The 245,546-nt window shown below is 39.3% G+C and overlaps 2 protein-coding genes across 32 annotated transcripts; one reads left to right on the forward strand and one right to left on the reverse strand.

Annotated features, from left to right (window-relative positions):
* Positions 1-5,031: 5,031 nt before the first annotated feature.
* Positions 5,032-156,875, reverse strand: LOC129479284 (transducin-like enhancer protein 4). 24 transcript variants are annotated; one of them, XM_055272155.2, is made up of 21 exons: positions 155,981-156,875; positions 155,025-155,122; positions 153,883-153,946; positions 152,641-152,685; positions 116,083-116,145; positions 100,955-101,029; positions 75,751-75,952; positions 74,468-74,484; positions 26,747-26,866; positions 25,704-25,757; positions 24,745-24,897; positions 24,437-24,532; positions 23,398-23,530; positions 22,860-23,053; positions 21,938-22,014; positions 12,776-13,025; positions 11,454-11,701; positions 9,876-10,023; positions 9,163-9,313; positions 8,729-8,805; positions 5,032-6,737 (listed from the first exon to the last, which is right to left on the reverse strand). In XM_055272155.2, the coding sequence occupies exons 1-21, from the start codon at positions 156,023-156,025 to the stop codon at positions 6,630-6,632; spliced, it is 2,418 nt and encodes an 805-aa protein (XP_055128130.1). In that variant the 5' UTR covers positions 156,026-156,875; the 3' UTR covers positions 5,032-6,629. The 24 variants fall into 24 exon arrangements, with proteins under 24 accessions (XP_055128130.1, XP_055128129.1, XP_055128132.1 ...); XM_055272154.2 differs by having other exon boundaries at positions 75,751-75,955; XM_055272157.2 differs by lacking the exon at positions 24,437-24,532 and adding an exon at positions 78,641-78,679.
* A 302-nt stretch (positions 156,876-157,177) lies between these two features.
* LOC129479286 (uncharacterized) lies at positions 157,178-233,477 on the forward strand. 8 transcript variants are annotated; one of them, XM_055272181.1, is made up of 4 exons: positions 157,178-157,356; positions 160,961-161,172; positions 169,126-169,258; positions 198,561-198,685. In XM_055272181.1, the coding sequence occupies exons 1-3, from the start codon at positions 157,240-157,242 to the stop codon at positions 169,223-169,225; spliced, it is 429 nt and encodes a 142-aa protein (XP_055128156.1). In that variant the 5' UTR covers positions 157,178-157,239; the 3' UTR covers positions 169,226-169,258; positions 198,561-198,685. The 8 variants fall into 8 exon arrangements, 5 of the variants coding, with proteins under 5 accessions (XP_055128156.1, XP_055128157.1, XP_063493030.1 ...); XM_055272182.1 differs by lacking the exon at positions 198,561-198,685 and adding an exon at positions 195,427-195,495; XR_010120226.1 differs by lacking the exons at positions 157,178-157,356; positions 169,126-169,258 and adding exons at positions 195,427-195,544; positions 209,464-210,039 and having other exon boundaries at positions 160,852-161,176; positions 198,561-198,728.
* Positions 233,478-245,546: the final 12,069 nt, after the last annotated feature.

The raw sequence follows: 245,546 nt of genomic DNA on the forward strand, positions 1-245,546 counted from the left end.
GAAGTCTGGTTGCTAAGTCTCCTGCTCAAAGTCTATGCTGCATACAAAGCAGGATGTCTGCAAAGCACAAGCCAACCACCTCACACAGAGCCTCTCAAGGTAAATGCAAAGGTGACTAAAAATTGTGTAAGTCTACCCCTCAGGGATTGCAGTTAAATCCTTTCACTTTTTGTCAGCTTGAGTCACCACTAACCTTCTTATTAGCGGCACTTTAGGCTTTGTTTTTAAGACCATCACTCAGGAACAAGTGTCTGCAAGTCAAGGCCTTTGTTCTCAAAGTAACCTTTACAACCTTCTTGTGCCCAGGAGGCTGTTCTTGCCCAGACTAAAACCTGGATGCCTACAGCTGCACAGGTGGTGGTGGGATAACCATCAGCATGGAAATGATAACTTTGAATTTCCTGACTCAGCCATAAAACCTGAAATCACATTTCATTAACACCGATTGCCTACTCAGAGGAAACAAGAAAGGGGCTATGAATCTCTGACGGAGATTTAAGAACAAGGTTTAACAGTTGATTTCTTCAATTACTCCAGAAACAAAGTCTTGTTTTCACGTATCTGGGAAGGACTAGCTGACTTCTGAGAGGGATGCTTTATTCTTGGCAGTAACAGGCTTCTCTGCATTTGGTACATTATCCAAAGTTGACCCCTAACAGGTGTTTAAGTGAATAGGTATTTGTTTAAACTCAACTCTTCTAGGGCAAAGAGGTGTCCAACTGAAGTTCTTCAAGCAATGGGAAGTCATCTTAAGGAACACTGCTTGCAGCACAGTGGTCCTGGAGTCTCACTCCTGTCCTTGTGGTGCATCCTGCTAGTATCTCTCCCAGTCCCTGTGCTGCTGGGACAAGCAGGAAGGACACAAGCTTGGTCTGACAGTCTTCCTTCATGGAGCCCTCATGGTCACAATGCCTGCATTTCACCCCTGACTCAGTTCCTACCACTCATTCATTCTCCTGCAACTTCCCAGCCTCCTGGGAATAAAAAATTCCCTAGCTCATCTCATACTTTCTGCCACATAAGATACAGCCAGGGTACCAAGTATGGTAGTTCCTCTTGGAAGAGGCGGGGGGGTGTCTAGTGGAGACTGGGTAATGGCCAACTGCTCCTTAAGTCTAGGGAGAAATGCAGGGCCATCCAGAAACACTAGGGCATGAGTTTCGTTAGATCCTACCTAAACAGAGTCCCAAAATTCTGCTGCCTAAATTCTCGAAAACTTAACTACTTCACAAGTACCTTCGTGTGTGTATTTTGCTAGACTCAAGTCAAATATGACATTTATGTGAGTTTAAATCTTCTTCCAAAATAACCTTCCCAATGTTCTCATCACCCCGCAGGGTGAAGTTAATGGGCTCCCTGTGGCAGTCAGATGCCAAGGGTCACACATACAGGGGACATCTACTCACATGCGAGTGGGTATCTGCATTGTACATACCACATTCAGTCCACAGTGGGAACACACAGCACAGAAGCAAAGAAGACAATTTGTGATTGATTTCAAGAGTTGTCAAAAAGTTCTGTGATGCTGAAACCAGAAGCCAGTTAATTTCTGTGAAACTGAGGGACAAAGATCAATGAAGTGTCTTGAACCCTTCATTTCCATTTGTGTTCCAACCTGCCATGCTGGACAGACAGTACAGAATTCTAGACCACAAGTCAGGAGCCTTGAGCTTGTACCCCCAGGAGATAACGGATTTGGGTAAACACCTTTCTTCTCTGATCCTTAGCGCTCTTGTGTGTAAATTCAGGATTCTAGTGTCCACCCTGGCTAGGCCTGCAGTGAGATCAGATGGAACAACTTTCATGAAAACACTTGTGCTTATCATTTTCCTCTGGACTAAAGGCAACCCTGTGGGAACTCTCTGCCAGCCAAATATCTGAAGTCTTAGCTGAGAACTTTCTTTCCCTGAGGACAGGTAAACTAGAGTCTCCTGTGAATTCCTTTCTGGGACCCACAAGATTCTATCACATGCTGCCAAAAATGCAAACTAAACTACTTGTAAGGTAAGAGTTCTATCTTGATAGCATTACTCTTAAAATGTTCTAATACATGAGAGGTTTTCTAATATGCTCAGGTCATTAAAAATAAGCCATTTTCATTGTTAGTTCTGAATGCAAGTTTGAACTGAAAGGCAGATAAATGCAATTAGCTCAAAAGAACAGGGGTGGTTATGAGCTGCTGCCTCAGTGAGAAACTGTTGGGCGCAGGATCTTGGAGCTTGTTGAATGCCTCTTTGCAAGTTGCAGAAGCTAGGTGGTTTTGGATATGAGCATCCAAGAATATCAAATAAATAATTTTTTTGGCCCTGACATCTTCATAATTTTGTAATTGCTTACTCAACGCTGGACACGGAATCTCAGAACAAATTTCCATAAAGCTGTCAAAAATATCAATCAACAAGTAAGTTGGACATTTTGCTTCTAGGACAGCACAACTGTAAAACTGTTCAGATTGAGGCATGTCTAGAAGTAGATGAGGTGACAGTTGAGGATATGTTCATAAGGCTAGCATGCGCACAGCACCTCTATCCAGAATACTACTTCTGGCTGAAGAACATCAGTTTCCCCTGCTTTTGGCTGCAGGAACCCAGAATTACATGGCTGTGTGTGATGGTTTGAAACCAAGTTTTTACATATCCCAAGGCTGTGTAATTTCCAACCACTTGCAGGTATTCTGAGGCTGCAGCTAAGGTTCCAACATACACTGTTTTAGGACAAGGCTGGATCTCTTGCACCTCAGACTATGAACCCATATTGCTAAAGAGTGGCCCAAAGCGAGGTGTGTATCCATAAATACTCTAAGGACTTAGGGTCTGTCACTCTCCATTTGACCCACCAATCTTAGGAAGGTCATGATGCCTTCTTTACTCTGGGTTTCTTTGTAGTGTCCTGAGAGTTCTGCTTTCTTTTCTCATTGAAACTAAGCTTTCTCTGGTTCAGGGAGATTCCTATCTTTGTTGTTCTTCAGACTCTGCAAGACTACATTTGAAGCAAAAACTATGGTAAACCTAAAAACCAAGTTTAAGCAATTACTTTTAACATTTATAATTACAACATCAAGAACATCAAGACTCTGTGCACATCAAGTCAGGACTGAGATTTATATATAGACATAAAAATTTAATTTGATAATACATTAGCAATGAGAGGAAATAGATGCCCAGTTGTCTAAAAAAGTTAAATCTATGCATTCATCTCAGTTTTTTATTCCATTCAACAGCCAATGTTTTGGATTTCTCTAAAGATAACTAAAGGCATCACAGACTTCACCCATCAGATACCCAAAAGGAATTCCAACCCCTTGAGGCAGGCACGTTCCACCTTCTAGAGGTGCACACTGTGCATGTGTCATACTTTTTGTGCCAAAGCTATTTTACTCCAAATCTCTCATCTTTTAAACATTTTTAATAAGGTTACACAAGAATGGAGGAATACTTTAAATGTGGGAAGAACTTATATTTCTATGCTCACTACCCTCCTAATCTGCCCAATTCAGCAGATTACTCTCTCTCTCTCTCTATATATATATATATACACTACTACTATATATAGCCGGGCACTGGAGGAGAAAGTTCACACAATCCCTGCTGTGGGGAAGGGGATGCAGTGTCTCATGTGGGGAGGGGAAGCCAAGCTCTCAGAGGCCAGGTGATGCTGCTGTCCAGACCCTGGGATTGCCACTCTATGAGGGATCACCAGCTTCTCCTCTCCAAAGCCACGCAGAGCTCAGATGTTATTAGGACAATGTGTGGTCCACTGTGTCAGTCCACATGGACAACTCTGCTCTGTGCCTTACCTAGATAATCACCTCCCTCTTACTTCAGATGCCCCCAGTCTTCCAGGGTGTACAGATATACTTGATGCATTAGTACCTTCCTCAGACTTGCTTTTCCCTTAGGGTTTCTAAATCTTTGGACCATATAGGTACACAAGCTGTGAAAAACCTGAGATAATGGGTAGGTGGCTAATATTGTATGTATATATTATATATACATTATACATATATATAAAAAATATGTAATATAAGCCAGTACAGTGCTCTGTACATAGCAGATATCGAAGATTATTCCTTCCCAGTCCAACATAAACTCCATCATCCTGCCTAGGGACACATCTTTGAAGATGATCCCTTGCCCCCATGTTTTTTATGGTTTTTAATTTTTCAGCCAGCCTTGACTGACTTGTGTGTCATCATTTGATGTAACAACGCACATGGTATCACAATGGAAGTGCGGCTTCCAGTCCAATTGATGAATACTGTACTTAACTCAGCAACTGAAGTATCTCTTATAGATGATCCCTCCAGACTACTGTGGGGCTTCCAATCCTCCTACTTAGTAGAACCTTAAAATGTCGGATTTTTGAGTCCCAGCACTTTAGAATTCTTAATTTAAACTCCTCCTTACACTGAATCTTCATACACCCAACCAGTAGCGGCCCAAGAAGCCTGATGTAAAGATCTCAGTGTGTTATGCTAGAAATGCTTCCCAAATCTAAATGGCTGGCAATGGTTTACATGGGCTAACTTAAAGGCCATGTTGATGTGTCCAGTCCAATACGGTAGCCACTAGCCACATGTGGCTACTTGACACTTGAAATGTAGTTTGTGTGATTGGTAAACTGGATTTCTAGTTTTATTTAACTTTAATAAATTTAAAGAGCCACAAATGCCTAGGGTAACCATATTGAACAGCATAGCTCTAAAGCATCAAGGGTTTGAGGGACATGATAACCTTTTGGTAGGCAGTATTTTTACAAATCAAAGAGGTACTCAAATAAATATTTAGCACCAACTGGTCACTGTTAACTTCTATCACCTATCTTTTCTAGCTCCTCTCAAGTAAAGACAAAACCAAAACAAAAATAGCAACAATGAAAAAAACCCACATTACTTTAACAACAAAAAAAAACACATTACTTTAACAACAATCTCCCTTGAAAAAACTAGGCATTTTTAATATATAGGAGTGGCACAGCCAAAGATAAAAAATAAACTGATGTCATCAAGACAAAGAATTAGAAAAATAAGCATACTAGAAGTTATTTATGTTTAATGCTTAAAAGTCTGAATGCACAAACAATCTACCATTATAGAAGTACTGGTGGTCAATACAATGCATTAGAACTATGTACAATGCACAGTTTAGTATCAAAATCTTTCTACACTGTAGAGTTTTACGAAACTGTTAATGACATCAAACACTAAGCACTTAAGACACCATTTTTTTTCTGCTACCACATTAGGAACGTCAATGGACAGTCCATTTCAACTTGCAGCATCCATCCATTTCTAGTATGAAATTAAGTAATTTTCTACTTATACAATAAAGTATATCTACACGGTTCTTTTGATTTTGATCCATAGCAGCAAAGGCACTGTACATCAGCAGATCCACAGACTTAAAAGATTTTTAAAGCATTCAAACAAAAATAATAATAAAAAAAGAAGTCACATATTATAGTTTAACAGCAACAACAACAACATAAAAGATAACACAATGTTTCTGGCACAATGGCACAGCCTGTGTCCATTTCAGGGACATCCAACTAAGACATGGAAAGAACCGGAGGTAAAGAAAGCAAGTCCTCATCCCAGGAGAGTCCATTCTTTGTGTTTTTCAGAGGGAGGTCTCTGCAAACCCTCCTCTGCTGTCCTTGTTTTATAAAAGATTTAACTTGCACAGCAGTGGGAGTCCTCCCCATGACTGTGCAGCTCCCAAAGAGCATGCCACAAAATAACCCATAATTTCTCATAACAACAAAACTGACTAAAGATATATATATCTCCTTTTTTGCAAAGAAACGTGGCAAAAATATCCAGAAGGGAGTAAGTTCTCTCTTTGAGGCCAAATTTAATTTGTTCATCTGCCTATAATACAACAAAAAAGGGAACTAAAAACATATTACAAAGACACTTGTCAACGAGTCAAAAAAAGAAAAAAAGTCCAATTACTTTTATCGAATATAATCTAAAGCTATAGATATATTGGTTAACGTTGTCTAAATAGATCCAAATGAGTATGAGTTGGCCTGTTGTGTTCTAATTGTTCAGCCAAATTTCCAAAAGTCTTTAAAAGATGTAGAAAACAAAAACAAAAAAAACCTAATAACAACACAGCAACATATTGCTTCCATGTGTAATTATACATTTCACATCTCTATACAGTCATCAGTCTACACTTAGTGACATTTTAAATCAATTATTTTAAACCTTCCTTTCCCCTCCTTTGCCAAAAAAAGGGGGGGAGGGGTATCAAATACAACGCACCTTCATTATCAATGCAGGAGCAGACAGCTTTATTTAGTCAGTCATTGTTAGAAAGCCTTCTTTAAACAAAATAAATATATTACAGATATAATACATAATTAAAGATTCTGTTCACTGTTAAGTATGCTTATTCCATGTTCTTCCAAGTAGATGGCTGAAGATTTGGTATCACAGGTTTTTAATGACTATTCACAATTCAATAGCAAGTGGGAAGTGAGGTTAAGAAAGGGGATTAAACTCCACAACTGCAATGAGTATCTGAAATCCTTGGTTTTAGATGCGGGGATAGGGGGTGAACAAAAAGGATGACAGAGCAAAGTGCTACCAGGAGGAGGAGTCCAGTCTGCATGAAGATTTGTCTTTAATAAATAACTTCATAAACTGTGGCCTTCTTATCCCCAGAGCCAGTGACAATATATTTGTCGTCCACGGAGATGTCACAGCTAAGCACCGATGAGGATTCTTTGGACTAGGAAAGAAACATATAATCAAAAATGTTAAATACTGAAAGAAAATCCCATGGGTATGGAGGACTTAGAGCAAATGCAAATGTAATGTGCTCCTTGACCAAACAGAAGCCCAGTCAAGGAAAGGTGAAAGGTGGTCGCAGACAGTATTGCTGCTTTTTTTTTTTTTTTTAATGAGACAGGGTCTCCCTCAGTCACTCAGGCTGGAGTGCAATGGTGTGACCATGGCTCACTGTAGCCTCAACCTTCTGAGCTCAAGCAATCCTTCCACCTCAGTCTTCTGAGATGCTGGGACTACGACACTGGTGTGTCCCATCACACCTAATTTTTTAACTTTTTTTGTAGAGACAGAGTCTCACTAAGTTGCCCAGGCTGGTCTCGAACTCCTGGGCTCAAGAGATCCTCTTGCCTTGGCCTCCCAAATTATGCCTGAGATTACAGGCATGAGCCACCACGTGGTACTTTCTTAAAATGGCAGAGGTGGATTGGATCCACCCTTGGCGACACCTCATCAGGTCAGTCAGGAGGTTTCTGCCCTGGGTACATTAGGTAGGCAGGCAAGCCAAAGGTATGAGCACCTCTGCTGGCAAATAAGACCTTATTTCAAACCCTATTCTACCATTAAGACGGGGTGTTATTGGCATGAAAAACCCTTAACTTCAAACAGATGGCTTGGAGTCAGGTTGAGCTGTGGAACACGGCACAGGTCACTTAACCTGTCTGTACCTCAGTTTCCTTACAATAGCAAACAGGTAGACATTTTACCTGTCTACCACCTCAGAGGGACGTGGCAGAGTTCAGTGAGATCAGATATGAGAAATGGCACTGAAAACACATTAAAAAAAAAAAAGAATGTAAAAATGTTCCTAGTAAAAAGCTTAATGTTCCCACTGTAAAAACGTAACACAAATTTGCGAGGGGAGAGGTTCAACAGTTAAAAAGAAAAACATGCCATAGAGTTTTGTATACCATATTCAACTGTAGTATGAAGGATTCAATGTTAACTTTTAACTAAACTGTGCTCATTTAAAATGAAAACAACACAGGATTTTAACCAGGACTCTGAATATTTTAAACACTTAAAGACATAGTACTTATGCTTACTATAAAAAATGTACTACTTTTTTTTTTTTTAAAGCGCAGTTGGGACTATCTAACAAGTGATAATCCATGATATGAAAAATGCTGTATTAAATTCTAAGCTTCATGACTGCAACAATTGGCTTTTTTTGTCCTACTGATTATCTTGCATACTATTTTGGATTCAATGGAATTAATCTACTTTTTGATAACTTAATACCACTTGGTCAAGAAAACTGCAAGTCTATTATATTACTTCTAAAAAAGAACACTAGGAAATAACATCCTACATATAGAAGGTTAATAAACGCAAGTCTTTCACCTTGCCTATGAAATTCTCATATACCACTAGGAGAGAGGAGGGGAGTATGTGTATGCACACGTGCATATATGTGTACTATGTCTACAATTTGGTCTTTCTACAAATAATTTCACAAGCTATACAAAGTTCCACTGAGTCAATAGGAAAAATAAAAGTTTATAAAACTGATTTTTATCAAACTTTTCCATAACACTCTTCTTTGGAAAAAATAAAACAATTACTCCTACTAACAAAAGTGTATTTAAGCAAAATGCTCAACTTTCAAAATTAAAAATTAAAAAAGACATACATGTACAAAATTCTCAGAAGACATAAAACCTCTACTCCAAAAAGGGATTGATGATGAAGCAACAGTGAGTGCTGAATCAGGCACAGCACTGGCTCTGAGCTCAGAACAATGGGGACTATCCCCAGTTCCATGGCTTTGCTGTGACACTTAACCTCCCCTTGGACACAGTTTCCTTCTCTGTACAATGTGCATAATACTAGCTCTGACCTCCCAGGACACTTCTGCACATTATTAATCTGAGAGAATGCATGGAGAGTTTGATTAAACAAACGTTAAGTGGTAGTTAACAAGTTCCATGTTACCTGGAATATACTGGCCCCATAAGGTGTTCTCCAGGCATTCAGAAGGTTGTCCTTTCCAGTGCTTACAAACCATTTGCCTATAGGTAAAGAGTTTTGAAAAAGGCAATGTTTGTGTTACTCTGTCAGACACCAAGATTTGCTTTATAGAACACCAAACTAGTAACAGAAAACTCATCCATTTGTAAAAAATAACTTTCACTTCAAAAATAAAGCCTATCTTTCTGGATTTAATGAGTCATTAGTCCTTAAGGTTAAAGTGGATTAATGCCAGAAAATTACATGGTGTTGGGGAAGTAGGCATGTATCAGGAAGTAATAGAATTTCTGAAGAGGGGCATGGCAATGAACTCAAGGATTCGACTTGGAAATAAAAACACAGGAAGGGGGAAGGAGCAATTCTGGTTGACAGAAAACGGACAAAAGGTGCTTGCTTACCACAGTGGGCAAACTTGAGCGACAGCACACAGCTCTCATGAAGATGTAGTTGGTATTTGTCTGGCTTGGTGACGTGCAAAACTTCCACATTGCTGTTCTCCATCCCCACTGCAAGCCACTCTCCAGTTGGGCAGTAGCCCAGAGAAAAGATCTAGAATTAACACAGGTGATGGTGACAGTGGCCACAGTGGACATGCTTCTTTTATCTGGGAGGTACTATCTCTTCTGCAGATACTACTTAAATTGTGAAGAAAATCAAGATAATTTGAATTGTACAGGGGAGAACCAAAGTCAAATGGGTGATTTCAAAGTAATGAGATCTCAAAGTGGTTAATCCAGAGTCAAAAGTGACATCATCACATGGTAAGTGAACTGCCTCTTCTTTCAGTAGGTGATATGTTTCATAAAACCATATCTTTTTTGTTTTTTTTTTTTTTTGAGACAGAGTCTTGCTCTGTCGCCAGGCTGGAGTGCAATGGCACAGTCTCAGCTCAGTGCAACCACCACCTCCCGCGTTCAAGCGATTCTCCTGCCACAGCCTCCTGAGTAGCTGGGACTACAGGCACACGCCACCATGCGCAGCTAATTTTTGTACTTTTAGTAGAGTTGGGGTTTCACCATGTTGGCCAGGATGGTCTCGATTCCCTGACCTGGTGATCCGCCCACCTCAGCCTAAAACCGTATCTTTAAAATGCCTCAGCCACAGATCATACCTGGGAGGTGAAGTCGTGCTGCTGCAGCTGCCGCCCCTCGCGCAGGTCCCAGGACCTGACCGTGTTGTCCAAACCACCCGTCCAGAGCTTGGTGCCATCATTAGAAATGTCAATACAGCTGGCTCCATCTGTGTGGCCCTGGAATTGCCTGAAAATGTCAAAATGGAGGGAAAGCCCTTGAAAAGTTAGCTTTTAGTTAAACTCAATTTAGAATTCCTTGATGATTCAATTTCAATGTAGGCCTTATTTGTAGATTTCATTTTGGTTGATTATGGTTTCTGATTATTCAAAGTAATAACAAAGCATATACAAAGAGATGCCACATGTCCTGTACTTTTTGCTTGGTTTTGAATGCTTAGGAATTCTTCAAATTACTTTTTCATGAAAACATGACTGATATTACTAATGGGAAAAAAATCTCTGAAATTAACAAAAGAAAACATGCCCACACGTATATGAACTAACTAAAGATATATTCTGAGACCTATTCTATCACTGTGGTATGAGGGAGAGAGAATTTAATTTTCCCTTTAAAGAAGGACTGGGGATGGCACAGGGAGCGACAGAACCAGTCCTGCCGGTGAGCAGCAATGTGTCTGTGGGTGGCTGTGCAAGACGGAAGGTGAGGCTCTCAAGTAAGGCACCTGGAAAGACACTCAGAACTACTGGCCCAGGAATCACTCTTGGCAAAACGTACCAAGGTCACCAGGAGAAAAAAGGGTTAGAAGCAGCTTCTCATAAGAGCCTGCCTGATAAGCAATGAAAGTGATGATTTGTTTTGGAATCTATAGGTTTCAGTCCTTTGAAATAACAGATAGTAAAGCCCTCTTCTTTTACACACCTGACTTGTAGCTACCTCTGGTTACAACCTTTTCATACCTGTAGCTTATCATTCTACTTGCTTGCTAATCTCTTAGGTATTGACATCTAGAAAATCATTTCAGAGTTTTTCCCATCTACCAACACCAATCCTTTATAATCTCATTTGTAAAGTTACATCTATCCAACCTCAAAGGTGGGACAACAGATAATCTAGACCATTTCAGAGTGAGTTGCACCCAATACAGTGCATAGGCCCATGGGAGTTGGTAAATATCTGCTGAAGGAATGAACCTGTTAGATGTGTATGGCACTCAAGACAGTATCATACACTGTGAATCTTCTCAATGAGGCTCTATGAACAATAATGGTTTGTTAGCAAGCACAGATGGCAAATTACAGATGTCCAAGGAGCTCATGAGGTCATAGAAACTTTATGTACATTAATTATGTCAAATTGACCTCATTTTGTTAAAACAAATTGGTGATGCTTTAGTATAAGTCAAGGAAGGAAAAAAAATCTCATTTTATGAAGTTCAAGTACCACAGAAAACAAGATTTTTACACTGATAACTTATTTTTAACATCTTAAAATGGACCTGTTCTGAACAATTTTTAGTAAGATAATTTTATCTTTACACACACACACACACACACACACACACACACACATCCCCATACCTATATACACAGCACTCTGGCAAAATATAGTAAAATCGGCTCCTCCTCACAACCTGGTAACAGATCCTGCTAACCTACCTCACCAAGGTCTGGTTGTGCAGATCCCACACAGCGATGTTGCCGTCACTGCAGCATGAGAAGCAGACCTTGGAATCGGGGCTGATGGCCAGGGCATAGCAGGCGGGGGCCGAGGATGTCAGCTCTGCCTTGATGCGTGGGGTTGGAGCCGCCAGGTCCCAAATGGACAAAGTACTGGCTTCCCCTCCAACAATTAGGGTGCGACCGTCAGGGAGCAATCTGCAGGAACGGATGTAGTTATCCCTGTTCTGTAGAGACAAAAACCATCAAGAGATTACTCATGAGGAAGGGAAAACAGCATTAACATGAGAGCAGAAATCCATAAAAGTATTGTGTTCCCTCCTGGTTTAATGAGCCATTTATACTTATGACAATGATAAAGTGGATTAATGCTAGAAAATTACATGAAATTAGGGAAGTACTTAAACTTGATCTACCAAATGTAGTACTGAGATATTTAATCTTAATTAGCATCAAAATGCAAAGCTCTAGACCCACTCCCACCACCACCAAATTAACCAACTGCTTGCATCATTTGCATACACAGATACACACGTACGCTAATGCACGAGCTCTCACAGTCTTGGAGTATCCAAACTTGGAACTTTGGTAGACTCAGGCTCAGTTCTGCTGTTGAAAGTTCTTGCTACTGATGTCAAGAAAGTTTCAGGGGGTAGATCCCTGGCAGTCTGTTCCTTTTGCCTGGGACTGCATTACGTGACTAAAGGGCATCATGCGTTTGATGAAAGCTGCACCAGAGGCAAGACTTGATCATGGAGTGTTAAGTAACAGAAAAAAAAAGTTCCTCCTAGCTCATGAGGTTACGGGAATCTTATGTATATTTAATTATGTTCAATTGATGTAGCCTCATGCTATAGCAAAAATTCTACTAAACTGACATTTCCTAAGGAACTCAAGGGCAAAGGCCAATGAAGCAGCTGAGGGGCTATCTAGTATTTGCCACATGAGGCAGTAAGTTACTCTTTACATGTGACAGATGATATTTAGGTGCACGCTCATAGTCACTGTATGGGCTCTTAGTTTGCTTAACCATCAGCGAGGAAAACAAGTGGTTTGCCTTTTCCCATGGGAGGCAGAGTTAAGAAAATCAGTATGGTGCATGTGCTACACATGACGAACTAGATCACTGTCTCTCTAGGAAGCAAAAGACACACCTCCAAGTGAAAGATCACAATCCCCTGAAGAGCAACTATCCACCTGGGATCAATAGTGTGTGGTGTTGCTCATACATACAGTTCTCTTATCATCCCCTCCTGTTTTCTGAATGAAAGTCTAAGTCTTGTTCATCCATGTTCACTCACCAGACAGTCGAGCTGGGAGACAGGACTCTTATTGCCAGGGTGGCTGATGTCCCAGACCTTGACGCAGCCCTTCCCGCCCGTGTACACGTGTCTCGTGGGGTTGCTGATGGTCACTGCACACACCACCTCCCCGTGGTTGAGGGTGTTGATCTGGCGAGCATGCCGGGGGATTCCGGGTCCAATGAGGGCGTCCGGGGGAAAAGGGACAGGCTGCATCTGACCGTCTGCGCTAACATGGAAGGAGTACGCGCTAAGGCAATGGAGAGGAAAAAAGAAAGAGGGGAATGTAAAAAATGTCACTTAACTATTCAGTGTAATGAGATGAGAAATAAAACACCTTCAGTGCCACTTGCGATTTACGAACAAATCAAATTTACCCATACAGTGTAAAGAACATAATTTCCAGAATCATATAGCTAGGCTGCTACAGGGCCAGATCTCAAGCTGACTGTACAAGCTGCTGTGGGACATCAGTAGTTACTTAGAATCTCTAAACTACAGTTCTAATCTCTAAAATGAAGAGAACGCTACCTATACCTCACAGAATTAAATGAGATAACCAATGTCAAGTGCAGTAGCCACCTTTTAGGGATGCTCTATAAACCTGCATTGCCTTCTCCTTTGGATGAATCAGAGGCCTGTGATGAGACCTTGCCTATAGATCAATTCATTCCCGGCAAGGGACTTACTAAGGGAGATGAGTAGGCCAAAATCAGGAAGCTTTAAGGAGTTAAGAGCCTCTGCGCTTAGATGTTGAAATGACAGATGTGCCAAAAAAAAAAAAAAAAAAAAAAAAAAGATAAAGCCCTATTTTAAAACCTTGATCAGACTTGACAATCACAAATCCTAGTAAATCCAAATGGAATGAGAACCTAAAAAAGCGTCCTGACAGCCCCAAAGGCCCACCTGTGAGTATCTCTCGGCAGTTCCATCTCCAGTTCATTTCCAGGGAAAGTCCTCAGGTGGTGTAAGCATTTGGTTCTAAAATGCAACTTAAGTAACAGCGTCTCCCCCAACAGACTCATTTTTATTTTTAGGGCACTGAAGTCAGGAAGGGACGAGTGAGGCTGTTGTGAGGCATGTTAGGTTTCTGGAAGCAGAAGATGCCAATGGCAGGTAGGAGGCAGCTGGGCCTATCTTGGGGACTATCATAGGCAACAGCCCATTTTGGAAAAGATGCTACTCTACTTGGGCACGGAGCTTGGGAATCTGCTCTGCTTATGGAAAATAGTTTACAAAAGACATACCAAGGGAAAGCATTGTGGGTACGCAAAGGACAGGAAGCTGGACCAAACTGCATTAAATTAAAACAGTTTATCGTTCCTTAATGCAAAAATTTACAGGTTGGCCATGTTCATCAAAATTCAGTCCATTATCGAATGGTCCTCAGCTGCCTGAATGTTCCCAGAAAAAATGAAGCATGCATTGTGCCTGTGGAAGATGAGGGCACCAGATAGTGGCGGGCTTTTACTTCCTCTGCAGACTACAGAGTGTTGTAGAAGAACATAGTATGTGAGACTTGCTGGAGGGGAAGGAGGTGGGAAGCTAGGAAGCCAATGGACAGAAGACATTTCTTGAATCAAATCAACAGGACTTGGAGATACACTGGATGTGTGATCTGTGAGAGAGATGCTGAAGAGGACCCTACGGCTAAGAACCTGGGTGACTAGGTAGACTGCATTACCTACTGAAGATGACAAGGAAGCATAACTCAAGGGCACACCTATGGGGAGGTGAAGGAATTGGTTTTCTTGAACTTCAGGGCAGAAATCCAAACAGCTGTGATTCAGGAGAGAGGTCAGGTTAGAAATCATCCATAAAGAAGTGACGGCTGAAGCTAAGGCGACAGAAAGAAGAATCCCAGAGGAGATTATGCAGTGAAAAGCAGACCAGATACAGAATCCCAAAGAATGTGGACATTTAAGGAATCTCTGGCCAGAGTAGTTATGGAAGTAAATTATTAGTAGAGATAATAAAATAGAAAGGGGGAGAAGCTGTTCAATCACATGACAATTTACCAAGATTCATTCACTTAACACATATTTCTTGAGTATCCCAGTGTGCCAAGCATTATGGTAAGAATGGAATAAGAAAAGAAATGCACACACCTTGTTCTCCTGAAATTACAGCCTGAGGGGCACATTCATTAGTGAGATATGCACATAAGTAACTATCAAAATGTCAGATGGTCAGTGCGATGAACAATGCATGGTAGTCTACGAATTTGACAGAGTGAAAAGGACAGAGAAAATGGCAACGGGGCTGCAATATAAAGAATGGGTACGAATTGTCTGAAGACAGTATGATGATTAGGAATATGGCAATTCGAAGGCCAGAGCAAGAGAGCATGCTAATTATTCATTTATTCAGCAAATACTTCCTAAATGCCTCGTATGTTCCAGTTACCATCAGGTGCTGGGGAATCAGGTGAACAAAACCGACAAAGTCCCTATCCTTACACTAGTCTACATCCTAGAGAGGAAAACAGGTAACGGACAAATATAAATAAGTAACCTCAGACAGTGGAAAATACCATTAAATATACACACACATTTTCAGATAAAAGAGAGTAGGGGAGCACAGAGTGGCAGTCAGGTGGCCCTCTCTGAAGAGGCAGCATATGGGCTGAGAGCTGAAGGAATGACACAGGCCTTACAAATAAGTAATGGGGAATGTGCCAGGCAGAGGGAAGAGCAAATGCAAAGGCCTTGACCAGAACGAAGCAAGGAGGCCAGAGTGCATTCGGTAGACAGCATATAGGATATAAGAGTGAAGAGACAGGCAAGGCCAAACTAAAAAGGGCCATGTAGGCTGTGATGAGTACAGATAAGATTCTGGAGACTTGTGCAAAAAAAGTGACATGATTCAGTTAACGTCTTCAAATGACCTTCTGATTGCTGGGTGAAGAATGGAGGGTAGGTGGCAAAATGAAAGGCAACTAGTCCGGGGACTATACAGTAATCTAGAGGAGAAGCAGTGGCTAGAGCCTGGGAGACAGTGGTAAGTTGGAAATAGAACGTGGAGTACTCTGGCTGACTGGAGCCCCAGTAGGTTGCACTGGATGGGATGCTTAGAATCTGGAGGTGACACAGGGGTGATGACAAGCTCTTCTTTGTGAACCTGTAAATACAGGTAACTGAAGGTGAGGAGGGCAGATGTTCACTAGAGATGAGGGGGTCCAAGACCACGATGAAGATACTGGAGGGTTGTCTTTGTAGATACCAGAGTCAACCAGGATTATGGCAGCCTCTGGGTGGTGGAAGACTCTCGGCCATGTATCAAGTCTTTAATACACTGGGGAAATACTCCCAACAAGGTGGAAGAGGGCGTAGTCCAATGGCATGAGCCTGAAAGGAGCAAGGTTTTCACAAACAGGTAGAAAAGTTCTGTTCATGGAGAGGCTGGGGAAGGGGTGGCAACCACAGCTGTTATTAACCCCACCCTTGGTGCTGAGGTCAGTGAATGAAATGGAAAGGTCATCCCATATAGGGCTGCAAGTGAAGGGGTGACCTCAGGAGACGGCCAGATTTCAGTTCAGACAAGGAGAAGGCGGCAGTAATGCTCGTGAAAGGCTGAGGTTCTGAGGGATGATGACCGAGAAAAAGGCTAATTGATTTAGCAGTTAGGAGGTCATGAAGACTAAATCTTAAAGGAAGAGAAGGGAAGATTATTCCAAGTTTAGATGGTGTTATACATTCTTAATGATAATTTATTGGAAAAGTCATCTCATTCTCTAGTCTAGAATCACTAAATGGTTATTAAAGAGCACTGAGATTTTAAATAGTTAAGAAACCAGGCACACAATTTCCTTCAAGGCCTTCGACAGGACAGCCTTCACCTCAACCACAACCACTCTGTGAGCACCTACTATATTCCTGGAAGAGTCCTTTCAAAGAGTCCAAATGAATTCCAAGAGTCTGCTTTCATTAATGACATTAATGTGGCCCTCTGTTTGCTATTAGTATACATAGAAGGCACTCAGAACTGGAAATAATAAAGCTCTAGTACATACTTATTACCGGATTTCGATAAACTCTTTGACTGTAACTAGCAAATACTCCTGGAAGGTATGAGGGAAGTCAACATTGCTAGGAATCAGAGAAACCCAGGCGCAAAGGGCTATTCTGTTTCTAACTAATTTAATGCACAATGTGTTAAGTGCCTCCCATTCATATACTCTGACGCAAACGTCATGCTAAGGATACAAAACTAGGTAATGCACTTGGTCTTGCCCACAAGTGACTAACAATCCAGTTAGCACGATGAGAGAAAAGTACAGAAGTGACTACAATATCAGGTCACATTCTAATGGAAAGTATTCTGAAGCGTTTTGGAAAGGAAAGAGAGTTTATGTTGCATGAGAGAGAGACATGATAATAGAGATGGGTTTTTAAAGAATGAAAAGATATCATCAAGTAAAGAGGAAGACGGAAAAAATATTCCAGACAGCAAGAATAGCAGAGAACAAAAGTTCCAAAAGGATGAGGTAAAATGAGCTGGGAAATCCTTGAATTGGTTTTAATCCAGGAATTCATTCAACAATAACCACACAGTAGGTGGATGGAGGAACTGGCCAAGCACAGTCTGAAAAAACATACCAGATCTATATCTCTATATAATTAAATCAATGTAATGCTATAAAAGGGAAGGACCAGAATGCCAGCCTGAGACCTTCCCAGAATTGACTGAAGGGATTTTTGAGGGATAGAGGGAGTGTGCCATTACTGGGCAAAGCTATTCATAAAATAAACTTGGTAGCAAGGAGTAGGATGGACGGGAGGAATTAAAAACAATTATTCCTGTTGGGCGCGGTAGCTCAGGCCTGTAATCCCAGCACTTTGGGAGGCCGAGAGGGATGGATCACTTGAGGTCAGGAGTTCGGAGACCAGTCAGTGAAACCTCATGTCTACTAAAAATACATAAAAATTAGCCAGGCGTGGTGGCGCATGTGCCTGTAATCCCAGCTACTTGGGAAGCTGAGGCATGTGAATCATTTGAACCCAGGAGGCAGAAGTTGCAGTGAGCTGAGACTGAGCCACTACACTCCAGCCTGGGTGACAGACCGAGACTCTCTCTCAAACAACAATGACAAAAACAACAACAACAACAACAACAACAATTATTCCAACAATTTAAGAGGTACTGGGGGTCCTGAACCAGGCAAGGGCAAGAATGACAAGTTAGAAGGTACAATGGATATAAAATCCTGTAGGACTAAATTGATGAGATCTGAGGAGGAGCTAGAGTAACTGAGTTTCTGATCTCAGGAAGAAAGAAACATGGTACTTGTAAGTTACCAAAAAAAGGGCAAACTGGGAAGAGGACCTAATTTATAAAAGTACTTTCTGAATATAATAATTTGTGGTGCAAGTAACATGCACTCAAGATCCCTAGCTAAGATGCCCAACAAATAACTAGAAATACAGGGCTGGAGGGAGAGGGTGCAGGGAGTCAGAGAAATAGAGTGACCTGAACTCCTCTCAACAGGAACACACACACCACAGGTTAAGCTGCTATGAGCAAAGAGTAGCTCTCCAACAAACATGGCGATGAGAATAAGAGACAGTTGAAGAAAATGCTAGGCTTGGACTCTGACATAACTACACTTTGAACAATCCAGACACATGTAATTTGCTTTTTTAAAAACATGTGCATCAAACTTGTTACACATGGATTATCATCTTGACAAAGACCCAGCATATTTAAAGAAGGTCACTGGCTTTCCCACCTTCCCCTCATTCTCCTCTCTGAGGCCCAGTTCTGTTATGCTGTGCTCATCTCTCACACGCACAATACCTTCTCCACATTTCCAATGTGTCACAAGATGGGACTCGACCTTGAGGTCACAATGAGAGGTCTGGTTATTGTATTTTACATTGACATACAATAGAAAATTCGGTTAAGTAGCATACAGACCAGCGAGTTAGCCAACAAATACTCGTTGAAGGTTTTTACTATGTATCAGGCATTATTCTCATTTGAAAATCTTGCTTTATAAAAATAAACCAATGCAAAAGAGTCAGATTTCTGAATTGTGAGCAGCCTATAATCCACTAACCTGAGATCTTCTATTTTTGCTGTGTTCACATGTCATAGGCCATTTTTGGCTTATGTTGAAATTAAACTATGCTGTCATTCCAACTACATATGAAGTAGAACCTCTGCTAATTCACCTGAACAGACAAGAGGACTCAATGTGAATTATACAATAAACACCATTTTATTAATTTGGAACATGCATTTAATCATAATTTCTGATAATATCTAGCAATTCACTGTGTGAAATAATTAGAACAGAGACGCACAACTTTTATAAGTCTTTCTGGAGAAAGCTAGTTACATTGTGGGTAGGTATGGTGGAGGAGGACTTTAGGTGATTTTTTATTTTATTTTCTAGCACACCTAAAAAAGTTTTGTCTTGAAAAATATGCACAAGACAATGTTGCACAATTCAGTATCTTATGATCTGGAGCGCCACATAACTGTTACATTCATTTCTGCTGTAAAAATCTATAATAGTATATTATCTCTAAATGCATATAAGTGAATGTAACTTTATATGTCTTCATGCTCTGTTACGTAAAGACACACCAATGACCCATCTTCCTGGGTCACTTCTGCCCCTAAAACACAATGTACCTCCTACTACATAAGTAGCTGAAAAATGAATAATGTGCTGGGACAAAGCTGAAAGGGAAATAATGCTGGGGTTGACTAAACAGCCACCATGTAACAAATGTGGCACTGAATGAACACACAACATATTATCTTACTTCCTATCTTCACATCCTTCTTGTTGAGGAGAGGCCATCCCTGATTCATGAGTGAGCTGACAATCTCACAAAGAAATTGTGCATAAAGCAACTCTTCTCAGTGGTTCAACTGGCAGTGTCTAAATTCAAACTTGGACCTGTCATACTCTCAAAACCATACTCTGTTGACTGCACCACATGCTTTTTGGTAGTGTCATTTTCCTGGTAAAGTGTCACTTGCTAACTGCAGTAGATGTGACTCTGTCACTCTCATAAACAAAAATTCTCAACAATCCTCAAATCCATTAATCCACCCTAAAGGATCTTAAACATTTAAACATTTTATAAAATCAAAAGTCAAAACTGATGAAGGGAAGTCAGCTCAAGACTCAGAAGCACCACCTGAGTCAGAGCAGCTGTGATTCCACAGTGGTTTAACTGGTCCGAATCCCCTAGCCAAGGTGTTTCCTTAAAGACACTTACACCCTTTGCCCCTCAAAGCAGCAGCTGAGGCAAGAAGCATCATCTCATTCGCTCTAGTAGTTATGCCGTAGCTCTGGGTACAACTGTTGGTTACCTAAGAAGTAACCATAAAAAAGGGATAGTACTTCTTCCCTAAAGGAACCCTTCCACTTTCCCCACAAGTTCATATGGAACTTGTAGGTATCTGGGTCGTTATTTGATTAATCGTATAACCTTGTTATTTAGCATTGCTTGAAACAGACCCAACTTTCACCTTCAAATACATCAGAGTTCTTGGTCAATAAGACTTGTCAGTCAGTCAACAACTATTTGCAAAACCCACACAGGTATACAGAATTTTATGGTAATTGATATTTATACCTTCAACTCTTGAGGAACTCTAATTTGTGTTTTCTCCTCTATTAATCAGCCAAATATTTACCAAGAAACTTGGCTATGGAGCCAGCACTGTGTTTGATGCAACAAGGAAGGTTAGGATAGAGTCTGTAGAGAAGTATTAATATGTTACAAAAGGAGAACTGAGATTCGGATTCCTCAGATGGAAAGTAAAGAAAGGGTCTAGATTAGGCAACACTGAAGGGATGTGGGGAGAAGAGGGCATGCAATTAACACCAGGGTGAAAACTAAGTGCCCGAGTGTGTAGTAGTGAATAAACAAGCAATGGGAGGTCTGAGAAGAAAGAGATCAGCAAATATCCATTCCCTGAACAAATCCATACTGTGAGCACCACTATGAACCAGGTACCATTCTAGGCAGTGAGACTACTATAACTGAATAGCAGAAAGTTCTGTTCTGTTTTCATGGAACTTATAGTCAAGAGGGAGAGGCAGATAATGGCTATAAATAAGCATTAAAAAGGTAGTAGAACAGGAAAGAATAGGGAGGAAGGGAGAGAGGGATAATAGGGTTGTCAGGGCAGAACGCTCTGACATAATGACATCTTAGATAACTAAATGAGACACTAAGCCACAGAAAGTTTTGCAGGAAGAAGGACAGTAAGAACAAAATACCTCAAGGCAGGCAAGCTACCAGGGAAGCCTCTGGGAGAAGGGGCTTCAGCTGCCACTGAGGGTCAGGTCTGGATAGCCCTGGAGACTGGGGAGGCAGCACATATACGGCATGTGTAGTGACAGACGGGATGCCCACAGAAAGAGTGATGAGAATAAATGCACACACACAGGTGACTAACAAGGCAAGGAGGATCTGCGGAGGAGGCTTCCCAAAGGAGAGGCGAGAGAAAGCAGCCAGCTGGGATTTTAAAGAAAGAGCCAGTGCTACTTTATAGTAAAATCTTTGTTTCTGGGAAGACGAAGCCAATTAGCAGAGACAACTGTAATTAGGTAGTAATAAAAAGGTGTATTAGATTAAAATAAAGTATTTGGAATGAGATCCGTTCAGAGAAGGCTAGAACAACTGGTGTGTTGTGTTTTGTCTTTCCTAACTCAAAGAATCTGTGAATACAGAGGCTCCAGATGCCCAGAGCACGGTATAAGAAGCGAACTGAGCAAGTCACCTTTTCTGAAAACAGAACTTAGCATAATAGTGCCCTTATTTCCTTTCAGCCTTTGAAGTTCGGCATGTCTTTTCCCAACATATTCAAATTTTGAACATCCAGGTTTGCACATAATAATCAGACTTTTGGAACAAAGAATTGCCTTGAAATCTGCAATGGATGTAGAGAAGACCTGACTACTGGAGATGTCTCTGCAATTTGTGTTTACATATTAAAGCTCAAAATTTTACACTGCAAAACCCCACTTAATTACTCCTCTTCTTGTGCTAAGAGAAAATGAAAAATACCTTGCAAGGTAAAAAATACAAGTCATGGGAACTCCCCCAACACTGTCTAGTGGTACTCTAAGTCTAAGGGGCCAGCAAGGGACCTGAGTTTGACACACAATGAGTACAGAGGCAAAAAGGTACTCACGGTTTTCCTCCTGGAATGCCTGTCAGGTTTGGAGGTATTGCTGGCACACGCATGTGATGGTGTGGATCAAATCCCACCTAGAATTTTTCCCAAGCAAACAACACAAATAAGCACAGTTACATTTGACTTGTTTGATCCTTCTCAAAATCTATTCTAAAACCTGGGAGAATAGATCCTTTAAAAATAAGGTTTTAGAGATATATACAGAAGCATTTATTGATGAAATGATAAAATGTTTAGGATTTAATGGTAACATACTTGGGGTGGAACACAGATTAAAAAATTATACTAATGATTATTGAAGCTCATGGTAGAATCAAAGAGTCATTACATTCATTATACTATGTGATCTAATTCTGTAGGTTTGAAATTTCCAAAATTAGTATCATTTTGGAAAATTTAAAATTAGTATTCTTTTTAAAAGACATACAAAATAAAAAAGCAACTTCCTCACCTTACAAAAGAAAATGGATCTCAAGATTATAATCACATGTAGCTTAACTTATAAATACCCACAGATCTCTAAATACTTTAGATTATATAAATTACATTAAAAAATACATAGGCCAGGCATGGTGACTCATGCCTGTAATCCTAGCAATTTGGGAGGCTGTGGCAGGCAGATCACATGAGGCCAGGAGTTCGAGACCAGACTGGGCAACATGGTGAAACCCTGCCTCTACAGAAAATTTTAAAAATTAGCTAGGCACGGTGGCGCATGCTATAGTCCGAGCTACTTGAGAGGCTGAGGGGGGAGGATCGCTTAAGCCCAGGAGGAGGAGGCTGCAGTGAGCCAAGATCATGCCACTGCACTCCAGCCTGGGTGACAGAGCGAGACCCTGTCTCAATCAATCAAGCAATCAATCAAGCATGACAATCCTCCGTGTGCTAAAATATTATTTTGTGAAGCTCACAAACGCACCACTGGTGATCTCCCATAGGCAGCAGCAGCGGCAGCGGCGGCAGCAGCTGCGCTCATCTGAGGGGAGATGTTGTGGAGCCCAGCGTAGGCCGCTCCGGGGCTGGTCAGCTCTCCGTTCATTCCAGCATGGGGCACAATCCCAAATGGAGTTGGATATGGACAAGGAACTGCCATTGGGGTCCTTAGGCTTGAGGCTGCAAACCAAAATGGATGGAAGAAAAATGAAGAACACAGGAAACAACAGTGAAGACATTTGTAAACATGTCACAAAATAGAATCTATGGTTCAAATGAGCTTATTTTAACCTTCTCAAAAGTCATTCAAGCCTTCAGAGTTCACTCATTCACTTTGTTCTATTGAACACTTAACCATGTGCCAGACAAGGTTGGTCCCAGGTGCTCAGTTCAGGTTAAGTAACTTTGTCTAACAGCCCTTCAATGCTGGTCACTAGCACTTTTAATGTACTGTACTCTTTAAATTGCTTTAAATTCTTTAAAAACAAGCATAAAAATACAGAAAAAACCTTTTTCTTACTAACCCAAAGGGTCAACTCCTGGTGGTTTTCCAGGTACAGGCCTCAATCCGGGAGTAGAGTTACTGCCTGGGGTGGGCGCATCAGTTCGTGGAGTAGGAGTATTGGACTTTGAAACAGGAGTAGTAGATTTTTCATTCTAACAAGATGAAATGACATGTACCAGCAATTAGAACATGGTTTTAACAATGACGTTAAACAGTAAAAAGGTAAAGAAAAGGAAAGGAGGAAAAGAAATGAAGAGGTTCTTCAGCTTGGGCCTTGATTTTCTTTAATAGAAAAGCTAACAAAGAAACAAAAGAGTTCCTTGAGACAGCAGACCTAATATTTGGGAAGACATAAACTAAAGCTGAATTTAGAGGAGAGTAGCTCATTTCTAGGAAATTGGTCTGAGGCAGATGAGGCTCACAAACCAGGATGTCCTAACTGTGGCCACTTGCTGGTGACTTTGGTAAAGACTGGGGTAACTTTGGGCTCCTGGCAGATTGTTCATGTCACAAGAGGCTTCCTGGTGAACAGGTCACATTAGAAAACAGATCCAAGTTTGAATTGTCATAGAGACTAAGCAGAGAGCAGGTGCCATTAAAAGAATGCCAGAAGGCCAAGAGAAAATAAAATTAAAAAAAAAAAAAAAACCAACAATCTAGCCCCTGTCACACATATCCCCCCTAATTTGCAGACCAACTGAGGAATTTCCTTTCCTTTAGCTGTGAATTCCAGAGGTTATTAGAAAACTGAATTTGTCTTTTTATTCTTTTTTTTTTAAATGTTATGTTACAAGGAAATAACTGGTGAGGAAAAAAGACACACCACACAAAATTGCAATTAACTACACAGCCACAGAAGAATAGGGTGTAGGGAGATTATCCTGATGGGTGAGCAGTTCATTTTTGCATTTGTGATTTGTGATGTGAGTCAAGGTAGACTTTTGTAAATGACAGATTACTTTTTAGATAAGAAGGGAAAATTATTGCAGTCATATGTAGCTTGGTAATTCAAACAAAGCTAGCAACAAAATCACATTCAAGCCCCAAACTAAATTTACCATAAACCACAGGCGACAAAACCATCTCTGTAACCCCAATGTGCATTTTTCATCTTCGCTAAGACGTGTTTCACTCAATTTCCCCATATCCCTCTTCTATCCTTGCAAAAAGAATCACAAAATAAACACTCATCACCAACAGGTTAGTAAACTTATTCTGCTCTACATACTTTTGCCAATTAAACTTAAATACCGAACATATATATACACTTGGAAATAAAAGTCCTGTAAAAAATGTGAGAAATATAAAGATAAAAACATCAAATTGGCAGAGGCCACACTCAGAGAGATGGTAAGGAACTGCTTACAAGGCTAAGTTCTTTGGATTTGGAGGAGGGAGTACTGCTGGAAGATGCAATAGAGGCTGGACTAATCGGGGCATCTTTCTTGAGCAGGCGTGTCTTGTCCAGGCCATTCTCTCTGGGGGAATGTGCTGGGCTCCCTCGAGGGGAAGATGGATCCTACAAAGGAACATCATGGATAGTAACGCAAGCACAGCACATTTATAATGCTGGGGTTGTTGGGTGTGGACATTTCTAGCCAAAAGCATTTAATGCATGCTTAGAAGCACAAATGTGCTAGAACAGATAACAATACTCACTGAAACTACTAATGAAAATATTCAGTATTGAGGGCCCCAAAATTATAGTATTTATAGTACTTATTCAAAACCCAAAGAAAAATCAAAACCCCACCCATCTGCAAATTGCACGTCAGTGAGACCTGCAGGTTGACCAGAGATGTGGTGTGCCTTCACTGCAGTACAGAACGACACTTTACTCTTAATAGAATAAGAACAACGACAAAAAAAAAAAAGATCAATAACATATAAAATCAGTAGTATATAATTTTTATGTAAATAAAAAGTGGGTCCCTTTAGAAATCAAGAATATGTTTTGGGCTGGGTGCAGTGGCTCACACCTGTAATCCTAGCCCAGGAGTTTGAGCCCAGCCTAGGTAACATAATGAGACCCCATCTCCACAAAAAAATTTAAATATGAGCCAAGTGTGGTGGCACGTGCCTGTAGTTGCAGCTACTCGGGAGGCTGAACAGGGAGAATCACTTTAGTGTAGGAGTTCAAGGCTGCAGTGAACTGTGGTCACAATACTGTACTCTAGCCAGGGCAAGAGAACAAGACCCTGCCTCAAAAAACAACAACAATAACAAAACGATAAACCTCAAGATATTTTGGATACTAACTGTTTGGACAACTAGTCTTTGATATGGCTGGGCAAGAGCAAAAAATTAAAGTAGCCACAAACATACCTCATTGGAAACGTCAACCACCAAGTTGTCATCACTTTTCTCACCATCACTGTCCTGCATTGACAAGTGAGAAGCATTATCTTCTCCCCCGACAAAATATACCACATTTACCCTAAATAAGTCCAGACTAATTCTTCATATCTTATAAAGATGAGCTGTACCAAACAGTGTTAAATACTTGACAATGTCCTATTTTCTTTAATCCTCATGATGATGCTATGGAGGTGGGTAATATATTTTTCAGATTATGAGACTGATGCACTGCCCACTGCACCAAGAGGGTGACCTGATTACATTTTTCGGTTTACAAAATTGAAGCTGATGGTTGGCTTATTACTCTAGAGTAGAGGCTGCAAACCGACAGGCCCAGGCTAAACCCGGCCTACAGACAGGTGTGGTCTGGTTTGTCGGTATTTTAAAAAACTGCATATTGGGAGGTAAAAATCCAGATTTCCAGCTTTTCATGAGGCCTGCAGCCCTGTAGGACACCAGCAGGGAAGCAGAGCAGGGGCCGCCTGCCTCCACACTGCTTCATCCAGCTTGCTCCCCCATCTCACTCCTGTGACCTGCCCAGCCACTAGAGGAAAATGAGCTTCATTCCAGGCTAGGGATGATCTTGGATGTCTCTCCATGTTTTATTCCACAACATTTGGTATATCCTTCAGCACATGAATCCATCTAGGCATTTAAACACATTTTTTATGATTTTATATTTTTTTCCTTAACAATTCCAGCTAACCACAGAAAATCCAACCACTCTGAAATAAATGGGGAAGCAAATATACACCTATAGAAACAATAATATGGATCATCCAGGTCTTCTGTTAGCTGCCCAATGAAGCATTCTATCCTCACATGCACCTGTACACACACAGGACTTCAGCTAGCCAATGGCTACAGAGCTGTAAATACAATAAATGTTTTTTGTCTCCTAAAGGATATTATCCTGTGTTCCTGTGTTGGCTGGTAATAGTCAAAGGGTAAAATGGCTGCAGATAAAAAGGCAAGCTGGCCTCCCCTAAAGCAAAGGTGAATGAACTTACATAACGAGCTGCAATTTCCTTTTCTTCAGTTTTCTGTTTTTTGCTCTCTGAGGAGTAGTCTGTAGAGTTTCTGTGCTTCTCAGCACCTCGGAAACTGGCTGATGGGGATACCGAAGAGCTCTGGAATTAGAAGGAGAGGAAGCATGGTTGAGAAATTATCATCTATTTAGCCGAGTGATTTTTAAGTCACTGAGACTTTCTTTTCCTTTTGTTCTTTAGTACATACTTGCAAAGCTGTTAAGAGGAGACAGGAGAGAGCGGAGGAGACGAAAGGAAGAAAACAGGGATATAAAGGGAAAGACAAGTAGCAGAAGACAAGAGGGAAAGATAATGGGAAAGAAAGAAAAAGCGAGAAGAGGCAGAGAGATGGGACAGAGGGATGAGAGGAATTAAAAAGGGTGCCAGGAATTAGTGTAAACTCAAAACAGAATGGGTTTGGTTTTACGGATATATTGTACTGTTGAAGTGCCTTCAGAAAGTTGGGAAAGGGGCTGGGCATGGTGATTCACACCTGTAATCCCAGTACTTTGGGAGGCCAAGGCGGGCGGATCACAAGGTCAGGAGGCCGAGACCATCCTGGCCAACATGGTGAAACCCCGTTTCCACTAAAAAGACAAAACAAATTAGCTGGGCATGGTGGCGTGCCTGCAGTCCCAGCTACTCAGGAGGCTGAGGCAGGAGAATTGCTTGAACCCGGGAGGCAGATGCTGCAGTGAGCCAAGATGGCGCCAACGCACTCCAGCCTGGGCGACAGAGTGAGACTCTGTCTCAAAAAAAAAGAAAGAAAGTTGGGAAAGGAAGCATATATGAGAAAAAAGGGAAGGAGAAAAAGCCGTGTTTTTTTTTTTTAAAGTTTGCTGGCTAATGGGAAGCCAGCATTTCAAGCTTCGATAGAGAAACTATAAAGTAGAGCTTTTAAGAGATAATTAGTAAGTCAATGAAAAAAAAAGGGGGAGAAGTAATTTTGGGGGATTTGAGCAACCAAAGATGGCAGTCATGTGACATGTAGGTCATATTTATGAAGTTTTGCTCAGCGCCATATATTAGGGCCTGGAAGATGCAGAGTGGCAGGAAAAACACCACCTGCAAAAATGGGTATTAATTCCTTTCTCACTCCTATAGTTTTCATGAACCCACACCTTTCAATGTCTGGAAACCTAGGAATGTCGGAATGCCGCTGGGGCCAGGGAATGGAGAAAGATGCTCCATGCCTCTTGGGACCACACTTAGGCTCAACCTGTATGCTTCACCTCTGCTTTCAAGGAGCTCTCAACTGGAGAAGTCTCCTATGCACACAAGAGACATGGGTGACAAGACCTGAAGCAGAGAATGACTCTATATGCCATGAAGGTCAGGTGGTTATTTGGCACATTTAGATCATATGAGAGCTTAAAATCATGGATGAAGAAGTGAAAAAAGTGCCAATGAAAACTGGAACAATCTTAACAATTGCCTAGTGACTGTGCTTCAGACAGACCAAAGAAAAGATCTAAATGCAGGCGAGGTGGGAGAGCAGGAGCTGAGGGCTGCGCTATCCTGCTGAGTGGTGAATGGCAAAAACCTGAGTAACACAGTCCCTTGGCAGGGCACCAGGGCAGGGCTCCCAAGTGTGAATGACCCTAACCCAGGGTAAGAAAGGGCTGATCTTGGAGAGTACTAGAAAGAATATCTGAAAATCTCTATGGAAAAAAAAGTTATAGAAAGAACAATCACCACTGGAACATCTCTGTCTGGCATGCAAATCAATTCAGAAAACTGGTCAGGAAAGCTCTTCCTCATATATAAATTTATTTCATATAAGACTAACTCTTTGAACGGTTTTTTTTTTTGCTTTATCTTAGTCTGTTGGTAATAACTGATGTTTATAAAAACATATAACATTTATGAGGGCCTTTTAATTAACTATGAGAGAAAGTGTGTTACCCAGAACTTTTGGGTATATGTTCCATTTTATTTCCACTGAGCCATAATGTCAAAATCTCTTTTGTGGCATTTCTGAACTTTCAAAGCACATTGTTAGAAGATTGATAGTCTTTCTTCATACCTGTGGTGATGGCAACTCTATTACAAGCTCCAAAGGTGTGCAGGTGGGACTTTGGTGGGGGAGAGAAATGGGACCAGTGAGTGGGTGCCCACTGGGAGAGGCTGGGGACCTCTAAATCCTTCCCTGCTGTGCCAGCCCCTCTTGAGGTTTTATATGAATACTCTATCCCTATCAAACATTCAGCCTTAAACTTAGTGGCAGAAAAGACTGCAGGCATTATTCAGTAAGGCTGAAGATTGACACAAAACATTACGAGCCAAACGATTTTTGAAAGTGGACTACTTCTTGACTTTTGTGTATCTCTGCTGAGTTTCCAAACCTCACTCCCAAGCCATGAGACTTGGGTCAACACTTCTGCTTTGCTTTCACACAACCCAATGCACTCAGTAGGTTTTCATGACCACTGAAACCATGCATGCAATCATCATCTGTGGGTTACTATCTACCATACTTCATGCCTCAATCCAGTTTCTAGTTTTCCCCTCTCGAGTCTATCCACCTCACTTCTGGAATTCATACCTCTCAAAGAGAGGTTCAGCCTGTTTTAACTCCTCTTTTAAAAGGACAGTTTCCTACTGTTCACAGGGGGAAAAAAACTCAATATTTCTGAGTATGGCTGTTTTCCAAAGTCCTCACTCCACACCCCAATCCAGAGTCCTGGCCTTGTATCCTACATCAGCACTATGAGCCAGTGTTCCCCTGGGCTCTGTGTATTTTCGTTGCATCTGTAGCCTTTTTTTCTGGCTTATAGCAATGCCTATTTTCTCAAGATCTATCTTTTGAAATCTCCCACTATCCTTAAGAATCAGCTCTAATGTCACCTTTCGAAGCTTCCTCAGATGCTGTCAGGTGGAATTAATCATTCATTCCTCTTTGTTCCCTTAACATTTTGTTCCTCCAATGAGTAAAGCACTCACAATAAATTTATTGCTGTGTTTACAAGGCCACTTCCCACTTCACTTCAGGCTGTGGGCTCCCTGAGGGTGGGGGCACCTAGCATCATGAGCAGAAGGGAACTGCCCAGAAATATTTCTCAACACAAATGGCTGAACATCCCCTCTGCACGCCTCAATCTCACTCCAAATCTCTTATGATACATTCCTTTTCTGAGCATCACTAGGATGAACAATTCCTTGGGAGACCATTCACTAGAGTAAGATTTGTGTGGTGGTGCCCTTGGAATTGGTAATAGGGCAATTCAGCTCCTTCCTCACCTTTGCTCCTTTACCTACCTTTAGATGCACTACATCTGGCTAATTTGATATTTTACAAAAAGAAGAAAAATGGAGTATATGTATCTTTTATTAATAATTCTCTGATTCTGCTATATTCTATTGAAAGTTATTTCCACATTGTTTAAGAGGAAAAATTTCTAAACAAAACAATTTCTTAAAAATACTAAAAGGTAATGCCTATTTAGATTTAGATTTTATGTTCATTTATTGGCTCATATGTACAACCAAATACTTTATATTTTTCTTAAGCTAGCTGTTTCCGGTTTTGCAGGCAGCGTTGTATTTTTGAATTTGACTGTAGAACAGAGTTACATGTTGGAGTTTCCTGGTAGAATGATAAAGTAGTTAATTATCACTAGCATTTAAAGGTTAAGCTGCACAATAGGCACTGGGGCAGTCAGCAATGTTCTAATAATATAATTACTCTGGAATCAAATTGGACTTGCCACAGACTCTCATCATGAATCTTGTAAGTCCACCATTCTGCCACAGGAATGCCACTTGGATCTTTGCTAGGCATGTGAATAAGAGGAATTAAATAAATACCGATAAAGTCATGTTTTTACTAGAAAAGCTTTTTATTTTATTATTTTTTATTACTCTATTATTATTTTAAAAGCTCAATTTAGATATTTCTCAAGTTTACTACGTAAGAAACTGAAGCTGCATTGTGACTCTATAAATCTACAAATTTAGAAGGATTAAACACAAGTCTTTCTCACTACAGTTTGAGTGTGTGTGTGTGTGTGTGTGTGTGTGTATCTCAGCAAATCTGTTATGATTGGAGAGTCACAGTCACAAGCAATGGCTGATCCAGAGAAATCAAAATACCCTGAATGTGAATGTTTAGTAAAGCTCTGGATTTTAAAAGTAAACACTTATGCTGGGATATTTAAAAAGAACAGGGTAGATCTGTTTAAGAAAAAGAGCACGAAAACAAGGAGAAACCAAGAAAGAAATAATAAAGGATTAAAAGACTTATTACATGGAAACCCAAATTGCTTTGGTAGCAAAAGGTAAGCTTTAAAAAGCTATAATCAGGTTCTAATTCCACTGTGAGAAGATTCTAGTTCCTAGTTTAAAGACCAAACCAGACTTTACTAAGGCTGTTGACCAAGTCAGATGGAAAACTGACTCCTCCAGCAACTTGAAAGGGATGGCCCCACCCCTCCACCTTTACTCCTCTGCCACTTCAAGATCAAAGATGACAATGTATGAGAAAGACTTCTATAAAGTAACTCCCCCCTCCAAAAGAAGATGGTGTTGTTATAATTAGCTAATTTTAATAACAGGGAGCACAGATTTTAATAGCAGGCAAGAGCATCTCTCTGGAGTCAGACTGCCTGGTGTGAGTCTAGAGTCTTCACTTAATAGCTGTGTAGCCATAAGCGATGTTGCTTAGTCTCAGCCTCTCTTTAGTCTGGGGTAACAACACACCATTCTCAGCCCCACAGGGCTGCTTTGAGGACCAAGAAAAATAATCCACATAAAGTACAATGTGCAGTACCAGGCACATAGCCTAGCCCCTCAACAGTGCAACTTAGTCCTATCACTGTATACTGGACTCCAGTTGATTCTACTTACTTTAGAGATTGGGATGGTGACCTAGTGTGGATCTTCTATTTTAACCCTTATGTTAGGTCTTTTCTAGACATTTGTGTAGGACTTCCCCCAGCATAGATATTCTGATGCCCCATAATTGTAGGGTTTTAATATGCTACTATTCACCAAAACTTTTCTCCTTTCAACAATCATGATAAGGTTTTGGTTCAATACTGCACAGAGGCAAGACTGCAAATACCATCTCCACCATGGACTTTCTAATTTGATTTCAAATGCACACCATGCCAATTTTGCTTTCCATTCACATAGGTGCAGTGCTTAGACGTCCCTGCCCATAGAAGATAACAACCAGAAAGAACATGCTAAAGGTCGCATGGACAACCATGGTCAAGCAGCCTAAAACTCATTCGTTATGGCTTGTTTGCTCATCAGCTATGGCCTTCAAAAATACTATCCACATGGTACAAAAGGGTAAATCAGTTTTCAAACAGATAAATGGGATAATGAGGAGTCAGAAGACACCATTAAAATCTGTCAAGGGTAATTGCAAGTCCTGGTTTGCCCTTTCTACGCCTGTTGTCCAGACTCCCCTTCACTCTCAAAAACGGCCAAGTTTAGACGATAAATTATAGTTACTCTAACTATAGTTCAGTCACTATAGGAATTCTCAAACATTAATCAGAGTCAGGGATGATTCAAGTTGAGTTTGTTTTTGGTGATGGGGATGGGGGTGGGGGCACAGAGACAGAAAGCTGAGGAAGGCCCCTGTAGATCCTTTACTGATGCCATAACCAAAGTTCTCAATCATATTTTCCTCTGCAACCCCTTAGAAAAGCAAAAGACCCATGTCAAAAATAAAAATGAACACTGGTGACTCTGTAGTCATGAATCATCCAAAGAGTTCATCATGTTCACCAGACCACAAAGCACTGTATTTCTGTATTTTAGAACTACTTTGAGTAAGTTTGGAAAGTAATATCCTGAATAAACCTACGTACATCAAACCGTTGTACCATAACCCAGCTGGTTTCTGCTTGGATTTCATTGTACAGAATTACACAAAATATTTATTTTCCCATTCATTGAGCTCTTTATAACTGATAAAACATTTTAACATATTATTATCTCATTTACCGGGAAACCACCAGGATATATATATATATATATATATATATATATAGAGAGAGAGAGAGAGAGAGAGAGAGGGGAAATAATCTTCAATTGGGAAAAAGTAAATATAAAACCTTTAAAATGAAAATTATTTGGTCAAAATGCTAAAGTCTCACATACTAACACATAACACATGTAAATTTATGTAAATGAACTTAAAATTTATAGCATGCTGGTGGTAAAAAACTTGAATATAGTAGAGCTCTGACTGAGCCAGTCACTGGTGTCAGTTTACTGCTCATCACAGTAAGAGGTTTTTTTTTTTTTTTAATAACCTGCTTGATTAAGGAAGTCATTAAAAGCACAATCTGTATAAAACTCACAGAACTTGCTTTTTTCAAATTAACATAAATCAAAACTCACCTTCAAAAATGACTGGGACTTTCTAAAGACCTGCCCTTGTTAAAAGAAGATTTAATATAATCTCCATATGAAGTAATGAGTCTATCCTTAACAAATGTTTCACCTTCTATAACATGTCATGAACAATATATTCTTTAAAATGTTCTATTGTTTTTGTCTCTGCTTCTCTGCTGGTAAGAGAAACCTGGATCAAGGTAAATTTCTTTTGCAGGTAATCAAAATATTATCAAACCAGAGGAACCAACAGTCAGAAGAATAACTGAGAAGAGAGGCAGTGTCTACAATGGTCATGCTATAGGTATAAAAGTCAGACAGCCTTGGGTTCAAGACCAGGCTGTAACACTTGCTATGTGACCTTGGGAACATTTAATGAACCTCTTTAAGTTTCCATTTCTCCAGTAGGTAAGATGAGGGTGTTTGCAGCACTTCCTTGTAAGTTGCCATAAGTATAAAGAATTCAACCTAGCATCTAGTACTAGTAAGCCCCCATAGACAGCTATTCCTTTTTGGCAAATGTGGAAACAACTGCGTATTTTTTGTCTACTTATGGACTCATTCAACAAGTATTCAACCCATTAAGTACAGAAACACATGAAATGTTCTTGAATAAAATATTAATACACACCTTGAAGAATGAAATATACACCTTGTTTTTCAGTAGGGCTCCTTGAGTCAAAATACTTAGGATACAAAAGTATTACATATTTTTTTCTTCATGTGTAGTAGAAAATACAGCACTTCAATATTAACTCATTCATGATCTGTTTTCATGACCTCAGCATTATGTATTGCTTGGTCAGTATAAAATGCTCTAATAATTTATAAGGTATCAATAAAATTGATTTTAAATTAGAACATTATCTTAATGTCCTCTCGGGGGTTTCTTCACTATTGCTTCCTCTTCCTGGAATAAAGCTGTTGGCTCCACCCCAGAAATTTCATTAAACACAGTTACTTTAGCTGATAAACTGAGCTGCTGGGACATGATGCTTTGATGCCAAAGACACAGGGTTGATTCTGACGTAGGGAGCTTAGTCGCCCTCTCTTGAAAGCTAGTCTGCATGTGGTGCAAGTGTTGGGCCACACAAGGAAGCAAGTAGATGAATGAGTTGGAACAAGTATAACCCCTCACTACTGATGGAGAGAAGAATCCAAAGTACAAGCCAAATTAATCAAGTAATCCCTTTCCTGATCCTTAGAGATGGCATGGTATTAACAGTCTACCAGAAATTGTAATAAAAATTGCCAAGTGCATATAACTTTGTATTGCGTTCATCGTTTAAACTACCTATCACCCCAAAGTCATTTCACACTTTTTAATCCAATGGACCTCCTCAAAGTTTGCAAAGCCTAACATTTCTGCATCCATTTGTTCTCCAGCAAGAATTCTCTGCTCTCCTTAATACAAATTCTACAAATCTTGTATGGCAACTCTGTAAATTACAGTCACATGCACTGGCCACTTTCTTCTGGAATTATTTTTTTCAGTATATGACCTGTAAAACATATGCTAAACTACTCATTCACCTACTGCTTTATAACCAATGTTACTAAGTCTCACTGGCAAATCTCATGTGGTACATGAGTTTGACTGCCCTAAAAACAAAAGTGGAGAGGGTTGGCAAAAATCTCTTTCCTGGATGTTCATGGAAGGTGCACTGGCTTTATACCTATTCCTGCACTGTGCTCTGTTTTTGAATGAAAATATCAACACAATCATAATAGCTGCTTTGACAAAGCTGAAGTAGGGTAGCAGCTCAGAGAAATAAGTTATTAAGCTTTAGGACTTGGCAAGCTGTATCTTAATGGACCAGAATCTTCATTTTAGTAACTATTAACATTTATTAGAAAAGAAAGTCTTTTCATGTTGCTTTTTTTTTTTTTTCCAGTAAACTGCTTTAATCTATTTGAAAGGCTAAACTTTTTTTTCCAAAGAGTGTTAATTCCACAGATTCTCATATATATTCTTAGGTATTCTGTATGCAAATATACTCTATACAATGTCTGAGGGTAATACGACAGGAACAAAGAAAGAAATGACAATATATCAATTTAAAGGAAGGCCGCCTAATAAGTTTTAAGGTCGCGAATCAGGAACTCCTGGTCTTCTTCATATCACCACAAAATGGCTAAACAGTTTTCAATTATCGCTTAACTGATTGGTCTTAAGGGCCTTCATTAAAATATTAAAGTTATTCTTTAGAATGGCGCTGACAGACAGAAATATAATGTGAACCTCCTATGTATTTTACACTTTTTGGATAGTCATATTTTTTTAAATGTATAACAGTAAAATTAATTTTGGTCATCTATTTAATCCAATACTTCAAAAAATACCATGTCAATACACATATTAATGTGAAAATTATGCGACATTTTACATTCTTTTTTTAGTACTAAGTGTTCAAAATCTGATGTGCATTTTATACTGACGACAGTACACCTCAATTTGGATTGGCCACATTGCTGCTGCTGAAAAGCCACATGTGGCTTGTGGTTACCATGTCAGACAACACAGGTCTAAAAGTTCTCAGAGTCACAACAGAAATCAACACCCATTAAGACAAACATCTCACACTTGATATAAGTAGCGGGTGTCATCTAGCTCCTGCCCACATTCTCCAATCTGATCTGAAAATTTCCTTCTCAGAGCACCAGACAACCCAAACGTTTTCATCCTTCAGAGCCTTTGTGCAGACTTCTGCCAAGAACTCTCTTTCCCAGCCTGAGTAGCTAGCATCTTTTCATCTTTTATGTTTCAGCTTAAATGTCACATCTTCGGAAAGGTCTTATCTGTAATGCTATCCAAGGAGCTCCCTCCAGCCAATCTCTAACACACTCCCTTGTGTGCTTCCTTCCCAGCACTGTGGCTGTGGCTACTCTTTTGATTATTTATCTCATCTACTTGACTAGAAGTTCCATGAAGGCAAGGACCATGCCCGTTTCGATCACCACAAAAATCCAGTACTTCAGTGTTTTAATTGACAGCTGCTGAACAAATGAATGGGCACAAAACTTGGTTCTGCTCATGTATGCTTCATGTTACCATATTATGTTCATTATATTAAGATAGGAGATTATGCATTCCTAAAGGTCATGCACTATTGTGTCTTATTTCTTTGCATCCTCAGTGCTTAATGCCTGTAATACAAGAACAGTGGTGTGTGTGTGTGTGTGTGTGTGTGTGTGTGTGAGATATGCATGTGTAGGCACACCAAAAGAGGGAAGCAGCCTTCAAAAACAGTAATTTTGAAAGTAATAGGGTGACAAGATAATTTTCAGAACTATGTTGAAAAGACAGTTAAAGCTGGTGCCTTTTCACTGCTGCTCTCCTCACCAATCAAGGATGCAGGCCCCTCCCCCAAGGTCAGTGCCCAGTCCTGGCCTTTGGGTGGGCATGCAATGAAAATTCATTGTTGGATAAATGTATGAAGGCCACCTTTTTAAAAATGTAATAGAAATTAATCTTTCCTATAAGAGAGAAAATTTTCAACAGGTTATCCCTTTCCTTGTCTCTCATCACACACTCCTCAGCTGTCTGTGACCACAGGGAAACAAATCTTACTTAAGTCTGACCATTATTGAAAAGACAGGATTTAAGGGAATCCCGCCTGACAGACCCAAGGAAGAATGCAGGCATCAGCAGTTTTTCTGTGCCGCTCATTTAGAGAATAGTGACCCTGGGGAGCTCCTTGAAATGTTTATCCCCCAAGGAGGTATGTGGTAAAAGGAAAAACATCCTTAGTCCTCCCCCCTGCTTTTTTTTTTTTTTCTGGGTAGTAAGCCACCACACACAGATGATGAAAGAAAAAGCCAAATATAAGGCAGACAGATATAATACTTGTTTTTTAAGGAAGAGGTTTACATTGGTTGATATTTAAGTCATAGATGACTACCTGGTGCTTTATGTAAATTTTTACTATATAAAGCAACATAAAGCATTATTAGTATCAGTTGTGACTGATAGTAACTTCAGTATGCTGAGGAATGAAAACAAATGAGACACAGGTACTTAAGAGATACAATTTCAGTTCATTCTACAGAAATGATTTCGAGCTTTCACATAACAAGATCTAAAGACGCAGGAGACTTAGAGGAAACATAAAAAACACTGGAAGAACAGGTTGATTCACCAAGCATGTGCCAAAATTACTCTGGTCTAACCAGACAAGTGCACTCCACTAACCAGTGCTGAAATGTTGAAAGGTAAGTCAAGTTGTGATCTAATCTCTCACCCTCCCCCAGCAAAAGATCACAGATCAGAGAGCTAAATTATAAGTGACTGATGAAAAATATCTTAGCCCCATTCTACTTGCCATTTCAGACAATTGTGAGTCCTGGTCTATCGCTCCTGCTTCTCTGACCTTTCCCTCTGCCTCGTCCTCCTTCCATTTGCTTCTCTCTTCTCCGTTCTCCATACACCCCCCTCCGCCCTTGCCCTGCCAGCAATACCTCTGTCAATACTCTGTCTTGCTGGTGGCACTGTGGGCTAAAGAGGTTGTTGACCCTTATTCTAACATGTCCTTTTAGGTTAATTACTTTTGTATACTCGGTGTACCCAGTGACATTTAATCACTACAGCGCTACTCAGTAAACAGAAATGAATGGAACCAACGGCAATTTGGCATCAAGCTAAATGGTGCAGTAATAGCAGCATGCTGAAAATGGACTGCAAGAAAATACTCTCACTCACCACACAGAGAAATGAGGTGAATGCCATTCGATCAATCACTATTTTATTAAAAAGAAAGAATGCTGGCTCAGTGATGCGCTTTTATTATTTAATACTAAATATGGCTCGAAGGACATGATGTACTTTTTAATGCAAGGACAATTCATAAGTGTTTGCTGAACAAATGAAGGAAGATTAAAATAACTCAAAGCAGAGGTACAACTTTTGTGGTCGAGTTTGTCTTTCTCTTTCCATGCATGCACATGTGTGACATGTGTGCATGCATGTCCCACCGCAGGACAGCTCTCTGCTAACACAGCCAACATTCTGCTATCTGGTAAGTCGTATGGTTTGTAAACTTCCAGGGTATAGTAATCGAAATGCAGAAGATCCCACAACCTAATATGTATAGGCAAGTATCCAGGAGCATGGGATTAAATAAATGTCATGTCACAGACATTTGAGCCACTGACAACATTTCTAAAACAGATACCCACTGACCTTCCTCCACTGAGAACAGAGAGTAGATTATTAGCAGCCTTGACAGGGCCAGCTAGACCACAGAGGTTGGGTGGGGGAGATTCTGCCTAAGGGTTTTCAATGCTAGCAGGTAGATGGAAAAATGAGTCTTTACTCCTCTATCTGAAGAATAACAACGACTTCACAAGCAGAGATTCATGTTGTAATACCAGAAGAATCCTGCAACATAAGTTGAATAGCTATTCTGTGTTGGTAATGTTTTAGACATTGGAAACACAACAGTGAGAAAGGCACCAGCTTTATAGCCAGCACTGAGATCAGACAGTAGAGTCTAAAGGGAAGGGAAGGGAATACACATGCACTCAATGAGGTTTCAATCCTCAGCTCCAACATTTATCAACTGTGTGACTCCTAGCAAGTTAACCCCTTGGGGCTTTAATTGTCATACCTGTAAAACGGAGATAAGGATATTTCGCCTACAGGATTGTCACTGCTATAGTCTGAATGTGTGTGTCCCATCAAAAGTCATATGGTGAAACCTAACCCCTGAGGGGATGGTATTTGGAGGTTGTGCCTTTAAGAAGTGATTGGGTCAGGAGGGTAGAGCCTCAGGAATAAGATTAGCACCCTTATAAAATAGGGCTAGAGAAGCTCCTCTGCCCCTTTCACCATGTAAGGACAGCGAGAAGGCATAATCTACAAATCAGGCACTCATCAAGCATCTAATAGAGGCTCCTTGTTTTTAGACTTCCCAGCCCCAGAACTGTGAGAAATACATTTCTATTTAAGCTACCCAGTTTATGGTAGTTTATCATAGCACCCCAAACAAACTAAGATAGCCATGACAATTAAATGAGATAACTACATGAAGTGGAGGCATACCGCCCTTCCTTTCATGTTTGTTTCTGGAATCTGTCCTAAAAGGCAATGGCCAAGTCTCTGCCAGCAAACCAATCTGGGTAGCAGGAGGCCTGGAGAGCTGCTGTGAATGTCTCCTCTAAGCCTTTGAAAGAGGGTAATGGACACTTTTTCAAGCCTCAGGACTCTGGGGAAAAGCCACTCCACTTCTCCACAGTCAAAATTTCAGACAGCACATTCCGAAGTCTGGGTATCTTCCTGCCCTCTTGGATTGGTGTTCTCTTCAGAAGTCGTGCTCTTCCTCCAACTTGCAGAACTCATGTCAAATGTGCCTTCTAGGGCAACCTTGAGTTACAATGCTAAGTGAAGACTAGGTTTTGCACCCTTGACTTCACTGGAATTTGACAAATAACTCTAAAGTGCTCTAAAGTGAGTGGGGCCTCAAAACTAACATGGGGGAGGGGGGCATGCAGACATATAATCCCTTATCAATAACAAAGCACGAGGGTTATTGAGTCCCCCCTATTTGCCAGGCATTCTGCTGGGCCCTGAGACACTAGAAATACAATTAAGAGGGTGAATGGGGACCTTGTTCTCACAGAGTACTGGTTCTAGTTAAGGGACATTAAAAATCAAGTAAAACAAGCTGCTAATAACATTAATAAAAAATAAAATAAATGCAAATGGCAATGTGTTACAAAGAACATAAGATGCTGAGACTGAGAATAACTAGCAGCCAGGTGGTCAGGAAAGGCTTCTGCAAAAAGATGACATTCTGGCTGACACCTGAAGCAAAAGCTGGAGCCAACCCTGCTGACAGCCAGAAGACTGTTCTAGAAAGAGGGAATAACACATGCATAGCTCTTAAGAAGAGGAAAGCTGCCAGTGGCACTGGAGCACACAGGAGGACTGGGTGCTGACGTGGAGGGAGCAGGTGGGAGAGCACAGAGGGGTGATGCTGGGAGAAAGGGGGTCCAGAGTGTGCAGGCCCAGCACACAGTGAGGTGTGTGTTTTATTCTAAGGGCCACTGGAGGGGACTGTTGAGATGACACGCATATCCTAAAAATCATTCAGAGAGGAGGCTGGAATCACAGTAAGAATTTTTAAAGCCCTTAAAGAACAGAAAAGATTACATTGCCTACCTCCATCCTTTGCAATTAAAAACAACACTAAGTGTACAATATAAACCTTCCGTGTATGCTAACATTAAATAGTAGAATTCTGGTTTCAAAATTCTGAATCAGATCATCAAAGCTGAGCTTTTACCACTTTTGGTGCCCCTACTTTACTCATGCTGTTGGTGTGGGCTAAAGTGGATCTGGCAGGTAACAGAGCCTTGGAGGGGAAACAGGGGGCCAGTAAGGAGCTGTTGCTGTGGTCCAGGGGGAAATGCTGGTGGTTTAGACTGGAGGGCTGGGCTACTGGGGAAGGGGGAAGAAGATGAATCTGAGATGTTAGGGCATAAATGAGTGACTCGCTTCACACAAATGTGTGTTTCTATGTGAATACAAAATTAGAATAGAATCAAGTTTGTCAATATAATGATGCCATCTTCACGCATTTGCAATAAGATACAGGTTCTTAGTTTAAAAACGGCAGGAATCACCAGGCATGGTGGTTCATGCCTGTAATCTCATTGCTTTGGGAGGCTGAGGCAGGTGGACTGCTTGAGTTCAAGAGTTCGAGACCAGACTGGGCAGCATGGCGAAACCCTGTCTCTATAGAAAATACAAAAAAAAAAAAAAAAAAAAAAAAGCCAGGAGTGGTGGCACATTCCTATAGTCCCAACTACCTTGTGGGAGGGTTAAAGTGGGAAGATCTCGAGCCTGGGAGGCTGCAGTGGGCAGAGATGGTGCCATTGCACTCCAGCCTGAGTGAGAGTGAGATCCTGTCTCAAAATTTGAAAAAAGAAAAGAAAAAAAAAAAAAAGCAGGAGTCTTAGGTACTCTAAAAGAATATTCCTATCCTTAGGGGAATCAAGGGACTGCAAGATACGTGTGAACAGCATCCTCCAGGTTTATCAAAGAAGGTGAAAAACAACTAGGAACTTCATAACTACTGATCTAATCAACCAGAATTAAATTTCCACAAAGTGGTACCCAGTACTTAAGACAGATGTTAAAGAATAAATTCTGATCCTTACTCAAGAAACTTAGATAAAAGTTAAACCATATTTATGTGACCAAGAGAAAACTGAATTAAAAGAGCATAATGAGGCATTAGTAAGAAATGACGCTTCAGGTTTATGAAGAGGTGAAATTTACCCACTGACACTTCCTATGGGAGGGGTAGACCTGGAACTGCTTGGGAAGAATAAGCATTACTAGGACCCAAATCTGCACTGAGGCTATTTCAAGCATGTGCATGTGAGTGGCTAGGCTTAGACTAAGTCTGGAAAGAAAGAGGGGAAGAGTAAGGTATAGAGCAACAAGGACCCCCAAAAGGAGTCTTATAATCTGGGATGGGGTCATGGTTGGAATGAGACAAATCAGCAAGGAGTAAATAATTCAAAGGACTGAGCAGTGGTTCTAAGGTCTGGCAGGGGAACAGAATCACCTGTGGAGCTTTCAAAACGCCCCATCTGGACCCCACCCCAGAACAATTAAATCAGACTCTCTCCAGAGAGGGTAGGCTTAAGTGAGTGGCCTGGATACAGACAATCTTAAAAGCTCCCAGGTGATTCTAAAGTTGACAACCTCTGACCTAAGGCATATTCAGATAATCAACAAGCCACTGTGATTGCTATCAATTACCACTCCTAATCAACTAGACCTGCTTACCTATCAGCACAAGTCACCTTCATCCTTTCTGAGAGCACAATTAGCTCAGCAACAAATCCCAGACTTTCTTTCCCTGCAGCCAATCATGTCAGGATGAACCATATTTCAAAACCACAGTTGGGAGAGAGAAAAAACACAATCATAACCATGTCATAAGATGAGGCAAGATGATCTTTATCCATTTCTGAATACTGAATGCAGTGCTTCCATGCTTGACTCTACAATGCTGACAAAGTGATGCATTTTGAGTGCCATAATTAAAACAATAATCTCAATAAAGTAGGCATTATGAGATAATTGCCCATCCTCAGGTATTAAGCAAACTGTGGTAAAAGCCAAGGATACTCATCACCAAGGTCAATTACAATAATTGCTTATTTGAATTACATTATTGCTATTGTAAACCCTGCCTGATTAAGGAAAAAAAAAAAACCAATAAAAATTGATGTAACACGTACCACAGGGAAATGACCTGAGAAGGAGTTCTTGTTCTACTACTGGTCATTTAAGAATTCTTATCAACTTTGCAAAGCCTCCACTTACATACACCCTATGCCTTTAAACATACCCACAAACACACACACAGTTCCTTGGTTTTGCAATCTGAATTCGTCAAGGAAATATGCCTATGAGAAATTAAAGTGGCTTACAAGAGCAACATATGGAAACATATAGGAAAATGGAGTAGTGGGTGGTCAAGCTAATAATAAAATTAGAGGGTAGAGAAATGCATTACTCTGTGAGTTCATTCATTTTTCATCAATACATTACAGAAGAGGTCATCACTGCCTTTTGCAGAAACTGAGTCTCTCAGTTATGCTGGTTTATAGCTTGGGGGAGGATATGTTGTCCGCCACATGCCACTGTCAGCTTGTCTAGATTAACACTCAGGCAGCTCAGGTAACCAATGGTCAACCAGAAAAGCTCTGATGATGAGATGGAAGAAAACAGAATTTTTGACCTTCCTTCAGCTAATTGGAAAGTATTTGGCAATCGAAGAGTATAAAACTTCTTTTTAAGTTGTGATTAAACATCGAGGCTTTGATGTTTTATACGGCATTCTTCCCCACAATTAACTTCATTAGTGCAGTTAATTAGTGGGGAAGAATATCATATAAAACATCAAAGCCTCGGTGTTTAGTGTCACCATCAGTTCAGCTAAACAGTAATAAAGAAATAATTTCTTAAAACACATTTATGCATGCTCAGCACTTCTCTTTAGAAGTTTAAAGTGTATGATAGGAACATTTTTAAAAATATCCAAAGATGCTATCCATACTGCAATCCAACTGCACTGACAGCAACAAGACACCATTTAATGTAGTATAATTAGGTGCCCAAGAATGCCACATAAAGCAAAAGAATTGAGACATTTAATCAGTTATGAGGACTGTTAAAAATCTACCATTACTGTGAAATGAAGGAATGGCAGACACACAGGGGAAACAGTCACAAAAACTATGTAACCTGAAGGCTAATTCTAAGTAAGCATTAGATAGTGGGTTTTCAGTCTTTTGGGGGTTGAAGGGGAGAAGGCCAAGCTATAAAATAAGAACTGCAGATGGCAGGTCCTTATAAGCACTATTGGACAGCACCAAGTATACTGTGACCTTTCCTTTGGTACACAGTGTGCAGAGATGGTGAGACTATTAAAATGTGAAGACCAGCAAGGTGGGCCTTCTCAATGTGGAACAAGGGAAGGAAGTTCTCATCTTTAGGTGGAGGGACCAGGGAAATCATCTAGCCCCTTGCTATTCAAAAAAGTGTGGTCCACTGTCCAACAGCATCTCCTGAGGGCTTGTTAGAAATGCTGAATCCCAGTCTCCCTCCCAGACCTACTGAATCGTGTGCTTTTAACACTCATTAAAAATTTGAGAAGCACTTGTCTATCTCAACCTCTTCACTTTGAACAGGAGGAAACTTGAATCCTAGGGGATGAAGTAACTCATGCAAGGTCACAAAGGGCTGATAGCTGAAGACAGGCCTCTGATTTTAAGGACTGCCTCTTATAGGAGGCTCAGCAAATTACACTTGTGTATTGTGAAAAGAAACCAGCCTGTACAAAGAGCAGTAAGGCAACATCAAGAAAAGAGGGCAAGGAAGGGGCCAAGGAATGACAAGGGACTTGCTTCATTAGGGTTGACAATTCTGGATTCAAATATATTTGATGTAGGCTGAGAACTCTATCAAACATGTAAGAAGTGAAAACTACTTAAGTTCTATAAAAATGAAAGACGAGGAAAAAAGAATGTTACAATATTTTATTTTGTTTTGTTTTCTGAAAAGATTAGAGAAGGAAAAGATCTCCATTTGAGAGATATTTTTGAAGGGAGAGACAAGGAAGAAAATTTGGCACCCATGGGGCCACCACATATGACCACACAGGATATAGATGCTACAACTCCGGGAAACACCATAACATCGTAGATTCATGTGAATTGCGCTTCTGCATAACTTGTATGTAGCCATGGCAACACTAACCCAAGCCCATGAGCAAGTGAGGAGCATGGTGAGCTCGTTGCATCACCCACGGCTGGATCCAAGGGCAATTAGGATTTGGGAGAGAAGAAGAATGTAGGCTACATAAACGCAAACTGAGGCAATACTGTCATTATTGTTAATCTATAATTAATGTGTGTCTTCCCAGTGAAATGTGAGCTGCATGTGGGCAGAAATTTACTCAGGGTTTTCACCACAGTATCCCCAAAGCCTAAGTGCAGTGTCTGCACCTGACTAGATGATACCAAATGACAAAATTTTAAAAGCTTTTAACATGTAGAGTTCTGGGGCTTATTAAATGTAGATGCTCACTAGATTTAGCATCAGACAGCAAGTACTTCACTGATGATGAAACACAACTGACAGATAAACTTCGCTCTTGGGAGCCATTATTAGCTTCCTGGGGCTGCCACAACAAACCACCACAAACTAGGTGGCTTAAAGCAACAGACATTTATTTCTTGCGGTTCTGGAGCCTGCAAGTCTGAAATCAAGGCATTGGCAGGACCATGCTCCCTCCAAAGGCTCCAGGGAAGAATGCTTCTTTGCCTCTTCCAGCTTCTGGTGGTTGCTGGCAATCCTTGGCATTCCTCGGTTTGTGGCAGCACAACTCCAGTCTTTCCTCTTTGCTTTCTCATGGCCTTCCTTTCTGTGCCTCCTCTGTATCGTCAAACCTCTCTCTCCTTATAAGTACATGACTCACTGGATGCAGGGCCAACTTTATTCCCAGATGACCTCATCTTAACTCAATGACATCTGCCAAGACCCTATTTCTAAATAAAGTCACAGTCACAGGTACCGGGGATCAGAATTTTATTACATCTTTTTGAGACACAATTCAACCCGGAAGAGAAACCAACATTACAGATGTTTCGATATTTAGAAACCGGTTGGTTCAAAGCTTTTAAAAAAGTTTTAAAAAGATTAATATGCCTAAATAATGTGACTGATATATAAACTTTCTAAATTACAGTCATCCTTAGGTATCCATGGGGGTTTGGTTCCAGGACACTCCTCCCTCTCCCCTGCAGATACCAAAATCAGAGGGCACACAAGTCCCTGATATAAAATGATATAGTATCTGCATATAACCTAGACACATCCTCCTGTATATTTTAAATCATCTCTAGTTTATAATGCCTATTTATAGTATTACTTATAATACCTCTTTATAATATCTAAATCATCTCTATTATTTATAATACAATGTAAATGCTGTATGAATAGTTGTTACACTATATTTTTTATTTGAACTTTTTATTGTATTTTTTTTCCAAATACTTTCAACCTGTGGTTAGTTGAATCTGAGGATGTGGAACCAAGGAATATAGAGGGCCATCTGTACTTGGGAGTCAATTTGTGAAATCAGTAATGTCTCAATTATGAAGTTACTTCTGACGTGAAAATACCTTTTGGGTAAGTAATAAGCAAACTCAAGACATTTTTAATTCAAGCCAAAGTAGCTAAAAAACAAAAATCATGCACTCTTACATACTAATATTCTGCCAAGTAGTTAAGTGTGATAAGTGATGTTCAGACATATGACCTTCTGTTCAATCCAAATGAGTTATCTTAGGTATTTTGTGATGACTATTCTTGTGATTTAAGTACCTCATAATAAAATCCATGTTTCGTTTTGCTTTAGGAAAGGCTTGTATAATCCCCCTAGAGTAGTATTCTGATGAACACTCTTAAATTATATAATGCACCAGGTTCATTTCTGTTGCTACAATCACTTTCAAAGAAGATGGTTATAATACATTATCATTACAGCTATACAATCCAAGCTGAATTTTCCTTGGCTGAATTCCTAACATTTTAATGCTGAAATTGATCTGTTTTAAAAACATCATGTGAGGGGTTTTTAAATACCATACATGCCCAAGCTCTTTATTTTAAATGCTTTAGAAATGAGCTTGCATAAACAGAAAAAAAAAAATCTGTTCTCTAATCTAGCATTAAGCATATTTTAAAGAACAACGGGCATGTTTTCAAACTATTGCAGTATACAAATTACCCAGCAGGAATGAGGATAACAATGCTTCTTATATGGGTTTAGAACCCAGAGAAAGCTGACATTTCATCAAAGTTGTCTTGGAGACAATACTCTTTGTGTTATTTCAAACACGAGAGGTATGTATTTGGGTGTGGGCTATTTCTTGTGAAGCAGTCAGATGGTAAGGCTGCCAAGGTTCTAGTGCAGCGATGAGAAATGAGAAGGGAAGCACTGAAATTACCAAGCCGTTCACATGCACACGGGCCCAACCATGACGCATGTGCCAGGCTACAAGCCAGTCACCACTTGGGCAGACTTTCCTTTACTTCTAAAACTACTGTGTTAGACTGACTGCAATAGTGGCTGCAATTTTTCACACCTCCCTGTATCCACATTTGGTAACGCTCTGTCACTGATGCTAGACTCAGCCATATGACTTGCTTTGGCCAATGGCACAGTAGCACACATGATGCAAAGAGAGGCTCTCCTAGACTCTGCACTAGTGCCAAAAGAACAAGCCTTGGCTAGCCTGCTAGAGGGATACCATAGATACATGAGGGAGAGCCAGGTCAGTTGAGCTGAAGACGTTCTAGACCAGTGGTCTCCAATCTTTTTGGCACCAAGGAATGGTTTCATGGAAGACAATTTTTCCATGGACGCAGGTGGGGTGGCGGTAGTGGTTTGGTTTTGGGATGAAACTGTTCCACTTCAGATCATCAGGCAATAGTTAAGATTCTCATAAGGAGTGTACAACCTAGATCCCTGCATTGCACAGTTCACAATACAGTACGCATGCCTATGAGAATCTAATGCCACTGCTGATGAGACAGGAGGTGGAGCTCAGGTGGTAATGCTCACTCAGCCGCCACTCACCTCCCGCTGTGCAGCCTGGGTTCTAACAGGCCACAGGTCAGTACCGGCCTGTGGCCTGGGGTTTGGGGATCCCTGTTCTAGACCACCCAGCTGACTGTAGACATATAAGCAAATTCAAGCCCGGCCTAGAGAGAAAAGCTTCCACCAGAGCCAACACAGAGACTAATGAGATGTAGCAAACGCTTTCGATTTCATACCAGTATGTTTTGGAGAAAGTTCTTAGGTAGTAAGTAATTGCTAATATAACCATTTAATTGAGGATATGCATTATAGGAATAAATACTCCTTCTCATTTTTAAGACATCCATATTAGAAATAGATGAAAATAATGTAAATTAAAAAGCAACCTCATTTCTTTTGGTTCTCAGCCTTTCTACGGAATTATGGATATCTTAAGAAATGAGTCAGTATATGTATAAATGATAAACCATCGTCATAAGTTCATTCAGCTTCACCAACACCATTTCTGCACGTTCCATCACTGTACATGCCCTCCACAAAACTTTATTTGGATAGTATTATTACTACCATGTTAGTGATGAGCAAACAGAACTCCTGTGAGATTAGGTGACTGCTTAAGGTCACAAAGCTAGAGGAGTCAAGCTGGTATTAGAATGTAATATTTCTGACTCTAGGTCTCAACTGTTTTTTACTAATCTCCTAATACAAAACACAGAGAATATTTCAAGATCGGTGAGACTACCCACACCTTATCAGTTCATGGATTAAAAGGCAAGATATAAAAAGCTGTATGCTGATGTAACTTACATAATTTATAAAAAAAATAGAATGGCTTGCAGTATGATTCCTAAATTATACTGGTATTCCAGAATTACATAATTTAGACATGGCTCATTGTTGATTAAGGGACCAGAGTAATGGTGCCTTTGTAAAATTGGCATAGGTACCATGTAAACTCTTTAATTGGTTCTCTCCACATTTGAATATCAAAATAAGTTTCAACTTCATGTTTACGCTCAATTTAATTCTACCTAAGAGTTTCCTCCTGTGTACATTTCAAAAAGGGGAATGTACACATCTTTTAGGGTTCTCATTTCATGCAAAAAGTAACTATGAGCCCTGTAAGAATGACCACAGAGTCGGCCGACTCTTGAAGACAAAGGAGAATAGGAATGGAGAAGGAAAGAATCAATCTTAAAAATAGGAGCAGTAAGGTTGGGAGTTAAACTGATGGTCTACATCAAAGGTCAGCACATTTTTTTCTGTAAAGTGTTTGACAGCTTGACAACAATGATTTTAGGCTCTGCAACCCACATAAGGTCTTGTATATTTTTTTCTTTGTTTACTTGTTTACGCCCTGTCAAAAATGTAAAAACTATTCTTCCCTCACAGGCCACACAAAAACAAACTGGGAAGTAGATTTGGCCTGTGGGCCATAGTTTACTCATCCCTTTGTCTGTGTAAGAGCAAGAGAATGTAGTGTATTCCTACATTTTTTTATAACCTGATGATTGTCACCACAACAGTCATAACAAGTTTCCGGCATTCTCTTCTTAGGATGCTCTCAATAGGATCCAGGAGGTGAGATAATGGCTGTGGGCATAGGGTGATCTGCAACCCCAACCAAGAGTCATTTTACCACCCTGAGATGCTTGAGCATTTTCATTCTCATGATTTTAAATGCAGGGGAAAGGTCCTAAATTGTTACTTGATAACTTCAGTTATCAGGCACCTGAGTTTCATGGCTTAATTTATGCCTAGGACACTGGACAGGAAATTGCTGGCTGACTGGTTTGGAACAGCTGGCTGAACATTCCTCCCTCCCTTCACTGATTTATTCAAGAGTGTGACAAATGACTACTACAACGCAGGCCCCTCACAGGAATGCAGGAAGGCTCAAAGCTGAAAAGGACAAGGTTTTTGACCCCTTTGCCTCTTTTCAATGAAAGAGTTAGAGATAAGGTAAGCACACAAGTTCCAAGGCTGGACTTGGAAAAGGCATGTCAGGAAATCCTTGAGGGCCAGATGTGCTTTAGAATTCAGTATTTGGGGAATTTCCTAAAGGCAATATGATACATATACTCTAACAGGGGCTGGAATAACAGTCTATAATCAAATATTAATACACTTTTATATCACTTCAGGCCAGGTTCAGTTTTGTTACTGAATGACACGCAAAAAAAACCTTTCAGTTTTCAGAGCTTTCTGGATTTCAGAATAGTGGATAAGAGACTGTGGGCCTGCCTGATCTTAAAAAGAACCTGTATATTTATTTTCTCTTTTAAAATAAGTTTTAACTTAAGAAAACCACAGAATAGGATGCTTCCAGATCCAAACTCCAACCAAATGCCAATGTGCTGAATCTGAGTGGCCTTCTTTATGGCACCACATCTTAACAGGTTACCTGAGACACCAGTGAAGTAAGTTCAAACTAATCAAGATTTCACTCTTTTGGTAACATTTTCTTATGCTATCCAAGAGTCATTAAAAAAAATCAAATTATATATAACTATATTATATACCAAATTACACACACACATACACACACACACTCTCTCTCTCCCTCTCTGACTCCCTCTCTCCCTCTCTTACTCCCTCCTCCCTCCCTCTCTCTCTCTTTCTCTCCCTCCTTCCCTCCCTCCCTCCAGGAAGTAGTTAAGGAATCCTTGGAAAATATGTAGCCTATTTTTCCTAAAAAGTTATCCATGGAACCACTGAACAGATCTGTATCCATGTAGCTAGAAAAGTCAGTGTATCCTTAGAATGAGGACTTAGAATGTCTAGAATGTCCTTAATGTGGACATTCGATCTTCAATTCCTGAGAGAAATGTCCTAACATCCAGTAACATGAAAGCTAGAGATCTTTCGACTTTACTGGGTATGTATGCTGTCACTCTATAAGGAAAGAGCCTATATCCAATGGACCTTCACTTCTGCTACAACAATGTATGTGAAGAGCTCTTTACCATATGAAGCAAGCTCTTTATCAAAATCTAACAAATATATAACAGCTATTTTTATTTGTACGTCTAAACATAAAAAACAAAATAACATTACTGAGTTCGCTGATAGTGACTTCCTTTAACCACAGCAGATTAAGTATATCCAAGACTCATTCTACTTCATCAATACATAATTTTCCCCAGGGTGAATCTTAATTTTTGGATGTATTCACAGACTTAGAGAACTCCTAGTCCAAATATTTTGGTGTTAAATACTAAGTATTAATAAAAATACAGGTGAAGGGACTTGTCCGAGGTCCTGCAGCTAGTAAGAAGTGAAGTTAGGATTAGGGAAAGGTCTGTATGTGGTTTTCAATGCAAGCTTGCAATGAAAGTCTGCTGATAAACATGGACATTTACTCAATGTACATAGATTAACATCTACAATTTTTTTTTGCTTTAATGCATTAGGTTTATTATAAAGTCAGGATTATGACGAAAGAATGGTACTAATTATTGAACAGGCAGATTCACGTACATAACTTGACAGAGATCATTATCTGTGGACCTATGCATCTAGATGCTTGATGAGGCTATGCATGATTTTTTCTGCCTCATTTAATATATTTACAGTTCACATATCTAATTTCTTTAACTGAGACAGAGACTGCATACAGTATAAAACAGTGTACTGAATTTGTTTAGCAATGACATCACTCACTAGTTGCTTTGTTAACAAGCTACTGAATTTGATATTCATCTTTATACATAAACAAGCATTCAAAATAGAAGAGAGAAATTACACTAGAAGTACCTGGTAAGGTTAACCTTTCAGTACTCTTCCTTCTAAAGTTCCATAGTTAGATAAATGTGTAGAATCTCTTATACCACCCATTTCTGATTCTATAAGTAAAGGAGCATCCACAAATTGACCACATTTTTATAGAGGCGAAAACAATGACAAGCCTACAAAATTCACAAACAGGATAGTTGTGAAGATGCCACATATTAAAACTTCTGGAATAGTATAAGCTCAATTAAGTTTGTTTCCACAAAACCAAAAAAAATTGAATCCATCTCAGATTATATACAAATTCAAAACGCAGAATTGTTTTACAAAAAAAAAAAAAAAAAATGAAGAAACAACTATAACAAGTTATCAGGACCCATGATTACCAATTTAAAAAAATTAAAAAAGTTTCTATCACGGCATCTTGTCTCTACTGTTATCGTAGTCCAATACTTTCAGGTAAGTAGAGTTAACATTTTGAAGAAAAAGGAAAGGAAATCTTAGAATGAGACAACATACATAAAGCACACAGCCCAATGCCTGGTCCATGACACATGCTCAGGATGCTCTAGCTGTCTGGTTATTATTACTTCTGTCATGGACACATCTTCAAAAGGACAGAAAGTCATAAAGAGGCCACGAACTAAATTAATACTAGGCACTACAACTTTTAGCATGCAAATAGTGTTTTTGAATTAGCCAAAATTACTATTTTGAATACATGATACATTTACTGAGAACTGAGTAAAATGCCAGGCACTTCGCAATTATACACACTGTCTCATTTAATCTTTTAATAACCCAAAAAGATAGATATTATTATTGCTGCTATTGTTACTATTAAAAAGAATCTAGTTGGGGAAAACTGAGTAACTTGCTAAGTCATCTATCTCTAGTCTGCGATTTGAGCCCAAATCTATCCTTTTGGATTTTATACCACTATACCTTCTGTAATACTACGTTTTATTCATGGCTAAAACCATGGATGCATGGGAAATGCATCTTCAAACACATGAAATAAATTAAAATATTGAACAAATCTTTGATTTACATGTCTGAGGCAGCTCCAACATTTCACTGAGAATATCTATACAGAATAACATTTAGCTGAAACTAATAATTTGAGTTTTTTTAAAATAATAAAGCGCTGCTATTAAATATCAAATAAAAGAAATCATAGGGTTCATCATACATCAGAAGAACCTAAGTGGTTATGCAGTCGAGGAAACTGAGGCTCAGAGAGAAGAGACTCATAGATAAGGCTAGACGATGGCCACCCCTCCCCTGAATCTAGTCCAGTGCTCTTTCTACCATATTTCTGTTTGGCTTTTCTCTCTTTCCACATATTTTATTTAAAAAATAAAATAAAATACACTCAATAAGTTAGAGTATTGAGCCAAAATAGTTTCAGTGGTAACAAAAGCAGTAATTTATTTACTCTATTTGCTGTGCCCTTTGCCAGAAAGGCCTTGGGGAGGCACAGTGACCAAACAATATCTAAACAAACATGACTGACAATTAACAGATCATCAAATATGGCAGTAGTATAAAATGAGTGTAAAGTAGTTATCCCTTATTGTCACTCTACCAGGGCAATCTGGCTTCAAGCATCTTGTGTGATGCCTGTTATCTAACCAGTTCAAAGTGGCCAGTACAGGTTGAGCAGCCCTCACCTGAAAATCTGAAATTCAAAGTCCAACACTTTTGGAGCACCAACCTGACGCTCAAGGGAAATGCTCATTGGCGCATTTAAAATTTCAGATTTTTTAGATTTGGGATGCTCAACCCGTGAGTATAATGCAACTATTCCCAAATCTGAAAAAAACCCAAATCCAAAACACTTCTAGTCCCAAGCATTTCGGATAAGGGATACTGAACTGGTATAACATTCTAAGACATCATTGCTCACCTCACTTTAGCTCCCTAATGTAAAGCTGAGGATTGTGTTTAAAAGAGAAGCAAAATGACCAACCACAGTGGCAGTGACAGTGCTTAGTGAATCAAAGAAGAATCTTGAAAATGATTAAGCCACCAGTCACAAATAGCTGTTCATGACTACACATTCTGGATTTTAAGGATATACTGATTTCAGGATTTTATGTTTGTTTTAAAGTGGTTGGTTAAATGAAGAATAAATGAAATTTAATTTCCATGTCTTAATTGTTTTCATGTAGATTCACAAATTAATACAAGAAAATGCCTTTGTGAAGCCATGGGCCCCAATTTGGTATTCTTAAAGTATAAATCACTATGATATGCAGCCCTCAACTTAATTCCTTAGGCTGCCCCAACAATTTGATATAGCACTGGAATCAAGTTTTATTCTGTGACTGCCACCCAACTAAGGTACTAAGATGTCCTTCTCTGGAGGGTCAGGAGGAGATGGCAGGGAAAAAGGGAATGGAAGACTGGAAAGGAAAACAAAGAAAAGTAGGATACGCAAGTGGTCCCTACTTAATCCATGCCGTAAATCTCCAAAAGTCAGCTGATAGGAAACAAGAGCCAAAACATTGCAAATATAAGTGCTTGTTCATCAATTAGGGAAGGGCAGAAAGGACAAAGAGATTTAAAAATTATAGCTACTTAAGTTATAAAGTATTATCACTACATCTGATTAGTGGTTATAAAAAAAAAAAACAACCAAACAAAAACTACCCTTTTTTCTTCATGAAATAAAAATGACATCCAGCTAGAAAATCCAAATTTGGGGATTCTGTTACTGCAAGAATATTCCTATTAACCTCCAGCAAACTGATGAGGCTACAAGTTAAAATCTTTGTCGGATTTTTCATCTGCATACATTTTAATTAATCAGATAGCAGATTCTGAGCTGGTAGAAGAGGAGGATACATCTGTTGGATATGAGAAATTTAACACAAAAACACGCACGGGACTGTGTGATGACATTCCAACATGCTCCAAAGTGAAATGGCCTTGAACCACCATTTTGAAAGTCCACAAAATGTGAAGTATTAAAACATCCTGCCCCACGTGACAAGTTTACACTCTAAGGGCATACGACAGACAAGTCACATGAAACGAACACATCACAACAGCACTATTATAAATACACATATACAAAATCGATACTTTGGATTTTTGCTGATCTGACAGGAAAAGAAGGAAGCTCCTATAATCTTAAGTATTTTCCTAAGTGGCAGGCCCCTTGCTGGGGCTCCTCCTATCTCTAATCTTTGCGTTTTGCCTACACCAAGTAAGGTACATCCAGATAAGGGTTTAAAACTGACCCTATAATAGAGAGAATGAGCATGGGCTCTGAAGACTAACTGAATCCTAGTCAGCTCATCACTTATGTTCTGGGTAAGCCATGGGCAACTTACTTAGTCTCACTGTGTCTCACTTTCCTCATCTGCAACATGGAGATGATAGCAAACTCAACCCTAATGGGCTCTTCTGATGATAGCACAGAGTATATGCACCCACAGTGCTAATTATTATTCATGTCCAAGGTCATAAAGCTAGCAGGGGCAGAGCTGTCTCCAGAGCCCATTGCAATGGCTACAAAGCACATGGTTTTCACTCTATACTAAGCAGCCTTCTAGTGATTTTCCTTAAACGTTGAGAAAAGCAATAAGCGACCTCTCAACTCTTTTATCTGGGAAGCGATCCCCATTGGGGAGGGAAGCCTGAAGCCTGGGAGGACTAAAGAGGGCAAGGGTAATTAGGAGGAAGAAGAACCCTGGGTTCTGAACCCAGGGACAGGTAGAGTCAGGAAACATTAAGCAGAACGGCCCTACAAACCCCAGGAAGGCATGGAGAGGCATGACTGGAACCAACTGACCAGGGGTCGGGGCAAAAACCACTCACATGCAGCAATGGCCATCCACTCTATTTTGAGCCTGTGTTTTGTTTCATATTTACTGTGTTTGATCAGGTTGTACCCTGTGGTTTTGGTGGCTGACAAGAAATGAAATATAAATTATGCTACTACTTCAATAGTTTTTAGTGGGAAATTATTCTGTTAAATGCAAGAAAAACTTTTCAGGTATAAAAGTATAAGAAACTAAAATAGGCAAGGAGGAAACCAATCAGAAACCAGAATTTCATTTGGAGTAGTCTCTTCCCACAAAAAACACATACTGTAAAATGGAACTATGCAGAAAATAATTTGAAAGGTAAACTACACTTTTAAAATCATATAGTTCCAAAGGTAAATAAACATTTTTGGAATCACTGCCAATTGCCTATATGAATTCCAAGAGGTAAGGAACGCATGAAAGAAAAACTCCAAGACTAATTCACATTATTTTGCCTTAATGGAATTGGGTTACATTCAATATTGTTTTAAGTAAGTGGACCACTGGCTGGGGTCTAGAAATTGTTTGGTTAGAGGGATATCTTTGTTGTAATATTTGTTATAATCAGATTTGATTTGTACATCTCCCAAAACAAATGTTGTGACACTATAAAAAAATTTCAGGATCTTAGGCCAAACACAACTAGCTCTTTCAAAATTTCATTCCTTGCAGAATGAAAAGACTGTACAATTCTCTCTGATATTTATTCTGAATATTTCAGTGATGTATCCTCCACGTTCCTGAAAGCCAAAGGCACATAATTTATAGCAGGGTTTCTAAAACCGTGCCCTTTTCACTGGTTGCTGGCATTTAAAGCACGTTTTCACACATCTTGCAATGTTCTAAGACTATCCACATTGACTGGAATTATATTTTAAAAGCATTTTTAATTGAGTCCCTGTGCTGAGAGTTTTCTGTGCTCCACCTGCCCTCACTTGCACTTGTTTCTTTAACAGAACTCTAACCGTTGCTGTAGAAAGTTTCCACTTAATCTGGTGCTTCCTCTTAGGGTTTTCTGAGCTACAGAAACACATGTTCCTTTCCCTTATCTTTTAAGTAACATACATCTCTACAAAGAAACACAACTGATGCTAAGTTCTGGTAACCAGAGCAATGTGAATCCCTCTTAATCAAATTCCAAACCTGAGCTAAGCAAGCAAAAGTGGCATCTCAGGTAGGTGATAAAGTAAAGAGTAACAAAGATTCAAGAATTCTCAAGCACAGCTGACCCCACAAAGGCTTCTTGGGCCTTTGGTGAAGATTCCACTTCTCTAAAAACAAAGGTCTGGCAGTTGGTAAGAATGAACTGCCTCAAATATGGCCTCATATTTCCCAGGTCCTCTGTCTCACAAAAACAGGTCATGCAGGAAGCTGACTCTATACATCCAGAGGTAGAAAACATGTAGAAAAACAGATCCACTTGAAAGACATCTCCTAAACCTTTGCCAGATCCACCCTGGCTCGTGTGGGAAGCTGAAATCCTGTCTGCTCAGGGGCCCCTCACTGCCCGCCCACAGTGGGAAACTTGGCCATGTTGGCTGGTTATTCTGGATTCTCCTGTGGGAAAACCACACTCTTCCCATGAGGGCAAACACTCTTATGCCCAGTGTGTATCTTGTTTCCAGGACTCTGGCCCCTTTGTCGTTCTTATTAAGAAAACATGAAATCTGCTAGAGCCCTGTTGGTATAACTCTTTGAGCAACCTGAATTTCCATTCTGGGCACCCTCTCTCCCCAGGACAGGAGGGCTCCTTCATGTTGTAGCTCTGGAAGACAACTATGTAGCAGGGCACTAATCACTGAAAGGCCACCCCCCTCACCCCCAACACCCCTGCAAAAAACAAAAAAAACAAAAAAAACCAGTGTTTTGTTTCAATGGCCTAAAACGCATAGGCCATATAAAATCTTCCAGACTGACATTTTTTTTTTAACGGAGAAACTGAGGCTAATCTTCACTGCAAACAAAGCAGCCAGCGATCACACTATGAGAGGCGTTCATGTCTTGAATAGAGGTGGGAGTATAGTCCTTAACCTCCCCTGCTGAACCAGGTCTGCTGTTCCCCAGCACCCTGAATACTGCAATCACTCGTTTCCCTTCAGTCATACCTCTGTCGAAGTCCATACCAAGGCTGACTCACTGCCTTGTGAGACTCCTCAGTTAACTCAGTCTGAAGAAAAGAAGCTGCAAATAAATCAGTATTACAGTGCAGGGATGTGGGTTCTTTCCCCAAACAGCCAACCTTATTGACAGGGATTAGGTGTATTAATAGTAAAATAATGAAAAGCAGCAAGAGTCTCTCCTGCTCGACAAGCATCTGTTGGGTATACTCCCTCTCCCCACACAATTAGAGGAACGCCAGAATTGTTATGGTTTACAACACTGGAGGGAGAAGTCCATTTTACAGATAATCTGACATGAAAATAAAAGAGGCTCTCTGCAAAAACGGTAAACTGTGAGATCACAGTCCTCGGGCCACTCGTTCAGCTCGTCAGGGTAGTTACTAGCTTTTCCTACCAGTAGAAGCACACAACACTAGCACAGCAGGTGAATGTCTTTTAAAACCAGGATTTAGACTGACAGGAACCCACAAGGTTCTCCCTCTTTGGTCTCCAATTTCATCCATTATGAGCAGCAAGTAGTTTTGCTGTAAAATACATAAAAGTCACATTCTCAGCCAAGGTTGAACTATCCCTAAACAAAAAATCCCCAATGGAATTAAATATGTGCTCGGATCAGCTAAAGTTAATTCTCAACCATCTGCATGTACAAGATCCATTTTGTAGATTTTTTTTAGGCAAAATTTAATCTCAGAATAATTTCCCTGTGGCCTGGCACACTTCTAGTTTGCTCCTTTCTGCTGTTAATTTAGTGTTTGTTTGTGGAATGCAAGTTAATTTAAATATTAACCCTCCAAAGAATAAACATAACTAGGTCATTTTCAAATTACTCATACTGTACACTAAAAAAAAACAAACAAAAAAATAAGGACCTACTATATTGGGCAACTTTACCACTCCCATGTTACACAGATAGAGAAGGAGATTGCCAAAAATCACAAGGATGGTAAACAGCATAAGGCAGGATTTGAACCCAGACCACCTGGTTCCAGAGGATGAGTGTCTAGCTGGTATTGCTACACTGTTTCCTGCCTACTGGCTGTCTAGAGTTCATAGCACGTCACATGCACAGAAGTAGACAGGTCCCAACACACACCAGCTTCCCAACCTTAAGAAATGCAGTTTGAACAGAGTATGTAGAGTCACCTTGAGTCACCGTTTACAAGGGTGATATTTTAGCTTTAAAAGCACAGCAAACATGAATACCTGCTTGAGCAGTGGGAAAGGAGGGGGAGGAAAGACTGAGGCATATCTGTCTGCAAAACAGGTCTTTTCCAGAATATGCTTACCCTTGCATCTCTGGTCACTGCCTGAGGGTGCAGTGTACCAATCTTTTTCACGTGGCCTAAGTAAATTTCTCTTGAACTCATTTTCATTTGTGAGCCTTTTGTTGTGCTTTTGCCCAGGGTCTCAAAATTTTGGAGTCATGCTGAGTCAAGTCGGTGTAGTCTCAGTCTTTCTTTCTTCTGCCTTGTTAATGGTGATAAACTTCTTGCCTTATTGTCTTCTCAAGTTTTTTTTTTCTTTTTTTTCTTATTGAACTATTACTCATTTTATTCTTTAGATATTCCCTCTAAGGTGAGTCTTTTCAAGTTTTCTACTTGCACGATTTCCCTACCTCCTCTCTTGAGTAATAAACCCTGGAAGAACTACCAACTGCTTAATCACATAGATGCATTTATCCCCATTCAGTGTCTGTCATTTCAGGGGTTTCTTCCTCATGAACTTCAGATCTAGGCCTTTACACTTGACCATCTAGTACTGAAACAAGCAAAATATCTTCTGAGAGCTGAAACGTGGGGAGCATTCATGTACCTTTTTTGAGTGGAGCACAGCCATGTAATGCATGCCCCCATTTCTGAGAAAATCCTGACCTCTTCTCACTGGGAACTGCTCTCTAGGATCAAGATGCTGCAAAGACTAAAACAATTGGCCATTCCCACTTTTAACAAACTCAGTAAATGTCTATTCTTTCCTGATTTGGTCACATGAAGTACTGGAACAAGCACAATTACACAAAGGAATAATCCATTCTTTTTGTCACCAGTTGCAGAGGGGAATCCAATAAATGAGGTTGGAGAACAGAATGTTGAGAGGAAGCCTTAGCCTCTTCCTTGCTCAGACACTGGGTGAAATAATACCAACAAAACAAAGTGAGTGATGGTGCCCAGAGCGCCATAGACCAAAACTGCAGACCAAACAAAAAGATATAGCTTAATTTTCCTGACCATTCAAATATATTTTTAGTAACTCTTCAACTATCACTGAAACGCACTCTTCCAAAAGGCATTTTAATTGCCTAAATACAGTTTCTGCCTATTCTTGCCCATGTTTTTAAACATTTTTCCGGCCTCACTACTTATTCCAAATCTTCTACTTGTCAGAGAAGGCATATTCCGTGACAATTTCCATCTGTCAAACGGTGGTGAGTTTTGCTGGCTTTTAAACAATTGCCATAGACCTATTTAGATAAACTGTTCGGAAGGACCTATCTCTGAAGCCTAACCACCTCCACTGACCATGTGTGCACTGAAAATGAACCCCTCAGCTTCTGAGTCAATACTCAAGGGGAACTTTCATTCGGAGACATTTTAAAGGAAGAAATATGCATACAATTCTAAGCCAGGAAGACTTTATATTTTGGTTTGTGATAGGGAAAATACATGCACAAATGAAGCCTGGGGAAGCCTAAATGCAAAATAAAATAATCGAGCAGAAGGATGGCGGGCTTCTCCGACACTCAATCATTTTCAGTCACACTATGTTGTCCAGTAACCTGCATTGATAATTCCTCATGAATAAAATGCCAGCATTATCATCTGCAGCTACATTGTTGACATGCTTTTGCTATTTCACTAAAAATACCATTAATTTTCTGGCTTCACAACAGCTGAGCTACTCCCCATTTGAATATACAAAAGAGTATTTTGTTTAAAGCAAATTAAAAGCGTTCCAGTAGATGACTTCCATTTTGCTAGCTATACTATTTTAGCATATACTGTTCTTCTTAATCCTCCCCACCTCAAAGTCATGCCTGTCATCTCCCCAGTCCAAAATACTTCTATTATTTAAATTTTGTTTTAAGTTGAGGAGGGGGAATCTGGAAACTATTTCTGTTGTAACATTCTTGGCCTGCAAGCCACCTGACTGTCATGGTAAAGAGTGTGGCTTTTTGAGGGTTACAAGACATGGTGACCTCCTTGATTCTCTCACCTCTGTGAGCCAAGGTACATAAGCAACAAAATTTTCCAGTTTGGTATCAGAAGGGTAAACTGCTAAACACACACACCGAATACACCTTCCATTTCCCATCTAGATACGTTCCGACATCCTCCACTTAAGTCAGAAAGAAAACCACTACTCCTGCCAAGCCCTCCTGGCATCTCACCACTTTATTTGTTCCCATTTGTATCTAATGCTTTTGTCAACAGTTCAACAAAAGTCAAAGCAAACAACCCACTGCAAACACTGGGGGTAACAGCAACAAGCATGAATCCTTCACAATTATCCAGCCCAGCTGCTCACAGCTCGTCTGGGCTGCTTTCATTAACAACAATGTCAACATAAGACTGAAACCCACCCAATAACTAGATGGGTCAATACCGCCACTGTATACCCTCTGTAGGAGGAAACGCTGTTCTCCTTTGTTGCTTGGGCAAACATGTAGAATAATTCAGTCAGATGGACAAGTGCTTGTCTAATGATTTGTTATGTGAATTATTCAACGACTTTTCATGTAAACTACTAAACAGGGCTCTTCAAATATTTCTGCGGCACTTCCAGCTGTCCAACTGCAGAAGTGCACAAAAGGAACAAAGGCAGATGAAAAGAGAAATCATGACCCGAGTTAGTTCCCAGTGATAATCTTTAGTTTAAGAATCTCGAATCTTCATGACTAATCCTTTTAGGCCTAACCCTTGCCTGGCATTTTCACTAGTGTCCAATCTTTACTATGTGGACCAGATCGAGGGTGGGGTTGTGTAGAAAATCCTGACTTCGAAGCTCCACACTATCTTTACCTTGCTCAGCTTAGAAGATACCCCCCCCTCCACCTTCTTTTCACAAGCGCTTCCAACAGGTAGGATACGCATTTAGGATTTTTAATGGAGTATAAAAACACAGACATCTGTAAACAGACCACAAAACACAGTGTCAAAGAGATTACCTTTTATGTTTTATATATATATATATATATGTGTGTGTGTATGTATATGTTATATTTTAGAATTCCCTGGATGAATTTTGATTAAAACTGTTGACATTTATTTAACAAAGAATTATTTTAAGATAAAACAGTTCTAAGTTCCCTTTCTTTCCTCTTAAGTGTATAGCTTATGAAATCATGTACAAACCAAGCAGCCTGGCGAGGAGAAGGGCCCCTGACTTGGGCCCTGGCCCTCAGTTGGCTGAGCCCCACCCTGTAAGACCAAGGGGGCATGCCCACACACAGCCTTTGTCTGTGGCCTCTACACCATGAGCTGGGTACCCAGGACCCTGAAATTCCCTGCCCTAACACCCCAGGCCCACTTCCAGGGTTTACTCAGTCCTCTTCCTGAGGCCTCCCAGGGTTAGATCAAGCTGCTGGTTTGAGTGTGTCTAGATCTGGGCGCAGCTGTGGGGGTTCGACGAAGCTTTGAAGTAAGAACTAGGGTGTGTACAAGAAAATACATGAGGGCCCACATGGTTAAAGCAATGAACTCCAAAGTGCCTGAGAATTTTAAATTCCAACCTGGTCTTTCAGGTTATCATGAAGGTGTTTTTATTTATTGGATTTATAACTTTTAAATACTTCAGTATATGGTATGAGGGCCTCCATTTGGACTCTTTCACTGGCCCTGGGTAGGCCCAACAGGTAAGTATCAGGTACAGTTTTTGGTAGTCCAGTCTTGAAATGCTGAAGCCACTGCAATCACCAAATGTTTCCATGTAATGTTGTGTGTCTAAGAAAACAAGCAGCATTTTTTTCCCCTAAACATTTTCACTTTTATAGATCCACATATCTACAACACTAATTAAAGTGCTGATTTTATTTCTATTACTGCTTTTAAAACACAGTAAGAGTCGAAAAGTTAAAAATAAAATTCAAGAATTATGGCTATTTACCAGCCTAGTACATAGGAACATGATAGAGATTTTAAGAAACTGTTAAACACAGATGAAGGGGTGGGGTGCGATGGCTCACGCCTCCAACACTTTGGGAGGCTGAGGTGGGTGGATCACTTGAGGTCAGAAGTTCGAAACCAGCCTGGCCGACATGGTGAAACCACATCTTTACTAAAAAATACCAAAAAAAAAATTATCCAGGTGAGTGGTGGCACGTGCCTGTAATCCCAGTTACTTGGGAGGCTGAGGCAGGAGAATCGCTTGAACCCAGGCAGCGAGCCGAGATCATGCCACTGCACTCCAGCTGCAGCTTAGGTGACAGAGGGAGACTCCATCTCAAAAAAAAAAACAAAAAAACAAAAACAAAAACACACAGATGAAGGAAGCAGCAGAGATTCATACTCATTCCACCTCATTCCCACTTCTCACTCTAGCCAGTTTACTCACTGCCACTTGTAATTGTGGAATTTCTACGTTTTACCACCAGTGTCCAGAGATTTTTAGTTCTTGGCATAAAAAATTGTGCTTTCAAAAACCAAATAATAGTCCAAGACATAGAAACAAAATTTGAGAATTTTACTTCCTTCTAAAGGTCTCTAACAATCCGTGTTAACTGTTCTACTTCTGAAGCTGGCTTCAAGTAACAACTAGAAAGCTGGCAATTTTTAAAAATACTCTTGAAAGAAGAAAACATCATCAGAGCTAAATGGGAGCAGCAAAGGAACAAATAAATTTACTTATTTTTAAAACAGAGAAACCACCTGAAAAGCAAGTGAGGGTATTCAAATGCCAAAAAATCAGATGATAAATATTTTAGCTCTATAGTTCAATTGTTTTGCTGATTCCTCAAAACACTTTCTGAATTCGAGTAAAAGGCCCATATCCAGATTGGGGGTGGACAGAATGTTGCCACTGGCATTACTGTCAGCGTTTGCTAAAGGTTCATGTTTGCATGTATTTGCACATCAGCCCTGGCAGCTTCCTGGGAAGACTGCCTTCAGAGCTAGTCCTCCAATCATCATAAACTGGTTTTATATGCACATTTTAAAGAATTCAGGACTCACCAGAAGCTCTAAGAAATGAAGAGGAACGATCCATTAATATATTTTATTCTACTCAGAAGGCAGCATATCGCAGTTCCATATTTTAATAGGAAAATGATCTGAAGGAAGGGATTGTATCTAATCTTTACTGTGCATCCCCAATGCAGTACAGGCCTGTTTGCCCTCCAGCTGCTGAATCAATACCTACTGATTTAAATATTTTATTTAGACTGCAAGTTCATCTATCAATACCAACAGGTTTCAAAGTCAGGAACCATTAAAATAATTTTTAGTCAGTTGTCTAACAAAAAAAAATCAGAAAAATCTCTCAGCTACATATAGAGGTATAGCTGTGCCTTTTTAATAATCAAAGGAAAACATATACAGAATTGACAAGGAGTTCTTCCCACCTAAATACCTTTCAGTACTAATGCAATCAAACAAATCAAATGGACTATTATGTAGCAGAAACTTTTGTTTTAATACATTTGTTATAAAGGAAATTTTCACCCTAATAATCAAATAGACTACATCCATCATGAAACATTTCATATGTAATATTCTTCTTTCATTTCTCCCCAGGAAAGAGGGTTGACCCATAAGGAAGAATGGAGAGAGAGAAAAAAAGGGAGGCACAAAGAGAAAAAAGGAAGAAAAGAGACAGGAATTGAAAATGACAAGGGTGAGCAAAATAGTTTACAAGTGAACATCTGGTATTGACAGGAGGAACTGAACATGGTCTGTACAGTCATGCTGAAGTCTAGAAGGAGGATGGCAATTTGAAAAAATGGAAGGAAGAAGTGGCAGCGGGAGGCAGGAGGAGGGAAAGAACAGAAGAGGTCAGGGGTGGAGGAGTAACTAACTAACCAAAGTACTGTTCCTGGATGCTTACGTATTTACTCATTGTTTGCTCTATTCTCCCAAAGGCAAAAATGTCACCAGCTTAGTTTAAAATTTCCTTAAATAAGGTCAGACTAGGTTACTACCAGATTTTATCATCAAAACAGATCCCAGCCTACGCATCCAATTCAGGAGTCTCATTCAGAGCAGTGACAGTCCAATATGGTCTGGTTATAATCCCTGAGGCGGGGGCTGGGCCAAGGAGGTGGAATAACTCAGCTTTCAAGTCCTGATAACTGTGGTACAAACACAAGTGATTATTTCAATTTTCTCTGCAGATTATTTTTTCAGGGCAACCCAATAAACCCAATAATGCCCAGATTTACTAGAAAATTTTTTATTCATTTCCCCATGCACCAGAAAGTAAGCTAATAACATCCCGCCGAGAGTGCTGTCAGGCTAAATCCCTGCACTGCTGAATGCACTGCCGGGATAAATCTCCCTTCACTTTCCATTCCGCTATCCACTTTAGGGCAAGGCCCTGGGGACTGCTCCAGATTACCCCTCTGCACGCAGTGTCACAGGCACAAGCCCGAGTGGTCCAATCAGTGCCAAGAAAAGAACAAACTAAAAAAGATTAATTCACAGATGTTCATGCATTTCACATACACTGTGCCCCATGGCCCGTTGCTAGGGCAACGGGAGACCACCAGTGCGCGCTTTATTGGCTTTATGAAGTGCATCTCGGGGACTATAGTCCGAGAAACGCTGCATAATAATAGTGTGGCTTTTCTGAAGCCTTGTTTTGTGTTTATCCACATTTAACCTTCTGAGTATTATAAAGAGCACCCTTACACATAGCTTTCAAGTACTCCTCCCTCCTCCCCAAAATTGCCACAACTTTCTATCTAGAAACATTAAATTGCATCTCTTAGGGGTCCATTTTGGGAAGACCCATGTTTATATTGCTCAACCAGTTCCGTGACAAAAAAAAAAAAAAAAATCTACAACCATTTAAAGATCACTACTATATTAGTGCAGCTAACCATATCAACCACCCAAACCCGAATACATACATGCCTTGTTTTCTATGAAAGCAGGGGAACCTTGCTTTTGAGTATCAGGAGTCACTTTTAGCCAGAAGGAACGTCAGAACCAGGAAGCCTCATCAGAGTCTGTCAGAGACGCAGCATCATCCAATAGAACTCTCTGCAGCAGTGGGAAGGTTCTGTATCTCTGCCGTTCTGGCAGTTTCTACAGCCATGTGTGGCTACTAAGGACTCGGTATGTGGCTAATATAACTGGGAAAATGGATTTTAAAATTCTATTTCATTTTAACTTTAAATAGCTTCACGTGACTAGTGGCTACACCATATTGCACAGGGCAGCCTTAGAGGCTTACCAGACAACTATGTATGTCTTTAAAAGTTCCTAAAAAGCTGTCTCTTCAAGCTTTTAGTTTCTGCTTAATTCATAAAAATATAACTTCAAGTAAATGTACACAGAATGGTCTTCATGATTGCCGTTGCCACTAGCTGTGCGAATTCCAATCAGCCAGAGTCTTTGTGAAAAAGGCTGAGGGAACAAGGCTAACTTTCCCCTCCTTCTCCACCCCCAGCCCCACCCCCACCCAGGTTGGGAGGTTAAAATCACAAATGTCACGACACTCAGAGCAGTAGCACAGATCAAGTGTTAATCTAAAGGGAAGGGGTGGGTGAGGGGGAGAACACAAGCTTGTGGGGGCGAGGAAGGATCTGGAATGAAGAGGAGAAAAATAAAGCCAGTGAATAGATCAATAGAAGCAACAGCTTACATTCAGATTCACAGGAGAAAGAACACACGGAGACAATCATTTCCTGGGAAAAGCTCAAGCCTAATGAGAATTTACTCTGCTCCTTTATGCGACAACCAGCCCTTTTGTGGCACGGGCTTCCTGACTGACAGGAACCCGGGGCCCCTTAATAGGATTTCCATATTATTTCCAACACCTGCCCAGAAGTTATTTGTTTACATTGAAGGAGGCAAGATTCTCAAATCAGACATCTGCTTCTAGTTCAGGCATATCTTAGGAAACCATCTAGAAAGCAGCTTTGTTACCATGGTGACATTTTTATTTTCCTCCTTTAGTTGGCTCAAAACATTAGCATGTCCAATTTTATTTTGTTGTTCAAAAGGCCAAATGTCGCTCACGAAAACAGAAGTTTAAAAAAAGATAAGTGAATAGAATTCTCAAAATTCTCCAGAATAATTAAAATGACCATAAGGAGCAATAAATAACAAGGAGATCTTATTATATAAGTCTACTGGCTTCTCTCACTGGGTGGCATCACTAACTTATTTACCTCCCCTCCCCCAGCCCTCTTCTCTTCTCAAATTTGAAGTCAGCAACTTGAAAAATAGCAATTTAAAAAAGAAGATTCAAGAATCCTTCAGGATATGATACAATTAAATAATGAGTCCATTTCCATGAAAAAGAATTCCTCATGCTCACCCTTATCACCGTATCTTAGAAAGTTCACTTAAAACAAGAATACTTCAGACATTTTAACTTCCACCTCACTGCCTGCATTTCTGTAAAAGGGGAGGGAAAGTGTAAGCTTTTCATGAACATTTAGTGGTTGCAGAGGCGATGGAATATTAAACAGTATGAGGGAAGAAAGGTGGACTGCACGTGAGCGGATTACATGTATGTGTGTGCTGTTCTCCAGTTTCTAGTGAAGGAAAACTAGAGGCAAAACTGAACCCAGGGGTTGGGAGGAGGAGGGTACTTAACCACCAATTGCAACTATCACAAATGAGCGGGAATTTCTTAAGTTACAATATTAGTACTCTCAGCTTAAAATGTTTTTAAAGCAGTAAAATTTATTACATACAAAAATAATTGGATTGGTTCTAAATAATGAATAATCTGATAAAGCAATGTGACTCATTTTATTCAATATTTAGATTCAAAGAAAAATAACTAAGTATTCAACACTAACATTTCAAGTTTTGATTTGCCAAGTCTAAGCAGCATTACTGAGTTTTGAAATAACTGTATTATCTTCATTTAACAGCCACCTTATTTAAAAGCATCAAAAACTCTTTCAGAAAGTACTACTCAGCCCCTCAGCAAACTTCCTTTCTATTACTCTTTCATGAAGCCTGAATTCTCTTCAACCCTTTCACAAGGCAGTTGCCATGGTAGTAATCAGATATGACTCTCTAAGTCCAAAATTACAGCCCTTATTAAAGTGGTGGGGTCCCACGTGTAGAAAGTCTTTTAACCCAGAAGATAGCTGAGCTACTTCAAATCACCACAGAACAAAATACGTAAGTTGGACACAGGAAAGTGTTGCAGAAATAATTCAAGAAAGAAGAACAAGAGTATTAAACTACTCCATGAGTGATTTTATAATTTTTCCAGAGTGGGGTTAGTGTTACTGTAAGAATACAAAAAAAGATGGTGAACGATTCTTTGGAATAATTCCATTGGAAGAATTATCTACATTTTGAGAAACAAATGTTAAAGTGTCAACTTTTAACACTTAAATCTTAGGCCCCTCTAAATTTTTAAAAATGTTAACTATAAACATTATAATATGTTTGCAAGAGATGAAATGCATCCTAATTAAGAAAATTAGAAATTAACTAAACATCAGTATGAAAATGTCTGTCTAATAACTAAAAGGGTTGGTTTATGGAGGGAAAGGATTAAACCATTTTGCCAAATCAGCTGGAGAAAGCCAACCTGCCAACCAGCCCGCCCCTGTTAATTAATATTTGTTCTGCTTCAGCAATCGGCGGAGGAGGGTGCTGCAAAACAAGCGTGTCTCCCAGAGTCACATCATTAATCCATTTATGCTCACCACCTGAGGACCAGCTATGCCCTAAAGATACTTATTCATCTGTTTGACAAACAAACAATTACCACACATTTTTCTAGAATTAGGACACCTGTTACATTTCACACAGTTTACATGCCTAGAGGCAGGTATCAATTAATACTGAACAAATTACTGCATCATAGATTCATAGAACACAACTCCTTAACTGTTCCTTGATAACTGTAAATAGTAAAATACATGGTAGAAATAAATACCTAAAAGTATTGTAAACAATTAAAAAGCAATAGCAATGCTAAAACACTTAATTTCAAATTACCATCTTATTTTGGGAAATTGAAAGAGTTATAACATTAAATGCTTGAAAGGCATACTTTATCACCCTGCCACCCAACCCCTCAAATGATTTCCTCACTTCTAACCACTATGTTTACTTGGCTAATGGTATGGCCAACTTTATTGCTGAAACGTAACCTATGGTGTAAGATTTTTATTCCAAAATTTGTTTCTAGGACAGGACTAAATAACACATAAGAAAATAGCTACATTCCAAATACTTGGAAGAATGCCTTGAGTTACAGCCTTGAGATCCATGGAGGTTAAGTGACTTGTCCATTGATACTCAGCTTACCTAGTGGTAGAGAGGATTGTTGCAGAACCTGGCATAGCCTTCCTACAGAATGGCTCATATTCTAAATGTTTCAGTGTGCTTCCTTGTGGTGTCAAGAATACTTCATGGTGAATTACACCAGGAAAAGCCTTTTCCTTATGATGGGAGAATGGGACAGGAGAATGAAATCTAGGTTTGTCTGTATACATTGGTGATGAATAATGAAATGGATTTTACCAATAATCAAGGGAGTAAGACATCTAGAAATGTATGCTGACCATAAAAAGGTAGAGTTCTATTTCTATTCTTTAACCGTGAAACACAGGCTATGATGTATTTGAAATACAAATCCACTGTCCAAATAAGTATTGCTCAAGATAGGCTTTTTAAAACATATTTTAAAATATGATTTTAAAAATATATTAAGTACTTCTATTTCCTTATTAGGTGGTATCCCTGATTCCCCATGCCCTAACTAAGTAAAGTTCTCTTCCCCTAAATTTTTAGCTTCTTGAGGGGAAGAGTCTTAATCTGCTTTGTGGAAATGTGTAAGAGGACAAATCGAAGATTAGTCTGAGAAGGAAATTATGAGTTAGGGAGTGGCAAAAAACAAAAATTTTTTTAATAAGAAAGATTTAAAGAGACCTAACAGAGATCACAACAAAATAAAATGAATCCTATTCGAATCTCATTTCAAGTAAACCAATTATTTGAAATAATCAAAGAAGTTTGATTATAAGCTGGGTATTAGAAGATACCAAAGAATTATTTTACTAAGTGATTAAAGGCATTATGGTTATCTAAAAACAAGAGCCCACTATTTAGATAATGTGTTCATTTTGCATACTAAAGTATACAGGAGCAAAATGAGCATACAAATACTTCAGCAAAGAAAAAGTATAGATAGAAATATGGCTACATATTGATAGCTCTTGTACCTAGTTGCTGGGTGTATGAGGGGTTCTTTGTACTTTGTAGTATGTTTCAGATTTTTAATAACTTAGAATGAAACTGGGTTACCCAAAGAGCTTTCCTTTGAGGGTGGCACTGGCTATGTGACCTTTGACAGGTCTTCACACTTCTAAACCTTTCCTCATGTATGAAATAAGGGTAAGCGTAACACCTACCTTCACCGGCAAAATCTAACCTATGAGCTACACATGCACTGGGGGCTGCTCAGAGGAGATCAGTAGGACTCAGTGGACACTGTGGACCCACCTTATTTTTCCCTAGGTTACAGTGGATATGCTGAAGTGTTACAGCCCTTAATTAGACAACTTCTCTTCTCAGATTGCTGATTACTGAGGGGAAAATAGAAGATACCAAAAGTCCATGACTGTTTTGTTTGCTTAAACACTCTTTAGTGTTTTGTGGATTTCATTGATTTCCCCCTTTTTAATCTAGCTTTCTATTATTTTATGCCTTTGCCTTTTTACAATATGTACTTCTAAAGTCTCGAGTAATACAAATTTATCCCACCAAGTTATCTCCCAAACGGTAACACTCCTACTTAAAGGGGTGTATGAAGTAATCATTCTGTTAATTCAGGCTAAAAACCCACATTCACCGGTAACACCCAATTAATGAGGCAAAAGTGCTTTCTTGGCCTGAATCATGCCCTTCCATTTGAACATAAAAACCTCATTCTAATTTTCCGCTGATAAACCTTTATTGTCAACAGAACAAATGGGGGATAGAAAAAAGCAACGTATGATGTTTTAGTCATCTATGCCCCAAAATATAGATGCGGCAGAATAAAAAGGCATTGCCTTAAACACAAATAATGAATGAATCATTATAAAAACCTTTAAACAAAATCAAGGAATTTGCACAGGAAAAAAGCAGTGTATATACCCAGAGAAAAGCATTTAGCTAAAAAATAATTATATGTAAATTAAAAAAATAAAGTGCACCATCCATACTCATTATGCCAACAAAAATTACAAAAACTATAAAGTTCCATATTGGCGGATTGTGTGGAAACATATTCAAACACTGCATTTGGCATTTTAAATTAGTACAGAGTTTTAGGAGATCAATTTGGCACTGCACAAGTCACTAAAAATGATCATACTCTTGGATGATGCATCCAGCACTCTGGGCTTGAAGACATTCCAATGAAATAACAAAAATAAAAACAACACCACTCAGAGGGAAAAAATGTTTGTACTGGGTAAGCACAGGCACAGAGGAGAAAAAGTACTTCTGCTATATTTTACAGATAAAAAAGGCAAATCCTTCATAGATGTGACTTGAGAAGGTTATTGCACTCAGGATAAAACACGGGAGAACCAGGCAGATACATAAAAAGGACTTAGAAAGTAATAAAGAATGCACAATAATAGCAACTTGGTTGAGGCCACGGAGCTAATCAGCATTTGGTGATAGTGAATTTTGCTACTTGTATTTAAGCTGGTCTTGATTTTGGTGCCTGTTTTTGCTACCTGATATTGGAATTATGTACACATTTGGGACGGAGTGGGAAATAAGACAATTTCTGAACCTCAGATTCTTACCAAGTTTTAGGCAATTTTGGCCTTCACAGCTCTTAATCATTACCCTCATTTCAGTTACTCAGAAAAGAACTGGAGAGTGCTATGAAGAGCCTAATGACTCAGGGCAGCTGACTCCTCTTAATGAACTGGAACCTCCAACAAGTGGGAAGCTCCTGGCAGCACGCGGGAATGTCCCCTCTGACACCATTTTAGAGCCCATCACTTTTACCCCTCAGCCCTCAATAAGAGAGGGTGGGCAATGGAAGATTCCATCACCTCAGAAAACATTTCCTTAGTGTCACTTATGCCTTTTCTAGGGATGAGAGAAATGGTTCTCGATACTACATAAGATGGTGAGAACACTCCCCCTTAGCCTACATTGGATTCCTTTTGGAGAGATAAATTTGGGCTTTCTGCTCTACCATTAAGGGTGAGAGTGGATCACAGTCTATGTTTCTTGTCATTTTCAGGCCTCAAATGTGGGACTTACTGTTGGGCACATGGAGTCACTGGACAGCCAAGTGACAAGCAAGGAAGGCTGCAGGTGCCACGGCTCCTGACTTCAACAGCCCTACAACACACACTGGTCTAGTTTCTCATCATCAAGGAAATTGATTCTTGGGCTCCTATAGTGCTTTCTCCTTTAGATCCATATTTACATTCTCCACCTTTGTTGAAAAACTTCAGATACAGGTCTGCAAATAACAGGCTTAGGAATGAACTTGGCTACAGGGGCTATAGAAAAAGAGATCAATAAAGCCAACAGCGTGCGATTTGGTGGCCACAGAACTTCCCAGAAGAGAAAGACAAAGGAAAAAAAAGGTCCAACATGTTAACAAGTGAATTTCTTTCATTTTACTTGGCATCTAAAGGTAAAGTACCTTAATTACTTAAATCTTTACAGTAAGTTTAAATTTATAGTTTATAAGCTATTCTGAAATCTGCCCTGTTTAACAATCTGTAACATCAAGAAAACATTTTAAAGTGTCTCTCACAATTAAACCCATCTACAACCTTGTATAAATCAAAATTTTGCTACCATATCAAAATGTTCCACTGGGGCTGTATACGATTGCCCACATCCTCATTACATGCAACACTAATTACTACCAGCAGATTCAGAATTTTCTGCACATTAGAGGCTTTTAGAGGAGCTATAAAAAATTTCAGGCACCATTAATTTAAATTTGTATTGAAATTTCCTTTTGACAGATGGCCAAAAATTACTTATTATTTAGAGTACCAGAGCTGCCTGTTTGCACATTAGAAGAGGAAAGGGAAAAATTAAAAGCAAGAAGGAAATTTATGTCACGTTCATTACCTGTTAAATGTTAAGAAGCATTATCTTGCATAAATAAATTATTTCATACAAGCTCAACTCCAGCTGCAGGCAACTGGCACGCTCTGGCTGATAAAAACCATCTAGAGTCACACAGCAGACAATCATAAAAAGCCCCTCTTAACCAGGAACCACTTATGGGAGGACGATCGATGGAACAAGCAACTAAAACTGCTTCTCTGAGCATCACAGAACACGTTCAGAAAAACAAGCAAACTATCTCACCTTGTAGAACTACAGGACAGCCCCAGACCTGACATAATACAACTTCAAATTTGAGAATGATACCCAACCAAAACATCTATTTATAGATGCCATCCCATAATAAATCAAGGCAAAAATCATCAGCCTTTCTTGTTTTTCCCTGGCTTCTAGCTATACAGATACTCATTTCCAGGCTCACCCTGAATGATTATAGATGATTTCAAACACACCCTTACTCTTGCATGAGGGAATAAGAAAATGTAATTGACACAAAAGTGTACACTGAAGTATAAATATTTTCACAGTCTTCTGTGAGTAGAGGCTTTTGTTTAGTTCACTGGACTGCCTAAAGGTATATATTTATAATAAGAAGGCAGGGAATGTTTATATTATGACCTCAGAATAACTAGACAGGCTTTCAAAGGCTGGTATCAGTTAATCCTAGTCACTGCATTTACTTACTACTTCCTAAGTACACATGTGTGAAAAACACTTAATATACTTTGATTAAGAATGCTTTTTTAATCTAAGTACTGATACGCATATGATACAACAAAATACACAACTGCAAATGCATAATTAAATAATTCAATGTGTTCAGTTCTAATTGTAAATGTTGACATTTACATGGGAGTGCCGATGCCCTTTCAAATTACAAAGATTCTTGAAGGGTAAAACAGATAGGCTCAAGTTTTATTTTCCATTACTTAAGGGCTCTGAAAAAAAAATTCCTTTTAATTGTAAAATGACAAGGAGTAAAAAGGCATTCTAAGTGCTAGCACAGTGGTTTTGGGAGAAAATTTTAGTATTCATATACATAGCTCCATTAAAAACTGCAAGATATAGCTACCTATACTCCAAAACATTCAACTGTTGTAAAACATAAAGAAATAGACAGCATTTGTACTTCGGCCAATGGTTGAGAACTGTCCTTTCCTTCTAAGCAATAAGTAACACAATGGCATGTGTAATACAATTATGCATAATACAGTGGTGTATGTATGTATGTATTTATTTATTTTTGAGACGGAGTCTCACTCTGTTGCCAGGGTGGAGTGCAGTGGCATGATCTTGGCTCACTGCAACCTCTCCCTCCCAGATTCAAGTGATTCTCCTGCCTCAGACTCCAAATAGCTGGGACTACAGGTGCAAGCCACTATGCCCAGCTAATTTTTGTATTTTTAATAGAGACGGGGTTTCACCATGTTGGCCAGGATGGTCTCGATCTCTTGACCTCACGATCTGCCCGCCTCAGCCTCCCAATATGCTGGGATTACAGGCATGAGCCACCGTGCCCGGCCTACAATGGTGTATTTATATTGTGTCTGGTTCATAAGTGATCACATCAATTTTCATGCTTTACTCATTTCCTGCCATGGCAGTCTATTTTTCTTGTTTGCTTACTAAATAAATTCAGGTATCCTTAGCACATCCCATTCTGGAGGTATAGAAGCATATCCAAATCATTACACCCTAAATACTTTTCCTCTTTCCCTACAACTTGTCTATAAAGAGATACAAAAGGTAGATAAGACAGATTCAAAACCTAAAGAGAATTAACTTGTTATACCAGATACCAAAATGTTAATTTAAAAGAAAAGTCGGTGAAAAAAATTCACTTAAAAGAGAAAATTATTTCTACTGGTAAAAAAAAAAAAAAAAAAAAAAATGCACCATTCACTTAAACAAATATTTTGATAAAGAGTTTTGTAGGTTGGAGCTGTTTCATCAAACATGAAACTAATATGTATTTCTTTACAAACCAATTTATTTAATTCATTTCATTGTTATCTTACAGCCAAAGCCTAAGTGAAGAAAAGCAGTTATTTTTTTTTCACATGGCAAGTAATAAAATGGGCAACGCAAGCCAGATCTTGCAATTCGACCTGGGTCAACAAATCTGATTCTGACAGAGAAATGGGACCTTTAAAAAACAAAAAAAAAAATCAACCACACACCTGAAAGTAATTTAAAAAATGCAGTTAAACACTACTAACCAATGAAATCATTCTCTAAATCTCAAAGAATACTTTACTAGATTCATTCAAATCATTTACAGCCCTTTTAAGCCATTCCTTAGTCTGTAAATTTTGAGTCCTACCTTGATGGAGTCTCTGTCTATATGCAAAACAGCAGCAACACAAGCAGATGAAGTGGTGGGAAGAAGAAAAGAAAAGTACTAGTTAGTTTACATAAAATCATACTGATTTATCAAACTTGATCTATGCTAAATAATAAATTATACAAATGTCAAATGTGCTGTAAAAAGTTAATTATTAATACTGCACAACCAAATTCATAAAGTACCAATCTACCTTTGACACAATTTCAGAAGAACCAAAGCTAGGCATTCTTATTATCAGTGCTCCTTATAGACTTTTTCAAAGTATTTACAATCATGCATCAACTCCGTACCATAGCATTAAGATAACTGGAAGACAAATTATAGTGTTTCTAATATCAGAGATGGACATTTATGCATATGTGATAAAAATCACTGACCTAATATTATAATTCATAGTAAGGATGCTGAAACCGGGATATGAGCTTTTAATTACGAACCACACCCTTCAAGCCAATGAACCATCCTTGTGCTAAGTAAATTCTCAGAAAGGAATGCTAGGAGACACTTTTTCATTTGCATTTCTGTCATTAACTAATAAAAATTATCAGTAAGCACCACAGAAAAACAACAGTCACATCAAAATGTTTCTGCACCATCATCTACCTTAGTGGAGGAAGGAAATCAACCTAGAAGGAGCACAACTGGCCTTTAAATCAATTAATTGCATAAACAATTATGTTGGTCTTATAGGAAGAAATTAGTTAATTTCATGCTTCTAAACAGACTGGGTGAGAGAGATAGTTAAACTAACAGATTTCATTAATTTGGTCTGTACCTTCTTAATTACTAAGACTACTGAAATTGTTTTCTTACCTGTGAGATTTTTACTGCTCTATATAGGCTCATTTGTTTATAAATAATAATTGATTTGGTCAAATATCAAGTGAGCATTTATCAGCAAGACATTCCCCAAAATAAATTCAGTCAAAATTAACTATTAACGCAACATGCTACTTCAAACAGAGCATCATGGGATTTCATTACTGATTTAGACCTGGGGAACATAGAAGGTAGCAAGAAATCAAAGGCAATAATCAGAAACAGGCCCCTCTGCCTCTAGGGAGTACGTTAGCTCTTGCCAACCACTAGAATATCATTTGGCAACTGACTACTTGCAGTAATTAATTTACCTTCCAGTGGAAATCCTTTGTCTAGTAACTGGTAAAACTAAATTCAGAGAGAATAAACAACAGCATCCAGAACCTACCCTCAACAGCAGGTAGGTCATCTCAGATTGGCATCCCAAGAGAGTTACTCACCTCTTTGGTGATCATTGTCATGGTGCTTCTTCTCATCTTTAATTGGAAGATGGGACTGACCTCCTAGAGCACTGGAGAGGGCCAGAAGCCCGGCACTGCTACCGATGGGTGGAATGGCAGGGGGCTGGAGCCCTGAAGGGTGTGGAGTCAGAGGTACGGGGAGACCATGTCCATGTGATAAATGCTGGGCCTGGAGTTGTTGCTGCTGTGAAAAATTAAACACAGATATTGAATTTGCCCCCTATATCCAACCCCTGCCCCAACAGAAACAGAAAGGAGGCACAAACAGGCAGTAAAAAAGCCAACACCAGCTGGGTGCGGTGGCTCACTCCTGTAATCCCAGCACTTTGGGAGGCTGAGGCAGGCGGATCACGAGGTCAGGAGATTGAGACCATCCTGGCTAATGCGGTGAAATCCCATCTCTACTAAAAAATAGAAAAAAATTAGCAGGGCGTGGTGGCGGGCGCCGTAGTCCCAGCTACTCGGGAGGCTGAGGTAGGAGAATGGCGTCAACCCGGAAGTTGCAGCTTGCAGTGAGCCAAGATTGTGCCACTGCACTTCAACCTGGGCAACAGAGCAAGACTCCATCTCAAAAAAAAAAAAAAAATGCCAATACCTACTCAAGATTTATCATTAATATATATATATATTTTTGAAAGGAGGAAGGAGCAAAGGAGCTATATAGTCAATAAATGCTTCCTTTCTTATACTTGGAGGTTTTGCACATGCAATATAAATAATTTAAGTGGTGAAATTATATAAATAATTTTCAATAGTTGATATTCAAACATATTTCTTTAACAAACCTCATAAAAGGCTTTTTTTAATCTCAAAAAATTAAGGCCTCACTATCATACATTTCTAATCAAAACATATACGTGAGTAACTGCTAAAGCAGTTATGTTGAACAAAAAAAGCTGAAAATTGAGAAAATTAGTGTTAAACAGTTCTCCCAGAACCACTGCACAGCATGCAGGGAGAGTTAATTTGAAAGAGAAAACCTGAATTAACAACCCAGAAAAGGAAACTGGTTGCAGCCACCGTTTTAAGCCCTTTAAGTGTCCTCAGCGGTACTTGAGCAAATTACTAAAGAAAATCTAATGTAGCAAGGCTTGGGTTCTCCTGTAGGCTTGCTTAATAATGCTGAAATAATTGGGCACTCTGTGCACGTTTAGTGATGCTCGAATGAAAAGCTAGAGGCCTGCCCTTGTACTCTTCTCTAGCGGCCGACTCTGTGTTGTGACAGGTTTATTTGAGTGGGACTGTGATGCATGCACCAGTAACTGCGCTGACAAGAGTTTAAAGTCATTTTTACCAGCACACTGGCAACACACAGAGAAAGCCCTCAAGAGGCTGGAATGGGTGTGCTTGACCTCAGCCGAGGCTGCATCAAACTGTTACAGGAACCGCGGTGGGCAAGCCTTGTTGCCTCTTCTGAGTGGGAAGTGGGGTAGAGGAGGAGTTGGTGGTGAAGGAAGGACATTAAATATATTCCTCAATAGGAATCCCTTCAACTCAAATCCTGCTTAACAATATTGTATGACAACAAGTAATTCTGAGTAATTCTCAGGTTAAATTTTGTAGTGACTGAATTTTAGTTTTTGCCTTTAAAGAAATCACATTCTGGGCCTAACCTATGATAGCCAAATAGTCCCTTCTATAATTTTCTTTCCAAGCAAAATTTCACAAAATATCTAGAGGCAGGGACAGAGAAAGAGAGAGAGAGAGAGAGAGAGAGAGAGATCGATCATTCCACCAAGAAAAATCTTGAAATGCTTTTATTAATACCTCAGAGAAAAAAAGGGGACCTTTTTTTCTCCTCTCCAAATTAGGTTTATTTTCTTCCACTCCTACATGTCTTCCTATGTTTGACTACAAAAGTCCAAGTACAGTATTAATTCGCTCTTTTCTCTTACTGACTTGCACCTATGTTCTGGCTACATGCACTTAAAATATAGTCAATAGAATAAAGTATGAACACTTTGAAAAGCAAGTTTACAAGCAGAAAATGGAAAATAGGAGCCACATCCAGATACTCCACCAACCAAGCCCCACCCACGCTCCAAGTCCTGCTGAAGCTTTTCTTAACTGGGTAGTTTTGAGACAAGGTGATTCTCTTCATTTAAGTGGCCAAAATCATGTTCATAATTCTTTACATACTGTTATTCAGTGGGGATCAAAAAGTATGCGCACACAATTATATTTCTTAACAGTGCAGAAAATAATGTCTATGAAGAAAACAAAATAGGGACTTGAAGTAAATACATGGCAAATATTTCAAAAACAGAAATAGCTCCAATTCTTTCTCCTCTGAATTCCCCTAATACTCCATGTGTATGGTTTGGACACACAGCCACTTTCTACCTCAGATCAGAGGTCAATGAGCAGGCATTTATTAAGATCCTGCATGCTCGTGTTTCTTACCTCCGTTCTTAGACTCTAAGCTCTATGAGTCTACATCTCACAAATCCTAGCTAATTGCAGACCCTGAAATATTCACACATTATCTTGATAGTTTTAAAAATGTATCTATTACATTAGACACACACACACACACACACACACACAGCCTGGCGCAGTGGCCCACGCCTGTAATCCCAACACTTTGGGAAGCTGAGGCAGTCAGATCACTTGAGCCCAGGAGTTTGAGACCAGCCTGGTCAACAGGGCGAAGTCCTGTGTCTACTAAAAATACAAAAATTAGCTGGGCATGGTGGCACACACCTGTAGTCCCAGCTACTCAGGAGGCTGAGGTGGGAGGATCACCTGAGCCAGGGAGGTCATGGCTGCAGTGAGCCATGATTGTGCTACTGCATCCCAGCCTGTGTGACAGAGTGAAACCCTGTCTCAAAAGGAAAAAAAAAAAAAGCCCTCAGCCAAAACCCAATACCTTTAATGATCCAGGTGTGTCACTTTTATTCTTTTTTTCCTACAGGATAAAAAATAAGCACCAACTCATCGTTCCATTGGACCAGAACTTTTCAAAGGCAGAAATCATAGTTATACATGACATTCACAGTAAGGCTTCCTGAGGTCCTTGTTTGGTTCTATTCTATCTCAGAGCAGTTCTAAAACAACATTTGTCTCTTCCTCCTTTATGCTCATCTTAGAGAAGGGTCCTTTTCCTTTCAAAGGCCAGCCTCTCCACCTGCACATCATGTTTTCTTCCATTCTTTTTCACTGCTCCTTCAACTCTCCAACTCTCCCTCATCTTCAGTTGTTTTGTCACTGATTTTGTCATTCCATGCTTAATATCAACATTTTGTTTAAGATGAACTGCCCATCTAAAGTCACAAGAACTTGAGGCAGTACTTTTTCAGGGGAACAGAAATCCCACCATATTTTAATCACTTTTTGTGTCCTCCACTGCCCCCTACACAGTGTCTTGCACAAAACTGGCACTTGATGTTTGTTAAATTTAACTACAATACCCTTCTTTTGCCCTTTTCAGCTACTGCCTTGTTGTGTGTGTGTGTATGTATGTATGCCGTCCCTGTCTTCGCACATCCAAACTTCTTCAAACACTGAAGTAAATCTGCTGCCTCCACTTCAACAAGCGCCTCCTCTATACACACACACTTATTCCTTAGTCCTGATCAACTGGACTGCAGGCCCACCATTCTCATAAAACTGAGGACCACTCACACGTGACTGAGCATTTCTCAGTTTTCTTTTTCTGACGTATCTGCAGTCATAGACAGCATATCCTCCACCTGCTTCAAGAACACTGAAATCATCACAATGGCTAGCCTTTCTTTGGCTCTCTGAATGCAGCAGTTGTATGTCCTTCTTGGCTTTTTCTCCTTTTGCTCCTTTGCTCCTCTCTGGCCTCACCCATCTTTATCCACCTTTGACCCACAATTGTCTTCCAAACTTTGACACCCCCATTCTAACTTTTTGTCAGACAATTGTACTTGGCAGTCCAGCATTACCTGGAAATGAAAATGTGTGACACAAAACCCAACCTCTACTGGCTCAAGTTGCTGGTCATCAACAATTTGTTTTCCTTCTGTGCTATCCTATATTGATAATAGCCAAGTCCTGAAGATTCTGAAACAATCCCTTGTTTCTACTTGTCATGATACTCACGAGACTCATCACCTCACATGCTGATTATTTTAAGTCTCCATCAGCTTATTTTAGTTACAATGAACCCATACTGCTTTCTCCACCTGTGGTTTTTTTCCCCTAAATTCGTATCCTTCTGCACCTTTTAGAATAACCTCCACATTACTTATCTAAGTTGTACTCACCTATCTCAGCTCAGCTTATGTTTCACCTGTTCCCTACAGCCTTCTCCAAGTAATCTAAGTGTCCAGCATCTTATAGGGCTCCCTGTATTATTCACTGGCATATATTGCCTCATAAAGGCATTGTTATTCATCTTTTTATAGATAAGAAGATCCTGACTTGCCAGAGACTGTGAGGCTTTGGAGAGAAGAGACCAGTCTTAGGCCTCTTAGTACCCCTGGCACCTAGCTCAGTTCCCTAAACGTAGCAAGAACTCAATACAAAACTGATACTACTGAAAATAAAATACTCCTTTGATAGTTACTCTCTGGTTCCAAAAGCAACAGATCCCTTTTATCTAAAAACAAAAGTTCCAGTTTCTTAGCATTCAAGACCTTCCATAAACTAGCATTAGCCTAACTCCACCCTACTGTGCAACACCATCCAGGGAACTCTCTGCCCGTAACACTAGTCTATTTAGTGAGACATGTAAACTCCTAGGGCTCAGCTTTACTACTAATCAACACACACCCACAGAGTACTCTCTCATCTGTCTCTATATGTATAAATTCTACCCATCCTTCTAAGCTAAATTCCTGCCTACTTTCTCGGTGAAGACATCCCTCATCACCCTGGCTCAAGGTAATCTCCACCACTGCCTCTCAATTCTGACACCACTTAAGCTCAATACCATTATGACACTTAACAATCCAAGACAAAAAAAGACTTTTTAAATACATATATATGCTACATGTGTGTGTGCACAAGTTTCTGTATGCCATACCTTTTAATTAGAGCTATTTAAAAAATATTTCCCACAGTGCCTAGATATTTCTCACACTTAGTAGGTATGCAAACAGATTACCAACTAATATCAGCACTGATTTTATACACTGATGAATTTTGACTCTATTTTCTTCCAGATGTTTCAATCTTTTGAATTTAAAATCAAACTAGAAGAAATAAAAAAGCTGCTTGTACTATAAGCCTATTCTGGACACCTTAAGCAGCAATAATCTAAAATGAGTAAAACTGCTATTTTTAGTGATTGAACATACAGAACTTGGTGTCTTCATATGAAAAGTGCATTTATTTTTATTGTTGGTCTTTTAATTTTTAAATTCCTAATTATGAATTATAAATAGGCTTAAATACAACTACCACTAAACTTTCCCTGAACTAATTAATGAACTCAAACTATGGTCATATATCTCTATATATTCAAAGCTTTTAATGAGTTAAGCTTCTACTACATATAGAGTTCTCATATATTCTTTACCTACCTTTCACTGATGTTAATATTTTACATAACCATAGAATTTATCAAAACTAAGAAATTAACATCAGTTTATTGCTATTCACCAAACTAGAGACTTTAATGCAGATTTCCATAGTTGTTCCACTAACGCCATTTTTCTGTCCCAGAATCCAAGCCAGCATACAACGTTGCATTTAGAGGCTTTTCATTTGTTATTATACCAAAATTATAAAGTCCTTTCAAAGATTTTATGAATGGTAACAACCAACCTACAGGCATACTGTTTAATAGTATATGCCTTGATCTTAAGGAAGAATAAATGAGAGGCAGCTACCATAAATTCATGTTTATCAGTCACTGTTTTATAAATATACAAACTATCAAGCAGAAAAATTACACTCAGGCATCCTGTAGAAGGGAGCAATTTTTATCAAGTGTTTTAAAAATATTAAACTATAAGATAAAATGAAATTAAGTCACCAAAAGGCATATGACAAAAATGTAAGATAGAGATACTAAAATATTACAGTAGGCTTTAAAAATGTATACATTAATAAATGAGACCCCTTTCTGTACTTAGTCGTCATTTTTAAGCTTCTTTGCAAATTTTCACCTTAGGAACTAGCCTAGAACTAGAGTAGCAGGTATTTTATAACTGATAAGAGTTAGTCAATAAAACATATTAGAAAACATCTTCTTTAAATAAAAGCAGTAAGTCACCAATGGCTAAGTAGAACTTCATCTTTTTCTCTACTAAAATAAATGGCCTTAATTTATCAAATGTCAAGAATTCATTAAAAATATATTTCTATTAAGTCATCTTATCAACAGAGGAACTCAGGATTCCCTGGAAAAGGAGCAAGGTTTCTCTGGATATTATTCAAGTAGCTGAGAGTACCATAATCTAACGGATTGCCGTACAATAAAGTGAAAGCTTGCTGATGTTTCCCAACAGGGTTAAGTCAAAACTGTCCTCTGCCCTCTGCCCCATCTGGGTTAATTACAGAGCAATTAACCTGCAAAGATATTCTACTTTATCTTACAGTCCCACTAAGGAACATAAAACCCCTTGCTTTTTAAAGACCAAAAGGAAGGGAAATGTATATTAAGAGTACACAGTATAACACAGATTTGTTACTGATGTAATTTAAGATACATTATAAACTAGCAGGTTAAAAAAAATATATATATATAGGCTTTAGAACAAAAACAAAACAAAGAACAAGCCAAAGAATTAAAGAGGGCATAGACTAGAGTATTAAAATAAACATACACTACATAACCACCACTGAGGAAGACCTACTGAGAGAAATATGTATCATGGCAAAATTCTTCTCACTATCCTTCCTAGGCCTTTATCATCTTTGGGTACCTTACTTAAAATTAATAATAAACAAAAACCTCTCTTATCTCAAACCACAATACAAAATAAACTACTTCTTCCTGTTTCCTTGATGGGCCACTCAAGAAAATAAACATTAAAATGGAGTGAACTTTAAACTTAAGCAAGTAAGTACTCCATTAAGATAATTAATTTAATTCTGAAAAATAGCAATGATGTCTGAAAATACACAGCCATGAAGTGGCAGACACAGCCTCAATGCTGTTAATAGGTTTTTACTGGATTCTCTGTAACAAAGATTTCTCTGCAGTTTCAAGTTTGGCACAAAGGGCAGAAAAGGACCACTGGAGAATACAATTCACAAGAAATGTCTTTTGAAATGTTGTCTTTCTGTCAGCAAAAAGAGGAGTTCTTTTTAATCGAAGGTCCCCAACTGCTTGACAACAAGGGACTGACAAGTCATTGACCAAGCAGGAGCTAGCAAGGACAGAGCTGCAGTCACCGACATCCCTAGGAATTTTGGGCATTTCCAATTGAAGGCCAGGCAGCAGTTTTCTTGTTCACCCCCCCTCCAACCCTACTACGCTATCAACAGCAGAACAATTCTCAAAAAACATGCACCTTCAACATTTCAGTAGCAATGAGCACACTTTGTGCTTATATTCTGGTTTCTAAAAAAAAGTGCAAGTGCAAGGTGAACCTGCTATACCTTGTGCCAGAAAACAAGAAAGCTATCTAGACTAACGGATATTGTGTCAAAAGGACAATGAGCCAAATTGAAGGGATCACCACTGGCAAAACTTGAGACAATCTCAGCATCATTAAGAATAATGACTTTATAGGTTATAATACATTTTCAAAAAACATTTTCAGGAATGGAGTTTTTGGTACCCCAAGAAAATAGGTGAAGATGTGGGGTACTCTGGGGCCAAGGACTAGAGACAGAGAATGACTCTCAGGCCAGTGCCAGCTCCTAAGTTCAGGGTTGGCTGGCTCCCAAGCCCACAACCATACTACTCATCCACCAGGAGCTAGCCAAGCTGTGAGCTGCTCCCTCTGAGCACGTGTGCCTCAATCCAACCAGGAGACACTGTTCCATTCTAGGAGAGAAGCAAGGGAAGACTCAGCAGACCTTGAAAGGAGCCAAAAAGGAAGAGGCAACAGACTCTGAAATAGAGCAGCAAGCACAGGAAAGGGCCCAGGACTGGGCTGGTAGCCATACTCCTTGGCTTGTGAAGATACTATTTACTATGGACAGTTGTTCTGCTGGCCTCGCTCCTGTCTATAAGTCAGGCTAGGTGTGAGAAAGCACAGTCTGGCTGACATTTGGGAAGCATCACAATGAAGTGGCCTCGGAGCCACTGGAATCCTTATCATCTGTTTGAACAAGTCATTTAACATTTCTGATGCTCCATTTCTTCATGTAAAAAGCAAGAACAGTTAGTTACAAAATTTACCTTCCAAGGTTGCTGGAAGAATTGTATGACATGATACATATAAAACCCTTAGCACAGCGTATTAGTCTGTTCTCATGCTGCTAATAAAGACGTACCCAAGACTGGGTAATTTATAAAGGAAAGAGGTTTGATTGACTCACAGCTAAGCATGGCTGGAGAGGCCTCAGGAAGCTTGCAATCATGGTGGAAGGGGAAGCAAACATGCCCTTCTTCACATGGCAGCAAGAAGGAGAAGAACGAGAGACGAGTGAAGGGGGAAGCCCCTCATAAAACCATCAGATCTTGTGAGAACTTACTATCACAAGAATAGCATGGGGAAAATTGCCCTGATTAAACTACCTCCCACGAGACCCCTCCCACCACATATGGGGATTGTAGGAACTATAATTCAAGATGAGATTTGGGTGGGGACACAGCCAAACCATATCACACAGTGTTTGGCAAATAATAAACACTCAATAAATGGTGACTGCTAGTATTAAGGAAAGGTACCAGAAGTCCACATTTTCATATGCACAGAGAGTGAGGGAGCGAGGAGAGGAGAAAACAGGAAAAGCTCTTCTTTACAGAATATTAATTTGAAAGGAAATAAATAACTTAAAATTTATTGTTTTACCATGTCAAATGTATTAACTAATGCAGGACAGACTCAACCATCGATATTACAACCACTGGGTAAAAAGTTGCAGGGAAACAGGTTATTCATAGTGCCCAGGTATCACCCCACGGATCACCTAGCTTCACCAGTAATATGATACAACTGGAAATACACATCACCTAGTTAGTATTCCTACTAAAAACACTTAACCTAAATCTAAGCTTGAGAAAACAATCAGAAAACAATCAGACAAATGTAGACTGTGGAAGATTCCAGAAAACTGGCCTGGAATCTTCAAAATGCCAATATCTTGACAAGCAAAATGCTTTGGGACATGGTGATTTAAAGAAGAATAAAAAGACATGAGAGCAAAGACAATTTTTGAATTGAATCCTGGATTGAAGAAAAAAGTGCTATTAAGGACATTCTGTGGACAATTGGAGAAATATGATTATGACCTGTAACACTGACATAGGAATGTGTTAATGGTATTATGCTTATACAGGAAGATGTCCTTGTTCATAGAAGCAGCACACTGAAATATTAGGGGGTGAAACAGCATGACTGCCTTTTACTTTCAATTAGTTCAGCACATTCCAAAAAGTGTACATGTATTTGTATGAGTATATAAACAGAGACACAAAGCAAAAGTGACAATATGTTAACTGGTAAATCTAAGTGATGAGTATACAGTGTTTGCTTTACTATTCATTCAATTTCCCTGTAGTTGTAGAGGCTTGGAAAATAAGATGTGCCCTTCTTACCTTACTTTAACAAATATCTCTAGAAAAAGCTAAAGGTTAAGTGAACATATGGAAAGAAGCAAGAATAAAAAGAACAAAGGAAGAAACTTTTCAAGCTAAGCTTATCTGTAACTCATTCCTGATGACTTACAACACGAGATTTACTATAGGGAGAAGACATGCATTTAGAGCAATCCAAGTAAGATTATCACTGAAAGGATAAGTTTCTCAAGCTAAACAAACCACAGATGTCTGTAGTCCTCCAAATCTCTGGACTGGTTTTAAGGGGATGGCAAGTAACAACCAAAGGAAGCAAATCATGAGATCTTTGCCAGCGGCTCCATTGTCCCAACTTGTAGTTTAACTCATGGAGTAATAATGGCAAGAAAAGAAGGAGAAAACTACAAAAACCCTGATTTATTAACTTTCCCATTAGTGATCTCATTAGTGTATTTTATGAATTGGCCAAAAGTTTACTAGTAATTGTACTTCTAAGCAAATTAATAATGGAAATACAATTTCCCAGAAGCTTGTTTAAGCTACTTAAGGAAAATTTTTAGAGTCTTTAACATCTTACTGATACCAATGGTTCTATTTTGTGAGTTTTAGTCTTTAAAGTCACCAAGCTAAGGGACTGTATTCAGAAAAGCTTTCTTTAGTTACTTCAGAGTACTTTAAAAAAAAGTAAAGCTGAGCCAGGCACAGTGGCATGTATGTGCCTGTAGTCCCAGCTACTTGGGAGGCTGAGGCAGGAGGATCACTTGAGCCCAGGCATTTGAGGCTGTGGTGCACTATGATTATACCTATGAATAGCCACTATACTACAACCTGGGCAACACAGTCAGACACCATCTGTGATTTCTTGTTTTTTTTGTTTGTTTGTTTTTTTAAAGTAAAGCAGCATTTAAAAAGCCTATCTGCTTTAGGTTGTTCAGTAATCCTGCATTTGATCTTAGAACGTTAGAGGTGGAATGAACCTCAGATGTCATCTAGGAGACTTGCTTTCCAAAATTTTGACCACAATTTCTGTGTGTGTGTCTATGTGCGTATGTGTGTGTGTCTACATAGAATATACATGTAAATGAACAAAGTTTACCAAACACTACTATGTGCAACATACTCTAATATTTTCTGTAGCCTTCTATACCCTTTTTTAATTAAAAAAAAAGTCCACTATGCCCACTAAAAGGACTTCACTGTACACTCATGAGTCTCTTGAGCTGCAATTTGAAGAAGACTAAACCAGGCCAACACTCACATGTGTGATCTCCTAGGTGAGAGTCAGTGGGAGATGGTATTAGCATCAAGAAATGGAGCACAAGCCCCTAACATTTAGTCCAGTGATGTACCTGCTGCCCGATTAGGATCCTTTCTCAACTAGGGTGGAAGGGGTAAGCAATCATTCATTCATAAAAATAAATGGAGGCAGATCCTCTGGGGAAATAACCTTTGAACTGAGACCTGCAGGATGCAAATGACAGCACACTGCAGAGAGCTGGGAGAATCAGAAGCAAGAGAAAAGCAGTTGAGAAGACCCAGAACAAGACAGACGCTTGCTGTGACCAGTGAAGCAAAAGGAAGTCTAGTGAAGAATCCAGTGAGTAATGGGGAAGTCGGGTAGAATACAAGTATATTCTGGGAAATCAGGCTGTGCACACTAAGGGTTTTTGACTTTTATTTAAGAATAATTAGAGCTCTAGGCTATGGTGGGTTTTGGGGTTTGGTTTTGTTTTTTAAGCTGAACTTTTAGTTGCTCTTTAACTGGTATAAATCTGGATCATAATCACTTTTTGGTTACATGTGTTGCAAATAACTTCTCCTAGTTTCTGGCTTGTCTTCTCATTTTCTTTAAAGTATCTTTTGATGAACAGATGTTTTTCATTCCAAGTGAGTAATAAATACTATCAATCTTTTTCTCATGGGTTGGGCTTTCTGTGACCCTTTTAAGAAATCCTACTCCAAGAAAAAAAAAAAAGATTCCTCCTGTTTTTTAAGTTTTAAAGTTCTTTTTATGATTCTAGGATTGACTTCTGCATATGGTGACATGTATGTATCCAATTCTTTTCCACAAGAATAACCAGGCAGCCCCCCAGTAATATTTACTAGCTTCCATCTTTCTCCCCACTGATCTGCTTGTCCATTCTGACATACACAAGTGAATCTATTTCTTAGTATTTTATTCTATTTCATTGGCCTATATAAAGAAGACCAACAAGTATTTTAAGCTTGAGTGTGTAAACCAGCTTAAACTGGCCTTTATAAAGACTAATAAGTATTTTAAGCTAGAACATTAAAAAATAATAATTTTCTGAAATCATTATTTTATTTCTGAAATTTATTATTATTTCTGAAACTCTGAGAGTGGCAAGAATGAAGGGCAGGAGACCGGCTAGTAGGTAATGCAGGGGGTTCAAACAAGAAAATAATGAATGATAACTTCAATTAGGGTTGTGGCAGTACAGGTTGCAAAGAGCAGAAGGAGTTGAGTGTTACTTTGAAGACAGAATTAGAAAGACCTGGTTATGGAAGACGGCAGAGTGAGACTAAGTGGAGGAATTCCGGATATCCTGGAAATTTGAAACATAAGTAACTAGGTAGATAGTTGTACCATTTACTCAGATGGGGCAGAAGAGAGAAGGAATGGCCATATGAATGGAATTGTCTTATAGCTTTTTTCAGATTAGAAACTTATATGTTAAATGAAGATAAGCAGAGTGAAAAAACAAAATTAAAAGCCACACATAATCCTACCAGCCAAAGAAAACTACTAATATCATGGTGGGCCTATCCAGTATTTTTTGAATTCATGTTAGCATTTTTAACAAAAATAACTCAAACTATCTTGTGGTTTAACCTGCTTCTTCGTTTCCTGTTTACCATGTATTAAGACATTTTCCACATCCTTAATACACCTTGACTACATCATTTCTAACAGCTACATGGTATGCCATTGTACAGATACCTGAGTTCACTTAAGTAGTTCCCCAGTGTTGGGTGTTCAGGTTGTTCCCAGTATTTTGATATACATAAGTCATGACACTAACATAGAAATATATATATATATATACTATATATAGTCTTACACCACTTAACAATAGGGATATTCTGAGAAATGAGTCTTTAGGCAATTTCATTACTGTGCAATTATACAGTATATTTATCTAGATGGTATAACCTACTACACACATAAGCTATGCATAATGGCCTATTAATCCTAGACTACAAACCTGTACAGCATGTTACTGCACTGAATATTGTAGGCAATTGTGTCAAAATGGTATCTGTGTATCTAAACACAGAAGAGGTATAGTAAAAATACAGTATAAAAGATAAAAAATGGTACACCTATATAAAGCACTTACCATAAATGAAACTGGCAAGACTGGAATTTGCTCTGAATGAGTCAGTGGTGAGTAAATGTGAAGGCCTAGGACATTAATGAACACCACTACAGACTTTATAATTACTCTACACTGCTACAAAAAATTTATTTAAAAAGTAATTTGCTGTGGTGGTATGACAGCTACAATGTCACTAGGCAATAAAATATTTACAGCTCCATTATAATCTTATGGGACCATTGTGATGTATGTGGTCTGTCCTTGACTGAAACATCATTATATGGCATGTAACTATGTATTTGAGTTAAGATAGTTCCTCTGCAAGGTATAGAATACCCAAAAATGGACTGAATTTTTTTTAAAGGAATTTTTATTTCCCACACTACAAATCCAAGGATGACCTAACATTATCAGGGCTCTGGGTCCCTGATTCGTGTGGCATCCCTCAAATCCCATCCCCTCCCATCACAAGATGGCTGCCACAGCTCCACACATTACCTCATGCCTTCATATAACCATATTAAAATACAGAAAGGAGGATAATTCTCTCTCCATGGGTTTCTGTTAAGAAGAAAACCACATCTTTTTATATCTCACTGACCTGGATAGGGTCACTTGCCCACAGTTCTTCTGTAAGGAAGCCTGGAAAGAGCTCCTGGAATGCTTTAGCCTTGATAGCAGAGGGTAGCCTCTGCTTGCAAAGGAGAACCCACAAACAACAAAGCCTGCCCCGACATCTATCTTTGCTCAGAGGCCATTCTGAAGCTATTAGCTGAAAGAAACCCAAGAACAACCTCTGAGCTTTCACTCCAAGTAGATCGCAACTTTAACTGTTTTTTCCTCTCAACTGTTTTTTCTCCCAGATATTAATTTGTGCAGAGCTGTGTCTACAAATTGCTTTGAGTCAACCCAGAAACACTCTAGGGAAATAAAGAAAAAAAGCAACATTACTGCCACTTTGCTTTGGGACCATAGTGGCACTGCCCTTGATGGTCACAGAAAACAATCTGAGCAAAGATAAACTCTCACCATTTTTATGAATCTACCAAGGAAAAAAAAAAAAAGCATGAGAATCACAAGGGTCAGACTAGCCATGGAGCTGCCTTAAAAAGGATTCAAGAATGTACCATTTTGAGTTTTTCCTAAGAGGTTGGGGTCAAAGGCACAGTTAGCTCTAACTATTTAGTCAAAACCATTTTTTTAAGTTTGCAATATTACTCTATCTCATGAAATAATTGTTATTCACAAGTCAGGCAGACAAAGTTTTCTCAAGATAGAGAAATAGAAGCAGAGAAGTATAGAGCTTATCACAAAGCAATGAAGTAATTTCAAAGATAGGACTCCCCACAACATAATGGCAATCCCTGTAAGTTCTAACTTGTTTTTATCTCCTGACTAGCCACTGGCCTGGTGGTGGCCCCTTTGTGGTCTTCACCACCAGTCATGTCCCCTGCCTCACCTACTACTGCCTGTAACTAGAGTACCAACAATAGTTCTTAATCAAGAAACCCTCCTACATAAGTAAACTCCTGATTTCCAAGTTTCTGAACAATCATCCTAGAATGTGTCCCTATGCTGCTACGGGCAAATACTTTTTGTCTACATGCACCCCACATGATATTTTGCTATTTCATATCGGGATTTTGCACAATCCTATTCTACTATGGCATGGATTCAAACTTGTTTGTGTCACAGGACCCTTTGTGAACACTCTTCTCCAAAAACTATACATACTCCTCTCCTACCAACCCCAAACACACACACACACACACACACACACACGCACACACACACACACAGAGAGGCAATTCTGCAAGCAATTCAGGCATTTAATTGACAGCCCAACGCCCAAGCATGAAATTCCAGAAGATCCAGGGACACTGGGTTAAAACACCTGCGTTAATAGCTGTGTTTATAACAAGTTTCAGTTCTTGTTCATAAGAGTAAGATACAACACACAGGAAGCAACATCATATGAGTCAAGAGTATCCAACTGATCTGTGGAACTAATATAATTCAGACAATTTAGACTAACCACTTAGTGTGTGCACCCAGCATACCCAGTTTCCATTTTCCTTCCAACACTGAACTCTGGCTGCACAATCCTATCAGTGGATCTCAAGATAAAGAGATTATTGATGCCAGTGTGAAAGAAAGAACAGAGTCAAGAGAACAAATAAGAGACAAGTGTAGCATAATGGTTAAATGTGTGAGTTCTGAAGTCAGCTGGAGTTTGGATCCCAGTTCTGCCACTCCTCTTTGTGTGGCCTCCAGAAAACGACTTACCTCTTCAAAGCCCTTGGTTTCATTATTTGTAAAGTTGAAACAGTATTTCCTTCCACATGGGGTTGATGTGAAGATTAAACAAAGTAATGCATGTAAATGCTTAACACAGAGCGAATACTCAATAATGTCTACTATATTTAGTTACCTTTTTCAGGAAAAAAATACAAGCCTAGGGAGGTGATAAACCTAGAAAAATAACTATGACACAAAAGGACCCCAAGTGTTAAAATAAAAATTCCATTAACATCAAAACAAATAGGCTTACACAATCATTCAACATTAGACTAGACAGCACTTTAATGGCTATCAGCTCCAGCCTTGCATTCTACAGATGAAAAAACCTAAATGAAATTCCTAATATCATACTATAAGTGAAACCCAGAACTGTATATTTTCTATCAGTCCATGTGCTTCCTTCTCTATCTTGGCTCAAAACTGTAGGGAGAATATCCAAATGAGAAAATAGCCCAGAGCACAGTATTTAACAAACATCTATGGAAAATTATTATGAACAAATTACTGCAAATTTATTGAACAAATAGTTACTGAATATTTATCATACAAATATGTATTGAAAATTATGAGATACCTATCGTTCTAGGTTTCATGGCTACAAAAGTGAACGAGATTTCACTAGTTAGTCAAGGGAAAGTGACGCATAACAAATCAATGGTAAGTGCAATGACGACAATAAAACAGGTTAATGGGACAGAGAATGAATTAGAAGCAAAGAGTAAAAAGAGTGCCAGCCAAGAAAGTCCTTCCTCAGGAAATAACATCTGAGCTGACACTCTGAAAAGCGGCATAAGGAAGACCACTCTAGGATCCAGAGGATGGGCTATCCAGAGGACAGAGGAGCTGGTGCACAAACCCTCAGTCGAGAACACACTTGGAGTGACCCAGGGACAGAAGAAAGGGGCCAAAGTGGCTTAAGGACAGCTGAATGAAGAACATGAGTGGTATGTGACAGCAGAAAGGCCAGTGAAGGAGGGGTCAGCTCACGAAGAATCTTGTAGGCCATGGTTAGAAATTCAGACTTTTTTCTAAATAAAAGGGGCAGCCATCAGGTTTTCCTGGGTTTTTCATTTGCTTGTTTTTTAAATTTTTTAGAAATGAAATCCTGCTGTTGCCCAGGCTAGTCTTGAACCCTTGCGCTCAAGTGATCCTGTAGCCTCCCAAGTAGCTGAGACTATATATAGACGGCACCACTACACTCACTGTGGCTTTAAGCAGAGGACCAACAGATCCTATTTCTATTTTATAATAAGGTCACTCTGGCTGCTATGTGTAGAATGAAAGAAAGACAAATGCAGAAACAAGGTAGCCTATCAGGAAGAGGATGGAAGAGTCTAGCTAAAGGCGTTACTTGGACCAGGAGGAGATGGAAAAATGTGCTCAACCTTGAGAGAAATGTTAGGAGGTAGAGTAGACACCATTTCTGATGAGAGAAAGTGTTTATATTGAGCTTAGACCCTTTCCCTTCATCCATCAGCCAGTCTTTGGTATACTGATGATAAAGACCTGAAGCGCTGAGGAGTATTGCAAAGGGCAAGGAAGAACAGGAAGAACAAGTGCAAAATGGAATGGAGAACATCAATAATGAAAGCTATAGTCATCAAGACAGTACAGCACTGGCAAAAGAGACGGCAACAGTTGATTGGAGCAGTCAGAAATAGACTCATACGTATATGGTTAATTGATTTTCAACAACGGTGCAAAGACAAATCAATGGAGAAACGATAGCCTTTTCAACAAATAGTGCCAGAAAAACTGAATCCATGTCCATCTGGAAAAAAAAAAAAAAAAAAAACCTCAACTTAATGCATATATCTTACCATAAACAAAAATTAAACTGAATCATAAGCCTAAATATAAAACTTCTACAAGAAACCCCAGAATAACACGTTTGTGGTCTTCAGTTAGGCAAATATTACTTACAGACAACACCAAAAGTAAGTCCATAAAGGAAAAAAAAAGGCTAAGTTTAACTTTGACAATGTTAAACTATAAATAGGGAGAATTACAAAATACACAAAAAAATCCAGAAAATTAAAGAACTCTTAAAACTCAATAATAAAATAAAACTGACTCATGAAAAAAAGAGGCAAAGATTTGAAGATACTGTATCAGAAAAGATACAGAGATAGCAAAAAAGACACTTAACATCATTAATTGTTATGAAAATGCATAAAAAACACAGTAAGTACTATTATGCACCTATTAGGATGGCTAAAAGAACCTCCCAAAAACCTGTAATTCCAAGTGCAGACAAAGATGTAGAGGAAAGGTTTTCTCACATGTAATATGTTAGTGAAACTGCAAAATAGTGGAATCACTCTGAAAAACAGTATGTCAATTACTTGGAAAGTTTAACGTGCATTTACCATGTAACTCAGCAATCCCACTTTTAGGCAATCACTCAAAAGATATAACTTACATTCACTTACTTAAAATATCCAAATAAGAATGTTTCTCGTGGCTTTATTCACCCAACTGTCCTTTAAGGAGTGAACAGATAAACTGGTATATCCACACAATAGAATATCACTCTGCAATACACAGGCACTAACTACTGATATGACCAACCACACGGACAAATCACAAATGCCTTATGCTAAGTAAAAGAAGAAACCTCGGAAGGCTACATGATATATAATTCCATTTACATGACATTGTCAAAAAGGCTCACTTTGGAAGAAGACATGTTTTCAGTGGTTGGCGGGGGCTGGGACAGAAAAAAATGACTGACTACAAAGAGTAACAAGGGATTGGGGTGGAGGGAACTATCCTTTATCTTGATTGTGATGGCAGTTACACAACTGTATTTGGTTGTCAAAACTCAAAGACCTACACACTGGAAAGGGTAAATTTTACTTTTTGCAGATTACGTCTCATTAAATCTGATGTAATAGAGAAGATATTCTAATAATGAATTTCTAAATTCCTAATCCAAATATCTGAAAATATATCTGCAAATATAAAAAAATACAAATTTGTAAATGTATGCAGCCTCATTCTTATGTTTTTTATTAACTGTTTCTCTTTACTCTGTTATCCATGGAAACTAGCTTTATTGAAATTAAAATGCGTTAATTAAAAGTTGATTATTTGTAGTTGATTAATGTAATACCAGCAAGCTTACAGCTACCAAAATTTTAATAGAATGATTTAAATGTAACTTGAGGATCATTTCAGAATATATTTCAGCAGACAATTTAAAATATCACTCAAAATGAAAATAAAATATGCCCCTTTAATAGGATATTGGTGAAAGTACTCAAATATTTACCGAATGAATGAATGGACATAATCATTAAGTAACTCTTGCTATTCACTAAAGAGTTCTAACCTTTTCACAAAGGTCTTAAGGATAACACTTAAGACCACAAATGCATTTTGGGGCAGTAGGATTCCCAAACTGGTTTCTTAGGGAGCTTTGAGAACAGGCAACAAAAGTTCTTAAAAACCTCACCTAAGCGCTTGACAGTTAACCACTGTCATTAATCCTTTAGTTGCCTGTTTGGTGTGAGACTGCCTCTCATAGCCCATGCTTCTTCTCTCCCTCTCAGCTTCGAGGGGCACAAAGCAGTCTGACACCACAAGGAAAAAGGTCTCTGACTATATGGAAGTTGGTGATGCTGCTTGTAGAAACGCTACTGGCAGGAAATCATCAGAGAATTACAAAAGTAGACACAAAACCAAAACAAAACAACCTATAAAATGGGGTAACACTCTGGAACTGCAAGCTTGCAGGTTGCCTTATTCTCTGTTTTAGTCTGTTTTTCTATATAACCGTTCCTTAGACCTCTGCATAAGCTCAGCCTGCCGAGCTCTGTGGATCTGGGAGAACTACTTTCTTCTCAGTGGAAGCCAATGCCCATATCCCTTCCTCAGATACATCTACCCAGACACATTCTGCAACTCTTATAACACTTTGAACTCAACTCTACAGCGATGGAAGTGCATTCACTGGGCGAGAGGAAAGGATGGCTCAGCTCCAAACAGGAAGAAAAATTGTAGCATTGCTGGCGAGTCCCAGTTTTGGAGGTCAGAGGATTGACAGACCGGCTTCTAGAAATTTCTTCCAGAGAAGCTTTGTCATAGAAAATAACAGAGAGCACATCACAAGCACAAATCAGAAATCCTATTCCTTACCTAGTGGTTTTTGGGCGTCTCTGAAGTGTAGGCAGAGTTTTTAAATTACTTAAATACATGAGAGTCTTTGTTATGAGAGAAGGGAAATTACTGCCTCTTAGAGCCTCATCAAACTGTAGCAGAAAGATTAGATTATGAATACATCATTCAATAATGTAGTCCCCTGCTCCATGGCAAATGAACCAGTTCAGAAAAGAAAAAGAGTGAGGGACAGGCATACCCACAGAAGATAAAGAAGAAAGAATGTGATGTAAAACTGCTTTGGTTTTCCTGCCATGTGTTTGATGAGTGCAGGTGAGTAAAGCCCTCCAAGTGAGTGCATCTTCAAGCCAGCCCCTTCCACCATTGTGCAAGCTGTGTGTGTACACGACGCAGACAGTGGCCAGCATATTTTATAAAGCCTTTAAGCTCCAGGTACAATATTCAGTAAAGACAGTAACAAAGCTGAAATAACAATCTCTGATAAATCTATTTTATAGCTCATTTTTAATTTCATTCTGTATTGCATACATCTAGAAAATACCAATAGTAATCAGCTGCAAGAAGCAGAATAAGATAGAGAAGCTCACCTGTAAGTTTACTGAAAAATATTTATTTAAAAAACAACACAAAAGCTGAGTTGTACAGTTGAGCTGTTAAATATGTTTTACGCACAGAACTCACATCAGAAAACGAGCCCTGATTCTAGTACACGACTACAATTACCTACCTACACTGTAAAGCCCCCTTAAGTAGCTTGAGGCCTATGAAATCAAATCCTAAGTGTCTGCCGGGAAATTGGAGGGACAGGGCTTGGCTGCAGGTAATTTTGAAATGATCACAGAACAGGAGTAGGGGCCTATGAATAGTGAACCACGGAAGGGGGAAAACTCAAAATAAACATGTATTATCTAGCCTATCACTACTGTGGGCAACTAAAGCTCCATCCTACTGGAACCTTTTGTGGAGTAGCATAGACGGCATCTTACAGGTGTCTCCCCCAGAGAATGCGGGGAGTATTCCACTAACTCTGTTTCCCTGTGGGATTCAGGGTTACCCAATGCAGCTGTAATTCCTGCACTTTCCAGGCTGTTCTTATGTAAGTGAAGGGTGGATTCCCACAAAGGTTTCCCACAAAGCACTGGGGGAAAGCAAGCACTTCACGCTATGACTGACTGGAGGTGCTGTCAAGCTGTAGGACACATGTTGTAGTGGTAAGGGCTAGAGAGAAAGGAACTGAGGGGTACACGGTGGGCCCAGGAAGAATACTTTTGTAAAAAAACGTAAATTTTTAAATTTAATTTCAAGTTGTGTGTTACTGGAGGCCATGTATCCACAGGGGTATACTTCCTACACTTGCAGTGTAAGGGAGGGAAACACACACACACACATTTTTATATATACCCACATATTTATATCTTTCCCTTTCTGCCTAATGGCTAAACTGTTTAAAAAGAATACAAGGAAAATGACCACCGCGGCTCATCCAAATGCCTTTGAAAGTTAAAATGGCAGTTTTGAAATCTATAACGGAAAAGGAGAGACATGCATTTTTAAACAGTCATACTGCAAGACCCTCTTACCATGTTGTCAATGTAGAATACACACACACACACACACACAATTTAAGGTTCAATCATATGATAAGGACAAGAAAACAAAATACTAAGGAGGGGACCCCAAAGGTATTGTCTTTCTTTTTTTAAACTAATTCAAACACATAGGATGGTAAAGGCAAAGTCATTTAAATCATTTCCTTAGTAATACAAGTAATATTTAAATAGATTTAATAGTGCTGCTCCAAACCAATGAATTATGGGTTTAAAACCTATTAAAATGTAATGTTTTTTTCCTGAGCTGAAAGAGATTTAAATCCACTGAATTTTAATATTTCAGCTTGAGCTGCAGGAGGTAGAGAAAGTCCAAATGAACTATTCCATCAGCACCATTCAAGCATGAACATTTTAATCAGTTTTACTTCCTTGGAGTTCTCTAACACAGTTTACGCTGTCATTCTGAAAGCACTTAACACAGAGTGTGAAAAAACCACCAAGGCTTGTTATTGCCTTCACAATTGATGGCAAATAATTTTGCAGACTTCCTATCATTAAAATGTCACTGCTAAAAACTGAGGTTCAGCATTTCTTGTGCTAAACTGCAATTCCTACAACACCATGGCATACCTGTTTCCTAAGGGTTTATCGGGGGTGGGGGTGTGCTTTTTTCCAAACGCATACATTTCTATCTTTTTTTTTTTCCTCAGAATTAGGTTTAAAAAGTGGGTTAGGGGGTTTCCAAAGGAACCACATTGTCTATTTTTATAAACCAAACGTTTTCTTTTCCACTATTCACACTGACTAAACTTTTTTTCTTAATGGTAGTTTCTTTGGTGAAATTCTTATGAGGTTCCAAGTCAGCCTCCTTTATTAAGCATAACCACATTCACACAGCATGTACTGATTATATACTGTAATGGATTTAAAAAGCATTTTAAGATAGTCAGATGACTCAATTTAATAATACAGGAAATGAAAACATCATTTCTAATTAGATCATATTACTGATTTAAAACTACAATTCGTGTGTTGTTCCAACAGTGTGATCTCGCAGAGATTCTAATTTAAAAACACAGTGGCTAGCAGGACACATGACAAAATCAAACTAGATCTATAACGTTCCCCTAGCCCAACTGGGGGAACTTGGGGAAGGCCCGAAGGAAATGTGTAATACCGCCAATTCAAAACAAAACACAAAATATCAACGATGGGAAACCAACACAGGAATTTTCCTGGTTTTCTTCCTTATAAATAAAAGATAAACGATATTTAACTTATTTCAATCTATCAACAGTTTTAAACTGAACATGACCTGTGAAAGAAATCATTATAACTGTGTTTCATTCCACTAAACACAACTAGCTTATTGTCAAGAGAACAGCCGCCTCTCCAGGTTTCGGGCTCACTTCAGCATTTTGCATTTAAACTGCATGGATCACTGGTTTGGCTCATTTACCAATGAAGGTAGAATAATATTGCAGAGTTAAAAAGGTGCTTCATCAGATTTCATTAAATCTGGGAACATTTGCTCTGTCTGGATGGTGTGCATACATATAAAATAGACATATGTAGTGATAAATAAATGAGGGTCTGCAGGGGCTTAGATGGGTCTTTGCCTCTCAAAGGAAAACTGTCATTCCTTCAGTGCAGAAAATCACTGCTGACTGCATTCTAAAAACCCAGTAACAAAAATCTAAAAACTGACCCCTAGTTGTTTTTGGTAGGGTGTCAAAATACCACCAACTCACCCAGCCATCTATGCTCAAGGGACAGAGAACAGCAAGTGCCTTTAAAATACTACAATGTTACAACTCCAAAAACCACTGGATGCATGCACTACCATGGCTAAAAAGACAGAGAACCTCAGCAGCAAAAATTCGTCAAGTGAGTTTGTAACTGAGCTCTTTCCTTCTCACCTGGTTTGTGGTTCTCTAAAACTGTTGGGTTTGTTTTCCTATTTCTGCAATCTATTTTCCGGAATAGTCAGATTATGTGATTTCTGACTCCATTTTCTGCTCAGACACCAATTATTTGGAAAGCTCATCAGATCCAACTATATCCAACTATATCGAAGTATATGCCACGTTGATAGCATGTAACGCTGCTTTGACAGCCATGTACTGCTGAGTTAGTTCTTTAAGTTTTTAGGTCACAAAATTAACTTAGCTTTATTTTAATAATTAAATACATATAAACACAATATGTCAGTAACTTGGCTGCAGTCTAATAAATCCTCATTTCCCCAAGAAAAGGCAATCTGCCATTCCATTCCAAATAAAGTATATAAAAATCAATAAATATAAAACAATATTAAAAATATTCTTGATGTGAAGGGAAGGGAACTTGTTATGATTTTATATCTTCCCTCATACTAAGCAACATCCAACACATAAACAAAGTGTTTTTTATTTAGCTTAATCTCTCCACTGTACAGTCATTAAAAGACTAAAAAAAGAAAAATAATAATAATAACCCATTCTGTTTTCCTAGAAAAGGCTGCCAATCAAACATGAGGCAGGAGGGCTATCTGTATTTCAGCCATTCATACAAACAGTAAACACTAAGCTAAAAATGACCCAGCAACCTCTCCTATCAGGGATCACTCTGCACATTCTCTCCATGGTAAACAGTAGAGACAGTAGAGAAATGTAGGTTCTATCCCTTCTGACCCCTGGAAGATTTGGTTACAAAAATATCCACAGTGAATACAACACCTGCACTTGTGCACACACTTCAATGGAGCACAGCTGCTTTACACATACATACATAAATATATATATATATATATACACTTAACTTTAAAGTATATATATATACTATATATATATTTAATGCATATATATATATATGTATATATACTTAACTTTAAAATTAAACCTTTCTCAACTTTTTAAAATTTAATATACTGCTGTTTCCTGGAATTTTTGGAAACAAAAACCAATTGTGAAATGTATTCATCTCTACTATCCGTCCCTTCTCCTGCCCATCACAGAAAATGTACGACAAACATTATTCATGATTCTACATGGCTTCTTCTGATTCAGCCTCTTCTTTCCAAGGGGCACTTTGGAGGAAATAAAGGTCACTCTTTTCCATTCATTACGCCTGCTAATTTCCTACCAGTTTTTTTTTGTCAGAGGGACACAAAATAGATCTCCAAATAGCCCATTAAAAAACAAGCTACAATCAGACTATTGCTCCCTCAACATCAGCAGTGATCCCAGAGTTCTGATTTCCTTGTTAAAAGACAGAGGAATAATTGAAGCAGTATCTTCACTTCAGATTGATTATCAGGCGACCCTTATCCACATCTTCACTCAGCAATTTGAATTTTAATGAAAGTAAATGAAATAATTAGCATTTCAAAGTGTGTTTGATACACTGACAGAAAAAAAAAGACTTTTGTGTATAATCTATACACAAAAGAAAGTATTTGGGAGGGGACAGAAAGAGGAAAGTACAGTTGTAGTGTCTTCACTAGAATAACCCAAGGAACTGCTTGTACAATCTGCATAAATAGAGGTGAATATTATGCTCTTTACAGCTGTGATTTCTTGCCTTTATTATTATTTCTAAGTTTCAGCACATTATTTTATTGCCTGTTACATTAATCTCAGGAAAAAAAAAACATACATATATAAGCAGAGTTGAAGTGACTGCCCAAACCCATGAATTCCAGCACAATTTCTATGCAACACTAATGCCACTATTGCCAGGAAAGATTTTCTAAATGGGCCACTGATTTTTTTTAAAAATAAAGTGTAGTTCATCTATTATTTCTACTTCAAATGGACACTAACCCATAAGAGCCACTCATGACAGGGGAAGGAAGAATAAGTAGAACGGGAGATGTGAAAATGTACATCTCATTTAAAATGACAGTAAGATACTCTACATGATTATTCGAGGAAAGAAAAAAGAAACCAGGTCATTTTCACATCAGGGCAATCTGTATCTCCTTTTTTTGGCCTCGGTTAGCAACACAAGCTGATTGCAAAGAAAAGAAATACGAAAAAGAGCTATCCAGTCTCCTTAGAGGAGAGTTTTCATGAACACATCCACTTAAATTGGTGAGAATGTGACCCAAAGTTTCTGAGGCAGCCATCAAATTTCACAGGAGATTGAAGGCAAAGTGCTTAATTTCATTTTGTAGTCATCTATGGCTTTTTGCCCCTTTGGCGGAACAAAATGTAAAAAGAGAGAGCAAGAGAGCTGATGACAAACACTAAGATCAGAGCTAAAATGGAAAGGCCACGTACCCCAATGATGGCGTTCAGTTCTGCCATGGTCACCTGCTTGGCCCGTTCCACAGCCTGCACCACTTGTTGCTGGTGCTATAAATGAAGATCAGAAACAGAATACAATTATTTGTTTTCTACTCAGTCAAGAACAGCTTTTCCTAACATGTCCTTTAACTTTAGTTACATGCAAAACAGCATTTGGGGGATCTCCAGGTTTCCAATACAAGCCTGAGGTGATGGATGACTAGATGTCTAGGGTACATCTGGGTCCACAAAGTTGAGGAGTCACTGGGCATCCAACTGCAGGTACCATCTCTGTGACCCCATGAAGAATGCTCCTTTACAACAGCTAAATTTCACTTAAAAGTTATGGTACACTTGGACCACACATCTGCTATTAGTACTAACAAACAAAACAGAACCCATCCCACTTGCTTTCTTTGTACTCACTCCCTTTTCTCTTTGCTATCTACATTAAAATTTTTAAAAATTATTTCCTGGAAGTAATTATTTTTAAATTTTCTCCTGATATCGGTTAGCGAAGACACCGGAAGGACATACAGAATGCAACAAACATATTTCTTCTGGAAATGTGCAGATTGTTGGTGTTTTAACCCCTATCATGAAGGGCTGCATATTCAAAAGAGATCAAAAACAAAGAACTCAAGTTTAAGAACTTCAGGTATTTCTTTTAAATCCAACAGAAAAACTAAAGCCCACCAAAGTGTACGATAACTTTTTTTCTTAGAAAAACTAGGATGGACAGTGCAGGAAAATCCCTCCATCCACAACTCAGTTCCAGTGAGAATAAGAACTGATGTTAGTAATTTTTGTAACAGAAAAAGTAGCATGGAAGTCTCTGTATGGGGGCACTCATATATATCTAGACACAGAAGTGCTTACAAGAATTACCCCCTCCAAATAGTATCTAAATATTATTTCCCATTAAAACATTTGACCACTCTAGTATCTACAGTCAATTTTGGTTTAAAATCAGTCTTACTGGATTTCTTTCAACTTAGTTTAGTGAATGAAGAACCAAAGGAACTGCGCTGTGAAACAAGTACTCCTCTGTACGCCTGAAGAGTCTTATTTTGGTTAATCTCAGTTGAGAAATTTAGCTAACTTTCTTCACTTATTTGAGAGGAGTATGAAGCTCAACTACCACACTGCTTAATACATACAAAGAGCTATCAGTTCAATGTGGAATTCTCCGTGAACCACCTGGTCCCCATTCCAAAATCCTCAAATATACAGTTACTGAGATTAACTAGGGTGGCCATTATTTCCACCTCTGAGCTGTGTAAGGGGAGAGGGGAGGCCAGGTGGAAAAGGAAACCACTTTAAATTAATTATTTACAATGTGATGTTTTCACTCATGGTTTCCTAATAGAAATGTGTATTTTGGCCGGGCACGGTGGCTCACGCTTGTAATCCAGCACTTTGGGAGGCCGAGGCGGGCGGATCACAAGGTCAGGAGATCGAGACCATGGTGAAACCCCGTCTCTACTAAAAATACAAAAAAAAAATTAGCCGGGCTTGGTGGCAGGCGCCTGCAGTCCCAGCTACTCGGAGAGGCTGAGGCAGGAGAATGGCATGAACCCGGGAGGCGGAGCTTGCAGTGAGCGGAGATTGCGCCACTGCACTCCAGCCTGGGCGATAGAGCGAGACTCCGTCTCAAAAAAAAAAAAAAAAAAAAGAAATGTGTATTTTGTGTCTATGACTAATGGAAAGAAAAATGTCAAATAATAGACCATTGAATCTTAAGCTTTTAATAGACTCTGATTATTAAAGTATATACTTTTTAATTTTTTTAAATTGTATGCGTTACATTTTCAAAGCAGGAGCTTAAGAAGCAATCCCAAAATAGATATATATATATTTATATATTTTATACAAATATAAATTTACGTATTTTATACAAATATAAATTTACATATTTTATACAAATATAAATTTATATATTTTATACAAATATAAATTTATATATTTTATATAAATATAAAAGTCTATTTATAAATATGTCCATTCCATTCTTTTACTCCTTAAAATATTTGCTAACGTGGAAGAAAAAAATTTCTTTCTCTGAAGCAAATAAAAATCTTAAGGGATTTTGTAAATATTAGAAGGAATAGAAGGGCACAGTCAATAAAATGGCCAGCAATTGTCACTTCAGGTTCCCCTAAAGCCAACCTGACCATGTATGTATATTGAGCACTTACTATGTGCCAAACACAGAGCTCAGATTCACATTTAAGACAATTTGATTCTCTACATGGTGAGAAATGGCAGTACTTGGAAAACAAAAGTAGGATAGAAACGTTTATGGGATTTTCCACCTTTTACTTTCCTATACTCAACAATGATATCGGTTAGTGTAGACACCGGAAGGACATACAGAATGCAACAAACATGTTTCTTCTGGAAATGTGCAAATTGTTCATGTTTTAACTCCTATCATGAAGGGCTGCATATTTAAAAGAGATAAAAAACGTAGAACTCAAGTTTAAGAACTTCAGGTATTTCTTTTAAATCTTAAAAGAAATAGATTTAAAAGAAACTTAAAACTTCGGAACTGAAACAAAGGACCACACTTAGTCACATCCAACACAGGTATCATTCATTCTACTCACGCATTCATTCATTCAACAAAAGTTTTAAAGCTCTTACTCTGCCAATTCTCCCTATTATTGAAATATTATCTGCAAGTATTCAAAGAATAGTTTCCATGAGAGAGAGATATGGAAAATACATCTACTTAGTGCCATTCTACCATGAAGACTGTTCAACACTTGCTTCATGAGCTAGATTCCAATTGCTAAAATGGGCAAAGATGCCTTAGGCAGCAGGGGATATCTTTCTGCACTGGCATTAAAATCAAGTGCATTTTTTCAGAAAACCGGAAACACACACCAGTGAGCCATAACTCTGACAGCCTAAAGAAACTCCTGCTATAAAGCTAAAATGACAATGGAAGTCATGATTCAGCTTCTCCTTTTTGATGGCAATGGCCGTGGGCTGATACAGTATCTGAACTTTACCTGCAGTTCAGAATTCTACTTCCCTATTTCTGCTTACAACCCATGAATCATTCACTGTTTAAGGACCTTTTGAATAGAAGCTCCCTAAGGCAAACAATGCCTCCTCCCCTGTGTGCTCTGAAAGCACCAGAAACACCCTAATATATTAGCCCACTCAGCCACACCATGTAACATGACACCACAGCCTGAGGAAGCACCCACCAGGGAAGGTGAGAAAATTAAAACCCAAACAGGAAGAAGGGGCAAAAGATTACATACAAAAGAGAAAAATGAACATGCAAGGAAGCCCAAAGTACTCCGGTAAACTGACCCAGGAGGCATTTTTTTTTTCTTTCCATTTTCGGGTTTTAAGATGTAAGCTCTCACTCAGAAAAAACAGCAAGTTTTTCACATCTTCTTAGAACTGAGGGCTTTCCCATTATGTCTGCCTTGTCTTCCACTTTCCCTCCCCTCCCCAATCTGTCCTCTCTTCCCACTCCACCCACATCTCATTTCCTCTTCTACTCCCTGCTTGTTCCCTCAGCCACCAAGCCAGCACTAGCACCAGAGTGGTGGGTCCAGCCAATCTGCAGAGAGCAACAGTGTCATTCTTACTGCTCCAGTTGCTCACTCAGATACAAGTGTCCTGTTTGAATGTGCCACCAGTATCACCAAATGAAATGCCACTAAGAACATATTAGTAAGCCAAGGGTAAGAGAGGGGGCCTCTAACTGGGATTTTGAAGAGACAAAACAAATGCCCAATTATTTATTCTTTAAAATACTGTAATTTACAATTAAAAAAAAATTCTAAAAAAAAAAAAGAAACCCTTAGATTGTGGTGATGGTTATACGACTCTGTAAAGTTACTGAAAAGTATTGAACCATACACTTAAAATTAGGGAATTTTATGGTGTGTAAATTATACCTCAGTAAAAATAATTTTTTAAAAAAACAGTGATTTAAGCAATACAAACATGGTTGCAGGGGAAAGGGCCAGTAAAATGAAATTCTGTACATTAAATCACTTGCCTTACTTCCATCATCATAAAATTATTTTTGGCATTTGTTCAGAAAAAGTATTAATATATTTTTTTCTGTAAGAAACTAAAATAATACAAGCTCATAAGTCCAACAAAGCCTGCTAAAAAGCAGACCTTAACAAACTAGTGATATGTGTATAGTAGGTGTTTAATGTATATTTCTCAAAGTATTATGATGAGAATACTTGTCATGCCAATGTTTCAGGGCACAGCAACAGATGCAGTACTTCTAATAAAAAACAGTAATAAAAAGCTACAGTACACCTCAGAATTTAAAAAAAAAAACATAAAACAAAAACAAAAGAACTCCCCTACGGAATAAATGAAACAAAAAGACAAAATGTTGATTACTGTCGATGTTTAGTATGGGTATCTGTAGGTTCAGTATATTCTCCCTCTACTTTTAAAGTATGCTTCAAAATTTTATAAATTAAAATTTAAAAAAAACATTAAAAAAATACTCCCCATACTGACTGGGGTAGTAAAAGAGTATAAAGGTAGAGACAGATATAAAATGAAACAAAATAAACTAGGATTCTCATAATGAACAATATTAATTAAAGTCTCCAACATGTGGAGAGGTGAAAGTAAGACCAATGGCCCTGCTTCTCACGTGAAGAACTCATATACAGAGCACATCTTAGAGGAACACAGGATATAAAACAGAGAGAAGTTTTAGGAGGAAACGGCCAGCACACTTCCTGAGGCATCTGGGAAGCCTTTGTTTTTTTCATCCATTCATTCGAATATTTATTAAGCACCTACTATGGCACCAGGCACTGTGGTGGGGAGATACCGAGGTTAGAGTAAGGAACAAGAACCATAGTCTTTGATCTCATAGAATTTAAACTCTATCAAGGAAAACAGTCAGTGAATTAATGCTCAAAAGGCTCTATAATTACAACTGGAGGATAATTTCCATAAGAAAAATTACAGGATGCTATGCAATCATTTATCAGGGAAATATCTTAATCTAATATTGGGGCTAGGGGAAGATTCCCTTAGGAAGCTGACTTTACAACTGAGACCTGAAGGATTTCCAGGAATTCTGTAGATGAAGAACTAGGAGAAAAGAACTCCAGGCAAAGGGAAGAGAACTGGGTAGGGGCCTTATAGGAAGAGCAAGAACGTCTGTGTGGCTGGAAGAGGGAGAGCAGGTAGGGGACACAGCTGCAGACAAGCAGAGTAGAATTTCGTAGGGCCTTCTTGGGTATGATAAGACACATAAGCAAAAACACTTTAAAGTGGAAAGGGTGTGCACACAAAGAAAAATAAAGGAAAATGGATGAAGACATGAGTGTAGCATGGAATGCTTTAAAGAACCAAGTATTAGTGGGAAATGAATTCTGGCATGACAGGAGGAGGCCAAACAGCAAAGGGCTTTGCATGACATGCAAAAAAGTTGGACTTTATCCTGGTAGGAAACGAGATGTTATTAAAAAATTTTAAGCAGCTGTGTGCTATCAGTTCTGCATTTGAGTAAGATGGATCTGGGAAAAGTAAAGAAGGTGGATGGCAGACAGGTAAACCAGATTGAAGGGTGAACAGTTAGAGGGCTGCAATATTCTAGGGTGAAAGATACTTAGGCCCGAACTTGGATCAAATGCCCTTTTGGCTAATAGAAGCCATTAGCCACATGTACTTAAGAAGCCACTCACAGAAATTCAGAACTGGAAAAGGCCTTTAGAGATCATGAGACCCAGATGCCAGAGTACCCCAGGCACTATTAACAATCAACCAACCAACCAACCAACAAAAGACTCTCCCTATCACCAAAAGCATTCCAATTTCTAAACACTGTCTAGGCTGAGCAGACTGGGATGGTGGAACTACAGTATCAATCACAGCCCAAAGGCCACTCCTCTATCCAATGAATGAATCTCCTCTGTCACACCCTCCTGTGAAAGAGAATTCACTACCTCATGGACAAGTTTTTCCATTTTGGGATAATGAGCACTAATAATAAGTTGAAATCTACGCTGCCATAAATTCTTCCCCACTGGACCCAGTTTTGTCTTTAAATTCTCCTCCACTGACTGACACTCCAAGTATACGAAAATGCATAACGCAGGTTCTCAATTTTATCTCTTCTAGGTTAACCATCCTAAGGCCACTCAACAATTTCTCTGTGTCATGGGCTCTAGCCCACTCATCCATCTTTCTGGCTAGTCTCCTTGTAGTACACAATGTGTCTAGAACACAATATTCCAGGTATGGCCAGGCAGATCAAATTCAAGTGAAAGTATCGCTCCATGTCTGCTAAGTCAGGCTAAAAAATCTCACTAAAAGCCTTTTTCAGCAACTCTATTAAATTTGCTAGTACAGATCAACTTTAAATTTAACCCAATCTCCCCAAATCAGCCTTTCCTATACAGTATTCAAAGAAACATTAATCTGATACAGTTTGCATATCTGTCCCAACTCAAATCTCACATTGAATTGTAATTCCCAATGCTGGAGGTGGGGCCTGGTGGGAGGTGTCTGGGTCATGGGGGTGAATCCCTCATGGCCTGAGGTTGTCTTCACAACAGAGAATGAGTTCTTACAATATCTGGCCCTTAAAAAGTGTGTGACATCTCCCTCCTCAATCTCTCTCTCTCCTTTTCTGCTTTCACCACTTCGCCTTCCATCATGAGTAAAAAAAGCTCCCTGAGTCCTCCCCAGAAGCCAAGCAATGTTGGTGCCATGCTTGTGCAGCCTACAGAACCATGAGCCAATAAAGCCTTTTCTTTATAAATTACCCAGTCTCAGGTATTTTTTAATAGCAATGCAAGAACAGCCTAACACAGTCACCCAAGAAATTAGATATTACTTTAGATATTACTTAGACACATACATACACGTACACAAACACAGGTTTAATTTGGCAAATACCCGGTAAACTGCAGGTTATCTCAGCACCACAAAGCTTAGAGAGGGTAAATAAGTATACCTGGCTTCCCAAACAATTCTAGCTGTGGAACATGGGATTAAAGCTCTAGGAGCACATTACTGACTGCCTACCTGGCCTTGCCTTCTCCACTCTCACTTACATGGGGACAGGGCATTCTTCAAGGATAGGTAAGCTCTACAGATTCACTGCTGTCCAACAGAACTTTGGGCAATGCTGGAAATGTTCCGTATCTGTGCTAATAATATGACAGCCACTAGCCACATACGGGTGGATACTGAGCACTTGAAATGTAGCTAGAGTAACTAAGAAACTGAACTTTTAATTTTATTCAACTTTACACAGCTACTACTGTATTGGACAATGCAGCTCTACTCAAGGTACCTTCAAACTTAGCTCCACTAATAATAATCTAATCATTACCTAACTAAAATCAAATAAATGAGTCAGTTCTCAAACACTCATTAATTTTTTGAGGCATACAGATAAAGGCTGGCATTGCTGCCTTTGGATAGAGACCCACATTTAAACCACAGGAAAAGAAGTTTTACCTCCTGAGAATCATCCTTCACTTCCTGAGGTCAAACAGGCCATGATGCCACCAGATGAATCTCACCAAGCAGCCAATTGTCACCAAAATACATGGTCAGGTACAGCAAGCCAATCAGTCAACCACGGAATATGGGACACAATTACGCTCTCTGATGGCTCATTCAGTATTATGAGAAAATATATATTTTTTAAATGAAAAGTTACCCATGCCCACAACCTAATGTGAAAATCAGAAAACTGGGCCAAATCCCCAGAAGCCCCAATCCATGTCTATTATTCATTTTAGGACATTCTTCCGATATACGGCACTGTCATATTACCAAGACCAACAAAATGGCTCCAACTGGGAAGCAGAAGTGCCCTGTGCAGGCTGCTGGCACTTAACACGAGCACTCTCTGAAGATGGTCTTAGGGATGTCACTGCATGCTTGCCAGGGGATCTCTGCGATTTTAACCATGCTCTCCTATATCAAACCTGTTATCACAAGCCATTGATTCCTTACAAAGTTAACAAGCAATAAGACAAGTTAACCTGGCACGATTGTAAGGCGATAACACTGCCACCAGTGCATATAACCACTGTATTTTCTTCATTTCCCCCCGAAGGCACAATATGAAAGTGACTGATCACATTTTTCAACTTTCATTTCACAATTATTCTATACATGCAAAATGTGGCTCCAAGTAATTCAGTACCATATTAACCGAGGTGCCCAAGTAAACAGCATCTGAGATATACCCATATATCATAATGTAGTAGAAGGGGTTTGTTTTCCATCAAATTACATGGACCAAATTTATGGCATGTCCAAAATAGGAGTTTATGTATCGTTTGATATGACTAGCTTTTCTAGCCTATTGGATTTGTAATTCAAATAAACTCATATTATCACTATTATGTAATTGACTATTATTTTCTACCAAATAAATGCAATGGAGAGTGCCCAAATACTCCCTGGTACTACGTGTTAGAAAAGTTAACAGGGCAATACAAACCAAGTTTTTTTTTTTTTTTTTTTTTTTTTTGAGACGGAGTCTCGCTCTGTCGCCCAGGCTGGAGTGCAGTGGCGCGACCTCAGCTCACTGCAAGCTCCGCCTCCCGGGTTCACGCCATTCTCCTGCCTCAGCCTCTCCGAGTAGCTGGGACTACAGGCGCCCGCCACCACGCCCGGCTAATTTTTTGTATTTTTAGTAGAGACGGGGTTTCACCATGGTCTCGATCTCCTGACCTCGTGATCCGCCCGCCTCGGCCTCCCAAAGTGCTGGGATTACAAGCGTGAGCCACCGCGCCCGGCCCCCAAGTTTTAAGTTAAAATTAAATTTGCACCAGAAAGCATTCAGGTTAGTATGGAAGTTTCCTTTTCCCTAGGTAAATGTTAAGTATAAAAATGGAAGGTTTCCATTTTTAGGTCCTAATTTCCCTTTTATATTCTAAATATTCTAATGATCAGAGAACTATTGTTAAAATTGTAAAAAGAATAATGTCTTCTTTATTTCATTTGTTAAACCAATATTTTCTTAAAATAACAGATGCAAAGGAAAAACAGCTCTGTTCATGTGCAAGCGCAGGCCCCCAGGTGTGCTCCTCATCATCACTCTGAGGACTAGCCTGCAGGGCTCCTCCATCAGCCTCTAGGCAGCTCGGCTTCTGTTAGGACTCAAAAAACAACCACCACCACCAAAAAAAAACAGTCATGGAATTACAGGAGTAGAGAAGGAGGAAAATGTCCATCCTCCTTGGCACTCAATGACTAGAAACAAGTCTGCTAATAACAAGGTTAAAAATGAATGCCATTTCTCTAAAGGTAACAATGACCATGAGTTTAATAAATGAGAATTAGGAAGCACTGGTCATAAGAAACACAAATATAGACAGCCCACAGAGGCCATACTGCTCATGTAGGTTCTTTTCCATCCCCTGTGAATGTATGAATGATAAATAATACCTGATGGGTGACTCTTCTCCAACATTTGAATGGTAAGGAAGAGACTTCTATAACAAGAACTATGCGTTATTTTATATCTTATATAACTGAAAAACATGAGATGTGCTAATTACATAGTCAAAGCTAGAGTTTGTTATGTAAAGATAAACCATTAGCAGTAACAATAGCCATAATTTTTATTTTGTGCATAGTATGTCTGGAAGCAAGTGGCAATTGTCCCCCAATATCCCTTCTATTACACTGGTGTAAGTTTTAGGGGGGCATAATGGTCACTCAGCTAAGACTACATTTCCGTATCTCCCTTACAACTATCTGTGGGCCAGTAACTAAGTGCTGGCCACTGCAAAGAGGGCAACCTTAAAAGGAAATAACTTGCCCATTCCTTTCTCTTTCCTGCCAGCTGACGCTGGGGCAAGACACGATGGTGCTAGGATGATAAACGTCAATACAAAACGAACCAAATTCACAATATCGTGGAGTCACCAAATTAGCTACAGATGGCTTCGCTGTCAACTGTTACTATTACGTGAGAGACAAACAAGTTTGTTTTTTTTTTTGTTTTTTTTTTTTCTTGAAAAACCACTGTTCCTTTGATCTCTGTTAAAGCAGCCAAACATTCAGTGAGGTCCTTTTACACTATCACGAATCCTCATATAACAATCCTACAGTACAGGTATCCCATTATACCGATAAGCAAACTGCAGCCCAGAAAAGTTAAGTATTTTGCTCCACATTGTAAAGAAAGCAAGTGGCTGAGCCAAGATTTAGTCCTGGGTCTGGCTGACCTCCAGCTTTTATCACATTGCCTCTTGCCTTACATGGCTCTTCCAATGAATGTGCTCCTTGTTACTGAAGCAACAAGTTTCTGAAAAATACAACTGTACCCTGGAGAATGATTTTCAACTATAATGTAATAAACTTTTCACCTACTGACCTACTGCTTTTCAAGAGTTTGAGGTTCTCAAAGATCTTAAGAATACCTTGTGGATCACCGTGAAACATATCCTATCTTAAAAGTGATCCTTACAGGGGAGCAAGAATACAAAAAACACAACTATCCTCCAACCGGTCCTCAACTAAGTGCACAATATTTCCTGCTTAATCTAATAGGTTAAGACAAATACCTACTGGTTTACTAAAAAAAAAAAAAAAAAAAAAAAAATACTCCCTTCCTCCTGAAAGATAATCTGTGTGGAGCTAAAAGTCCATCCTTGGAAGCAACTACTGGAGCTGCAAGGCCTAGCTAACTCTGCAGGAAGACTGCCAGCCAGCTCGTTTTGAAATATTACCTTGAACTCTTGCCAGTTTTTGCTAAGTCATTTCTTTCCAAATGTCTTAGGACCCAAAATAACCTGAAATAGAATCTATTTCCCTGGAAGTAAAATAGGAAAAGAGCAGGTGGGGAAACGGCATTCCCTATGCCAAGTCTGTTACATTTTGATAGATATAATACACATTGTAAAGGTGGGCTTACTCTCCTTATTCTACAGGAATACTAAAGCTTAGAGAGATCAACTTTGCAACGCAAAGCTAGTGAAGAGGGAGAGCTAGCCCAATTCTAAATTAGCAGAACTGCTGTCCCTTACTGCCAGGGTGTAACAGTGATGCAGGGTTTTAGGTCCACCTTAGACTCTCTACATAGATATGCTCCTGGAATTGGGGGGTGGAAGAGGAGTTGTTACTGGGACACTGGAAGCAATACAATATTTATTGGCAATCCTCAGTTTTACTAAGGACCCACTGAGGTCTAAGGGTCTATAAGCCATATCCCAAAATTGCCAATGGAAACAAACAAAAACACAGATTTTTAGCTAGTTCAGGGCCCTGGGTTCACTTTTAATTTTCATTTTTTCTTCTATAAGGACATTAGAGAGGAAGATAATCAATTCACATTCTTCCCAAATGCAATGATGAGAAAAGGGAGGGAGGGCTGGTTCTAGGTCCTCCCAAGAGAAGACAGAGCTCCACTGCTGCTACTGTAGTTAATCCCACTAGTCAATGGCAGTAGGTGCTTATTGTGTGCTAAGCTACCTGGGTATAATCCCAAGTAATCTTCACAGACATTGGATGTGTTTCATGCTATGATTAACTTCATCATACAGATGAGGAAACTGAGGCTTAGAGAGGCACATCACTTGCTAAAGGTCACCCAGCTTAGCCCAGTTAGAGTAAACCACACGATTTGTAACAGGGAGGCCAGGACCCAGATCCAACTGTCATCATCCTGGCATCTCTTGTTTATGGAACTGCCAACTCAGAGTTGATATTTATAGTTCTTTCCCTGCAAATGAGACCGAAATAGGGAAAGAAAAGAGCTTCCCATTTACCACCTTGAGATTGCTTTTTGAAGAAGAAATTTGAGTCTTATCCATTCCTAAAAGCTAAAAAGTGAGAAAGGAACAGCTTGGGACAGATGAGCGTTCACAAGGTTTTTCTAAATTCTGATATTGAGAATCCTGTGAAATTCTATGAACTCCAAGTGATGGGTACTCACTTTTAATGACAAGAGTTGGCAATATCTTTATCAAATGTCTGTAACGCTGGAAGTAGTTGTATGTGAGTGCAACAGCACATCATTAAAGTATATATTGGCTTTAATATTTTTAAATGTTTTAGTAAACTAATAGGAAAATATTTTTCTGTGATTTTTATATACAGACACACTTCAAGTACTTCTGAACACAATTATACAACTCATTTCTAAAAAGAAAAAGTCTTGAAGTTAAAGCTAAATTTAATAGTTATCATTCAGTCCTATATAATTTTTTTAAGTTTAAAAAAATGTGGTAAACCAGACGCAAGCAATATTAAGCAGGTATATTAATCAACACATGGGGGCTAAATTAAAAAGAGACTTCATCTAACAGTATGTAAATATACCCCTTGTTCCTGTCAAACTCCAAAAAGCCTGACTTCAGATGCTCACAATCGCTCCAGCCAATGTTCTGTTAGCTTATGCACTACTCTTCAGGAATTGTTTTGCTTTTTTCTAAATATGATCATTTAATTTTTAAATAAAAACATTTTAAAATAAATTCTAATGCAGCAGCTGCCGTTTTGGCAGCGAGACTGTCACACAGAGAGCCGGTGTTAAAAGATCAGATTAAGAGCCTTCAGTCCTGGCACAGAGTGATGCTCACAGCCATGCAAGAGTGATTTTCCATGCCTCTGAAGAGACAGGAAATAGAATTCATCTTCCTCTAATAACCTGCTCCTCCCCTCCCTCCAGATTATGGTCCATCTGGCTTCAGGGCAGAAGCAAGGAGTCCAATGCTCACAGAATGCACAGAAGAAGAAACAAGGTGGACGATGTTCCGATAAAAAACATCAGAGATGCCTGATTTGAAGGAAACAAACATGTTTGTGTCTCACACAATAAAAGATATACACATACCTTAGGAAACTAGAAAAAGATGAGTAAATTAAATCTAAAGTAAGCGAAAGAAAATATATACACAGAACTAGCATTTACAAAACCATGGCATAGATCATGGGTGTCCAATCTTTCGGCTTCCCTGGGCCATACTGGAAGAAGAAATCACACACACATCCCATTTTATGTGGGCTACACATAAAATATACTAACGATAACTGATGAGCTTAAAAAAAATTGCAAAGAAAAATCTCACAATGTTTTAAGAAAGTTTACAAATTTGTGTTGGGCCACATTCAAAGCTATCCTGGGCCACATGTGGCCCACAGGCCCTGGGGTTGCACAAGCTTGGCATAAATCGTTATACATGAGTCAAGGATTTCAACCAAGAAATGTCCAAGTATTTGGGAAATAAATAGTTAAGTGGTATGACAACAGTTAAGTATGACACCTTTCTTCCCAGACTAGAGCAAATGAGTTGTCAGTATCTCCCCATGGCTTTCACCTACAGGTACAACTTCCTTAGGCAATTAATTTCAGTCCAGTCTTGCTCAGCACCACTACCATTATACGTTCTGTTCCCACTGGGCCTGCTCACACAAACAACATAATTCATGAGGGAAAACAACTCATTGGCAAATCAGTTTCATCAACATCCCCAAGACAACCTTCTACTTCTGAACACAACCCACAGATCCTGCAGAAATGTGATGAGACCAAAGCCGTAGCAGTAATCATATACAGGGGTCTGTGCCTACAGAGGCCCAAAGTCTAATTACCACCCCAGGGATAATTCGAACTTTTCCCCTGTCACCTTAGAACATGACACCCCAGCCTGGTTACAGCTCTGTGGGTCACACATTCTTCCCATTCTCCATCTCCATAAAGCAGAGCTGCTTAAAATAAAAAATACACACTAGTCTGAATCAGGCAGGGGGCAGTCAGGCTTCCAAAAGAAATGCAAATACACCCCTTGACTCTCATTCACCAAGCCATCTAATCTAGTCGTAAGCAAATCCTAAGTAAAAATAGGCAAATGGGGACATGACTGGTGGTAGGTTTTGTGGTCACAGCTAAAGGAGGAGAAAAGACAACATATCCTTTGTTTATCAAGACCCAAAAGAGCATACGAATTCAGAGTGTCAACAAGATCTGTGAATATGAGTGCCCACTCCCCAGCATATACCTATGAAGGGTACCCATAGTTACTCAAGTCTAACCCAGTTCAGATCAAAGAAAAAAAATCAGATATAGCAATCTGCATATCTATAATACACATGCATGCTCAAATACTGGCCACATACCATCGGCACATGCCTGCTGGCGAGCAGGTGAATGAACCTCTCCCCGAAAAGCAGTGACACAACACACTTATAGAACAACTGAAAAGGTAGGAAGAAAAGTGCCTCTGTGCCTTCTCAGCCCACAGCACAAAGTATTGCAGCTAAAAGACATGCAGATATTTCATTAGCTCCTTCCTTCTTAAAGTGGATCTTACCTGAGCAAATGAAGGCATTCAGTAATCCAGAAGCAAAAATTTATCTTTCTCCAGTATTCTCACTTCAACTTTGTAACTACCAAAAGCAAGCAGGGAGAGAAAAAAAGCCACAAGGAAGCCAACAAGCACTAGAAATGCATCACTTTATTCCAACCTGTGCCTGTTTGCTGATGGCATGCACTTCCCCTGGAGGTGAGCAAGGGAACTAGTGAGCCGCATGCCGGGCCTTAGCAATGTGCTAAGCCTACCATCACCAAAGCCTAATTTTGAGAAAAGTGGCACTGAGAGAAATGAGTTCATTGAGTTCATCTTGCAGGTCTTTTTCCAAAAGCACAATAATATAAAGACTTAATCAGGTAATAAGAAGTAAATGTTTAAAAGTAGCTAGCCAAAAGCTTCATTAGTTTGTTTACTACATAAAGTCTTTCCATTTGATATGTCTTCTGCCAGTTCTTAATGCCCAATGACAATAGTACAGAGTAAGCTCCCGTTTTCCTGGCAATTTTTCAATCTACCTTATTAGGTACCATTATGACAAACAAGCATAATTCTGAGCAACACTACAAAGATAGCAAAATATTTTAATGACTGAATTTTGCTTGGCCCAACTAGAAAATATTCCATTACATGAACACATTTAAATTATATCCCACAGAAAGTTACTAAAGTATACACGTTGGAGTGAGAACACTGTTTCTTAGAAATGAAAATAAAATACAAACACCAAGAGACTGGCAAGGCCAGAGAGTCAGTTCTACAATCCCTTTTCTGCAAAACCACTAAAATGGCAACTTCTAGTCCAGTGCCTAAAATCAACTACCTTACCTCTTGGGACAGGAAAGGAATGACTTGTGCACAGATAGCATTCAGCCTCTTGACAATCTCTGCCTGCAAAAAATAAGGGAAAGGAAAGCAATAAAGAGAACAGTCAGCTGGTTACAGATTCCCGAAACATTAACAGGATGATATTAAAACATACTTTATAATTTGGCTGGCATATTTCCTAAGGAAGAGGAAAACTATCTCATCAGTAAGCCCATTAAAAGGAAGCAGTGACAACAGTGCCACATTAACAGCACAATTTATTAACCAGCATTCATCTTAAAAAGTTAGCCTTCAAGCATCAGGGCAATATAAAATGGAATTTAATTTCCATGACTGGAAATCAGTTTTCAACAGCCTTCACCAGGACCCTTGCTCATACTAATGTTTTTCATAAAACCTGCAGTCTTCTAAGTCTGAAGAATTTAGATAAGTAAAGATACATTCTTTCCTACATCTCAACTCCATCAATTAGCAAATCATTGGATTTCTATATTTGTGGCCTTTGCTTTAAAAACACTGGTGCTGTGATTTTAAACTCGAGACCCTGAACTTCTGAAACAGCAGCACCCAACCAACCCGAAGAAGTTGGTTAATTCAGATTCTTATAAATCTTGGAGAACAAGATGTTTTCTTCAACCATAAAAATTTCCAAATGTGTCCTACCAAAGTTTTCAGTGCGCAGAGGTTGAGATATGCTAAAATCTTATTACACTTAGCAGAAAGCAATCTGTATGTATCTGGAAATTATCCTTGGGAACTTTTTTTTTTTTTTTTTTTTTACTGTGGATATGCAAAACTCCCAACAATGTCAGAGAACAATTTATTCTCTAATAATTTTATAAGTACAGACATTTTAAACCAATAAGATGCTATAGTAAGTTAAATGAAAAACCACCACATGATGTCTTTAAAAAGTTACCCACAGCTTTACCAATGTTTATCTTAATTTGTATTTTTCAGATGGTGCCTTGTATATTTTGTGATGTATAAATACAGTTTTTTTAAATACGCATACATACAAAATAGTTTATATTTTAATGATGGAATGGAGGAAAGACAGCTAAGAAGAAGTGAAAGGCAGAAAATGTAAAGCAATTACTATCCCTAAGACATTCTTAAATTCCATCCAGGGTCAGTTCCTCATTTTATGAGAGGCCCAAAATGCCTTTTCTTGCCAAGTCATTACCAGAATGACAGCGACACTCTACTTGTGCAATCTAGGCTTCCTTCTTTCATCAGCAACCCTTCTAACTGTGTAGCTATGCAATCTTTTAAATGCCAGCACCTTAAAAACTTTACCAGCCAAAAGAAAACACAAATTCACCATCAACTTTCAAACCTAAGCTTTCCATTCCAGTCTGCATTCCTAACAGGATGGACAAAAACCCAGCACCAATAAGCAGCAGTGAATAAGGACCCAACTGTGCTGACCTGATTTAATTTACTGCACTGGCCCCATGGAGCATTTAGCCATCCTTTAAGAATGCTTAAGCCACCATGAAGAGCTGCAATGGGAATCACCAAACCACTCTCCACCTGGACTAACATACCACAGTGGTTATGGGGTGAAATTCCAGGGTGAGCTAAGAAAATAGAGTAGGGTTCACCAGGCTGAAAGTACAGTGCCTCAAAGGCATTTGGTTGTTAAGCTTTTTTGCAGGGAGAGGCGGAGGGGGAGAGAATAAAAGATAATGAGACACTTTGGGGTAGAACGAACTGATGATTCTAATGCTTAGAACCATCTGCCAAGCATATTTTCCTCATTATGTTGTTTACATAAATAAAATAGTCCCTTGCTAGGAGGGCTGAAAAATGTGTGGGCACGTAAGAAAACTGAGTTCTTTAGTTTGCCTACATAATCTAGGCAATAAAAACTACTCTAAGGAAATTTATTCATCTGGTGAAATAAAATTTTGGACCTAGGCTGTATTAAGTCTGAGCAACTATTTTTTTAAAAAAATTCTACATTTTCTTAAAAATAAACGTAAAAAGGAGAAGAACCCTTTTACTCAATCACGAAGGTTAACACACACACAACAGAAACGGGAGGACAGAAACCTTCCAAACTTTCGTTAAAGATCTCCTTTTGTTTAAAAGACTTCTTAATTTCTTTAAGTTGTCATGCCAATGGATTTTCATGGTCAGGCTAATTGGCAGTGGGGGGGTGGGGTGTGTGTGTGATTTCATAAAATTAAGCAGGTCATTCTTCACTTTGAAAGCTAAAGTTGCCTCGGAAACACTGCTGCTCCCATGGTCATCTAATTTTGCCTCTTTTGTCCCACAGGACCCAGCTTTAGGGAGGCATCATTTATTTACAGGCCTTTCCACTGGGCTTCAGCGATCAGCCAATAACACTGTGGACACACACTTCTAATGGCCTATGTTTTGAAACTGAGTCTAATATAATGGCGTGGGGCCCAAACTCCTTTTCCAGCACAGCCATTAAAGGATGTAGGTTATTGCTGTTGTCACCATTGATATTTGTCATTGTAATGTAATTAGGGCCCTAAAATGATGCATTACAGCCCTTGGCACAGCTTCTATTAAAATCTTTTCTTCTGCTCACTGAACTGCGACCTGCTTTCTGATGAATAACAGACAGACAGCTTTAGGGTAAGAAGCAGATTCATCAAAGAAGTATTTTTCAGCTTTGGGGAAAGAAGGAAAAAAAGGCAACCTAGGAGGAAAAGCAATAGGGGAGGAAAAGCCACAACACACATTTGAATTTCATCTGACCACTTGAAATTCTGATTGCATCTGATGAATCTTGCTTAGACAATATATTCCCAGTCTTTGAATCACATGGTTAATCAGGGCTCTAATCTGCTATCCATCAGGCTACGCCAGAACTGTTGGCTTCCAATCAAATTTATAGGTGATGTGGGTCATGCATCCCTGAGCAAGTAAATTCACAGATAGCCCATTTAAACAGGCAGGGATTCTGAAATATTGCTGTTAGGGTTACTAGATATTATAATGGTATTTGATGCTTTATGGACACTGATGCCTTTAGATGCCCATGATATTCTAAAATAGCATTAACAGCCCCAATAAAAGGACAATTGTTCATGTCAAAATGTAACAAAAAGATCATACTGGCAGCCACACTTTGTCAAACACATTAACAATTTTTGACAATTCCATTCTATCTTCCATATCAAGATATTCATTTAAAAAACAATAAAAGTTGCAGATGTATTTTCCTACCCTCAACTCACTACCATTCTATTTCCTCTCTCTCAAAATTACCCACCTTTACACCATTCTCCAACAAAAAAATAAAATAAAAATGATCACCATCCCTGCTAAAGAAAACCATGGTTTGGATAAAACATCTCGGAAAAACGTAAAGACAAAAAAGGCATTCTATGAAAATCCCTTGGCTATGCACTCAACACATGACATGTGACTGTCAACAGGCTAACTCTACAGTACTGATGGACAGTGGCCTAGGAGCATGACCAGGTAGTAACAAAACAGGAAAACACAGAAAAGAATCTTTTATCCTTTATTTCTTCATACTCCAACACTCAAGAATCATGGGAAAATTTATCTACTATCTTACATCATGGGAAAGTGATGTCATGTGTTGAAAAGAAAGCTGTAACTCAATCACTAGGTTAAAAAGTAACAAATACTAACGCACACAATACCAAATACATATTTCCTTTATCACATAACAAATTTTACTAATCATTTTTAAAAGACAAAAACTTAGTTAACCCTATACTTGAATTTAACTACATTCCCCGAAATAGACCTGATACAATAAAAATCTGATTTTTATTTAGATCATTTCAGCCTATATGATTTCCTTAAAAGGACACAAATTTTATTTTAAAAACATAATAAACTTGGGTGCAAGTACCACTAGCTTTATTTTAGTAATCAAAAGGATATATCAAAAGCAACTGTTGATTTTAAAAACTGTTTCATGGGTTTGTCTCTCATCAAAATAGGAACAACATTACTACATATGTATTGTCGAAATAAAACAGAATAACAAAGGGTTATTAGGAAACCATTTCAGCAGCTAACTTAAAGCAATTACAGTTTTAGGAAACATTCCTGAAGAATAACTTTTTACCATTAGTTTTCTGTACAGCAGTTTCTTGCCAAATTTTTTTTAAAGATGAATCTATTTATTTTATTGAATGTTTATCAAGAACATACATTCATCCACTTTAATATCAACATTTTTTTAAAAGGTGACAAAGAAGTCCTACTTACCCTGCCTGAAATAGTTTTTGGAATAAACACAAATAAATCCTGCAACCTTATCACTTCACTTCACCGCTAGAGAACAAAGACTGCAATTCTTTAAAATTTCAATCAGAAAATATCTTGATTTGTTCCAAATTTTCTAAAGAAACTGTACAACTTCTGAAACTGATCTTGCCTGACCCTAGATTAAAATGTCAGAGGACTAATGAGAAATTCTAACTTAAAATCCAGACTAAACGTAAGGAAAAATTTTCAAGTAGTACTATTTCTCTAAACTGACAACTCCATTTTTACCTTATCAAAAATCAATTTTACAAAAATGTTAATAACATGTAACACATAAAACTAATCTTAGCTATTAACTCCTATTCAACATAGTGTTGGAAGTCCTGGCCAGGGCAAACAGGCAAGAGAAAGAAATAAAGGGTGTTCAATTAGGAAAAGAGGAAGTCAAATTGTCTCTGTTTGCAGATGACATGATTGTATATTTAGAAAACCCCATCGTCTCAGCCCAAAATCTCCTTAAGCTGATAAGCTACTTCAGCAAAGTCTCAGAATTGGAAAAAACTACTTTAAAGTTCATATGGAACAAAAAAAAAACCCCGCATTGCCAAGACAATCCTAAGCAAAAAGAACAAAGCTGGAGACACCACGCTACCTGATTTCAAACTATACTACAAGGCTACAGTAACCAAAACAGCATGGTACTGGTACCAAAACAGATATATAGACCAATGGAACAGCACAGAGGCCTCAGAAATAACACCACACACCTATAACCAACCATCTGACCTTTGACAAACCTGACAAAAACAAGCAATGGGGAAAGGATTCCCCATTTAATAAATGGTGCTGGGAAAACTGGCTAGCCATATGTAGAAAGCTGAAACTAGATCCCTTCCTTACACCATACACAAAAATTAACTCAAGATGGATGAAAGACTTAAGTGTAAGACCTAACACCATAAAAACTCCAGAAGAAAACCCAGGCAATACCATTCAGAACATAGGCATGGGCAAAGACTTCATGACTAAAACACCAAAAGCAATGGCAACAGAAGCCAAAATTGACAAATGCGATCTAATTAAACTAAAGAGCTTCTACACAGCAAAAGAAACTACCATCAGAGGGAACAGGCAACCTACAGAATGGGAGAAAATTTTTGCAATCTACCCATCTGACAAAAGGCTAATATCCAGAATCTGCAAAGAACTTAAACAAATTTACAAGAAAAAAACAAACAACCCCATCAAAAAGTGGGCAAAGGATATGAACAGACACTTCACAAAAGAAGACATTTATCCAGCCAACAGACATATGAAAAAATGCTCATCATCACTGGTCATCAGAGAAATGTAAATCAAAACCACAATGAGATACCATCTCACACCAGTTAGAATGGGGATCATTAAAAAGTCAGGAAACAACAGATGCTGGAGACGATGTGAAGAAATAGGAAGGCTTTTACACTGTGTGGGAGTGTACATTAGTTCAACCATTGTGGAAGACAGTGTGGCGAGTCCTCGAGGATCTAGAACTAGAAATACCATTTGACCCAGTGATCCCATTACTGGGTATATACCCAAAGGATTATAAATCATGCTACTATAAAGACACATGCACACATGTTTACTGCAGCACTATTCACAGTAGCAAAGACTTGGAACCAATCCAAATGTCCATCAATGATAGACTGGATTAAGAAAACGTGGCACATATACACCATGGAATACTATGCAGCCATAAAAAAGGACGAGCTCATGTCCTTTGCAGAGACATGGTTGAAGCTGGAAATCGTCATTCTAAGCAAACTATCACAAGGACAAAAACCAAACACTGCATGTTCTCACTCATAAGTGGGAGCTGACCAATGAAAACACATGGACACAGGGCAGGGAACATTACACATCTGGGCCTGTCCGGGAGTCGGGGGCTGGGGGAGGGATAGCATTAGGAGAAATACCTAATGTAAATGACGAGTTGATGGTTGTAGCAAACCACATGGCACATATATACCTATGTAACAAACCTGCACGTTCTACACACGTACCCTAGAACTTAAAAAGTATTAAAAAAAAAAAAAAAAACTAATCTTACGTATTTAAAAAAAAAAAAAAAGCCTGACTGGAATAAAGTTTAAAGATTTAGACCAAAGGTATTGTCAGTATTGCTAGGAAGTTGGTAAACCACATGCCTAAGCTTTATTTCAGTTCAAGTGCTTATTTTGTTTAAAAAAAAAAAGAAAAAAGAAAAAACTACTACTGCTTAATAAAGCAATAAAACGAAGTGATAACATTATAAGAATCGATTGAATAGACCATCTATCAGTTTCCTAAAGGACTGATTAAGACTTGCTGTTTTTAAAAGCTCTGCCCATCCTACTTACTCCAGTGAGAAAAGGATACTGTCTATAACGGAGTAGTCAATTTGTATCATCTTAAACAATGTGAAAGTGTCAATATTGAACCTGTTTTCACAACCCCCATACCTCCCTTCCACTGCTTCCCCCGGGGAGTTTAACCAAAACAATGATTCTACTAATGATGATACCACAAGCAATGTCAATTTGGTTTGTGTTTTGAACTCATATTTATGCTATTTTACTGCATGTTAAGTGTGCTTTAAAGTACCCAATGTGCGGCTCAGTTAACTGGATATTCTCAAGTGTCCCTTTTATTTGTCCTAACAAGACACATGGGGCTACTGTTTGTGGTGCTCACGTGGGAATAAGCAGAACAAAGTCCTTCTTAAAGAGAATTACGGTATACCCACATTTCATGGGACTATTCCAGAGCTAAAGCTATATTTTACTGAAGCATTTGTACAATGGTTAAAGAAAAAAAGAGTACCCTCTTTTTCCTCCTACCATGTGAGCTCTCCAGAGGTGTATCTTTAAGAGAAATCCTAGATAGGTGCCTATTCGCCTACATGCATATTCTGGGCTCTAGTTATTGTGTTTAAATACTGCTCCAATGTTAAGAGTGATCGAGAGAGATAAATTATCAAGGTTGAGAATACGATCATTGTGCCAGACATCCAATTACTTGTACAAGGTCAAATCATTTCAGTTCTCAAGTCTGGAAAACACTGTAACCAATGTTACCACGGTTATACTCACTTCCACCAGAGGAGAGAGGCAGGGAAAATAGAAAGGAAGGATGGGAGGGAAAAGTGGGATGTCAGTGGGAGTAGAGAAAGAAAATTACTTTCTCTAGAGAGCTTACCTTCAGCCTGCACAGAACAAGGTGGAACCGGTCAGAGAACCTGATTACTCTGATTACTAAGACATCCAAGTTCTACGAATAGCTCTTTCCTCAGCCAGTGTGTCAGAGCAAGCCTTGCCAGCTGCCTGCTTTACATTTTATTTCTCTTCTCTCTCCCTCCCCTCCTCCTCTTCTTCCTCCTCCTCCTCTCTCTCACACACCTTCCTCTTTCCTACTGACATAAATAAATGTACGGTTGTCTTTGAATGCTGATTTACAATTAAGCTTTTTCATACTTAGCCACAGTAGAGGGAAGAAAATACTCCTTGTGCCCAGAGTAAACGGAAATTATTCATCTTGATTTTTCCCAACATATATGTATGATCAAAATGATGTGAGAAATACCTAAAGACAAAGGAATTTTGGATCTAGGAATGAAACAAAACAAAACAGACTAATCGTCCTTACTCAGTTCTCATCAAGGATGCCTATCTTCAGGGAAACAAGCCACCTTTTACACAGAGAGCCATGCTCTATTTTTTGGTCTTTCCTCTCAGGCGAGGCTAAAGCTTCCTTGTCTGTTTACTTCTTTTCTCTGTTTTTCAGGAAATCTCCATCTATCTTGCATTGCTCAGTATTTTCTTTCCTCTTCTTCCAATTCTAGCATATGGCCTCTAGTGGTTTCGTCTCCCTCCTCCCAATTATATAAAATTTCAATTCTTTGAAGCTGTCACTACCAAAACATCCTTACAATCCCTTTGATTGTTTTCTCCCTATGAGTAGCCGCTCTTATCAAAACCCAAGTTTTGGCCTTTTCCTGTTTACTGAGATACTGCTCTGCCATTACACTTCTACCACACTTCCAGGTGCAGGCACAGTCACCAAGTGAATAAATGGGCCCTGGCCTGGCTAGAGCAGAGGGCATAGCAAGGAATGAGGAGACAGTCCCTCTTCCTAGCATTTGCACTTGCTGTTCCCTCTACCTGGAACCACCTTCCCCAGATCTTCCCATGGCTCATCTCCACCCATCATTTAAGTCTCAGCCCACAGGACACTCCCTCTGATGCCTTCACTTACCATCCTCAATTACTCGTCCTCCTCCCACTCTCTGGCCCATTATAGTTTTGTCTTCTCCTGACAGCATTTGTAATCATCTGAAATTATCTCACATATATTTTTGTTTACATGGACTAGACTAGTGCTTCTCAAACTGTAATGCACATACTAATCACCTGGAAATGTTAAAATCCAAATTGGAAAAGGGCCTCAGAGTCTATACTTCCAACAAATTTTAAGGCGATGCTGAAAATGCTGGTCCACAGACCAGACCCCTAGTAGTAAGGTTCTAGAGAATGTAGGCTCCATGGCAGATAGCTTTGTCTTATAGCCCCAGTGGCTGGTATGTCAAAGACACTCAATATGCTTTTGTTGAATAAATAGAAGAAACTACAGTTCAGGTGGTTAGAATCTCATCAATTCTTTTGCAGGCATGCTAAAATTGTTTGGGAATACAGGCATACACAAGAGATACTGTGGGTTCAGTTCCAGACCACAGCAATAAAGTGAATGTTACAATAAAGCGAGTCACACAAATTTTTTGGTTTCCCAGTGCATGTGTGTACTACAGTATAGTACAAACATAAAAGTTATGTTTGTACTATAGTTTAAGTGTGAAGTAGTATTATGTCTTAAAAATATATATATATATAATACACTGTAATTTAAAAATACTTTATTGCTAGAAAATGCTAACCATCATCTGAGCTTTCAGTGAGCCATGATCTTTTTGCTGACAGAGGGTTTTGGCTCAATACTGATGGCTAATCAGGGTGGTGCTTGCTGAAAGTTGGAGGGCTATGACATTTTCTCAAAAACAGACAATAATTAAGCTTGTTAGCACTGGGTGTCTCTTCCTTCCCAAAGAACTTCTCTGTAGTATGTGATGCTGTTTGACAGCATTTTACTCACAGAATTTCTTTGAAATTTCAGAGGAGTCAATCCTCTCAAATTCTGCCACTGCTTTATCAACTAAGTTGATGTAATATTCAAATTCTTTGTGGTCATTTCAACAGTGTTCACAGCATCTTCACCAGAAATATATTCCATCTCAAGAAACTACTTTCTTGGCTCATCCATAAGCAGCAACTCCTCATCCATTCAAGTTTTATCATGAGATTGCAGCAATTCAGTCACATCTTCAAGGTCCACCCCCAAAGACCATCCTCAGGGTCTTGAACCCCTCCAAAGGCATCCATGAGGGTTAGAATCAACTTCTTCCAAATTCTTATTAATGTTGGCATTTTGACCTCCTCCCATGAACCACAAATGTTCTTAATGGCATCTAGAATGGCTAATCCTTTCCAGAAGGTTTTCAATATACCTTGCTCAGATTCACCAGAAGAATCATTATGTATGGCAGCTACAGCCTTACAAAATGTATTTCTTAAATAGTAAATCTTAAAAGTTGAAATTACTCCTTGATCCATGAGCTACAGAATGGATGCTGTATCAGCAGGCAGGAAAACATCATCTCCTTGTACATCTCCATCAGAGCTCTTGGGTGACTAGGTACACCATTAATAGGCAGTAATATTTTGAAAGAAATCTTTTTTTCTGAGCAGTAGGTCTCAACAATGTGATTAAAATATTCAGTAAACCATGCTATAAACAGCTGTGCTGTCACCTAGGCTTTGTAGTTCTATTTATAGAACACAGGCAGGGTAGATTTAGCATAATTCTTAAAGGCCCTAGGATTTTTGGAATGATAAATGAGCATTGGCTTCAAGTTAAAGTCACCAGCTGCATTAGTCACATAACAAGGGAGTCTGTCTGTCCTTTGAAGATTTGAAGCCAGTCACTGACATCTCTTCTCTAGCTATGAAAGTCCTAGATGGCATCTTCTTCCAATAGAAGGTCTTATCCACACTGCAAATCTGTTGTTTGGTGTAGCCACCTTCATCAATGATCTTAGCTAGATCTTCTAGATAACTTGCTGCAGATTCCACATCAGTACTTGCTGCTTCACTTTGCACTTTCACGTTATGGAAATGGTTTCTTTCATTAAACCTAATGAACCAACCTCTGCTAGCTTCAAACCTTTCTTCTGCAGCTTTCTCATCTCTCTCAGCCTTCATAGAATTGAAGACAGTGAGGGGTTTTGCTCTGGATTAGGCTTTGGCTTAGGGGAATGTTATGGCTGATTTGAGCTTCTATCCAGACCACTAAAACTATCCCTATGTCAGCAATAAGGCTGTTTCATTTTCTTACCACTGGAGTAGCACTTTTAATTTCCTTTAACTTCTTTTTATTTGCATTTATAACTTGGCTGTTGGGTACAACACACCTAGCTTTTGGCTCATTGGCTTTCGACATGCCTTCCACTCTAAGGTTAATCATTTCTAGATTTTGATTTAAAGTGAGAGATGTGAGACTCTTCCTCTCGTTTGAACACTTAGAGGCCTTCCCGTGTAGGGTTATTAATTGGCCTAATTTCAATACTGTTGTCTCAGAGAATGGGGAAGCCTGAGGAGAGGGAAAGAAGGGGGAATAGCATGAAGCAGTCAGAATACACACATTAATTAAGTTTGCTGTCTGATGCGGGCACAGTTCACGGCACTCTAAAACTATTACAATAGTAACATCAAAGATCACTAACCACAAATCACGTAACAGATAAAGTAATAATGAGAAAGTTTGAAATATTGTGAGAATTACCAAAATGTGACACAGAGACATGAAGTGAGCACAGGCTACTGGAAGAACAACTCCATTCAGGGTTGCTACAGCCTTCAATTTGTGAAAAACAGTCTCTGTGAAGCACAATAAAGTGAGGCCAAGTAAAACAAGGTATGCCTGTAGCTAAAGCACATTAATAGATCAACCATAAAGGAATATCTATCCAGAAAACTTGCTTAAATTCTGATATGGTTTATTTAGCTTCCCATCACACATCTTTTCTGGCATTTAGGATACCATGCTATTCAAAAGAATAATAAATTATCATAGCGTGCAACAAAAGGAAATGCAAATTCATTCTGGACAATTCCTGATGGGTGAATAAATGATTAAAGCTTCCTATCTGAAACCTTGGCAAAATATGTGTTTTAAAGATTATTTTAAAATATAATAAAGGAAATGCAGCTCAATCTCCTTCTTGAGATTATTTATACCAGATTGCTGATCACCTGACCCACTGGACTGATGGATTTGTTAGACAGCACCCTAGGAGAGCACCCTGTATACAGTGTTCATGAGAAATCTCTACAATGTTATCTCGAGTGAACCAACTTGATGATTTTAATAGCCCAAGGAAAGGGCCTACTCATGCGACAGCATCACTAGGTTCACAGGAAGTAAAAGGTCAGTTCCTGATAATTCAAGGTGTGGTGGTGGAGCTCAGGAATTATACACACTACAATGTGTAGACGAGTTCGTACTTATTAACCCTGCTCAAAACAACACAGTTAGAGCCAGGCTTGGGGAGCCATGGGCACAGCTGCAGCATGAGGACCCCTAGAGAGAACAGGCTATTCAAATCCCTTCTGAACAAGGTCCAAGAGTTGCTGCAGCATCACGTGTTGAGCAGCAGGCAACCGAACTTGGGATTCCACATACGGATTCTGACACACAAACTGCCTCCCCACTGTCCCTGACAAACATGTCTGAAAACTCTCACACTGTAGGAGGGTTTTAATTATTAGGAAGTTTTTACTGAAATTAATTCCTTGCCTGTTTTTGTGTGTTTTCGTTGGTGGGGTGGTGTACTGCACACAAAGTCCACTACCATTCACTGATTCCTCACTCAAGCTCTTTCAATGGCTGGGGTAAGCCACCTGAGACAGGCTGAGAAATTAGAAAAAAGAAGTCCCTGACCACAGACTGAAAACTCTCTATAGCCAGAAAAATAATAGTATTTTTCCTATAATCAGGCTCACATCTACTTTTGTTTGTTTTCTTCTTTTTTAATACTTGACTAGGCAGGTTGAGAAAATTAAAGGTAAAGGAAACGATTGTGTTCCTATATTCCTAGTTACTTTTAAAATGTACTTCAGGTTGCTTTTAAATTAAATTCTGTAGGCAATTTAAAATATTTAAACAAATGCACCTTAGAAAAAGCCTAAACCACAAATGCATTACTGCCCATGTAGTTTTGCCCATTCAACAAATACTTATTAAATATCTGCTTACTATTTGTCTGGACTATTGTAGGTGCTGAATGAAGACAGAGGGGTGAACAAGACAAGTAAATCCCTGCTGTCATGGAGCTCACATCATAGGTGGAGGGAGACAGAAGCAAACATACAAGTATATAAAGAGGAATTTCAGATACTGAGAAGTGCTATGAAGACAAAATTGGGGGTGTAAGAGAGAGCCCTGGGGCAGGAGGTGGGTCTGGTTTGGATGACATGATCAGGGAAGGACAAAAAAAGAAGTGACTCAAAAGTTGAGATGTGGCTAGAAACAACATTTTCTATACCACATGTTGCAGATGCTATTAACAAGTATTATATACGTAACGGTGTCCCTGATCAGACGACCTCACACACTATGAAGAAAGTTAAACAGTTTTCTTTACTGTTGGGTATCTTAGAGCCTTTCATTTGATAGTGTTCGTTGTACATCTTTGGAAAGGAGCACATTAAAAGCAATTACTACTCAAGCTTCTTTGACTTTGGGACCCTTTCTCCTCAAAATCGGAGAGGAGATGATATTCCGTGGGAAACACTGAGCTCGTCAGTAGTTTCCAGCCCTGGCCTTACATCAGCATTACTAGTGGACCTTTCACAAACACCTACACCCAGGCCTCACTCCAGACCAATTAACTCATAATCTCCAAAGACAGGACCCTGGCTTCAGTTTTTAAAGCTCCCCAGGTGATTCTAATGTGCAGGCAGGATTGAAAACCATTAAGCTAGAGCACAGGATGCATGCAATAAAAAATAGAGTGGAAAATAAGGACAGAAGAGGTTCACTGGGGTCAGACTATGGAAGGTCTTGAATGCCACACGAAGGCGTTTGAACTTTATTTAGAAGGCAGTAAGGGCCCATCAAGGTCAATTCCTAGGAAAGTTATGATAAGTACCAGACAGGTCAAGACACCACAGTGCATTTCTGTCTTCCACCCTCCTCTTGGCACTGATTATATTTAATATTGCGGACGGAAAGAAGAGATTTATAACCACAAAACATACCACAAGAGGAAAGATGGAGGATGAAAGATAATTTCAGAATAGGAACAAAATGAATTTCCTAAGCACCTCAGACTTAGGAAATTCAACAAGATGTTTTCAGTTACTGGCTCCTACTCTAAACTAGAAGCTCTGGTAGAAACAGCAGTTCTGAATGCAGAACTGATCTGAACTCTTGAGGTGTTTATAATCTAAGGGGGGGAAGATCAAATATAAATAAACACAATAACGAACGCCATGTGTTAAGTGCCCTAGGTACTACACAGAGGAGCCCTGGAAATCTAAGAGTGAGGAGGGGAAGAAAACCCTTCTGGCTTTGGGGAGAGAGTAATATGAGCCATATTAATTTCATAACTTTCGATTATTGTCTGCTACTCTGCCATATACTGCATTATAGTCTGAAAAAAACAGTACAGGAACAAGATAGGACTTACAGAGTCCATAATCTAGCAAATGAGACAGACATTGAAACAAATATAGAATGCAGGGTATTTTAAAATGCTTTTTAGAGGACTATTTCCCTGAGTAACTGAGGGTAAAATGAGTCTGACACACAAAGGAGAAGGGGGCAGAGAAAAGGGTAAGACCATTCCCAACAAAGTCTGCCATACCAGCATGGGACACTGACATTCAAAGAAAAAAGTGAAAGGGTAATATCAGCAAAAGGTGAAGGTGGAGAAGTAAATCCAAAAGAACCTAGTAGACCAGGATTATCACTATCCAGGACATACCAGTTAGGAGGCTATTGCATTACTCATAGTGAGTCTTTTGTTTTTTTTTTTTGAGACGGAGTCTCGCTCTGTCGCCCAGGCTGGAGTGCAGTGGCACAATCTCAGCTCACAGCAACCTCCGCCTCCTGCGTTCAAGCAATTCTCTTGCCTCAGCCTCCCGAGCAGCTGAGACTATAGGCACATGCCACCACGCCTGGGTAAGTTTTTTTGTTTTTTTGTTTTTTAGTAGAGACAGAGTTTCACCGTGTTAGCCAGGATAGTCTCGATCTCCTGACCTCATGATCTGCCTGCCTCAGCCTCCCAAAATACTGGGATTACAGGCGTGAGCCACCACGCCACACCAGTGAGTCCTTTTAAATATGGTGGCCAAGGGTGTTCACCATCCTAACATTTATGGAATGCTTGCTCTGTGCCAGATATTTCACACTTAATGTTCAGAACAATTTTAAGAGGATTACTCTCGTCCCCATTTTACAGATAAAGCCAAAGAATCATAAAGTGGTTAATTTACCATGATCATATAGCTGGAGAAAAGTAAACAAATGCAAGAGTAACTGGGAGTTGATAACAGAAGACCTCATGTTTGACTGAGTGTGGTTAATGAATGAGAGGGAAGGACAATAATCAGCTGCCTCTATGGGTTTCTGGCTTGAGAAATTGGGTGGATGGTGGTGGCATTTCCTCAGATAGGAATCACTAAGCAGGCTTGTGGGGGACTATGTCATTTTGGGACCTGTTGAGTTTAAGCATCTATGAGACATTCAAGGCAAATGAGGACACACGATGGTCTCAGAGGAAGGGTCTGGGCTAGTAGAAAAAAAACCCTGAGATTCATCTACTCAGGGTGAATAAAATTACCTAAATAAAAAGGCAAAGTAAGCAGAGAAGAGGACAGAGCCATACTGGAAATACTGGTAGGATTTTCCAGGCTCAGAGAAGGGCCCCTAAAAAATAACCCAACACCAAAAGATAGAAATAGAAGTAGACCGGGAGGTCCAGCAAGCCCAGATAAGGGAATAGAGAAGGCAAAGGCTGTAGACAAAAAGCCTGGAGACCACCACAGCCTCTAGTATGACAACAAGGTCTGATGGTCAGTGATGGTGACCATGGTGAGAGCAAGGAAAGGAGGCAGGCTGCACATGGAGAACTAGCAGACTATGTGGCTTCACTAGATTAAACAACCAGGGGAGTACGGAATCAATGATTCCAGTGCATAAAACCTGGATGATATGGCGCTTCCTACCGTTCATTAAAATAGGGAAATCACAGGCTTGTGTCAAGATTTGTTTAGGGGACAATTATGGAAAGGCATGGGAAGAATTCAGAATCAAGTGACAAAACATTCTGAAAAGAACACCAAATATTACGAACTATACAGCTGTGCAGTCCCAAATCCTAGTGTGACTCTAATTTCTAGACTAGCTAAACCATGACTTTAATAAGCGAACTCCAAAATGATTCTGGACTCCATTTCTATAATCATAAAATGGGAAGAATGGCTGCCCCATATCTGGTTGGCAGAAATATTTATGAGGGTAGGCTTACGAATAAAATCCCTTAAGGTAAGTAGTTCTGTTTTAAGACAGAATTGAGATTAGATAGTGCTACAAATTGAGTGCCTGTATTGTTAGGTATCGATTCAAGCTTAGGGCTCTTTCTGCCTCTCAATTAAGAAAGCATCCCTCACTAATTTATACTACACAGGAGAAGGGCTGCAAAGACCATGAGGCGGCTAGGGAACAGATCTAAAGTGAGATGGGGATGCCAGACTCACTGGCACAGTGGCAGACGACAAGTGCCTCCTCACTGATTGGAAGGAGTGAGCTCACAGGCCTAGCCCCAGAAAATTTGCTATTTTTCTACTTTTCTTGCACTTTGACCCAGAAAAGACATTCTCAGTATTTATGTTTTGCTACTGCTAAAGGATCTCCCTTCCTCTTTTCTTGGTGAACAGATACTTGCCCTAGATGCAGTGAATTTTATATATAGTAGTAAAGAATAAAGAATATCATCAGGCAGGGGGAAGGGAGGCAGGCTTAATTTTAAAGCTTCTCAGACAATAACATAGTCCTGAAATTTAAGACTACAGAATAAAAATTCTTTGTGACTTACAGAGGTGTGTTCTCTTCGATTAAGTAGATAGTAAAAGGCCGGGCGCGGTGGCTCACGCCTGTAATCCCAGCACTTTGGGAGGCCGAGGCGGGCGGATCACGAGGTCAGGAGATCGAGACCATCCTGGCTAACACGGTGAAACTCCACCTCTACTAAAAATACAAAAAATTAGCCGGGCGTGGTGGTGGGCGCCTGTAGTCCCAGCTACTCGAGAGGCTGAGGCAGGAAAATGGCGTGAACCTGGGAGGTAGAGCTTGCAGTGAGCTGAGATTGCGCCACTGCACTCCAGCCTGGGTGACAGCGAGACTCTGTCTCAAAAAAAAAAAAAAAAAGTAGATGGCAAAAAATGAAAAACAAAAATTCTCTCAGAGAATTTAGAAGCACTCAGAAGAATTTAAACAAGTTTTGCATTAACCAAAGTACAAACTGCAGTGCTTCTTACAGCTTCTGTAAGAAGCTACTACTTGTGAACCTGTGTTAACTGCCTTGGACTTAACTATGCTACATACGTCCATACCACCTTGAATTTGATTCTTACCTTTAGCCTAACTTGCCTTTAAATTTACTTTTTTATTTTTTAGGCTACACTTTATGAACTTCTACTTCGGTCTATTCTTAAATTATAAAATAATGTGATACAACTTTTGACTGATTAAGTATTCTAAAGCAGAAAGTAGCTAGTTCCCACATTGTTACCGATCAGCAAAAAGATAATGGTTAACTACGTTTAGTTCAATGGAGTTTTTTGTTTTGTTTTTTAAAGATAAAGACATTCTCTATGAAGAAAACAGTGAGTTAATTTTTGCACAAGTAACAAGTACCTTATCTCATTCCCATCTTTAAGAAATAGTTCACAGACCTGCACCAGTCCATGGACCACTCTGTGAGTGTCACTGCTCCGAAGCAACATTCCTCAATCACAAACTATAATTTCTTATTGCCTTAGACTTTAGGTGATAGGTATGTTCCTCCAAGGTAACCAAATTCTCCAACACAGCCCTAAGAAATGGAGCATTCCTTAATCTCTTCCCTGGTTTACTTACAGAACCCAAGTGTCTACAGTTGCAAAAACTACTTAAGGGTGGGTGAAGGCTTAGAATATCAGTTCTTCAGACACTGCCATTCAGGGGTCTTTCCACTGGGTCATGATGCCTGCCAATGTGAGGCCGAGCTGCAGCAAACAAAAATAAAGAACCACAAACTATAAATAGTATTTTCTTATTTCTAAAAACAATTGCCAAGTGATAGGGTTAAAGTATAGAGTGAAAAAATGTTACAGCTTAAGTATGTTTGAGCTTTGAGTAAGTTGGAGTTTTGCTCTCTTAAACTTATGCTTAATAAATTTTCTGCAGAGAATGTACATCCATGAGAAAAAAAATTAAAACAAAATGCACTTCAGGATTCTTTTTGCCCATTTACCCCAAAATACAAGAGGTCAATATGGGGAGGATGCCTGTTGAAAAGACGAAAGGCAACAATACAAAAGCGTTTAAGTATCTGTTGGAGTGGAGTGAACGAAGAAGAAAGAAATGAAAACCCTCTTCTCTACAGCAAATATAACAGCCCACCAGCCACCAGCTAGAGCCATCAGGCTGTCTAAAGCAAGGTACTATTAAAATGACTTCAATATGAGGAATTGTTTCAAAGATGCATGGATCTCCCAAAAAAAATACAAAAACAAAAACAAAGATGCATGAGTCTGGATGGAGCTTAAGCAAAGAGAGGTTCTGCAGATAATATCAATCTTAAACATACTAAATGTGAGATCTCAGGCAGCACACAGACTCCCATGAACTATATAAACTATACCATGGAGATATAATGTAGAAATGGAAGACATTCTGGAGATGTTTTGGCTCCTTGCTACTCAAAATGTGGCAGTGGACCAGCAGTATCAGTATCACCTGATCTTTTTGTTAGAAATGGAGAGTATCATGCACCAACCCAGACCTACAGAAACAGAATCTGATTTCAGTGATTTGTATGCACACTGAAGTTTGAGCAGCACTGCTCTAGTTCGCTGGTCCTCAACCTTCCTGTACATCAAAATCACCTCTGTAGCTTTTAGAAAAATACTGATGCCTAAGGCCCAGATCAGCGCCCTCGGAACCAACATGTTATAAAAAGCAAAAATCCAGTCCTAGACCTTTGTTTTATGGATGAGGAACTGAGACTCAGAAAAGTTAAATAATTTACCAATGTCACAGGAAGTTATTGGCTGAATTAGGACTAGATTTTTAAAAATACTTAGGATCACATTGCCTATAAGGAGTTGAAGAATCTGTAGAGTTACCAATAAGTCAATAATAATTTTAAAGATCTGAGGTTTCATTTTATCATTAATTTTTTGTGGTATGTATTTTATGTATCACCCTTTGAACCTTGACTAGTATTTTTTTCATGAGGGTGACATGACCTCCATCAGACACAGCATATACGATAGAGACACAGGGATGCCTCTGCCTGGTCAGCAGTTAAGGCACAGCTGTAGGAACATGAGTGAGTTTCCTTTTTTTGCTTTCTAAAATTCATTGAATATTGTTTAATTTTCTTTAATATTATGTTTTTAGCAAAAATACAAAGCACTTCAAAACCATCTTTTAAAGGCCTCAATCTAACTTAGACTGAAAAGTCCAAGAACAAGGACAATCACTGTGTTCTGACTGTTTAGAGTTTCCAAGAGTGTAGAACTGATAATTAGCACACCAAGAAAGAAACTTTTGCCACAAGTGCTGACCCTTTTGCTTGCTGATGATTATGTCATTAGATTCAAATTGCCTATAAATTAGTACTAGATATATGGGTGTGTGGTAGGAGGTGTGGGTGGAATTAAGGAAATTAAAAGCTGCGGTCAGACTTGAAAAAAACATCCCATAAAGTAACGTATGTTTCTGACAGTTGAAACAGACTGCATGACAGACAGCAAAACCACATTTCGGTTTTCATTTTTTTTTTGGAATGGATCTGTGGCTTTATGCCACCACGCAATATTTTGGTTTACCAAAAATGTACTCTATGGCCTTTTAAATTTCATCTTAACTTTCCTTACTATCACTGCTGTTCTCATTCAACCAAGGCAGCTTAAGACAAGTTTCTAAAAGGGGTAAAGGTTGAAAATACAGAATATGCCTCACATTAGGGAGAAAAAAGAAGAAAATTAACCACACGCAAATAATTCACACTGACTGAAGCATCTATTGTAATTTCAGTGTTTAGCTCATCAGGGACGTAATGAACAATGGGAATAATTATTTCTTTTGAAACACAGTAGTTGCCCAAGACAATTATTGACTCAGCCTTATGTCTACATGAAATTTCTCAACTTAAAAAGGATACACAATCACTGATATCCAGAGTTGTTGGCCAAGTCACACAAAAAATAAAAAATAGAAGGAAGAAAAGAATGACTGCAACAAAGAGTTTCAACGATAGACGAATAATTTTGAGGATTCTGTACCTACTTCTAATGTTAAAAATCCTTTACAGACGAAAAAGTTAAAAATCAATTGAATTTACAAATCCCACTATGTCTATATAAAGGTAATGGCAGTAACCGAGCAAAATGATAGAAACTCTCTATCTCTGGCTGGGCACAGTGGCTCACTCCTGTGATCCCAGCACTTTGGGAGGATGAGGTGGGCGTGTGGCTTGAGCTCAGAAGTTTGAGATTAGCCTGGGCAACATGGTGAAACACAGTCTGTACCAAAAAATACAAAAATTAGCCGGGTGTGGTGATGAGCACCTTTAGTCCCAGCTATTCAGGAGGCTGAGGTGGGAGGATCACTTGAGCCCAGGAGGCCGAGGCTGCAGTGAGCCATGATCATGCCACTGCACTCCAGCCTGGGCATCAGAGCAAGACCCTGCCTCAAAAAAAAAAAAAAAAAAAAAAGAGAAGAAGAAGAAGGAAGAAGGAAGAAGAAGGAGAAGGAGAAGAAGAAGAAGAAGAAGAAGAAGAAGAGGGAGGAGGAGGAGGAGGAGGAGGAGGAAGGAGGAAGGAGGAAGGAGGAAGAAGAAAGAAGGAAGAAGGAGGAAGAAGAAGAAGAAGAAGAAGAAGAAGAAGAAGAAGAAGAAGAAGAAGAAGAAGAAGAAGAAGAAGAAGAAGGGGAGGAGGAGGAGGAGGAGGAGGAGGAGGAAGAAACAACTCTCTTCTACACTCCTACAAAGGTCAAATAGTTCCTAAAACACATGCTCACAAAAGTCTGCCTGGCAAAGTCCACTGTGGTATACAGAAGATGTGGAAAGAATCCTTGAGGTTCTTGGAAGGATTATAAATTTGGCAGGAGAGATGAAAGTAAGGTGATGATACGAAAGCAAAAGAAGCAACAAACTCATTCATTCCCTCCTCCTCTTCCTTCTTTCACTCCCTTCTTCCTAGGTACCACACCTGGCAGCATTGTCAACACCAAGTTCTCCCCTTCTAAAGTATCTTTTTCTATCAATGAATGGTACCATGACTGTCCCTCTGCAGACATCAATGTCTTAGGGCCTTTCCTCCTATGCATTTCCATACTCCTCATCCAATGATATGTCAAGTCATAGAGATTCCTCCTTTCCAGTTCTACTTCCCTAGTTCAGACTTCACCTCCTCCACCCTGTCCCTCTCCAGTCATGCCCCTCTCCACTCAAATCATTTCAACAACATTCATTGACATTTGTTCTCAGGCCTCATGCTAGCGGCTGAGCAAATTAGCAAAACAGATATGGTCCCTTGACCAACTACTGATTAATCTTCCCTTTGCTTTCTTTTTATAGCCCAAGCACTACCACCAGCATTCAAGGCCTTCCATAATGCATCCCAAACCTATCTTCCCAATTATTCTCTCCTCTACCACTCAATAAAGCTAGAAACGCTAAACACAGCCTGAATATGCACAGCAGTTTCCAGTCCCTGTGGCCTCCACTTGGAATCCTACGCTTTCTTTTCATCCTGCCTAAGTGCTCCCCGTCCTCTGCGGTCTCACTAAACTGTGCTCACCTCCTTTGTAACAACATCCTTAATCACTCAAGAAGACAGAAAGATCCCCTTCTCTTCCACCTGTGTCACAACTGTATATCCACTGCACTGCTTTATATTTTTTACAGTGGTCCAAATGAAGTAAAAAGACTAGATGCTCCATGGAGGCAAGCCTCCTACCTTTCCTAACCTGCTAGCCCTCAAAGCAACCTGCATATAGTATGAGGTTAATTAACATTCGCTGGATGAAAGAATAAGAGCCTTTGCATTCCCTCTGAGGTGACCAGGACTACTGGCTCTTAACCAAGTAACCCTCCCAATGAAAGAATAAAACAATCTCATGAAGATTAAGTTATTTTTTCATGTTTAAGTATTTAGGTTATAATCTTCTTAACCTTTATGATAAATCCAGTTCCAGGTATTTCAATTTGAGCAGCTAAATATTTCAGTTTAGAAAGTTAATTTGCATGGTGAGCCTCAGAAAGAAAGTGACAAAAAAGCATGATTCAAAATGTAAAATCAAGTATCTAAGAAAGTGGGATTTGTAAATCTAATCTGGGAAGAAGGCATAAATACCACCTCACAAGTGTGCATCCTAAACTGATGCAAAATAACCTAAAAATTATTGCTTAGATTATAAGAAAACCCTCCTATCAGCTCTGCTTACAACTAAAGCAGGTCTTTACTATGAGCCTCCTAGGCTAGCCATATGGAGCCTTTGAAAATGAGCTCCCATATTACAAAAGGATAATGTACTTTGCCTGCCGCAGCCTCTCCTAAATCTGACACCTCTGAAATAGAAGGAGAAAACTTACAAGCAGCCTCTCCTAAATCTGACACCTCTGAAATGTAAAGAGAAAACTTACAAGCAAGTAGGGGTGCCAAAGTTTACCTCCCCATTCCCAGAACCTAGAGAAGAGTGGAAGCTTAAGAAGCACACATTGGAATTTTGGGGACACAATTTCTCCATTAAGAAGCCCAAACATGAGTTTTTGTCTTCCCCTAGCTCACCCAAAAAATGTTCAAACAAACAAGCAGCTACAGAACTGCTATTGTTTTTTTACTAGCCACTTTAGGTTGACTATATTTTTGGGGGGTTAACCAAGGTAGACATACTTAGAGGTAAAACCACATTCCCAAACAGTTCTCTGTCCCCCCCAAAATCAAAAGCCTTTAAAACAGTCACCCACATTCATAGCGCAGCATAGTGGAATTTGTTGGGGGAAAAGAAGTCCAAGTAAAACAGGTTCACTGATCAGCGCCCACACATTCAAAAACAAAAACGAATCCATGTTGTGGACTCAGGTTACTTAAAAAACTCAAGGTTCTATTTTGTGTATTACAGTGTGATCAGGACATGACAAAGACAAATATAATGTATTTTGCCCTGAAGAGAAAGAGCAGAAGGGCTATTTTGCAGTAAGATCTTCCCTAATCCCTCAGCTGGGTAGAATCAGGCCAGAAACGTTATGTTGAATTCTCAGGCGGCCCAGTCTATCATACACGTCTTGGTACCAACCAGACTGGTGTCCCAGGAGAATGGTTGAAATGACTGAGAATGCCCAGCATGGACAAAGGAAGGCTAATAAAGGGCAACACTTCTGAAAAACCTAGACAAGGAGTAAGACTAATTCTAGTGACTTCAATGGGGAGACAGGACTAATGGGCCTCACATAAAGAAATTTCTGCCAATCCAATACCTCCACTGAAAATGTCTTCTGCCTTGCGCAGTAGTAGCACCACAAAGATCTGGATGTTTTCAGTGGAAATCAAGCTGATTTCCAATGAGAAGCTGAACTTAAGTGTGAAAACTCCATCCCACCGAGGTGGTTTATCATGGTCCCTTCTGTAGGAAAAGGAAGATTACAAAGGATCATGTAATATCTCTATTCAGAACTTAACTACCACCTACCCCAACTCTGCTTATCATCATGGGAAAGGGAGGAAAAAACCTGAAAAGGTTAAGTATGTTTGAACGATTCTCTCAAATTGACTTAACTAGAGAAGCCAGATAATGCTCATACTTGGCCTTTCTCTACTCAAAGAGGTCATTATGCCCCAAACCTATAACTCTCCAGGCCATAAAAAGGCAACAGAATTTAATAATATTTTCTTCTCTCTGGAGCAGAGTTTCTGAGTGTTGGCACTACTGAGATTCTAAGCCAGCTAAGTCTTTGTTGTAGAGGGCTGTCCTGTACATGCAGATGTTCAGCAGCATCCCAGACTCTACCCACTAGATGCCAGTGGCACCTCCAAGTTGTGACAACCGCAAATATCATCACATTGCCAGACATCCTCTGAGGAAAGGAACTGCTCCAGTTTGCAACCACTGCTCTAGCACAGTACCTCCCTAACTCTTTTGTTTGGGTTCCAGTTTCCTCATTGAATCAGTAAAGGCTACGGATTCTGCCCCCCAAAAAAGGTACACAATTATGCATATAAATTCCAGAACTATATAGAACCTTTCAAACCCAGCCAAGAACCTCCATCTTTCCTCCACCCCAGGCAGGCACTCAGAAGTTTACAGTTCCCTGAATATTCCCGTGTGACACGTGGTTACAAAAGAAGGTGCCATGCCTGTTTTAGAAATCTCACATTCAGAGGTACAAAAATATCTAGAGGCCTGTGGTTATCCCGCCAGGGACAAACAGTAGAATCTGTGATAAAAGATGAACCAATGAATGAGTCCACTATCTAGTGTGTTAATTTGCAAAACAAAAATAAAACAAAATACCCAAATGATACCAGCTATTATTTTTAACATTTAAGCTCACTGTGTACAGAACACAGAAGCAAACGATTTGTTTTTTTCATTTAGAAAACAAGGATAGGCTAGGCGCGGTGGCTCACACCTGTAATCCCAGCACTTTGGGAGGCCGAGGTGGGCGGGATCACGAGGTCAAGAGATCAAGACTATCCTGGCCAACATGGTGAAACCCCATCTCTACTAAAAATACAAAAAAGTTAGCTGGGCGTGGTGGTGTGGGCCTGTAATACCAGCTACTCAGGAGGCTGAGGCAGGAGAATCGCTTGAACCCAGGAGGCAGAGGTTACAGTGAGCTGAGATCGCACCACCGCACTCCAGCCTGGCAACAGGGCAAGACTCTGTCTCAAAACACACATACACACACACACACACACACACACACACACACGCACACATACACGGATAAACAAAGAAGTTTACCACAGTCACTTATGAGACATTTATTGCCAGTGGTTCAGAACCAGAATGTAGGCTCTCAAGCCAGAATGCCTGGCCTTGACACTCCTACTCTGTAACCTATCAGCTATATAACCCTGGGCAAATTTCTCAGCTTCTCTTTACCTTAGTTTCCTCATACGCAATAACGATAATCAGATCCCTTCCTCAAAAGATTACAAATTAAACAAATTAATACCTCTGAAGCATTTAGTGCTTTACCTGGTATCCAGTGGGCACTCGATAAATTTTAACTGCTCTTATTATCACTAACGCTTGCCCAAGATACACATGAAAAATCTGTTAACTATATGTAGTTACTGATGTGCTCTTAGCCTATAGAAGGACCAGGAAGATGCAGCTACAACTGCAAAAAAAGCAACACAGCAGATGGTTCTAGGTTGTGAAACATTGGCAATATTAGGATTATTTTAGCTGTCCGCACAATAGCCTAACATTGCTCAAAGTGAGATTCTACAAAAATACAAACACAAAAACAAAAAAAACCTGGCTGTATTTCCTCTTATAAAAATTATCTTAAAACTTAACTTACTAAAATGGCATGCCTATAGTACTAAGCAATGAAAATAGGGATGAATTTTATTTTTAAGCTGGTCATTTAAACATCATATGATGTTAAGAGTTGAAAGATATCTTAGAAATAAATCATCTGGCAAAGTATGAATCCAATTCTAAATTTTAAAAATGCCAATCAGCAGCTCAAGGACCTGTAGTAGACTGAGATAAGAACTCCTACTCTCTGATTGCCTATCTAGGCCTTTTTTGCTCATCATAAAGCCAGGCCCTCCCTAAGCACTCAGAAACAAAGACAGCTTATATAAAGGTGGCTGATACTCAGAATATGTGATGCTACATGAAATGCAATAAAATGAAAAATTAAAATATTCCTTTAGCTGTTCCATCATTCATTCATTCATTTCTTCTACTATATTCCAGGCATTGTTTTAGGTGCTAGTGGTACAGCAGTGAACAAAACATATTCTTCTGTATACAAAAATATAGTCAGAATGAATAAGGTGTAGTGTTTGATAGCATAACAGAGTGACTAGAGTCAACAATAATTTATTGTACATTTAAAAGTAACCAGGAGTATAATTAGAAAGTTTCTAACCCACACAAAAAAAGGGTAAATGCTTGAGTTAAAGGATAGTCCATTTACCCGAATGTGATTATTATGCATTGTATGCCTGTATCAAAATAGTTCATTTACCGCATAAATACATTCACCTACCATGTACTCATAAAAATTAAAAATTAAAAAATTTTTTAAAACCAAAACCACATTCTTCCTTTTTGGAACTACACTTTAATGAAGGAACCTGATCTCTACTGTGTCTTTGATTTATAAACTCCAAAAGGCCAAGATTAAACATTTCTCCCTTCTATTTATGATTAAGCCATTTATTTACAATGAATTTATCTTCCCTAAGGAAAGGATTCCTGATAGGACAAAGCAAGAACGTCCTGAGGATTTGAGATGTCAAGCTCACCGTAAGCCACAGTTTACAGACATGCTTTACCTCAAGCTAGAGAAATTGACACCTACATTAGATTCTGGAAGAGTAACCCCCGGAGCTAATTACACAACAGGTAATAAACTGCTACATAGCCCCTTTGCACATCATTGGAAGAAAATTATTGAATCACATTATAATTCATACAATTTCAGAGGTCATACAATTAAGCTTTCTTTTTTTTTTTTTTTTTTTTGTGACGGAGTCTTGCTCTGACACCAGGCTAGAGTGCAGTGGCGCGATCTCAGCTCATTGCAACTTCTGACTCCCTGGTTCAAGTGATTCTCCTGCCTCAGCCTCCTGAGTAGCTGGGATTACAGTCACGTGCCACCACGCCCAGTTAATTTTTGTATTTTTAGTAGAGACGGGGTTTCACCATGTTGGCCAGGACAGTCTCGATCTCCTGACCTCGTGATCCACCCACCTCAGCCTCCCAAAGTGCTGGGATTACAGGTGTGAGCCATGTGCCCAACCTAAGTTTTCTAATATATGCCAAAGGAAAAGTACAAAAACTAATCACTTTAAAGACATACTGATATATTTTATTTTATATATACTTTTATATTACATGTTTTATGAAAATTGCTCTACTTCTGTGTCAACATTACTTTAGCCTGAATGCTGGCCATAAGAGAATCAGTGAATTGTAAACCACCTACTAATTAAGTGAAGAACTTTGTCATCTAACATCTGTGTCTCACTGTGTTCATCCACAGGATGGGGGGAATGCTTTATTATTGGGGTTTACACGAAAAAAAAGGATGAGAAAGTACCTTATAAAAAATAAAGTATTAATATTATATAAATATACATTTCTACTCCTAGGCCCATTACGTAATTTTGGATTTTAAAAATTCTGAAAATAAGTGCTAAAAGAGACTTTCTAAGACTGAAAAAAAAAAAAAAAAAACCATTTCAATTTCTGTTCACTGGGTCACAGCAACAAACCACACTGAAATGGTCATTTTAACCAAAAGAGCTGAAAGAGATCTGGGCGTTCACTTACACCCTAATTTAAAGATGAGAAAAGCGTGGCCCTTAAAGGTATGGTACTCAGCAATATCACAAAGCTGGTTACTAGCAAGGCCAGAACTAGAATCTGAGGCTCCGGAATCAATCAAGCATTTGGGGGGAGGTAGTAAGTATGCTGATGGTGGAGTATTCCAAACATATCAACTGGAATAAGGCAGAAATATCTATCATACCAGTGTTCTGACCTTGAGTCAAACCCAAGATCTATTTTACCGGCTAGGTGATTTTAAGCAAGCTATTTAAGCTCTCTGTCTCTCAGCCCCAACATACATAAAATGGAAATACTACTACTACTATAATCTCATAAGTCTGTTGTAAGAATAAGTGAAATATTATCGACATGATAAGCAATCTAAAATTGCTTACTGTTATGATTACTATTCTTTCAACAACGTTATACTATCTCTACCAATAAAAAAAAATTAAGACATTTTCAAAATTCCTTGTCCCTTGAAAAGAACTAAAAGCTTGCATTTTTTACTGATTTGCAGGGAAGTTAGCTAAACACACAATATAGTCAAGATCGATATTGCTCCATATTCATTCAAACCACAGGTACACAGACCTATTAATAGTAAAAGAATTCTTCAGATAAACACTGACTAGTGATACAGTGACGTTCAAACTGAATTTTAAATTCTGTTTGGAATGATTCATCTTTTCATCTTTAAAAATGCAGACTCAACATACTAAAATACATATATTCTACTTTAGCTATACTAACTTGTTCCTAAAAGGCACAGCAAGTTTGGTTGCTTTTGCTTCCTCTTTCCAAGTGTCACTTTTCCACAAACTAGTAGACAACACAGACCTAAGTATGCCTGAGATTCAGTATTTGTTATCTATCTTGCAACCTAATATACCCTTAAAAATCTTAAAGCACACATATTCTTGGCTAGCTCTAACTGCTATTCTCTCATTCACCAAATATTTTATTGCGCACCAGCATCTACTATGCGATAGGCACAGTGCTCAACACCGGGTACACAGCAGTAAACAATAAAAGCTCCTGTTTTCATGGAGCTTACAATCTAGCACAAGACAGAGACAGGCAATAAACAGGTAAGTATCTAATATAGCACGTTTGCATGGTACAGTTCAGGAATGCTAGATAGCCAGTTTTATGAAGCACTTTTCTAAAAGGGGACCTTGGCTTTATATTTCAATATTGCTGATCCTAGACTCCCTTTAGACAACACACGGCAGGGCAGAGGCAATGAGAGGGCAGAGGGGAGGGGAGGGAGGAGCTGTCCTCAAACACAAACACAGATCAGATCTCTCACTAGAGATGACAGTGTAACACTCTTGGACCGCCAGTAGTATCACTATGCTCCTCTTGTTGCAGAAAGCCAAACACATCATAGAAACAAGCACATTATTTGCTGTTTGGAAACAGCATGGTCAGCGAAGGGAGCCCTGGAAGGGAAGTCAAGAAACCTACTATTTCCTCTTCTGCCAGTGACTCTCACTATGCAACCTCAGGCGCATTCGCTGACCTGAGTGAACTCTGGTATCTCCACCCCCGTGCTGATCCTCCCTGACTGTGACACTGGGTTAGTCTCTTAAGCTCTTAAGCCTCAGTGTCATCTGTTAAAGGAGGCCAGCAGAATGACACTGCTTGGCAAACTGTTGGGTACTTCACTGACAGAAGCTATTTAAATAAATACATGGATCCAAGCTTGCTACCTGCTTTACAGAACATGAGGAATATTAAAGAGAACATATAAAATGCCTTAAGCTCTCTGTAAAGAAAGGGTGTTACAGAGTACTAGTGCTTATAATTTCTACTATGACTATTCTTTCCAGTTATATTTTCTTGCAGTTTCAAATTCAATAACCAAAATCACCCACAGACCTTCAGAAACAGAATACATAGTTAGAAAATAAGGACAGAACCCGAATTACAATAATAATAATAATAATAATAATAATGAGTTAAATAAGCCTGCTAAGAAATCAAAAAGCCAATATCCCTCCTCATCCTTCCCCAACCTCTCACTTTGCCTAGGTTGCTGCAAGCAACAGGGCCCTGCAGAGGTCCCAGGCACACCACAGCCAGCCCAGGTTGGGGATAGAGTACTGCCTTGCATCGGGAGAGAAGTTATCCTTTCATTCCATGACACGCAGAAGCTGCCTCCACCATACAATTCTTGAAATGTGTGTGGGCAAATCCTCAAGAGAGATGACAATGCGATGCACTCACCAGAGGACAGAGTACCTAAGGGGTATCCCAGAGTTTTCTCTTCTGCTTATTTGATGAACCAGCTAAGAAAATCCACACCCTGCCCATGTGTCACCCCTGGATGGAAGAAGGGTTACACATGCAGCTCTCCAGGGATAAGTTTTGGCTCAATGATATAGAAATAGCAACAGCCTGGCATAAATGCTGGGTAAGTTCCAGTGAAAACAGAGAGGGTATATAGATCTGTGGTGATGAATGCCAGCTAAATCCCTCTTCACAGATAGAAAACAACTACCACTGAGAGCTATTATTACTAAGGCAAAGACAAAACAGCTCTAACTTTTGCTTTTGACTAAAACTTCTGAGGCCCTTCCTCTTTAGAGTAATAATTTCATAAACTGTTTGCAGTATACTTACTTTGAACAAGTCCTAAGCCTTGCAAACTGTCATTATCAGTGTAAATACTCCGTTGCCCATGCCTAAATGTGCTGCCCCCCTGCTTCTCTCCAACAGCCCAGCTTATAAAACTGGTAATAACTTAGCTAGTATAGGACACTGAATCTACCACCATTGCTGGAACGCTGGAGTCGTTTTAAGAGGGTGTGTAGAGGGATCAAGAAAGTGCCTTCTAGAACGCACATCCCTGTCCCTCTTTTCTCTAGCCACCAAATACATTATTGCTGTCCAGAAGTGGTAAACCAAACCATCAAATCACATCAAAGGCAAAAAAAAAAAAAAAAAGCCACATTACAACAAACACAAATAACTTATAAATGCATTTTTTAAACATTTAATTCCCAACTGGTTTCCTCTACCTACCTTATAACACAAGAAAAAAAAGAAGAAATAAAAAAGATGTATTCTAGGAAAGCAAAGATTAAATGAAGAATGTGAAGAACAGTGGGCTGGTGCCTGTACTGTCTCCTTCACCAGTGCTGCAACAGCACCTAGAGATGTAGCTCATTAGTCCGGTCCATCATTCCTACACAGCTCAAAGTGATATATACCTAGATACAAAGAATTTTGCCCATCAAAATAATAAATAAAAATAAATAATATCCAGCAGGGATTAAGGGGCAGTGAAAAGGAACTATCCTTTTGTTTGAATGCTGCAAAGAAATTCTTTTAACAGTAAAAGCAAAACATCTGCCTTCATTTAAAACTGAATTGTGTGATTTCCTGCATCTACGAACCTCTTTCTAAACTACAAAGAGGCTACAAAACATCACATTTTCCCCTCCCAGCTTCCCCCTTCAAAAGCCCACAAGATGGTGATTAACAAACAGCCCCTTGTCTGTAGGCACTCTCCTAAGCCACAGGAAAAGATAGAAGTTAAAGAGAACAAGTTTGTAAACAAATGAGAAATTGGTTGCCTAGGGAGGAAGCAAATTCCATCTTGATAAGCAAGCAGCTCTCCTAGCCCATATGTGGGAGATTCCCAGTGAAAGCAACCTCACCCTCTCACCCACTGAAAGCAGTCTGGATGCAGAGGGCAGGCTGAGCCATCCATGGACTCTAGGCAGTTGCAGAGAATCCCCCAACTCAAGAGGTTCTGCATATGAGCCTAAAGTTCAGGGACTCTCTATTCCAGGAATGAACTCGGGCCTGAATCTCTAACCCATGGCAAACCCATCTCCCAGGAGATAGCCTCCCACGTAAATTTATTTGAAGTCCTGAATCCACCAACTATTAGCTGTATCACCTTGTGCAGAGCTGACCCTGTTTAATCAACTTTTGACTGGATATAATCCCTGTCTTAGGATCATTATGAGAACTAACGATAAGAATTTTGGCAGTGTGCCCAGATCAGTGGTAAGTGCAAGCCAGATATATAATAAATGTCGACTTCTATTGAAAGGAAATTCAAATTTCACTCAAGAATCACTGCCTTAAGTGAAAAATCCAGATATCCTCCTATGATATCTCTAGAAAGACAAAAGAATCCATCATGGGAGAAGGAAAAAGGGAACTCCCCACAGTATTCGGAAAACACGCACCCTAAAACATACACACACCTTAACAGGTTAAATTTCGTCCTCCAGATCTGCTTCCCGTGCAGGTGCTGTGGTAAGTAAAAGGACAGGTCATTGGGTCCTGCCCAAGGTGCTTCCACTTACTTATCAACTGCCCTAATACTAGACCTTCTGAAGGGTTTTGGTAAAAAAATCTAATTTAAAACCTACACTCATTTAGATTTACTAAACAGGAGTAAATGAAGTTGGCCTCCTATTTTAAAATGCCCAAATGAGAGGTAAAGGGGAAAAAACACCACCAATACCCTTCACTCCGTTAACATTAATTGTGGAATATTATCAGCATGCAAACAATCTTAAATTAGAAAAGGTGGCTTTAAACCTTAATGAAAATCAAAAACACAAGAACCCTTCCCACCCCCACACGATCTTGTAATTGTATCTGAAGTTTATGCAGGCATCAAAATTTCACTTGTCATCTTTGAGATTTTATAATCTAGTAGTATCCACCCCACTATTCAGGCCCTCTAGATTGTTATTTCCTAAGATAAAGTTCTGTCAGGAAAATCTTCATTTATTAGTTACTTTCAGCTAGAACACCCCATCTTCGATGATAGTTCACTCTCATTATTATACAAGAGTTCAATTATACCTATCTCTGAAAACAAAAAAAAAAAAGGCACTGGGTAAGAATATAACAGACACATTTGTGCCTCCATACTAAAACACCTACTCCTCCATCTACTCTTCTAAATCTAAGAGTACACAGTAAGACAGAATATGTGCAAAAAACTGGCAAGGTTCAAAAAAAAAGTTATCATAAGGGAAATTTGGTCTAAAACGAACTTTCAACAAACTCCATAGCAAGCAGTGTTCCCAAATAAATTTACTGCACCCTAGAATCAAGTACACTCAAGGCTAGAATGTCATGCCAGTCATATATTACTTCAATCTCAATAAATCTCTTCTTACTCTCCAAATCCTAGCTGCTTTCTAAAATAGTTCACTAAAAAACACCAACCTAATTAACAACAGCTTCCTCTGCAACAGTGGCCTTGATTTCACTTATTTACACATTAACTGCAGCCTGCTTTTGGCCAATCCAGTCTATTCTCTGTACCATGCCGAGCCTTTTATCTGCCCTGGACAGCATTTTCTCCAGCAGATGAAGTAGATGCCGATTGATTTGCTGTCGAGCATGGTAAATTAATAGCAACAAATTGCTGAGGGCCCGTCTCGCTGCTCCACCATGCTTCGGCAGTTTTGCTTTATTTGCTCCATGATGGGCAGCAGTCGGCCTCTTCAAGTCAATTTCTTCTTAACAACCTGCAATACTTTTCAATGGTGAAAATAGAGCTGTTCCTTGTAAGTCAGAAATCAATATCTTATTGCCCTTAGAAAATGCTAAACAAGCAGTATTGGCAATCCACTTGGTACTAGAGGGTATCAGATATAATGCAAATCCATACTGCTTCCCTCCTTGTAGTTATTACAGTTTGCTAAAAGGTTCCTAATGTCATTTATCATCATTTACCATCGACCAAAGAGGCTATGATTATGATATCCTATCAGTTGGCAAGGCCCTTTCATTTCTATTCAATTAATATTTTAGCAGCACTCAAATGGTTGTGGCCCAAGTCTCGTAATAAAATGTACATGGCTTTAAGTGAAACAGGACTTTTCTTGCTTTGATTAAATATACATACATACACACACACACACACATACACACACATAAAAATACACACATAAAACATACATAAATGCGCAGTACTTACTTTCAGATTCTATGTGTTTTAGATTTCTAAAATTTCCTGATGATTACTAAAATTCAAATGAGGAGGTTTTCACATCGTAGAATACTAACTATAAGGAAGTCATAGATGTTCTCATTCTCCCCTTTTCAAAAGACGGTATGTTCATCTCCATTTATAGTTCCTATAGGTTGAATTCACATACCTACTGTTCCTAATCTATATCCAATACTCACTTTTTAGAATGGTAACCACTGCTGTCAGAGTCCATCAGTGAGGACTTCTTTAATGACAGCATTACAGGTGAAAGATGGGAACAAGCAGCATTTAGTAATGCTATCAACTCCATGCATCACCCCACTGTGCCATTTAGAAGCCACCAACCCATTTAGAAGCCACACTGTATTTACTAAGAAGAACAATCAGCAAAAAAACTTAACAACTAAACCCTGGGTCAGCTGTCTCATACAAAACAAAAAACAAAAACCACACACTTAGGGAAATCCTTAGGGAATAAGGGTCTATGTTCTTTCATTTTTAAAAATTCCATTTTGAAGACGTCACACTAAAACATGTGCCATTTCTAACCATGTCCTATTTGTCATCTTCACTTTTATGCTAGAACTTGAGACAGTGGCACAGCATTAATTCCCATTATAGCCTAGAATACTTCATCCTAACTTTTTTTTTTTGCTTCATCTGCTTAGCTCTATCAATCCTAAAGATTACCAGAAATTTAGATTCATATTTTATGTTCCAATTCCATGTCATGTCACCAAATTCCCCTTTAAAAAAAAAAAAAACCACTAATTCTACCAGACTAATGCTATTTACTCAGTTACCAAAATTTAAATTAATTATGTTCTCAAACATAATTGTTAAAAATTGGCAACATTATGCAGGCTTAATTAAGATTAAATCCAATTTACTAAATGTACTTTAATTGGTACTAATTACATTAGCTTTCATTTCAGAATGACAAATTCCCCATAGGTTTCATTTTATAGTTCTCTATCAGAATCAACACAGGGTGACTGATGATGAGCACCACATATAAAGGGGAGGAGGGAGAATACCGACCTCCACCCTGTTTGTCTTTGCTTCATACTTTTATCTTTTTATCAGTTTGCTAAGTCACAGAGTCATGACTCCATCACAACCATCATTTTCTGTTCCAATGAAAAATTTCTCTAAAAATAAATATTCTGTGGCTAGCAGCAGCCAAGAAGAACAGGAACGTTAACCAAAAAATACACAAAGGTTTCAAATATCAGGGCCACCAATTACTAGGGTACTTCCAAGGGCTCCCGGGATTCCTACTCTTGAACCCTTTGAGACACAAATCTAATAAGTGAATAAACCTAACCCGATCTTGAGAACTAGGCCCAATTATGCCGCAGGGCAACTTCCCTGCATTATTGCTGCTTTCCATTACAAGGGTATCCAGCGAGTACATCTGGAAGAGAGACTAAGAGGAACTAAGGCTGTCTGCCTAGGAAAACAAATAAAGACAGATATGCCTCTACGCTTAAGGGGGAGAAAGAAAGAAAATATAATAAGTAGGTGGTTTGCAGGGCTGTCTGTATTTCATAATGTGATAAACTGCCCTCAGGATTCTTGATATGATTGAATTTAAAAGGAAAAGAAAAAAAGGGAAAATGTACTGTTCTCAATTTTAAATAGATGGCATTTGAGGCCAGCTGGACAAGAAGATGACAAAATTATAGTGGTATAAAATGTGTAAAATTAAGGGATCTCACATGCCCCCTCGAAAAAGAAATACATACAGCCAAATACAAGCTACGTGCCTGTTAGAAATGTAGATGGTACAAGGAGAACTGGAAACTAAGTGGTTAGGGTAAACAAGATACAGAAGGAGAAATAAAGGGACTAAATTAATCATCTGGTCCAATCTTTAAAAAGACACTAATTAATTTTGGGGAGTGGGGTGCAGACAAAAAAAGAGACATACACAAGATCCAGACCTCAAAGGAAATGTAATGAAATAATTAACAAACAATATCTCTCATGTAATTTATTCCTGTAAGGTAGAACTAAGAGAAGTCCATCCACAAGATTGAACGGATTTTGTTTAAGCAGAAGATATTTACATTACTAATCTAAACAGAAATGACAAAGATGCCAAAATAAGAATTTAATTTCAACAGGCCATTCAAACTATACTATAATGCTAATATTGACATAACCAAATAGCATACAAAGTAAAACAGTATCTGAAATTAAAAGTCCTCAATGTAAGCAACGTCTCATTTTTTTCCAACTTTTTGTTTTCAAATACTGTTCATCAGATTGCCTTTATTGTCTAACAGCCATCTTTTAAAGATCTACTATCTGGGATGTTCTGAGCATGTAGAAAATAACTATACCCAAAAAGGAATCCATAAATAGTGAAGGCCTAATAGTATGTGCTCATTTCATATTTTCTCAACTTAGAAAGTAATGACATCCACCTTGACCATAAATAGGAAATGAAAAGCAGTAAGTTTTCCCTTGTCTTTTTCCCAGCAGGCAAACACATACACACCTATTCTGAAATGGCTGATGAGACCTGAAGTGCTTCCACTAGGAGATCACTAAAAATAAATGCTTCCTAGAGGAATTACTATTGCCAAACAATATTTTTTATATATATATATGTATATATATTTGTGTGTATATATATAGAGATATATATATATATATATATACACCCGCTATTATTCTTCTGTCTAGGAAATTTAAGCCAAACCATTTTATTCAGTCTCCTGCACAAAAAGAAGACTGAGTCGTATCTCTCTCAGTGCTTTCTGACTAATGATTATCTTTTTTTTTTTTTTTTTTTTGCTACTGAACTAATTGCTAGATTTCAAGACCCCATGTTGAACCTTATCACATCCTCCTATCAGGCTCATTTACTCTGTACAAATTTTGGAAGTAACGGTTATAGTTCTTGGTAAGACCCAACTAAGTAGCCTCAGGGGACCAGTACAAGGATTTTACATCAATTTCTTTTGTAGCTCCACAGATTTCATTTTCATCCTCCCAGCTCACCCTCTACCCATTCTTTCACATTAAGCCAACGAAGGCGCCACACAATTTTACTTTTTAATATTTTCCAAGAAAAGCTCTTTCACAAGACAAGTTTGCAATGCCCAAAATACATAAAGCAACTCTTTCAGAAGAATAACAAGAGGATTTTAAAATTTAGCATCCTGCTGTTGAAAGTGTACAGAGTTTAATATGTATTCAGACTTTTTAAAATAACATTTTTAAATTATAAAAATTAGGATAATATGAAAGAAAGATGGGGAGCCACACATGAAAAAACAGCATTTTCTTCACTACCCAGTCCTTTAAATACAGGTAGCCACAACGGCTTGCAGAATAAAACTGCAAAACATACAATTTTCTTTTCAAAGTGTACCAGTATTACTGTCATTTAAAATGGTTATAAAGAAATAACTTACCTGCTTGTGCATTTCTATATTCAACCCATAGGACATTTCATAATACTGTCAAAGAAGGAAAAGCAATTAAATGCATGACTTTCATCAAACAGTCTTCCTAGTTTGTTCAAAATGCCCCAAGTAAATCTGAAACAAACATAAAAGCCTCACCTAAACCAGTATCTTCATATAATCTACACCAGTAAATCAAGAGCCCATCACTATCTTTAACCATCTTAAGACACAAATTCTAAGAGAAAACACACAAAACTAAGAAAAATTAAATTCAAACACAGCATTCTTAACATCTTCAGTTGTCTTTATACATCCCAAGCAGATGCATCAAAAAAGTCTGATGAAAATTTGGTATCCTACGGACTCTTAATTCCTAGGCACAGCAGGCAAGTTAACAGCAAAGAATGCGTTATACAAACGCTGATGTTTTGAAAGGAAGGTTGGAAAAGGTGATGCTACTTAAGAGTTTGATTTCTGATTTGTTAGTGTACTGCTCATATTCACATATTCAAAGCAAAAAAGCTAGACAGAAAAATAAATGAGTAGGTTATTCTGGAGCTTTCTTGGACAATCATAAAAATATGCTTCATAATACTTCTGTAAAAGCAGATCTGGTTTTTTGAACGTGTAGTATAACTAGCATAGAAATTCTGGCAGAACAAATCAGTTATACAGGATACTACAACATTCCTCAAACCAATATAACACTATAGAAACTGAAAACATACAAATATTAATGTAATAGTAACATAGTGAGAAAAAAATTTGAAAAATTGTCTGCTGTCTTTCCTTATCCATCACTCCTTTTCAAAGAAATAAAATATTATTTTTAATAATGTCTTTAATAATAAGACATTAAAATGTTAACAGCATACAGAAAAACTGGCTAAAATTGTTTGGAGCAAGAGCAATAAAACAACAAAGAAAGCCACTAACACAAAAACATTTTTGCTTGTGACAAAACAAACAAGGTTTTGTTTTTATTCTTTTTTTGATCTGTAAAAACAAAGCACAGAAAATTATACCCCATGTGCCTGAACTTTCTGAAAATTCCAATCAAAGCCAGTTGTCAAAGGCAAGTTATAACATCCTAGAATTACAGGTTGCTAATAGACATATTCCCACAACTTCAACTGCACTGGCAGGGTGACTGTGATCTATCTTGCAGCCTCCAGCGATTTAAACGTATTCTTGTTTTTGGTATTCCAAACTAATAGGCACTTTGAATCTGTGACATGGTTTTCTTACCATGACATAATGCCGCTGCATCTCTGTCTTCTCACTGGCGAGTTTCTCACATTCCAGCTTCAGACTGTTCAAGACATAAGATACTCTAAGTACAATGATCTTAACATCCTTCAACTCTTAAACACATATTCTAAATCTCACCTACAAACGACTAAATCAACAATCTTAAATAAACACCCCCATCATTACGGAAAGGGAAAGGGGAAAGGGGTGGTGGGAACCAGTCTGTACTTGCCCCTTCAATAAGGATCATATATGTGGTTTTTTGTTTTTAGGATTTTTTTTTTTAATTAAGTTTTAAGGAAACAAATCCTCGTATCAGTTTAATTCAGGAACTTCCTCCAGAATTGAATATTCACTTAATAAAACAAACACGAAAATAAACCTCAATAATGACTGCACATACAAGCACAAATAAGTCCTCCAAAACGTCAGTTTCTTTAATGTTCTACAAAGAGATTAATGAAAATATGAATCAAGCATGTCTTATGAATGATGTCTTGTTTTTTTCCCTCCAAAACACAGACAAGTTGAATACCACCACCCAGGGGCAAAGTGCCAATCGGGTTCAGTGGCTTGTTTTGGTTCTTGCATTTATGAAATAAGAATTAGGCATCATTAAAAAGCCAGCTAAAGAAAAATGTCTCAAAGGCACCCTAAGTCTAAAAATCGTCTATAAGATGAAAACATTTTTTTTTTTTTTTTTTTTTTGCATAAAAGTAATGAAATCGCTCACTCCGACTTCCCTGGGCTCTCAGCTCTTCAGTGGAATGGCAGAAAGAAGTGAGAAGGAATCAAGTCCGGAGTAATAAAGAACCAAGGATGTCAAAAGGCCCCAGAATCTTCCCAACCTTTCATTCTCCCGGCCCCAATAAATCAATATCGAAAGTTTGGCCTCAGCGTTTTCCAAGTCTCTCCAGTTTCGACTGTTCTGCCTTCTTTTTATTTACGGTAGAAGAAATGTTTAATTTATTTACACCTGCCTAAGGAAGGAGGCCTTGATTTGCCCTTTCTGCCCACCGAGAAAAAAAAATAATACCTTTGTGACGCCCCCACAAAAAAGGAGAAGGGTGTTTGTGTGTATTTGTCGGGGAGACAAGAGCTAAGCAAACAGGAGGATCAGCTAAAGTCAATATCGTTACCTGTGGTATTGAGCCTGTAAAAACTGAAACTCTTCCTTAATCCGATCACAGGATTCGGAAATTGTAAATTTAAAGGGTTGAGCAGGCTGATGCGGTGCCTGAAGAACAACAATAAAATATTTAATTAGCCCACATCACAGGCGAAGCAGGGAGACGGAGAAAACATACCACGCGGCGTTAGCGGGGGGTGAGGAGGTCATCGCGCACGCAGGCAAAGAGCGATTAAAACTCTCCTCCCGCAACCCTCTTCGCGCCCAACAGCCCAGGCAGAGGCTGGTTTCGAGGTGGTCCTGGGGCCCCGCATACTCCCGCCCGCAGGCCCCCGCGCCCCGGACCCCGAGGGTTCGAGCCCCGTCTCCCCTCCCCGGCCAAAGACGGGCACCCAGGGACCCGCGCGCCGCGCCCACTCCCTCCTCACCCGGAATCGAAACTGGCCCGTCGGGGGGACCCGCGCCATGGCGTCGGGCTGCGGTCAGGCCGGGGGAGGAGGGGGACGGCCGCCACCCTCTCGGCTCGTTCGTTCGTTCGCTCGCTCGCCCCGGGGGCCCGCGGCGCCAGGGGCCGGCGTCCCGCACTTCGGAGCCGCAGCCAGCCCAGCAGCGCCGCCGCCGAGGGCGCCCTCCCCGCCCGGGCGCGGAGTCGCGCCTCCTTCATCGCTCGCCACCCCCCCTCGAGGAGTCGCGGCGCGGGGACCGCAAACGGCTCGGCGCGGCTTCCAGGGGCTTCAAAGACAACAATAAGAAAATGGCTACAACTCAATTGCCTCTCCGCACCCCCTCCGAGGGCCACTGCGCCGGGGGTGGGGGTGATGGCGGGCGGGCTGCTCCTGGCGCGGGGCGCCGATTTCTTGCGGCTCTCCACGCCCCTCCGGCCGAAAGACACAACTCGGTGCGCAGGGGGCGACGCGGGGAATCCCCCAGCACCCGGCGAGCCCGCGCCCCGCCGCCCGCACTCACCGGGTGTCTAGTCTGCGGGTACATCTTGCTCAGGTCGCGAATCATCCAAGCCGATTTAGTTGGCTGCGCTCGGCAGAGGCGCGCGGCTCATTGGCTTTAATGGCCCCGAAGAGGAGGCGGCCGCGGCAGCGGAGGCGGCTAGCTCGGTCTGAGGGGCGGCTCGGGCGGTCCCGGCCCCCGCCGGGTCTCGCGTGACACGGGCGGCAGGAACGCGCGGCGGCGGCTGGGTGCCGGCTGCCGGGCCGCTCCGCATTCCCCGCGGGCGTCACTGGTCCGTCGCGGGCATTGTCCGGCGCGCGTCTCCCAAGGCAACGCTCCGACGTTCGCTCCGCCGAGGCGCACCCGCCGAGCCCGGCGCCGCGGCCGCCGCTCACCCGGCCGGGAAAGTGCGAGCTCCGCGCCCCACCGCCCGCCAGCAGCGCCTCTCGCTCGCTCTGCGTCCCACTCCAAACTTTTTTTATTTGTCTTTTAATTGGTTGTTATTCCTCCGAATGAATGATCTTTCTTCTTCCCTAAAAGCAAACACAAACTCCTTTGGTTCGGAAGAGGTCTCGGCGGTGCTTTTTGGGTTCTCTGGAGATTTTTTTCACTTCACAGCAACGATCTTTTAAAAGGCACCTTTTAGCTTCTTTTACCACATCTCATTTCCTTATTTTTCTTCCTTCCTGTTTTCTTGTCTTTTTTTTAACCCCAAATTGAAGGGGATTATAAAAATAAAAGAGTGAAACGCTTGCGGCTTTTTTTTTAATTCTCTCTCCTTTCAAACTCTGCGAACACCACCTCAAAATAATATACAAGTGTGTGAGAAAGGGGGAAGAAAGCAGCCAACAACCCAAACACCCGCTCAGAACAGCTCTAACAACACGCTCTGTGTAGGTGACTTCTTTGACCAAATTTAGCAGCAGCTAATCATTAACATTCTGATACATATTCACAATCTTCCGCGGGGCGGCCGCGCAGCATCCCGGGAGATGTAGTCCTCTCCGGGCGACCCTGCCTGAGAATACGGCCATATTGACTACAATCACCGGCCCGCCACGCGAGCGCTCTGGGGAGCTCTCCAAACGCCCCGCCCTCCCCCGTTGCGGTAGGCGTCTCCAGCAACCAATCAGAGGTGGCTGAACATTAATCGCTGTTCTGTGTTAGTGCCCATCATTTCACTGCTGACAAATGGCAAGCCAGCGGGGAGGAGCCAACCCAGCTGAAACCCACGTGGGGGCCGGGCGTCGCCTGTAGCTCCGACCAATTAACGAAGAGGAATGAGGTTGGCGGAGGCGGGGCGGAGATGGCCCGCCCACGGCGGAGCTTCGCCTTGGCTGACGTTCCTTAGCGCGAGCGTTCGAACCGGAGAAACATTTGTTCAGCTGTCAATCAAAGTAACGTGGGGCTGGGAGAATCGGCGGCTGCTGCTGTTGCTGCTGCCCTGGCTGCATCTTCAGAATTAGGTGTTGGTGGTGGTGGCGGCGGCAAAATAAAGAGGGTGGAGGGGGCAGTGAGCCTGGGGGCTGGTCAAAAGATCTCCTTCCGAGTCTCGTCCTCCCGCCCACCCGTCTCCCAACCCAGACACCTTCGGCCCCTCGCTCCGCAGCCGCGCTAGGAATGCGGACTAATTAGGGTCCAATGTCTCCTTAAAGAGACAAGCTCGGCCTTGTGTAACGCGCCGAAACCCCTGTTGAGACAAGAGGGGGAGGATCACGCTGATCCTACTTCGTTCGGTTCACATCAATTTTACGCGCCGCTGGAGCCGGCATAATTTTCCGTGTGAACGCGGACTCGGTCCCCTGTTCTTGTTTAGAGCCAGAAATGGAGTCGCGAGATGCTGGCTGGGGCCTGGGCCGCGGGGTGGGCGGGGAGCTCGTCCCTCCGAGCCCCGCGGAGGCTGTGATTGCCATTTAGTTCCGAAACAAGCCTCCCTCCCTCCACCCCCGGAGGCACTCGGAGAGAAAGCGCATCCCGACGCTCCATCGGGGGTCACGGGGCAGTAACCGTGGGGTCTCCGGGTAGGGCTGAAGATCCGGGAATCAGAGACGCTGGATCTCCAAAGAAACTTTGCCGACTGGGCCACGTAAACCCCGCAAATGGTCGGTACTGAACAGAGCAGGCCGACAGGGCACGGGTAGAAAACGCCCCTGCGCGCCCTGGGACGTTGCCTCCCCCACATCAGTACCAAGACTGCGCCTCTTTTTCCCGCTCTTTGGAGAAGCAAGTCAAGTTTATCCCCGTTAAAACAGATAAGGGTGCCACGCGGTCCCGAGAGATGGCGGAAAGGTGGGGTGGCCCCAGGGGCAGATGCTGGAGGAGGAGAGAAAGGGGCAGCCATGGCTGAGGAGGGGCACCCCTAGGGAGGGGCCTGGGAAATGGCGGCGGCCCCCGTCAGTGCACCCTTCCATCCTTAGTCCGTGTCCAGCTGGAGGCAGCGCCCCAGTTCAAGGGGAGGCCGCTGAGGCTCGCAGTCTTTCCTAGCGAGCGTCTAATCTTGGGAACAGGGAAAAAATTCGGAAAAAGTCAAGAAGAGTGTTGGCTAATGTAACAGGCTGGGTTTTAGATGTTTATTTCTAGGCGTGCTTGCCTACTGTAACTTGACCTGTTGGCTGAGATGGTGCCCCTGGTTCGGCGTTAGTGGAAAACTATTCTTCTTAATGATATCCCTTTCCTCAGTGGACGACTCAGTGACTTAATGTCCAACCTAGCACGTTCTGTGAACCTCCTTCCGTTCTGGCCCCTGTAATGAGCTGGTGCAAACGAAGGCTATGGTGGTCTTCACCTGCCTCTAATTTCATACTAAAATCCCGGAGCCAAAGTTCACAGAATGTATCAATTAGGCAAATATTTTCGCCTCCATCCCCAAAATAAGAGGACAGAGAACTCCTTTTGACAGTTTTCTGAACCTCTGCTGTTCCATACCTAGCCACATGTGACTGTTAAGCGCTTGAAATATGTCCAATTCAAAATGAGATGTGCTGTAAGTACACATATATGTGGGATTTTGAAAAAATCAATGTGAAAAAACTGCAGCTCAATAATTTATAATTATGTCAAAATTGTGATCACATTTTGAATAACTCAGTTAAAAAATTTGTAAAATTAATTTTGTCTGTTTCTATTTATTTATTTATTGTATTGATGGGCGTCTTCCTGTGTTGCCTAGGCTGGCCTCAAACTCTGAAGCTCAAGCTGTCCTCCTGCCTGAGCCTCCAGTGTTGTTGGGACTGCAGGCACACACTGTTGTTTTTTTTTTTTTTGAGACAGAGTTTTGCTCTTGTTGCCCAGGCTGGAGTGCAATGGCGTGATCTCGGCTCACCGCAACCTCCGCCTCCTGGGTTCAAGCGATTCTCCTGCCTCAGCCTCCCGAGTAGCTGGGATTACAGGCATGCGCCACCACGCCCAGCTAATTTTTTGTATTTTTAGTAGAGACGGGGTTTCTCCATGTTGGTCAGGCTGGTCTTAAACTCCTGACCTCAGGTGATCCGCCCGCCTCAGCCTCCCAAAGTGCTTGGATTACAGGCTTGAGCCACTGTGCCCAGCCTCTTTTTACTTTTTTAACTTTGTTCCTAGAAAATTTTAAATTATGAGGCTTACATATTTCCATTAGACAGCCCTGCTCTGAAAGCTTCCCAAGAATCAAAAGTGAGAAGACTTTAGTGATACAGTTTGTACACGAGGATAGCGAAGTTTCTAAGAACACCAGCAACAACCATGTTTTATTCTAAGGTTGGTTAGTTGTTTACTCCCACTAGAGGTTTTCAATGGTTTGTGAAATCACCCACAGTGCCTCTCTAGGAAGTTCCATGTTCTCTATTTTAGCCAGAATGTTAGCAAGTTCCATGAGAACAGGGACCTGGTTGTGTTCACAGTTGCACTCCAAACGCCCCAAATTATGTCTGCCATCACTATCTGGTAGTTGGTGCTCAGTAAATATTTGTTGATGGCGTTAATGAATGAATACTACATTGCATCCTTATAGGAAGTTTCCACATCATTTGGGTCGTATTTATTGAAATTCAGTGCAGTTTTCTCCCAGGACAGGAAACGAGAATTCTAAGAATAGAACCCGAAGAGCTTTTGAAAGGGTCAGTGGACAAACAGGAAACTTTGCTCTGTTAGGAAATATCAAATCGCTTATAGCAGGGATCTTTCCCCTAATCTCTCTCGATGGTTTGTGTCAACAGACAAGTGGCTAGAGAAATCAAGATGTTTCTTTATTTTTTAAGTTCTGTATTAAAATATAGCCCTTGGATGTGTTTCACATTTTGGCCATGTGGCAAAGCTATATAACTCACCTCAATGTCTCAGAAAGATGCCAAATGAAGCAACTGGTGGCCCAGCCCTAGCCCTAACACAGACTAAGTGGGGCTCATGGCCACTTTTGTCTCCTTTTCTCTGCTGTGCTTGCCTCATTGCACTTCTCACTAACTTGAGCCAAGCTATGATGTTATCTGGGGGCCTGTCTTATCCCTACCACAGAGTGGGGGACAGCTGGGGGGTTCCAGAGTTTTCATATGGGAGGCACTTGGCAGCAACTTTCATGTTAAAAGCTAGGCCTGAAAGCTCCAATCTTGAAGTGGCATATGCCAAGCATGCTTTTCACTTAGGTTAGATGTAAATCACTTATTTATTACTTCACCAAATATTTATTAAACCTACTACGTGCCAGAATATGGGGATTTCACAATAAAAATGGCTATTATTAATATGTCGCCTCTTAGCTCCAAATTCATCCTCATTGCCTGCCTGGTGAAACTGAATCTGAGCCCTTTAAATATTTTGCAGCTGTTACAAAAGCTAGGTCAATAGAAGGCCCTGGAGAGACATTGCAGGAGGAAAGGGTTTGGTTTCCTGGTTCCTGGCTCTGGTTGCATACTGGGAAGGTTCCTACAGCACAGGTAGCAAGCAGCAGCACCCAGCAGCCAGCAGCTTCCTCCAGAAGCCCCTTAGGTGGCTTTGGAGCAAGTGCCTCTAATGAGACACCTCCCTCAACAGCTTTCCTTGGAACCCCAGAGAATGGATTTCCAACAAGTTCTGGAATGTGGATTTCTAGCAAGTTCCAGAAGGCAGAATTCTAGCAGGGCTTTCCTGCTACTCAGGAAGTTACAACTGTTCCCTCTCCAGCAAAGTCTGGATCTCAGCCAGCCCTATGAGTGTGTCTGGGTCTTGGAGGAGTTCTTTTCGAGATGCTGTATCTCAGCCCTAGGGTAAGTAGCTTTTCCTTATATCTCTATTTCTGTGTTATTTAGAGTTCTCTTTACCTCTTACCAATCCCCCTTTGCTCCAATTCCCTGTTATAGGTAATAATTTTTTATATTGAACTTTCCTCATTGAAATTACTGTTTTTCTCTCTTGATCGGATCCCAATTGATACGGTAAACAACATAAGCAAAGTGTCTTTCTTGCTGCTGCTTACATTCTGATGGAGGGAGATAGACAAACAGTTGCATAATATGAAGGAGTGACAGGAGTAGTAGAACTAGTTCAGATGGGAGTTCATAGAAGCCTTCTTGGAGGAGGTGACATTTAAGCAGAAGGCTGAATGCCTAGAAAGAGTCAGCCAAAGCAAAAATCACTGAGAAGCAAATTTCAGGTGGATTCAAAAGCCTCATTTGAGGAAGTGTTGGTGAATGTGAGCATTTTTTAAAGACTGGTACATGCTAGAGACAGAGTAATATAAGATTAGGTCATGGCTACATCACTGGATTCTGGTCACATTGAACTTCTTATGCCTGATAAAAGCATTCATTTTCTACTCTGATTATAATAGCCATTGTGGAGGGAGAAAGGCTCGTAAGCAGGGAGTGATAAGATCATTACAAATAGCAACTTGGTATAAGGTGCCCACATTCACACTTGACCTAAGATTAAGAAAGTACCCTTTGTCATATTAAAGAATTATCAAATGTTTTTAATTGGGGGCAGCTGATAAAGAGTACAGACGCACACACCCTGCCTTCCCACACACACATCCTTTGGTACTGCCACTACCTCACCCCCACTAATGAGTGATGGGTCCATTTTAATTTGGATAGAGGATGCCTATGCAAGTCTGAATGTCAAGCTCTGCATTGAATATATAGCTAGAACAGTGATGATCATAGAGAATCCAGGACATGCACATCCATTTCTAGATCTGCAATTGACTTGCTCAGAAACCATCCTCCCATCTATGTTAAGATAGAGAGAACTGGACAGAAAACTCATTATTGAAAAAGATTCAGGACATCAATGCTAAAGAGAGTGACAAATTTCTTAACTTGTCTGGTTAGGCAGAGCTTTGTTGCCAGCTGCCTCGATGTTTAGTGGTGAAGACTGCCAAGCCATCTTTGTGTTGGGATGTCCTTTCTTATCTTGATGGATAAAAGGCATGTAGGTACCCGTTGCCTTTTTGTAGGGAGGGAACTTGGCTTGGGAGTGGAGTGGCCAAATTTGCATAGGTACTAAGGAGGCTTCTGGGACGAAATAACTTTCCTTATTGAAATGCTACATTATTTGAATGCTTTGAGATTATCCCTAATTAAGTCTGCAGGCAAGAAGGAGCACTGAAGCTTTCTCTTCCCTCCCAGAGATTATGGTGCAGACACAGTGGTGTATATGGGAGGGGCTATCTAGAACTCACCTTAAAGTCAACAGGAGAATGGACCAGTGACCCAAATTCACTAGCTGCAATACAGAGGCAGGAAGTATGGATCTTTCTCATTCGGAAATAACTCTTTATTGAAGATACGAATCTCCTTTTGGCTTAGACATCCTGGCATTAATGGGGTGCTTCGGGATAAATGGCTGAGTGTGTGAGGAAGATAAGTCTGCACAGGACTTTTATAAGTCACCTTATGTCAACAATGGAGCTGAGGGAGACCTTAGACTTCTTGCTAGTCTGAACAATTGTCTTGAATAGTTAAAAAGAGCTGTGAACTTATTTATACTCTATAACAGAGATCATATCTAAGAAATACACTACTAAAAATGACTCCCTTACTTGAGGAAAGCTCACATTGTCTTTAATTTTCTAAAATCTAGAAGGGATCTTTAACAGCTGCTTCTGTTTCATTCCCCTGCCTTTAAGCAAACAAGATATTATTATCCCCACTTTAAAGATTAATCAACTGAGGCTCAGAAATAAGTTACTTGCCCAAGGTTATATGGCTTGTAAGTACTGAAGCAGAGATCAGAACTCTTGTCTCCTACCTCCTGATTTAATACCTTGCATAAACCTGAATTCCACAAATAAGCATTCAATTAAAGTATGTAATTTGAGCACTATCCAATTCACCTGCCTGGTTTACTCCTTTTCAAGCAGATGCTTTATTGCAAAAATGGGGGCAGAGGGTGAATCAGGGAGATGACTGTGTTGCAGCTGCCACCGTGCAAAGGCTGAAACTGAGAATTATCATGGCTGCAGGAAGCACGGCTCACCCCCTTCAGCCTCCGACCTCGGAGTGTCTGAAGGCTCAGTAAGGAAGTTCCAAAGAGATGCACAGTGCTGAAGCCCTAGTCCTTTTACTTTCAACTAACAGCGGGGTTCACACCTATGCAGCTGCTCTTGCCGTGCCTTTCCACAGGCTCCCACTCTTGCTAACTATCACAACAGCCTATGGGGCAGACATTACAGGAGAAAATCTGCGCATTTCCTTTCTGAAATGAGTGATGTGGGAATGGGGTAGGTGTAGGAAAGTGTAACTAAACATCTTGCTGCTTTGTACAAGAAAATAATTCGTAAGAGTCTAGTATTATTTTTATTTATTTGTTTTTTGAGATGGGGTCTCACTCTGTTTGCTCAGGCTGGAGTCCAGTGGTGCGATCTCAGCTCACCGCAACATCCACCTCCCTGGCTCAAGCGATTTTCCCATCTCAGCCTCCCAGATAGCTGGTGCAGGCCATTACACCTGGCTAATTTTTTGTATTTTTGGTAGAGATGAGATTTCACCGTGTTGCCCATGCTAGTCTCTAACTCCTGAGCTCAAGCCATCTAACTGCCTCAGCCTCCCAAAGCTCTGGGATTACAGACGTGAGCCACCATGCTTGGCTGGAAAGTCCAGTATTATTTTCATTAGAACTGTGGGTCAATTCACGGTCTACCATGATCTGGCTAACTTTGGGTAACCCCTTTAACCTTTCTGGTCTCGTGTATGTTGTGTTTTATCCTTAATGGAGGTAAGTATGATCTCTAAACCCCTTTCCCCTAAATGCAAACATTTGCTGCTCTAAAAAGTGTTTTATTTTATCATCTCAGAGTTGGTCATATGGAATGGATTTTGAATTAGGATCATCTGCTAAGGTTGATTATATTTTCCTTACCCCTTTTTAATACTTCTGAAAAAATTATCTCCTGCAATGAAAATTATTTGGGGGAAAGTGGCTGTAGACACATTTGTTGAAAATTGATTAGTTGTCTCATAAAATGATCTAAACTGTAAGGAACTATATTCTTAATGCTACTATGTGGGCTCCTACTGCTATAATTCAGTTCAGGACTTGTCCTCAATATTATGTAGCCTGGAACAATTCTGGTAAATCACACGACTTCCTTTAATAGCAATCCTTGTAAAATAGTGTGAGCCATCATTCACAGTGTAATATCTAGTCCAGTGCACTACTACTTTTCAAAAAGACAATGATATTCTGAGAAATTTTGATTCATGGGGACACCCTCTGCTTCTGCTCCTTGCTTTTATATAGAACAAAATTTGAATGCTTTTATTACAGGTTTTTATTAAATATGTCTGCAAGAGAGACCATCGATACCTTATTTTTGTATGAACCCCGAGTGTTTACACAGTGTTGTTACATATTATTACCTCTGGTACTATGTAAAGTTACCAGCAGAGAAGCAGGATGGGTATTATAATCCCCATTTTACAGACTAAGAAACTAGGTTCACAGAAACCAATGGCCTCTTGAAGATTATACAAGCAGTAAAGCAAACAAGTTGGGAATCAAACTTGACTTTTCAAATTCCACTTTTTTTCTGTTCTACTAGAGCTACATATTTTTTCTGTTTTTTTTTTTTTTTTTTTTTTTTTTTTGGACAAAGTCTCCCTTTGTCACCCAGGCTAGCATGCAGTGGTGGGATCTCGGCTGCAACCTCTGCCTCCCAGGTTCAAGCAATTCTCGTGTCTCAGCCACCTGAGTAGCTGTGATTATAGGCGTGACCACCAGGCCTGGCTAACTTTTATATCTTTGTTAGAGACGGGGTTTTGCTATGTTGACCAGGCTGGTCTAGAACTCCTGACCTCAAGTGACCCACCTGCCTCAGCCTCCCAAAGTGCTGTGATTATAGGTGAGAGCCACAGTGCCCAGCCTAGAGCTGCCTTTTAATGCCTTACAATGATTATCATGCTTTGTGCTTCACAAAGTTCTTCCATATGCCTTTTCCTTCCTTCCAAAACCTTGTTGGATGGGGAGAGCAGGTGGTGTTGTGACCATCTTAAAAATTTGAAAACTGTAACTCGGAGAAAAGTGACTGGCCTGGCTCAGAGTTGGTGTGTATGTATTAATACAGGTACATACCAACTCTACAATCTAAGTTTATATGTATAGAAAGGTGTTATCAGTATAACCGATATGTCAGGAAGTGGATGCCCTCATCTCCAGCTTCTGCTGGATTCCTTGTTTTTATAGCTTTAGACAAGAATGACTCATCATCAACCCAAGTACAGTAAGAAGTTCAACATCCTTCTCAGTAGCTCCAGGGATTGCTGTGGGAGTATCTCTGTTTCTCCGTCATTTCTTGTTTCTGATGAAAGCTTGATCTCCCTTCTATACCCCCTGCTCATCTGTCCATTTTCCACACCAGACTACCCTTTGGGACATCCTGTACTCTTCTGAAGTACCTTGACCCAAGCCATGTGTGATGCCTTTACTGAAGTTTTGGGGGATGGAGGGAGTTAATGAGTCAGACGGGCACACACTGAAAGTGGAATATCAACCATCCCCATCCCTTGGTTATATCTGCCCCTTTGAAATGCTCAGTAGCAGAGGCCACTCAGTCACCGTGCAGTCTAGCAATTCTCCTTCCCTCATCTGCTCTCACCTCATAGAAAATCTATGATTAGCATGATTGGCATACTTTTCCCCAGTACAGCTGCTACTCTGTAGTGTTTTTATAGCTTAGGGTAGATTTCTGAATCTGACTAATTTTTGCAACATCTATATGAAAGAGAGAAATGCAAAAATAACTCCATTCCCAATTTGTAATCCAGACAGGCACCTTTTATAATTTTTCCAGTGAGAAATTAAAGAGAAATTACAGTTTTTAAAAGGAAAGTCATTCTGAAAATAATCTTATAATCTCCAGGAATGATTTTCATCAAGGACTTAAAAGCAATAAAGAACTTTTTCCTTTATAAGGTTAAGAAATTTGGTCTTTATGCTTTCTTGAAACAGTTTATTTTTAAATCCTTAGAGGAACTTTATATTCTTTGAAATTTTTAACATACGATTAATCATTCGGAAAATTATTTATTATGATTGCAATTTTCATATATAAATATATTTTCATAAGACATTGAAAATGTGAACGAATTGTCAGATATTTATTGCAAATTAAATTTGGAAACATTTTTATAACATTTACATTGCTGGCCAGCAATCCTTCTCTAACAACTTGCTCTGAAAACAGTAAACATGTGAATCATGTTGTAAAAATTAGTCAGATTCAGAGATTTCCTCTAACCTATAAAAACTATAATAATGGCTGGGCACGGTGGCTCACACCTGTAATCCCAGTACTTTGGGAGGCTGAGGCAGGCAGATCATGAGGTCAGGAAATGGAGACCATCCTGCCTAACATGGTGAAACCCCGTCTTTACTAAAAATACAAACAATTAGCCGGGCGTGGTGGTGGGTGCCTGTAGTCCCAGCTACTCGGGAGGCTGAGGCAGGAGAATGGCGTGAACCCGGGAGGCAGAGCTTGCAGTGAGCCAAGATCGTGCCACTGCACTCCAGCCTGGGTGACAGAGGGAGGCTCCATCTCAAAAAAACAAAAAACAAAAAAACTATAATAACAACTGTACTGTGCAAAAGATATGGTTAACTGTACATTTTCTATCAGTTCTAGAGCAGGATGTTTAAAATACCCTAACACAACCACATTTAACACTTAGCTTTTGAAAATTTGAGAGAACTTTAGATTTTTGATGAATGAGGGATTATAGTCACATACATTTTTGAATTTTTTATGCAATGCTTAGGAAACTGTATAATCAAAGTTGCATCAAAGTAAGTTTAATTAAATTTTTATTATCTGTAAAGCTACTGCATACACAACTAGAACTTTACTAATTATTAAAACCAAATATATACAAAGTCATAGCTTAGGGAGGAAGAATTGGCAAATAGAGTACTAACTAGTAATTCAACTGACTAAATATATAAAGGGATGTATAATTTTGTTTTTGATATTATAAATATAAAGACTTAGAGTGCTGGAAAGGCTCTAGTATGAATCTTGCCTCACTAAGCTCTCTTATATCCTGGAAAGGACTTATATTTATTCCACAGCTAGGTTCCGTAATCAACCCCATTGGTAGCTAACATTTATTGAGTGTGCCACACATCCTCATATAAATGATTGAATACAATCCCATAATCTCCATCTCATCTTCTTTTTAAAGGTGAATCCATGGAGCCTCAGGTTCCCTAACTTAGTCTAAGTTCAGCCAACCAGCAAATTCAAACCCAGGACTTTTTTTCCTCTGGAAGGGTTTGTTTTGTTTGCTGTTTTCCAAGCTGCCTTCACATCAGAAAGAAATAAGATATTTAGATACATAATTTTGATATGAAATGTGTTTTGCTTTCTTCATTTGGTTTTCAGGGAGTAAGTTGTGGTTAATAATATATTTTATATATCTATGTTGGGAGATCTTTAGAAGAATTTTGATGTGAATTAGTAAGTCAACAAAATGGTTGCTAAATTTGTATTTCCTCCATTGAACAAGGTTAAATTTTAATTCATTTGGAATTGTTTTCATGTTCTGATGAATAATCAAATGGCCCATTCTTTAAGACCACCTTTTTACTTTTAATTCTCAGCAGAGAAATAATCACTAAAATTAGTGTTTAAAATATAGAACTAGGAAACATACTTAAATAACTATCCAAAGCCTATAGTTACCATGATACTCTGGGAACTTAGAAATAGTTTAAGTTTCAGGCATGGTAACACACAAAAAAATTCAATCATAAGGGAAGTTATCTTGACTAGCAGACACACACACACACACACACACACAGCTCTGTGTGTGTCAGCAATTGATTTCATAGATAATTTCCTGTCCACTGATGACTGCCCCCAAATCTTTCTTTAAGTGCAAGGGAAAACTGAGAGTACTTAATAATATAGCTTAATTAGCCGTATTTCTTATATTTACACTAATAATGTTCTGATATACTTGTTTTGATAAGATTAGAAAACAAGCAAAGCTAGAACAAGGCACTGTATTGTATGAGAAGATCTTTGATACATTTTAGCTTCACTGTTCCATAAGGATTCTTTTTTCTCAGTAGGGTTCACTTGAGATAGTCTAATATAAAAAAGAATATAATATTCATAACTTTTTTTTTGCTAACAAACTTAGATTTATGAGAGACAAACATTAGAGATATCAAAATTTCATGTCAGAGTTGAGAACAGAAATAAGCCAAATTCAACTGTTTGTTTTCTGAAGCCCTGCTGAATACATTGTCTGGATTGTACCACAGAAGGCTGAAAGCAAAACACGGGTGGGTCTATCAAACAATCCCTGACTCTGTTTATAACAACTGAAGCTGTGCCTTTCATATCAGAGTCCCATCAGAAAGGGGAGGGGGGAGGAAGAGATAAGCTCATCAGTGAAATAGTATCCTTTAACAACAACCAGTCACTTCCTGCAATCAAAACCATGCTAGCATGTGGCTTGTTCAAATAAAAATTACTGGACTGGAGCCAAACAAGGAAAAAGTAATTGATAATGTGGTTTTTCAGAAACCATCCATCCATCAAATGTGTCAGTCCTTCATAATACTTTATTTCCCTTCTGAACAAAGATCTTTAAAATTCATTGTGTGCACTTAAAAACAAAGTGTCCTTGTGCTGGTTTATAAAGATTCTCTTTTAGTTTGGGTTTGTTTTGTTATTTGATTACATTCCCTCCCATCCTGCATTTTTTTTCTCCCAGATCGTTGCTGGAAATTTCTGCCATTCTTAAACAAAGCATCTTTGTGCTGTATCAGCTTGCATTTTCCTTGGATTGTGTTTGGATGATGCCTTTTCACTGACTTCAGCACTGGAGTATTGTAGCCATAGCCTTAGTAAGTAGAGTGTAACAAACAGATTCACTAGCCCTTTTTGTGTGTTGCATCCTATTAAGCGCTGGTGAGAAACACTTCTTCGAGTAAGAAACAGGGCCTATTACAAATAGAAGAAAAACCGGATGAGGAAATATTGGATCATACTTGCAACTAGAGAAAGCCATTAATAGTCATCATAAAAACAAATGCCCCCTTCTAGTAATTCCTCCAATATATATGACAATCTTATAACTAAAACTTTTAATTTGTTATAGGATTCTAAAGATCAGTTTGCAAAACTGATAGTGTGTTAGCTCACCAGCAGTTTCCAAAAGCAACATCTATAAAGTAAATTTCAGCAACATTCACTCATTTCTCCTCTTTATGACTTCCATATTAAAGCTGGGCTTACTAGAGATTTGATGCTACACACACACACACACACACAAACACACACACAAATTTTGCCCCGATATGGGCAAGATCTTGTCCATATCTTGCCCAGATATGGGCAAGATCACACCTCAAAATGCATAGAGTTAATAGTTTCCCAAAAATTATATTTTAAATTATAGTTCTATAAATAAAACACTGAAAATATGAGAAATAATGAAGCTTTGGTGAAAAAGAAATCCCACGTGATTGAGACTTTTTTCACTTCTTTCAGCTACCTATTTTATAAGTCAACACAATCATATTACGATTTCTTTTGAATACTTCTAGTACTATCAACTACTGACCTGCCAAATACTTTAGAATTGTAGTTAGATTTCGTCCTCAGTGTCTTGGCACATGCTACCAAGGAGCCAGGCCCTTAGGAGACAGTTATTCCTGGGCAGGCAGCTAAATCCTGGCCAGAGAAGCCACTCGTGTTACCTCACCAGGCATCTCAGGAAAGTTTCTTTTTAAAGAATGCCAAGAAGAAAAAGTTTCAGTAACAGCACAAAACCTCTATATTACAACAAGTCCTGCTTCTGAAATTTCTCTTTTGGCCTGCCCCAAATTAATACTAAAAAAGTTACATTCATACCAAGATAATAATAATAATTTTTATGTGTGCCTTTGTTTGCCTATGAGATGTTACTACTGGAATACCAAAAAGAAACAAATGTTCACTCCTCATCCAAAGACTGCAACACAAAGAAATACAAAGTATATAAGGCTTCAGGGTTATTTTTGGTGGGACAGATATTATTCATTTGGAAATAGCAAAGATGTCAAGTACTAAGTCAGCATTCCTGGTGAGTTCCTTGAAAATAAGACCTAATTTCACTTTTTTGTGTGTGATAAATTACAAGAAAGTCAGTGATACAAATTCTATTTTCAAAGGTACTCCCAAAAAAGAACTTGAAGAACAAATATAAATATTTTCATCCTTCGTTTTTCAGCTAGAATTTGCTGCATGTCACATTTGTCCGTTGTTTCACAGTAGGTCTTGTGAGAAGATAAAAATGAAACAGAATAACTTTTTTTGTAATATTTTAATGTGCTTTGACTTTGTTTTATATTTTCTTAAACTGAACTTTTTCCCTATTCTGCCAGAGACATCTAAAAAACATGCCTCAGAGAATTTTAGGATTGTTATAGATATGGTTCAAAATGAAAAAAAAAGCTAATATTCAATTTTTGATATTAAAAAGGAGATTATGTCACAAGTCAATGTAGTCTTGAAAGCCAGGCTTTGTCAAAACAGAAAGAACTTTCCAAAATAATCATATCATGACATCAAGAGCTAGGCATGAGGCCAGGAGTGGTGGCTCATGCCTGTAATCCCAGCACTTTGGGAGGCTGAGGCGGGTGGATCACCTTAGGTCAGGAGTTTGAGACCAGCCTGGCCAACATGGTGAAACCCCATCTCTATTAAAAATACAAAAAATTAGCCAGGTGTTGGGGTGAGTACCTGTGATCCCAGCTACTCCGGAGGCTGAGATAGAAGAATTGCTTGAACCCAGGAGGCGGATGTTACAGTGAGCCCAGGTCGCACCATTGCACTCCAGCCTGGGCAACAAAAGCGAAACTCCGTCTCAAAAAAAAAATAGAGCTAGGCATGGGTGACTAGAGAATGATTTCTTCCATGGAGAGGAGAAGCTAGGCAGTGAAGCTTGCTACCCTGGGACAGCAGGAGGATATAATGACAGGAAATGAAAAACCCCAGCCTTATTCCTCTTGGTCTGAGGGTTGTGGGAAGAGAGGAAGGATAGTAGTGGTTAGGCTACCATCTTTTCTCTTGGGGCCAATGTTCCTTGGGTAGACATGTATATCAGACACATAAATCATTTAACTGATTTAATAAATATCTTTTCACACTTTTCCATATCTGAAATCAGGATGCATCAGGATGTGTCACAGCTTTCTGGACATTATTATTAGGTTATTATTATGTTATTATTAGTAGGAGTAGTACATGGAAAAATGGTACATCTTAACACCAATGGCATCTTAGAGCCAGTGAAATGTGTTAGGTTGAGGAGAAAGGGGAAGAGAGTGGCGTCTGTGCTCCTTTCCACCTAGGACTCTGTCCTCACAGACTGCTCTCAGCAACCAGGAAGGCCATATGAAAGTAAACCCACATGTCGCCCAAGGTGAGGTAGAAAGTGGACCTCCTCCACCATATCTGCTTCTCCATAGCATGAGTGAGCTCTAGAATATCCGAGGAGGGTCTGGAAAGCTCAAGGAGAGTTAGGTAAGAACCTTCCAGGAGGAGGGCAGTCACTGTGTTAGGGGCAGCAATTGAGGACTGCCTGGCAGAGTGGCTGGGCCTGGATCTACTGGGAGTCCTGCACCAGCAAGGGCAAACATGGGACTAAGTCACCAGGGAGGTGACCAGCTCTAGATCAAGCTGAAAAAGAAAATTGGCCATGACCTACACTAGTCCCAGGCTCTAGGACCAGGTTCCAGCAGAACCTTCTGGAAAGGGAGCAACCTTCTGTTGTCATTAGTTTCCCAGCTCATGGGTCTTCTGCAGTAGACCTCACGAGAATCCAGGGTGGACTCTGCTGTTCTGAGGACCCTGTCTCCCCACTACTACACAGAACCACCCAAGCCCCACCTCTTCAAATGGACGTAGGGAGTGTCTTGGGGAAGGACATGAAGCAAACTCACAAATCTGAAAGATTGAGCATTTCTTCCAAAATAGGCTGAGTGTTAGGTAGAAAAACTGCCAAAATTAATGAAGAAGGTGAAATTTCCTGGGGTGTTAAAATAAGTTTAGCTGTTTCTTTTTTCTTGCTGCCCAGTTAGGTGTTTATCAACTAACAGAAAAATGAAAGAAACTAGTTTCTATCAATATCTGATGGGTAATACAAGTGAACGTGTAATGAAGACACTGCCCTCAAGTAATGAAGTAGTGAAGACACTGCCCTCGAGAAGTCTAGAATCTAGAGTGATAATATGAGAACATACATAAATGTAAGTTACCTTTAACATAAATGTCTATGAGAAATAGACCAACTATCTATGTCTATGAGAGATAGACCAATTATGCATAAATAGCAAATTGCAATTCTATGATCTGTATTGTAATAGTAATGGTGTTTTATTGGAACCAAAGGATACTGTCATTATTAGGATGATTACTTGTGTAGTAGCAATGTGCTAGGTGAACAGAGTAGATGTCACCAAGTGGATGGAACATCGTGTCATAATGACATAAAGCACATTGGAACATCCCTTTTAATTCAAATGAAACCCCTCTTTATAAAGCTGGGCTTATTGACTAAAGACCATTATTATGTAAAGAATGAATGAAAGGAAGCCATAAAACATGCTCTTTCACCCCTTTTGTGTTTATAGCTACCCAGAAATGAACATCAATATTTAACTGTCTGGATTATTTTAGGCTTGTAAAAAACCAATTAGCTATGACTCGGTCCCAGTGTTTGGAGCCTTCGTGGAGCACAGTATGGGAGTGTTTAGTTCTTGTGGTCAGAAGCAGAGAGCTTGGAGAAAGGTTAGAGTGGCAAGGGTCATTGCTGGGTTAGTGGGGTCTCGTGGGATGTTGTATCCTGAAGGGGCAGGCCGGGGCCAGGTTAGTATGCAGCAGCCCTTGTAAGGCAGTCAGAGAAGGATTCAGCAGGACTGTTGGCAGCACACAGAACCCTTGGCCGCAAGAGCTGCATCCTTGAAAATACATCACAGACTTGAGCCTTTCATTCTAGGCAGTTTAGGACCACCCCTCCCTTCAGGTAGAAACCTCCAGGCTTATAAGACCTTGGTCAGCTAGAGTAATTCTGATTCCTCTGATTAAATAGTCCTCCTCTCCAATCAAAGCTTACATGTTTTTGTATGAAAATAAACCCCATCCTCAGACTTAACAGGTCTTCTGTAGGGACATCTATGTTTGGCCTTGGGCAGAGAGATTGGAGTGTGGGGGCCTGGACTTATGCTCATTAGGAAGTTCTCCTGTTTCCTTACTGGTCCAGAGTCCTATGGTCTCTGTCTTAGTCCATTTTGTGTTGCTATAAAAGAATACCCAAGACAGGGTTCTCTACAAAGAAAAGGAGTTATATCATTCATGGTTTTGCTTGCTGAATAGGTTAAGGGCATGGCCCTGGCTTCTGACGAGGTCTTTCATGCTATGTCACAACGTGGCAGAGAAGGTCAAAGGGGAAGTAGACACATGGGAAGTAGACAAAGGGGAAGTAGACACTGAGGGGCATCCTGGTTTTATAACAATCCACTCTCATAAGAACTAATCCAGTCTCCCTAGAATGAGAACTCACATGCTACAGCAAGAATAGCACCAAGCTTGTCATGACGGATCCACCCCAACCCATACACCTCTTAGCAGGTGCCACCTCCCAAAACCACTACTTTGGGAATCAAATTTAAACATGAGTTTTGGTGGAGACAAACCATATCCAAGTCATAGAAGTCTCTGATGCTCAGAGGGCCAGACTTATTGTCTATTTTTTATTAATTCTTTTTTCTCTCAGACATCATTAGTTGTCTACCCAATATCTATTTATCCATATCTTCCTTACTTATGGAATCTCATATCTATTTGTGGCAAGAAAGGAACCAGCCCCAGGCAAGATAAGTGATTTCCCAAATTTCACAGGAGCTGGAGGTCATCAAAGAGGAATAAGTGAAAGTTTTCTTGGTGATGGTTTCTGGGAGGTAATTTACCTCTCTCATCAGAGGACAGACTTAGCTGGCATGGCCTTACCTCCCTTAAACTCAGACACATTGTCTGGACCAGCACTGGGTTCCCCATGTGGCTAATTAGAGCACAAAGACCAGAGGCTAGTTATAGTCCACACTTGCATTTATTCAGCAATTACTTATTGAGCACCCGCTACATTTCAGGCCCAATGTACAAAATACAGACACAGAGTTCATGTTATTACTCCTATCTATGATTGCATTCCTATTTGTGAGTACTTAAATCACTGCTAGTTTAAGCAATAAATACATTAAAATATAAATACAAGAAGGAAGGAGGGGATTCATAGAAGATACTGGATATGAAGACTTTCACTGTGAGACTGAAAAACGTGATTTGAGAAACAGATGGAAGACAAGGAGGCCAGGCACCAGGAGGCACAGCATGCTTACTCCCAGGAATGGCCAGGTCAGAATCAGAACACCACCACCATTGCAGCCTTCAAGCAAGGCTGTGACCACACGTGCTGCTGCTGCTGCTGACTTTTGCCTGTATTCAAGAGCCAGTATCTTTGGAGATAGCATCAAATTCTGCTGAGCTTTCTCACATGTCTAGACATGTGATTTCAGAAAACAAGTGGAAGCTTTCCTTTTCAGAAAAGGGAAACGATGCCTCCACTGTTGCCCTATTTTTTTGTGGGTGGGGATGATGAGACCACCATTATGCCAAGGCCACAGTGTTGTGCCAAACGCTTGTAGACTCCAAAGGGATGTTACCAGGTTCAAGAGGTCAAAGAAGAGACCCAGAGCCAGCAAACAAGACTGGGGGCTTACGTGCATGGGAGAGAGTCCAGTGGTGATGGGCTGGACAGGAGAACCACAACCGCTTGCAAAAGGCGTGCAGTTTATATAGCATTTTCACTTAACATCCTCTCCTCTAACAACCTCCACTTGGCAACCTTTATTTAAACTGAAACAAAAGGCCTCAATCCCCTGTATGGCCTGCATTCTATAGGACAGGGCTCAGATGTTCCTCACAGATAAAGAATGGATCTCTAGGTTGACTACTCCCAAATTCCTTAGCTTGGGAATCTGAACATACATTTCAGGTGCTTCTCCCATACAAGGTCCTTCTCAGGGGATGCTCAAGTCAAGTTATCACTGTCAGGTATGTCTACCATAGGCACACTCACAGTTGTAGGCAACCCCAAAGGAGATTGGAGCAACCTCAAGGGACATTGGGAGATCATTCCCCTAAAGGAAGAAGGATAAATGGTAAGGAGCCAAGTAATTTTTTTGAAAAGTCCGTGATGGAAAAAATTATTTACATACAATATTAGAGTTTTCAAGGTGGAAAGCAATAAAAATAACTTTTGTACAGTATTTTAACATTTTCAAAGTGCATCTGATCTTCACAGGACTGAGATGCAGGCAAAGCAAGTGTCATATCTGAGCCTCAAAAACTCAGGATCATTTTTATAGGATATAAAGTGTTCAGTTATTGTCTGACTTTTTATTTAAGAGGAAAAAGATGTGTAAGTTAAGTATGCAACAGTTTCAACTGGGGATGCCTTGTAACTTTTGGAATACAAACAAAATCTTCTGTGGACAATGTTTGTTTATATAAACGAGTGAACTAGTCTTCTGAAAAGTGAAGGTATTCTACTGAGAAGGTAATTAGTTTTCATATTAGACTCTTCCCAAATTTTATCTCAAATACTTATCAAATTATGAAATTCGTATTTTTAAAAGAAAAATCCATGTAACAGACTTGATCTTAAGCCTAATTGTTATAAAATAAGGGTGGCAAAACATGACGTATATCTCATTACTCTCCTATCTCTTGACCTTGGCAGACATAACTAATTAATCACTGTATTCTTTCCCACAGAATCCAGACGGCCTCAGAATCCCTCTCAATACAGCACTGTACAAAGCCCCTACTGCCAATCAGAGTTGGCAATTCCAGAGCAGTGTTTAATACAAAGTGGTAGTGGTTAGGGATTTGTTTTGTTTGTCCAGAATGTTGATGTTCTGGGTAGAGCACCCTTCTTCTGGAAACAGTCTACCAAGCTTATGGCTCAAATCCTGGCAGATTTGACACTATTGGTTGAACTGTCATCTATGGTTTTTTGGAGTTCAGACCACATGTCCATCAAGGCTGAAGTTTTACAGAATGTGGTAGAAAAATATCATGATAGTGAAGTGTGGGGACTTCCTCTTAGGGCATTCAGTATGGTGCTGCAAGAGGAAGCCACACTTAGCCCTTCCTGAATGCAGACTGGCAGGGGAGAGAAATAGCTTTGTTAAGCAAATCCATTTCTGTCCTTCAGGAGCAGTATTATGTTGCTGAATATCTGGTATTCATGCACTGGCAAATTGTAAAAGTCCATTTCTCAGCTCAAGCTGAAGTGGAATACTGGGAAAATCCAGGCAAATTAGGAAGTCTGATCTCCAAGCCCTCCCAAGCATTGACCTGGAGTTTAAAGAAAGGTTCATTTTGCCTTCCCTCTCTATCCATTCTCCCAACCACAAGACGGAGGCAGAGATATGATTCTTTAAACTCCTAAGCACATACAAGCTAGGACAAAAAAGCGAGGATGACGTTTAGTTCAAATATCAGGCCGGACCACATTCCTGGTGCTGGTGACTAGGTGGCTGTGATGTTGCAGAAGAAATACCAAACCTGAATACTGGACTCAATGATTGCTTAAGCCCCAAGGAAATCCTTAGGCCTTTGGGACCAACTGTAGATGAACTGGATGGATTAATTTCTCAAACTTTCCAAAGCCTCTTTCCCTTCCCTTGGGATTGTTGCAGAAAAAGTTAAGGAGAAAAATCACCCAGCTGGCAGAACCTGAGCTACCAGCTTGGCCACTTAAAGAACTCAATATATTGCCAGGGCAACAATTCAACACACAGATGCAGTGAGACCCACTAAAGTTATCATTTATCTTATTATCCCTGTCCAGCAGGATAATTTTTGTGTTTTTTTTTTCTGTGAAGCTGGAATTATCTTCCTACCAAGGCCATGCACGCAGTGCCTAGTGGTGACTCCCAAAGGAAATTGGAGCCCTTAGGGGCCAGGATCAATAGTATGGATCAATGCCAGGTAGCATTGCCCCCTCATGTAGCTCTTGTTTTCCCCATGTCTAAGTGGGAAGTTTGATTGGTGTTATCCTAATTTTCTGCCATCATTAAATATTAGTGTCGGAATAGTCACATTTGTACCTAGTGGACCAGAAGAGACATAATCCCATGATACTGGACATTAAGCAATTGGCATTTAGGTGGGCTGCTTGTATCTGTGGTTGTATGTAGGATTATTGCATTTTGTAAACTGTTAGCTATATTGGTTATCTATTTCCACATAAATTCTGCTAACATGCAGCCACAGAATTTAGTAGCCTAAAACAACAACCATTTATTTAGCTCATGAGTTTGTGGCTTGGTTGGGTAGTTCTTCTAGTCTTGGCTAGGCTTAGCTAATCTTGGCTTACTCATGCATCTGTGACTTAGCTGGTGGTTTGGCTGATGGTTGGATGGTCTAGGATGGACTCACCTAAAACAATCTGACTCTGCATACAGGGTCTTCCCTTCATCAGATTAGCCTGGGACTGTTCTAATGTTGGTGGCAGTGTTTTAAAAGAGTAGAAGTACATAGGGCCCTTTGAAGTCTAGACTAAGAACTAGCCCCCTGTCACTTCTGTCTCATTTTATTGGCCATAGCAAGTCACAAGGCCAGTGCAGATTCAAGGAAGAGGGAAATAGACTCCACCTGTTAATGGAAGTTGCTGCAATCACCCACAGAGGCATGTGGGAAATTATTTAAATGGTAAGAAGAGAGTATTGAGAGAGCTAGGTGGCCATGAAATGGACAGTGGTGGAGATTTATCTGTAAGATCAGCCCAACACTCTTCCAAGCCACACTCACCTTGTCTACTCTAAGAAAGGCTTATTTTAACTACAAGACTTACTTGAATGGAAGCTGACAACTTCCCGTAGACTTTGCTTCCTTGGCCATAGTGATTGCCAGAGATAGGTACTTGAATCAAACTAGGTTAATCAGAGTACCCCATATCTTGCTTTAATGCTTGGTCTAGGAGTTGACAAGGCCTAATTCAGGCCATTCAAAATGCTTCTATAGGTGGGACAGGTGAGAATATATGAATCCAAGGACTGACATCAGCCACCGAAGCACAAGCAAAACAAGCCTGTGGCAATGAAATTGACATCCAAAGAGAAGCAGTCCCTGGACAGGAGGAGAATAGAACCTTGGGGGCATTCTGTTCCTGGTACAGTTATCCCTGAACCCTGTCATACCTATCCTTTCTATGAGCCAGTTTTGGAAGTCAACTTTCTCTCTTAAAAATAACTGAAGCTGGGAGCTGGTTCGTTGTAACCAAAGTAGTCGGATAATAGGTATGATTTGGGAAATAGACCTCCTGCTTCAAAACTTCCTCTCAATGTGTTTGCAATTCTCTCTATGAGCAATTGATCATTTGGGTTAGGAAGGTATATGAATAGGAAGGAGCCACACATTTTTTTTTATTATTATTCTACTTTAAGTTTTAGGGTACATGTGCACAACGTGCAGGTTTGTTACATATGTATACATATGCCATGTTGGTGTGCTGCACCCATTAACTCGTCATTTAGCATTAGGTATATCTCCTAATGCTATCCCTCCCCTCTTCCCCCACCCCACAACAGACCCCAGTGTGTGATGTTCCCCTTCCTGTGTCCATGTGTTCTCATTGTTCAATTCCCACCTATGAGTGAGAACATGCGGTGTTTGGTTTTTTGTCTTTGCAACAGTTTGCTCAGAATGATGGTTTCCAGCTTCATCCATGTCCCTACAAAGGACATGAACTCATCATTATTTAGGGCTGCATAGTATTCCATGGTGTATATGTGCCACATTTTCTTAACCCAGTCTATCGTTGTTGGACATTTGGGTTGGTTCCAAGTCTTTGCTATTGTGAATAGTGCCGCAATAAACATACGTGTGCATGTGTCTTTATAGCAGCATGATTTATAATCCTTTGGGTATATACCCAGTAATGGGATGGCTGGGTCAAATGGTATTTCCAGTTCCAGATCCCTGAGGAATCGCCATACCGACTTGAACTAGTTTACAGTCCCACCAGCAGTGTGAAAGTGTTCCTAGTTCTCCACATCCTCTCCAGCACCTGTTGTTTCCTGACTTTTTAATGGTCGCCATTCTCACTGGTGTGAGATGGTATCTCATTATGGTTTTGATTTGCATTTCTCTGATGGCCAGTGATGATGAGCATTTTTTCATGTGTTTTTTGGCTGCATAAATGTCTTCTTTTAGAAGTGTCTGTTCATACCCTTCGCCCACTTTTTGATGGGGTTGTTTGTTCTTTTCTTGTAAATTTGTTTGAGTTCATTGTAGATTCTGGATATTAGCCCTTTGTCAGATGAGTAGGTTGCAGAAATTTTCTCCCATTCTGTAGGTTGCCTGTTCACTCTGATGGTAGTTTCTTTTGCTGTGCAGAAGCTGTTTAGTTTAATTAGATCCGATTTGTCAATTTTGGCTTTTGTTACCATTGCTTTTGGTGTTTTAGACAGGAAGACCTTGCCCATGCCTATGTCCTGAATGGTATTGCCTAGGTTTTTTCTAGGGTTTTTATGGTTTTAGGTCTAACATGTAAGTCTTTAATCCATCTTGAATTAATTTTTGTATAAGGTGTAAGGAAGGGATCTAGTTTCAGCTTTCTACATATGGCTAGCCAGTTTTCCCAGCACCATTTATTAAATAGGGAATCCTTTCCCCATTGCTTGTTTTTGTCAGGTTTGTCAAAGATCAGATAGTTGTAGATATGCGGCATTATTTCTGAAGGCTCTGTTCTGTTCCATTGGTCTATATCTCTGTTTTGGTACCAGTACCATGCTGTTTTGGTTACTGTAGCCTTGTAGTATAGTTTGAAGTCAGGTAGCATGATGCCTCCAGCTTTGTTCTTTTTGCTTAGGATTGACTTGGCAATGCGGGCTCTTTTTTGATTCCATATGAACTTTCAAGTAGTTTTTTCCAATTCTGTGAAGAAAGTCATTGGTAGCTTGATGGGGATGGCATTGAATCTATAAATTACCTTGGGCAGTATGGCCATTTTCATGATATTGATTCTTCCAACCCATGAGCATGGAATGTTCTTCCATTTGTTTGTATCCTCTTTTATTTAATTGAGCAGTGGTTTGTACTTCTCCTTGAAGAGGTCCTTCACATCCCTTGTAAGTTGGATTCCTAGGTATTTTATTCTCTTTGAAGCAATTGTGAATGGGAGTTTACTCATGATTTGGCTCTCTGTTTGTCTGTTATTGGTGTATAAGAATGCTTGTGATTTTTGCACATTGATTTTGTATCCTGAGACTTTGCTGAAGTTGCTTATCAGCTTAAGGAGATTTTGAGCTGAGATGATGGGGTTTTCTAGATGTGCAATCATGTCATCTGCAAACAGGGACAATTTGACTTCCTCTTTTCCTAATTGAATACCCTTTATTTCCTTCTCCTGCCTGATTGCTCTGGCCAGAGCTTCCAACACTATGTTGAATAGGAGTGGTGAGAGAGGGCATCCCTGTCTTGTGCCAGTTTTCAAAGGGAATGCTTCCAGTTTTTGTCCATTCAGTATGATATTGGATGTGGGTTTGTCACAGATTGCTCTTATTATTTTGAAATACGTCCCATCAATACCTAATTTATTGAGAGTTTTTAGCATGAAGCGTTGTTGAATTTTGTCAAAGGCCTTTTCTGCATCTATTGAGATAATCATGTGGTTTTTGTCTTTGGTTCTGTTTATATGCTGGATTACGTTTATTGATTTGCGTATGTTGAACCAGCCTTGCATCCCAGGGATGAAGCCCACTTGATCATGGTGGATAACGTTTTTGATGTGTTGCTGGATTTGGTTTGCCAGTATTTTATTGAGGATTTTGCATCAATGTTCATCAAGGATATTGGTCTAAAACTCTCTTTTTTTGTTGTGTCTCTGCCAGGCTTTGGTATCAGGATGATGCCGGCCTCATAAAATGAGTTAGGGAGGATTCCCTCTTGATTGGAATAATTTCAGAAGGAATGGTACCAGCTCCTCCTTGTACCTCTAGTAGAATTTGGCTGTGAATCCATCTGGTCCTGGACTTTTTTTTGGTTGCTAAGCTATTAATTATTGCCTCAATTTCAGTGCCTGTTATTGGTCTATTCAGAGATTCAACTTCTTCCTGGTTTACTCTTGGGAGAGTGTATGTATCAAGGAATTTATCCATTTCTTCTAGATTTTCTAGTTTATTTGTGTAGAGGTGTTTATAGTATTCTCTGATGGTAGTTTGTATTTCTGTGGGATCGGTGGTGATATCCCCTTTGTCATTTTTTATTGCATCTATTTGATTCTTCTCTCTTTTCTTCTTTATTAGTCTTGTTAGTGGTGTATCAATTTTGTTGATCTTTTCCAAAAACCAACTCCTGGATTCATTGATTTTTTTGAAGGGTTTTTTGTGTCTCTATATCCTTCAGTTCTGCTCTGATTTTAGTTATTTCTTGCCTTCTGCTAGCTTTTGAATGTGTTTGCTCTTGCTTCTCTAGTTCTTTTAATTGTGATGTTAGGGTATCAATATTAGATCTTTCCTGCTTTCTCTTGTGGGCATTTAGTGCTATAAATTTCCCTCTACACACTGCTTTGAATGTGTCCCAGAGATTCTGGTATGTTGTATCTTTGTTCTCGTTGGTTTCAAAGAACATCTTTATTTCTGCCTTCATTTCGTTAGGTACCCAGTAGTCATTCAGGAGCAGGTTGTTCAGTTTCCATGTAGTTGAGCAGTTTTGAATGAGTTTCTGAATCCTGAGTTCTAGTTTGATTGCACTGTGGTCTGAGAGACAGTTTGTTATAATTTCGGTTCTTTCACATTTGCTGAGGAGTGCTTTACTTCCAACTATATGGTCAATTTTGGAATAGGTGTGGTGTGGTGCTGAAAAAAATGTGTATTCTGTTGATTTGGGGTGGAGAGTTCTGTAGATGTCTATTAGGTCTGCTTGGTGCAGAGCTGAGTTCAATTCCTGGATATCCTTGTTAACTTTCTGTCTCGTTGATCTGTCTAATGTTGACAGTGGGGTGTTAAAGTCTCCCATTATTATTGTGTGGGAGTTTAAGTCTCTTTGTAGGTCACTAAGGACTTGCTTTATGAATCCGGGTGCTCCTGTATTGGGTGCATATATATTTAGGATAGTTAGTTCTTCTTGTTGAATTGATCCCTTTACCATTATGTAATGGCCTTCTTTGTCTCTTTTGGTCTTTATTGGTTTAAAGTCTGTTTTATCTGAGACTAGGATTGCAACCCCTGCCTTTTTTTGCTTTCCATTTGCTTGGTAGATCTTCCTCTATCCCTTTATTTTGAGCCTATGTGTGTCTCTGCACGTGAGATGGGTTTCCTGAATACAGCACACTGATGGGTCTTGACTCTTTATCCAATTTGCCAGTCTGTGCCTTTTAATTGGAGCATTTAGCCCATTTACATTTAAGGTTAATATTGTTATGTGTGAATTTGATCCTGTCATTATGATGTTAGCTGGTTATTTTGCTCATTAGTTGATGCAGTTTCTTCCTAGCCTTGATGGTCTTTACAATTTGGCATGTTTTTGCAGTGGCTGGTACCAGTTGTTCCTTTCCATGTTTAGTGCTTCCTTCAGGAGCTCTTTTAGGGCAGGCCTGGTGGTGACAAAATCTCTCAGCATTTGCTTGTCTGTAAAGTATTTTATTTCTCCTTCACTTGTGAAGCTTAGTTTGGCTGGATATGAAATTCTGGATTGAAAATTCTTTTCTTTAAGAATGTTGAATATTGGCCCCCACTCTCTTCTGGCTTGTAGAGTTTCTGCCCAGAGATCAGCTGTTAGTCTGATGGGCTTCCCTTTGTGGGTAACCTGCCCTTTTTCTCTGGCTGCCCTTAACATTTTTTCCTTCATTTCAACTTTGGTGAATCTGACAATTATGTGTCTTGGAGTTGCTCTTCTTAAGGAGTATCTTTGTGGCATTCTCTGTATTTCCTGAAGTTGAATGTTGGCCTGCCTTGCTAGATTGGGGAGGTTCTCCTGGATAATATCCTACAGTGTTTTCCAACTTGGTTCCATTCCCCCCGTCACTTTCAGGTACACCAATGAGACATAGATTTGGTCTTTTCACATAGTCCCATATTTCTTGGAGGCTTTGTTCGTTTCTTTTTATTCTTTTTTCTCTAAACTTCTCTTCACGCTTCATTTCATTTGTTTCATCTTCCATCACTGATACCCTTTCTTCCAGTTGATCGCATTGGTTACTGAGGCCTGTGCATTTGTCACGTAGTTCTCGTGCCGTGGTTTTCAGCTCCATCAGGTCCTTTAACGGCTGCTCTGCATTTGTTATTCTAGTTATCCATTTGCCTAATTTTTTTGCAAAGTTTTTAACTTCTTTGCCATTGGTTCGAACTTCCTCCTTTAGCTCGGAGTAGTTTGATCTTCTGAAGCCTTCCTCTCTCAACTCGTCAAAGTCATTCTCCGTCCAGCTTTGTTCCATTGTTGTTGAGGAGCTGCGTTCCTTTGGAGCAGGAGGGGCACTCTGATTTTTAGAGTTTCCGGTTTTTCTGCTCTGTCTTTTCCCCATCTTTGTGGTTTTATCTACCTTTGGTCTTTGATGCTGGTGACGTACAGCTGGGTTTTTGGTGAGGAGCCACACATTTTGACAGCTGCATATATGGTCTGTAAAGCCTTCTGACTCAGACCTTGCAAACCTGTTGTCGCTTTTCAACGCTCAGCTCATCCACATTTTGAAGTTTTTTTCTCTCCCTTTTCTGCCACCTCTAAATTAGTGGGCTTTTCCTCTTTGTGCTCCTAAAATATTTTTGACACCTTCCTAGGGTACAACTCATATATCATATTGTATGCTCACAGCTCTATTTGCATCTCCCTAGTTAAATTGTGATTCTTTCCTTTGGGCTATACATTAAAAAAAAATTGTTTACTTTTGTATTCTTGGAGCATTGTATTGCATGCCTTTTAATAAAAACACTTGTATTCTAAAGGTTAGTCTATTAAAACTTTAAGCCATTAATATCTTAGCTTGAATTCATTGATAAACATTATTTAAGAACATACTCATGCAACCGTCAGTAGTTCTAAATCTGGCTGCACAGTGAAATCACCTGGGGAGCTTTTTAAACAAATTGATGCTGGAGCCTCACCCCATACCAATTAAGTCAAAACTTCTGGGATTGGGGCCTAGGCATCAATATTTTTAATAGATTTTCAAAGGGTTCAAATATGCAGCCAAGATTAAGAACTACTGCTGTATATGCGGTTTCTGTCCTTTACGAAGAACTACAGCGGAAAAAAGATTTCATCTAGTTGGGAGGAAAGCTTCAGGAAAGTGGTGACTTTTGAATTAAATCTTAATGGGTGGGTAGAATTTCAGTAGGAAAACATAAGGGGAGAAAACAAATGTATAACTATGGGAGAAGCAGCTACGTATAGAAGATGGGATGCTCAGGTAAGCTACAGTATAGGGGTTTCCTGAGAAATAGCGTTTACTGAGTATCTACTCTGTGCTAAGCATTTTACACACATTTCTCAATTAATCATTGTCATTACTTTCTGAAAAAAATAACTATTTTGTGGATGAAAACACTGAGGCATAGGTAATTTAAAAACTTGCTTAAGGTTGTATAACTAGCTGGTGGTAGATCTGGGACTTAAGCCCAAGTCTAGGCTGGTCTCCAAACCAATGCATGGAGCTGGAAGGTGCGTTGCACCTGTTGGCAGCTACCTTGGTTTCCTGCCTCTGTATTCTCCAACTGAAGCTATCAAAGGCTCATAGGAGCAGGCTCAGGACCATCTGACTTCTTGAGTAAATATCAACAGGGTTACTGCACTGGGCAGTGGCCTGAACTTCCCCTGCAAGTGGGGCTTCATATGGGTTGCTCTCCAGAGTGAGCTCTGGTGGCCCAACCACATGGCTGGCTGCTTGCCTGCCTCCACCCAGGTTCAAGCACCAAAGGACCAAGGGATACTTACCTCTCCCTTGAGCTGCAGGATTCTGACTCCTTTTGATGACCCAGATTTACCAGAATTATGTCTCTGAAATATTTGTTCTATGTCTCCAATCTTCCATATTTATTTTATTCCTGATTTTAGAAATGACCACGGGGCACTATTCCCAGACACCACAAATGCCCTCTTCCAAGGAGGCCACAGCACCCTGACCACTTCCCATCCAAGTCTTATTTTTTCTTCCTTCCAACTGGCCTCATGCTGCTAAGCCACATGCCTGAGCCAGCCAAGTTAAGGGAGAGGCCAGATTGTGCTTGCCAAGCTAAGCACTAAAGATTTATTGCTAAATGTTCTTTAACAGGAGAGTGCTAGATCAAAAGGGAGACCAATAGGGAGATTTTTCTAGAATTGGAAAGTGAGACTAACTGTAGTTCAGAAATATATTATTTAGAACTCTCTTACTGTATGTGACAGAAAACTCAATTCAAACTCATTTAAGCAAATGGAAGGAGGAATTGGCTGATCTGACTGAAAGTTCAGTACTCATACCTTCAGGTAAGGTTTGATCCAGGGACTCAAACAATGTTATCAGGAATCATTTACTTTCCCTGTCTTGCATTCATGGGCTTCCATCTTGACCTCTGGGTGGGTGCTCTAAGTCTCTAAGATTATTTAATTGTTAGCACTAGTCATCCCAGCAAAAAAGACAATTTTATTAGCGCACCTTCCCAGGATTCAGAATTAACTATGCTTGAATTAACTTGGGCTTCTGCCTATTTCTAAACCAATCAGTGTGCCCAAAGAGATGGAATTTTGATGGTAGGGCAGGACTGGCTCACGTGCCCACTCTGCAAAAGCAATATGGCTAAGGAAATTCAGGGCTTAGGTAGCCTAAGCATGGATCACAAGCTCCATCTCAAGCCACATGTTCTGAAATTCAGAGTGGGGCTAACTTCCCAAAGCAAATTTGAAGTATTGTACCTGGAAAAGAAGAAAATAAATATAAAAAAGGCAAAAACAACAGATGACCACCACAGAAAGCTATTTTGGAAATCCAGGCCTTGCCCAAATAAAGTCTCTTCTAACATGTGGCAAAGACAAGGAATGTAACAGGGTTGTCTTCATCAGTCTACAATTCTCACATCTGCAGCAGCACAGACTGGTGCATGGCCACCAGACAAATCAGACCAGTGAGGAGCTTGTGAATTCTTTCTCATCTCTTCTGCTAAATATGGGTTAAGCTATGGGGCAGTCCAAGCTTTAGGAAATTTATAGCAACTTCTCAGCGTTCATGTTAATAGATATCATGAATAATTGAATCCCAGTGGTAAATTCAATATGTCATTTTATATAAACATTTTGCTTTTGTCACCAACCTCTTTGTCAAAGCTGTTAACAAGTCATTGAATTAACTTATTGAAGGGTTCCGTTTCTACATAGTATGGACTATCATCTGATAAATAGAAAAGTAGGCCCTGCAGTCTAGAGGTGGAGAAGCATCAAGCCTGAGTAATCTACAATTGGCTATTTATCTTTTGATATTCCAAAGTTGAGTAAGAATTATTATTTATTTCTTTATAATTTTTTAATGTTTTAAGCATTGATGTTAAGTAATATAGATAACCCCCAGGTTTGGTTGATTGGCGTGTTTTACGAAAATCAGCTTGACATGTTAGTATAGCAGTTTCACACTGACAGATGCTATGTGGTCAGATGCACAGTTCCGTCATATTTCTTAGAATTTCATTGAACAAAACTGACATGGGATAAATGTAAGGCCTCTGGCATACAAAACTATTAGAGCTTCATATGTAGGACTTTAATATAGATTCGACAAAGTGATCCAACTTAGCTCCCAAGTGTTCACGACACTCATTTAAGAAAAGAAAGGATAGCTGTCAGTTCAGATGGAAAGTCACAGAGAACATTTGTGAATGGCAGGAGACAACAACTAGACTGAAATCAGCTTAGAACTTTCCAAGTCCTCCATCTCCCCTCAGTTCATGCCCTCTCTGATGTCTTTTCTCTTGTTCTTTCTCCGTCTTTGACAGTTTTGTATATCATTTAATTAGCTATTAAGGAAAAGTTTTAAAGATCATCAATCAACTTTCTCAATATTAAAATAAAAGATATACTGTTTTCAGAAAGGCAATAGGCTGCTTAAAATTGAGGGCTCTGTAGTCTGACAGCCTCCAAAAGCCCCTGTCATTTCTGGGGATACAATTTGAAGAAGTTAATGGACTTCCTTTAGCCTTCGTGTTTTACCCGTATGTTAAAAGGAGACAATAATATTACCTACCTCCTAGGTACTTTAGCACATATAGTAAGCATTCAATAAGTGATAGCTGTCATCATCATCATCACCACCACCAACACTATCATCAACATTTTATACTTCTAGAAAAAAATATCCTTTTTTAAGAAATGTAGAAGTCAAGAAAGTCTCTATGAGGGCATAGGATGATTTATTAATTATATATACGATACATAAAATCTGCTACAAAAAGATGTAATCAGGAGAGGTTTTTTTTTTAACTTTAAGTAAAATAAGAACTTTACTTAAGTTCTAGGATACACGTGCAGAACATGCAGGTTTGTTACATAGGTATACATGTGCCATGGTGGTTTGCTGCACCTATCAACCTGTCATGCATTAGGTATTTGTCCTAATGCTTTCCCTCCTCTTGCCCCCATCCCCCGACAGGCCCTGGTACCTGATGTTCCCCTCCCTGTGTCCATGTGTTCATGGACTTATGAGTGAGAACATGCGGTGTTTGGTTTTCTGTTCCTGTGTTAGTTTGCTGAGAATGATGGCTTCCACCTTCATCCATGTCCTTGCAAAGGACATGAACTCCTCACTTTTTATGGCTGCATAGTATTCCATGGTGTATATGTGCCATATTTTCTTTATCCAATCTATCATTGGTGGGCATTTGGGTTGGTTCCAAGTCTTTGCTATTGTAAATAGTGCTGCAATAAACATACGTGTGCAGGTGTCTTTATAGTAGAATGATTTATAATCTTTTGGGTATATACCCAGTAATGGGATCACTGGGTCAAATGGTATTTCTGGTTCTAGATCTTTGAGGAAGCGCCACACTGTCTTCCACAATGGTTGAGCTAATTTCCACTCCCACCAACAGTGTAAAAGCGTTCCTATTTCTCCACAGCTTTGCCAGCATCTGTTGTATCCTGACTTTTTAATAATCTCCATTCTAACTGGTGTGAGATGGAGTTTCATTGTAGTTTTGATTTGCATTTCTCTAATGACCAGTGATGATAAGCGTTTTTCATATGTTTGTAGGCTGTATAAATGTCTTCTTTTGAGAAGTATCTGTTCATATCCTACACCTGCTTTTTGATGGTTGTTTTTTTCTTGTAAATTTGTTTAAGCTCCTTGTAGATTCTGGATATTAGGTTTTTGTCAGATGGGTAGATTGCAAAAATTTTCTTCCTTTCTTCAGGACAGGTTTTTAAACACAGGTCTGATAAGATTCTTCTTGTTTTAAGATCCATTAGCTCTTGCTATTAATGCAAAGGAATGTGCGGGATGTCTTGGAACATTTTATTTCAGCGAAGCAAACACAGCATGGGCACTCTTGCGCATAAGGAGAAATAAACATGTTTACGCAATGCTTTCAGAAGTGCCTTTAGTCACATTTTTCTTCATTAGCATTAGCCTGAAGCCCTTAGCATGAGCCCTGTGTGAACCCATGTGTAAACGCACAGATCCCCTTCCTGTACTCCTCTATAACCCCTTGTTCTGCTTATTGTCCACACATCTCTCCATATCCACATGCCTCTTTTCTCTATCTCTGCCCCTGGAGGGCTGACCTGCACCAACCAGCTATCTTGTTCTTTGGCTTCATTGGGATTTATGATTAGGATGCATCAGTACTGTGAGGTTGGGGTATCTATTCCTTAGGCTCACGCTGTCAGCATGCTGTCCGTTAGCTGTTTCCCTCCCTAAGGTAGCCTTTCCATTAAGGAATGCAACCCAGCTTCCATTGACTGCTCCATCCTTTTCCCTTTGGTTCCAAGAGTGATAATAGCTCCCTGTTTGTGAGCCCTGCACTGCCCCCAGCCCCAGAACTGCCTGATTCCTTGCTGATTTCCCTAAGTCTTCGCCCACACATTTGTGAAGAGTCTATTAAACTCCCCTCAGCAGTTTACTTTGGGTGTGCTGTTTTCTGCTGGGTTTCTTATCTATTCCCTACATATAGCTTAGTCTTATACACTACAGACAGAAAATTGACAGAAAATTCGGATAGATAAACATTTCTTCCACTTCAACACATTAAAAAACACCAATGAAACAAAAAGGTATTTTTTCTAAGTCTTATTGCCATAATTAGTAACTGTTTTTCTACTTATTTTAAATAACATACACCAATAGCAGAAATGCAGTATTAACAGAAATCTATGTGAAAGGGAAATTTACTCATGATTTTATGACCCCACACACTAAACTTCTTTTATTTTTTTAGGTTGTGTACTTACAGGAAAGATACATTTTCTTTTATTTTTATTTAACATAATGTTATATCATTTTCCCCAGATGCTTATAATTTTAAATGTTTTTTATTATTCCATTGAGAGCGTGCAGTGTACCTTTGACATTTTTCTTCTCATGTATCATGAAGATTGCAAATTATTTTTATTTAGGGATTGTTACGAAATTTTATGTAGAGCCAAATATGTTTCTTTGGAAACATGTTCAAAGAATTCATTATTGGATTCAGATCTCATAATTGGAAACAAATTCACACATATCATAGTCTTTAATTAGCACATACCAAACTTTCTCTCTTTTTACTGTTGGAAGTAACTTTGTTGATATTATGTTTTTATGCTCCTGGAAGTGGATCTCCTTATAACCTTTCTACCTGATCTCACACACCTTTAGATTTTGTTGAAACAATTATACTACACAATTATAAGTGCAAAATGGGGAAAAGGATTTCTGAAACATAGGCCAAAAAAGTTCAAATGTGAACTGAGAGAAAACAAAAGAAAAAAAGCATTTTTTGGAGAGAATACGTTTTAGTAACTTTTAGTATAGAGCGCTGTATTAGTCTGTTTTCACGCTGCTAATAAAGACATAATTGAGCCTGGGTAATTTATAAAGGAAAAGAGGTTTAATGGACTCACAGTTTCACATGGCTGAGGAGGCCTCACAATCATGGCAGAAGGTGAAAGAGCAAAGGCATGTCTTACATGGCAGCAGGCAAGAGAGTGTGTACAGGGGAACTGACTTTTATAAAACCATCAGATCTTGTGAGATTTTTTGGCTATCATGAGAACAGCAGGGGGTAAAAACTCACCCCCATGATTCAATTACTTCCCACTGGGTCTTTCCTATGACACGTGGGGATTATGGGAGCTACAATTCAAGATGAGATTTGGGTGGGGACACAGCCAAACCATATCAAGCACATAGGTAAAAATATGGCCAGATTAATTCCCTCTGCTGGGTTGACTCACAAGCTATTTGTGTCTTTGTAGAAGACCTGTCTCTATGCAAACTTCTAAGTTGGGAAGAGGCTTCACAATGGTGCAGAATCCCAAACTGATTCTCGTACATTTTTCTACTAAGTAAACATATTCCTGAATTTATCAGGAATAAACAAATTTTCTACTAAGTAAACATATTCTGAATTTCTGAGAAATTCTGAAATCACCCCCAAGTTGTCTAAAATGAAGCAACAAATTGGGACCATGTTTTTTTAATATATAGTTAAAACTTATTTGCAGCTGGGTGTGGTAGCTCATACTTGTAATCTCAGCACTTTGGAAAGCTGAGATGGGAGGATCACTTGCGCTCAGGAGTTCAAGACAAGCTTGGGTAGTGAGACTGCATCTCTACATACAATTTAAGATATTAGCTAGGAATGGTGGTGTGTGCCTATAGTTTTAGTTACTTGGGAGGCTAAGGTGGGAAGATTGTTTGAGCCCAAGAGTTGGAGCCTGAAGTGAGCTATGATTGTTCCACTGCACTCCAGCCTGAGCAATAGAGACCCCATTTCTAAAAAAATAAAGCAAAACCAAATTTATTTGTAATAACATATTCTTATCGATTAGTTTGCTACATGTCTTAAAACAATAATCACAACTGTAACTATTATTTTTTAGATTCTATATTGTCTAGAGTATTGCTACTCAAGGAATGGTCTGTAGACCAGCAGCATTGACATCACCTGAGAACTCTATAGAAATGCAGAATATCAGGTCCTACACAGATTTGTAAATCAAAATATGCATTTTAACTAGATTCCCAGGTGATCTGTTTGCACATTAAAATTTAAGAAGCACTGAGTGTATCCATATTTGTCTAATAAATGTGTTTCCTGCTTATTTTCAGACATTTGGATCATAGATGCATAAAGGGATTTTAGAAATGATCTAACCCTGCATTTCCCTCTGTGTATTCCATGGACAATCATTGCATAGAATGTCAGTAGGAGTTATGCTGAAAAAGTGCAGGAAATGCTACTGGTTAAATAACGCAAATAGTTTTCTTATTACTGGTTTCTCAGAATCTTTAATAAGCTAATGTGCATTGTGACTCTCCAGGGAAGGGGGATGAGATATAAAACAGTGAATGTATTACAAAACATGTAAACATAAGACATTATTTTCACCAGATATCTTACAGGACTAGTGTACCTATCTTAGTCTGTTTGGGCTGCTACAACACAACACCTTAGACTGGGTCACTTATAAGTCATAGAAATTTATTTCTCATGGTTCTGGAGGTTGGAAAGTCCAAGAACAAGGCATCAGCAGATTTGGTGTCTGGTTAGGGACCTCTGCTTCCAAGAGGCAAGTTATTGCTGTGTCCTCACATGGCAGAAGGATGGAAGGACAAAAGGGCAAAAAGGATCAAACAGGATCCCTTAAGCTCTTTTATAAGGGCACTAATTTCATTCAAGAGAGTGTAACCCTCATGACTTAATTACCTTCTAAAGTCCTCACCTTTGAATACTATTGCACTGGGGATTAAGTTTCAACGTATGAGTTTTGAAGGCACACATACATTTAAACCATAGCAGTACCCTTTGATACATTTTGAAAAATATGTATCAAAGTTAATTTGAATATCTCATTTAACAGACTCATATTTTTAAATTTCATCTTATTATTTGACAAATATTAGGTAATCTACTCTAACTTCTTGTCGATTTTTAATAGGAATGTGACTGCTGCTGTACTGGTTATAAAAATAGACCCAAACTGTAATGTGTTGTTCATATGAGTCCAGGGGTTTTCTAGGGTGAGAAAGTAAGTGGGTGTCAAGTACTATGAATGTCTGGGATCTTATCCTACTTGCAAGCCTACTATAAGTTAGCCCATAATAGTTTCATGGAAGTTGGCAGAAGACATGAAATTCTTGGGTTAGAAACAAATGACCTTATTACCCATGCCATAGCAAACAACATAAGCTTCATGTTTATGTCAGTTCCCCCAAGTCTCCCAAGTCCCGCAGGAGCAATATGGATTGTCCCTGGTGAGTGCTGCTCATGGAGAGAGCTTATGCCAAAGCTAAGGATGCTGGAGCTTAGAGAACGCACAACTTTTTAAATTAGCTGGAAGCATAGCTGCCTTTTGCCCCATAGGGAGATATCATCTTTATTATATGGTACAGTAAACAAATCTGTCCTTTGCTTCCAAGGGAGACCCTATCTATCTTTCAAGGTTGTTCACTACACAAACTTTCCTGAAAAGACAGCCCAGAACAAAGGGATTCAATGCCTTTTTTTAATAGCCTTGAGTCAAGAATTGCAGGGATTGAATGCTTTTGCTCACAGGGTGTGCAAAACAACAGCAACAACAACAACAAAACAAAAAAACCTGAGAGACCAATGGAGAATTGTATCCCAAATTTTCTGGGGGTGAGAAAGGGAGTAGGTGTTCTACTGCATGAAGTTATTCAGTAATTCAGACTGGTAGTGAGTCTACCATGTTCAACATGTGGCTTCTAAAGTCACTCTGGCTGTGTGTGTTGAGGTGGAGGTGGAGTTCATCATTCCTGACAGTTGGAAGGGCAAGAGTTTGGCAGTGCATACATGTGAGGTTTTATGAGCCAGGTTTGGAAGTGGTGCATACCACTTGCTAACACTCTATTCCCTAGAACATGGCCACATGGCCACACCTCACTGCACAGGAGAAGGGGAAATGTAGCTTAGCTCTGTGCACAGGATTTATTGAACCCTGTTATGGCAGACACTATTCTAGTTGCTGGGAATACAGCTGTGGATGGGCAAGGCAAGGTCCCTGTTCTTATGGAGCTAGCACTGAGGTGAGATTCCAGAATATTTAGAATATGATTGACTTTTCAACATGAGAGACATAATGGCTAGTTTATGATATAAATGGTTGTGTGTGAATTCCAAAAACTTATACTTATTGTCAGCTTAAGTCAGATAGCATAGACCTTAACAGCTTTTAAGTTTCTTTACAACTGGTTTATAGCAAGATTCCCTTTGTATTTAATATAACTAATCTTTCAGAATAAGCCCTATGCATTACTTCTATAACAAATGAGTTATTATTATTATTTTATTGTTGCCTTTAGGTTAACAGGTTTTATTATGTTAAAGACAGCTTTATTTCAAGTCTCAAAACAGATTGGAACATTTTTAATAGAAATCTCATTCGCATGTTTTGATTTATCAAAGCATTTTATGTTTACTTAAAAAAATTCTTTCTGTTCCCTAGAGAAGTCCGTAATGTACTCAGTGCAAATTGAACATCAGGAATATAATGTAGTCAAATGACAGAATAAAATTCAAGAGAAACTGCTGAAGCTTTGCTCTTTAAAAGAAAAATCTGTATTTCTGTGTTATATTGTGTGTATATATTATGGAAATATCTGAAAGATACACAGCACTCATGCCCAAAAATATTGTTTATGAACAAGTATATATAATGCAGTTTATCGAAAAAGAGTTCAATTTAAAGTAATAGTGCATGAAATAAGCATAGTGTGGCATGTTGCAAAGTGGTCTGAATCGCAAGTCTCAAGAATCAGGATCTAATCTTGACGGTGCTTAAAAAATTACACAATATAAATATTTGCATAGCATTTTATGGCATAAAAAGCTTTTTTTTTCATTTAACAATAGCTAGCATTACTGAGCACTTACCATGTGCCAGACATGGTGATGTTATTAATTCCTACCACACCTCTATGAGGTAAGTGTCTACTCCCTCTTCAACAGTCCACTCCCCCTTCAACAGTCCACTCCCCAACCCCACCCTCCCTGACCCTCCCGAGGAAATCAGGACTCCCCTCCTCCCAAGCAGTGATACAGAACAGTGCCACTGTCTGCCACCTGTGCATGGTTCCCTCCTTCCAGGACTCAGTTCTGGTATAGAGTGCTGACTAGTTGGCGGATAGTGAAGGCCAACTAGGTACACAGCCATATTATTAATTATTATTATTTACATTAAAACTTTTTTTTTTTGAGATGGAGTCTCACTCTGTCACCCAGGCTGGAGTGCGGTGGTGCAATCTCAGCTCACTGCAACCTCCGCCTCCTGGGTTCAAGCAATTCTCCTGCCTCAGCCTCCCGAGTAGCTATGATTACAGGCGCATGCCACCAAGCCTGGCTAATTTTTTGTATTTTTAGTAGAGACGGGGTTAGCCAGGATGGTCTCACCGCGTTAAACCATCACATTAGCCAGGATGGCCTCAATCTCCTGACCTCATGATCCGCTTGCCTCAGCCTCCCAAAGTGCTGGGATTACAGGTGTGAACCACCACACCTGGCCTAAGACATTCTTTTAAATGAAGGAGTCTTGCTGTGTTGTCCAGTCTGATCTGGAACTTGGGGGCTCAAGCAATCCTCCCACCTCAGCCTCCCCAGGAGCTGGGACTACACAGACGCACCATCATGTCTGGCTCTTTTTGAAAATTTCAGTGTCTCACCAGAGTCAACAGGAGAATTAAGCAGGCCCAGAGTTCCCCCAAAGTTCTCAGGCATTCATGCTTAAGTTACATATTTTACAGACCTCCCCAAATCCCCTTTTTATTATCTCTATTGACTTCACCCAGGTGCAAGCCCAGAGGCAGTCTATACCCCAACTCAACTGGCTGGTCCTCAATGCTGCCTGCTTCCGTGCCCAACTTAGAACTACACATCTGCTGCCTCTTGGTAACATGTCATTATAATGTAGGGCGTGGGTTTCAGTTCTTGGTCACATTATTATTATTATTAGAGACACAGAATCTCACTCTGTTGCCCAGGCTAGAGTGCTTTGGCGAGATCATAGCTCACTGCAGCCTCAACCTCCTGGGCCCAAGTGTTCCTCCTGCCTCAGCCCCACAAGTAGCTGGGACTACAGGTGCGCCACCACGCCTGGCTAATTTTTTTTTTTTTTTGTAGAGGCGGGCTTTCACTATGTTGCCCAGGCTGGTGTTGAACTCCTGGGCTCAAGTGATCCGCCTGCCTCAGCCTCCCAAAGTGCTGGGATTTGAGCTACCGCCTTGGTCACATTATTGACAACAGTGCAGCCTTTCCTGGGAGGTAACCCCAGTTCTATATTGTTTATATTTTTTGTTTGTTTACAAGTGCATGCAAACTGTTTTTATTTTCTTGATCTAAATTGTGCAAAGATTGAAGTATTTACCTCCCATTATATCTTCACTTTCCTTTTTCTCCGATCTGTAATGTTTACTGGATGCTAGCCTGATATTCTTCACTTCTGTCCATTTACTTCTCAATTACCATTGAACCTCTTTTTCTGTTATTTTTTTGCCTTTGGTAAGTGCGATCATACTACATTGATTCTAAGATGCATGTTTTTCACATTTTAATGTCTCTGAAATCAGCCTGCATTTCACAGTGGTTGATATCTTACAATAAATTCTAGGACTTAAAAAAGTTGTTAGTAGAACATAAAATAATTGTGCATTTTAAACAGCCCAGGGTTTCTTGGATTTGATGGAATAAAGCTAATGCAATCATAACAAAGTCTGCAGTTGAAAGAGGCCAGTTGATTTGCCCAAGATCATGCACTGGGGCAAGGTGAAGCTGAACAGGACTCATCCTCAAGCAGACTGACTTCAGAACCCTTGCTTTGTGCTCTGTACTATAGTGGAGAAAGTGACATTCGGAGAGGCAAGGGCACTGTGCTGCCATGTGACAGCATCAGAATTTGAATCCAGAGCCCTTTCTCACTACTAAATTTGGTTCTGTGACCTCAAGGATACAGGAATTTGGTCTAGAAAATCTCTAAGGTTTCTGATTTGAAATAAAGCCAGTTTTATTTTTTAATTCATAACTATTTTAAAAATACATTTTCTAGTACAGACAATGTACACAGCACAATTTAAATTAAAAATTAAAAAATTTAAACTTAAAAATAAATTAAATGTAAATTAAAAATTTAAAAAGTAGCAAAGGAAAATAAGGAAAAGTAATTTTTCCACCTTGTGCCCCAGCCACTCACTCCTACTCCCTAGAGATAAACACTGCTACAACTCTTTTGTGCACATTCTAGAGGCATTCTATGAATATAAAGCAAATATGTACATATGGCATTTTAAAGTTATCAACCATATGTTCACATTGGTATCTCTAAGCTCAATCAGTCCCATAACATGTCTCATTCTAGTTTTCTCCCACTCCAGATTTGTGACTCCCATCTTCAAAATTTTCCTCAATATATTTTCTTACTTGATCAATTCCCATGTGCATAAACAATCTCTTGGGCCATTGGCCTTCTCTTTTTGGGATGTCCCTGGCATCTTGCTTGGCTCTGGCACCCCATGCTAACCTGCTGCCCCCTCTGTCCCTTCCCCATGTGAATGCCCTTCCCATCCACACTGGGCTTAGACACAGAGTTGGCAGATAAAATACAGGACATCCAATTAAATTTGAATTTCAAATAAACAGTAATTATTTTATACAGGTATGTCTCAAATATTGCATGGGATATACTTGTACTAAAAATTACTTACTATTTATCTGAAATTCAAATTTAACAGGGTTTCCTGTATTTTTACTTGCTAAATCTGGCAACCTTACATGCTGAGCCACCCATCACCACCATACCTTAGCACAGAACCCTCTTCATCTTACTGGAGTTTTAACATGTGAAACTGAGCAGCCCTCCTCCCCACTGTGTCTTGCTCAGCCCTGACTAATAGCTTTTGGGCTGAAGTGTTAGGGAAGGGATTGAAAGGACAGGGAAAGGGACAAGGAGAAAGTGGGAAGGGTAAGAAGGAAAGAGGGAAGGAGACAAGAAGAAAAGTGAGAGGAAGAGGAAGAATGCATTACATTTTTAAAATCTAGATTTATGAAAATGCAGTTTTTTACTTACCTAAACTGTATACGGTGTAATGACTTTAAAACCCCACAGAGCCAGGCAGATTGCTTGAGATCAGGAGTTTGAGAACAGCCAGGGCAAGATGATGAAACCTCATCTCTACAAAAAATACAAACATTCACCATGCGTGATGGATCATGCCTGTAGCCCCAGCTACTTAGGGGACTGAGGCAGGAGGATTGCATGGGTCTGGGAGGTGGAGGCTGCAGTGAACAATGGTCTCACCACTGTACTCCAGCCTGGGTGACCCAGTGAGACCCTGTCTAAAAATAAATAATAGTAATAAATAAATTCAACCCCACATGGACAAAAATGCCATCTAAAGTCAAGGAATATGAAATTATAACAAGCCTAATTCAGCGAATACTAAGTTAACTAAGTCAACAGAAACTATACTGGTGAGGTAAGTTTGAAAATTTGGGAGGATTATGAAGGTCTGTTTTAGGCAAAATTTTTTATTGATGTTTACTACTTCCTTATTCAGAAAAACAAACAAAAAAAGAAACCCTGAAAAACAACAATCTCTTACATAGAAAAAAAAATCTTGGGAGAACTAGCCTTCTTTTGATGATTGCAATGTGGGAACTTATGCAGTATAAATAACATAGAAAGACTTTAAAGTCTCCTCATGCAAACCTTGCCCACTTTGTAAGTTGAATGTTACCTTTCAGAAAGGAGCAAAAATGAAACATTGGGTTTAAATGATTCCTTTGGTCAAAAGCAGCATCTTGGCTTTTTACATACTTATTACCTATAGATAAAACAATTAATTTCAAAGCACAGGTATATTCAAAGTAAATGCTTTTCCAGGGTGATTTTTTTTTTTAATTTTTTGGTTTTGTTTTCTTTTTGTTCCAGCCCAAAGTAGACAAAAGCAAGTGAAGGCATTCAAACAAATCATTCAAAGTCGGAAACAGGGTTTGATGGGACATCTATAGCACGTAGAAATATTTATGAAAAATGGGGAAAGGCCTGCAGGGAGCACAGTGGGGCGATTCCTTATAAAATCACTTGGAAATGCTGGGGGTAAGTGATGTAAGCATCAGGGAGGCTGGAACTCACTTGAAAAGGCATACAAGGCAAGATGCATGTGGACAGATCACACGCTTCCAGGCATTATCTTGCATGTAGAAAAGTGGGATGCTAATTTTATGCCTCCTTCAGAGGAGATATTATCTGAGCACATGCAAGTATCTGGATATCACCTTTTAGGCCACAGTGAGGAACTCAAGGAGTTGAAATGGTTTCTGGAGAAAAAGAAATGCTCAGAGGTACAAGATTTTCCTTTAAACTCCACCTTCATATTTCTGTGCTGTGGGTACTTTGGACCCTGATGGAAAGGAAATAGCTGAGCGCTTCCTCTGCCCTGTCCTCTGTCTCAAGACATCTGTGGAGGAAAGAGGAGTGTGAGGTAAAAAAGTGGACTTTCAAGCCCAACAGAATCTGACTTCCAAGTTTTGTTTCCTACTTACTAGTTGACCTAGGGCAGAGGGCAGGTTACTTAATTCTTTTTTTTTCTTTCTTTTTTTTTTTTTTTTTTTTTTTTGAGATGGAATCTTGCTCTGTCACCTGGGCTGGAGTGCAGTGGCGTGATCTCGGCTCACTGCAAGCTCTGCCTCCTGGGTTCACGCCATTCTCCTGCCTCAGCCTCCCCAGTAGCTGGGACTGCAGGCGCCCACCACCATGCCTGGCTAATTTTTTGTATTTTTAGTAGAGACGGGGTTTCACCATGTTAGCCAGGATGGTCTCGATCTCCTGACGTGGTCCGCCCACCTTGGCCTCCCAAAGTGCTGGGATTACAGGCGTGAGCCACCGTGCCTGGCCACTTAATTCTTCAATAAGTGTTTCTTCTTCATTTAATACCACCCTGCTATGTTATTGAGGTGTTCAAGAGAGAAAATAGGACAGTGTTTCTGAAAGTGTGGTTCCTGGGCCAGCAGCATCAGCCTATCAAAGGACTTTGTTAGAAATGCAAAATATTGGCCCCACTTTAAACCTATAGAATCAGAATCACTGAGTCTGTGGTTTAATGAGCCCTCCAGATGATTCCAGTGCATTCTAAAATTTGAGGACTACTGTAAAAGGAAAAACCACTGGCATAGAGCTGATGAACAAAAATGGTAACTGCCCTTTTTTTTTTTTTTTTTTTTTTTGAGACAGAGTTTCACTCTGTTGCTAGGCTGGAGTACAGTGGCATGATCTTGGCTCACTGCAACCTCCACCTCCCAGGTTCAAGAGATTCTCCTGCCTCAGCCTCCTGAGTAGCTGGGACTACAGCCACGTGCCACCACACCCATCTAATGTTTGCATTTTTAGTAGAGACAGAGTTTCACCATGTTGGCTAGGCCAGGATGGTCTCGATCTCTTAACCTCATGATCCACCCGCCGTGGCCTCTCAAAATGCTGGGATTGCAGGTGTGAGCTACAGCGCCTGTCCGGTAACTGCCCTTCTAAGCATGCTCCTTCTTCATTTGCTGTCTTAACCTATTTATATGACTTTCCCTCTATTTTTTGTGATTAGAATATACTAGTGTTGTCCTCTGTCTTCTGTTGTAAAGAGAGAGGAGCTGAGAGCAGACCTTGGGGAGAGGCTGGGCTGCCACAATTAGACTCATGCCTCAGGGACCCCAACACTCACTTCATGATGCTTTATAAGTCTCCAGGATTCCTGTGAAATACCACCCTCACTGGACCCTGCACAAACCCACTAACTTCTGGAAACTCCAAAGGAAGAGGAGAAGACAATGTATAGTGAAATTTTTCTTTGTCTAGCAAGCCCCATTTGGATCTGTGACATTTTCTTTCTCTCCAGTCTATCCTCCTCACTGCAGTCAGATCATTTCCTAAATAAAAAATACTTGATCCTCTCATTACTAAAATACTCTGTAACCTCCCTAAGATTTTGCCCATAATATTAGGTAAAACTCCTTACCGTGACATGTAAAGCCCTTCTCAATCTGGTCTTGAAAGACCTCTTCGGCCTTGTTTTACTTGTCTCTGTTTACTGCTGCTATAACAGAATACCACAGATTAGGTAATTTATACAAATGAATTGGCTCATGGTACTGGAGGCTGGGAAGTCCAAGAGCATGTTGCTGACATCTGGTGAGGGCCTTCATGCTGCATTATCCCATGGCAGAGAGCAAGCAAGCATGTGGGACGGAAGGAAGTGGGGCCAAACTTACCCTTTTATCAGGAACCCACTCCCTCAATAACTAACCAACTCCCAAGATAACAGCATTACTCCATTCATGAGGATGTAGCCCTCTTGGCCTAATCATCTCTTAAAGGCTTCACCTCTTAATACTGTTATAATGGCCACTAAGTCTCTAACACATGAACTTTGTGGGGAACAAAGTCAAACCACAACAAGCCTCATTGCCCATTTCCTGCCATCTTTCCTCTTCCCATTCCCAACACACATGGGTACACAGGCACATGCATGACTTGTCCCTGTGAGAAAGCAAGTGGTGAGCAAAACACCACTGGTGGATGTTACCCTTGAGCTAGTCATGAGGAAAACAGAGCAAGTACTCCAGGCAAGAGGAACAGAGATGTGAAACAACATGGGGAACTATGATGTGGCATTATGGGGAGTTTTTTTTTTTTCTGAAAGTGAAATTTATGAGGTAAGGTGTAAAGACAAGTGGTGCTGGAAAAGAAGGCTCAGGTCAGGCCTGGGAAAGTCTTTAGCGATATGCTAACCAAGGTGCCCAGCAAAAACCAAACAGCATACTCTTATGCAAGTTTCAACACATTGCAGATTGTCTAGTAGTTACATTAGATACTTTTTGTTCAGGTCTTGAATAAAAGTAGGCATATTATCTTTGTCAAATGGCTAAAGAAACTGAGACTCAGAAGGTGAATCATTGACTCATGGGATGCTTCCACTATCAAACGCTGAGGATATGATCCACAGCATCCTATCCTCACCCATCACTGTGCTCCCAGTCACGACACCATTCTGAAGCCAAGGCTTTCCCTGGCCCTATAAAAACTAGCAATTCACTTCAAATCTGGACTACAGCTCTAGATCTGACTCAAACCCTCTTCATGGAGGTCCTCAATTTAGATGAATTACTTTTTTAACCTTAAGATATTTGTTTCCTTATATTTGGTGTCTTAATTGTTTGTTATTATTTATTCCATAACAACACTGGCTAGGAATATTCTGAGATTTGGACAATTAATTTTTCTGTAGACCCCCTTGATAAATTCTTGGTGGAGAGCCTCCCTGTCTGCATAGCTAGTATCAATATCCACAAAGACCCTTTATGCAATTTGTCAGCTCTGTAAGTGTCAATTTCGTAGAATGGGTGTCTTTAGTGGCCTCCACTTAGGTTTGAAAAAATTTTAACGAATGCCTTTACTTCTGAATTCTTTCCTGAAAAATATGTGGCAAAAAAATCTTGAAAATAATATTTTATTCTTTAAGAGTTGGGCTATTGTTCCCTCTGTTTCAGGAACTGGTTTACAAAACTTATATCCAAGGAAGCACAGTGAAACCTTAAAGTGTAGAAAAAACCCCAGAGGAATCAGTGTGTCAAACTGCAAACTAGACTTATTTGAAGTCACCATAACAATGACAAAATTAATATATTAATAGCAACCCTAAGGCTTATAAGTTATTTTAGTAAAGTGTCTAAAATTTTGAAGGATTGCTTTTCCCTGTTGGAAAAATTATTATATACACCTTAGGGAGAAAAAGGTCTATTAATTGCCTCCATTTGAACATTATCAATATTAAGACATACATTAAATTAGAAAAAGTTTTAAATTAATTAACTTCAGCCTGCTAAATTCTCAAACTTTTATGTCCTTTGAAGGCAAAGATTATGGTTGTATTCCTTGAAATTATACAGAGCTCTCTCTACAGTAGTGAATCTAAAAATAATTGTTGAATCAATGAATGAAACATTATTAAATCAGATCAATCAACCTAAAAATAATGTTCATAAACATGTCATCATGTTTCATTGTGCACTACGTATTTTGGAACATTGTTTCCATTTAAAATTGGTTAAAATAATTTGTACTTCTAGATATTTATTTTTCAAATAAAGTAGCAATTGTGCAAAATAGCATAATTCCAGAAATAGTCATTGCAGCATAGCTTGCAATGGTGTAAGATTGAAAACAATCTAAAGTCCATCAACAGAGAACCAGTTATTTCTGTACAATGGAATAGTATGCAACCATTACAAAAAATTGGCATCTCTATATATCTGATTGGTTTATACAGCTAAGGTAATTTTATTCGTCTTGGCCTGTGATTGATCTAAGAGTGGGCATGTGACTCAGCTCTTGCCAGTGAAGTGTAATGGGAGGGCTAGCAGGGAGGGCTTTCTTTCCTGAACAATAATGCAAACTTGATTGAGGAGGCGGCCTCTTAATCACCTCTCTCCATCCATGTAGATAATGCCTAAAGGTACAATAGGCTTTTACAATTGCAAGCAAGAAGATAAAAGCCAACTTTCAAGAATGGTGGCATGAGAAAACAAGATCCAGTTCCCTGATTCATCCCTGAACTGCTGACTCAATGCCAGCAACCACCGACTTCGGGGATTCTGTTGTAAGAGAAGAATAAAATGCCTATTTGTTTGAATCTCTGTAAGTCAGGCTTTCTGTTATCTGCACCTTGATTAAAGAACTCTGTTCCATAGTCTCAATCTCTACTAAGAAAAGATAATTGCTAGTATTATATCCTTCATTGCAAGATAGGAACTGCAGAATTTAAGGAAATAGGTAAGGAATCTCTTTTAAAAGACAACTAAGTAAATGAAAGTATAGAGCAGTATCTACATGTTATTTTTGTATTTACAAGTGATTAAATAATATATTCATATATTCTTGTATCTGCATAAAGAAACACCTTAAAGGACACACACATACACACACACACAACTAAATACGGAGCAGGGCAGGGGGAAACAGGATGAATTGGGAATGAAATTCTCTAATTGTGTGGGAATTAGGAATAAAAAGTAAACAGGAAACAGAAGTAAACTCATTACAAAAAAATAGGAATTTGTGCTTACAGAAAATACCTTTTTTATAAAACTACATTTTAGTTCTTTTTATGCTGTTTACTGACTCAGTGATTTTGGTCAAATCGCCTAAATTCTCAGGGTCTAATTTTCTTACCTATGGGATGAGAAGTCATTAGTTTTCTAATTAGACATTTTTCATTTTGAAAGATATACAACTCTATGATGTATCACTCAATTATGTCATCCTATACAATGTTAAATAGTTACATTTAATAACCTGAATTATTCAAGTTAAATAATTCCAATTTGAAGTTCTTATCTGGACAACTTTATAATGAGTTGTTGGTGGCATTTGGAGACAGCCTGGGAATGGGTCACATTAAACATTTCTGACTGTTTCCATTATGAAATGTTAAAACTATTCATACCACTTAATACTTCAGCCTTGATACTTCAACCCTTGTCTGCCATTTCTGATTTCTTTTACTCTGCTTGACTTTTTCTTTTCCCCATAGCACTTGTGTCTTCTAACATCCCCAATAATTAACCTATTAATTATGCATTATGTAAGTGATCTCTCTCACCACACTACAAACTTCACGAGTGTGGGGAATCTTTGCTTTGTGCATATCAAGTACTTGGCACAGAGTACCCTCAACAAATATTTGCTGAATGAGTGAATGAATGAAGTCGTGGTAGCGCACCAGATCCGTTTGAATGTCTAAACAAGCTTTTACCACCATGTGGGAAGAACAGTCTGAAAGACAGCAAATCATTAGTTTTCACGTTTGGATGGTTGAATGGTTTGTTAGGAAAATACACAGAATCATAGTTTATGTTTTCCTGGCTCATCTTTTATGACAGAAACTTATGAAGTAAAAGTAGGCATCTTAAGGACTCAATACAAGAAAGCAAATCTAGATATTTATTAAAAATAGAGTAGCCTGTTATTAAATTAGTGTTAACCCAAGCATGCTTGGGGGCCTAGACTGTGTAGACCTGAGAATAGACTGTGTAGACCTGAGAATTAAAAATAGAGCAGCCTGTTATTAAATTAGTGTTAACCCAAGCATGCTTGGGGGCCTAGACTGTGTAGACCTGAGAAACTTTAAGGCTTTACTTCTAGGTCTCAGAACTGAAGACCTCTCACCCTTAAACAGAGAAACTCAGTCCTTCTGTTTATTTGGGTCTCAGTTCAGGTTTCCAAGAAAGGTGTCCTAGTTTGAAATGCACACCCCAGCTTTGCTGCTCCCCTGCCTGCCTCGGCTGCAGCTCTTTCTCAGCTTGTCCTTCTTGGTGGCTGAGTGCTGGACTGCTCTGATGCCTGCTGGCTCTTGATGTCCCCTCTGGCTGCCCAGGCAGTTGTGCTGACCTTCTCTACCTTGAACGTGATTGAAGTGACTGCGTTCCCCACTGTGATCCGGGTAGTGCCTTCTCCCTCTTACATCCCCCGTTCAGTGGCAATGGGATGGGGAGAGGGCCACTCAGCAGAGTTGCTGGAATCTTCGGTTGTTTTTCTTTCAGATTTGCAATTTAGTTTTCATCTTCCCAGGGCAGAGAAACACTTTCTCTAGGTTAGTGTGGATTCTAGTAGCATCTGCTCTGTATCATGAACCACTGCTCTTGCTCCCTTCAAGCAGTTACCGAGGCTGCCCTCACTTATGAATTCCTCTCTAACACACAGGCTTCTTGGTTGCCATCTATAACGTTGCTTCCATAGTCCCCCTATATATATCAGGCATACATGTCTGTATATCTGAAGTACAACAGTGGACAAGATTAAAATTATTTTCCATTCAACTTCTATGTTCTGTGAAAATTCAGGGAATATAGTTGATGTGTGTTGGTAGAGGGGCCAGGAAGGAGAAGGGCAACTCCCAATTCAACATGTTACTGCAAGGGAGACATATTGACCTGGGTTTGAAGCTTGGTTCTACCTTTTGTTCATTCTGTGACCTTTGGCAATTTACCCGATCTTTCTGCAACTCATTTTTTTTTCACTTCCAAAATGTGCATAATGATAATACTTACCTCTTGGAGTTATTTAATGATTAAGTATGCTAAGGGTATGCGGGGCACTTAAAACAGGACCTAAATAGGCTCTCAAATGTTGGTACATATAATCATTAACATAGTCATTCTAATTCCCTCTCCCTTCTTCTTTGTAATCATCCTCACAATCAGCACCATCACTACCACTACTATCGTCATCATCACCATTTTGAATCTAGCTGGGACTTCTGTAACACTTCTGGGATTTCTACCAAAACTCAATTTTTTTCACCATCCCAATATAGCAAACACAGCATTTAGTTTCTTTTGGGGGAAAAGTTTATAACTTTTATGATAGTTAATATTAGGTGTCAACTCGACTGGGTTGAGGGATGCCTAGATGGCTGGTGAAGTATTGTTTCTGGGTGTGTCCGTGAGGGTGTTGCCAGAGGAGACTGACATGGAGTCCGTGGACTGGGAGAGGAAGACCCACCCTAAACGCTGAGTGCACACCATCCAGTTGGCTGCCATCGTGGCGTGAACAAAGCAGGCTGAAGAAGGGGATGAGCAGCTTGCTGTGTCTTCTCTGGCTAGCTCTCTCTTCCCATGGCCTGCGGGAGGCTTTCTTCCTCTCTTGCCCTTGGACATCAGACTCCAAGTTTTTCAGCCTTTGGACTCTGGGACTTGGACCAGTGGCCACCTGGGGGCTCTCAGTCCTTCAGCCACAGACTAAGGGCTGCACTGTTGGCTTCCCTGGTTTTGAGGCTTTTGGACTTGGACTGAGCCAGGCTACTAGCTTCTCTGTTTCCCTAGCCTGCAGATGGCCTGTCATGGGACTTCGCCTTGTAATAGTTTGAGTCAATTCTCTCTAATAAACTCCCCTTTACGTATATATCCTATTGGTTCTGTCCCTCTGGAGAACCCTGACTAATATACTTCCTAAAACTCAATTGTTAATTGATTTAAAATTTTAAAACTTAAAAGAATGTAACACAGAGAATTGCTTATTATAGCTTATCACTCTAATATTGAGACCAAGATTTTCTTTCTAAAAGATATCCTACCTAGAAGATAGTCTTGGCTCTTGATGTGCCCTCTGGCTGCCCAGGCAGTTGTGCTGACCTTCTCTACCTTGAATGTGATTGAAGTGACTGCGTTCATGATTAAAGTTTATCTTTAATCATGAAAGTCAATATCTAGAATTAAAGAAAATCACACAGAAAACATGAAATTTATTATATTAAAAAACCCCTATCCTGGAAAGAAACACCTCTACTGATACCTGTCTTCCCTGCCTACCATCCAAGGCCCCATGCTTTACGTCCAAACACTAGGGGGAGAAAAAGTTAATTTTCAGGCACAATTCCTCAAATTAAAATACTAGGTATTGTCTACGAATTTTAAAAATCTCTGTTTTTCTACATGGGAGAGAGTATGATATGTGGTTATAATGAGAACATTTATAAAACTTTAGACAGAATTATTTGGAAGGTGGTCTCACTGAGAAATATTAGAAAACGTACAATCTGCCAAAATAATTCTCTGAGAAATTGGAAATCAATAAATTGAAATAGAGAAAAGTAGACATAAATGTAGAACCCAAATTTTGAGATTTATCTTCTGGGAGACAGAACTGGGTGAAATAGACAACTATTTTTCCTTGTTATATTTTGATAGTTTAATATAATCTTGAATTATTTTTTGTAGACTCTGGGCCATTGCTTCTTGTATTTGTGTGTGTATGTGTACACACACATATTTGTTGTTTTAAAAAAGAGGGCTTCCTGCTTTTTATTGAGGGGTACTGAAAATTAAGCTTTTTTCTTTTTTCTTTTGAAATGATTTTAAATTTATAGAAAAGATGCAGAAGCAATACAAAGATCTCTCAATCTTCATAGTACTCCTCAATCAAGTTCCCAAATATTCTTTTAGTGCATTTATTTTACCATTCTCTCTGTCTCTCTTTCTCTCTATAAACACAAACAACACACAATATACATAATATGTGCATATTACTATACGCTTTTCTGAAGCATTGGAGAGTAAGTTTCAGACATGATATCTTATTAGTTTCAATGTGTATTTCCTAAAAACAAGGACACTCTCCTATGTAATCACAATCAAATCTTTAAAATTAGGGAATTTACAATGATAAAATATTACCATCTAATCCATAGACCCCATTCAAATTTTGCCAATTATAATAACATTCTTTATGAAGTCCAGAATCCAATCCAAGATCACATGTGACATTTAGTTGTCATGTTTCTTCAGTTTTCTTCAATATGGAGAAGTTCCTCAGTCTTATTTATTTATTTTTTTTTTGAGACGGGATTCTCACTCTGTCGCCCAGGCTGGAGTGCAGTGGCACGATCTCGGCTCACTGCGAGCTCGCCTCCCGGGTTCATGCCATTCTCCTGCCTCAGCCTCCTGAGTAGCTGGGACTACAGGTGCCCGCCACCACGCCTGGCTAATTGTTTTGTATTTTTAGTAGAGATGGGGTTTCACCGTGTTAGCCAGGATGGTCTCGATCTCCTGACCTTGTGATCCTCCCGCCTCAGCCTCCCAAAGCTCTGGGATTACAGGCATGAGCCACCGTGCCCGGCACCTCAGATTTTCCTTGTCTTTATTACCTTGGTATTCTTAGAGAATATAAGTCAATTATTTTGCAGAATGTTCCAGAATTTAGTTTCATCTCATGTTTTCTTGCGATGTATACATTGTATGAGGAAGTACCATGAATTGATGTTGTGTTCTTAGTACATCATTTCTGCAGGTACGTAATGTCCGTTGTCTCATTCTTGGTGCTGTTTGTCTTATCACTTTGTTTAGATGGTATTTTCTAGGTTTAGAATATTTAATATATGTTTTGTACATATTAAGTAATGAATAATTAAGTAATTTGTGGGGAATAGTTTGAGACTATAAATATCTTCTTTCTCATTGAGCTTTCACCCACTAGTTTTACCATCCTTTGATGACTCTTGCCTACATAAATTATTTCTATAATGGGTGGTAAATGGTGATTTTGTATAATTTATCATTCCTTTTACATGTATATCATTCTACTATAAGGTAGAGCTATCTGTCCATCTATCTACCTATCCATCTATTCATCCATTCATCCATTCATATATCATTTATCTTACCTATCTGCCTACAATGTATACCAGTATTGGCTCAGAATCTTCTTTTACTTAAAGAGTTACACTCCAATATCATAATTGTAATACTTGATGATCAAGTTATCCCAGGCTTTGCTAATAAAAGCCCTTTCAAGCTGGCTTTTTTGTCCTTTTGACTTGTCCTCACAATTCTTTGAACGTGCTTTTACTTTCTGGCACAGGATGTTCCAGGCTCATTTTGTTGTTTCCCTGCCCTAGTCCTTGATTCAGTCACTTACCGAGGACCTTTGGTTTTTCCTTAGTAGTGAATGCTACTTTGAAATCAACACCTGAGTACCCTGGGTATTTATTTCTATCAGGGTGTCATTGCATCTAGGCCCTTTTTGCAGATAGAGCTAGAAAAGATGTGCATGTATACACACACCCACTCATGCACACCTACAGCTCTATCTATTTCTGTTTATGTATATTTAAAAACCATGATTCTACACTGACACTTCCAATTCCAATTCAGTACTGCAGGTTTAATTGCAGCATTCATCTTTCTATATTTGTAATTTCTTCTCCAAAGGTGAGAAACCTGCTTGCCATTATCATCGATTTATTCATTTATTTGTTCAACACCCCTAAGTAGTCAATATTTTGATTTCACAGTCTTCTTCATCAGCCCTAATCCTGCCAACCACTCCTGCCTCACTGAATGTGCCAACGGATTGCTCAGCTCCAACCAAGGGAAAGAAAAAGGAAGTTGGATACTTTATACCCTCTATGTTGTCCATTAGCAGCAGAACCTAGAGCTAGGATGGAGAAAGAAAACGCCAAAATGCTAATGAAAAATGTTCAGATGTATCACATATTAAGCATACATGATCTCAAATATTTTGCCTGATTTATGCTATGCATGCTATTTTCCATGTTGTATAGGCTCTGGTGCTAGTCTACATTTATAGCGATCTCCATCAGCTGTACAAATGGCAATTTAAATACATTTAACTATGTGCTAATAATCTCATAATACAATTTATCATGTATGATTGGCAGATTAAATTATTTAGGGCAAAAGCTATGATTGTATTGTTGTAAGTTATTATGAATGCTGGGCAATGTAGGGCATGGCACTTGCTACCACCTCCCAGAAATGTGTAAGGGCTGTTAAAGCTGCCTTGTTCTTCTTTCTTCTTCAATATAAGCAAAGTTATTTATATCATAAAGCTGAAACTTGAAATTCCACCCTTGCCTATTCTTTTTCCTCAGAAAGATGTCTTTCTTTCTAAGCATATATTGCGCTTAAGGATAGGAGGTGTCTCCTTTGGACATCTATGTGCCAAATATGTGTTGTAAATTACTTTTGTTTCTCTAAATAACCAGGGGTGAAGTTCTCAACAGTATTTGCTGAGGATGGTACAAGATTTAAGAAGAAAACATACTTTTACATCTTTCCCTTTCCATTTCTTTCTTTCTTTTTTTTTTTTCTTTTTTTTTTTTTTTTGAGCCCGAGTCTTGTTCTGTCACCCAGGCTGGAGTGCAGTGGCGCTATCTCAATTCACTGCAAGCTCCGCCTCCCGGGTTCAAGCCATTCTCCTGCCTCAGCCTCCCGGGTAGCTGGGACTACGGGCGCCCACCACGACGCCGGCTAATTTTTTTTGTATTTTTAGTAAAGATGGGGTTTCACCATGTTAGCCAGGATGGTCTCGATCTCCTGACCTCGTGATCCGCCCGCCTCGGCCTCCCAAAGTGTTGAGATTACAGGCGTGAGCCACCACGCCCAGCCTCCATTTCTTCATTTTAGAGTGATACTATCAGGGAAATAAAGATGAAACATAGAAACTTTGGTGAATAATTAAGATCATACAAGCATATCCATGAAGTAAAATTTTTCTGCAGACCTCCCCTCACCTTTCCAAATCATAGTCATAAAATGCTGAAAATCTTAACAGTGTTAAAATGATATGATGACCAGAGGCCTCGAAGTAAATGGCCACTTTATGGAAGACGTTACATAATTCTGTTGACAAAATTGATATTTATATGTTCATAGTCTTTGATGACCGAATAATTACATTGAAGTAGTTTCATCTTACAGTGTAGTGTTGTCTTTTTAACTATTATTAACAATCTATTCTAAGGAAATATATGAATGATTCCACATCCTCACATTCATTGAATACTATTTTTCTTTTCTGTAGTTAAATATTTTCAAACAAACTGAGTCCTCAGAACAGGAATGACAATTATCATGAGTTTGTTATTCTAATACTTGACTTTTCTTTTCTTTTCTTTTTTTTTTTTTTTAGTTCTGAAAACCCATTGACTTTCTGAATTGAAAATCCTAGCTCTGGAGAATGTATCATTGAACTTAAATAAACTTGTGTAAATAATTGTAAACATAATGGTAAAGTTTGGCCATTGGCTATTATAATACCTACAAACCATTATTTTTTGGTTCAATACTTGGGCAGGTAGGGGAATGCATATTGTAGAACTTTGTTAATAGAGAATCTTTCCGGAATAGATTGATAAGTATCCAAGAAGCACTTGGACAGCTTTAAACAAAAATGGCTCCAGATTATAGATGGATTACTTGATGGCATCTATACTCCAATGGATCAGTTTAGAAATGTTCCATTAGTCAATTAAAAAGGAGACTTTGGATTCAGTAAGGCATTATTACAGATTGATAGAAGGTGATTAGATAGGAATATCACCAATAGCTTTTACTTAAAAAGATCATATTTTATTTTGCTTTTTTTAAAAAAAAAAAAATTTATTTATTTTGAGACCGGGTCTCACTCTGTCACCCAGGCTTTGGTGCACTGGGGCGATCGCAGCTCACTGAAGCCTTGGCTTCCCAGGCTAAAGCAATCCTCCTACCTCAGCCTCCAGAGTAGCTGGGACCACAGGCGTGTGCCTTCATGTCCAGCTAATTTTTGTATTTTTGATAGAGACAGGGTTTCACCATGTTGCCCAGGCTGGTCTCAAACTCCTGAGCTCAAGTGATCCACACACCTCTGCCTCCCAAAGTGCTGGGATTACAAGCATTAGGCACCATGCCTGGCCTTTATTTTGCTTTCTTTTCTTACAACAATAATCCAATATATTAGTGTATATACTATAGTGTACAGCACTTTCATATATATTACTTCATATAAATCTGCATGAGCATATTTACAATGGGAAAAGTAGGCTAGAACCTTCAAAAAGTTAAATTCAAATGGAAGGATTCACAAAGTAATATGATAATTTCTGCTTGCAAAATATGGTGGAAAAACTGTTTCTTAGGGTACAGCACATGAAGACTCTAAGAATATCCACAATAATCTTCCAATTTAATATATTCTGCTATTTTCAATCTTTTCTTTTTTTAGTGGGCTTTTTTGTTGTTCTTGACTTCTTGGTGGTGTGTGGGGGGCACTAGTTTCATTTCAGATAAAATGTAAAATATATATGATTTTATGAGATAAAATGGATAATTTTTCTTTGGAATGACAGAAGAATGAACTTAAGTTTTTAAAAAATAAATGTTGAAGAAACTTTTCCTTCATAATGATCTCTTATCGTTGGGAGTCTTATTACTTCTAGTTTTACTGATGAGAGTAAAAATTAGGCAAAAATATGATGGAGGTTCTGCACTTACAATGCCCAGAGAGCAGGCCAAGTTATGGAGGGTTGAATATTTTATGGTGTTAGGTTCAGGATTGATCATCTTGGACAGTGGCTGAGCAGTCCTGGTGCAGAATAATTGGGTAGAGAGACCTGCAGGCAACATTTCAAGGAAAAGATTCCAGAAGTTTAAATTGAGGAGTTGGTTCTATTTTTATTTCACTTACGAATGCCTGATTTCCTGTCCCCTGTGCTATAAACAAGAGGCTGCAAAGTTTTCCAATTAAAATGGAAAACACTCAATCTGGGTCTATGGGGCACTGCGTAACTGGAACAGAACTTTCCTCCTCATGGAGCCCTGCCCCCGCTCACTCAAATACTCAGAATGTTTTGTCCATAACCTGCTACACATTGGGATTTTTGGAACATTGGAGATGTTTGACTGAATGTTTTAGTTTTCAGACAGATGTTTTCAATTTATGTCCAAAGTTGGAGGGTTAGCAGGGATCATTTTTTGTATATCATCTTAGGTATCTTTCAGTTTGTCTAGTGATAATATTCTTTTTACCTGTTCTTAATTTTACTAGCAAAACCAGTAGTTCCCAGAATTTTAAATCTCAGAACCCCTTTATATTCCTAAAATTATTTGAGAACTCAAAAGAACTTTGGTTTATGGGGCTTTATCTGTCAATTTTTACCATATTGAAAATTAAAACTTGGAAATTTTTAAGGTATTTTTTAAATTATTGTAAAATAGCAATAATAAACCCATGACATGTTAACATAAATAACACTTTTTTTTTTTTTTTTGAGATGGATTTTCTCTCTTGTTGCCCAGGCTGGAATGCAATGGTATGATTTCGGCTCACTGCAAACTCCGCCTCTGGGGTTCAAGGGATTCTCTGGCCTCAGCCTCCCTAGTAGCTGGGATTACAGGCACACACCACCACACCTGGCTAATTTGGTATTTTTAGTAAAGATGGAGTTTCTCCATGTTGGTCAGGCTGGTCTTGAACTCCTGACCTCAGGTGATCTACCTGCCTCGGCCTCCCAAAGTGCTGGGATTACAGGCGTGAGCCACCGTGCCCGGCCAAATAACACATTTTTATCAACATAGCTATATTGTCTAAAACAAAAATATTGAGTGAGAAAATGGCACTGTTAAACATATTTTTGCAAATCTCATTAATGTTTGGTTTAATAAAGGACAGCTTATTCATTCAATCTAATGTGACATCACTTGCTATGTAGCTTCTGGAAATCACCATACCTTCATAAGGTAATGAGAGTAAATGAGGCAAGATAATATTATGATCTTAGTGTTAGAGTTTTGACCTCACAGCTCCTCTGAAAGAGTTTTGGAACCCCCAGTGGTCTCTGGACAATACTTTGAGAACTGCTGAGATAAACCAACCTGAGAAAAATTATAATCTGGTAAAGTACCCTGGTTCAGAACGTATAAAGATAAGAGTTTTGACTGGCTCCTTAATAGTAACCACCTAATATGGTTTTGATCTGTGCCCCATCAAATCTCATGGTGATTTGTACTTCCATTGTTGGAGGTGGGGCCTGGTGGAGGGTGATTGGATCATGGGGGTGGATTTCTCATGAATGATTTAGCACCCCTTGGTGCTATCGTCACAATAGTGAGTGAGTTCTCATGAGATCTGATCCCTTAAACACACGTGGCACCTCCCTTGCCCCTCTCTTGCTTCTGGCTCCTGTTGTGTAAGATGACTGCTCCCTTTTTGCCTTCTGCCATGATTGGAAGCTTCCTGGCCCCCCACCCCCCAAAAGCAGAAGCTGCTATGCTTCCTGTATAACCTGAAGAACTATGAGCCAATTAAACCTCGTTTCTTTATAAATTACACAGTCTCAGGTACGTCTTTATAGCAATGAGAGAATGGCCTAATACACCACCTCACAGAGGTTACCTTGAAAGTTCTCTCTGTAATAAGCGTTCCCCATTCTCTACATTCTGAAGTTTAATGCTGTGTTTTTTCCCTTTGTGGAACTTATTTCAAGTTATAATTTTAAAATTCACACCTTTTTTTCTTATTATGTTAACTTGATTCTCTCCCTCCCCAGACAGACTATAAACTTGAGTGTTTCTGCCTCGTCCATTGACTATATGTAGCATTGCGCCTAGCAAAAACTATATGCAATATCAAAAATATACAAAAAATAATCTGTTTACAGTTGAATTACTGAACATTTTAACCCTGAATTCGGAAAGCATAAAGATGTCAGTTTTCTATATTCAGTAGTTATTTGCTGACTGCTGACTTAATTAATGAATAAGTTAGTGATGTTATCGCTTTTCTCACTTATCGTTTGGTTCTTTTTTTTTTTTTTTTTGAGAATCTTTGCTCTGTCACCCAGGCTGGAGTGCAGTGGTGCAATCTCAGCTCACCGCAACCTCCGCCTCCCAGGTTCAAGCAATTATCCTGCCTCAGCCTCCTGAGTAGCTGGGATTACAGGCGCCCACCACCATGCCTGGCTAATTTTTGTATTTTTAGTAGAGACAGGGTTTCACCATGTTGGCTAGGCTGGTCTCGAACTCCTGACCTCAGGTGATCTGCCTGCCTCAGCCTCCCAAAGTGCTGGGATCACAGGCATCAGCCACTGCACCCGACCTGGTCCTTAGTTCTTACACTGAGGTGACAATGAACATAGGAGACTTGTAGTAAATACATTTTCATAAATTCATTCATTTCAAACAAACATTGTTTTAGAGTGACTCTTATATACTGGTCAAGTTTGTAGGATAAAAAGATGAGTAAGACATAGTAGCCATCCTCTGTGATATCTCTGTATAATAAGGCACATTAAAAAAAGAAAATACCTAAATAGAAAAAGTAGGTTCCGGCAGGAGAAAAGCAGGTCCTGTCTCTAAAACGAGCGAAAGCTTGATATATTCAAGGAACTATAAGTAAGTCAGTACATATAAACCGTATAGATTGCAAGAGGACCTGGCTCTGTAGTGCAATGGATAGTGCATTGGACTTCTAGATTGCAAGAGGGAGCTAGGAAGCAGAATAAGGTATGAGGCTTGAGAGATCTATAGATCCCAGGACCCACAGGTCTTGGGTTCTGTATTAAAGAGTTTGGAATTTACCCTTCAGGCAAATCATTATTTGGATTCATCATACCTATCTACAACAGAAAGCTGTGGGCTCAGAGACATGTCCACAAAGCCCTGAGCCACTGCCTCCATTCTACCACTTGCTATGAAGATCCAGGGCCCAGGAGAACTCATAAAACTCAAAACTCTTAGCTAAATTTTGCTCATGGATGTCTAAGCCTTATTATCGTATAAGAGACACAGCACTGAATATCAATATCCTGGTGGAAAGAGGTTATTGGCCCCTTTACAAAACATCTGCGGAAAGCCACGTGATGCCACTAATTCAGAAGCAGGTACCAATTATTTTGCCAATATATATTTCTTAGTAACATAGAGGCAAAATGTCCAAACAGAATCTTTGCAAATTAAACATAGCAGAATGTATAAAGAATAATGGAAAGCAAGTTAGCATTGTCCAGGAATGCAAGATTGGTTTAACATTCAAGAAGTCAATGAACGTAATTCATTTCATTTATAGAATAAAGAAGAAAACGCATGATTATATCAATAGGTGTACTAATAATATTTTATAAAAGATAACACTTATTCATAACACAATTCTTAGTATATCTAATAATGGATATCTTCAAAAATACACAAAAAATCCTTAAGGTTGAATTGTTGAAAGTTTTTATCCTGAATTTGGAAAGGCATAATGATATCAGTTATCCTCACTTTTACTCAACATTTTACTGGAGGTCCTAGTCAGCAAGAAAAATAAAAGGTATAAATATTGAAAGGAGATGGGAAAAACCATATTATTTACAGATGATGAGATTGTGTACATTGAAAACCTGGAAACTCTATGTATAAACACAGAGCAATATCAAATAAATTATTATACTTTTATATATTAGCAACAAATTATCATGTACAAAAACTGAAAAATACACAGGTATAATAGTATGAAAAATACACAGGTATAATAGTATAAAAAATAAAATACACAGGGATAAATTTAACAAAGTATGTGTAAAATTTCTGCACGGAAAACTAAAAAAAGATTAATGAGATAAAATACCTAAATAAATGAAGACTCATACTATTTTTAAGAATTAGGAGACTAATTATTGTTTAAGATGTCACTTCTCTCTAAATTTATCTACAGGTTCAATAAAATGACAATAAAAATTTCAGATTTGCCAAGAATAGCAAAGGTAATCTTGAAGAAGAGAAAGAATGTTGGAGATTTTATATAAGCATTTATTGAGACTATATTAATTAAAATAGTATTGATGCCAAGATGGACAAATAGATGAAGAGAAAAAAGAGCCCAGTGACAGATTCACATAAACAACTATTTACAAAAAATGTGCCACGGTAGTGCAACGTAAAATGAGGTGCATTTTAGAAATAGTGCTAGATTAATTTTATATCCCAACTTAAAAAAACCTTGGCCCCTAATTTATGCCATACACAAAAAATCAATTCCAGAAACATCTTAGAACTGAATGAGAAAATTAAAACCATACGGCTTCTTAGAAGAGTTTTTTTTAAACTTCAGTTAGGCAGTGTTTTTTCTTTTTTCTTTTTCAAGTCTAGGAGTGCTGCTAATAGCCATAAAAGGAAAGATTGATAAATTGGAAAGAATTAAAATTCAGAACTTTATTTTATTAGATAATATCATTCAGATAACAAAAAGACTAGTGAGAGAATGGAAGAAATTTGCCATATATCTCCAACAAAGAATTCCTATGATTTTGTGTATCTATACATGCTTCTTTTTTTTTTTTTTTTTTTTTGAGACGGAGTCTCGCTCTGTCACCCAGGCTGGAGTGCAGTGGCGCGATCTCTGCTCACTGCAAGCTCCGCCTCCCGGGTTCACGCCATTCTCTTGCCTCAGCCTCTCCGAGTAGCTGGGACTACAGGCGCCCGCCACCACGCCCGGCTAATTTTTTGTATTTTTTTTAGTAGAGACGGGGTTTCACCGTGGTCTCGATCTCCTGACCTCGTGATCCGCCCGCCTCGGCCTCCCAAAGTGCTGGGATTACAAGCGTGAGCCACCGCGCCCGGCCCTATACATGCTTCTTATCTGTTAATCTATGTCTTCTGTATATCAATAAGAAATAAATAGCCAACAAGAGAATGGCCAATAATTTTAACAACCATTTTATGAAAAAGAATATTCAAGTGACCAATAAGCATATGAAAAGGTGTTCAACAGTATTAGGTATCTGGGAAATGCAAATAGAATCACATAGAGTTACTACTATACATCCACAAGAATGATTAAACCAAACTCAAACCCCAAGTCCCCAGAATATAGCAAGTGCTTGATGGTCACAGAGTAACTGGGAGTTCTCATCCACTTTGGGAAACGGTTTGGCAATACCTTCTAAAAACTAACAATATATTTATCCTGTAATGCAATAATTTCCCTCCTAGATATACAGTCATGCATCACTTAACAATGGGGAAATGTTCTGAGAAATGCATCGTTAGGCAATTTCATCATTGGTACAGCCTACTACAAACCTAGGCTACATGGTCTAGCCTATTGCTCTTGAGCTACAAACCTGAATAGCATGTTACTGTACTGAATATCGCAGGCAGTTGTAACACAAAGGTAAGTATTTGTATATCTAAACATAGAAAAGCTATAGTAAAAATACTGTATTATAATCTTTTTTTTTTTTTTTTTTGAGACGGAGTCTCGCTCTGTCGCCCAGGCTAGAGTGCAGTGGCGTGATCTCAGCTCACTGCAACCTCCACCTCCTGGGTTCACGCCATTCTCCCGCCTCAGCCTCCTGAGTAGCTGGGATTACAGGCGCCCGCCACCACACCCGGTTAATTTTTTTCTATTTGTAGTAGAGACGGGGTTTCACTATGTTAAGCAGGATGGTCTTGATCTCCTGACCTCGTGATCCGCCTGTCTTGGCCTCCCAAAGTGCTGAGATTACAGGCGTGAGCCACTGCGCCCAGCCAAAATACTGTATTATAATCTTATGGGACCACTGTCATATATGTATTCTGTCACAGACTGAAATGTCATTGTGTGGCGCATGATTGTATATCCAACAGAAATGTTAAGTATGTGCACTGAAATGTGTACAAGAATGTTTATAACACCATTATTCACCTGTCTCAAACTGATGAAAATCCAAAAGTCCATTACAAAGTGAATGGATTAGTTGTGAAATTATAATACAATGGAATACTACATAGCAATGAGAATAGCAACAACAACATGGACGAATCTTACAGGTAAAAGATTGAGTGAAGAAGACACAGATGAGTCTACAGTATATGAAATCTACATGATGTAATACATTTATAAGAAGTAAAAAGACAGGTAAACTCATCTTTGGTAATCAATTTGAGAGCTCCTTTGATGTGCGATGGGGATAGGGTAAGTAACGATTAGAAGTGGTTATGAGAGAGGCCTCTGGTTGGCTGGTAATTATTTCTATCTGGGCTGTGTGGTGGTTGTGTTTCTTTTGTAAAATTCATGAAAATAGATATTTTAAATTTGTATACTTTATGGTATGCATAATAAAATAAATTTAAAAATAGAAGAGTAAAACAATACAAATCTTCTGTTTTATACCTAGAATACAGGCATATATTTAAGACCTCCTCCTATACTACTGATTTGTTATATTACTCTGTCTCAGAAATACTTTTATTAAAGATCTATGTTTAATGTAATGGATTCTTGATTCTCTTATGACACGGCAGCCAGTATAGAAGAAGGGTACATTGCAGTGCTTGGCTGTGTCTGTGAATGGGAACAGACCACTTTCCTCAATTTGAAAGCTTTATCAATGAGTTTGTTGACTCTCTTGGGTCTCTAATTCTGCTGTTGCTTTGTGTTCAGTTGAACAATTCTTTTGCATAATAGCTGATAAAAAGTGTGATAGTAAACATGGCAGAAGTGGGGCAATAGTGCAAGTAAGACTAGCAAGTGTGATTTTAAAATTCAAGGGTGATGGTGGCTTGAGGTGCTCTAAAAGGAAAAGCCTGCAGGAAGGGAAGCAGAGGCTGAAGATCAGGTCACAACTGGGATAGGCAGAAGACAGGCAGACATCCCTGCAGACAGGGAGAAGGACTACAGTGGCGTGGCTGATATCCAGAAGAAATAATGTCCCATGACTTGTGATGATTTCAAGGGAGTTCAAGTGAATGGAGAATCCATTCAAATATTTATTGTCTGCTCTCGAACAGAGACTATTTTAGGCACTGTAAGCGATTGAACATATGCCATATATTCAATACATAGGAACCACACCTTCACACCCTATGGTGCTGATTCATTTATCATTCCCATTTCCAACAATGCATCTCCTGTGCTAATGAGAGTATGATTATATCTTTAAAAAAGCATACTTTTTATTTTGAACATAATCTGTTACGTAATCTATTACTGACTTGTACAGAAGGCCTGGTGAGAGAACAAGGGAATCTTGATTTGTCCACGTTCATATCCAGTTCCGCTACCATCAACTATCTGCATTTGTAAGAAATTTAGACGATTAATAGTGACCATGAGTTACAGCAAAATGCACCAGCTTATATATGACTTGTACCAATGTCAACTAAATGTAAGATTTGCCTGTATAGCATAGCATGAGTTAATCAATAATTCTGTGTTAAATGGCCAGCTTTAGAATCTAGTCTACTTGAGGTTTTTGCATTTTAAGTGGTAGATTTAATCTGTACATATCCTGAAATTATAAGTGTCATTTTGACATGATGCATTTAGCAAAGTATGTATTCTTATGCATGGAAAGTACATTTTAGAATGATAGAATGACTCCTTCAAGCATATACATGCACACACAACACTGACTGATACCATAATTATATTGTGGCAATCCCGTGCACATTGCATACTGTGAAATAGTTTCATTATGCCTGAAGATCCAAATATTTTACAAGTAAAATATAGGCTACGGTTGGTTTCTTTTTCATTAAAATATAAAATAAGTGTGTGTGCATGCAATGTGTAGGAGTGACTCCCAACGAACAGTCAGAAACTAGCAATATAAAGCGGTGACCATAGGCTAGACTTGTAGTCAGAGCTGAATATGGAGCTGGATTCTGTTATTTATTAGCTGTGTGGTCTTGGCAATTTACGTAACCTTACTCAGTTAAGCTCAGAAAGAAGCCTCAGTTTCCTTCTATATAACATGAGGAATATAATAGTACTCATCTCTTAGGGTTATCGTGAAACTTACATGAGATGAAGTATACAAAATTCCAGCCTCACCCTAAGCATTAAAAAAAAGGACTATTGATTTTTAGGAGAAGCTTCTATACCAACCAGATTAATTCTAATACTCTCTGCTGATTATAAGCGTCTCTCGTTATTCAATGTCCAGTTATGATGAAATCCTTCTGAAAAACTGCAGGACATTTTTACATTTCCTGGAGAGGTTGGAAGCTCCTGCTACAACATCCCCACTCCTAGCCTGTATTATCTTGGGTGTCTCTGTGAGGTTTAAATGAAAAGACTACATTTTGTGCCATGATACAATTTAATCACCAAGCAAACTGATAAAATAGATTCAAGGGGATAGAGTCATTAAGAATGAATGACTGGGCCGGGTGCGGTGGCTCACGCCTGTAATCCCAGCACTTTGGGAGGCCAAGGCAGGCGGATCACCTGAGGTCAGGAGTTCGAGAACAGCCTGGCCAACATGGCAAAACCCTGTCTCTACTAAAAATACAAAAGTTAGCCGGGCGTGGTGGCACGTGCCTATAATCCCAGCTTCTCAGGAGGCTGAGGCAGGAGAATTGCTTGAACCTGGTTGGTGGAGGTTGCACTGAGCTAAATTCCCGCCATTGCACTCCAGCCTGGGCAACAGAGTGAGACACTGTCTCGAATAAATAAATAAATAAAAGAATGAATGATTGTTAGCCAAAATCCATTTCCCATCTATGTCTTTGGTAGCCAAGCCTCGAACTTCTCACGAGCCAGTTTCACGTATGCTTTAAAATTTAACAATCTATTTCTGATTCAGGGTCCATAGTTGAGCATATGCACTAAATTTAGTTAATTTTTTTTTCTAGGGCCTAATTGTATACTCCTGAGACTCCACCCCATCCTATGCTCTTTCATTCATTTTGCAAGTCTCATTTGAATTATTGTATCAAAGATGAATATTCCAATCCTAAGTGAAAGGGGAGTAGAATTCTGTCTCCTACTAAGGGAGAAGAGAAGTCACAACTGGAGAAAGCAAGCGGAGACACAAAGAAGTAAAATGAATTTCCCTAAATTTATGTAAATACTTGTTTCTATATACTGTCTGTTCAATCTTTGCAGCCTAATTCCTCCTCTTTCTACTATAGGCATTCAGACAAGGCTTTCTCTTCAAAGGTGAAGATTACTCTTCATTAAAGAGTCCTTAGAGCTTCTTGGTAGTTGGTTAAAATCTGGAAACATCACAGCAATCTCTCATCCAATCAAGAAAGGGAGGGAGCAATTCATTCACTCATTTCTGGCTTCTCTGAGAGTATCTCTGTGCCAGCAAAAGTACCATTGCTAGGAACATTGTTACTCTGCTTTCCTTTCCTCAAGTTTCCACTTCCTTCTGGTGAAATAACCAATGTATTAAGCCACTCCATCACTAATACCACTGGTACCATGGGAAAAAATGATACGGTTATTGGCAGCACTTGTTTGCTCACTACTGTTTAGCTGGTTAGAAAGTGGAGAAAACAAGAGGAGACAAGCAAATTATGTTCGAAATAAAACTGACTTTTATCAAGCCAAGGTTTGCCAAGTTTGTCAAGTTCTTTGCTCTTACTCACCCCAAGTTTTCTTTGCAGTCTGAAGATTGCCATTTGAAATGCTCTTTGAGGGACGTGAAGTCAACCCTGGATCCAAAGTAGCTTTGATGTTTGTCAGGAAAATGCTGGAGTTCTATACACTACAGTTTCCACAGAGCATGAAGAACTCCAACTTCAGATAACCCGCAAAAAGTCAGAGAGCAATTAAATGTAAAAATAAATTCCTTTGATAAAACAAAAAAAATTATTGTCTTTCTCTTGGGCTTGTCTAGAAGATTTTCCAACCTTTCTTCCATAAGAAATATGTAGGCATTAAATTTACTTATTATTTCAAACAGAACATTTATATGTCACTTGAAAGAAATATATATAGGGTGAAGTTGACTTTAATATCTCGTTGAGCAATGTGACAAGAATTTGAAAATGTATAAACTAACCACGGGATGACCTTTCAAAACTGAAATGCATAGGTGTAGATGACATTTTCTCATTCAATTACTTATTTTGAAATCTAAATTAAAGCACACACAACACCAAATTAAATATCTCCTCCCTAGAGTGAATATCTCAATCATTTACAACTAAGCAACTTAAACATCCGGTAATCAACAAACATTAATATGTAAATACTTTGTTTTAATAAGCCATAAACATTAATAAGCAAATGGCTGAAATTACTCCTGCTGAAATGATTCATCTGCAACCCAAAATATCGAATAAGGGATGCAGAGAAATAAAACTGTTAAATTTGATTCTGAAAACATTCATGTGAGTTTGCATAAATCCTCTTTATTTTCTAGTGGATTTTTTGCAAGATTTTTTTTTCCTCCCCCTGCTAGGAGCCTTATGAAACTGAAATGTCAAGTGAGGGTTGCTTTATATCATGTTCTGTCAATCAAAGGAAGGGAGGCTTTATGCATCTGTTGCTAGTATATTGGCACTTTTTGAAGAGTGTTTCGGTGGGAGCGAGAATAAATAAAGATCCTTCAGGCACTTTCTCATTTATGGATGAGGAATCAAAGCCGTCTGAAACTTCATTTTCAGCCTGATACCCTGAAGATTGTTGGCTGATAATTCTGGATGGAACAGCTTATCTTGGAGGATTAGGGAGAACATGGCCTTCCTATTACTTCTGGCTTCGGCCTATTCAGCTGGGTAGACTTTGTCACACAGTATCTGGGCCTTTACATATGTCACTAATCTTATCTATATCTTTTCAGCTCCTTCTGTTGGAGCTGTGGTTTCCCGTGCCTAACCCTCCCATTTCTTCATTACACCAGATGTATAGGCATTAGCCTTTCCTAACAGCCTTTCTGCACCATGTCGTTCGGTAATGGTGAGTTTTGCAGACGTGCAGCTTTCATGAGCAGGTTAGGGTAGGATTTTATCCCAAATCTTGAGACTCTTACATCAGTTACATTAAAAAGCTCTCTGTAGTCCTGAAACAAACTCATTTTTCATTTTTACGAAATCCGCTTAACAAAATGAAATAATCTCCACAGCACATTATCTTGGCAACCACTAAAGATAACGTGGACATCTCTCTTGCACGCCTGTGGGCACATGCCAGGTTGTCACTTCTCTCCCTCAGGTACGAGACAGTTGTTCACCTATGGAAGAAATATTAAACCCCTAGTGTATGTAAGACATACTAGGGAGGGAAGAGGTCAGAGACATGATTTTAAAACTGACTCTGTCCTCAAGATGTCTACAATCTAGTGGGGGAAATGTGAACTCACACAAATAACTATGATGTGAGGTAAAAAAAAAAAAATGGTGCACACCCAGGAGAGGCACATTGAGTGCTTGGATAGTTCATAAGGGGCACATAAGCAAGAGGAAGAATCTGAGAATGCTGGGTGAAGGAGGTGGCATTTGAAAACAACAAAGGTTTGAATAGCTGTGATGGGGATCGGGAATCTTCTAGTTTCTGTTTCCCAGTTATTTTCAGAATAAAGGATATAATTTCAAAAGTGGTAAGAGAGTTAGCAACTGAAGCCAGAAGAGATCTGTATAGTCTGTACCTTTCCCCCATCAAATATCCATTTTCCACTTTACTCTTATATTAACCTCACATTTAGCTGAGCACTCTTCTCCCCTGAATAAAGACCGTGTTTGTCAGCCGCCCTTGCAGCTGTGTGCAACGATATATCTGTGTTCTGGTCAGTGAGATGCAAGTAGAGGAAATCATTTTTAACGTGAGGGATGATCTTTTCTTCTTCTTTTCTACCCTTTTGGTTTATGGAATATAGATAAGAGGGCTGGATCTCCAGCAGCCATTTGGAACATAAGGATGAAGCTCACACCCTAGGAATGGTAGAGTGAGAAGCTGGAAAAAGCCTGGGTCTCTGGCTTTGGAGACTCCACACCAGTTTTTCCCAGTTGATCTCCAGCCTGCTTTTATATAAGAGAGAAACAAACTTCTGTCTTGTTTTAGAAATGATTTTTTTATTTTTTTGGTCTCTGGTACTCATAGCCAAGCTGCCCTAATCAATACTCACTGCTAAAATCCTGGTTTTTTGATCACCTATTATACAATGGTACCTAATAAAGTTTCTAGTTTCCCCTTGTAGCATTACAATGACATGATGCATCATCCACAAAATATTTTTTGAGTTCCTGCAATGTTCAGGGCATTTTTCCAGGCAAAAAGAACAAAAACTATGAAACGTAGATTTTACTCGGAGGGTTAAAATATGCTTGCTAATAGGTATATATGTAGTCACTGAGAGTATAGCGGGAGGAATATTCCTCATAATATCATAGATATTGAGAGGAGATAGCAGGCACAACTGCAGTGGGATTGCCAGATAAAACATAGGATACCCAGTTGAAGTCAACTTTCAGAATTAAAAAGTGAATACTTTTTTGTATCACTAGATCCCAAATGTTTCATGAGACACACATATATTTCAAAAATTATTGCTGTTTATCTGAAATTCAAATCCCAAGCTCAGATTCCAAATTTTAATCATCCTAAACTTTGCATGGGATATACTTGTGTTAAAAAATTATTTATCAATTTTCTGAAATTCAGATTTAACCAGGAAACAGTATTTTTATTTGCTAAATCAGACAACCATCAACTGTGAGCCTCTGGGATGTCTTCCAGAGAAGGTCAGAACTAAGCTGTAAAATGAGGGAATCAATCGAAAGACAGGGATAGGGCCATCTTTTGCAAAGCATGGTTCATGGCCATGTACCAGACCTCAGGCTAGGGCACCAGATAAACATGACCCATTTTCTTACAGTGTCAATTTTAGTCAAAGAAAAAAATGTGTAAAATAATATTATACTGAACATTTAGTGGAATACAAAATGTGCATGTATTTTAATATAGAGCAAGGTTTCTCAATTTCAGCACTTGACATGTTGGGCTGGGTAATTCTTTGTTGTGGGGAAGTGTCCTGTGCATTGCCCAATGTTTAGCAGCATCCCTGGCCTCAACCCCCAGATGCACAATTACAGTTGTAACAACCAAAAATGTCTCCAGACACTGCCAAATGTCCCCTGTAGTTGGGTGGAAAAGTCATGGTTGGTTGAAAACTACAAATATAAGGCAAGATACTTCTAAAAATATTTTGCGATTGTGATGAACCATTTTGGGCTTTGTCCCTAGAGTGTCAACCATATGTGTTTATTCTCCTCATCACTGAGGTCCTTTTGTGGACAACTGTGAGATATAACCAAAGAAATAAGCACCTCAGTGCCAATTTAAGCAAGTTTGTTACTTTTCTTTCTGATTTATTAGTTTCTTTTTCTCTAACTTTCCAGGTTGTAAACTTAAGGCAAGCCCAATTCATCTACCAAAACTCATAGACCTAGCACATGACAGGCAGTCCATCTATGTGAACTGAATTGGGGAATAAAAGTTTTCAGTTTGTTTAGAGAATCCCAGGGATGGGTGAACAAGGTGGGGAGTGGAGTTTAGGGGGAGTGGGAGGGGAGCAGCAGTAGGGAGGATGGCCTTTAAAATGACCTCAGGTCAATTTCTAGGTGAGGGCAACACAATCAATATTAGCAATACGTAGGATTGATTTCAAGAGCAGAAGTTTAACTTGAATGCAATCTTGCAGATAGTTTTCCCCAGATGCTTTAACATTTGTTGTTTAGAGTTATTGACCATTGTCTGCACTTCCTATTTTCACTTGAAAATTTCTAGTCTCTCTCCACTTAGTCAGAAGCAATATTTCCTCTAAACTGTGTTGTTGTACCGGTCTTCAATTACCACCGCCTAAGGCCTCTATTTGTAATCAGCCACCCACTCTGCTTTTCTGGCAAGAAAAGCACACCTGAAATGAAAATAAGCCTCTAGGCCAGTACAGCATACTGATAAGAAAACAGCCAAAGCTTTTGACTCTGGGGCTGCACAACCAATTTCTCCATGGTGACAGGAGAATCCAAGAGAAGGATGACACTTCTAAGAAGCATGAAGATCCAAGCGGAAGCAACTTGAATGGCATAAAAAGATAAGACTGTGTGTGTCTGTGTGCATGTTTTGGTGAGTGTGTGTGTGCACCCGTGTGTGTTTGTGTGTGTGTGTGCATGCATGTGTGTATGTGGGCCAGTTCTCATGCACATTAAAAAGACAATGCAGTAACTAGATTTTTTTTTCTTAGACCTAGTTTGTTTAAGAGCTGTTCGCATAAAGATCATGAACATAGAGAATGGATTTTGCAGGCATAAGATGTTATGCCTGAAAACAGTTCTTCCTGCTTAAATGGTTCTCTCTCTTAACTTTTATCTGCTTCTTTTTTTGTCAAGTTCATTCTTTTGGTGTCTATTCTTTCTGCCCATGCTTGCTTTCAGTCCATTCTTTGGCCATCTTCTCTCTCTCTCTTTCTCTACCTACCCTCCCCCTTTTCTCTCTGAAAGGATGTTCTTGTGGGCCAGGCCACTGTGGTATCATGCCCCTTATTTCTTTCGGTCTTAAGTTCTTCAGTGGCTATGATACTGAGGGCTGGTTCTCCTCAAGTATAGGGAGGATCAAACAATAACTTCTAAGAACCACTAAAATGAGGAAAGACAGATACTCACCTCTCTTTACATCCCAGGCCCATAGTAACATTCTCACAATTTTTCTAAATACAGCTCCCCAAGCAACAAGTACAATTCACTTGGAGTTGGCATTCTAGATAAAACTCCTTTGTCATCCCTGTCTAGAGTAATGGGAGATGGTAGAAGTGGAAAGAGTAGAAGAAGTAACCTGGAATGTGAGGGGTGACTGAAACAGGGGCATTAGACCTGAAGCTAAGAAGGTAAAGTGCTTAGGAAACTCTGGCTATGAAGGAAGCAGACCTCAGAAATATGTCTGTAAAGGAGCATGTGACTCTTGATATGAATTGCACTGTGAATGTACATTGTCTTTATATGTGATGGAGAAAAGCTATAAAAAATGTTAGGGGAGGTAATATGCATTGACATGGTTACAGATAATGGTAAACTCATAAAGAAAAATACACATTATAAAATCTCGGTTTTCCTACATAAAATTAATAATAATTATATCTATGTAAATAAACTATTTACTGTCTTTGCCTTTTTACCATGCAGTGTGACAAATCATAAGCATATTATTAGTGATGTAACAGATTGACTTTTGCTGTACATTTTATTTCATGACAACATCAAACTCACAATATATTATCTCAAAAATTAGACACAAAGGCATTCATATTTCTCTTGATTTTTCTAGTAACAAAGCTTTGCTTACCTTAATCACTAGGGTGTTGCCATCTGCTCAGAGTGCCTGGCTACCAGTTTACAAGTTAGAAGAGACTATAACACATTCTTACATTTTTCTCCTAAAACAAAAGAACAGAAGATGAAACACCTAATTTTATGTAGTTGACAATCTAGCTCCCAATTGTTACTGATGAAATACCCATGCTATGAGTCTGTCTTTTCATTTTTAGTGAAATTTTTTTGAATGCATTCAGATTTTTTTTTTCTTAGCCATTTTGTAGTGGAATACTGATAACTTTTCTTCTTCTTCTTTTTTTGGCTGATTCACTGTGACGCAAAAAGACTGAATCCAGTCTTTTCCATTCCACTGAGAATATAACAATAGTAGGAGGCATGAGCAAGATCAGGCATTGCTCCCAGGAAGACTCCAGTTTTTCCCACAGGGAAAATAAAGTCACACATGCTTCAATTCATGAACATTCATCTCTCTTATTCCATTTCTTCTTCTTTCTCTCTAATTCAGACACTCTTTTTTTTTTTTCTGGAAGATTTATTTATTTAGCTCTGCCTCCAAGCCTTAACATTTCAATTTGTCAAGTATTCTCAATGCCAAAAGAATTGCAAACATATGCCAGATAGAGAGCACCCTAATAAATAAGATATAGGCCTGGCCATCAGCAATTTTTTTGTCCATTTATAAAATAGAAGCATTAATTAATAATTCCACATTATGTGGTAAGATAGATCTTGTGGGAATCCAAAAATTTCATCCTACCTCAGCTTGATTTCTAGCTCAATTTCCCATAAAAATTTCTTCTTCCATTAAAGCAGGTTCTGTCAGTGGCCTGCCCAACAGCCATTGCTTGACTTCTTCCTTGCTAATGGAATCCTAATTTTGTTTGGCCCAATGTGATAAATGATGATTGATGTAAGCCAACCATGAGAAATTTATTTTCCTTTGCAATGCAAAGATATGGTCACCTGGCCCAACTTTAGCAAAGGAGTAGTCTGTGGTGGGGCTTCTGGGAAAGCATTTGCTTCCTGAAAAAAAGACTGATATAGGGGTAGAGCTTGTGGGTGAACAATCTTACCCTTCTCTTATGCTGGGGATGCTATTGTGAGGACATGATGCTTGAAGCTGTGGCAGCAATCATTGGACAGTGCAGCATTAAGCATAAATATGGAAAGCCAAATGCTGAGAATGGAGGCACAAAAGGATGAAAAGAGTCTGGATCACTGAGGACATTGTTAAACTTCTGAATGGACTGTCAGATTTCTACATTCAGATTTCTTGTTAACCATACTGTACATGCCCTTATCATCATAGCTGATGTTAATCAGCTTTCTTGGATCCTTGCAGCCCTAAGCACTCCAAACTTATAATCTTCTTGCTAATGAACTTTAGTGACATTGTATTGCCTATCAAATGTTACCCAAATGAGTCAACAACGTATCATTTTTCATTGCCCTGTAGCAGGAATCTTGAACTATGTCCATGTGGGCCCAATCTGACTCACTGCCTGTTTATGGAGGCCCTGTGAGTTAAAGATAGTTTTTACATTTTTAAATGAAATAAAAATCAAAAGAAGTATAATGTTTTATGATACATGAAAAAAGATATGAAATCCAAATGTCAGTGTCCATAAATAAAGTTTTATTGGAATCTAGCCTTGCTCATTTATTTACATACTGTCTATGGATGCTTTCATGCAGAGTTGAGTGTTTGCGACAGAACATATGGGCTGTAAAGCCTGAAATATTTACCCTCTGGCCCTTTACAGAAAAAGTTTACCAATCCCAGCTCTACCACATGAATTCCCATTCAAGTCGGTGTAATGTCAACTGTATTTTAGGTATGACATTCTGTCTTAGTTTTGTGTTGCTAAAACAGAATACATGAGACTAGGTAACATATAAGAAAAAGAGGTTTATTTAGCTTACAGTTCTGCAGACAGGGAAGTTCAAAGGGCATGGCAATAGCATCTGCTTACCTTCTGGTGAAGACCTCATGCTGCTTCCACTCATGGCAGAAAGCCAAGGGGGAGTAGACAAATGCAAAGAGATCATATGGTGAGGGAGGAAGCAAGAGAGAGAAACTGAGGAAGCCAGATTCTTTTTAACAACCAATCCATTCCAGTGAGAGCAAGAACTCATTCACCCCAGTGGAGGGCATTAGTCAATTCGTTAGGGATCTACCTCCTGGCTCAAACACCTCCCACTAGGCCCCATCCCCGAACAACGCTGCCACCTTAAAGATCAAATTTCAGTATGAGTTTTGGAAGGGTCAAACCATATTCAAACTATAACACAATCTCTCTTTCCTGGATGCTCTTGACCCTGTGGCTTCCTTCACTCTAATTATCCTTTCTGTATTCTCCCTGAAACATCCATACTTGTTCATTTCTAAATTGGGTATATAAAACATTTTCACAAACACTAGTTTATTTGATTCTTACAAAAAATTCTGTGAGAAGGAAGAGCAGAGATGATTATTATCATTAGTTTACAGGGAGGAAATGAACGGTAGGATGCAGCCCAAGGACTTGGGATCTATTATAGCTTGATCTCAGTCAAATGTTCTATACTCTACCAATAGCTATGTGACTTTGGATAAGTCACTTAGTTTTTCTTATTCTTAGGCATTGTTCTGTCAAATGTGGATATAATATTCAACACATCCTGCCTTAAACCATAATATGGCTGGCACAAGTTTTCAGAAGTAGAAAGAGCTAAGGTTAGAGGTGAAATCCAGTTGATAATCTCAATCTATGTGCAAATTTACAGTTGGGTCTGAGAAGCATAGCATTAGGAAGATAAACACCTGTTCAAACATAAATAGGAAAATATCTTGGAATCTCCATTTCTTAGACTGGAATGGATAAAGCAGTTAGGAAGCTGCTTATTTGCTTGGGAAAAAAGTGTCTTAAGAAAACAAGAGCAAGACAGAGAAGAGAGAATACAGTGTGGCTTTTAATCAAAATATATATGCCTCAGATTAATCAATTAGTGGTCTTTCGTTAGTGGATTTCAAAATGGAATGCATGCAAGACCCTGCAAAGCTTTCAACATTCCTTCTTACAGGTTATTTTCGTTCAAATATAGCAAAATAAAAGAGCTGACTTTCTCACTGAACTCCTTGGTCCCGAAACCTCCTTGGTCCCGAAACCTCCTTTTTTCTTGCCCAAACTACTTCTCTGTCAGCTGCTGGCTCTCTTCTAACTCCCACAGCATATTTTGAAATTGCATATTTCAATCACCTATACGTGCTAACTGAAGCTGAGTAATGAGTGTCTGGAAGGTTTGCACAAGGTTATTAAAAGTTTCTTAATCTGCCACCAACTTCTTTTTTAATATTGTTTGTAGATTTCCTAAAGCACAGGAATAAATTCCCTTGACCCTCTTACTCATTAACTTGGAAAGTATGGCAGAAAATCAAAGGTATAAGCCTGTTAGGGTATTTGTTCCCTTTTAATAACCTCAGGACTGTAGCCCTGAGAAGATAAGGCTATCACTGCTGTTGATCAAAAGACAAGAAAAGGCAACTACAGGAACAGATACATCATTATGCTAATAGTAGTTTTAAAACTATTGTCTCTCAATTCATTTTAAAAATAGTATATTTTAATTAGGGGACATTTTAATAAAAATAATATAGAGAAAATGGCAGCTTTCAAATGTCTTAATACAAGGGACTTTGTGTTGACTAATGGGAGTGACAAGGGACAAATCTTGAAGCAGTGTGCATACAGTAGTACAAAGTCTTTACTTAGATGTTTCTATTATATGAAGAGGAAGAAGTGAATTTTAAGGCAAAAGAATAGAGTTTGTTTCTAGATTCTACTACCTGTGTGCTGTGAGTAGTTGGACAAGTCATTTAATTTGAGATTCAACTTTCTCATTTGTAAATTGAAAAAATAACACCATAAGGAAAAGTAGTATACATTTGTTTTGAATGCCTAATGTACTTTAAAGTATTTCATCCTTTCAATAAGGTTTTGAACAGTTATCCCCATTTTATAGATGAAGAAAATGAAACTTAAGGTTTAGCTATTGTGCCCAGGGTTATATGGCCAATAAAACTTAGTGTTCAAAAGGAAACTCCCAAGCCTGTAAAACAGGACTTCGGTGAGAGTCGGGAGAAATAATTTAAAGTGTACTTTTCCAAATCGAAATTGCCAAGCTGTAGACCCTTTTTATGAAGCACCCTCCAGAGGATTTTGCCTACAAGGCTAAAAGAAAAGGTGGTTTTAAAAGTATCTTCTAAACACGTTTATATTTTGGGGATTGAGGGGAGGAAAGTCTGTGTGTTCTTTAAATGTGTGAGTAATAAAGAATAAATAGAACATGTCCTTTTGGTTTGTTTGGTTTTCAAATCATCCCAGCGCAATTTGCAGTAAAAACTGCTTTCATTTTTACGTGATCAAAGCAGTGCATGATCCAATCAGGTCAACAACTGCAACAAGCCAGAACAATGCAAACATGCCTAAGCTCCCTGTTTACTAAAGATGTCCACAGAAGATAATAATGTGCACGTCTCAGGATATTTAAAGAAAAATAAATACATACAGAGGAAACCAGTTTGAAGATGACTCTGAGGCAGGCCAGTATCTAAAACGTGCAATTGGCATGTAATGTCATCGTTGTTTTAATCGTAATTGGGGGGGAGTGGTTGAAATGAATTTTATTTTTTTTTCTCCCTTCCTCTGGAATTTCTCTTCCTTTCCCCCAAAGGACAGTTTACAGTTGAGGAACCTAATTTTCTCTGAGCCATAGAGGACTTTTGTGGCCCTTGGAGGAAACTCCTGCATATTCACAAAATGTTCTGGCTGCTCACGTGTCCATTGGGTGTCAGCAGGACAACAGGACGCAGCCAAGTGGATAAGCAGGCCACCAAGAGCTCAGCTCTAAGCATTTCGTTTCTTAGTCACACCAAAGCCAGTGGTTGCTGCCCCAGAACCAGGATAATGGCTGCAGTGTGCACGCTTGCCAAGTCCAAACAATGCTGCCCTGTGAAGAACAAAATAAAAATTAACTTTCGAGAGGGTGTATTATTCAGAGTTTTTAATCAAATTCTTTTCAACCTGTTATATTTTTGTATTATCTGATGTCCCTTTCAGAAACATTTTATTTCACAGAGGCCCTATAATGACAGAAGGTTTAGATGTAAAAAGGCATTAGCGATTGCTTAGAGCCGATGGATGTGAAGGGCTGGTAGAATGCCTAGCACATAGTAGGCCCTCAGTCAATGGCTATCATTATCATTGCACTCTACTACAGCCTCTTCTATTTGCCATGGGGAAACTGCACCTCAGAGAAGTAAGCAATTGATGAAGGTTAGACCAATAATTACAAGAACCATCTGGGTTGGCATCTTTTACATGGGCGTCACATCTCCTGATACATATTTTTACCTGTAAATATTTTAAATATTGTTCCCTGTAGATGCCATAAAGGAATCACTTTATGACTGAATGTCCTGGGAAAGATGAGTAAGGATGCCTGCCATTGATTTCCATCAGACTGCTGTGAAACCTTGCAAAGGAACTCACCAGTGAGTACTCTTGAGAAGTAAAAGAGAACAATGATTAATGCCACAGGGTCTGGAGTCTGATCTAATTTTCAGGACTGACACCATCTTCTAACTTCATAACCTCTGGTAAGTTGTCAAACCTCTCTCTGTTTCAGATTCCTCCTCTGTAAAGTAGAGAATTTAGACTGCATTGGAGGGTTGGTGGGAGAAATACTTGCAACAATATAGAGTGCACACAGCATAAGAGGAGAAAAGCGGTAAAATGCTAATTAGTGGTATGGGCTATTAAAATTGGTTTTGTTATTTTAGTCATTATTGTAGAATAGCATTTGGTGGGTCTTTCCAAGAGTCTGATCAGGTACAATGCCAAGATCACATCTTTGTAGGCTGTTTCACCCATGACCCTGTTTGTGACATCATCTTACCCATGACTGTCAGAATATTCAGTGACAAATAGAAAATGTTTTCAAATGCAACCAAAGCATCTGAACAAATGAAATCAAGAGGGGAAATGAAGAGTATATAATTTGGGAAGACAATGAGCACTGTATAAATATCTAGAATTGGAGGAATTATTATATTTAGGGGCAGATTGAGATGGTGAGTCTACAGTTGATATCTCTATTACTCAAGACTCTTTCTGATGTAATTTTTTTTTATAAAGGATTATGGTAGTGAAATTCATTGGCTCATGTGACTGAGAATTCCAAGATTTTGGCAAGATTGAATCTTAGTCATGATGCCATTAGAATCTGAACTCTTTCTCTTCATCTCTTGGTTTGTAAAAAATTCTGAATGTTGATTTCTATTTCATGCATCCTGTTTATGGCAGCTCAGGCTATCATACTCATGGTTCAAGTCCAGCAGAAAGAAAACGTGTCCTTCTCCAGTTTTTTTCTAGCAAAATTCTAGTATTGGTTTGGTTCTGATCTGGGCTTCGGTCCACTGCTGATCTATTCGTGGAGGCCCAGAAGAGTCGAGGCTGTCATGGGCTGTTTCTCTATCTCATGCCTACCCATGAAGCCAGGTATGGAGTTGGCTCACATAGAGCAAGAGTATAAGAACATGGTTCCCTAAGGAAAATGTAGGTTTCATTGTGAAAAGATGTATTCTGGAGAGAAAGACTATGTTCACTTTAAGTTGGGGACAGGTATACTAGCAGGCATGTTCCAAAAGGGTGCCATGTGTATATATTTTGTTTTTATTCATGGTTATTCTTACATTTTTTTTTTTTTTTTGAGACAGTCTCGCTGTTGCCCAGGCTGGAGTGCAGTGGCGCAATCTCGGCTCACTGCAAGCTCCGCCCTCTGGGGTTCACGCCATTCTCCTGCCTCAGCCTCCCGAGTAGCTAGGACTACAGGCACCTGCCACCTCACCCGGCTAATTTTTTGTATTTTTAGTAGAGATGGGGTTTCACTGTGTTAGCCAGGATGGTCTCGATCTCCTGACCTCATGATCTGCCCGCCTCGGCCTCCCAAAGTGCTGGGATTACAGGTGTGAGCCACCGCGCCCAGCCCATTCTTACATTTTTAAATTAATTAGCTCTTCAGTTTCCCTGCCTCTACAGGACCTCAATCTTCCCAACTATCAGCTCTTCAGCATTCACTGCTGTGACCATTTTAGCTGTTCATTAGCAGAGCTGGTGTGAAAAGGAAGATCCTTAGGTAGTCAGTACACCCAGCTGACCATTAGGCATTTGTATCTCATGTTATCATTATTAGATACAATTTGGGAGCTTGAGGAAGCCCCCCAAATAGTAACCTTTCCTGCTTACATCCAGAATGAACTGAGAGAGAGAGATGCAGGACTTAAGCAAAGAGAGATTAAAAATGTCCTTTTTACACTTTTTAAACTAATAGGGCATAGGGAGCCTAGATGTATGAGCTTGCTATCACGCCTCTGAATTGAACTTACACCCTCAAACTGCAGGTCCTTCTTGTAAACTTACCCCATGGAATACGGCAAACAGATGCCAATGTGATGCAGGCAGGCAAATGTCAAAGAGAAAAAGAAAGGACAAGAGACTGGTATAAAAGTCCTTAACACTACTAAGCTTAATTTTATTCTAGTTCTCTAGGTCAGGGTTTTTAACACTCAGCAGTATTGACATTTGAGGTCAGATTATTCTTTGTTGTGGAGGCTGTCCTGTGTATTGCAAGATGTTTAGGAGCTTCCCTGGCCTCTACTCATTTGATGCTGATAGCCACCCCTCCTATCCCCCAGTGCTGACAAGTGTTTCCAGACATTGCCAAGGCAAAATCTCCCCTGATTGAGAACCACTGTCCTACAGTAAAATGGAGAGGCCAAAAGTGTGTTATTCTGTTAGGGTTTTCCACATAGAAGGTAACATTGGGGTGGGAATAGCATACAGTAACTTTCATGAAATGAGTAAAAAAACCCAAACAAACCCACTTTATTTCTTTGTGGAAAATTAATTGCCCTCCCTAAAAGGCCAACTCTTGGTTCTGATATGAATGTGAAGAAATGTAAGAAAATATTCAGCAAATATTTCTGGAGTACATGCCAGCAATCTTACAGTTCTCAGGGCTGTATTGGAAAAAAGAAGGTAGGAAGAAAGAAGAAAGGAAGGAAAGAAAGGACAAAAAATGAAAAGAAAAGAAAAGAAAGGAAAGAAAGAAGAAAGGAAGGAAAGAGGGAAGGGAAGGAAAGAAAGATGGAGGGAGGGAAGGAAGGAAGAGGGAGGAGGAAAGGAAGGAGACAGAGAAAGAAAGGAAAGAAGGAAGGAATGAAGGAAGGAAGGGAGGAAGGAAGGGAGGAAGGAAGAAGAAAGAAAGAAAAGAAAGAAAGAAAAAGAAAGAAAGGAAGGAAGGAAGAAAGAAAGAAAGAAAGAGAAAGAAAAGGAAAAATATAGAAATAATGGGCTCTTCGCAATTAGTATGAGGTATCCAAAATACTCAAATGTACAGAAGCAGAAAATAGAATGGTAGTTGCCAGCTGACAAGAGCAGAGGAAATGAGGAGTGGTTGTTCAATGTAACTTTATGTTAAAGTTATGCAAGATGAAGAAGTTCTGGAGATCCGCTGTACAAAATAGTGCCTATAATTGACAATATGGTGTTGTGCACTTAAGAATTTGTTGAGGATAGATCTCATATTACGTGTTTTCACCTCTCCTCCCATCCCCACACACAAGGAAACTTTTGGTGGTGATGGATATGTTTATTACCTTGGTTGTGTTGATATGATCATATGTATTTGCATATATTCAAACTCATCAAATTACATACATTAAAAACATGCAGTTTTTTGTATGTCAATTATACCTTAATAAAGATGTAAAACATAAAGAATGAGCTGGGTCTGGTGGCTCACCCTGTAATCCCAGCACTTTGGGAGGCCGAGGCAGGGGGATCATGAGGTCAGGAGTTCAAGACCAGTCTGGCCAACATAGTGAAACCCCGTCTCTACTAAAAATACAAAAAATTAGACGGTCATGGTGGTGCGTGCCTGTAATCCCAGCTACTCGGGAGGCTGAGGCAGGAGAATCACTTGAACCCGCGAGGCAGAAGTTACAGTGAGCCGAGATTGGGCCATTGCACTCCAGCCCAGGAGTCAGTGTGAGACTCCATCTCAAAAATAAATAAATAAATAAAATAAAATAAATAAATCAAAAGAATAATGGGCTCTTGGACAGTAACTATGAGTTTTGGGAAAACAAATGAGCATAATATCTATTTGGCAGTGACTTAAGTAAATAATATAGATAAGACCATCATAAACTTGATGTGGAATCAAGGAAATTAGATCCATGAAACTGTTTAGAAAAATTTGCTGGTCACTGCCAAAATCATTACTTGAGCAAGTTCTAAACTTCAAAGTTTAAAATAATACTGTAGTTAAATTGTTACAAAGTTATGTCCAAGAAATGTATGCCTCTTAATAGGAATGCTTATACTAATATTTCTGAAGTCACAAATTTGGGGATTCCAAAGGTCTGTACCCCTTACGAATGTTAAGTGCCTACTCTAATTATATATAATTATCACTGCGCTTTCATTAATTTCTTATTTAGGTCTACCGCACTGCTCTCATTTCTCCCTCACCTTTATTTATGTTGCTTTTTAATCAGGGTTCAAAGTATTTCATAAGGTCATGTTGATTAAAACCTAATAAAAAAAGTCTAGGATAAAAGAAACACTATGTAGTCCCTGTTGTCAATAATATGTGTATTTTAAATCAGCAAATTACTCTGAAGTCTGCTGCTTCTGGTAACTTTTAAAGAATCTGGAAACCTCGGTAAGGGGAAAGACTTTTGTTCTTCCAGGAAAAACATCGGTGCTATCTTCAGGCCTTTTCTCTTTAATCCACAAGCCCCTAATGCTCCATTCCATTCTCTGCCCCACTGTTTAGGATGAGTACTGTGGAATTGGTAAAAATAATAATATCTTATATTTTCAGTGAGATATTAACTTTTCGAAGTGCTTTTGTATCTCTTTGAGCTTCTAGGCACCCAAGAAGGGGCTTATTATCATTATTTTCTTTATGAAGTAATGGAATCCCAGAGAGATCTAAGATTTGCCAGAGAGGTCATATATGTAGCAAGGGGCTGGTAGTTCCCAAGGCCCGCTGCTCCCATCATTTCTTGAATAAGCATTTTCAAGTATCTCAATGAGTTATGGTCAGCCATATTGAAGTTTCCATGGCGAGCCTGGATCATCTGTGGTTTTAAGCATTGGCTAAGTGCTCCATGGTGAGGAGGTAATGGGTGACAGGGGGGCTATCTTAAGATAACTGACCAAAAGGAAACACTGTGTGGGTATGCATTCATGCATGTACTCATTCCTTTATGCGGTAAACATTTACTGAGCATACACCATGTGTCAGCTCCTTTCTAGGTATCTCAAAACACACTACCACAATCTTCAGCCTCTTTATGATTTGTAAAAAATAATCTTAGCCTATAATCTGAGTATACAATAGTCAGATGTATGTAGTTTACTTTTAAACTCATAAAGTCCATAAATCTTACAGGGCATATACATCTGGAGATTAACAGTGTGTGTGCCTAGTATAGTGTGGAAATACATTGCTGATCATACCTTGGTTTGTTTCTCATTCATACTCAAATCCAAGAGCAGTAGTGATTGTCCATAATACCATATTTGCTTTTGGAAATGATATTTGCCAGAAGGATGTTGAAGGAAGGAAACAAATTTGGTGATATGTATCAAAGACCTTAATAACATACAAACATTTTCACTTTTTTTAACTTCTGAGAAATAATTCCCAGAATATAATGCTAAACAGAAAAGTCTTTTTGTATATGATGCTAAATTCTTTATTATTTATTATAGTGAAAAATTTCTTATAACCTAGCTATTAAACAATAGGGAATGGTCATATCATTGTTTTCCAAGGTGTGATGTGGTGAACACCGTGTTGTATAATGCTCATGGTAAAAATGGTTCCATGTATAATTACATTTGAGAAAAGAACACACTAAGAAAGCTTCTCTCCTGGAGCTTCACAGTACATAATAGTATAGAGGAGTTGTTATAAAGTAACATCATTAACTTTTTCCAGGTAGGTGTATTCCAATCGTTTGGACTCCAGTTTTGGAAGTAATGTATATTAATATTTTTTGGATTTAGTGCCCAGTTACATAAATTATAATCCACTCAGTAATAATATGCAGTCATTGAATTTTATTTTTGAAACATATAATAACATAAGAATGATCCAAATATGTTATGGAGTATGGGTAAAACAGAAAATTTGTATATGTATATATATATATATATATATATTTGAATAATTGCAGTTATGTAAAAATGCGAGGTAAAAAGAAAAGGAACAAAAAGGTGAAAGGCCAACATCAACAGTTGTGTGGTCATCATGGGTTATGTTATAAATACATTTTGTTCTCACTTTCTCTATTTTCCAAATTTTTAGTAACATAATTTTATTTTTTATTTTTCTGTCTCAGGAGTAAAAGAAAAAAAATAAAGCGATAATAAATACTTTGAGGCTGGGCACAGTGGCTCATGCTTGTAATCACAGTGCTTTGGGAGGCCAAGGCAGGAGGATCACTTGAGACCAGGAGTTTGAGACCACCATAGGCAACATAGCAAGAGTTTGTCTCTACCAAAAAATAAATAAATAAATTAAATAAAATAAATTATCAGGGTGTGATGTCACACACCTGTTGTTCTAGCTGCTCTGGAGACGAGGCAGGAAGATCGCTTTAGCTTGGGAGTTTGAGGCTGCAGTGAATTATGATTGAGCCACTGCACTCCAACCTTAGCTATAGAGCAGACCCTGTCTCTAATACAATTTTGTGATGTCAATACATTTCAATATGTGTGGATAATAAACAAATCAGTAGACTAAAAACTTAAATATCCATATAGGTAGGATACATTGATTTTGCTTATTCCTGATTGAAGATTAGCTGATTTCAACATAAGAAATTTAGGAATTATGTATACATAAAGCATAGTTGACAGGCTATAAATTGACCTGAGTAGTGTTTTATTCACTCCCATCTAAGGGGCTATGCTCTTCAGTGTTTACTTAATTTTCTTTTCTTTTTACTCTGCCTCATTCTCATCTTTATCCATCTCTTCTTCCCACTTCTTTCCAAATCAACAAGCATGTGGTACCAAATGCCCACACTGTGGTATTCGATTAGGATCCACTTGACTGTACTTATCCAGTTCCTTGGAAATGTGCAGCCTTTGTTTTAACTTTCCACATGCTTAGTACTTATAATAGAAAGAGACAGGAACCAAGATGTTTGCTTTTTCTAGTGAGAGAAAATAAAACAAGTAGACAATCCAAAGGAAGCCATAGTGAGATCATCAGTAGATAAACATTTCACAAGAGAAATGATAACCACTATTATGAGAAGCAAATGCAGCTTTTTTTTTCTTGGCCATAGAACTTTAAAACAGTCTCTGAAAACATCCCGTTATCCCTCAGCTAGCAGACACACATCTTCCAATATTTGACAAATACCATCTTGAATCTTTCTTAGTGCAGGTGGTGCTAACTATGTCATGCTGTTACTCTCTTCTCAGTTAAAGTCACATTTCTTTTTCAAATTCCTTCTGCACAGGAGAAGAAAACCTTAGCAGATGGATTAGGATAAAGGAAATGGTACATAATGAATCACATTTGAAACCCCAGCATGCAGATCTATATGTAAGTATATATAGTCCTCCTCCTTGTCGTCTTCGTTCAGTGAATTTGAGTGTTTCAGAGACTCAAGAGGCCAGACTCTTGCTTTGTGCTGAGAAAGCTTCTCTCTGCAGCTGTGCCTCTCTTCAGAATGACTTCTTTTCCCTGCTGCCATTATGCCAGGAATGCACACGAACCTCCCAGCTCAAGTCTTCTGAGCGCTTATAGATATCAAGGCCAGAATTCTCATCTTCTGGAACCCTAGGGAAAATTTCCAGTGAAGCATTATTTCCCCCTTTTCATAGATATGACAGTGGATGAGTTAAAGTGACTTGGCCAAAGTCACAGAACATGTCAGCCATTGAAAGCTAAACTCCAAAATAGAAATTGCTCATTCAACTAAATTGAATTACACCAAAGCATATTGCTAAGTTTTTTTTCTCTTAAAGGTTTACAGCACACAATCACTGCTTTTTTCCCCCCAGCAACCTCAAGTAAACAAGCTATAAACGTTCCTTTATAAAATAGCATGGGAGGTCAAATCTTCAGGCATCTCGGCCCCTATGTTCCTAGCTTCCTGTTATCTGGCTAGAATTTTGGAATCCTGGATTTAACACTAGACAAGATTGTCACTACCAAACCTATGTGAGGTCTAACCTCACATTTTAGCGTTCATAGGACAAAGGTGGGAACAGCTGCTTAATAGGTCAATTTGTAGAATCCCACAGCTTTTAAAGTCAGTTAGTGGACTAGAATTTTCATCACCTACTGTTTGCACAATACTTTATTCTTAGTCCAACTGAGGAGGAAATGTATACATGTACAAGGAAAAACCCATGCTGTAGTGCATTTTTAGTAAGAGAGAATAAAAACAAAGTATCAACAATTGACAAAATTTGTGATTAGCTGTCTTCAGTTCTTTTGTTTTTAGGTTTTACAGTTAAATGAATTCTGTTACCCTCTGTACTTGCTTTTGCATAACAATTTTAACTGCTTGAAGAGTTTTGCTACCTTTCTTTTGTTTTGCATGTTGCAACAAAGCTTCTTGGAAAGTCAGAGCATGATTTGTATCTAACTGCAACACACCAAACAATTTCCATTGTAAGTTTAGATCTAAGGGCCTTTCTCAAGTCAGGTGTGAGGCAGAAACTTGTCAGTTTCATTCCATCAAAAGCTACCAAACAGGCAACAATGTTGATGGCAGTACACACGTAGAAAGTATTTGCTGTGACTAAGAGTTTTGAAGAAACAATCTTCATGACCTTGTAGATAGTCTTGAGAGTACAGTGACTTCCAGGGTCAGCAGTAAAGCTGAAGGTAATTCTTGCTGTGTATGGTACCAATGTTGAACAGAAAGACCGAAATGTGTCAGGAGTTCAGATTTCTGGATCACCATTTAAAGAGCTTTGCATATGGGGCTGGGAATAAAATATTCCATTAGAGAGGTTCCACTCATAGACCATGTGTGCTTTTTATTCTCTCACCTGAACAAAATTTAAATATCAGACAAAGCTGGTAAGATAAACACACACACACACACACACACAGCAACTTAGTACTTCTTTTGTGAGTATCCTCACAAAGAATGCTATGGAAATCTGAAACAGGAGTGGGTAGGCCCAATATAATTTTATTAGACTTGCAGTTTCTGTCTCTCAGCAACCATGCCACTCATTTCCTTCATCCTATATCAGCAATGCAGTATTTCATTGAAAAATTACCCCAGTTTCCCATAGACGGGTTGTTTTCTCCATGGAAAGCAAATCAGAATGGCATGCAAAGAAGACAGGATCAGGTAGTCCAATACCTCATTCTTTCAAAGCCCCTTAAGCCTGTGCACTCGGGCTGGTGCATTTTTGCATGTCTGTGTAACTGCCTCCTTTTCACATTTCTGATTCCGTAGCCTTCATGTTGCTTACATGTTGAAACCAAATGGGAACATTTTGAGAAATGCCGGAAAGCAAAGTTAGGGGTAGTGATGCCGAGTCTGAAAGAGTGGTTGAAGAAAAGCAATGAGAAGTTTAATAACTTGTAAATTCTAGTAATTGGATTTTTTAATGAACAGAAATATATTTCCAGAAAGTACTTTTCAGTATGTTCTGGGGGTAGATTTGTTTCAATCGAGGCTTGAATTCTGGATAATGAAATGTTGGTAAATGTATAACTGGTTCTTTGAAAAAAAAATGCATATGCAATTTAAACGTACTTGTTATACCCTACCCAAGACATACAATGAATACACCAACCAAATCATACAATGAATACACCAACCAAACAGCAGTTAATGCCACTAAAAGTTTTTATGAGTGTATATAGTACATTGGCAGGAAAACCCCACTAAAGGGAGGTATAGAACAGAAGACTTAAGATAATGGATTTGCAAAGTCAGAAAACCCTGCAGTGGAATCCTAGGGCCAAAATCATTTACTGAACTTTTCTGAGACTTAGCATTCTGGTAGGTAAAATTAAATAGTACTTCCCTTACACACAAGGCAGAGGCAATGCAAGAAATGAAGTCTTGGTTTGTAGCATTTGTTATTTCCATGATACAAATACTCCCATTGTGGCTGATTTCAGTCTACCAACATAACAACACTGAATGCAGAGTTGCGAAATTCCATAATGTTTCCCCCATCCAGATACAATAGACACGAATAACCAAGGGTGTAAAAAATTGCATGATGGGGTAGAATATTTAGGAAGTGATGAGTTTTGAGTATTTATCATCTTTTTAAAAATATAATTATTTAATTAAAAGTTTATATATTTTGATTTTAAATAATGGTGGTGTTTAAGAACCAGCTCATAGAATCCCTGAAAAGTTGACACTGGATTCCATGGGCCTGGAACAGGATCTGCATTGGTTTTGGTTGAATGCAAGTCTGCTTTTTGCCAAGGAATCTGGTGTCCATAGGAGCATCGTTGCTGGCTGCTCAGAAATTAGGCTTGGTAGGCCTGGTTCACATATGTTAATGCTTATACAATTAGCTTCTTCGGTTTAAAAACAACAATCCCTGTAATTCTCTCAGGCTGACTTAAAATTCAAGGTCTGCCAAACCCTGCCCAGATGCCAACAGCCAATAATTTATGATGGGATTAGGAATGAGACAGAAGAAAAGTTACTTGTTAATTATGATTGTGAAGACCACACACACTATGAAAAGAAACACTCTGTACAAATTAAAGGATTCCCGGTTAGCCCCACTTGGTGATACACAAGTCAGTGGGCCTTTCCTCTGCTCTCTGCAGCTCCACCTAGGGGTTTCCTACTTGCCTGTTTCTAACCGAAAGCCCATCAGTGAAACGTCTTATCAAAACCCCCAGCAAACTGCAGAGTTCCTGGGAAAACTAGCAGTTGACAAAGGCATTACAGTACCGTGTCGTGCAGGCTGTTAAAGAAATCCAGCCCTGGTGATAATGTGTATATTCATTCTGTGTAAATGATTAAGTTCGAAAAACCATACAGTGAATCATGGTAGCAAGGCCAGACTTGCTTTGATTAACTACACTGGTGTAATGAAACCCAACAGAGCAATCACTGAAACATTTAGCTCCAAATGTAAATCTTCCTGAACTCTGAAAAAAAAATCATGTTCGGCAATGAGAGGTAGTGTATAATACAGCCATATTTCACATTAATGAAAGTGGTGGCAGTTGTAAAGAAAAGGGAATGTTAAAAAGTTGTTATGCTGTGTTTGGCAAGAATGAGTCATTTTAAAAGTGTCAATCATGATAATTCAACATATTTTTAATCTAAAGGTCAATAGAAGCAGTTTCTAAGGTGGCACAATAGTGATGCCAAATATGAAAGCAAGCAGTTATAAGATGATTTCAAGTGTTAATACTGTATCATAATGTGTCTCAGTTCTAAATTGAAGAGCATGGATTGATCGAGGTGAAAGAATTTTTATTAAAAATGTACCGAAATGGCGAGCAACATGGTAATCCCAATCAAACTGCTCTGTGGAGTTCTGCTATTCAGACATGGTTTGGTGAAGACAGTGTGGTGTCTTATACAGTACAGGACTACAGGACGGTGCGGTGCTTCTACGGTACAGTAGTTATTTTGGGGAAGACGGTTGGGGAGGGCTTAGGTCTTCATCTGCTAGTCGCAACATCTACAGAATAGAAACTCTTTCCTTACAATAACCTACAAGTCATTTTCTCAAAAGCGAGAGAAACATATGCCAATGAGACATAAAGTCAGTGTTCTGTGATGGAATGGCCAGCCCTTCATGAATACACAGAACTGTTTGCATTCCTGAATATTTTCACATTTGTCCTTGGACAGCTTTTGAATATACCTCAGATATGCTTGGGTCATGTTGTACAATTAAGTATTGGAAATATTCCGTGAGAGAAAAATAAAATTATGCTCTGCCTTTAAAGTTTATGGGAACATGTGGTCTTCCTTATAGGGAAAGCAATTGCTACCTCGGCAGTATTGGACTTTCATCTCATGGGTTTCATGCATACAGGTTAAACATATGAGAAGTTTTATAAGGCTATAGAAATTGTGTCAGAGAAAACAATCTATAAGAGGTCTGAGCAATATAAAAACCACTGGACGCATTCAGTTTCATGACAAAGCTCTCTCCAAAGTTATTAGATTGCATAATTCAGTCTGTGTTATTATGGGGGAACTTGGGTCCAACCACTGCTGTAGATTATAGTAATAATTCTACATAGACACATTCGCATTACACAAAAACTCTCCTAGAACTGGATGCAGACTAGCACGAGCATTTTGTCTTCTGTTAATCCTCATAAACCTAACCAATAGTTTGTTTCTGTTATTTTATCACACACATTAAAACCACTTTTATATTTAAAAATACCTAGCACAAGCATATGATTTATCTATACGTGACTCTTTCTGGTAATGTCTCAAGAGCATGTTCTATTTAATTTAAATATATATGGA

Source organism: Symphalangus syndactylus, chromosome 3 (genome assembly GCF_028878055.3).
Source record: "Symphalangus syndactylus isolate Jambi chromosome 3, NHGRI_mSymSyn1-v2.1_pri, whole genome shotgun sequence".
Classification (NCBI taxonomy): Eukaryota; Metazoa; Chordata; class Mammalia; order Primates; family Hylobatidae; genus Symphalangus; species Symphalangus syndactylus.

What these genes read in the sequence shown, in the direction of transcription:
- LOC129479284 (XM_055272154.2), bottom strand. Translation starts at nt 156,025, where the DNA reads ATGATTCGCGACCTGAGCAAGATGTACCCGCAGACTAGACACCCG. An exon ending in TTTGTCGCCTGTGGTTTATG is followed by an intron (nt 23,531 to 24,436) that starts GTAAATTTAGTT and finishes TCATCTTGTTAG; the next exon opens with AATGAAAAATCTACTACTCC. An exon ending in GGCATTCCAGGAGGAAAACC is followed by an intron (nt 13,026 to 21,937) that starts GTGAGTACCTTT and finishes CCATTGCCTTAG; the next exon opens with CGCGTACTCCTTCCATGTTA.
- LOC129479286 (XM_055272180.1), top strand. Translation starts at nt 160,940, where the DNA reads ATGAGACACCTCCCTCAACAGCTTTCCTTGGAACCCCAGAGAATGGAT. An exon ending in TGCTGTATCTCAGCCCTAGG is followed by an intron (nt 161,173 to 195,426) that starts GTAAGTAGCTTT and finishes GACTTCACCCAG; the next exon opens with GTGCAAGCCCAGAGGCAGTC. An exon ending in TGGTAACATGTCATTATAAT is followed by an intron (nt 195,545 to 209,463) that starts GTAGGGCGTGGG and finishes TTGATTTCACAG; the next exon opens with TCTTCTTCATCAGCCCTAAT.